General features: G+C 43.3%; 5 protein-coding genes across 10 annotated transcripts; 3 read left to right on the top strand and 2 right to left on the bottom strand.

Annotated features, from left to right (window-relative positions):
* Positions 1-59,229: 59,229 nt before the first annotated feature.
* Positions 59,230-97,614, bottom strand: nufip1 (nuclear FMR1 interacting protein 1). 2 transcript variants are annotated; one of them, XM_073045978.1, is made up of 10 exons: positions 97,404-97,614; positions 89,504-89,598; positions 87,495-87,602; positions 82,611-82,673; positions 82,377-82,453; positions 70,433-70,525; positions 67,276-67,526; positions 64,064-64,204; positions 61,172-61,404; positions 59,230-59,755 (listed from the first exon to the last, which is right to left on the bottom strand). In XM_073045978.1, exons 1-10 carry the CDS (start codon positions 97,582-97,584, stop codon positions 59,369-59,371), a joined length of 1,629 nt encoding a protein of 542 aa, XP_072902079.1. In that variant the 5' UTR covers positions 97,585-97,614; the 3' UTR covers positions 59,230-59,368. The 2 variants fall into 2 exon arrangements, with proteins under 2 accessions (XP_072902079.1, XP_072902080.1); XM_073045979.1 differs by lacking the exons at positions 87,495-87,602; positions 89,504-89,598 and having other exon boundaries at positions 97,404-97,611.
* Positions 97,615-98,587: 973 nt separating this feature from the next.
* Positions 98,588-106,735, top strand: LOC140727961 (endogenous retrovirus group 3 member 1 Env polyprotein-like). Its single transcript, XM_073045977.1, has 2 exons — positions 98,588-99,334; positions 104,216-106,735. Exon 2 carries the CDS (start codon positions 105,265-105,267, stop codon positions 106,177-106,179), a length of 915 nt encoding a protein of 304 aa, XP_072902078.1. The 5' UTR covers positions 98,588-99,334; positions 104,216-105,264; the 3' UTR covers positions 106,180-106,735.
* A 1,709-nt stretch (positions 106,736-108,444) lies between these two features.
* On the top strand, positions 108,445-142,328 carry gpalpp1 (GPALPP motifs containing 1). Its single transcript, XM_073045976.1, has 8 exons — positions 108,445-108,741; positions 121,548-121,713; positions 126,335-126,436; positions 130,424-130,511; positions 133,464-133,598; positions 135,614-135,778; positions 138,470-138,568; positions 141,915-142,328. The coding sequence occupies exons 1-8, from the start codon at positions 108,627-108,629 to the stop codon at positions 142,131-142,133; spliced, it is 1,089 nt and encodes a 362-aa protein (XP_072902077.1). The 5' UTR covers positions 108,445-108,626; the 3' UTR covers positions 142,134-142,328.
* Positions 142,329-152,161: 9,833 nt separating this feature from the next.
* Positions 152,162-285,198, top strand: LOC140727957 (general transcription factor IIF subunit 2-like). 2 transcript variants are annotated; one of them, XM_073045969.1, is made up of 9 exons: positions 152,162-152,315; positions 176,171-176,244; positions 176,350-176,368; positions 191,218-191,362; positions 211,496-211,528; positions 245,174-245,255; positions 257,533-257,632; positions 262,532-262,675; positions 284,867-285,198. In XM_073045969.1, exons 1-9 carry the CDS (start codon positions 152,250-152,252, stop codon positions 284,984-284,986), a joined length of 783 nt encoding a protein of 260 aa, XP_072902070.1. In that variant the 5' UTR covers positions 152,162-152,249; the 3' UTR covers positions 284,987-285,198. The 2 variants fall into 2 exon arrangements, with proteins under 2 accessions (XP_072902070.1, XP_072902071.1); XM_073045970.1 differs by lacking the exon at positions 211,496-211,528.
* Positions 221,071-253,822, bottom strand: kctd4 (potassium channel tetramerization domain containing 4). 4 transcript variants are annotated; one of them, XM_073045972.1, is made up of 4 exons: positions 253,153-253,822; positions 227,001-227,080; positions 223,620-225,076; positions 221,071-222,911 (listed from the first exon to the last, which is right to left on the bottom strand). In XM_073045972.1, exon 3 carries the CDS (start codon positions 224,427-224,429, stop codon positions 223,656-223,658), a length of 774 nt encoding a protein of 257 aa, XP_072902073.1. In that variant the 5' UTR covers positions 224,430-225,076; positions 227,001-227,080; positions 253,153-253,822; the 3' UTR covers positions 221,071-222,911; positions 223,620-223,655. The 4 variants fall into 4 exon arrangements, with proteins under 4 accessions (XP_072902073.1, XP_072902075.1, XP_072902072.1 ...); XM_073045974.1 differs by having other exon boundaries at positions 223,620-224,489; XM_073045971.1 differs by lacking the exon at positions 227,001-227,080.
* Positions 285,199-288,358: the final 3,160 nt, after the last annotated feature.

Here is a 288,358-nt window from a genome sequence, read left to right as displayed (position 1 = left end):
ACCGGCCGAGGTTTTCAGCTTGCCAACTTCTGACCCTCAGACTCACCGGCCGAGGTTTTCAGCTTGCCAACTTCTGGCCTCCAGACTCACCGGCCGAGGTTTTCAGCTTGCCAACTTCTGACCCTCAGACTCACCGGCCGAGGTTTTCAGCTTGCCAACTTCTGACCCTCAGACTCACCGGCCGAGGTTTTCAGCTTGCCAACTTCTGACCTGCAGACTCACCGGCCGAGGTTTTCAGCTTGCCAACTTCTGACCCTCAGAGTCACTGGCCGAGGTTTTCAGCTTGCCAGCTTCTGACCCTCAGACTCACCGGCCGAGGTTTTCAGCTTGCCAACTTCTGACCCTCAGACTCACCGGCCGAGGTTTTCAGCTTGCCAACTTCTGACCTCCACCCTCAGACTCACCGGCCGAGGTTTTCAGCTTGCCAACTTCTGACCTGCAGACTGACCGGCCGAGGTTTTCAGCTTGCCAACTTCTGACCTGCAGACTGACCGGCCGAGGTTTTCAGCTTGCCAACTTCTGACCCTCAGACTCACCGGCCGAGGTTTTCAGCTTGCCAACTTCTGACCCTCAGACTCACCGGCCGAGGGTTTCAGCTTGCCAACTTCTGACCCTCAGAATCACCGGCCGAGGTTTTCAGCTTGCCAACTTCTGGCCTCCAGTCTCCCCGGCCGAGGTTTTCAGCTTGCCAACTTCTGGCCTCCAGACTCACCGGCCGATGTTTTCTGCTTGCCAACTTCTGGCCTCCAGACTCACCCACAAGTTTTTCAGCTTGCCAACTTCTGGCCTCCAGACTCACCGGCCGAGGTTTTCAGCTTGCCAGCTTCTGACCCTCAGACTCACCGGCCGAGGTTTTCAGCTTGCCAACTTCTGACCTGCAGACTCACCGGCCGAGGTTTTCAGCTTGCCAACTTCTGACCCTCAGACTCACCGGCCGAGGTTTTCAGCTTGCCAACTTCTGACCCTCAGAATCACCGGCCGAGGTTTTCAGCTTGCCAACTTCTGACCCTCAGAATCACCGGCCGAGGTTTTCAGCTTGCCAACTTCTGGCCTCCAGACTCACCGGCCGATGTTTTCTGCTTGCCAACTTCTGGCCTCCAGACTCACCCACAAGTTTTTCAGCTTGCCAACTTCTGGCCTCCAGACTCACCGGCCGAGGTTTTCAGCTTGCCAACTTCTGACCTGCAGACTCACCGGCCGAGGTTTTCAGCTTGCCAACTTCTGACCCTCATACTCACCGGCCGAGGTTTTCAGCTTGCCAACTTCTGACCCTCAGACTCACTGGCCGAGGTTTTCAGCTTGCCAACTTCTGACCTCCACCCTCAAAGTCACCGGCCGAGGTTTTCAGCTTGCCAACTTCTGACCCTCAGACTCACCGGCCGATGTTTTCAGCTTGCCAACTTCTGGCCTCCAGACTCACCCACAAGTTTTTCAGCTTGCCAACTTCTGGCCTCCAGACTCACCGGCCGAGGTTTTCAGCTTGCCAGCTTCTGACCCTCAGACTCACCGGCCGAGGTTTTCAGCTTGCCAACTTCTGACCCTCAGAATCACCGGCCGAGGTTTTCTGCTTGCCAGCTTCTGACCCTCAGACTCACCGGCCGAGGTTTTCAGCTTGCCAACTTCTGACCTCCAGACTCACCGGCCGAGGTTTTCAGCTTGCCAACTTCTGACCTCCACCCTCACCGGCCGAGGTTTTCAGCTTGCCAACTTCTGACCTCCACCCTCAGACTCACCGGCCGAGGTTTTCAGCTTGCCAGCTTCTGACCCTCAGACTCACCGGCCGAGGTTTTCAGCTTGCCAACTTCTGACCTGCAGACTCACCGGCCGAGGTTTTCAGCTTGCCAACTTCTGACCCTCAGACTCACCGGCCGAGGTTTTCAGCTTGCCAACTTCTGACCCTCAGAATCACCGGCCGAGGTTTTCAGCTTGCCAACTTCTGACCCTCAGAATCACCGGCCGAGGTTTTCAGCTTGCCAACTTCTGGCCTCCAGACTCACCGGCCGATGTTTTCTGCTTGCCAACTTCTGGCCTCCAGACTCACCCACAAGTTTTTCAGCTTGCCAACTTCTGGCCTCCAGACTCACCGGCCGAGGTTTTCAGCTTGCCAACTTCTGACCTGCAGACTCACCGGCCGAGGTTTTCAGCTTGCCAACTTCTGACCCTCATACTCACCGGCCGAGGTTTTCAGCTTGCCAACTTCTGACCCTCAGACTCACTGGCCGAGGTTTTCAGCTTGCCAACTTCTGACCTCCACCCTCAAAGTCACCGGCCGAGGTTTTCAGCTTGCCAACTTCTGACCCTCAGACTCACCGGCCGATGTTTTCAGCTTGCCAACTTCTGGCCTCCAGACTCACCCACAAGTTTTTCAGCTTGCCAACTTCTGGCCTCCAGACTCACCGGCCGAGGTTTTCAGCTTGCCAGCTTCTGACCCTCAGACTCACCGGCCGAGGTTTTCAGCTTGCCAACTTCTGACCCTCAGAATCACCGGCCGAGGTTTTCTGCTTGCCAGCTTCTGACCCTCAGACTCACCGGCCGAGGTTTTCAGCTTGCCAACTTCTGACCTCCAGACTCACCGGCCGAGGTTTTCAGCTTGCCAACTTCTGACCTCCACCCTCACCGGCCGAGGTTTTCAGCTTGCCAACTTCTGACCTCCACCCTCAGACTCACCGGCCGAGGTTTTCAGCTTGCCAACTTCTGACCCTCAGACTCACCGGCCGAGGTTTTCAGCTTGCCAACTTCTGACCCTCAGACTCACCGGCCGAGGTTTTCAGCTTGCCAACTTCTGACCCTCAGACTCACCGGCCGAGGTTTTCAGCTTGCCAACTTCTGACCCTCAGACTCACCGGCCGAGGTTTTCAGCTTGCCAACTTCTGACCCTCAGACTCACCGGCCGAGGTTTTCAGCTTGCCAACTTCTGACCCTCAGGCTCACTGGCCGAGGTTTTCAGCTTGCCAACTTCTGACCCTCAGACTCACCGGCCGAGGTTTTCAGCTTGCCAACTTCTGACCCTCAGACTCACCGGCCGAGGTTTTCAGCTTGCCAACTTCTGACCCTCAGACTCACCGGCCGAGGTTTTCAGCTTGCCAACTTCTGACCCTCAGACTCACCGGCCGATGTTTTCAGCTTGCCAACTTCTGACCCTCAGACTCACTGGCCGAGGTTTTCAGCTTGCCAACTTCTGGCCTCCAGACTCACCGGCCGAGGTTTTCAGCTTGCCAACTTCTGACCCTCAGACTCACTGGCCGAGGTTTTCAGCTTGCCAACTTCTGGCCTCCAGACTCACCGGCCGAGGTTTTCAGCTTGCCAACTTCTGACCCTCAGACTCACCGGCCGAGGTTTTCAGCTTGCCAACTTCTGGCCTCCAGACTCACCGGCCGAGGTTTTCAGCTTGCCAACTTCTGACCCTCAGGCTCACTGGCCGAGGTTTTCAGCTTGCCAACTTCTGGCCTCCACCCTCAGACTCACCGGCCGAGGTTTTCAGCTTGCCAACTTCTGACCTGCAGACTCACTGGCCGAGGTTTTCAGCTTGCCAACTTCTGACCCTCAGGCTCACTGGCCGAGGTTTTCAGCTTGCCAACTTCTGGCCTCCACCCTCAGACTCACCGGCCGAGGTTTTCAGCTTGCCAACTTCTGACCCTCAGACTCACTGGCCGAGGTTTTCAGCTTGCCAGCTTCTGACCCTCAGACTCCCCGGCCGAGGTTTTCAGCTTGCCAACTTCTGGCCTCCAGACTCACCGGCCGAGGTTTTCAGCTTGCCAACTTCTGGCCTCCTGACTCACCGGCCGAGGTTTTCAGCTTGCCAACTTCTGACCCTCAGGTTCACCGGCCGAGGTTTTCAGCTTGCCAACTTCTGACCCTCAGACTCACCGGCCGAGGTTTTCAGCTTGCCAACTTCTGTCCCTCAGACTCACTGGCCGAGGTTTTCAGCTTGCCAACTTCTGGCCTCCAGACTCACCGGCCGAGGTTTTCAGCTTGCCAACTTCTGACCTCCAGGCTCACCGGCCGAGGTTTTCAGCTTGCCAACTTCTGGCCTCCAGACTCACCGGCCGAGGTTTTCAGCTTGCCAACTTCTGACCCTCAGACTCACCGGCCGAGGTTTTCAGCTTGCCAGCTTCTGACCCTCAGACTCACCGGCCGAGGTTTTCAGCTTGCCAACTTCTGACCCTCAGACTCACCGGCCGAGGTTTTCAGCTTGCCAGCTTCTGACCTGCAGACTCACCGGCCGAGGTTTTCAGCTTGCCAACTTCTGACCCTCAGACTCACCGGCCGAGGTTTTCAGCTTGCCAACTTCTGACCCTCAGACTCACCGGCCGAGGTTTTCAGCTTGCCAACTTCTGACCTGCAGACTCACCGGCCGAGGTTTTCAGCTTGCCAACTTCTGACCTCCACCCTCAGACTCACCGGCCGAGGTTTTCAGCTTGCCAACTTCTGACCCTCAGACTCACCGGCCGAGGTTTTCAGCTTGCCAACTTCTGACCCTCAGACTCACCGGCCGAGGTTTTCATCTTGCCAACTTCTGACCTGCAGACTCACCGGCCGAGGTTTTCAGCTTGCCAACTTCTGACCTCCACCCTCAGACTCACCGGCCGAGGTTTTCAGCTTGCCAACTTCTGACCCTCAGACTCACCGGCCGAGGTTTTCAGCTTGCCAGCTTCTGACCCTCAGACTCACCGGCCGAGGTTTTCAGCTTGCCAACTTCTGACCCTCAGACTCACCGGCCGAGGTTTTCAGCTTGCCAACTTCTGACCTCCACCCTCAGACTCACCGGCCGAGGTTTTCAGCTTGCCAACTTCTGGCCTGCAGACTCACCGGCCGAGGTTTTCAGCTTGCCAACTTCTGACCCTCAGACTCACCGGCCGAGGTTTTCAGCTTGCCAACTTCTGACCCTCAGACTCACCGGCCGAGGTTTTCAGCTTGCCAACTTCTGGCCTGCAGACTCACCGGCCGAGGTTTTCAGCTTGCCAACTTCTGACCCTCAGACTCACCGGCCGAGGTTTTCAGCTTGCCAACTTCTGACCCTCAGACTCACCGGCCGAGGTTTTCAGCTTGCCAACTTCTGGCCTGCAGACTCACCGGCCGAGGTTTTCAGCTTGCCAACTTCTGACCCTCAGACTCACCGGCCGAGGTTTTCAGCTTGCCAACTTCTGGCCTGCAGACTCACCGGCCGAGGTTTTCAGCTTGCCAACTTCTGACCCTCAGGCTCACTGGCCGAGGTTTTCAGCTTGCCAACTTCTGACCCTCAGACTCCCCGGCCGAGGTTTTCAGCTTGCCAACTTCTGACCTGCAGACTCACCGGCCGAGGTTTTCAGCTTGCCAACTTCTGACCTCCACCCTCAGACTCACCGGCCGAGGTTTTCAGCTTGCCAACTTCTGACCCTCAGACTCACCGGCCGAGGTTTTCAGCTTGCCAACTTCTGACCTCCACCCTCAGACTCACCGGCCGAGGTTTTCAGCTTGCCAACTTCTGACCTGCAGACTCACCGGCCGAGGTTTTCAGCTTGCCAACTTCTGACCCTCAGACTCACCGGCCGAGGTTTTCAGCTTGCCAACTTCTGACCCTCAGACTCACCGGCCGAGGTTTTCAGCTTGCCAACTTCTGACCTGCAGACTCACCGGCCGAGGTTTTCAGCTTGCCAACTTCTGACCCTCAGACTCACCGGCCGAGGTTTTCAGCTTGCCAACTTCTGACCCTCAGACTCACCGGCCGAGGTTTTCAGCTTGCCAACTTCTGACCTGCAGACTCACCGGCCGAGGTTTTCAGCTTGCCAACTTCTGACCCTCAGACTCACCGGCCGAGGTTTTCAGCTTGCCAACTTCTGACCCTCAGACTCACCGGCCGAGGTTTTCAGCTTGCCAACTTCTGACCTCCACCCTCAGACTCACCGGCCGAGGTTTTCAGCTTGCCAACTTCTGACCTGCAGACTCACCGGCCGAGGTTTTCAGCTTGCCAACTTCTGACCCTCAGACTCACCGGCCGAGGTTTTCAGCTTGCCAACTTCTGACCCTCAGACTCACCGGCCGAGGTTTTCAGCTTGCCAACTTCTGACCCTCAGACTCACCGGCCGAGGTTTTCAGCTTGCCAACTTCTGACTCTCAGACTCACCGGCCGAGGTTTTCAGCTTGCCAACTTCTGACCCTCAGACTCACCGGCCGAGGTTTTCAGCTTGCCAACTTCTGACCCTCAGACTCACCGGCCGAGGTTTTCAGCTTGCCAACTTCTGACCCTCAGACTCACCGGCCGAGGTTTTCAGCTTGCCAACTTCTGACCTGCAGACTCACCGGCCGAGGTTTTCAGCTTGCCAACTTCTGACCCTCAGACTCACCGGCCGAGGTTTTCAGCTTGCCAACTTCTGACCCTCAGACTCACCGGCCGAGGTTTTCAGCTTGCCAACTTCTGACCCTCAGACTCACCGGCCGAGGTTTTCAGCTTGCCAGCTTCTGACCCTCAGACTCACCGGCCGAGGTTTTCAGCTTGCCAACTTCTGACCCTCAGACTCACCGGCCGAGGTTTTCAGCTTGCCAACTTCTTACCCTCAGACTGACCGGCCGAGGTTTTCAGCTTGCCAACTTCTGACCCTCAGACTCACCGGCCGAGGTTTTCAGCTTGCCAACTTCTGACCCTCAGACTCACCGGCCGAGGTTTTCAGCTTGCCAACTTCTGACCTGCAGACTCACCGGCCGAGGTTTTCAGCTTGCCAACTTCTGACCCTCAGACTCACCGGCCGAGGTTTTCAGCTTGCCAACTTCTGACCCTCAGACTCACCGGCCGAGGTTTTCAGCTTGCCAACTTCTGACCCTCAGACTCACCGGCCGAGGTTTTCAGCTTGCCAACTTCTGACCCTCAGACTCACCGGCCGAGGTTTTCAGCTTGCCAACTTCTTACCCTCAGACTGACCGGCCGAGGTTTTCAGCTTGCCAACTTCTGACCCTCAGACTCCCCGGCCGAGGTTTTCAGCTTGCCAACTTCTGACCTACACCCTCAGACTCACTGGCCGAGGTTTTCAGCTTGCCAACTTCTGACCCTCAGACTCACCGGCCGAGGTTTTCAGCTTGCCAACTTCTGACCCTCAGACTCACCGGCCGAGGTTTTCAGCTTGCCAACTTCTGACCTGCAGACTCACTGGCCGAGGTTTTCAGCTTGCCAACTTCTGACCCTCAGACTCACCGGCCGAGGTTTTCAGCTTGCCAACTTCTGACCCTCAGACTCACCGGCCGAGGTTTTCAGCTTGCCAACTTCTGACCCTCAGACTCACCGGCCGAGGTTTTCAGCTTGCCAACTTCTGACCCTCAGACTCACCGGCCGAGGTTTTCAGCTTGCCAACTTCTGACCCTCAGACTCACCGGCCGAGGTTTTCAGCTTGCCAACTTCTGACCTGCAGACTCACCGGCCGAGGTTTTCAGCTTGCCAACTTCTGACCCTCAGACTCCCCGGCCGAGGTTTTCAGCTTGCCAACTTCTGACCTACACCCTCAGACTCACTGGCCGAGGTTTTCAGCTTGCCAACTTCTGACCCTCAGACTCACCGGCCGAGGTTTTCAGCTTGCCAACTTCTGACCCTCAGACTCACCGGCCGAGGTTTTCAGCTTGCCAACTTCTGACCTGCAGACTCACTGGCCGAGGTTTTCAGCTTGCCAACTTCTGACCCTCAGACTCACCGGCCGAGGTTTTCAGCTTGCCAACTTCTGACCTGCAGACTCACCGGCCGAGGTTTTCAGCTTGCCAACTTCTGACCCTCAGACTCACCGGCCGAGGTTTTCAGCTTGCCAACTTCTGACCTCCACCCTCAGAGTCACCGGCCGAGGTTTTCAGCTTGCCAACTTCTGACCCTCAGACTCACCGGCCGAGGTTTTCAGCTTGCCAACTTCTGACCCTCAGACTCACCGGCCGAGGTTTTCAGCTTGCCAACTTCTGGCCTCCAGACTCACCGGCCGATGTTTTCAGCTTGCCAACTTCTGACCCTCAGACTCACCGGCCGAGGTTTTCAGCTTGCCAGCTTCTGACCTGCAGACTCACCGGCCGAGGTTTTCATCTTGCCAGCTTCTGACCCTCAGACTCACCGGCCGAGGTTTTCAGCTTGCCAACTTCTGACCTCCACCCTCAGAGTCACCGGCCGAGGTTTTCAGCTTGCCAACTTCTGACCCTCAGACTCACCGGCCGAGGTTTTCAGCTTGCCAACTTCTGACCCTCAGACTCACCGGCCGAGGTTTTCAGCTTGCCAACTTCTGACCCTCAGACTCACTGGCCGAGGTTTTCAGCTTGCCAACTTCTGACCTGCAGACTCACCGGCCGAGGTTTTCAGCTTGCCAACTTCTGACCCTCAGACTCACCGGCCGAGGTTTTCAGCTTGCCAACTTCTGACCTGCAGACTCACCGGCCGAGGTTTTCAGCTTGCCAACTTCTGACCCTCAGACTCACTGGCCGAGGTTTTCAGCTTGCCAACTTCTGACCTGCAGACTCACCGGCCGAGGTTTTCAGCTTGCCAACTTCTGACCCTCAGGCTCACCCGCCGAGGTTTTCAGCTTGCCAACTTCTGGCCTCCAGACTCACCGGCCGATGTTTTCTGCTTGCCAACTTCTGGCCTCCAGACTCACCCACAAGTTTTTCAGCTTGCCAACTTCTGGCCTCCAGACTCACCGGCCGAGGTTTTCAGCTTGCCAGCTTCTGACCCTCAGACTCCCCGGCCGAGGTTTTCAGCTTGCCAACTTCTGACCTCCACCCTCAGACTCACCGGCCGAGGTTTTCAGCTTGCCAACTTCTGACCCTCAGGCTCACCCGCCGAGGTTTTCAGCTTGCCAACTTCTGGCCCTCAGACTCACCAGCCGAGGTTTTCAGCTTGCCAACTTCTGACCCTCAGACTCACCGGCCGAGGTTTTCAGCTTGCCAACTTCTGACCCTCAGGCTCACCGGCCGAGGTTTTCAGCTTGCCAACTTCTGACCCTCAGACTCACCGGCCGAGGTTTTCAGCTTGCCAACTTCTGGCCTCCAGACTCACCGGCCGAGGTTTTCAGCTTGCCAACTTCTGACCCTCAGACTCACCGGCCGAGGTTTTCAGCTTGCCAACTTCTGACCCTCAGACTCACTGGCCGAGGTTTTCAGCTTGCCAACTTCTGACCCTCAGACTCACCGGCCGAGGTTTTCAGCTTGCCAACTTCTGGCCTGCAGACTCACCGGCCGAGGTTTTCAGCTTGCCAACTTCTGACCCTCAGACTCACCGGCCGAGGTTTTCAGCTTGCCAACTTCTGGCCTGCAGACTCACCGGCCGAGTTTTTCAGCTTGCCAACTTCTGACCCTCAGGCTCACTGGCCGAGGTTTTCAGCTTGCCAACTTCTGACCCTCAGACTCCCCGGCCGAGGTTTTCAGCTTGCCAACTTCTGACCTGCAGACTCACCGGCCGAGGTTTTCAGCTTGCCAACTTCTGACCCTCAGACTCACCGGCCGAGGTTTTCAGCTTGCCAACTTCTGACCCTCAGACTCACCGGCCGAGGTTTTCAGCTTGCCAACTTCTGACCTCCACCCTCAGACTCACCGGCCGAGGTTTTCAGCTTGCCAACTTCTGACCTGCAGACTCACCGGCCGAGGTTTTCAGCTTGCCAACTTCTGACCCTCAGACTCACCGGCCGAGGTTTTCAGCTTGCCAACTTCTGACCCTCAGACTCACCGGCCGAGGTTTTCAGCTTGCCAACTTCTGACCTGCAGACTCACCGGCCGAGGTTTTCAGCTTGCCAACTTCTGACCCTCAGACTCACCGGCCGAGGTTTTCAGCTTGCCAACTTCTGACCCTCAGACTCACCGGCCGAGGTTTTCAGCTTGCCAACTTCTGACCTGCAGACTCACCGGCCGAGGTTTTCAGCTTGCCAACTTCTGACCCTCAGACTCACCGGCCGAGGTTTTCAGCTTGCCAACTTCTGACCCTCAGACTCACCGGCCGAGGTTTTCAGCTTGCCAACTTCTGACCTCCACCCTCAGACTCACCGGCCGAGGTTTTCAGCTTGCCAACTTCTGACCTGCAGACTCACCGGCCGAGGTTTTCAGCTTGCCAACTTCTGACCCTCAGACTCACCGGCCGAGGTTTTCAGCTTGCCAACTTCTGACCCTCAGACTCACCGGCCGAGGTTTTCAGCTTGCCAACTTCTGACCCTCAGACTCACCGGCCGAGGTTTTCAGCTTGCCAGCTTCTGACCCTCAGACTCACCGGCCGAGGTTTTCAGCTTGCCAACTTCTGACCCTCAGACTCACCGGCCGAGGTTTTCAGCTTGCCAACTTCTGACCCTCAGACTCACCGGCCGAGGTTTTCAGCTTGCCAACTTCTGACCCTCAGACTCACCGGCCGAGGTTTTCAGCTTGCCAACTTCTGACCCTCAGACTCACCGGCCGAGGTTTTCAGCTTGCCAACTTCTGACCCTCAGACTCACCGGCCGAGGTTTTCAGCTTGCCAACTTCTGACCTGCAGACTCACCGGCCGAGGTTTTCAGCTTGCCAACTTCTGACCCTCAGACTCACCGGCCGAGGTTTTCAGCTTGCCAACTTCTGACCCTCAGACTCACCGGCCGAGGTTTTCAGCTTGCCAACTTCTGACCCTCAGACTCACCGGCCGAGGTTTTCAGCTTGCCAACTTCTGACCTACACCCTCAGACTCACTGGCCGAGGTTTTCAGCTTGCCAACTTCTGACCCTCAGACTCACCGGCCGAGGTTTTCAGCTTGCCAACTTCTGACCCTCAGACTCACCGGCCGAGGTTTTCAGCTTGCCAACTTCTGACCTGCAGACTCACTGGCCGAGGTTTTCAGCTTGCCAACTTCTGACCCTCAGACTCACCGGCCGAGGTTTTCAGCTTGCCAACTTCTGACCCTCAGACTCACCGGCCGAGGTTTTCAGCTTGCCAACTTCTGACCCTCAGACTCACCGGCCGAGGTTTTCAGCTTGCCAACTTCTGACCCTCAGACTCACCGGCCGAGGTTTTCAGCTTGCCAACTTCTGACCCTCAGACTCACCGGCCGAGGTTTTCAGCTTGCCAACTTCTGACCTGCAGACTCACCGGCCGAGGTTTTCAGCTTGCCAACTTCTGACCCTCAGACTCCCCGGCCGAGGTTTTCAGCTTGCCAACTTCTGACCTACACCCTCAGACTCACTGGCCGAGGTTTTCAGCTTGCCAACTTCTGACCCTCAGACTCACCGGCCGAGGTTTTCAGCTTGCCAACTTCTGACCCTCAGACTCACCGGCCGAGGTTTTCAGCTTGCCAACTTCTGACCTGCAGACTCACTGGCCGAGGTTTTCAGCTTGCCAACTTCTGACCCTCAGACTCACCGGCCGAGGTTTTCAGCTTGCCAACTTCTGACCTGCAGACTCACCGGCCGAGGTTTTCAGCTTGCCAACTTCTGACCCTCAGACTCACCGGCCGAGGTTTTCAGCTTGCCAACTTCTGACCTCCACCCTCAGAGTCACCGGCCGAGGTTTTCAGCTTGCCAACTTCTGACCCTCAGACTCACCGGCCGAGGTTTTCAGCTTGCCAACTTCTGACCCTCAGACTCACCGGCCGAGGTTTTCAGCTTGCCAACTTCTGGCCTCCAGACTCACCGGCCGATGTTTTCAGCTTGCCAACTTCTGACCCTCAGACTCACCGGCCGAGGTTTTCAGCTTGCCAACTTCTGACCCTCAGACTCACCGGCCGAGGTTTTCAGCTTGCCAACTTCTGACCCTCAGACTCACCGGCCGAGGTTTTCAGCTTGCCAACTTCTGGCCTCCAGACTCACCGGCCGATGTTTTCAGCTTGCCAACTTCTGACCCTCAGACTCACCGGCCGAGGTTTTCAGCTTGCCAGCTTCTGACCCTCAGACTCACCGGCCGAGGTTTTCAGCTTGCCAACTTCTGACCCTCAGACTCACCGGCCGAGGTTTTCAGCTTGCCAACTTCTGACCCTCAGACTCACCGGCCGAGGTTTTCAGCTTGCCAACTTCTGGCCTCCAGACTCACCGGCCGATGTTTTCAGCTTGCCAACTTCTGACCCTCAGACTCACCGGCCGAGGTTTTCAGCTTGCCAGCTTCTGACCTGCAGACTCACCGGCCGAGGTTTTCATCTTGCCAGCTTCTGACCCTCAGACTCACCGGCCGAGGTTTTCAGCTTGCCAACTTCTGACCTCCACCCTCAGAGTCACCGGCCGAGGTTTTCAGCTTGCCAACTTCTGACCCTCAGACTCACCGGCCGAGGTTTTCAGCTTGCCAACTTCTGACCCTCAGACTCACCGGCCGAGGTTTTCAGCTTGCCAACTTCTGACCCTCAGACTCACTGGCCGAGGTTTTCAGCTTGCCAACTTCTGACCTGCAGACTCACCGGCCGAGGTTTTCAGCTTGCCAACTTCTGACCCTCAGACTCACCGGCCGAGGTTTTCAGCTTGCCAACTTCTGACCTGCAGACTCACCGGCCGAGGTTTTCAGCTTGCCAACTTCTGACCCTCAGACTCACTGGCCGAGGTTTTCAGCTTGCCAACTTCTGACCTGCAGACTCACCGGCCGAGGTTTTCAGCTTGCCAACTTCTGACCCTCAGGCTCACCCGCCGAGGTTTTCAGCTTGCCAACTTCTGGCCTCCAGACTCACCGGCCGATGTTTTCTGCTTGCCAACTTCTGGCCTCCAGACTCACCCACAAGTTTTTCAGCTTGCCAACTTCTGGCCTCCAGACTCACCGGCCGAGGTTTTCAGCTTGCCAGCTTCTGACCCTCAGACTCCCCGGCCGAGGTTTTCAGCTTGCCAACTTCTGACCTCCACCCTCAGACTCACCGGCCGAGGTTTTCAGCTTGCCAACTTCTGACCCTCAGGCTCACCCGCCGAGGTTTTCAGCTTGCCAACTTCTGGCCCTCAGACTCACCAGCCGAGGTTTTCAGCTTGCCAACTTCTGACCCTCAGACTCACCGGCCGAGGTTTTCAGCTTGCCAACTTCTGACCCTCAGGCTCACCGGCCGAGGTTTTCAGCTTGCCAACTTCTGACCCTCAGACTCACCGGCCGAGGTTTTCAGCTTGCCAACTTCTGGCCTCCAGACTCACCGGCCGAGGTTTTCAGCTTGCCAACTTCTGACCCTCAGACTCACCGGCCGAGGTTTTCAGCTTGCCAACTTCTGACCCTCAGACTCACTGGCCGAGGTTTTCAGCTTGCCAACTTCTGACCCTCAGACTCCCCGGCCGAGGTTTTCAGCTTGCCAACTTCTGACCCTCAGACTCACCGGCCGAGGTTTTCAGCTTGCCAACTTCTGACCTCCACCCTCAGACTCACCGGCCGAGGTTTTCAGCTTGCCAACTTCTGACCTGCGGACTCACCGGCCGAGGTTTTCAGCTTGCCAACTTCTGACCCTCAGACTCACCGGCCGAGGTTTTCAGCTTGCCAACTTCTGACCCTCAGACTCACCGGCCGATTTTTTCAGCTTGCCAACTTCTGGCCTCCACCCTCAGACTCACTGATCTCTGCGCTTCAGCCCCAGGGCTTGTAGATCACTGGCTCCAGAGCTGTGAATCTTGTCAGAATGGAGTTTAGTGACGTGTTTGACAATCCAAAAGACTGTGCATGGGATCCAAAGTTAATTGGCTGCTTGGACTCAGAACCAGGTTTCCTCAGAAGACAGAGGATAGTGGTTCATGAGGCTTATTCAGACTGGAGGTCTGTAGCTAGTGGTGTTCCACAGGAACCTCTACTGTTTGTGATTTATAAAAACAACGTGGATGGGTTGGTAAGTTTGCGGATGATGTGATGATTAGTGGTGATGTGGATTACATAGAAAACCAGCAAGATACAGTGGGATATCGATCAGCTGCAGATATGAGAGGAGAGATAGCAGATGGAGTTTAACCCGGACAAACGTGAAGTGTTGTGCCTTGGGAGATCAAATATAAGGACAGTGCAGTGCTAATGGCAAGGCACTGAACAGCACTGATGTACAGAGTGATCCGGGGTCCCAGTCCTCAACTCCCTGGAAGTGGCTTTATAGGTTGACAGGGTGGTTAGGTATCCAAACAGCATGCTTGCCATTAGTAGTTGAGAAACTAGTTCAAGAGTCGGGTGTTATGTTATAGTTAAGAATGCTGCAGCTTTAGAAAAGTTCTGTTAGGCCGCATCGGGAGCATTGCAGATGGTTCTGTTTGCCTCACTGTAGGAAGGATGTCGAATGTGTTTACCAGGATGCCATCTGGATTAGAGGGCACGTGCTATGAGGAGAGATTAGACAAGCCTGGACTGTTTTCTGTGGAGCAACAGAAGCTGGGGGGAGTTCTGATAGAGATTATGAGTGGCATAGATAGAATTGACAGCCAGTATCTTTCCCCAGGGTCAAAATGTTCAGGACCAGAGGGCATGTGTTTAAAGTCTGAGGAGGTAAGTTCAAAGGAGATGTGGAGGGCAGGTATTTTACACAGAGATTCGTGTCAGAGATGGTGGCAGAGGCAAGCGTGACAGAACTGTTCACAAAGCTCCTGGATGGACTCCTGAATGTGAGGAAAATGGAAGGACATTGTGCATATGGCATTTTGGTAAAACACTGGGGACCAAAGGGCCTTCTCTTATGCTGTACCATTCGCTGTAATCAAATGAGATTAGTGCCGGATTAGTCATTAGAGGTCTGCACAGATACAGTGGGCCAAACGACATACTTTCATGCTATTACCAGAGTCCCAGGTTCAATACTGACCTCTGGTGATGTCTGTGTGGAGTTTGCACCATCTCCCTGTGACAGTGTGGATTTCCTCCAGGTGCTCCAGTACCCTCCCCCCCTTACATCCCAAAGCCGTGCTGGTAGGGTAATAAAAAGGTGCCACTAATGTCAGAGTGAGCAGAATTTGGGGAGGAGACCATTTCATATTGCTTTGGTGTAAGGGAAAATATTTATGGGTTATTCCCTGTGTCATTATTTTCATAAGCCACATTCTTTGCGGTTGAACTAATGTGAAGGGACTTCAGAGACCCAACACTGCTCAGTGGGAAGCATCGTAATCGTGCTAGGAGTTCTCAGATCACCCATGCCCCATGCGAGGAGAATCCATCTGCTCGACTCGGAGCAGGGAATGCAAGAGGCCAAGGAGGGGACTCTGGCAGGAAATTGTCCTCAAATCTGCAGATTTACTTTTGACTTATTGCTTTCCCTACCCTGACAAAAAAAATGTAGAAATCTGCATTGGTTTCAGCCAACATTTCCCAGCAAGGTTCAAGGTTCTGATCAACAAATTAATTGAAAATTATGTATGTTTATTCATACTAAATGCTCTTCATTCCTTCAGCGGCTCACTGCACAAGCAACACCTTTCCACATTCATGAGCTCCCATTAGAAATGTTTCACCAGTTTTCACGGATTGTTAACCAACAGCAAGCTATTTAAAGCAGAGATATTACTTCCCGGATTACAGTTTGTTTACTGGCTGCCATGGTTACTAACAACTTCCAGTCTCAGCTGTGTCACATAGTGCATGTTTGCCTCTCTCATTTCAAAACACTTGTGTGTTTTTTGGGTCAGGTTAGTGTTTGCAATGGCACTCGGCCATGTCAAGGGGTCATGGAATGTACTGACAATATGACACCCTATCGTGACAGCTGATCATTACCCACCTCCTCCCCATACACCCTTCCCCTCCGACTAGACCTGACTCACTTTCCCTGAGAAAAAGGCTGGTGTCCATTCAAAGCTGAGTACGCTCCTCACCATTTTATACATCTCTGCACAGTCCACTCTCAGTCTCCAAGGAATCAAGTCCAAACCCACCCTTCCTCTCCCTATAGCACAGGCCTTTGGGTCCTGTAACTTCAGAACATAAAAACTATTTGAAAGAAACATAGAGCTGGGAATAATTTGTGTAAGTTAGTTTTGTTTTACTTCAGCGAGGCACATGCGTATGATGTGGAGGCGTGATGATGTATGCCATTGACATACTTTTATATAAAACCTGTAATGAATTATTTAAACAAAGAATGCTTAAACAAACTATATATTTACAATATCACTCAGATATTACTGAAATACACTACTCTCCTCCCTGCTTAACTATAAACTCCAACTCAATATAGACTGTATCTCAGCCTATATACTGTAGTTATATACATATAGAATTATGAGCTAACAACAGATTATGGACCTGAATTCCCAGATCCCTTTGTTCTACCATACTCCTCAATGCGCAATCACTCACTGTGTAAGACCTACCCTGGTTGGTCCTACCGAAGTGCAAAACCTCACACTTGTCTGCATTAAATTCCATCTGCCATTTTTCAGCTGATTTTTCTAGTTGGTCCAGATCCCACTGCAAGCTATGATAGCCTTTCTCACTGTCCACTACGCTCCCAATCTCGGTACTATCCGCAAATTTGCTGATCCGGTTCAGCACATTATTGTCCAGATTATTGATGTAGATGAAAATAACAATGGACCTAGCACCGATCCCTGTGGCAAAACCACTAGTCACAGGCCTCCAGTCAGAGTGGCAACCCTCTACTACCACCCTCTGGTTTCTCCCACAAAGCCAATGTCTAATTTAATTTACTACTTCATCTTGAATGCTGAGCGACTGAAGCTTCTGGACCAGCCTCCCATGTGGGACCTTGTCAAATGCCTCGCTAAAGTCCATGTCGGTAACATCCACTCCCTTGCCTTCTTGCCATTTTGTTCACGCTCATTTTCTTTCCTGTTGCAACTCACTTACATCTATGCCTGCCATTGATACAGCTATTTCAACTGCTCTTTTAAATGTAGGTTTTGCTTTGATTAGGAGCTGTTTTCAAATATTTTCTTGCAAGATTCCACACTAAATGATGCCTCAGTGCATCATAAAGCCAATCATTGAACTGACAACATTCAACCAATCTCTTCAATTCAGCCATGTACATTGAAATGGACTCCTCTTCCTTTTGATTCTGCTTATGAAACCTAAAGCATTCTGCAATCAACAATGGTTTCTGTTCTAAATGTTCCTGCATTACTTTCACAATATCAGCAAATCTAATTTTGGCTGGCTTGGTTGTAGAAGTTAAACTTCAATGCAAACAGTATGCCTTTAAACCCAATGCACTCAGCAAAACTGGCACTCACTTCTCATTGGCTATTTTATTTGCTGCAACGTACTGTTCAATTCACTGAGTATACATACTCCAGTTATCTCTTGTGCAGTCGATCACATCTATCTTTCTGATGTGGCCAGCCACTTCTGCTTTTTTTTTAAATTTATGATTGTTATCACCTGGTACTCACTATTTATGAACCTGTGAATTTCATCCAATTTGTGCCTTTTTTAAAACTCGAACATCTCCTCTTGTGAAGAAAGCATGCTAATTTTTTTAAACTCAAACATCTCACTGCATTTGAACAGGTAGGTAGTTGTCTCGAGTTCATTTTAAAACTTCCTCGTTACAACTGTTTTAACTCCAGAACATAAAACCAATTGGAAGGAAATACTGAGCCAGGAATAACTCATGTTCGTTAGTTTTGTTGTACTTTAGCGAGATGTGGGCACATGACGTGGTTGTGTAATGATGTCTACCATTGTCATACTGTACTTTTACATATGACTCGTGATGAATTAATTATACAAAGAATGCTTAAACAAACAATATATTTACAATATTACTGAAATATTAAATACACAATACTGGCAACATCCTCACAAATGTTCTTTGCCCTCCTTCCAGCTTAGTGATGTTTTCCCTATAACACGATGACCAAAACTGTACACATGGGTCGGGATTCCCAGGAGTCTGTGGGGATCTGGCATCCCTTCAAGGAGGCTTGGAGCACATCCTTGGATCTCTTCCCGGACAGCGCTTGGATCAGTGGTTAGGGCAGGATGTCGATCTTGGTTCTCCTATGCACCCATTACCACATTTACAATGGTCTTGTTCACCTTATTCAGGTTGGTTCTGAATAAATAGCAACAGACACACAATGCTGGAGGAACTCAGCAGGTCAGGCAGCATCTATGGAAATGAATAAACAGTCGGCATTTTGGGCCGAGACTCTTCATCAGGACTGGAAAGGAAGAGGGAAGGTTCCAGAGTAAGAAGGTGGAGGAGGGGAAGGTTAAACAGCCTGTGGTTTCATACCACAACCTGCTCGGTAAAAGGTTGTAGAGACTCCAGAATATCGACAAGACTCAAGTTCCTGAATCTTAGAAACATCTCCAACACCCATTCAGCTCTCAAATGGTAGGACTGATTACATGAAAGGCCATTCAGCCCATTGAGCTAGTACTTTCACTCCTTAAAAGTGGTTAGCTCTGAAAGCTTTTATTTCATTGGTTAAATATCTTAGGTGACAGAGGTTGAGGAGGCTGTGCCTCCTTGCCAATACGAAGCTGCTTCCTGTTTGAGCTTCACTAACATTTAAGCAAGTCAAGGAGGTGAAAATCAAAGATCTGGGTCCTATTCCCAAGGGATGTGAATCTACAACACACTGAGGTGGGAAACCATACCTTAAATTGAGTCAGGCTGATCCAGTCAAAGCACCAATCTAATTCATTGCTAGTACTCATGCTGCGAGTCTAAACTTCGTGAGTGAAGGTCCCTCTCCAGACACTCCAGCCATTCAATCCAGGCCATCAGTGCAGTAGCGTACAAATGCATTGCCACACTCTCAAAAGAAGCTCTGAGACCACAGCTGCCCTCTCAGGTAGATGTAATAGATTGCACAGTCCTATTTCAAACCAGCAATGGAAATCATCTTTGTGACATCGAGTCTTGGAGTTGAATGGCATAGAAATGACTCTGCCTTCACTAATCCCACTTGCATTAATTCTGCATTCATCAATGCCTTACTCATTTGACTATCTGTCAAGATGCTCCTTAAAATCTTGAGATGTAGGAGCCGGGTTATGCCATTCAGCCCATCGAGTCTGTTCCGCCATTCTATCATGGCTGATTTATTATCCCTCTCAACCCCATTCTCTTACCTTTGATTAGCCAGGGCATCAAAGGGTACGGGGAGAAGGCAGGGGAGTGGGGATGACTGGAAGAATTGGATCAGCCCATGATTAAATGGCAGAGCAGACCTGATGGGCTGAATGGCCTACTTCTGTTCCTATACCTATGGTCTTTGATACCCTTACTAATCAAGAATCTATCAGCCTTCATTTTAAGTATAACCAATGACTTGGCCTCCACATCCGCCTGTGACAATGAATTCCTCTTCATCTCTGTTCTAAAGGGATGCCCCTCTATTCTGAGGCTGTGCCTCTGGTTCTAAATATCATAACTTTGCCTGTCTCCCTGACCTCCTCTGGCAGCTTATTCCAGATACTGGTGTCAGTGTGGACCCCAACCATCATCCTGGCTAGCATTTATCCCCAGTCGTTGTTCTGTGTGAATTTGGGACCGAAGCAGCTGTCTCCATTTCCACATTACTGAGGAAATGCATTTGGCAAGCAGGAAGTTGACACTACTCTGGGACATCCTATGAAAGGTGCTCAGGAAGACTTGCATCTTCCCGAGGGCTTTGCCTTCTGCCTTTGACTTAAAGCTTGTGACCTTCCACCCGGTGGTTCAGAGTTGGACAGGAGTTTGGGGATTGGGAGCAGTTTTGTGAGCTAGTTGCCTGTCTAGAGGAAAAGGGGAGAAGGAGGAGAAGCTGAGGTAGAGGATATGGAATCCACTGCAAAAGAAAGAAAATTAAATACTTTTAAAATTAGAGTTTCCAAGTGTTTACATTTTTGCTTGGTCACATGTGTCACCTGCAAAGACTATTATTGAGAAGGTGGAGGCAAGTTGCTTTCTTGAACTGAAGGTGCTCCCTCAGTGGTGTTGAGGAGGCATTTCCAGGATCTAGACCCAGTGACAATGAAGGGACAGCGATACATTTCCAAGTGAAGATGGTGCGACTTGAAAAGCAGCCTGCAGGTGGTGTTGCTGATATTGCACAGAACGGGCATTGCCCTCACTTGCTATGCCACTGATTGTCCCGTGTCCCTTTGCTACAGCCCCTGCTCCGGCATCTTCAGCTCAAATGTGCGTACAGTATACAGTAACTCATTTTCCGATCGCTCCCACCCTACTTCAGTCCCGTGGACAAAGTGTGAAGTGCCACGACTGAGGGCCAGCATTTTGCAGTCTGTTTCTAAATCGCTTCTAGAGTTTACAGAACATTGTTGTGCCTCAGTGTCAATGGCTGATAACTGTTTAGCACTTAAATTAAAAGCAGAATTGCGAAGGGTATAACAAGGAGCTGTTTTATAGACCTTCCTGCTTAATAATTGACTTGCTTAATGGGGTAAAGCTGCAATAAGTATAAAAATGGGCTTGCGGTTATAATTTCATTGCTGGCCTTGTAAGGAATAAAACATCTCTGACGTCTAAATTTTTAAACTAACAGTAATACAGAAGATCTCCTGGATTGGTTTTCTCCGGGTGTGACAACTCCTGGAAAACCAGTCCCATCAGTCCCATTCTCCGGGTGTGACAACTCCAGGAAAACCAGTCCCATCAGTCCCATTCTCCGGGTGTGACAACTCCTGGAAAACCAATCCCATCAGTCCCATTCTCCGGGTGTGACAACTCCAGGAAAACCAGTCCCATCAGTCCCATTCTCCGGGTGTGACAACTCCTGGAAAACCAATCCCATCAGTCCCATTCTCCGGGTGTGACAACTCCTGGAAAACCAGTCCCATCAGTCCCATTCTCCGGGTGTGACAACTCCTGGAAAACCAGTCCCATCAGTCCCATTCTCCGGGTGTGACAACTCCAGGAAAACCAATCCCATCAGTCCCATTCTCCCTGACCCCGAAAGTTTTTCTCTCTCACTCCATTTTGATTCTTCTTGCAAGTAGGTTACACTGGGTGTGCTAACGTACCAATCCGCATGTGGGGGGAAATGGAGCACCTGGACGAAACCCACATGGTCACAGGGAGAAAATGCCAGCTCCACACTGATACCTGCACAGGTCCGGATCAACCCTGGGTCACTGGACCTCTGAAGCAGTGGCAGAACGCCACTCCGACCTCGGCTCCACAAAGCTTGCTCATCAGGTGGGTTGGTGTTCACTTTCAGAATAACTTCCCAATTGCCCTCGTCCCCCCTCACAACTCTATCAACTATTAATAAGGAGGTAACACCGTCACCATTCTCAGCTGGAAGAGCAGAGGTCAGTTTCTCCACTGCGGCTCCCACTCAGTAATTTTCTTTAAGTGACTTTGGTTAAGTGATAAACACCAAACTTTTTCCACACTAGGCATCCATGGTATCTTGGGAATCATTTGGAAAGAGGGAAAGGACTTCTTTTTAATGTCTCACCCATGCACATGAATCATCTAGACATCAAAGGCCAAACAGATTTGGTATAGAAGGAAACTTGATGTTGGCTGAAGTGTCTGTCCCTGTGGAGCCTCTCTGACAGTACAGCTCTCTCTCGGCACAGATAGATAGATAGATACTTTATTCATCCCCATGGGGAAATTCAACTTTTTTCCAATGTCCCATACACTTGTTGTAGCAAAACTAATTACATACAATACTTAACTCAGTAAAAAAAATATGATATGCATCTAAATCACCATCTCAAAAAGCATTAATAATAGCTTTAAAAAGTTCTTAAGTCCTGGCGGTAGAATTGTAAAGCCTAATGGCATTGGGGAGTATTGACCTCTTCATCCTGTCTGAGGAGCATTGCATTGATAGTAACCTGTCGCTGAAACTGCTTCTCTGTCTCTGGATGGTGCTATGTAGAGGATGTTCAGAGTTATCCATAATTGACTGTAGCCTACTCAGCGCCCTTCGCTCAGCTACCGATGTTAAACTCTCCAGTACTTTGCCCATGACAGAGCCCGCCTTCCTTACCAGCTTATTAAGACGTGAGGCGTCCCTCTTCTTAATGCTTCCTCCCCAACACGCCACCACAAAGAAGAGGGCACTCTCCACAACTGACCTATAGAACATCTTCAGCATCTCACTACAGACATTGAATGACGCCAACCTTCTTAGGAAGTACATTCGACTCTGTGCCTTCCTGCACAAGGCATCTGTGTTGGCAGTCCAGTCTAGCTTCTCGTCTAACTGTACTCCCAGATACTTGTAGGTCTTAACCTGCTCCACACATTCTCCATTAATGATCACTGGCTCCATATGAGGCCTAGATCTCCTAAAGTCCACCACCATCTCCTTGGTCTTGGTGATATTGAGACACAGGTAGTTTGAGTTGCACCATATCACAAAGTCCTGTATCAGTTTCCTATACTCCTCCTCCTGTCCATTCCTGACACACCCCACTATGGCCGTGTCATCAGCAAACTTCTGCACATGGCAGGACTCTGAGTTATATTGGAAGTCTGATGTGTACAGGGTGAACAGGACCGGAGAGAGTACGGTTCCCTGCGGCGCCCCTGTGCTGCTGACCACTGAATGGTCACCTTTATATCCATTTGCAATGGTGTAGCTGGCTTACTTAAAGCAAATTCATCTACGGCGTCCCTTGTTTAAAGCCCAGAGCAAAGCAACTTTTTCTGGATTTTTTGCCCCAGCCCGATAACATTTGCTGCTGATGCAGTTTACGATAATCAGTATGGATACAAATAGTCTTTCTTGCTAATCTACTAAATGCCTCAGTTAGCCCCCACATCAGATTATTCCCCAACAAAAATTACAGACTTCGTGTTGCTAAACTAAATGTTGGCATTCCAGACTTCATTCTTACTGCTCTTCTATTGCCGAACTCAGTTCTGCTTGGCATTAAGCGGTTAACAAAGCCCTAATTCTGGAAGAGTATTGTGAGTGATTTGCTTTTCGATCTATAATCATGGTTCGTTGTTCCCTTGCTTCTGTACCCGCCGTCTCCTGCCTCCCTTTACAGCTCACTTCTTGGCGGAGTTTGCTGAGGTTCTCTCAAACATCGTGGCACAGGAAGAGAAGGGAATAGGGTTAGGAGCAGGCCATTCGGCCCCTTAAGTCTGCCCCACCATTCAATATGATCATGGCTGATCTATGCTGGCTTTGACTTCTCCTCAGTGCCCACGATTCCTTAATTTTCAAATATTTGTCTATCTTCACTCTAAATATATCTAATGATCCAGCCTCCAACACCCTATTGGATAGAGAATTCCACAGATCTGTTACCCTTTGAAAGAAGAAATTTCTACACCCCTCAGTTTTAAATGATCTCCTCCTTATCTTGTAGTTACATCCGTTTGTTCCCAATCCTCCTCCTGGTGGAAACATTCCAAATCTACCGGCAAGTCCCCTTAGGACTTTACATGTTTGAATAAAATCATTCCTGAGTCTTCTAAATAAACTCCAAAAAATACACACTCAAATTGTCTAGCCTCTCGTCCAACCAAAGCAAGAATGTTGCATCAGTCCTGCATACCAGATGGGTTATTCAGCCTCAGAGAGGGTGTGGAGATTTAGAGAAATACAGGATGATGAGTGACTCTGGTTGTGGTGAAAGACGTAAAGGGTTGAAGAAGGAGGAATCCGACTGGACTGTGGGAGAAAGGGTGCCAGAGGCAGGTGACGGGCAGGTGAGGTTCTCATTCAGGCTTCGTCCCCCTTCCTTCACAGTCCCGATGAAGCATCTTGTTTATTCCTCCCCGTAGACGCCGCCCGACCTGTTCTGCCAGCATGTTGTGTGTGTTGCTCAAGAACAGAGCCATTTCTGGAGCCAGCAAAAATCTACTAAGGAATAGTCAGTACGGATCTCAGAAAGGACCAAACTTATCAACCATTTGAAGAGGTAACAGAGGGTGTAAACTGTTGGCTAGGCAGTCAACAGACTTATCAAAGACCTTCGAAACTCTCAATGAGGTAGCCTCATAACAAACTAAGCAGTAAAGTAAGAGAAGGCAGAGTCGGGGAGAAGCAACACAATGGATTGTTGGCTGGCTTCAGGTCTGAATTAGAGATTGAGGGTAAACTGAAGCTGTTCCCAGTTGCTGATAAAGCAGGGACCGCCGCTGTTCACAACTCTCATTATCAGGTTATAATCTTACATCAAATAACTTCTGCGTTTGTAAATGATGCCAGCTTAAAGAATGGTCAGCTCTGAGAACCCAACAACTTCCCTTTCCAATCTGCTTCCACGTTTCTGTCATGCTCGAACAGTGTCAGAATCAGAATCCGGTGTACTACAACTGATAGAATAAAAAGGCAGCATTCATTAAGCATCAAAAATCTGATAACAGAGGGGAAGAAGCTGTTCCTGGATCGGGCCCCTATAGCTCCTTCCCTATGGGTGTAGTGCAAAGAGGGCACTTCCTGGTTTGTGAGGACCCTCGATGATAGATGCTGCCTTCTTGCGGCACCATCTCCTGATGATGAACATCGACGGTGAGAAGGGTTGTGCCCGTGATGGAGCTGATTGGGTCTGCAACACCTCACAGTCCCTGTGCATCGCAGCCTTCATTCCAGGCTGAGATGCCACCAGTCAATATGGTTTGCACATCTACAGAAAATTTGCAAGAGTCTTTGCTAACATTTGTACCAAATCTCCTCACAAACTAGAGCTGCTGGCATACCTTCCTATTGATAGCATCGATGTGCCCAGGACAAATTCTCTGAGATGCCAACATCCAGGAACTTGAAGCTGTTCACCCATTCTACAGCTGACCTCTCAAGGAGGACAGGCCCTCCTGAACCATGTCACTCGAGTGGGCAGAGCCCTCAACCACATCAGCTCACTTCCCCTCTTGCCCTGCAATGATGATCCTGTGATCTTCACCTTCCACCTCGCCACCTGCAGTCTTCGGTGGATCACTCTTCATCGTGTCCACCAGCACTGATAACATTGCATCAACTCCTCCTGCCCTCTGTAAGGACCATTACCTTGATGACCAGCCAGTCTCCACCTTACGGCACTTTCCCAACCAACCACAGGACCTACGACACCCAGCCTGCCCATTCCACCAGGCTGAGACCCAGAGAAGTTCTTCCAGGTGAAGCTCTTCACATGCAGTTCTTCCAACATCTTGTGCTACACTTGGTGTTCGCAATGGAATCTCCTCTCTCTGGTCGTCTCACTACAGGAAAGATGTGGAAACCATAGAAAGGGTGCAGAGGAGATTTACAAGGATGTTGCCTGGATTGGAGAGCATGCCTTATGAGAATAGGTTGAGTGAACTCGGCCTTTTCTCCTTGGAGTGATGGAGGATGAGAGGTGACCTGATAGAGGTGTATAAGATGATGAGAGGCATTGATCGTTTGAATAGTCAAAGGCTTTTTCCCAGGGCTGAAATGGCTAGCATGAGAGGGCACAGTTTTAAGGTGTTTGGAAGTAGGTACTGAGGAGATGTCAGGGGTAAGTTCTTTACGCAGAGAGTGGTGAGTGCGTGGAATGGGCTGCCGGCGATAGTGGTGGAGGCGGATACGATAGGGTCTTTTAAGAGACGCCTGGACAGTTATATGGAGTTCAGAAAAATAGAGTGCTATGGGTAACCCTAGGTAATTTCTCAGGCAAGGACATGTTCAGCACAGCTTTGTGGGCCGAAGGGCCTGTATTGTGCTGTAGGGTTTCTATGTTTCTAGAGAAAACAAATGTCTGGTATTGCCGATGCTGCCTGTAAGGACCTTGTACAGGAGCTGTAAGGAGCCATTTCCTCCTGGTGCTCTGGTTTCCTCCCACAGTCCAAAGACGTACCAGTTGGTCAGTCAATTGGTCATTGTAAGTTGTCCCATGATTAGGTTAGGATTAATATCGGTGGTGGGCAGCAGAGCTCAAAGGGCCGAAGGGTCTGTTCCACACTGCATCTCATTAACAATCAATAAAACGTCACAGCTTCCCAGACTTGTCAAACTGAACAGCTTTAGGTAACCGGTTGTCTGGATGTGTGTGGATCAGACCGCCCATCTGTCATTACAGCCTGTCACGTTACACTCTGTAACTCGTGTCACTACCCATTAACCCACTGGAGGCAGCACCATGGCAACACCCTATCGTAGACACCCCTTTTGCCCCATTCATCCTCCCCACCTTATCTGCATCTTGAAACCAATTGTTTTTCACTTTTCTTAAGGGTGAGGAAGGGCAGTAGTTGTGTCAAAGGTGCCTGTAGCTCTGGACATCCCCTTTCTCTCTTCTGCAGCTACTGGGAGAAGACTTTTGAGCCTGAGAGCAGATTAAAGAACAGCCTCTTCCCCAGAGCTACCAGAGTTCTGAACCAGTCACTACTTCCCCTCTCTTCCCATCAGTGCTGTCACGTTCTTGTACACCTAATCCCAGCTCACTCAGTTACTGTCACTGTCACTTTTGCCCCAGTCATACAACTACCCTGGCACGGTTCTGCTGTTTTGCCTTAATCATTGTGAACTTCATGCAGGCGAGAAATTCCCAGTGTGCACGATGATCCAGGATCTCAGACCCAAACCATTTCCAAAGATGTTGCCCAATCTGCCGAGCACTTGCAGCATCTTATTGGACAGCATCAATAAGCTGGTAGAGTGGAGAACTAGTCTGAGAGAAGTGGCAGAATCACTAGCCTCAGGCCTCCGCTGGTCAGGGTCGACCAAGGATGTTGTGTCCCAGCCGTCTTCATGATGTGCACGATACGGAGAGCACACTGACGCCCGTGTAGCAGGCTCCCCCTCTCCTCACAGCCGATACATCTACAGGAACAGCAGAAACCCATGCACTTTGGCACCAGCGGCCTCACAGGAGCTTCCACTCAGCATTGAACTCAACATACAGCCTTCGAGACTCCAGCTCCGGATTTTCCCCTCAGGGTTTACTCCCCAAGCCTTTGCCATGAGTGGACAGAGCCACAAGGCAGAAGGGGTTTGAGATCAGAGTTTTCCTTCTCCTAGATGAGCTGCCAACCACGGCTGACGAACCCCATCTTCCTGAAGCGTCTGGCTTTAAGGTGCCAGTAACCCGCCTTTCCCCCTTCTCCTGAAGGTACAAGCTGTTCTGCTGGGCTTGGTAGCTGAGCCACACGTGAAGGCCAGGAGCTGGACTTGGTTGTCAGAGGCTCTTTGAGGCACTCGTCATTGGGAGCATTCAACAGGCAGTGGGAGCTCGTCCCCATCACCACCCCCGGCTACAACAACCTCAAGGAACCCAAGATCAGTAACTACATGGAAGAAAAGAATTCATCTGGGGTAGAGTGAAGGGATCACAGAGAAGAAACACACCAGTCACTGCAGGCCACTTTACTGGTTCACAAGCCCCCGGAAAAGGTAAAAGTTTAGTTCCAAGGTGGTGGATTTGGAAAGGGCAGATGGTACACCTGAACTCAACCTCGGCTAGACTGCACTTAGACTGTTGTACACAGTCCTGACATTTCTTCAGAGTGAAAGTGAAACAAGTCTCGAAGTGCAGGGGAAGTGAGAGGCCAGCGAAGGGATGGAAGGAAAGCAGGACGTTTAGAGGATTGGTGAGACAACAGATGATGCAACTTGTGCATTGTAGATGTTGTGTATTTAATGTTTCAGTAATATTTGAGTAATGTATTGCTTGATTAAGCATTCTTGTTTGCTTAAATAATTCATTACAGGTTATATGTATAATACGTGAACTGCAAACATCATCGCGCTACCATGCGATACTTGTGCACCTCACTTCAAGTAAACTTGAAGTTACACCTGCATTTCTGACTCCCGTATCTTTCTTTGAATTACTTTAATATTTTGAAGTCACAGAACATAACAGTGACCTTCCCGTGACCTTCTCCTTCTCTCCCATTTGCTCAGAATCTTGAAACTCGTTTCAACTCTAACCTTCTCCAGTTCTGCTGCAAAGTCGTCTCCCCAGACTGCCCAGTTTCGTTCTGCCTGACACCCCAAGTGTTTCTATTACACTCCTCACTGCATTAAGCGTCATGTATTTTCGATACACATGAATGAATTAGAGTTGGGCAGGGAGGGAAAGCTGCCACGTTACAAAGAAAGTTTGGACATCTGGCAAAGAGCAGGATTCAATGGGACTAAAATAGAGACAAGAGACTGGAATCCGAGGCAACACACTGAACATTGGCATCTATGGAGGGGAAATGACAGTTAACGTTTCAGGTCGAGACCCTTCATTGAGCAGAGTCCCTAGGGAAGAAGAGGCTCAAACCAAACTCAAACGTCCCCCTACAAACACTGCCTGACCTGCTGAACTCCTGCACTGTTTTGCCTGCTCTACTAAACAAAGACAAGTTGGCAAACATGGCAAATGGAGTAATCGGAAATAATGCCCTTCAGCAGAAAGATATACAGCTAATATCAGACAACTGGCACAAATTCAAAGTTCAAGGAAAAGTTATTATCAAAGTACACAAATGTTACCATATCCTACCCTGAGATTCAATAACTTACAGGTATTTACAGGAAAATAGAGATACAATAGAATTTAAAACTACATAAACAAACAACCAATACTCAAAAGTCAAACTGTGCTAATAAAATATAACGCATGAGCTGTGAAGAGTCCTTGAAAGTGAGTCTGTAGGTTGTGGAGTTGGTTTAGAGTTGTGGTGAGAGAGATTGCTCATGCCAGTTCAGGAGCCTCGTGGTTGTAGGGCAATAACTGTTCCTGAACCTGGTGCTGTGAGACCCAAGGTCTTGAGTACCTCGAGATGACCCAAGGTCCTCGAGTACCTCATACTCGATGGTACTACAAAAGCAGGGCGTTGCCTGGATAGTGGAAGATTTGACAGAGAGTCTCGGACCTGATACGTCCACCTTTTCTCACTCCACTGAGGCTACTTTGTTATTGGAACTGGACGTGCAGCAAGGGCACGCTGAGAGGTTAGACTTTAAAGAACATGGGGTCTTCGATGGCATCCATCAAAGCATGGCGCAAACTGGAAAGTTGCACTGAAAAATGCACAAGCAAGACACAACTGGAGCTTTGCACTGGGTGCTGGTCACTGGTAACATCCAAATGGGCACGAAGATACAGGAGAAGGTTTAAAGATAGTGGTTGGAGAAAATTTGCTCAAGGTGTACCCTGTAAGTTGGGGTAAATAAATGGGAAGATGATCCCATCGGCAGATGTTTCAAGCAAGGTGGTGGAGGGGCAGAAGGTTGAAATCGCGCACAGTAGCGTAACGGTTAGCACGATGCTAATACAGCGCACGTGACCAGGTACATGAGCTCGTGACCCGAGGATGCTCCGTAGGTTCACTGGTCCAGGCTCGATGGACCGTGCCATATTGTTACGTAAATAAAGTAACATTGAAAGACAAAAGGATCGTTCTGGCAGGGGCAGTTTTTTTAAACAGAGGGTAGTTCATGATACAGAAGGAGATTAAATACAAACTGAAGGGGCAATAATATGTACGGCCGGGGGGAAGTGGGTCTGGCAGGACTGACAGGCCTAATAGTCTTTGATTCAACGATTCTCTGACTTCCATTTCCCACAAAAATGAAGCGCCTGACAGCTGAACAGTTATGAATGATGTCTAAGATAGATTCTTGTAGCTCCTGTTGGATTATTGCAGCTTTCTGGATTACAGCTGGCACTTCACCAACAATCGTTTCTCATAGCTGTGAATGTAGAGGTGGAACTCCTGAATGTCGATAACTAGTTGCCTCCCTACCCGATTAACCAATGATCTGTATCACTGCTCCTTTTCCCAGATTCCAAGCTACAGTGAGGAAGTATCGGTGCATCAATCACCCACCTTAACCCAAGAGTTTCGATGCTTTACCCCGATGCAGTCTGTGATGTCAAATATCACCTTGACAGTCAGTGAAAAATTGAGGTCATTTAAAAATTTCTTCGTGTTAAATCTACTGAGGTTTCTTCACTTCATCTTCTTCACGGTCTCTTCTCCATCTTTCAACTGGATTGCTTTCAGCTCTCTACAACTCAAGCTCTAAACTTCCCTAAACGTCCTGGCTCTAATCCTCAATCCTTGCTCATTTCCTTTTTAAACCTTATTTTTGGACCCAACCATTGATCACATGTGCTAAAATATCCAAATACAATGGATTCTGGTTAATTGGGATGCATCGGTACCAGTACATTTTGGCTCAATTAAATGGTTGCTCTAGTTGGCCAACGTTTCATGGAAATAGTTCAAAAATTATAAAAAACGAGACAAACTGCTGTTTGAGTGAGTAATAAATTATACATTCAAATGAAATACAGAACAATTTAGAACACTACCACAACTACTACGGTATATAAAACTGTATTAGTTCCGAAGTTATCAATGGAAGGAGTTATCCAGCGTACACGGCCACGTTCTTACGATTGACTGTAAACAAACAACATCAGCTCAGATACTTGTGCTGATAACATTGGACAACTGAGATTTGCTTCCTGAACATTTTTGGGTGTATATTATTGATTTTGGGCTGCCGGTCATGAAAGTTACCGTGAAATTTCCCTATCAAGCAGCACTTTTTTTTGAAATTGTCTATATCTATTGTTTCAATTCATAATTCCAGTCAGAATGACTGATGCCAAGATTAAGGGAGGCATTTTTGTTGGTCCACAAATCAAACAAATGACCAGCTATTTGAAGAACTTCTAGTGGGACCAGAGAAAAATCTCATGCAAGGCATTCAAGGATGTTGCTGAAAATTTTCTTGGCAACTACAGAGCACCAAATTACATGCAGCTGGTTGACAACATGCTTCAAGCATACAAAACCATGAACTGCAACTTATCACTAAAGATTCATTTTCTGCATTCCCATTTAGACTTCTTCCCTGCAAATCTTGTCGCTGTCAGTGACGAGCATGGTGAGAGGTTTCACTGGGACATTGCAGTCATGGAGAAACGGAATCAGGACAACAGGAATCCATCAATGCTGGCTGACTATTGTTGGACACTTAATCGAGAAGCCTCAGACACTGAGTACAAATAATGAAAATCATCAACAAAACATTTTTAGCTTAGTTGAACCATTACAAAGTGTCAGCACTGTTATGCAATTAAACACATTATATTCAATAAAAGTTAATTTCTTGTTTCTCCAAATTTCTACGTGACACAATTAGTCTGGAATTATATTTACACTCAGCTTCAAGTGGTCAATCACAAACAAAAACAAATCTCTGAGGAAGCAACATTTCTGAAAAAAATTATTTTCCAGTGTGATGGACTGCCTTCATACAATGCTTTTGATGATCGCATCCGCCATATCTTCATCTTCATTGTAACAATCAAGATGATTGTCGATACCTTTAAATTCTTTGTGGTCCCTAACTTGAAGTAATTAAATCATTCCATTTTCACCCCCAGCCTTTTCTGGTGTCTCCAAGCCTGAATGCTTGAAACCACAGTTCGCAAAACAATTCCAAATTGTCGTGCTATTTACTTCTCGCCAAACATTGGTGACAAAATCACTGCTTTTTGAATACAAACACACACAACTGACATTGTTTAAAAAGTACAGTGTAGTGTTTAATGACCACACAACTGATACTCATTAGAAATTGTTTGGCATCAGCCTCCTGTCCGAATTAAGCAGTGTAGTCTCCCAGAAAAACAAAGGGAGCCCTGGCTACTTTCTTGAGTAGTTTTTTAGAGTTTTTAAACAACTTTAAGAGTTGTTCCAAATAAGTGGCTTCGCTGATTAACCGGTGGCCCAGTACTGCTCTTTGTGAGACCATAGTTGTTAAATTTACTGCGGGAGAGTTCATTGTGCGGAAAGGTTACATGACTTCACAGAGCTGTTCCTTACTTTGAACTTATCCAAAAACAGATGAGTCTTGTAAAGCCGTATTAGCTACCTCCTCAGTCTAGGGAAGCCTCGCTGCATTTGTTGTCACACTCTACTCTAGCTGAATTGCCGGGTGTGGCTCACATCTTGCAGCGTAAGCGTTTCTCTCGTCATCCAACCCAGTGACTTTGCTAGGTCGTGTCCTCTCCCCCAGAGCAGGTGCACTTTCTGAGGCGTGCAAGAACGATCCCTCCCCTCCCCTCCCCTCCCTCCACCTGGTCTCCAGGAGTTGTTGCATGAAGGGTTCCAAGTTCACTAGCTGCCTTTATGGGTAGAGTGTTCTCCACAACTCTGCCTTCAACATTTACGGGAGATTTGTAAGGTGCCTCTAGTTACAAGTGAACAGATAGTTACTAATAGGAGGCCCTGCAAGCAGGAATCTTGTCCATACACTAGAAGAATATTAATGAGAAAAACATTGTTCCAGACAATTTCTACCAGCCAGGTAGCCGTGGAATACAATGGTAATGATGTGAGCTATATGGAGCAATTAATCTCAAAATTAGTAAGAGGCAATACAAATGAAAAGTGCTAAAGTCTATGCGATGACAAAGAAAACATGCCAACTCCAACTAGACAACACCAAACTCCATATAGAACAATATCAAACTGCATATCAAACTCCATATAGAACAATACCAAACTCCATATGGAACGATACCAAACTTTGTTTAGAACAATATCAAACTCCATATCAAACTCCACGTAGAACAATACCAAACTCCATATCAAACTCCATATAGAACAATACCAATCTCCATATAGAATGATATCAAACTCCATATACAACAATACCAAACTCCATATCAAACTCCATATAGAACAATACCAATCTCCATATAGAACGATATCAAACTCCATATAGAACAATATCAAACTCCATACCAAACTCCATATAGAACAATATCAAACTCCACATAGAACAATACCAATCTCCATATAGAACAATATCAAACTCCATATGGAACGATACCAAACTCCATATAGAACAATATCAAACTCCTTATAGAACAATATCAAACTCCATATAGAACAATATCAAACTGCTTATCAAACTCCATATGGAACGATACCAAACTCCATATAGAACGATATCACACTCCATATGGAATGATACCAAACTTTGTTTAGAACAATATCAAACTCCATATAGAACAATACCAAACTCCATATGGAATGATACCAAACTCCATATAGAACAATATCAAACTCCATATGGAACGATACCCAACTTTGTTTAGAACAATATCAAACTCCATATAGAACAATAACAAACTCCATATGGAATGATACCAAACTCCATACAGAACGATATCAAACTCCATACCAAACTCCATATGGAACGATTCCAAACTCCATGTAGAACGATATCAAACTCCATATAGAACAATACCAAACTCCATACCAAACTCCATATGGAATGACACCAAACTTTGTTTAGAACAATATCAATCTCCATACCAAACTCCATATAGAACAATATCAGACTCCATATAGAACAGTACCAAACTCCATACAGAACGATATCAAACTCCATACCAAACTCCATATGGAACGATTCCAAACTCCATTATAGAACGATATCAAACTCCATATAGAACAATACCAAACTCCATACCAAACTCCATATGGAATGACACCAAACTTTGTTTAGAACAATATCAATCTCCATACCAAACTCCATATAGAACAATATCAGACTCCATATAGAACAGTACCAAACTCCATATAGAACGATATCAAACTCCATATAGAACAATACCAAACTCCATATAGAACAATATCAAACTCCATATAGAACGATATCAAACTCCATACCAAACTCCATATGGAATGACACCAAATTTTGTTTAGAACAATATCAATCTCCATATCAAAATATGGAATGATACCAAACTTTGTTTAGAACAATATCAAACTGCATATCAAACTCCATATAGAACAATACCAAACTCCATATGGAATGATATCAAACTCCATATAGAACAATACCAAACTCCATATGGAACGATACCAAACTCCATATAGAACGATATCAAACTCCATACCAAACTCCATATGGAATGACACCAAACTTTGTTTAGAACATTATCAATCTCCATACCAAACTCCATATAGAACAATATCAGACTCCATATAGAACAGTACCAAACTCCATATAGAACGATATCAAACTCCATATAGAACAATACCAAACTCCATATAGAACAATATCAAACTCCATATAGAACGATATCAAACTCCATACCAAACTCCATATGGAATGACACCAAATTTTGTTTAGAACAATATCAATCTCCATATCAAAATATGGAATGATACCAAACTTTGTTTAGAACAATATCAAACTGCATATCAAACTCCATATAGAACAATACCAAACTCCATATGGAATGATATCAAACTCCATATAGAACAATACCAAACTCCATATGGAACGATACCAAACTCCATATAGAACAATACCAAACTCCATATCAAACTCCATATAGAACAATACCAATCTCCATATAGAATGATATCAAACTCCATATACAACAATACCAAACTCCATATCAAACTCCATATAGAACAATACCAATCTCCATATAGAACGATATCAAACTCCATATAGAACAATATCAAACTCCATACCAAACTCCATATAGAACAATATCAAACTCCACATAGAACAATACCAATCTCCATATAGAACAATATCAAACTCCATATGGAACGATACCAAACTCCATATAGAACAATATCAAACTCCTTATAGAACAATATCAAACTCCATATAGAACAATATCAAACTGCTTATCAAACTCCATATGGAACGATACCAAACTCCATATAGAACGATATCACACTCCATATGGAATGATACCAAACTTTGTTTAGAACAATATCAAACTCCATATAGAACAATACCAAACTCCATATGGAATGATACCAAACTCCATATAGAACAATATCAAACTCCATATGGAACGATACCCAACTTTGTTTAGAACAATATCAAACTCCATATAGAACAATAACAAACTCCATATGGAATGATACCAAACTCCATACAGAACGATATCAAACTCCATACCAAACTCCATATGGAACGATTCCAAACTCCATGTAGAACGATATCAAACTCCATATAGAACAATACCAAACTCCATACCAAACTCCATATGGAATGACACCAAACTTTGTTTAGAACAATATCAATCTCCATACCAAACTCCATATAGAACAATATCAGACTCCATATAGAACAGTACCAAACTCCATACAGAACGATATCAAACTCCATACCAAACTCCATATGGAACGATTCCAAACTCCATTATAGAACGATATCAAACTCCATATAGAACAATACCAAACTCCATACCAAACTCCATATGGAATGACACCAAACTTTGTTTAGAACAATATCAATCTCCATACCAAACTCCATATAGAACAATATCAGACTCCATATAGAACAGTACCAAACTCCATATAGAACGATATCAAACTCCATATAGAACAATACCAAACTCCATATAGAACAATATCAAACTCCATATAGAACGATATCAAACTCCATACCAAACTCCATATGGAATGACACCAAATTTTGTTTAGAACAATATCAATCTCCATATCAAAATATGGAATGATACCAAACTTTGTTTAGAACAATATCAAACTGCATATCAAACTCCATATAGAACAATACCAAACTCCATATGGAATGATATCAAACTCCATATAGAACAATACCAAACTCCATATGGAACGATACCAAACTCCATATAGAACGATATCAAACTCCATACCAAACTCCATATGGAATGACACCAAACTTTGTTTAGAACATTATCAATCTCCATATCAAACTCCATATAGAACAATACCAATCTCCATATAGAACGATATCAAACTCCATATAGAACAATATCAAACTCCATACCAAACTCCATATAGAACAATATCAAACTCCACATAGAACAATACCAATCTCCATATAGAACAATATCAAACTCCATATGGAACGATACCAAACTCCATATAGAACAATATCAAACTCCTTATAGAACAATATCAAACTCCATATAGAACAATATCAAACTGCTTATCAAACTCCATATGGAACGATACCAAACTCCATATAGAACGATATCACACTCCATATGGAATGATACCAAACTTTGTTTAGAACAATATCAAACTCCATATAGAACAATACCAAACTCCATATGGAATGATACCAAACTCCATATAGAACAATATCAAACTCCATATGGAACGATACCCAACTTTGTTTAGAACAATATCAAACTCCATATAGAACAATAACAAACTCCATATGGAATGATACCAAACTCCATACAGAACGATATCAAACTCCATACCAAACTCCATATGGAACGATTCCAAACTCCATGTAGAACGATATCAAACTCCATATAGAACAATACCAAACTCCATACCAAACTCCATATGGAATGACACCAAACTTTGTTTAGAACAATATCAATCTCCATACCAAACTCCATATAGAACAATATCAGACTCCATATAGAACAGTACCAAACTCCATACAGAACGATATCAAACTCCATACCAAACTCCATATGGAACGATTCCAAACTCCATTATAGAACGATATCAAACTCCATATAGAACAATACCAAACTCCATACCAAACTCCATATGGAATGACACCAAACTTTGTTTAGAACAATATCAATCTCCATACCAAACTCCATATAGAACAATATCAGACTCCATATAGAACAGTACCAAACTCCATATAGAACGATATCAAACTCCATATAGAACAATACCAAACTCCATATAGAACAATATCAAACTCCATATAGAACGATATCAAACTCCATACCAAACTCCATATGGAATGACACCAAATTTTGTTTAGAACAATATCAATCTCCATATCAAAATATGGAATGATACCAAACTTTGTTTAGAACAATATCAAACTGCATATCAAACTCCATATAGAACAATACCAAACTCCATATGGAATGATATCAAACTCCATATAGAACAATACCAAACTCCATATGGAACGATACCAAACTCCATATAGAACGATATCAAACTCCATACCAAACTCCATATGGAATGACACCAAACTTTGTTTAGAACATTATCAATCTCCATACCAAACTCCATATAGAACAATATCAGACTCCATATAGAACAGTACCAAACTCCATATAGAACGATATCAAACTCCATATAGAACAATACCAAACTCCATATAGAACAATATCAAACTCCATATAGAACGATATCAAACTCCATACCAAACTCCATATGGAATGACACCAAATTTTGTTTAGAACAATATCAATCTCCATATCAAAATATGGAATGATACCAAACTTTGTTTAGAACAATATCAAACTGCATATCAAACTCCATATAGAACAATACCAAACTCCATATGGAATGATACCAAACTTTGTTTAGAACAATATCAAACTCCATATAGAACAATACCAAACTCCATATGGAATGATACCAAACTCCATATAGAACAATATCAAACTCCATATAGAACAATACCAAACTCCATATAGAACAATATCAAACTCCATATAGAACGATATCAAACTCCATACCAAACTCCATATGGAATGACACCAAATTTTGTTTAGAACAATATCAATCTCCATATCAAAATATGGAATGATACCAAACTTTGTTTAGAACAATATCAAACTGCATATCAAACTCCATATAGAACAATACCAAACTCCATATGGAATGATATCAAACTCCATATAGAACAATACCAAACTCCATATGGAACGATACCAAACTCCATATAGAACGATATCAAACTCCATACCAAACTCCATATGGAATGACACCAAACTTTGTTTAGAACATTATCAATCTCCATATCAAACTCCATATAGAACAATACCAATCTCCATATAGAACGATATCAAACTCCATATAGAACAATATCAAACTCCATACCAAACTCCATATAGAACAATATCAAACTCCACATAGAACAATACCAATCTCCATATAGAACAATATCAAACTCCATATGGAACGATACCAAACTCCATATAGAACAATATCAAACTCCTTATAGAACAATATCAAACTCCATATAGAACAATATCAAACTGCTTATCAAACTCCATATGGAACGATACCAAACTCCATATAGAACGATATCACACTCCATATGGAATGATACCAAACTTTGTTTAGAACAATATCAAACTCCATATAGAACAATACCAAACTCCATATGGAATGATACCAAACTCCATATAGAACAATATCAAACTCCATATGGAACGATACCCAACTTTGTTTAGAACAATATCAAACTCCATATAGAACAATAACAAACTCCATATGGAATGATACCAAACTCCATACAGAACGATATCAAACTCCATACCAAACTCCATATGGAACGATTCCAAACTCCATGTAGAACGATATCAAACTCCATATAGAACAATACCAAACTCCATACCAAACTCCATATGGAATGACACCAAACTTTGTTTAGAACAATATCAATCTCCATACCAAACTCCATATAGAACAATATCAGACTCCATATAGAACAGTACCAAACTCCATACAGAACGATATCAAACTCCATACCAAACTCCATATGGAACGATTCCAAACTCCATTATAGAACGATATCAAACTCCATATAGAACAATACCAAACTCCATACCAAACTCCATATGGAATGACACCAAACTTTGTTTAGAACAATATCAATCTCCATACCAAACTCCATATAGAACAATATCAGACTCCATATAGAACAGTACCAAACTCCATATAGAACGATATCAAACTCCATATAGAACAATACCAAACTCCATATAGAACAATATCAAACTCCATATAGAACGATATCAAACTCCATACCAAACTCCATATGGAATGACACCAAATTTTGTTTAGAACAATATCAATCTCCATATCAAAATATGGAATGATACCAAACTTTGTTTAGAACAATATCAAACTGCATATCAAACTCCATATAGAACAATACCAAACTCCATATGGAATGATATCAAACTCCATATAGAACAATACCAAACTCCATATGGAACGATACCAAACTCCATATAGAACGATATCAAACTCCATACCAAACTCCATATGGAATGACACCAAACTTTGTTTAGAACATTATCAATCTCCATACCAAACTCCATATAGAACAATATCAGACTCCATATAGAACAGTACCAAACTCCATATAGAACGATATCAAACTCCATATAGAACAATACCAAACTCCATATAGAACAATATCAAACTCCATATAGAACGATATCAAACTCCATACCAAACTCCATATGGAATGACACCAAATTTTGTTTAGAACAATATCAATCTCCATATCAAAATATGGAATGATACCAAACTTTGTTTAGAACAATATCAAACTGCATATCAAACTCCATATAGAACAATACCAAACTCCATATGGAATGATATCAAACTCCATATAGAACAATACCAAACTCCATATGGAACGATACCAAACTCCATATAGAACAATACCAAACTCCATATCAAACTCCATATAGAACAATACCAATCTCCATATAGAATGATATCAAACTCCATATACAACAATACCAAACTCCATATCAAACTCCATATAGAACAATACCAATCTCCATATAGAACGATATCAAACTCCATATAGAACAATATCAAACTCCATACCAAACTCCATATAGAACAATATCAAACTCCACATAGAACAATACCAATCTCCATATAGAACAATATCAAACTCCATATGGAACGATACCAAACTCCATATAGAACAATATCAAACTCCTTATAGAACAATATCAAACTCCATAGAGAACAATATCAAACTGCTTATCAAACTCCATATGGAACGATACCAAACTCCATATAGAACGATATCACACTCCATATGGAATGATACCAAACTTTGTTTAGAACAATATCAAACTCCATATAGAACAATACCAAACTCCATATGGAATGATACCAAACTCCATATAGAACAATATCAAACTCCATATGGAACGATACCCAACTTTGTTTAGAACAATATCAAACTCCATATAGAACAATAACAAACTCCATATGGAATGATACCAAACTCCATACAGAACGATATCAAACTCCATACCAAACTCCATATGGAACGATTCCAAACTCCATGTAGAACGATATCAAACTCCATATAGAACAATACCAAACTCCATACCAAACTCCATATGGAATGACACCAAACTTTGTTTAGAACAATATCAATCTCCATACCAAACTCCATATAGAACAATATCAGACTCCATATAGAACAGTACCAAACTCCATACAGAACGATATCAAACTCCATACCAAACTCCATATGGAACGATTCCAAACTCCATTATAGAACGATATCAAACTCCATATAGAACAATACCAAACTCCATACCAAACTCCATATGGAATGACACCAAACTTTGTTTAGAACAATATCAATCTCCATACCAAACTCCATATAGAACAATATCAGACTCCATATAGAACAGTACCAAACTCCATATAGAACGATATCAAACTCCATATAGAACAATACCAAACTCCATATAGAACAATATCAAACTCCATATAGAACGATATCAAACTCCATACCAAACTCCATATGGAATGACACCAAATTTTGTTTAGAACAATATCAATCTCCATATCAAAATATGGAATGATACCAAACTTTGTTTAGAACAATATCAAACTGCATATCAAACTCCATATAGAACAATACCAAACTCCATATGGAATGATATCAAACTCCATATAGAACAATACCAAACTCCATATGGAACGATACCAAACTCCATATAGAACGATATCAAACTCCATACCAAACTCCATATGGAATGACACCAAACTTTGTTTAGAACATTATCAATCTCCATACCAAACTCCATATAGAACAATATCAGACTCCATATAGAACAGTACCAAACTCCATATAGAACGATATCAAACTCCATATAGAACAATACCAAACTCCATATAGAACAATATCAAACTCCATATAGAACGATATCAAACTCCATACCAAACTCCATATGGAATGACACCAAATTTTGTTTAGAACAATATCAATCTCCATATCAAAATATGGAATGATACCAAACTTTGTTTAGAACAATATCAAACTGCATATCAAACTCCATATAGAACAATACCAAACTCCATATGGAATGATATCAAACTCCATATAGAACAATACCAAACTCCATATGGAACGATACCAAACTCCATATAGAACAATACCAAACTCCATATGGAATGATATCAAACTCCATATAGAACAATATCAAACTCCATATGGAACGATACCAAACTCCATATAGAACAATACCAAACTCCATATCAAACTCCATATAGAACAATACCAACTCCATATGGAATGATATCAAACTCCATATAGAACAATATCAAACTCCATATAGAACAATATCAAACTCCATATGGAACGATACCAAACTCCATATTGAACAATACCAAACTCCATATCAAACTCCATATAGAACAATACCAACTCCATATAGAACAATACCAAACTCCATATAGAACAATACCAAACTCCATATGGAACGATACCAAACTCCATATAGAACAATACCAAACTCCATATCAAACTCCATATAGAACAATACCAACTCCATATAGAACAATACCAAACTCCATATAGAACAATACCAAACTCCATATGGAATGATATCAAACTCCATATAGAACAATACCAAACTCCATATGGAACGATACCAAACTCCATATAGAACAATACCAACTCCATATGGAATGATATCAAACTCCATATAGAACAATATCAAACTCCATATGGAACGATACCAAACTCCATATAGAACAATACCAAACTCCATATCAAACTCCATATAGAACAATACCAACTCCATATGGAATGATATCAAACTCCATATAGAACAATATCAAACTCCATATAGAACAATATCAAACTCCATATGGAACGATACCAAACTCCATATTGAACAATACCAAACTCCATATCAAACTCCATATAGAACAATACCAACTCCATATAGAACAATACCAAACTCCATATAGAACAATACCAAACTCCATATGGAACGATACCAAACTCCATATAGAACAATACCAAACTCCATATCAAACTCCATATAGAACAATACCAACTCCATATAGAACAATACCAAACTCCATATGAAACGATACCAAACTCCATATAGAACAATACCAAACTCCACATAGAACAATACCAATCTCCTTATAGAACGATATCAAACTCCATATAGAACGATATCAAACTCCACATAGAACGATATCAAACTCCATACCAAACTCCACATAGAACGATATCAAACTCCATATGGAACGATACCAAACTCCATATCAAACTCCATATAGAACAATATCAAACTCCATACCAAACTCCACATAGAACGATATCAAACTCCATACCAAACTCCATATGGAACGATACCAAACTCCATATCAAACTCCATATAGAACAATATCAAACTCCATACCAAACTCCACATAGAACGATATCAAACCCAGGCTGCTGGAGCAGTGATGCAACATCTCACTAGTGTCTAATTGTTTAATGTTGCCTTGTGTGGTTTACAGCTGAGATTGTTTAAAATGATGTACAATTGCTCCCACGATCATCGATGACCTGCAGGGGGCACTGTACTGCCGTTTAGGTCACCTGCTGGGTCCAGTCACATAGAGCTTGTTACTGGGTCAGCATTAACAAACCAGCTCTAACTATAACAACTGGCAGGTTGAGTCATAGTGATATCATGAGGCTGCTATCCAAAGTTAGCATCAGCTGTAGTGCCACAAAGCTACCAGGTTGTTGCAGAAGTTCATCTGGCTTACTGAAGTCCTGCAGGAAAGCAAATCAACTGATCTTATCCAGCAACACACTAAACGCTGGAGGAACTCAGCTGGCCAGGCAGCATCTACGGAAGAGTAAACAGTCCGATGACACCAAACTGAACATCATACAGTACATATGATTCACAGCTGTCTCTTATAAACCCTGGAAAGGAAATGGGGATAGACAATAAACACCTGCCTTGATAGCGATGTCCACGCGCTGGTGAATCGATGGAAGACCGAGCCTCATGTAAATTAATCAGACTGTGCCAAGTTCCACGAGTGGCAGAAGTTGTTTGCTTGCTAGTTTTAGTGAGCTCTGGCCCACTGTCCCCTGATGCTAGTTAAGACCCTGAACACAGTTAAGTATACTGATTTACTAGGCCTTGCTGCCTTTTGCTTAGGTGTCTGACTAGAGAAAGTTTCTCTGCCTCCAACATAAATACACTAAATCCCCTCGCTTCAATAGACAGTAGAGGGCTTGGATCCAAATATGATACAGAATGCATTGTTGAATAATCACATAAAAATTACTTCTTTTTTGATCCCCAAACCACAGAATTTAAACAGGATTGCTATGAGATCACTGGGATTCTTGACTTGAATTGGGAACGCGTTTATCTGCACTTAGTCATGTTTGGTCTATATCTACTTCCCTTCAGTTTATTGAGATTTTACCCAGGGTTTCCAATCAGAATTAACTCTGCACCAGCACAGCAGGACAGTAGTATCATCCTTGTAAAAACACTGAAAATATTATAAAATCTATATGCAAAATCATGACTTTCTTAAACACCAACCAGACAATGAATAACAAACTTGCTGTGGAAATGCCTCATAATACAACCTTCTGTTGTGGCTTGGCAAAAACGATTACTCACTTTGCTCAGTGTTCTGTTCCAGTCTCTTAAATAAACGCTAAGGAGCTGGAGACCTGCTCATCAGTTCCCTCTAACTGCCCCACCTGCCTTCCTGCCTGTCCTTTCGAAGCAATGTGCATCCTTGGACATTAAGCTCCCTGCTATGATATTCTTTCAGCCATGATTCAGTGATGCTTACAACATACCTGCCAATCTGCAACTGTGCTGCAAGTTAATCTATCTTATTCCATATACTGTGTGCATTCAAATATAACACCTTCAGTCCTGTATTCACTCTTTTCTATTTTGTCCACCTTTTATGTTGCAATTCATCCTGTTGATTACAATTTTGCCCTATCAACAGCTCTACTCACTGCACATTGCCTCTGCTTGTAAACCAGATACCTCATCTTCAGCATTATTATCCACCTTTCCTTTGATCTTGCATTGAAATAAATACAGCTCAGGACAGTAGTCACACCATGCTCAACCTTTTGATTCCTAACTCTGAAGACTTTTCAACATCTGCCTCCACAACCTCTCCACTAACTGTTCTGGCACTCTTGTTCCTATCGCCCGGAAACTCTAGTTTAAACCCACCGTGCAGCATTAACAGACCTTCCCGCTCGGATATTAGTCCCCCTCTAGTTCAGGTGCAAACCATCCCTTCTGTATAGGTCGCACTTTCCCTGGAATGGAGTCCGATGATCCAAAAATCTTATGCCCTCCCTCCTACACCAACTCCTTAGTCACATATTAAACCGTATGGTCTTCCTATTTCTGGCCTCACCAGCACATGGCCCAGGCAGCAATCCTGAGACGACAACCCTGGAGGTCCTGCCCTTTAACTTAGCACCTAACTCCCTATGCAGAACCTTGTCACTCATCCTACCCATGTCATTGGACCATGACCTCTGACTGTTCATCCTCCCACTTAAGAAGGATGAGGACTCAATCTGAGATATCCCGGACCCTGGCATCCAGGAGGCAACATACCACCTGGGAATCTCATTCCTACCCACTGAACTCCTGTCCACTCCCCTAACTAATGAACCCCCTATCACCACAGCGTGCATCTTTTCCCCCTTCCCTTCTGAGTCACAGAGGTTGACAGTGTCAGAGACCCGACCACTGTGACTTTCCTCTGTTAGGTCATCCCCCCCGACAGTATCAAAAGTGTTGTTGCAGGGCACCCTGTACTGGCTTCTTAACCCCTTTCCCCTTCCTGACGGTCACCCAGTTTCCTGTGTCCTGCACCTTGGGGGTAACTACCTCTCCATATGTTCTGTCTCTCACCCTCCTGAATGATCCAGAGCTCATCCAGTTCCAGCTCCAGCTCCTTAACGCTGTTTGTTAGAAGCTGCAGCTGGATGCACTTCTCGCAGTTGTAGTCGTCAGGGACACCGGAGGTCTCCCTGCCCTGCCACATCCCACAAGAGGAGCATTCCACTATCCTGCCTGGCATCTTTACTGTCCTAGATAAGCAGAAGGGAAGGGAAAAAAAACTTAACCTTGAGCTTTTCTCTCTTTTGATTTCTCTGACTGAAGCCGCAAAGACGATGTACGACCACTCTCCGGCTTCTCCCAGAAAGCCAATGTCTAATCCAATTTCCTACCTCATTCTGAATGCCGAGCAACAGAACCTTCTTAAACAGCCTCCCGTGCGGGACCTTGTCAAATGCCTTGCTAAAGTCCATGTAGACAACATCCACTGCCTTGCCTTCATCCACTTTCCTGGTAACTTCCTCAAAAAACTCTTGAGATGTGTTAGACATGCTCTACCATGCAGAAAGTCACATTGACTACCTTGCCTATCCAAATACTCGTATATTTGGTCCCTCACTATACTTTCCAATAACTTTCCCACTACTAACGTCAGGCTCACTGGCCTGTAACTTCCCGATTTATTCTTGGATCCTTTCTTAAAGAACAGGACATTAGCTGTCCTCCAACCCTCCTGGCTCCTCACCCAGGGTTAAGAATGTTTTAAATATCTCTGTTAAGGCTCCTGCAATTTCTGCACTTGCCTCCTACAGGGTCTGTGGGAACATCTCATCAGGCCCTGGGGATTTATCCATCCTGATTCACCTCAAGCCAGCAAACAGCTCCTCTATAATCTGTACCGGGTCCATGACCTCGCTGTGGCGTTGCCTCATTTCTGTAGACTCTCGAACAAAAGAGGATAATTACTCTCATCCATTGAGATGTTCCCACAACCAATGATCTCACTTTAAGGACTCTTTATCTTGTTATTTCTTGCTCTTGTTTCTTAATGCTACTTATTTATATTTACATTTGTTGTCTTCTATCCTGTTGCTCTTTCCATTGATCCTTTACAACAGGGGTGTCAAACTCATTTTAGGTCACGGGCCGGATTGAGCAAAATGCAGCTTCATGCGGGCCGGATCAGTCGGACGTGTGCGAACGCAGCTTTCATTGCCTCCGTTTTTTTCAGCCTGCTCTCATGTGTCTCAGTCTCTGCTATAACTACAAAGTGTTTCACTTTACAAATTCCGTTTCTTATGAAGAAGACTGCCGAGCAAGACTGCCGAATAAACACTAAAAACCCTGAAAACCTGGTACCTGAATAAACTCAGCATTAGCCATATCATACGCCATAGGCGTTTCGATTACTGGGGCCAGCTTTAATAGTAATTAGATATTATCTCGCAGGCCAAAGATAATTCCACCGTGGGCCGGATTTGGCCCGCGGGCCTTGAGTTTGACATATATGCTTTACAATGACACAAAGGTTGGGGGTGTTGTGGATAGTGTGGAGGGCTGTCAGAGGTTACAGCGGGACATTGATAGGATGCAGAACTGGGCTGAGAAGTGGCAGATGGAGTTCAACCCAGATAAGTGTGAAGCAATTCATTTTGGTAAGTTAAATTTGAAGACAGAATATAATATTAATGGTAAGACTCTTGGCAGTGTGAAGGATCAGCGAGATCTTGGGGTCCGAGTCCATAGGACACTCAAAGCTGCTGCGCAGGTTGACTGTGTTGTTAAGAAGGTGTATGGTGTGTTGGCTTTCATCAACCATGGGATTGAGGTCAAGAGCCAAGAGGTAATGTTACAGCTATACAACACTTTGGTCAGACCCCACTTGGAGTACTGTGCTCAGTTCTGGTCACCTCACTACAGGAGGGATGTGGAAACTATAGAAAGGGTGCAGAGGAGATTTATAAGGATGTTGCCTGGATTGGGGAGCATGCCTTATGAGAATAGGTTGAGTGAACTCGGCCTTTTCTCCTTGGAGCGACGGAGGATGAAAGGTGACCTGATAGAGGTGTACAAGATGATGAGAGGCATTGTGGATAATCAGAGACTTTTTTCCAGGGCTGAAATGACTAACATGAGGGGGTATAATTTTAAGGTGCTTGGAAGCAGGTACAGGGGGAATGTCGGAGGTAAGTTTTTCCACACAGAGAGTGGCCGGTGCGTGGAATGGGCTGCCAGCGACGGTGGTGGAGGCGGATACGATAGGGTCTTTTTACAGACTCTTAGGTACGTGGAGCTTAGGAAAATAGAGGCTATGTGACAGGGAAATTGTAGCCTAGAGCAGGCTACATGGTTGGCACCACATTGTGGGCCAAAGGGCCTGTAACGTACTGTGGATTTCTGTTCTATGTATGTTTCTGTGTTTACAGTTACTATTCTATAGATTTGTTGAATATGCCCACAGGAGAAAGAATCTCAGGGCTGAATGTGATGACATGTATTCACTCTAGTAATAAGTTTCACTTTGAGCTTTGACTCTGCGTCCATCCCCCAATAAATACAGATGCAAAATATCCATTTAAGATCTCCCCCCTCTCTTTCAGCTCCACACATAGATTACCTCACTGAACTTCTAGAGACTAATTTTGTCCCTTGCTATCTTTTTGCTCTTAATATACCTGTAGAAACCCTTAGGATTCTCCTTCACCTTGTCTGCTAGAGCAACCTCATGCCTCCTCTTATCCCTCCCGATTTCCTTCCTCAGAGCTCTCTTGCATTTCTTATCCTCCTCAAGTACCTCATTTGTTCCTGCCTGCTTATATCTGTATGTACCTCCTTTTTTTTCTTAACCAGGGCCTCAAAATCTCTCAAACCAAGTTCCCTAAACCTGTTAATCTTGCCTTTTGTTCTGACAGGAACATCCAAACTCTATACTGGCAAAATTTCACTTTTGAAGGCCTTCCACTTACCTTTGCCTGTCCCAGTCCACACTTGCCTTCAAACTTGGCCTGTCTCCAATCTAGAATCTCCGCCCGCAGACCAGACCTATCTTTTTGCATATTTGCTTTATGATCACTAGGTGCAGAGTGTTCCCCGACACAAACCTCTGCCACCTGCCCTGTCTCATCCCCCTATAGCAGATCAAGTATCGCACGCTCTCTCACTGGGACTTACGTGCTGATTAAGGAAACTTTCCTGAGTACATTTGACAAACTATCCCATCCAAGCCTTTTATAGTACGAGAGTCCCAGTCAATACGTGGAAAGTTAAAATCACCAACTAAACAACCTTATGTTTCTTGCAACAGTCTGCAATCTCTCTACAGCCTCCTGGACTGTTGGGTGGTCTGTAATATAGCCTCATTACCATGATCACATCTTTCTTACTCATCAGTTCTACCAATAGAGCCTCAGTGGCTGAACTCTCCTGTCTACCCTGAGCATTATGGTGATATTTTTCCTGACTAGTAATGCCACCCCTCCCACTCTACCACATCTAAAACTACAGAAACCCCAAAACACTGAGCTCCCACCTGTGCCCGCACCCCCCCCCCCCCCCCGCAACCACATCATAATTCCATGCGCTGATCCACGCCCCAAGCTCATCCGGCTTCCCGACAATACTGAATCAAAATGTACGCAGCTCAGAGCATCAGTCCCACCAAGCTCGACCATTTCAAGACTTCGTATGTAGGCTTAACGTCTTTCCCCACAACCACTCCGCCTTCTGTTCTGGCATACTGGTTCCCATCTAGCTGAAAGCCTCCCGAACTCCACTGCTGTCTCTAAGACCATAAGCGATAAGAGCAGAATGAGGCCATTTGGCCCATCAAGTCTGTTCTGCTATTCGATCATGGTTGATTTATTTCCCTCTCAACCCCACTCTGCTACCTTCTAACACGTAATAGTTGATGTTTACTAATCATGAACCTATCAACCTCCACTTTAAATATATTCAGTGACTTGTCCTTCACAGCTGTCTGTGGCAATGAATTCCCCAGATTCACCACCCTCTGGCTAAAGAAATTCCTCATCTTTGATCCATTCTGAGCCTGTACACTCAGGCCCTAGACCCTCCCACTATTGGATGCATCCTCTGCACATCCACTCTATCGGCCTTTCAATATTTCAGTGGCGTCACCCCTCGTCTTTCTGCTCTGCGGTGAGTAACGTTGTGCATGGGCCGAATCGTGTGGAGGGGTCCAGGCTCAAGAGTGAATCAAAGCGGCAGGGCCTGGGTCTGAGAGCGAGGAACAACCCATTGTTTGGCTGATTTAAGCACCAGACCAGATCGAAATGGCCAAGTTGTTGGGGACAGAAGCAAGGGACAGGCCGGTGTTCGGTTTTCTGATCTCTGCTTTGAATAAATGCTGTGCCCTGAAAACAACAGGCTCCCGGACCGACTGCAGTGATGACTGGCTTCGTGGCTGCACACTGCTCTAAATGTTATTAGCTTTCACTGTTTATTGTTTGCACAATTTTGCTTTTTTTTTCTCTGCACATTGGGTATTTGACAGTCTCTTTTCAATGGGTTCTATATTGAGTTTCTTTGATTTGAGGCTGTCTGTAAGGAGACAAATCTCAAAGTTGTATATAGTATACAGTAATAAATGTGCAGTGAACTTTGAGAACAGGATGCCCCTCCAATGTCAATCATTTTCATTCCTCGGATTGTTCATGTAAACCTCCTCTGGGCCCCGTTAAATTCCAGCACATCCTTTCTTGGATATGGCACCCAAAACTGCTCACAGACTTCGATGCACCCCTAGTGACCTATTCAAGGTATCCATGTAAAAAACCCACCCCTCACATCAACTTTAAACTCTGCCACCCTCCCCTTGACATTAAAAGTATATCCTCCGGTCTTTGACATTTCTACAGTGGGGGAAAAGATTCTGTCTACTCGGTCTGCGGCACTGATAATTTTAAAAGGTCTCCCCTTAGCTTCCGATGCCCTAGGGAGAAAAACCAATGTTCATACAAGCTTTCAGTGTTTTACTGTGAACTGAGGTGATGCAAAATCTTCCAAGTTCACTGGGAAGACAAGCCAACCAGGGTCAGTGCCAAAGACGTCACCAAGATTAAGGCACTACTGTATTCTGTTCATTACACTGAGAAGTACATGAAATTCTTATTCCTAACACTGGGCTCTGGAAATACACTCTCCATTTTGAGCTCTGCCACATGGAGAGATTAGCAGATAGATAGAGGAACAGGGTCAAGGATGTGCACAAAGCTTCCCTCAAGAAATAAAACACCATCCTTCCTTCTGGGCATTCCAGCAGACGTTTGTGCAGAGTGGAGATGGATCACTTGGCCATTCCTTGGAGGTGAGCACACAAAGGGTCCCATCTACACAGGACCACCTTTCTCCTGCCTCTTCAATCACCACCTGAGGAGTCGACACTTCACTAAATTTTATTAACAAAGTATATATATACAAATGCAATGTTGGCATTTATTTCAAGGGGGATAGAATATAAAAGCAGAGATAATGCTGAGACTTCAAGACACTAGTCTGGTCTTCAAACACAGAGTGCAGACTTGGGCTCCAGCCTGACCTGGAATTCCCTCACATTCGTTTCTAAACAATAACCTGTCCCCTAGCTCTCCTCTCTGTCTTCAAAACGATCCTTATGAACTTAAAAAACATTGTAATTGTTTAACTTTTATAACAACCAAACCTGAGTGCAACTCAGTGGAGTTTGTAGCTCAGTGCCATCTTGGCATCATCGATTGGCAACACCACTTGGCTTTAGATTGGAAATTAGTGAGAGGCAAATGCAACTCTTACGGGCTACCCCCAAGTCATAGGCACCTATTTTATGGTTATTCATAGATAAAATGAAACTATTATACTCAAAACTTGAGGTATTTACAAACATTTTTTCCTGCAAATGGCAGAACTAATTTGGTTCCCTCCCCCCTTCCCTCTCTATGTTTAAATAATTGTCCATTCGTATCATGATGTCTGTGTGCTTTTGATGTTGTCCTTTAGACTTGTACTTGTGACTGTGAGGCTAAGCACAGCGCCAGTGCCATATTTAAGTTTGCTGACAACACCCCTGTCGTTGGCCACATCAAAAGTCATGATGAATCAGCATACAGGATATTGAAAATCTGGCTGAGTGACGCCACAACAACCTCTCACTCAATGCCAGCAAGACCAAGGAGGATTATTGACTTCAGGAGGAAACCAGAGATCCATGAGCCGGTCGTCAGAGGATCAGCAACTTTAATTTCCTCAGTGTTGTCATTTCAGAAGATCTGTCCTGGGTCCAGCGTGTGAGTGCCATTACAAAGAAAGCGCAGCAGCCCCTCTGCTTTCTTAGAAGTTTGCAAAGATTTGGCAAGACATTGAAAACTTTGATAAATTTCTATAGCTGTGTGGTGGAGAGCATATTGACTGGATGTATCACAGCCTGGTATGGGAGCACCAATGCCCTTGAACTGAAAAATCCTACAAATCCTCAGTCCATCACAGGTAAAGCCGCTCCCACCATTGAGCACATCTACATGGAGAGTCATCGCAGGAAAGCAGCTTCCATCATCCAGGCAATGTTCTCTTCTTGCTGCTGCCATCAGGAAGGAGCTGCAGGAGCCTCGGGACCCACAACACCAGCTTCAGGAACAGCCATTACCCTTCAAGCATCAGGCTCTTGAACCAGAGGGGATAACTTCACTCACCCCATCACTGAACTGTTCCCACAACCCATGGACATACTTTCAAGGACTCTTCATCTCATGTTCTTGATATATATCGCTTATTTATTATTTTCTTTTTTTATATGCACAGCTTGTTGCCTTTTGCACATTGTTTTCCCACCTGTTGGGTGCAGTCTTTCATTGATTCTATTTTTTTTAAATTTACTGTCTACGCCACAAGAAAAGGAATCTAGGGTTTGTATATGGTGACATGTGTACCTTGATAATAAACTTACTTTGAACTTTATGTGGAGGGATGGTTACAGAAAAAAGATAACCGCTCAATATGATATTTTCTGACATCTGCACAGAATCAAGCTCAGGGTGCCTGTAAACACCAGAATCTGGCAGGGGAAACATCAAAACCATTAAAAATATTTAAAGAAGAGTACTATGGAAAAAAGATCAAGGTGATCAGGCAGAGAAAACGTGGTTTGTTAAAGGAAATAACATTTGATCAGCTTATCAGAATTCATTTAAGTGACAGTGATGGCTGAATGGGAACCAGAGAATGTAACATACTTAAATTTCCAAAAGATTTTAGATAAGATGCAGCAAAGATTACTGGGGAAAATAAAGGGTTGTAGTGTGAGAGGGAATGTGGACAGAAGAGCGACTGACCGCCAGGGCACAGCAAACCGCAACTTCCAGTAAGATGGCTGCATCCTTAGTTGCAGCACCGTCTACGGGGTTAGCAAAAAGAGCTACTGTCTTTCTAATTTTTTTAAATCCATTTAACCCCACTGGACATTTAAGAACTTAAAGTAGTGCAGATCTACGACCCCCCCCCCCCTCAACAAAGTTGCTTGTTGGCAGTGAAACTGTAGGAGCGGGACTGGGTGTGGGCAGAGATGCAGCTTGCGACAGAGAGGCGCCGGAGGCAGTGTGCAGTCTAACTGTAAACGATTGTCTTAGTAATCTTTCTTGTGATCGCAAGACCCTGTTGGACATTGATAATGTGAAACACGATAAGCCCAATTGACGGATTTATTGGCAGACGGCAGGGGAGACGTGTGGCCCCTGTCATAGCAAGGACTAGGCCTCGGGCCCACACAGGTGAGGGGCGCTGGGGCCAGTGCGTTCCGTCAGAGTGCCAGCGACGATGTGGCGTGGCGCAAAGCTGGGGTCAGTGCGTTCCGTCAGAGCGCCAGCGACGATGTGGCGTGGCGCAAAGCTGGGGCCAGTGCGTTCCGTCAGAGCGCCAGCGACGATGTGGCGTGGCGCAAAGCTGGGGCCAGTGCGTTCCGTCAGAGCGCCAGCGACGATGTGGCGTGGCGCAAAGCTGGGGCCAGTGCGTTCCTTCAGAGCGCCAGCGACGATGTGGCGTGGCGCAAAGCTGGGGCCAGTGCGTTCCTTCAGAGCGCCAGCGACGATGTGGCGTGGCGCAAAGCTGGGGCCAGTGCGTTCCGTCAGAGCGCCAGCGACGATGTGGCGTGGCGCAAAGCTGGGGCCAGTGCGTTCCGTCAGAGCGCCAGCGACGATGTGGCGTGGCGCAAAGCTGGGGCCAGTGCGTTCCGTCAGAGCGCCAGCGACGATGTGGCGTGGCGCAAAGCTGGGGCCAGTGCGTTCCGTCAGAGCGCCAGCGACGATGTGGCGTGGCGCAAAGCTGGGGCCAGTGCGTTCCGTCAGAGCGCCAGCGACGATGTGGCGTGGCGCAAAGCTGGGGCCAGTGCGTTCCGTCAGAGCGCCAGCGACGATGTGGCGTGGCGCAAAGCTGGGGCCAGTGCGTTCCGTCAGAGCGCCAGCGACGATGTGGCGTGGCGCAAAGCTGGGGCCAGTGCGTTCCGTCAGAGCGCCAGCGACGATGTGGCGTGGCGCAAAGCTGGGGCCAGTGCGTTCCGTCAGAGCGCCAGCGACGATGTGGCGTGGCGCAAAGCTGGGGCCAGTGCGTTCCGTCAGAGCGCCAGCGACGATGTGGCGTGGCGCAAAGCTGGGGCCAGTGCGTTCCGTCAGAGCGCCAGCGACGATGTGGCGTGGCGCAAAGCTGGGGCCAGTGCGTTCCGTCAGAGCGCCAGCGACGATGTGGCGTGGCGCAAAGCTGGGGCCAGTGCGTTCCGTCAGAGCGCCAGCGACGATGTGGCGTGGCGCAAAGCTGGGGCCAGTGCGTTCCGTCAGAGCGCCAGCGACGATGTGGCGTGGCGCAAAGCTGGGGCCAGTGCGTTCCGTCAGAGCGCCAGCGACGATGTGGCGTGGCGCAAAGCTGGGGCCAGTGCGTTCCGTCAGAGCGCCAGCGACGATGTGGCGTGGCGCAAAGCTGGGGCCAGTGCGTTCCGTCAGAGCGCCAGCGACGATGTGGCGTGGCGCAAAGCTGGGGCCAGTGCGTTCCGTCAGAGCGCCAGCGACGATGTGGCGTGGCGCAAAGCTGGGGCCAGTGCGTTCCGTCAGAGCGCCAGCGACGATGTGGCGTGGCGCAAAGCTGGGGCCAGTGCGTTCCGTCAGAGCGCCAGCGACGATGTGGCGTGGCGCAAAGCTGGGGCCAGTGCGTTCCTTCAGAGCGCCAGCGACGATGTGGCGTGGCGCAAAGCTGGGGCCAGTGCGTTCCATCAGAGCGCCAGCGACGATGTGGCGTGGCGCAAAGCTGGGGCCAGTGCCCCCCTCAGCAGTAGGCAAGCTGTATTGAAATCAATTGCAAACTGCTGCAGCATTCATAGACTCCAGGTACTTATTGTCTGACCGTATTTGACTGCTATCTTTTATGTGGTATAAGCCTTGCACGAGACTTGTGTTTCACACCTTGGCCCTGAAGTAACACTGTTCCGTTTGGCTGAAATGACAATTTAACTGGAAGTGTGTCTTTTTTTGGGTTGACAGGGTGCCATGTGTAGCAAGCCAGAGATGAGTGCTGGGCCTCAGGTTTTTCATGATCTACATGAATGGTTTGGATGGAAGTACTAAAGGCAGCATTACTAAATTTTCTGAAGTTACAGATAAAAGTTGAGCATATGGCAAAAGTATCTGGCAAATCAGCCATTACGTAGGAAAAAAATTGTCCATTTGGTAGGAAATAAATCAAGCACTTCAGACTAAGGCAATTTAGCTACCCAAATATTTTTAACAGCCATCAGAACAAGGATCTAACTTTTCCCTTCAAATGTGTGTTAGCACCAAACACAAACTCCATTAAATGGTACACCAAAGAGTAAACTTCATTCAGTAACAGAATGCATTTTCTTTAAAGTAAAAAATAACGTTAGCAAATTTGCAGATGACACAAAGCTGGGTGGCAGTGTGAAATATGAGGAGGATGTTAGGAGAATGCAGGGTGACTTGGGAGGTTGGGTGAGTGGGCAGATGCAGTTTAATGTGGATAAATGTGAGGTTATCCACTTTGGTGGCAAGAACAGGAAGGCAGATTACTATCTGAATGGTGTCAAGTTAGGAAAAGGGGAAGTACGAGATCTAGGTGTCCTTGTTCATCAGTCACTGAAAGTAAGCATGCAGATACAGCAGGCAGTGAAGAAAGCTAATGGCATGTTGGCCTTCATAACAAGGGGAGTTGAGTATAGGAGCAAAGAGGTCCTTCTGCAGTTATACAGGGCCCTGGTGAGACCACACCTGGAGTATTGTGTTCAGTTTTGCTCTCCAAATTTGAGGAAGGACATTCTTGCTATTGAGGGAGTGCAGCGTAGATTCGAGGTTGATTCCCAGGATGGTGGGACTGTCATATGTTGGAAGATTGGAGCGACTGGGCTTGTATACACAGGAATTTAGAAGGATGAGAGGGGATCTGATTGAAACATATAAGATTATTAAGGGATTGGACACGCTAGAGGCAGGAAACATGTTCCCAATGTTGGGGGAGTCCAGAACCAGAGGCCACAGTTTAAGAATAAGGGGAAGGTCATTTAGAACCGAGTTGAGGAAAAAATTTTTCACCCAGAGAGTTGTGGATCTATGGAATGCTCTGCCTCAGAAGGCAGTGGAGGCCAATTCTCTGGATGCTTTCAAGAAAGAGTTAGATAGAGCTCTTAAAGATAGCAGAGTCAAAGGATATGGGGAGAAGGCAGGAGCGGGGTACTGATTGTGGATGATCAGCCATAATCACATTGAATGGTGGTGCTGGCTCAAAGGGCCAAATGGCCTACTCCTGCACCTATTGTCTATTAATAAAACAGCTGAATTAATATTAAGCACATTAATTGGTACCTTTGACCTAACATCACCCAATGCCCTAAAATTAAATGGGACACAGGAATGGCATCCTATCGACTCGTGACCTATTACCATACTTTCCAGTAACATTATTGCCCAGTTTCATCAGCTACTTTTTTGCTACACAGGGTACTGCTTGGTGTGAGGGAACAAATGCAGTGGATTACAGTTAGTTGGGACAACTCCTAAAGAACAAAAGCTAATTGAGAAAGTTTATCGGGATTCCCTTTGTTTACTTGGAGACTTGGACACTGTGGAGACTATTGGCAACTCGTGCAAGTCACGTGCACTTGCGTGACCATTAGACGTTTCGCCATACTTAGACGGAACAGTTTTTAAACAGCATCAGTTACATTTGTGCTCAAAAAGCAGTGACCTTTGTCACTGGTAGTTGGTGAGAAATGGCCGAGGGAAAATGAATGATTTCATTACAAGTTAGGAACTATGAATTTAAAAGGTATTGACAAATCATCTTGAATGTTGCAATGAAATGGAAGATTTGGAGGATGCATTTGTTGATAAAAATCATACGAAGGCAGTCCATTATCTACACTAGGTGTCTGCAATGATTTTGTTCATTGTGTACCCTGGAGGAACTTCTCTGCTGATAACTATTAGGAACCAATACAGTTTTATAGTACAGTACTGTAGTACTGTAATGTTCTGATTTGTTTTGCATTGCATTTTAATTCATTGTTTGTATCTCAGTTTGTGTTCTTATACCTTTTTAAAACTATTTCCATGAAACTTCAGGCTGATTTGGGGCAGCCATTTAATTGGACTAAAATGTACTGGTCCTGATGGGTCTCAATTAACTGAACTCGACTGTACTTGTCGATTGGGTGGAATAAAACTGGCTAGAAACCGAAACCGACTTCCACCACCATGCCCACCCAGAGTACAAGCTGCAAGACTACAGCAGCAACTCCCAATAACAAAATCAACAGTTGGTATTCCAATTAATCCATCAAAATTCAGTCAGCTGGATTCTCTGGCTGAAAACAAGCACTTGCTATTACAAAAAAATCCTGGAAATACTCAGATCAGGTAGAGAAACAAACCACCATTCTCTCCACTTAACATTGCTTTTGCACACAGCATCTTAGTAGCTGGATGGCCCATTATAACATTAAAATCAGATGCAAAGCTACAAACCATCTATTCTGACTAAAATGTGTAGAAAGAAAATGATTATCTCTGACTGCATTGCTGTTGGAGAAAACCTGCATGTTAACCTAGGAAACAACTCAATTTATGGCAGATACAGGGCAGAGGTGACATTCCAGCTGAGGTGCATTCAAAATTTATCTGCATTTGAATAACATGCAATCATCACAGTGTCACATTGCAATAAGGAAGGACCCCATTGAGAACAGAAAACAACTCAAACTGTGACCGAACGATACAGGAGCTTAAACATTATTTAAACCTCGGGGATGATTTGCTTTTTGTTTTCAAGGTCTGGATGAAACTGGTGAGATCCCGTTGATTACCCAATCCTGAGTAAACAGTAAGGAACCCAATTACTTTGTTTTGTGCTAATAGATGTTCATTAAAGGCATCAGAAAAGGAATTCTATGATTCTGCCCAATAATAAAAGAACAAAATTAACACTATATATGAAAAGAAAACTGGTGGACTAAGAACAGTAAATGCTGCACGAACTCAGCAAGTTAAAAATCATGTCTATGGAAAGAGAACGAGAGTTAACATTTCGGGTTGAGGACAAAGGATGATGACATACGTCCAAGTCAGATTTTTGTGCAACTTGAAAACTGCAAGTGATGCTGTCATGGCATTCTTGCGCATCATTCCTGGAGGTAAATATTATAACGGTAAGAGGCTCTGGATGAAATGCTGCAGTCCATCAATTAGTCACACAGACACTGTTATCGTTCCATCAACCCCACTACCTGGGCACTGAGTTAATCTTGCCCAATTTGAGTTACACAGGAGATGGTATTTCAAATCACCAGCCCAGCCAGGCAGCTGGTGATATTAAAGCTGATGGTAGTTAGAGAGCAGAAGCCAGTTCTCTGAATGAACTTAAGCAGAGGTGGACCAGCGCAGCATGGGATTAGGCCCCTTGGGCTCAATGTTGTGTCAAACCAGCTAAAAAGTAAATCAAAAACTAGTCCCTCCTACCTGCACATCCCTCCATCTTCCTCGTATTAATGTCCCTATGTGAATACCTCTTAAAAGTCCAATGGTTTTGCCTCTACCACCACACCAGATTCCAGCCATCCATCACTCTTGCTCCTCACACCCCCTTGAACCTACCCCTCACTCCTTCAACACATGCCCTCTATTAGACATTTCTACCATGGAAAACAGATACTCCCTGTCTACACCTCTCAATCTTGTAAACCTCTGTCAGATATCCCCTCAGCCTCTGCCCCTCCAGAGAAAACAACCCAGGTTTGTCCAGCCTTTCATGACAGCACATGCCCTCTGAACCAGGCAGCATCCTGGTAAACCATTTCTGTACCCTTTCCAAAGGCATTTATAGAAGTTTCTACCGTGAAAACAAAGCTAATCTGATGGCATATGTGAGTGATGATAAACCTGATTCTGTTATGGGTCTCTATTGTGGACGGAGAGTGGGAAGGGGTCCAGGAGTGGAATCATGGTTGGGGGAAAAAAGAGAAGGGAGGGGGAGGGAGCAGGAAGCAAAAAACCAATTGTTTAGAATCCAACAACCTTGTCTGGTGTCTCAGGACTGGGTAAGTCTGCACCTGTGCCATCTCTCCCCTCCCCGGAACTCCTCCTCTGCCACCTGTCCCACACTCCCCTCGCCTTTCCCCAACATCCTTTTCTCCCACCAGATTTACAAACTCGCTCTCTGCTCCACGCTGACAAATGCAGTACTGTTCAAGTGTGAGGCAGCCTGGCTACTGTCTGGACCTGGACAATAGATGTACTTTAACTGTGAGTATTAAAAGGCCTAGATAGGGTGGACGTGGAGCAGACGTTGCTTAGAGATGGCGAGCCTGGGATGAGAGGGCTCAGTATGCAAGTGGAAGAACATCTCTTTAGTGTACAGACTGGAGGAATTTCTTTATCCAGAGGGAGGAGAATCTGTGGAATTCACTGCCGCAGGTGGCTGCAGTGGCCGAATTATTGGGTACAGTTAAAGTGAAAGTCAATGGATTTTTGACTAGCAAGGGCATCAAATGTTACAGAGAGAAGGCAAGAGAATGGGGAGATAATAAATCAGCTATGATGGAATGGTGGAGCAGAATGGGTCAAATAGCCTAATTTTGCTCCTATGTCTTAAGGTCTTGCAAATCAAGTGAAAGGAATTTTTAAAAAGCTTGCTGTTTTTCAACAAAAAGTAGCTAGCTAAAGTGTGCAGGTCTGGGTGCAAGAGTTCAGGTCCCCATTTACCTTCAACACCCTTGAAAAGTCCTGCAAAATGAAAGTGATTTCCTAACACATCCTCAACTGACTATGCTCCTTTCCCCCTGCCCCAAACTCGAAATGAGCTGATCACTCTACAGTCACCCATGGGGTGGGGCTGCGTAAAAGTCACAAATACATCAGCCACAGGTTCCTGAGTTGCAGAATCACTTTGCAGAGCAGTTATCAGAAATAGAGGACTGGAAATCATTATAAAAGGAAAGGAGGAGAATAATTAGAAATAAGAGTCCTCACAAAATGTAAACTACTCAAGAACTAAAATAGCATCTTAAATCACCGGTAAATACTCACTTTGCATTTATACTCCGTAGTTTTAAAACTCAGCAAATAAGAGCTCAATGTCTGGAAACATTTATAACAAGAATTTAAGCAGTTCCATTTATTACAAATAAATTGTTCGCTCCATTTTAAACATTAAAGAAACGATGCCAATCTGCCACCTTCAGCATATTGTCACCAAAAGTCTTTGCTGTTGCCATGTTCAATGTTTGCATTTTTCTTCATCATCTTTCCTCACATGTGGCTTCAGGGGTCTCCCAGATTTCATCATCTACTGCAGGTACTGTAACTAGGTGTGCTTCAGGTAGATTTGCTGTAGAATGCAACTTTGAGCTTCCAGGTGATAAAGGACCTGGGCTCATCCCTTCAGCATTAGCGATCTCCGTAGTATGCATCACATGTTCAGGCGTGTGTGCCTCAAGTCCAGACACCGTGTTACATTCTACAGTTCCGTTTGGACATGGCGTCCCTTCGTGTGAGGCTATTGACAACTTTGGACTCACACCTGCTCCATTTACTTCTGGTTCAAGACCCCAGAACCTGTTTTGTGCAATGTACCGAACACACTGCAGGATTACATTTCTTTCATGGCAGATGTCTCTGGCCAGCAACTGTAACAAAAGAAACAGAAGGATCATTAAAATACGTAGCACTTTCTTTTGTGGTGCCTTATGAGAACTCAAAGCTAACAAAGGATTCAGGAAGCTTTCCAAAGTCTATTATCTCTGGTATTTTCTGAGTCCAGTTCACATTAAGTCCCCTTCAAAATACTTATAGATGACTATGATTACTGTGTCACAAAGGGGAGGAGAAAGAACTCTAATCAAACACGAAGTAATGCAAGATGCAGAATAAAGCCCAATCATTCCCCTACCAATTGCCAAAAGTGAAGAGAGCAGTTCTGGATTACCACACCAATATCTGGATACACTGACAGAAAAAGGAACTGCGCAAACTTTTGTTGCAAATATCTTGACCTCCCCTCAACTGCCACCTCCAACCAAAACTCTTACCGATGTAATGCCCCTTCCTTAAACTGCAAACAGAAAGTCATCAATGTATTAATAAACAATTCACCGAATGAAAAGCGAACAAGAGATGAAGAAATTCTACCCTGGTCTTTGCACAAAGTCTGACCAGTAGTAAGACAGCAATTTGCAAATGAGTGGAAGTGGGAGAACATGGAAGGGAGAATTAGCTAAAAGGCAAAAATCACAACTGAGCTATTGAGGTACTTAAACATATCCTTCATTCTCCTTATTTACTCTTAAACACAGGAGTTTCTGCAGATGTTAGACATCTTGAGCAGCACACAAGGAAACCTTGAGCAAGCCAGGCAGCACCTATGGAGGGAATAAGCCAAGATCCTTCATCAGGACTGGAAAGGAAGGAGACAGAAGCCAGATAAAGGTGGTGGGGACTACAAGCTGGCAGGCGATAGGCGATGCCCGGAGAGGAGGACGGGGGAAGTGGGATGGAATAAGAAGCTGGAAGGGGATGGGCAGAAGAGGTAAAGGACTGAAGACGGAATCTAATAGAAGAGTAGAGCACAGAAAAAGGCCCTTTGGCCCACAACATTGTGACAAACCGACTAAAGAGTAAATTGAAAAAACTAATACTCTGGGCGGTGGACCATGGAAGAAAGGGAAGGAGGAGGAGGAAAACCTGAGGGAGTTGATGCGCAGGTGAGAAGACAAGTGGTAGGAGGGTAACCTGAATGGGGAATGGAAAGGAGGGGGGGTGGGGAAGAAATTACCAGAAGTTGGAGAAATTGATGTTCATGCCATCAGGTTGGAGGCTACTCAGATGGAATGAGGTGTTGGTCCTCCACCTCAAATTTGCTCTCATCATGGCAGTAGAGGAGGCCATGGACAGAGATGTCAGAATGGGAATGGGAAAATCAAATTGAGATGGCCAAGCAATTTGGCAAACCCAAAACAGAAACTGGTAATAACTACAGCAAGCAACTGAAACCCGGTTATAGCACCTCATGGACAGGTACAGTAGAAACAAGAGAAAACTCTCACCATTTCAAGCAGAGTTGGCCGACGTAATAACTTCTGTGGCCAAGATGGCTTTTCCCGCACACCACGGTCCCTTCCTCCACTCCTACCCTTGGGTTTGAAAGAACTGCACAACTTCGAATCCACAACGCCGCTGTCACATCCTTTCGTCTCCTTGTCATCGGTACGTCTTGGTACAGATCCCAGTAACACCTTGCTTTCTTCCACAGCTTTGACACTTTTCTGGAGCGGTATTTCTAACAGGGATATTAGAAATATTGACATTGTTCTGCTCTGATCAAATGATTACCACAACACATCAATAAGGTTCAGAGTCTGATCTACAGCATGTACGCAGGACCCCTGTATACGGAATCTCTGCATTCAGTAACACTACTCCCATTCTATTCCCTCCACAGACCGTCCCTAAACTACAGGCAATTTAACCCATCAACCGATGTGAAAGAAAAGACAAACAAATGGAATTAGGCCATTTGGCCCATCAAATCTGTTCCATCATTCTATGGCAGATTTTTGAATCAGAATTAACATCACCAACATGTGATGCAAAATTTGTTAACTTAGCAACAGCAGCTCAACGCAATACCCCTCTCAACCCCAGTCTCCTGCCCTCTCAATGTAACTCCTGACACCTTTATAACACAAGAACCTATCAACCTCCATTTTAAATGTACCCATTGACTTGACCTCAGCAGCCATCCATGGGAATTAATTCTGCAGAATCACCAGCCACTGCCTGAATAAATTATTCCTCATCTCTTTTTCTAAATGGATGTCCTTCTATTCTGAGGCTGTGCCCCCTGATCCTAGACTCCCCCTACTATAGCAAACATCTTCTCTGGGTCCACTATCTAGGGCTTTCAACAGTTGATAGGTTTCAATGCGATTCCCACCCCCACCCTCAAGTCCAATGAGCACAGGCTCAGAGTCAAACGCTCTTCATACATGAACTCTTTCATTCCCATGAATCTCCGCAGACCATCTCTGACACCAGCACATGCTTTCATAGAGAAGGGGCCCAGAACTGCTCACTATACTCCAAGTGCAGTCTGAAACGAAGGAAACAGGGAGAACATGCAAACAACACGCCAGTTCGAACCTGGGCGGTTGGAGTCTCTACTGGCTATAGCACTACTGATCCCAACTGCAGCTAACTCATCTTCATTCCTCCGCACACAAGTCCTAAATATTTCATTCTAATGGTACAAGGAATAATTGCCATTTAAATTGAGAAAATATAAAGTTTTTATATTACTGAAAAGTCATGCAGGAATGAGTGTGTTGTCGCCCATTCTTCCTCGGGTTTTTGTGCAGGGTGGGGGATTTGGGGGTCAATGTTTTTGTTGTATTTTATGCATGAAAGGGTTTGGAGCTGATATTTATGTTGCCTTTTATGTGTAGGGAGGGGGTCTGGGGGCCAATGTTCTTGTTATATTTTGTGTGGGGGGGGTAGATGATCATGTTCTGATTTTTTTTGAGTGGGGTGGGTTAGGGTTGTTGTTTCTCTTCGAACAGACTTCCATGGTTTTCTTTGTTTCGTTGCTGTCTGGAGAAGAATAATCTCAGAGTTGTGTACGTACTTAGATATAAATGGATCTATGAACCTTTGAGAACAGCAATAGGCATCAACATTGCACGGATATTCCAAAGATTGAAGTATCCACTGCAATCAAAGGCACTTTGACACTGAAGTGCCAGATTTCTGATACATCATATCCTGCCTAGCAGCCCTCAGAGGGGCCTTTGCTTTCCTTGTGTTGATTACAATTATGTACCAGTTTTAAAATCCCAATCATCATCAGACACCGAGCTTCAGTCATTCTTTGGACAGGGCAAGCTGCAATTCTACACAGGCAGGTCGAGCTTCATAACAGCTTGACCATGTATAGCTCCCAAAAAAAAAAAAGGAAATCTCAAGAGGAAAGCATACAAGATGAAGAGATACTCAACTGAATTGTTATTTATATTGGTCAAAGAATTACTGAATTAAAGTAACAGTTTTAGGACTCAAGAAACAGGAGCAGGCATTCAATAAGATCATGGCTAATCTGGCCATGGACTCATTTCCACCTACCTGCCTTTTCCCCATAACCCTCAATTCTCCTACTACACAAATATATTCTTAAATATATTTACTGAGATATCTTCCACTGATTCATCGGGCAGAGAATTCCAGATTCACCACTCTTTGAGAAAAGCAGTTCCTCCTCACCTCCGTCCTAAATCTACTCCCCCGAATCTTGAGGCCACGTCCCCTAGTTCCAGTCTCACCTACCAGTGAAAACAACTTTCCTGCCTCTATCTTATCTATCCCCTTCATCATTTTATATGTTTCTATAAGATCTCCTCTCATTCTTTGAATTCCAGTGAGTACAGTCCCAGGTGACTCGATCTCTCCTCATAGTCTAACTCCCTCATCTCTGGAATCAACCCAGTGAACCTCCTCCGCATCACCTCCAAAGCCAATATATCCTTCCTCAAGTAAGGAGACCAGAACTGCACACAGTTCTCCAGGCGTGGCCTCACCAGTACCCTGTACAGTCGCAGCATAACCTCCCTGCTCTTAAATTCAATTCCTCTAGCAATGGAGATCCACGTTCCATTTGCCTTCTTGATAGCCTGCTGCACCTACAAACCAACCTTTTGTGATTCATGCACAAACCATGGAACACAGACGACAGCCAGACCAAATGTAGACCAGAGGAGAAAGAACACTGTTAATCTAGTTTAACACTAATTATAGAAATAGGATTCCAAAGGAAATTAAAATTTGAGGAACTGTCAGTTTCACCTAGTTCCAAATCTTCCATTTTAACATAATGCAAGGACAGATCTAAAACTGAAGACTGGAATTTTCCTCAATAGGAAATTAAGTTGCAACGTCCCCGAGTTTACCTTCTGGCTCCTGGTCACTGCCACTGTCCGACGAGCTGCTGTAATTGGCCATCAGTGCACTCAGGCCTGACGTTATCTGGCTTGGCACGACGACAATTTCCGCTCGCTCACCATCAGCTTGGCTCTCATCCTTGTCAGACTCTGTAAGGCAGAACACAAAACTTTACATCTCGTTTGAGTTTCAGTCAAAGTCCAACACTCGGCAGAGACCGTTCCCTCAGCAGGGAGTGCACAAACTCCCTGCATAGTCGATCCAGTCAGCCTGGCAATGAGCTCTTCATCACACAAGCCCAAATGGACCAGGTATTTTTCCTTCGTAGGCACATCCTTTCTGATTGGAAAACATTGTTGATCCTCACTCAGTCGGATATGGCAGGATCGTCAGGAATGCCTCGACCCTCCCCTCACCTCATGAAGGGAGGTGAAGCAACAGCTAGTCGCTATCTAAAGGGAAGATGGAACGAGAAGGAATTCCAGATTTAACTGGCAATCCTCTCAAGAGCTGAAACGTGTTGGGCAATTTCACAGTGGGGCCTCTGCTAGTTAAATAACACCAAGGAAATAGGTCAATTTGTCGCCATCTACCCAATGAAGTTCACAATAAAGGAGCGACACCGCCACAACCCTCATGCTCCCGACCGTTATTACCGGTTAGCAGAGCAGGGCACACATTTGGAAAGGTAATAAAACACAGAAATTAGCACCCCAATGACTTTGAAATATCCGGACTCTGCACAATCGGATGCAATTGCTTCAACGGACAAATTGAGTGATAAATCCGCTCAGAACACATGACCAATTGGGTTAATAATGGCTTGCAACAACCCTATCTAAATGATCTCAGGCAGTAGCTGAAATTTTTTTTACTAAAGCTAACTTAACCTGACTGCTCAGAAATCAAATGGACGAAAATGTCTGGGCCCACCTTTATATTCTGTACAAGCCTCCTACCTGACTTTATCACATCAACAGCCACAAGTAAAAGGCACTATAAACTTTAAAGGGAGGAAAGACGAACTGTTGGAACTGCGCAACACGTACATCAAATTGGTATGTCATGCGTATGACTGTGGCTTGGTTCGGAGAAACGCTGTCTCGTTTCAATATACGTTATATACATGTATATAGTTAAATAACAATAAACCTGACTCAAACCGAATGGCAATACCGCTCGATTCTGCAGTCTTCATTTGAAGTTATGTTAAACCATAGAGCACCCAGAATAGTAACTTGCCCATTTCATTGTAGTTATTTTTTAAAATATACTTGATAAGTGAATGGATAAACATTTAATATTGGTGCAGATAATGGCAATATCATTTTAAAATTCCTTATAGGAATACCCGAGTATAACAGCTTGTATTTTTAGCTAAATAAAATTGCAGGGACATCCAATTTAACTGCTAAGCCCTATTCTGGTCATGAGGGAGTTTCACTAATCCTCCACTATTCACGTTTTCAGGACATTCAATAATACTTCAGTTTCGCTCGAAAAGTAATTTGCTTACGGGCAGCAAACACGTCAGCCAATTCGAAACCAGCAATATTCAGCAAGCAGCAAATGACAGGTCAGTTTGGTGGCTGGGAATGACAGTTCCGTCACCTCACACCCACACTCATGTATTTCAATGCTCTTGCGACTTCCCTCTCATTCTTCATGGTTAGTAATCAACATCCTGCCTCCAACATCTATAGAACACACCACACTACAGGATCAGGTCCACCGGCCCAATGTGGTGCCAAACCAGCTAAAACGTAAATCAAAAACACTCAAACACTAATCCCTGCCACCTACACAATGTCCACATCCCTCCATCTTCCTCACATCCATGTGCCTACCCAAACATCTCTTGAGAGCCTCCGATGTATTTGCCTGTACCACCAAACCAGGCAGCGCATTCCAGACATCCACCACTCTGAGTAAAAAAACCTACCCCTCACATTCCCTTTGAACTTACCCCCTCTCACCTTCAATGCATGCCTTCTAGTACTAGACATTTCTACCCTGGGAAACAGATACTCCCTGTGCACTCTATCTATGCCTCTCAATCTTGTAAAGCTTCATCAGATCTTCCCTCAGCCTCTACCAGTCTAGAGAAAACCACCCAAGTTTATTGAGCCTCTTGTGATAGCACGTACCCTCTAAACCAGACAGCATCCTGGTGAACCTCTTCTGCACCCTCTCCAAAGCCTCAACACCCCTCCTACAAGTGGGGAGACCAGAATTGTACACAATACTCCAGATGTGGCCTATCCAGAGCTTTATAAAATTGCAACAGAATCACCTAACTTTTGAACTCATTACCTTGACTAATAAAAGTAAGCATTCCTCAAGTCTTCTTAACCTCCTTATCACCCTGCGTAGCCACTTTCAGGGAGCTATGAACTTGGATCCCAAGATCTCTCTGCTCAGCAACACTGTTGAGGATCTTGCCCTGAACAGTGTACTGTCTCCTTGTATTTGCCCTACCGAGGTGCAACACCTCACATTTATCTGGGTTAAACTCCATCTGCCATTTCTCTGCCCATATCCGTAACTGATCTATATCATGCTGCTTATATCCCAACTAATATCTACTTCTATTTAACTAAACATCCTTTTACTCATTTACATTGTGCTAACTTTTTCCAAAATAAACACATTTCCCTCCAGTAGGATATGCATGCAGTCTTTGTGGAGTTTATGTTGTTTCAAGTGAGGGCAGACTGCTTCTGAACAGCTGCCATCATGACTGCATACACACAAATCCCTTACTGCTTTTTACTCTCCGTCCCACATTGGCAAGTCACTTCAGCATTAAACTTGTAATAGTTGAATTGTAGTTGCATCTGGGATTTGAAGCCAAGCCCCTGTAGTGACAACCAGTGTTCCAGATGTTAATGATTAACTGAAGTAGAGTCAGTCAAGAGGTGAAAATCAGCCGGGTCTAGAACAGCAACTTAGAAGGCAGATGAAAAATTTAAAAGATCTCTGCCGTGGTAGTGAGAAGCTCTGCTCCGGGCAATATCTATCCTCCAAACAGTAAAAAGAAAAATTATAGTGTGAAAATTGTTGCTGCTGGCTTTTGAGGAATTTTCTGTGTAGTGTTTGTATACAATAATCACTGGTTGTTAAGCAGCTTTGGATGTCCTGGTGTTATGAAAGATGTTACATAATGCATTTTGCCCCCCCCCCCCATTGAGAAAGCTCCATAATCATGGGTGATACACACCTGCATCATTCTGTACCAGTATGCCGAGGGGGTCCACATCTTTTTCACGAGCTGTGTTTTGTTCCGTGTTCCCCGGTTCTTTACTGCTTGTTCCATCGTTTTGTGTGGAACCAGTCTCTTCCATTGCAATTTGTCCTTCCTGTTCACTGAAGTGTGTTCCATTGAAGCAACCTCCATTTCGGTCTTTAAACATACCACACATTTTTTTCTGGGTCCTATTATGAGATCTTTTCCATCCTCCCTTCATTTTGCTGAAAAATAGGAATTACTAAAATTGAGCTTTAATCCTAATCAGCAAGAGCAAAACTAAAAAGCATGTATCAAGCAAGTACATCAAACTTAAATTCCTATTGCCATGCTATACGCACAATTGGATGGGGAGAACACAAGTCTACAAGATACAGTTGCAGAATCTCAGTTCTATAAGCACATCCCTTTACCCTGAGGCTGTACCCTCAGATCCTCGACTCTACTACTAGTGGAAACATCCTCTCCATGTCCACTCTGTTCCAATCTTGCAGTAATCAGTAGGTTTAGAATGATATCGCTCACCTTTCTGAACTCCATCAAGACAGACCTGGAGCCAAACACTCCTCACACATTAAGCCTTTTAATTTCCAAAATCATTTTTGTAAACTCTTCTAGACTCTCTCCTGGGCTGGTACATCTTTCCTTACACACAATATTCCAAATGAAGTCTGAAAAACACATTATAAAACCTCAAGCATCACAACTTTGCTTTTATATTCTAGAAATGAATGCCAACATTGCCACTAACTCAACTTGCAAGTTAACCTCAAGGGAATCCAGCACCAGCACTCCCGAGACCCTCTGCACCTCCAATTTCTGAAAAGTCCTTTGAGAGACTCACTGATATTGCAACATTACCTATCACTGCATCTATCTTCATCTTATCTGCAAACTTGGCCGCTTTGCCATCAGTTCCTTCATCCAGATTATTAATGTACAAAATGAAACATTGTGGTCCAGCACTGAACCCTGCAGAACTAGACACGGGCAGCCATACCAACTCCTTTATTCCCACTCTCTGACTGGGAATGTAATTACTCAGGCGAATGCATGTGTGAATCTGCTTCTCCGCTCTGTAGGTAACAAGAAATCCCTGCAGGAGAACTTAGAGCAGCACTCACATGTACAATAAAGCAATGACTATCTGATTGCAGAGATCCTCCTGGCTCCTGCAGGATCTGCCTTTCCAGGCTATGTTTCCCCACACTTCCTTTACTCTTAACTGGTTCACTAGAAATTTGTAATACTACTGCGTAAAATCTAAAAAGGTGAATTAAAAATGTCTTAGTGTATTATCTGCAGGTCAGAAACCACATTCTCCAGGGAGCTGGATTATCAAGAGTTTCATTAGACATGAATCAATGGCTTCTGTTACCAAGAACGTATTTATTAAAAACCAGCTCTCATGCCTTATTGGAATACCCTATCCACGAAGTGCAAGATTTTATTATTATTATGAATACAACCACATTATGAATAACTATCAACTGTTTCTTCAAAGCTGTAGTGCTAAAAACTGCAGTAGTTACTGCTCCCTAACAGCATCATGACAGCAGCGTTCCCAGATGGACTACAGTGGCACAAAGCACCCACTGACCTCCTGCATCCCGTGGAATAAATGCTTGCAAGGGACACAGACAAAATAGAACATACACCCACTCCATTAAAATATCTACTTCTTAATCACTCAAATTCATATCAACTTGGCTGTACCTTTCTTTGAACTCAACAGCCAAAACCTGTGGCCATTTACTGTGAAACAACACCTAATAGATCCCACACTTCAAAGTTCACGTATTTATGCGTCTCCATATACGTACAACTCGAGATTCATTTTCTTGCAGGCATTTACAGAAAAATACATTATTACTTTATGGAGAACTATGCACAAGCAAAGGGTGACAAACACTGATGTGGAAAAGCCAAACTGCAAAAACAAAACCAAGGACGTGACCTTCCTGCCCAGCTGACACAGTGAGCAATACCTCTATTATGACTACCCCGAGTACGAGTGCTCAACAAGGCTGTGTTCTCAGACCCCTATTTCGTGTGGCCTGATTCCATTTTGACTCCAACTACAAATTTGCAGATACACCACCGCAGTGCGCTGATGATTCGCAGTAAGGGAGGAGATAAGGAGCCTAATGACACGGTGCCATGACAGAAACCTTTCCCACAACATTAACAAAACTAAAGAGCTGAACACTGACTTCAGGAAAGCAGGCCGGCGCACGTGCTCCTGCTAACATCAAGGTTGAGGAAGCTGAGAGCTCCACATTCCTGGGAGTGAACACCAGCAACGTCCTGCCCTCGTTCAACCAGGTAGATGCCATAGGCAGGGAAGGACACCAGCGCCTCCACTCCCTCAGAAGGCGAATGAAATCTATTTTAAAACTGACACACCGCTGAAAACACCCCATCTATATTTCTGCTCTGCCCGAAACGGCAAGGAACCGCAGGGAGTGGCGGTCACAGCTCAGTACGTCAGGCAAATCAGCTTCACCCCCATGGTTTACTCAGTTTACAATTCTTACTGCTTCAGTAAAGTGGGAAGATCCCAGCTACCCCAGACATTCTCTTCGCCTTCCTCTCATCAGGCGGGAGACACAAGAACCTGAATGTACACACCACTAGGCCCACAGACAGCTTCTAACTCACTGAATTACTGAATGTTCTCCTAGAACAAATCAATGTACTCTCAACCTCACAATCTACTTCATTATAGCCCTGCATCTTACTGCCTGCCTGCACTCTCTCCGATGTGTAACACTTCATTCTGCATTCTATTATTGCTCTCCTCAAAGCACTGTGAGAATATCAAATCAAGTTACTCAAGTACAAAGGAGGAAATGGGGGAGCGTTATGGAACACAACAGCTGAGGTTAATGTGAAGGATGGAGACTTATCAGGCAAGGTCTGAGCTCCTGACCAATCAGAAGTCAGTATTTGCCACTGTCAGGAAGTTTAGGCTGAACATGATGGATTCTCTGACTGGAAATGTGACTATACTCATGACCAAGGCTCATGTCAAAAAGCAGTTAAGCAACACCCCACCCACTCGTTCAGTCTCCAGGAGGAATGGTTTTTCCAGACTCGAGGAGAAAAGGATAACCTGATGGATACTTACCCAAACTGCTGTGTTTGCAACACCTCCCCTCGTTTTTCTTTTTCTTCATTTGCTTTCCTCTTCCTTGTTACATTTGCCAAAGTCGGAAAGTTCCTGGGTGATAAAAAGAAATTACCATTCAACTGCCATTTAACCCATTTCATTGGAAAGACATTGAGGCAGACTGAATATTTTGGAAGCAGTTAAACACTGAAAAGCTGACCACGAAGCAGGAAAAGCCCCAAATCAGCATAAAGCATCGCTTCCTGATCTGCTGACCAAGATACCGATGTTTTAAATTAGCTGACACCACCAGTCATTAAACCAAGAAAACTTCAGCTGAAATCCAGGTGGAAATTTATCAGCTGCTCACACCAATCCAAAATTGGTGCAATTCATCATTCCAATATCTCTGCTACAGCTCAGTTAGCAAGCACCCGCGTTTCTATGGAAGGTGGTTGCTGGTTTAACCTTCACTTCACTTGAGCATAAAATCTGGTTCACAAGTACAGGCCATGTGAATGCCCAACATGGTCACCCACACATACAAGCAAACCCCCATGATATTATGAAATGCAAAAGCCCGGAAATCTGTCACAAAATACCCTTTCTATAAACATCAGGACCAGTTTACCCCCAACCCCAGCTCTACCAGTAACTGTTCTTGTGATTGATACTGCGGATCGTCCTAATTGGGGCGGTTACCGGGCTTGAGGTGCATTGCAGTGGTCAAAACAATCAAAGTGCATTTTGTAGAAAATGCAGATGTAGTGAAATCCGACCAATCCTACTACTTTGTAACCGCCCCAAGATGACACCCCCATCCCCCTACCAACAAGGATCACCAGGTTAGCTTGCATCTAAAATACAAAAATAAACATAATTTTTCTTCAATAGAGTAAAGACTTTGGAAAAAAAGGTGAGGTTCCACTTTTGATCGTGGTAGCAGCTCCGGCAATAAACTGTAAATGTAACCACGCAGGGAAAACTCTCCTCCTTTTGCAAGATCCGCTGTTCACTACTTAATGCTTATCACAGCGAGCGACTCAACAACCCGAAGCTTTTAAATCTTTCTCCCTCCTCAGACGTTGCCTGATCACACAAGTATCCCCACTGCTTTGAGTTTCTGTTGCAAGCAGTCAGATCACAAAGCTTAGCATGGGACAGACGCATGCTGGTGCTGGTATCTACTCCAAATCGTGTCTCAGAATAAATCAGGCCTGATTGTATATTCATTAGTTCCATAGTGTGTGCAACACAGCAAATCCCCTTTACATAAAAATATACATTGTGTTAGGGTATACAGCAAATATTAATTTCAACAGCAAACAAACTTCAGATTTGAATGTGGATTGCAGGTTGAATTTACAATGCGGTTCTGAACAGTGGCCTTCCTGGAGCTGCAGACTGGGGCTGATCACCTAAGATGTCTGCATATGGATGAATGCAGTTAGAGGGAGGGTGTCTGGACCGTTGGGGGTGTTTGAAAACTAGATGCAATTCAAGGGAAGCATCCTGAATACATTGTAACCTTTGATCTTTAACGTATAAAATGTCATGCAATATTGGGTCAGACAGGGCTCTTCTTCCAAGAATGTCTCAAATGTGATGCCCGCTGCCTGTTTTATTGAATAAAGACCTCTCTCAATGTCTCTCCGGTAACTTTGTCTAGTCACAGCACATTGGATGCAAAACCACTGACAACTGATCAGATGAACTAAATTCAAGTCAGGAGATGGCCACATGCAACAGGGCTTAGAATAATTCAGAAAGGAAATTCCTCTGCATTAGAATGACAGTACAAAAAGATGATAATTTCAGCACCAGACCTTCAAATGCTCTCCCAATCACTGAGCACGTCTACATGAAACGCTGTTGTAGAAAAGGAGCATCCAGAAATCCCCACCACCCAGGTCATGCTCACTTCTCGCTGCTGCCATCAGATAGAAATAAGAGAGTCTCAGGACTTGCACCACCAGGTTCAAGAATAATTACTACCCCTCAACCAGCTGGCTCTTGAATAAGACTACACTAACTGGTCCTGTCCTTCAGACGTTCCTACAACCAAAGATATCACTTTAAGGACTCATGATCTCATGTTCTCATTATTTATTGGTGTTTATTTATTTTGTATTTGCACAGTTTGTTGCCTCTGCACTCTGGTTGATCTTTCACTGATCCTGTTACAGTTACTATTCTATGGATTTGCTGAGTATGCCCACAGGAAAATGAATCTCAGGGTTGTATATGGTGACATATACTGTACGCACTTCCATAATAAAGCTGTTAAACAGTCCCTCTTTTTACTTTTAAAATATTTCCTTACTTTTAATGTCAGTTTGTTTTGCTTTCATTACCTTCTTATGACAACCATCCCGTTCTAATCATTTGCTAACAATAACCCTTCTAACTTCATGCACAGCTCACTCCCATTCTACCTTCTTTCAGCCGACAGGAACACAGCAATCCATCGTGAGAGTGTTTGTAACTCTGCACGCTCCGCTTTCCCACCAGCTTCGGATTTGATGCTGAAACTGAACTAGAGTAATCACTGTACACGTACAATTTGCCCATAAGAGCCGGTCAAAGCCTAGCAATCCTAGGGTGGATTCCCCAAATACTCTTCACTAGTCTGGTTGAACACAGCTTCAACACTCAGGCACCACACTATATACAGTAGTGAAAAGGATAGGCAGCCCAATGACGTCACCCCACCACTAACGTACAGTAGGAGTTTGTACCATCTACAGTAGTGGTCGCCAACCTGTCGACTGCGATCGACTGGTCGATCTTTAAGATTTTCCAAGTAGATCCCGGAAAAAAGAGAAAATAAATACACAAATACTGTCGAGAGATTGTTTCCGGGTTGTGGGGTTTTAGTTCCGTTCTTTCTGCCCAGTGCGCCTGCGCATAGTTCCCCCGCACTACACAGTGTACTTCAGCGGTCCCCAAACGATATGAGTCAGCTGCACCTTTCCTCATTCCCTGTCACGCCGACTGTTAAACTTGAACACATGCGAGGTCATCAGTCGCCTAAACGCAGTGATACCCTCGCGCCAGGGATCACTGGTAGGTAACTGGCTGCCTCGCGCGGCCGGCAAGAAGTGCCGTTGCTACTGGCCTGGAGCACGGACAGATGGGCGCCACCTCTAAACCTGTTCAGCACACCGAATGTTTGTGGGGAACCCGGTGTTAAAATATTCGCAGATGACCTAATTCGGGCTCAGGGCTTCGTAATTAGCAGAGCCGCTACCTCACTGCGATCTACTGAAGCAAACTTTTGTCTGCTGATAGACCCTACCGGGGGGGGGGGGGGGGGGGGGGGGGGGGGGGGGAGAGGAGAGAGGGAGGCGCGCATCCTGTCACACTCCTCGCTCGGTCGGTCACTCTCTCTGGACTGTGACCGCCGCGGCCCCGGCACGGGGACCTCCGGCCCTGACCTTATCCTCTCACCCCATCCACGACCAGCCGCACCTGGCCAAGGCATCTGGTGGCGGGCAAATGGGAGGCTGGAGGTCGGACCGGGAGGCCGTCTAATGAAGCAATGAAGCCCTCAAAACTGCTTCAGTACCCTGAGTCCAAGCACCCTGCACTAAGAGACAAACCCGTTGAGTATTTTTCAGCGGAAAAAACGTGAGCAAGCAGGACAGAAGCTAAGAGCCGAGAGCCGCGAAAACTAAAATGCGAAATAGACTGGACACAAGGAACCTGCTTCGAGTATCGTTGTATTCAGGTCGTGTTTAACAACCCCCCCCCCCCCAGTCAGCCGGTCCGCAAGAATATTGTCAATATTAAACTGGCCTGCGGTGCAAAAAAAGGGCGGGTATCCCTGGTGTTTATACATTATTTCTACTTCCGGGTTGCGGGGTTTTACTTCCGGTCTTTTCTGCCCCTGTGCGCATACGTGTGACTAATCGATCTAGGGTCGATCTTGCTTTCCACTAAGGCCGAGGCAGGGGATCTCGGGCTTAAAAAGGTTGGTGACCACTACTCTATAGAAAGTGTTAGAGCATTCAGACAGCACCTTGCAAACACACCGTCTCTACCACCTAGAAGGACAAGGGCAGCAAAAGCAAGAAAATTGTGTTGGAAATATCATATTCCTTCGCGGTCGCTGGGTCAAACCCGCGGATCTCCCTCCCCAGCAACACTGCTGGGATACACACAGCTCAAGGTCTGCAGTGATTCAAGGCAGCAGCTCACCACAACCTTCTAAAGGGAGATTAGGGCCGGGTGATTCAATGCAAAGGCCACACAATTATTGAGAGAATAATATCTGGGGAATGTTTTCTGGCGACTGGAATGCATGCTGCTCGGCTTGACCAAATTTGTCCCTGTCGGCTTTCGCATAGTTTGTGATACGAGGAGTTTTTCAAGAGGAAGCAACAGAACAGAACACTCCATAACAAGACTGGTTGCCACCAGAAATTACACAAAAGCAACAGAACAGCACAGCTCAGGAACACAATGCTGCGTTGAACCAGCTACAAAGTAGATCAAACCCCCTCAAAAAAAAACTAATCCCTTCGACTTACACAATGTCCATATCCCTCCATCTTCCTCACACCCGTGTGCCTATCCAAACGTCTCTTAAAAGCCTCAAAACTGTTTGCCTCTACCACCATTCCAGGCATCCATGACTCCGAGTCAATTACTGTCAGAGATGTCAAATACTGGCCCCCGTCAAACATGCAAACTGACTGATGACTTCTATTTACAAACAACTTGGAGGAAACAGATTACTGATGCACAATGCCACAGATTTTCAAAAATACTTCTGTGAACTCGTTAACAACTACAGTTCTGTGCTTGAAGCTTGGTTCATGGCAGTGGAATAGTTAGGCAGGATAATGCAACTGCAGTCAGACATGCAGCACAGAAATAGACCCTACTCCAGAGGCTACATTAGTCCCACTTACACGGGATCAAAGGGAGGTACAGGTTATATACATCCCAAAGAGGAAGTAGTATTCTAAAGGCAGGATGACACAACTGTGGCTAACAAGAGAAGTCAAAGCCAACATAAAAGCCAAAGAAAGGGCACATAATAGCAAAACTTAGTGGGATGTTAAGAGAATTGGGAAGCTTTTAAAAAAAATACTGAAGGCAACTGAAACATCATTAAGGTAAAGATGGAATACAGAAGTAAGCCAGCCAGTAATACTAAAAGGATAGCAAAAGTTTTTTCAGATACAGTACATAGTGTAAAAGGAGGTGAGAATGGATATCGGACTACTGGAGAGGTAGTAAATGGCAGATGACCTGAATAAGTATTTTGTATCAGTCTTCACTGTGGAAGACACTAACAGTATTGTGGAAGGTCCAGGTGTCAGGGGTCATGAAGTGTGTGAAGTTACCATTAACCAAGGTTTAAAAGTAGGTAAATCCCCTGGACCAGTTGGTGTACACCCCAGGGTTCTGAAAGAGTTGGCTGAAGAGATTGTGGAGGCATTGATGATCTTTCAAGAATCACAAGATTCTGGAATGGTTCCAGAGGACTGGAAATTGCAATTGTCATTCCACTCTTCAAGAAGGGAGAGAGGCAGAAGGGAAAGTATAGGCCAGTTAGTCTGACCTTAATGGTTGGGAAGATGTTGGGAGTTGATAATTAAAGATTAAGTATTGGGATATTTGGAGGCACATGTTAAAATAAGACATAGTCCGGCATGGTTTCCTTAAGGGAAAACTTCGCCTGACAAAGCTGTTGGAATTCTTTGAATAAATAACAAGCAGGATAGACAAAGGAGAATTGGTTGATGTTCTATATTGGATTTTCAGAAGGCCTTTGATAGGGTGCCACATGAGTCTGCTTAACAAACTACGAGCCCAGGGTATTACAGGAAAGATAAAGCAGTGGCTGGTTGGCAGGCAACAAAGAGTGGGAATAGAGGGAACCTTTCTGGATGGCAGCTGACGACTAGTGGTGTTGTACAGGGGTCTGTGTTGGGACCGATTCTTTTTACGTTATATGTCAATGATTTCGATGAAGGAATTGATGGCTTTGTTGCAAAGTTTGAAGAAGATATGAAGATAGGTGGAGTGGAAGGTAGTTTGAGGAAGTAGAAAGGCTATAGAAGGGCTTAGATTAGGAGAATGGCCAAGTGGCAGATGGAGTAGTGTTGGGAAGTGTATGGTCTAACTGGAGAGAAAATACATAAAACTGAGGCACAAAGGGACTTGGGAGTCCTTGTGCAGGACTCCCTAAAGGTTAATTTGCAAGTTGAGTGTGTGGTGAGGAAGGCAAATGCAATGTTAGAATTCATTTCAAGAGGACTAGGATGTAATGTTGAGATGTTATAAAGCATTGGTGAGGCCTCATTTGGAGTATTGAGAGCAATTTTGGGCACCTCATCTTAGAAAGGATGTGCTGAAACTAGAGAGAATTCAAAGGAAGTTAATGAAAATGATTCCAGGCTTGAATGGCTTATCATATGAAGAGCTTCTGATGGTTCTAGGCGTGTATTCACTAGAATTCAGAAGAATGGAGGGTGACTTATTGAAACTTTTTGAATGGTGAAAGGCCTTGATAAAATGGACATGGAGAGGATGTTTCCTTTGTTAGGAGAGTCTAAGACCAGAGGACACAGCCTCAGAATAGAGGGTTGTCCTTTTAGAACAGAGATGAGGAGGAATTTCTTTAGCCAGAGATTGGTGAATTTGTGGAATTCATTGCCACAGGCGGTTGTGGAGGCCAAGTCTTTAAGTATATTTAAGGACTAGTTTGATAGATTTTTGATTGGTCAGGGCATGAAGGGATGTAGGGGTCAGGCAGGAGGTAAGGGCTGAAGGGAAAATTGGATCAGCCATGATGAAATGGCAGAACAGACTAATGGCCGAATTCTGCTCTTGTATCTTGCGGTCATAGATTGGCCAGGGCTGGCTGCAGCACAGCCAACCAGCGAGTATGCAACAGGAAGCTGGCTGCAGCACGGCCAATCAGCGAGTATGCAACAGGAAGCTGGCTGCAGCACAGCCAACCAGCGAGTATGCAACAGGAAGCTGGCTGCAGCACGGCCAATCAGCGAGTATGCAACAGGAAGCTGGCTGCAGCACGGCCAATCAGCGAGTATGCAACAGGAAGCTGGCTGCAGCACGGCCAACCAGCGAGTATGCAACAGGAAGCTGGCTGCAGCACGGCCAATCAGCGAGTATGCAACAGGAAGCTGGCTGCAGCACGGCCAATCAGCGAGTATGCAACAGGAAGCTGGCTGCAGCACGGCCAATCAGCGAGTATGCAACAGGAAGCTGGCTGCAGCACAGCCAACCAGCGAGTATGCAACAGGAAGCTGGCTGCAGCACGGCCAATCAGCGAGTATGCAACAGGAAGCTGGCTGCAGCACGGCCAATCAGCGAGTATGCAACAGGAAGCTGGCTGCAGCACGGCCAATCAGCGAGTATGCAACAGGAAGCTGGCTGCAGCACGGCCAACCAGCGAGTATGCAACAGGAAGCTGGCTGCAGCACAGCCAACCAGCGAGTATGCAACAGGAAGCTGGCTGCAGCACGGCCAATCAGCGAGTATGCAACAGGAAGCTGGCTGCAGCACAGCCAACCAGCGAGTATGCAACAGGAAGCTGGCTGCAGCACGGCCAATCAGCGAGTATGCAACAGGAAGCTGGCTGCAGCACAGCCAACCAGCGAGTATGCAACAGGAAGCTGGCTGCAGCACGGCCAATCAGCGAGTATGCAACAGGAAGCTGGCTGCAGCACGGCCAATCAGCGAGTATGCAACAGGAAGCTGGCTGCAGCACGGCCAACCAGCGAGTATGCAACAGGAAGCTGGCTGCAGCACGGCCAATCAGCGAGTATGCAACAGGAAGCTGGCTGCAGCACGGCCAATCAGCGAGTATGCAACAGGAAGCTGGCTGCAGCACGGCCAATCAGCGAGTATGCAACAGGAAGCTGGCTGCAGCACAGCCAACCAGCGAGTATGCAACAGGAAGCTGGCTGCAGCACGGCCAATCAGCGAGTATGCAACAGGAAGCTGGCTGCAGCACGGCCAATCAGCGAGTATGCAACAGGAAGCTGGCTGCAGCACGGCCAATCAGCGAGTATGCAACAGGAAGCTGGCTGCAGCACGGCCAACCAGCGAGTATGCAACAGGAAGCTGGCTGCAGCACAGCCAACCAGCGAGTATGCAACAGGAAGCTGGCTGCAGCACGGCCAACCAGCGAGTATGCAACAGGAAGCTGGCTGCAGCACGGCCAACCAGCGAGTATGCAACAGGAAGCTGGCTGCAGCACGGCCAACCAGCGAGTATGCAACAGGAAGCTGGCTGCAGCACGGCCAATCAGCGAGTATGCAACAGGAAGCTGGCTGCAGCACGGCCAATCAGCGAGTATGCAACAGGAAGCTGGCTGCAGCACGGCCAACCAGCGAGTATGCAACAGGAAGCTGGCTGCAGCACGGCCAATCAGCGAGTATGCAACAGGAAGCTGGCTGCAGCACAGCCAACCAGCGAGTATGCAACAGGAAGCTGGCTGCAGCACGGCCAATCAGCGAGTATGCAACAGGAAGCTGGCTGCAGCACGGCCAATCAGCGAGTATGCAACAGGAAGCTGGCTGCAGCACGGCCAATCAGCGAGTATGCAACAGGAAGCTGGCTGCAGCACGGCCAATCAGCGAGTATGCAACAGGAAGCTGGCTCTGTTTTCCCTCCACTGATCCATGCGTACTACAATACTTCGAAAATGAGGCATGAAGGTTGCAGATGCAACAGTGAGGTCATCTGCCAGAAAGGGATAAACAGCAGAGAAGAGAATGCATGATGCCTACCCCAGCAGCACTCTCCAACTTCCATTAAATCCCTGACATGCATCACACTTTGAAAGAAAGCTCAATTTGCTTTGCGAGTACACAGAATTTTCACATTTAATAGCATAAAAAACCAACATGTATCCAAGAACTGCCTAAAAAGCTAATTTATTTATTTAAAAAACACGTATATTCAATTATTGTTCCCCTCCATGCAAAAAGATAGAGATGAACTTGCATCCACTGAGATTTCTAAATTAATTGCAAAAGCTGGCAATCGACATAGGTGACTCATTGATTCAGCCTGCAGTTTCTATCGTAATTTCTACTGTGACAAATTCAAGCCATCCTCGAGCACCTCATCAGTATCAAAGCATATTGATGAAGTGTTAGATGATGTGGAAAAGCAACCAGCTTCATAATGGCAAGGTAAGTTTGCCTTGCAAACTGATGAAGGCACATGACATGATAATGAAGACCATCTTGTTGCCAGTAAGTGAAACATACCAGAATTGATTATGGTTCAGTGCCAAGCATAAAAACACAGGACAATACCAATAACAACCAACAATTTACAGGATTATAGTGCAAACAGCCATGTGCAATCAATTAGCACAGATGTCAATAATCAAAATTAATTATTTAGTCTGTTGACATTTATTTACCAAAGAGCAGGAAAAACCATTTAACGGATGCTGTGCAGGGACAGTCAGGGTATCGCACCCGAGTGAGTTTGTTCAGAAGCTGGATAGCTAAAGGAAAGGAGCTTCAGAGATGACGTGTGGTCCTGGTGGTGATAGACGAGTAGCGTCTCCCTGATGGCAATTTGGTGAATGGGTGACTCACAGGGTGGGAGGAGTCGGCAGTAATTTTTCCAGCTCTTTTCTTCTCTCTGGTGATGAAGTTATTTTTTTGGTAGCTGACAGCCACTGACTTCTGTAACTTATTTGGTGGCTGCTGGCGTCAGTGGCTGGTCTCGCAAGTGCCGTTCTTCTCCGGTCTGTCTTTGTGGGGGGGGGGGGGGAGGCAGCCTGAGCTCAGCCGTGGCTGTGGCTTCATTGTTTTTCTCCTCAGTTTTCCACGATGGATCGCACCGAGCTCCCAGGTATGCTCAGTGCCTTTGAGACGGTCTTGCACCCTTCCCCAGATTTGTGCTTCTCTATCATTTCCCTGACTTGTCTTGAATGCTCATTTTGGTTTGGTCTGTTGAAAATCTACTATTCCATACTGCTGGACATTACTGTGTTTATTCTAATGAATTCATTGTGAACAGGTGATTCTCCAAATTTCTGCAAAGTTAACGTGCAAGGGGATGAAACTTCTTCAGCCTCAATTTAGGTTTTTAAAATGTTTAGTAAAAGTTGACAAGTTGGAAATTTTTTTCTTTTGATGACATGATGCAACGTTCTTTAGATTAGTTCAAAAATCCTATATTTTATATTTAAAAAATAAGACAGTAAAATGTGAAAATATTTGTGCGGACTGAATACTTTATCAAGGTACCGTTTAATAAATTCAGTTTTTCAAATACAAAGCTAGAAGGAAAAAACTGCAATCTCATATCATGCAAAGAGGCTACTACCACTTTCCTTGGAAAACGCAACTTTTCAGCAACAATATTGGACATCGAGAATTTAAGCAATTTTCTTCACTGGCCTCTCTTAAAATAGAATTCCAAGATGATGATCTGATTGTGTATCTTGATCATTTGAAACAACTGCACACTGATACGGAATTTCAGTTCCGAGACCTTCTAGAGATGCACATTCAAAATACAAAGATCTGGGAGAAAGCCAAGTTGTTTTTAAATTGGATTTCCACCCCTTATCAATTTGAATGATGTTTTAGTCAAGCTCTTCACCTGCCATCAAAATCTCATAACCGTCTTGATGTGAAAAGAGGTGATCTTCAATTATCAGAAACCTACTAGTCTGCACCAGTCGCAAGGATCTCACTAAATACTCTAAGTAACAATACTAAGCACTTTTTCATTGCTGGTTGAAGACCATTACTATAAATAAAGTATCTTATTCAGAGCTTTGAAATAGTTTTCTTTTTCATATACACTTGTAGCATTATATTCAACATACAGTCCGCCCTCCTTATCCACGAGGGATTGGTTCCGGGACCCCCCGTGGACACTCAAGTCCCTTATTTAAGCTGCTCAGTGTGGTGGACTTCAGGACCCGGCAAAGCTCCGGACCTTATTTAACCTGTCTTAATGCAGTGGACTTTAGGACCCAGCAGAGCTTGGGACACGCCACCCGCAGTGTTACTGTTCTGTTGACGGAAAACGATCACGATTGGAAATAAAGTGGAAATAATAAAGCGTTTGGAAAGAGGTGAAACTCCATCGGTCATTGGAAAAGCGTTAGGCTACAGTCGGTCAACGATCAGAACAATTTTAAAGGATAAAGTGAGAATAATGGAACATGTGAAGGTCCTGCCCCGAAGAAAGCAACAATTATTACTAAGCAACGCAGTGGTTTAATTATTGAAATACATACGTTTCTCAAGTGTTTTATATGCATAGAAAGGTAAAATATGTACTATATACTAAGACAAATATTTGACTAACTGACGCTAAATAATACCAGATGTACCTGTTCCGACTTAAGAGAACTTCCGTTTATTTCTCCCCGATTCCCGATCCGCGGTAACCTATGCACATCCTCTCATATACTTCAAATCATCTCTAGATTACTTATAATACCTATTACAATGTAAATAGTTGTTATACTGCATTGTTTAGGGAATAATAACAAGAAAAAAGTCTGTACATGCTCAAACGACGAGTGCTGGAGAGAGAACTTCTGGGCTTTCCCAATCCGCGGTTGGTTGAATCCGCGCATGCAGAACCTGCGGATAAGGAGGGTCCGACTGTATAATAATATCCAAACCTATTATAACATAAATATTGATTGTATATGGTTGACCAAAACAATTAGCAATGATGGAGACTATGGGGGGGAGGGGGGGCCCACAGAGAGAAATGAAATTCACAAGTGGGCCACAAGCAGATTTAGAACCAGTGCTCCAAATCACAAACTCAGCAACATACTACCTTCTGCCCAATCAGAAAACAGGCCCAGGTTTGCTCTGTTCTTTCAAGGATGATGTTCAGTTAAAAAGCCCAGGCTACAACTCAGAACGAAGCCTTAGTTTGCTCTCCGATAGACAAGAGCCACACAATCAGGGCTAATAAGGCTCACCTCTTTCTCTCCTCTCGCCACTTGGCAATTTCCTCTGGAGTGTCCAGTTTAATTCTTTTTGCTCCTGGCCCATGTGCCTGTTGACAAGAAAAGCACAATCAATGTACAAAGCAATTTGGCATAATGTGTTTAACTCTCCCAATGAGCGATGTAACAGATAAAATAAAATTAACAATAAGCTACATAGTCCATTTTAATTCTTCACAGAAGTTTTAGGTCAAGTAAAACACTTACATTTCTCCAATGAATCTGAACCAGCTTCTCGTGGGCATTGAAACTGCAACCCTTAACTTGGCACTAAAAAAACGGGAAAAAGTGATTAGAGTGAGAGAGACAGAAAAGGGATTAGAGACATTATAGCAGCTTATGTTGGCCATGTCTTCTATATCCACATGACCAAAACCAAATCACGTTTGTTTTCATTTAAGGAATATCTACTGATCTCTTCCCTCTTCGTACGTTAACGTCAAGGCAACCCCTGAACAAAATTTTGTTGGAACTATCACTATACATCTGACTCAGTGTCAAATGCACAGAAACTGTCAGTTCATTTGTTGCAGCTTCCCTTCACGCACATTAATCCTGGCACAACTAAAGAAACTTTCTGACAACACACAGTTTAAAACACTCAGCTTTCACATATTCCTCATTGGGAATATGTGGAGAGGGGGTGTGAGAAGAAAAACATTTTCTGCATTTAACCTTTTTCTAGAAAACACCACCTCAAGCCCACTGGGACTTTCAAAAGACAATTTGACAGACACCATAGAGAAAGAAAAGTATTTTCCCAAGGGAATCAGCAGGGAAATAACCAAAATGCAAGAGCTAGAGTGAATTGTGTGGCTGAATGACTTGCACTGTAAAGATTCAATGCTTCTATTTCTCCTCCAGAAATCATAAAGGAACAAACAACACATTAACTGAAGTTAATGATTAAAAAGAATGCTTTTAGCACTAATAACCATTGAGAAACAGGCAATTTAAAAAGGATAAATACATTACCAGGTTAGAATCCCCCATTGTCTGGGACATGACCGTTAACCACTAACTCAGTTAAACAAGCCACACAAACATTCTGACCATTTGTGCATGCTTCAAAAGGTTCACCTCATGATTTCCCAGAGCCCCCAGACCACTTGCACAACACACCAGGTCTGTGATGAAATGGCATTTTCCTGGTTTGGAAGAGAACTCAGCATCTCAATACCACTTTGAAACAAAGCAGTCTATTTGATTTTCAACTCATCCATTAAAAGCTTAAATCTCTCCATGAAGTAGGAAGAATTGCTGTGGGTCAAACCACAGGCCGTGGGCTGGAAATGGGGCGAAATAAGTTGAAGAAAACTTGCTGTGACAGAGACAAGCACATTGAATCTAAAGTTCTCCAGTATTTAAATTGCAACAATTTCTGATCATCCAGAACTGATTGTTCAACAAACAGAGCCATAATTTTTGGCATCCATTTCCCTTTGAACAAACTTTTTATTAAAAGGCAGGTACAAAACCACTTTAAATTTATATAGAAGCATTTAAAGTAATTCAAGCCCCAAGATAAACGCAGAACTCTACACAGAAATTCACTCCTCTTCAGTATTAAGTCTGTCTTTAATCAATTGAGCCCCTGTATAATATTGCAGTGTAGCAAAAGCACCTCTGATCTTACAAGTCCCTTTCCGTACGACAACAGACAGAACAGTTTAGTGCAGAGAATGGTTTGGGGATCTGGGCCATAATGAAAAATGCAACAACTAAATTGAGGTCAAGGTTAACCTTTCCTGTTCAATAGTTTCATTAGGACCAAGTCTGTTAAACTAGTATTAACTGTATTCCAATGCCAGTTAACAAACACAATGTTAGGACTAGCATTCAAGTCTCAAAGACATCACTTTGAGATCTTCAATTATGAAATGGCGTATTGTGAATTCTAAACAGGTGAAAATTTAAAAAGCACTCGATCTCCTCCTCCCTTTGTGCAGCTGGAAAGGATAAGCAAGGTCAGAGCCTCATTCACATTCCACTCCAAGAAACAAACTGACACCAACAGTGGAGAGAGGTAGTGGGTGAAGCGGGGTTGAAAGGGAAGTGCGTGTCCAATCGGCAGCAGTGAATAACCTCAGCTGGGTTACACACCCAAAGCTGAAAATGCAGTTAATTAGACTAACTCATGGCACAGTTCAACACACCAAAGGACGGGCATGTTTTCCATATGTAAGCATTTATTCTGCTCCAATTCAGTCCTTCCTTTGACCTGGAGCTCTAATCCAGGTCTTTGCCTTCAGTCCCCTTCCCAGAAATTACATTTGCACCATAAACTACAGCAAAAACATCTGGTCACCAGAACCTGTCTTCAATCACTATTAACTCCTCTTGGTCAGCATTTTTCCCCCTTTGCCATTTCCTCTGATATATAAAAACACTTCAGTTAACCCTCCCACACTGCTCTCAAACCACATTTTTCCCCTAAACAGTTGATATATTCCAAGAGTTGCCATTACAACAAGAGGGTGTACAGGAGTGAGATATGCCAACGAGTGGAATGGTGCCGCAGCAACAACCTGGCACTCAATGTCAGTAAGACGAAAGAGCTGACTGTCGACTTCAGGAAGGAACACATACCAGTCCTCAGAGGGATCACAAGTGGAGAGAGTGAGCAGTTTCAAGTTCCTCGGTGGCAAGTTCTCTGAGGATCTGACCTGGTCCCAACATATTGATGTAGTTATAAAGAAGGCAAGACAACGGTTATACTTTATTAGGAGTTTGAAGAGATTTGGCATGTCAACAAATACACTCAAAAACTTCTATAGTTGTACTGTGGAGAGCATTCTGACAGGCTGCATCACTGTCTGGTATGGAGGGGCTACTGCACAGGATCGAAAGAAGCTGCAGAACGTTGTAAATCTAGTCAGCTCCATCTTGGGCACCGGCCTACAAAGTACACAGGATATCTTTAGGGAGTGGTGTCTCAGAAAGGCAGCATCCATTATTAAGCCCCAGCACCCAGGGCACGCCCTTTTCTCACTGTTATCATCAGGTAGGAGGTACAGAAGCCTGAAGGCACACACTCAGTGATTCAGGAACAGCTTCTTCCCCTCTACAATCCAATTCCTAAATGGACATTGAAACTTGGGACACTACCTCACTTTTTAAAAAAAATACCATATCTCTGTTTTAATCTATTCAATATACATAATTGATTTACTTGTTCATTTATTGTTTTATTTTATTCTTTCTCTCTGCTAGATTATGTATGACATTGAACTGCTGCTGCTAAGTTAACAAATTTCACATCAATGCCGGTGATAATAAACCTGATTCTGACTCTGTAACTGGAAGAAACTGGATACACAGCAAGCAGAGTCTCTACACATTTGAAATAAATGGAACTCGTTAGTGAAAGTGTGAATATCCTGTGATTTAACCAGCAGGTCACTGAGTGAAGGATACAAGAAACAATCTTCTGGAAGAGGTGAAGCACGAGTGAAGGATAATGACATGATGTACACAACCTCCAGTATCATCGTTCAGAACAGCGTGATCTCTAGATGTGACACAGGAACAATCTGTTCATTGCCAGTTGTGGCGTCATGGCATTTAAATTTATTCAAGCATGGTCATTTCCCAGACCCAACTTCTACTTCCACATGAAGGCTGAAAAGAAATAACTACCAGTGAAGGAAACCCCTCTCTCATTTTGCCCCCCCCCCCCACTAACCATCTTGAATTACCCTCACTTGCTTGAACCTGAACCTTCATGATAACAAACAGCTCCAGCAAACCCTCTCTCCGCTGCCTTCGCTCAAAGTTCTTTATCCAGATCCATTCAGGAAATCCGTTCCACGTTTTCTCCTCCACATCCTTTCCTCAATAGCACAAATATTTGGAGGGAAAAATCAGAACCTTACCGTCTAATGCAAAAAAATGGACAGGAAGTAATTTTAGACTAAGTCCTACATACTATGCCCGAGTAGGCTAATATCTTTGTACTAGTCTGATTTATGTATTTATTTTGCTACGACACTCGACTGAAAGATCACGTTGGCTGACCCCATCACCCAGGCTGGCCTTCCAACCAACAGCCACACTTACCTGGCCAGATGCAGAGGGCTGTTACACTGGCCTGGAGAGGCGCGTATCATCTAGACACAGGTCTCGGGCCGAGCACAGAGTGCACCATCAATACATCCTGACTAACTCCAGAAGCTGCTAGTGTTTCATGAGTCGTGCATTCTGATTAATTGGGCCGACGGTAAGTGGCTGCCCCGATTAATTTTGGGCAACTCAAAGAAAAACTAATTGAGAAAATAGCTGGATTGCCTTTGTTCATTTGGGACACTAAGCTGCTTAATTGGGACAGGAGACCGGTACCCAACAGTTTCTAACTAGTGTCACTCAAGCGTTGGACACTACACCATGCTTAGGATGAACAGTTTTAAAATAACACCAGTTGCATGTGTTTGTGTTCAATCACCGGTGATTTTTTGTCATTGATCATCAGTGAGAAAATAAGCAGCAAGACAATTCAGAACTGTTTTGCTCTTTATGGCTTCCAGCACTCACGACTTGGAGATGCCAGAAATGGGCGGGAGCGAAAATGGAACGATTTCACTGCTTCAGTAAGTTAGGAACTACAAAGAATACGAAGGTATCGACAATCATCTTGAATGTTACAATGATTTTGAGGATGCAATTATCAGAAGTATTGTATGAAGACTACACTAACTGCGTTAGGCGTCTGCATTGATTTTGTTCATTTACAGTCAATCAGCAGCACACAGCAGCGTACACCGGATGAATTCCTCTGCCAATAACCATCAGGAACTAATACAAAGCTTTAGAGTACAGCGGTAATATTAGCAGTGGTCCTATTTGTTCTGTATTTCATTTAAATACATAACTAACAAATTAAATGGCAATTTGTCTTTTTCTTTAAATATTTCCAAAACTTTGATTAATATAGGCAGTTGCTTACTCTGCGAGAATGGTGTCAGAGCAAACTGAGACCGTGCTTAAATTTCCAACACCCCTGGTTTGAGCAGGGAGTTGTTCTGTAACTCGGACAATCCCAGCATAGCTGATACCTGTACCTGGAGACGCTTAGCACAATCTGTATTCTCTTACTTGCACATGCTGTGACACGTGCTCGCCGTATTTCTCCTGGTTTTTGAATCCTCGGTCACAGGTATCGCAGTAGTGTGTGTACACTGGCTCCTTTTTCTTCTTCTTTTTCTATTAGAAAGCAAAGCAGAAAATCGAGTGCCAGTGGCAAATCACAGAACCTTTTCTTCTGCCTCTCCGAAATAACATGGAAAATCTTGCCTGCTTAGTGTAGAGTAACCAACCCAGCAACTTTAGCATGTTAAAGGAAGCACCAGAATTGTGTTTTTTCAAAAGAGATAAATAATTACATTGAGCAGTGACGTAATGCACCGTGTAAAGGACAATGATCAAACCTTTCCCATTTACTTTCACGATTTAGTAGTTTTGTTCCCAGCAGATTGTAAAGCTACAGCAAGTTATGCCAACATATTGAAGCAGCTGCCTGTCTGTGACTTCAGCTGTTTTGCCGTCAAGACCCTTTCCAATAGGTCAGCAAAACTCCAGAGACACCCTTGGGACCATGTCACAGCTACTGAGTTTAACTTGCCCAATCTGCCATGCAGCGAGATCGGATGATAAAACTCCACATATCCCCCAAAGTCCCTTAGCATTTATAGCCCCTCTCAATGCCAAGCTTCTCCCCCCCTCAATCTTTAATACTATAGAAATCTCGTTCTAATTGTTACTTAATCCAATTTCTGAGGAAAACAAGCCTTGTTTCCACAGTTTCTCCTTATAATTCAGTTTTAGTAACCATATGCCTTCCTTGCAAATCTGCACATCATTCTTAAAGACACTGTGCTGGTGGAATGTGACCAGCACATCGTATAGCCGGTGAATAAAGTTTATTACAAAACATAGGAGCAGAATTAGCTCATTTAGCTATCAGGTCTGCTCTGTCACTCAATCGTGACCGATCCTTTCTCCCCTCCTACTCATTTTCCTGTTTGTCAATATAAAGGCCAATATTCACAAGCTTTTAATTATGTTCTGTACAGATCCATGATATTTTAATCATCTATTTGTATGGAATCATGCTTCCTTTTGTATTCTAGTATTTCATTTTTTCCCAAAGGTGAAAAATAACATTATATTACCTTAGGTCAAAAGGGAATGCCTCACATTTGTCTCCCAGATTTACCCAGTTACTTGGGACAAATTTGTGCCCAGGGTTTCACCACTGCTGGACTCCACAATACAGAAGCTGAGTAAAATAGTGACATTGATGGAGGATGCAGCTACCAAACTAGAACGAATGAGCTGTGATTATTCTGTCAGTAGCAAAAATGGTTGAAAGGGTAGAGGTGCACAAGGTCACGTCTGCTTTAGGTAGATATAATCTGTTCCCTTTTAGAAGGTGGTTCAGGGATCTGGGAACAAAGATGTTGAAGTTGAAATTTATTAGATGTTAGAGACTGAGGAGGAAGTCCTTACTCATTAGTCACCGAGTGGAACTCGCTGCCTCCAAGGTGCGTAAAGACAATCAGATACCTCCAGGGAAACAGAATAGGTACCAGACGAATAAAGTGTAGGACTGAAGAATGAAATACAGCAACTTCCACTGACTCCTTCCTAAGAGACAGTATAGACCATATGAACAGAATTAGGCCATTCAGCCCATCAAGTCTGCTCCACGGCTAATCCAGATCCCACTCAAACCCCATACACCTGCCTTCTCGCTGTATCCTGACCGATCAGTATAAACTCACTGGGCTCTGCCCAGGGCACAGCAATTCAACACTTGAAACCAGACACAGGATCCAAGCAGCACAAACACTGGTCAGCAGCGTCCTGTTGCCGGATTAAATTCAGACAGTTCAACTGGCATCTACCGGCAAAGCCTGGACTCGAGTTTAACTCCACACACTCCTGACCCTTCCTGGGCTTAGAGTTTGTACTGACTACTTCCCTCATCGAGTGTTTGCAACCTTGGGTAGGAAATCACTTGCCACAGAAACGAGCTGCCCGCCTGATCTGGGTCTGCTGCAGGAAGCAGCAACTGGAGTTGCAGTGTGCAAATTTGACATTACCTGGTGCTGTCTGGTGTCAAACTGGTTGTTGCTCGGGGGCCAGTAGGCTGAAGCTTGCTGGTTTGGCCACTTCTGGCAAAACTGGCCGAGGTTACCTGGTTTTATTTATGAACAAACGGGGAAAGAAGGAACAGAAAAAGCAAGTTAGGCCTTGCATAAACAAACTTGTTACTACCCAACATCACAACTGATCATTTAACGTTGGAAGCTGACATAAATTTAACTACATCTGTAGAGAGTTGAAAAACCAACTTTTCTCTTCTCCCTTGCTGCCCACTGGCCTTTCGAGCAGCAATGGAGACCCTCCGCCTGTCCGTCCTTTGTCTCATTCACATGTAGAAAGATTCTTCAGTGCTGTTCCCATGATTTCTTTTATTGACCAGTCAGGGTTGCAGCCCTGAGCTGAACCCCACCAAACCTGAAGGACTGGTGGACCAGCCTTATTCTGGCCTGTTCGGCATGGGGGACCCTACCAAGGGCCAAAGCATAAAGCCCTGACTCCAGCCAGCGTGGCTCTCCGGGTCATCGAGGCACACAAGCCCCCAAACCTGAGGTACTGCAAAGTACAAATAAATACCAACATTGAAATACATGTTAAAAATGTCAAAAATAGGATCCTTACAGACTGAAACAGTTCTGGTATGAACCAAAGCAGACTTTTGTGCCTTGTTAACCTAGGTACATTCAAACTGTGCCCGAAAGCAGTGCAGCTTCATTCAACTGCCACGGTAGCGGAGTGAGTCGTGTAGTCAGTCGGTGTCAGGGTTCGGAGTTGAATATGGGGTCCTCTGCAAGTAGTCAGTACGTCCTTCCCGTGGAATGCGAGGGGATTCGCCGGGTTTCCTTCCACAGTCCAAAGACGTACCGGGTAGGTCATTGTAAGCCGTCCTGCGATGACATTAGGGTTAACTGGGCAGTGCAGTCGAAGGACTGGAGGGGCCTGTTCTGTATCTCAATAAATAAAGCACCGTGTAATGGGTTCAATAACAGTCAGTGGAAGGAACAGCTTGGGATTAGATCTCAAGAGTTTTGTTTACTCACTGACAAGGTTTAAATGAATTCCGTTACAAAGCCCAGAGCTGGAAAGCGGTTATTCATTCAGGTCTCAATTGGACACAGGCAATTTAAATCAAATCAAGTGAGCTTCATTTGATAGTTTCTTATTAAAAATGCACTCAACAATCCCCACAGATACCCATTTGCTGAATATTTATGGGAATAGTGAGGATGTCACAATTAAAAATCACACAGCACGTAAACAACTCAAAACAAGTTTCAAAGAACAGTATAGCCCAGGAACAGTCCCTGCAGCCCAGACCCTCATGCAGAACTAATTAAACCAGTTATTAAATGCCCAACTGAACCAATTCCTTCTGCTACACAACGTCCAGACCCTCCATTCGCTGTATATTCACATACCTAATCCAAGCTTTTACACACATTCCAGGCATCCACCACTCTCCATACAAAATACTTGCCCCACACACCTCCCTTGAGCCTATCCCCTCCACACCCTCTAGTATTAAACATTTCGACCCTAGGATAAAGATGCCAGCTCTCTACACCTCTTATGACCTTCTAAACTTCAGTCAAGTGTCCGCCCCAGCCTCCACTGCTCCAGAGAAAACCTTTCCTGACAGCATGTGCTCTAATCCAAGATCCTTCCCAATGGGGCCACCCGGAGAGGAAAGCAATACCACAGATGCGTCTCCTTGAGCCTTATAAAGCTCCAGCGCTGAATGGCACGTTTGTTTGCTGATGACAACGCGGTTGTTGGCTGAATCAACAGCGATGACGATTTGTTTGTATCAGTGGAAGTCTGGCTGAATGATGCCACAGTTTCAGCACTCTCTCACCCAACGTCAGCAAAACCAAAGGGCATATTATCAAGTGCAGGAAAAAAGCCAGGGGTCCACAAGCCAGTCTTCACTGGGGGATCGGTGGGTCAGCTCCTTGGTGTTATCAGAGATTCTGTCCCGGGACCAGCACGCAAAGAAGGCACAGCAGCACTTTGACTTTAAGAACTGTGCTGAGATTCAGAATGTCACCCAAATCTTTTGAGATGCACAGTGGAGAGCATCAGGCCCTGATAAGGTGCCTGGCAGGGCACTGTAAACCTCTGCCAACTGGCCGGAGTGTTCGAGGACAACTTCAGCCTCTGACTGCAGTCGGAGGCTCACAATCCAAGAAGAGCAGCACGAGCTACCGCGACAACTGTCGCCCAGTGACACTCACATCTACTATGATGGAGAACTTTGAGAGGTTGGTCACGGCCAGAATCGACTCCTGCCTGAGCAACCGCCTGGACCCACTGCGACTTCCTCCCACCACAATCTGTCTGGAGCTGATGTAATCGTACCGGCTGCCATTCAGCCTTGGGTCACAATACCGACATCTGGCTGCTGTTTACAGCTCAGAATTCAACAAGGAGATTTGGTACGCCACCAAAGACTCCAGCAAATTTCTACAGATGTTCCGTGGGGACCATTCTGAGTGGCTGCATCACCGTCTGGTACGGCTGGGGGCTACGTGTAAAGGATTTGAGACTCAACCTGCTCGATTGTGGGCACTAGCCTCCCCACCAGAGGACATTTTCCAAACATAGTGCCTCAGGATTGGAGCGTTTATCATCGAGGACACTCACTACGCAAGACATGCCCTCTTTTCAGAACTACCATCTGGGAGTAGCTACAAGGAGACCGAAGATGCACATGTTTTAAGAAAAACTTCTTTTCCTCTGCCTTCAGATTTCTAAGCGGTCCATGATTAAAGTGTCGGGGAAGATTGAAATCTTCGAGGGGAAAGTTCAGTGCCGCCTACCAGCCCCTCAAAGGCATCCGCACATGATGGTCTCCACCCTCCCTCTCACTGTTCCCGATGGAAGGTCCTGTGCTCGAAGGGTCCCTCTCTCTCTCCCCCCCCCTCACTGCTCCTGAGAGAAGGTCCTGTGCTCGAAGGGTCACTCTCTCTCTCTCCCCCCCCCCCCACTGTTCCTGAGGGAAGGTCCTGTGCTCGAAGGGTCACTCTCTCTCTCTCCCCCCCCTCACTGCTCCTGAGAGAAGGTCCTGTGCTCGAAGGGTCACTCTCTCTCTCTCCCCCCTCTCACTGCTCCTGAGGGAAGGTCCTGTGCTCGAAGGGTCACTCTCTCTCTCTCTCCCCCCTCTCACTGCTCCTGAGAGAAGGTCCTGTGCTCGAAGGGTCACACTCTCTCTCCCCCCCCCCTCACTGCTCCTGAGAGAAGGTCCTGTGCTCGAAGGGTCACTCTCTCTCTCTCTCTCCCCCACTGTTCCTGAGGGAAGGTCCTGTGCTCGAAGGGTCACTCTCTCTCTCCCCCCCCCTCACTGCTCCTGAGAGAAGGTCCTGTGCTCGAAGGGTCACTCTCTCTCTCTCTCCCCCCTCTCACTGTTCCTGAGGGAAGGTCCTGTGCTCGAAGGGTCTCTCTCTCTCTCCCCCCCTCTCACTGTTCCCGATGGAAGGTCCTGTGCTCGAAGGGTCACTCTCTCTCTCTCTCCCCCCCTCACTGCTCCTGAGAGAAGGTCCTGTGCTCGAAGGGTCTCTCTCTCTCTCCCCCCCCTCACTGTTCCCGATGGAAGGTCCTGTGCTCGAAGGGTCTCTCTCTCTCTCTCTCTCTCTCCCCCCCCTCTCACTGTTCCCGATGGAAGGTCCTGTGCTCGAAGGGTCTCTCTCTCTCTCTCCCCCCTCTCACTGTTCCTGAGAGAAGGTCCTGTGCTCGAAGGGTCTCTCTCTCTCTCCCCCCTCACTGTTCCCGATGGAAGGTCCTGTGCTCGAAGGGTCTCTCTCTCTCTCTCTCTCCCCCCCTCTCACTGTTCCCGATGGAAGGTCCTGTGCTCGAAGGGTCTCTCTCTCTCCCCCCCTCTCACTGTTCCCGATGGAAGGCCCTGTGCTCGAAGGGTCTCTCTCTCCCCCCCCCCTCTCTCTGTTCCCGATGGAAGGTCCTGTGCTCGAAGGGTCACTCTCTCTCTCTCTCTCCCCCACTGTTCCTGAGGGAAGGTCCTGTGCTCGAAGGGTCACTCTCTCTCTCCCCCCCCCTCACTGCTCCTGAGAGAAGGTCCTGTGCTCGAAGGGTCACTCTCTCTCTCTCTCTCCCCCCTCTCACTGCTCCTGAGAGAAGGTCCTGTGCTCGAAGGGTCACTCTCTCTCTCTCTCCCCCCTCTCACTGTTCCTGAGGGAAGGTCCTGTGCTCGAAGGGTCTCTCTCTCTCTCCCCCCCCTCTCACTGTTCCCGATGGAAGGTCCTGTGCTCGAAGGGTCACTCTCTCTCTCTCTCCCCCCCTCACTGCTCCTGAGAGAAGGTCCTGTGCTCGAAGGGTCTCTCTCTCTCTCCCCCCCCTCACTGTTCCCGATGGAAGGTCCTGTGCTCGAAGGGTCTCTCTCTCTCTCTCTCTCCCCCCCTCTCACTGTTCCCGATGGAAGGTCCTGTGCTCGAAGGGTCTCTCTCTCTCTCTCCCCCTCTCACTGTTCCTGAGAGAAGGTCCTGTGCTCGAAGGGTCTCTCTCTCTCTCCCCCCCTCACTGTTCCCGATGGAAGGTCCTGTGCTCGAAGGGTCTCTCTCTCTCTCTCTCTCTCTCCCCCCCTCTCACTGTTCCCGATGGAAGGTCCTGTGCTCGAAGGGTCTCTCTCTCTCCCCCCCTCTCACTGTTCCCGATGGAAGGCCCTGTGCTCGAAGGGTCTCTCTCTCTCCCCCCCTCTCTCTGTTCCCGATGGAAGGTCCTGTGCTCGAAGGGTCTCTCTATCTCTCCCCCCCTCACTGTTCCTGAGGGAAGGTCCTGTGCTCGAAGGGTCTCTCTCTCTCCCCTCCTCTCACTGTTCCCGATGGAAGGCCCTGTGCTCGAAGGGTCTCTCTCTCTCCCCCCCCTCTCTCTGTTCCCGATGGAAGGTCCTGTGCTCGAAGGGTCTCTCTATCTCTCCCCCCCTCACTGTTCCTGAGGGAAGGTCCTGTGCTCGAAGGGTCACTCTCTCTCTCCCCCCCTCTCACTGTTCCCGATGGAAGGTCCTGTGCTCGAAGGGTCTCTCTCTCTCCCCCCCCTCTCACTGTTCCTGAGGGAAGGTCCTGTGCTCGAAGGGTCTCTCTCTCTCCCCCCGCCTCTCATTGTTCCCGATGGAAGGTCCTGTGCTCGAAGGGTCTCTCTCTCTCTCCCCCCCCCCCCACACTGTTCCTGAGGGAAGGTCCTGTGCTCGAAGGGTCCCTCTCTCTCTCCCCCCCTCACTGTTCCCGATGGAAGGTCCTGTGCTCGAAGGGTCTCTCTCTCCCCCCCCCTCACTGTTCCTGAGGGAAGGTCCTGTGCTCGAAGGGTCTCTCTCTCTCCCCCCGCCTCTCATTGTTCCCGATGGAAGGTCCTGTGCTCGAAGGGTCTCTCTCTCTCTCCCCCCCCCCTCACACTGTTCCTGAGGGAAGGTCCTGTGCTCGAAGGGTCTCTTTCCCCCCCCTCACTGTTCCCGATGGAAGGTCCTGTGCTCGAAGGGTCTCTCTCTCTCTCCCCCCCCTTCACTGCTCCTGAGGGAAGGTCCTGTGCTCGAAGGGTCACTCTCTCTCTCTCCCCCCCTCTCACTGTTCCTGAGGGAAGGTCCTGTGCTCGAAGGGTCTCTCTCTCTCTCCCCCCCCCCCTTTACTGCTCCTGAGGGAAGGTCCTGTGCTCAAAGGGTCACTCTCTCTCTCTCTCCCCCCCTCTCACTGTTCCTGAGGGGTCCTGTGCTCGAAGGGTTTCTCTCTCTCCCCCCTCTCTCTGCTCCTGAGGGAAGGTCCTGTGCTCAAAGGGTCACTCTCTCTCTCTCTCTCTCTCTCCCCCCTCTCACTGTTCCTGAGGGAAGGTCCTGTGCTCGAAGGGTCACTCTCTCTCTCTCCCCCCTCTCACTGTTCCTGAGAGAAGTTCCTGTGCTCGAAGGGTCACTCTCTCTCTCCCTCCTCTCACTGTTCCTGAGGGAAGGTCCTGTGCTCGAAGGGTCTCTCTCTCTCTCTCCCCCCTCTCACTGCTCCTGAGGGAAGGTCCTGTGCTCGAAGGGTCACTCTCTCTCCCTCTATACTGTCAGAGGACGGTACCAAGGTTCCGGGTCTGCGTTTTGTGGATGGGCCTGTGGCTCCTGGCCACTCCTTTTTCTGTTGTCATTTTGCTACTGCTGCCACAGAACAGATTTCACAACGTATGACATTGGAAGAGCTCGAGGCCTGCTTCCAGGCAAATAATCCCTTCCTTGATGTTACCAAGACAAAGGAGATGGGTTTTTACTTCAGGAAAACTCACACCACCCCCCACTACATCAAGGGCACAGAGTGCAGGTCTCACACCAGCCTCTCGGGGCAAACATCTTACAGTCAGAAAAGCTCTCCAACAACTCTGTGAGGAAGCTGAGGAGAGCTGGAGTTTGTATATCCGTACTTACTGCATTCCACATCACACAGTACGGAGCATCGTACTCCTGTCGAGCTCCAATGTGCTTGGTACTGAAACTCCACTGCAGTGGGCAGGAAGGCTTGGCAATGGGCAGTCAACACACCCCCGGTACCAGCCAACACAGCAGCACGGACAGACTGTAGATACATCGGCAGGCCAGTAACAATGTGAAGGATCACACACACCCTGCTCATGGACAGTTTGTCCCACCCCCATCAGGGAGGCCAAGTTGCATCCACACCAGGACCACCAGACTCAAACAGTTCCTTTGTTCAGGCAGTAATCCCGATCAACTCAACTCCACCACTCCATCAGTCACCTTATGTACAGGCTAGTGTCACTTTAGTGACATGATCAATGTATACAAGCTAATTCATTTATCTATAGTTATTGCGTTTATTTTATTATTATTGGGCTCTATCTTTCATGACATTTTTTATGCTGTATCAGATGTGAAGTGACAATTATTTCATTCTCCTTTACTCTCATGTACAGGAAATGACTTCAGCAATCTTGTTTAATAAACCTGATTCTAACTGCAAGCAATCTGACAAGCAGACTGTGAAGAATAAATACCAGCTTTAATTACATACAGATCATCTATATACAATTCCAACACACGATTAACCTCCCGTGACTTCTAACAAATATTACTCATCCTGGAAACAACTTCTGATTAACACTGATAAATTCCCTCCATAGTGCACCTCGATTTTAGCCCAAACACACAGTGTGCATTTCATTCAATGCACACTGAAAACTAATTTCCTTTCCTCTTTTTAAATCTCTGCAAGCTGTTTTTGATCAGGCAGTCTTCAATAGTCAGACATTGTGAATTAACCCTTTTGTGCATCATGGGCCCCACTCAGCAAGTAAGTTGCCTTTTTAAAGAAAAAACACCAAGGTTTATCCCATAAGACACAGAAGCAGAATTAGGCCACTCAGTCCATTGAGCTTGCTTTGCCATTCTATTATGAATAATTTATTACACCACTCCCCCACCCCGCTGCCCATAACCTTTCACACCCTCACTATTCAAGTACCTAACAACCTCCAGACACGTCCAAATTCCGTCATCCAAATCACTGACGAGCATAAATAAAGCACCTCCACCACCGACCCCTGTGGAAAACCATGAGTCACCAGGAGCCAACCTGAAAAGGCCCCTTCATTCCCAGTCTTCACCGCCTACCAGCCAGCCAATTCTCTATCCGTGCTGGTATCTTTCCTGTAACACCATAGGCTCTTCCCTCGTTTAGTAACAAGGCATACAAGGCGCCAGGCGCCTTGTAGGACACCTCGTCAAAGGCTTTCTGAGAATCTCGGTGAACGACATCCACCTGTTATCGCCTCAGAGATTTGCCGGGCAAGGCTTTCCCCTGAGGAAACCAGGCTGACTTCAGTCTATTTTATCCTGAGCCTGAAGCATCGTCCCCAGCGCTGAGATCAGACGAACTCACCCCGTCTCACCCGACAAGAGAATCAGCTTACCCTGAAACTGGCCGGCGCCCAACCAGGACGAGTGGCGGTACCCGGCACCCCAGGGTGGCCCGAACCTCGGGGCTCCCCCATCCCACACAGGAGGGCACTGCTGCTGCGGAGGGAAGACCGGCGGCGGGTAGAATCCCGACTGGCTCATTTCCCCAGGAAAGGCACAGCCGCCATTAACCATCACCACATGCCGGCGCCTGCCTTTACGTCATTCCCCGCGCCGCGCCGGATGATGACGGCTCGCCGGCGCTTGTTGTTTCGTCATTTCTTGCCCACCTGGCGGGACTCAGCCTGCCGGGCAGCGTGAAAAGACACGTCTCGGCCCGAATCGTCCACGGTGGTTTTTTCCCACAGACACTGCCTGGCCTGCGAGTTCCTCCAGCGCTTCATGTGTGTTGATTGGATTTCCAGCGTCTGCAGATTCTCTGTCAGCCGGCCGAACAGTCACTACATGCTGGCGCTTAATTTACACGTCATTCTCCCTCTGATCTCTACACGATAGTTTTATACTGTGTCTAGATTTCTACAAAGCTTTGATACTATTGAGCATCAGTTTATCTTCTCTGCTCTTGGTAAATTTGGATTTGGTCCATTGTTTGTCAGGCTTTGTACACAAATAAAGTTGAAGTTGGGGACTTCACCGAGGTTTGATGTGAAGGTTGCCCTATCTCACCTTACCTGTTCCTTTTCTGTGCTCAGATGCTCACCATTCCATCAAGCCTAGTCCTCTAAAAGGCATTTCCTGTGCAAATTCCAATTTTCTCAGTAGTCGGGTTGCAGATGATACGGCTTTTTTCAAAATGATGTTTCTGAAATTTAAAGGCAACACGAGTGAATCTACAGATGCTGGAAATAAATAAAACCACAAAATGCTGGCAGAACTCAGCAGGCCAGACAGCATCTATGGGAGGAGGTAGTGACGATGTTTCGGCCCGAAACATCATCACTACCTCCTCCCATAGATGCTGTCTAGCCTGCTGAGTTCTGCCAGCATTTTGTGTTTTTAGTTCTGGAATTTCATTGGCTTTAGACTGTATTTCTGTCTTTTCCAAAGCCTCAGGCCTCTAAGTATTCACAAATGTGAATGGTTTCCTCTTAAAGGTTGCACTCAATCTATAATTAATAATATTCCAGTAAAAGACAAAGTTACATATTTGGGGATAACTATTGTTAAAAACTGTAAGAAGAGAAAGGGTTAAGGTTAGACTGTGCTAAGATCTAAGCTTACAAAACATATGCTGACACATTGCTAAATAAGGATATAAGATTCTTGCAAAACTGTATAGGTACAATCTGTACCTTGTGGTAATCATGAAGAACTAAAAGGGAGTCATTAAGCTAGGAGCTGAGAGCGGAGGTGGATGAAACAGATGGAGATAAGCTGTACTCTTGTGGCTAACTCCAAGGCCGATGAGTGTTTTGAAAACTTGGCAGACATGGCTCTGCGGATGGCTAACTCCAAGGACAGAGGATATGAGAAAATGTGTATGTGACCCCCGAAATGTACAAGCCTGTGGGGAGGGGGAGAGTGGAGCTGACTATGAATAATTGTAGGAATGATACAGCAACTGAGGGACACGTGATAACCTACTTGAAACTGTATAAAAGGAAATGAAATGTAATGCTCTGGGCTCAATACTGCTGGAGCAGTTTTGGGTCCGACTCTGCAGACTCGTGAAAAATAAAGCTTTGCCGCTTTGCAGTTTGCTGAGACTCAGAGTGTAGGATTATTTCTGACAGCTGGGGGCTCGTCCGGGATCCCCACTCCGGTCGTGGAGGGCGAGAGGAAGGACATCGGAGAAGGTGCACCCTGCCGAGTTCGGCAGTCCCTGATTCCTTGCTCGTCGTCTGAAACGGCTTGAGCGAGTGAGATCCGGACAGCGCAAGGCGGCAAAGCAGGGAGGAAAGGAGACGGTTCTACGGCACACCGGGTAAGTGAGACTAGCTAACTGAGATCTAGGTGGGTGTGACCGGGTAAACTAGGTGTGACGACACCTAGAGTAAAAAGAACCGGGCCGGGAAGGGAATAATGGGAGGGGGAAGCTCAAAGGAAGAGGAGCCGGAGAGTTCGGGTTTGTTCCCGAAGGTACCTCCTGATAGCCCCCTCGGTAGAATGTTTGCAGGATGGGGATATGGACGAACAAAGGGAAAGCAGAAAAAGAGAATGGTAGAATATTGCAAATTATGGTCCAAACAGCCAATAACAGGGTCCTCGGTATGGTGGCCACCATTTGGGTCAGATGAGGATTGGGTTAGACAGGCCTTAAACATATATGTAAACTCTAAGCCAAATGTAAAAGAAGAAGAAAGTGAATACGCCTCTTGCTGGGTTTCGGGGCCAGGAGACTCAGCCAGAAGTTACAAATTGGAAACAAAGAACAAGGAGAAACCTCCTTGGGAAGTATTGAATCATTTACCTCCGCCTTACGTGCCCCGGCCTGAACAACCGGAGGCGGCTCCCTCTGCCCCCCCCCAACCGGACGATCCGGCACGGGAGGCGGAGGCTGAAAAGGAAAAAGAACGGGAAGAATGGGCGGAAGAAGAAGAAAAACGAAAAGAGGAATACGATGAGTGGTTAGAAAAAGAAAGGAAGAAGTGGGAGGAAGGGAATCCACCACAATCAGGACCCCCCTTTATTATGACGCGCTCCCGGACACGACAACGGGTGAAAAAGGAAGAGGAGCCCAAGTTATGCCCCTTAAGGGAGGTCCCGATGAGTGGACCTGATGGGGGAACGGGGTATGTGAATGTTCCCCTGACCAGCACTGAGGTAAGAACCTTTAAGAAAGAAATGAAGAACCTCCTGGAAGATCCGATGGGACTGGCTGAACAGTTGGATCAGTTCCTCGGGCCTAATATATACACCTGGGATGAAATGTATTCCATCATGGGGACGTTATTCTCAACCCAAGAGAGACAAATGATAAGACAAGCGGCTATAGTTATGTGGGAGAAAGAAAAGACTACCGAAGGGGCACCTAAGTTTCCCCTCACGGAGCCAAACTGGAACAAACAGACTCCTGAAGGACGAGGAAACATGAGAGACATGAGGGAATTCCTGATAAAGGGAATAAGACAAGCGGTCCCCAAGGGTCATAATTTCAATAAGGCATTTGGAAGTCATCAAAACCCCGATGAGACCCCAACTGACTTCCTGGATAGAATTCGGAAAAATATGCAACAATATGCGGGGGTAGACCCGGAGACAGAGGTGGGACAACAGTTAATCAGGGTAGAATTTGTATCAAAAGCTTGGCCAGATATTCGGAAAAAGCTAGAAAAGATAGAGGACTGGAATTCAAAACCCTTGAGCGAATTACTGCGAGAAGCACAGAAGGTGTTTGTAAGAAGAGATGAGGAGAAACAGAAAAAGACCGCTAGGATAATGGTTCAGACAGTACGGCAAGTAACCACAGAAAACAGGGAAAAGAGGGGAACGTGGTCAGACCGAGGCAATGGCCAAGAACCAGGAAGGAAAACGCGAAGGACTCTAAGATGCTTCCACTGTAACGAGGAAGGACATTTTAAACGGGAATGTCCTAAGTATCGGCGAGAGGTCAGGTCATATGCCATGATGGACGAAGACTAGGGGGGTCGGGGGTTCCTACCCTTGGGGAGAAGAAACTATCGACAGGAACCCCTGGTAAATCTGAAATTAGGTCCCCAAGGGTCAGATACAACCTTTATGGTAGATTCGGGTGCTGAAAGATCCAGTGTAATCCAGATACCTCCCGGCGCCCGAACAGGAACAAGAGTAATGAAGGTATCCGGTATCGGAGGAAAAACGATACAAGTGTCCATTGTGGACAATGTGGAAGTCGGATATGAAGATAGGGCAACAAGGCAAGACCTTCTCCTGCTGCCCTCGGCAGGATTCAACCTATTAGGAAGGGACCTGCAAGTGCAACTGGGCATTGGAACAGTGCCGAACAATGGAGAAATAATAGTAAAATTATTCGCATTAAAAGAAGAGGACGACCAGAAAATAGAGCCCGAGGTGTGGTATAGAGAGGGAAATAGGGGAGGATTGAACATCAGCCCTCTACAGATCACCTTGCTACCGGACGGTCGCCCAGTAAGGAGGAAGCAGTATCCCATTGCGATGGAAGGAAGAAAAGGGCTGCAGCCGGTAATTGAAGGGCTGATCGCAGATGAACTGCTGGAAGAATGTATGTCGCCATATAATACCCCCATCCTCCCGGTGCGAAAGCCGGACGGGACTTATCGGATGGTACAAGACCTGCGGGGTCTAAATGCAGTAGTCCAGACCCGATACCCGGTAGTACCCAACCCGTACACCCTGATGAGTAAAATCTCCCCTGACCATGAATGGTTCAGTGTAATAGATCTAAAAGATGCTTTCTGGAGTTGCCCGCTAGAAGAAAGCAGTCGGGACATGTTTGCGTTTGAATGGGAAAATCCTACAACAGGGCGGAAAAGACAACTCAGATGGACGGTCCTGCCGCAAGGATTCACTGAGTCACCTAACCTATTCGGGCAGGTCTTGGAGCAAGTACTAGCGGAATTCCAATGTGCTCCAGAGAACCAACTGCTACAGTATGTGGATGATTTATTACTATCCGGGCCAACACAGAAAGGGGTGCAGGAAGATACCATCAGATTACTGAACTTCCTAGGGAAAAAGGGGCTACGGGTCTCCAAGAAAAAGTTACAATTCGTGGAAAAGGAAGTAAGGTATCTGGGACACCGGGTCAGTAAGGGACAGCGAAGCATTACCCCAGAAAGGATAGCTGGAATAACAGGGATGTCGCTACCTCGTACCAAGAAGGAGATACGACAGTTCCTGGGGTTAGTGGGGTATTGTCGAATCTGGATTGAGAATTATACTCCCCTGGTGAGATTTCTGTATGATAAACTCGGGCAAGATGAGCAAACAGTAAAATGGACAAAGGAAGAGGAGCAAAAATTCAACTATATCAAGGGGCAATTGATCCGTGCTCCGGTGTTAGTCTTGCCAGCCCTGGAAAAACCATTCCAGCTGTACGTCAACAATGCCGAAGGAATGGCCCAAGGGGTACTCACCCAACTAAGAGGAGGAAAGCGGCAACCCGTGGCTTTCCTGTCAAAAATGTTAGACCCGGTATCGCGTGGATGGCCCACCTGTATCCAAGCAGTGGCAGCGACAGCGGTATTGGTAGAGGAAGCCCGGAAACTAACCTTTGGAGGGAAGATCACAGTGCATTCTCCCCACTCGGTCAGCACCCTACTAGCCCAGAAGGCACATCGGTGGCTCACTGACTCCCGCATTCTAAAGTACGAAACTATACTGATGACCGGAGAAGACCTAAACTTCGCAAAGGATTCCAGTTGCAACCCAGCCCAGTTCCTCTATGGAGGACTAGAAGAAAAGGAGTCAGAACACGACTGTATTGAATTGCTGGACTTGCAAACAAAGAGCCGGGAGGACTTACAGGAAGTTCCCCTGGGAGAAGGACAGGAATTGTATATAGATGGATCCTCACGATGTATTGATGGAGTACGGCACAGCGGATATGCCATCATTGACGGAGAGACTGCAAGAATAGTGGAGTCCGGGAGATTACCGGGAAACTGGTCGGCCCAGTCATGCGAATTATACGCACTCCAGAGGGCTCTGAGGATATTGGAGAAGAGGATCGGAACAATATACACTGACTCTAAGTACGCCTATGGGATAGTACATACCTTTGGGAAGATATGGAAAGAAAGAGGACTGATAACGGCCAGAGGAAAGGGACTGGCACACGAGCAAATGATAAGTATGACATTGGAAGCCCTGGCCCTACCAACTGAGATTGCGGTAGTACATGTACCCGGACACCAAAAAGGATCAACACCTGAAGCAGTAGGGAACCGTCTAGCCGATGGGGAGGCCAAACGAGCAGCCGTTGAAGACCCGATCCAACTCCTGACCTTGATACCAGTGAGGGAAGGACTTACTAAACAACCTATGTTTACCTAAATAGAGATTGATAGCATGAACCAACTAGGAGCCCGAAAAGACACTGATGGTAAATGGACGGTCCCGGATGGGAGACAGGTACTAAATAAGGAAGTAACCCGCAACATCCTCCAACAGTTGCACCATCAAACCCACTGGGGAGTACAGGCCATGTGCGACACAATTCTGAGGGACTATGTATGCAAAGGAATATACACACTGGCCCAGCAAGAGATAACTGGATGTCCGACGTGCCAGCGGATAAACAAGAAAGTGATGCGATCCACTCCAAGAGGTGGCCAGCCACTGGCCATGAGACCGTTCCATAGAGTCCAGATCGACTTTACCGAACTACCCTCAGTGCAGAGATGGAAGTACCTGTTAGTAATAGTGGATCATTTTACCCACTGGGTGGAAGCATACCCGACCACAAAGGCCGATGCGCCTACAGTAGCCCGAATACTACTAGACAACATAATCCCCAGATATGGGATCATGGGGTCCATAGACTCGGACAGAGGGACACACTTTGCCTCCAAGACGCACCAGTTGATTTGTGATGCATTGAGTATCCAATGGAAATACCATACCCCGTGGCATCCCCAGAGTTCGGGACGGGTGGAAAGGATGAACAGTACCTTAAAGGCGCAATTGACCAAATTAATGCTAGAAACCAAGTTACCCTGGACTAAGTGTCTCCCCATCGCCCTGTTAAGAATCCGAACAGCACCCAGGAAGGATATAGGAATCTCCCCCTATGAAATGCTGTTTGGACTCCCGTATTGGAATAAGGTAGAAGGGTACCCCACGCTACAAGGGGGTGATATTTTTATAAGGAACTATTTACTGGCACTATCTCGTTCCTTTGCAGAACTGCGGAAGAAGGGTCTCTTGGCCCAGACTCCGCCGCTCGACTTTGCTTTACATCAGATCGTGCCTGGAGATTGGGTTCTGGTACGGACCTGGAAGCCGGAGAAGTTACAACCACAGTGGGAAGGCCCTTTTCAGGTCCTGTTAACCACCGAGGCGGCCGTACGAACAAAAGAGAAAGGGTGGACCCACGCATCCAGAATAAAGGGACCAGTTAAGCCTGAGGGACACACGGAGTGGACCTGTGTTCCCAGTGAAGAAACGTTGGTGGTGAAACTGAAAAGGCAACAAAAATGAACTCAATGTGGACTGTTACATTATTGACTGTAATATATTTAATTCTGTATGTGGGAAAAATAGAAGGGAAATGTGACAAGTGTAGGAACCGAGTTTTGGAGAAAGGAAAAGAACGACCCGGGGCCCTTGTGTCACATTCACATGTAAATGACCAATGTTATGGAAAAGAAAAAGAGGAATGTGAAGAGGGAGGAATAAAATATACCCTGAGAAAGAACAGGGGATACCCCGGTGGATCAGTGAGAGAAGAAAAAGGAGAAGGGAGAAGTTGGAGTGTACGAGAAAGTACATGCCCTGAGACAGAATGGATATGTGAAAGGAAAGAAAAAGGAAGGGCAGAGTTTGGTGGAGTCAGAGAAGAATGGGGAACCTATGGAAAAACAAGACCGGAAATGAAGGAAAACCTGTTTATAGACTTAGCAACTCGAATAGCTACAAGTTTAAATGTAAGTGACTGTTGGGTTTGTGGGGGACCCCACATGAGCGAGCAATGGCCATGGATAGGTGAGAGTTTGAGTGTGTGGGAGCTATTGGCTCATGATTGGGATAAGAAAAGGACTGGGAGGACGCAAGAATGGAAGTTAACAAACTATCCGGAAGGACAAGTATGTGTAGAAAGAAAAGGGAAGGTGAAAGTAGGAGAAAGCCCATGTCAGAGTATAAAGTTGGCTAAAACAAAAAAATAATGCCACTTGGTGGCCCGAGGAGCCGACTTGGTACATAACTAAAGGGGCAAAGGACAATTGTACGGCTATGGGAAACAATTCGGGAATCTGGAATTGCAGTGGGCATAACCCGTACGAAGGAATTCCCAGTGTTTGGAAAGCCTGGCGGAAAGCAAGGAAAGGAGGATTTGTCCCAGAAGGTCTGTTCTGGATTTGTGGGAATCAGGCATACACCAAATTGCCGAAAGGATGGGGAGGAGTTTGTTTCTTAGGCCTTATAAGGCCAGAGTTCTTCCTCCTACCCCAGGATGAAGATAGGGAATTGGGAATCAAGTTATTTGACTCACTGAGAAGGGAGAAGCGGGAGATAAAGGTGGGAGAATGGGGCGACGAGTGGCCTCCAGCACGCATCATTGAATATTACGGACCAGCAACTTGGGCCCAGGATGGGTCATGGGGTTACCGAACCCCGGTATATATGTTAAATCGAATAATACGCCTACAAGCTGTAGTAGAGGTGATCACCAACCAAACCGCATTGGCTCTGGAATTGCTGGCTGAGCAGCAAAGCCAGATGAGAACAGCCATATACCAAAATCGATTAGCATTGGATTACCTATTGGCCTCCGAGGGAGGGGTCTGTGGAAAGTTCAATCTGACAAACTGTTGCCTAAAGATAAATGATAATGGAAAGGCAGTGTTGAAAATATCCGACAAAATTCGGAAGTTGGCCCATGTGCCAGTACAAACTTGGAGATCCTTAGGGAACCTGAGTTGGCTGGATAGTCTGCTGGGAGGAAGCTGGTGGCGAATAGCCCTGTTAATATTTGGCGGAATACTCATAATGATAATCATATTACCATGCTTAATACCCTGCTTGAGAGCATTAATGACGCGAGTAGTAGTACAGGTAATGCAGCCAGGGAACCCAGCTGACCCGGCTAAAATGCTGTTGCAACGAGGCAGAGAACTGGAAGAGTGGAATCCCTGGACAAATCCTTAGCACACTCTAAAAAGAAAAAGGGTGGAATTGTAAGAAGAGAAAGGGTTAAGGTTAGACTGTGCTAAGATCTAAGCTTACAAAACATATGCTGACACATTGCTAAATAAGGATATAAGATTCTTGCAAAACTGTATAGGTACAATCTGTACCTTGTGGTAATCATGAAGAACTAAAAGGGAGTCATTAAGCTAGGAGCTGAGAGCGGAGGTGGATGAAACAGATGGAGATAAGCTGTACTCTTGTGGCTAACTCCAAGGCCGATGAGTGTTTTGAAAACTTGGCAGACATGGCTCTGCGGATGGCTAACTCCAAGGACAGAGGATATGAGAAAATGTGTATGTGACCCCCGAAATGTACAAGCCTGTGGGGAGGGGGAGAGTGGAGCTGACTATGAATAATTGTAGGAATGATACAGCAACTGAGGGACACGTGATAACCTACTTGAAACTGTATAAAAGGAAATGAAATGTAATGCTCTGGGCTCAATACTGCTGGAGCAGTTTTGGGTCCGACTCTGCAGACTCGTGAAAAATAAAGCTTTGCCGCTTTGCAGTTTGCTGAGACTCAGAGTGTAGGATTATTTCTGACAAAAACAAATACATAAGGTGTGTGGATAATTTCAACCTCTTATAGACAAAACCAAAAAAAGATTAAACCAGTGGCTTCAAAGGGACTTATCTCTGAAAGGCCGGGTTTTGCTTCATAAAGCAGAAGGTCTTTCCAGGCTTATAACTCTCCCCTTATACATCGATTTTAAAAATCTGTACATTGATAAACACCATGTTGTTTAATTTTTTATGGAAAAACAAAGTTCATTATATTAAAAGAAACTGCTGTCATGAACAGTAATGACAAGGGGGATCTAAATTTTCTTGATTTTGTCAGTCTTAATAAAACTTCTAAAATTAACTGGATTAAACAATATTTACATAATCCTACTTCTATATGGAATTGTGTTCCTTCTTTTGTCTTTTTCCAGGTTGGTGGATTGAAATTTTTTCTTTTACAAAATAGGCAAAGTTCCTCTCTGTTTATCTCAGTTTCATAAACATGCTTACATCTTGGTCTTTGATTTACAAACACAATTTTTCTCCACATAGTTACTTTATCTGGAATAACAACAATGTAACTTATCAGCATAAATCTCTGTTTTATAAAGGTTGGTTTGATTATAATATTTTGTTAGTTAAACAGTTATTTAATTCAAGTGGTACTTTATTGAGTTATGCTGAGTTTTTATCCACCTTTGAATTTCCTGTCACTCCAAAAGAATTTGCTGTTGTTATTGATGCAGTTCCCTCTGGTATAATTATGTTGTTTAGAAATACATCATATTCAGTAGTTGAATTACCCAGCTTGGATCCATCCAGTACAGCTGTAGGAAAGATTTGTTTTCCTCCGTTTTTAAAAAATATATAAGTATTAGACATTTGTTTCAAAAAGACTTCACTTTTATTCCTATGGCTGTTAATTTTTGGAATAGTCGCTTGGGGAATCTGAGGTGGACAAGTATTTGAGGCTTATCTAATAGATTTTTATTGAGGAATCAAATTAAAGAAATTTCATTTAAAATTATACATAGATATTATCCAACCAATGTTTATTTTTCAAGGTTTAAATCTGATATTGAAACTAACTGTTCTTTTTGTGGTTTATATCCAGAGGATTTATTTCACTGTTTTGGAATTGTGAGTATGTTAAAACTTTTTGGGTTGATGTTTGTCCATTTATAGATCAATATATTAATGTGGTTTTACTTTTTATTTTGAAAATGTTTTTAATTATTATTATTTTATAATACAAAATCTCATAGGAGTCATTTTTAAAATAATAAATCTTTTGTTAATTTACAGCAAATTTTATATCCATAAATGCAGATACAGCAATAAGAAACCTTCATTTATATTTTTTATGTCAGACTTCAAACTATATATTAATACACTGAAAACTTCCCATAACTAGAAAGACTGTACAAATTTGTCAACGTTTCGGATTATTTCTAAATGTTTTTGTCTTGTGACTCCTTTCAGATATAGTTCCTTCTGTCCAACAGTGTTTAGAGTGGATTTTATTTTTTATTTGTATAGTTAAAGTCAATAATTATATATTTGTTGCTGCTTATGTGTGATTCCTTGGCTTTATGTTCGGTGTTTTTGTTTATGCAATAAAAATGTAATTTATAAATCTCTCTCCAGGCTGGCGCTTGCTTTATACGTCATTCCCCGTCGTACCCCCGTTCTCCGAGCACTGGGGGCGCTCTACCGGGAGGACCAGTGAGGTACCTCCCTCCACCTACCTGGGCCTCTTTTCAACCTGATAACGAGCGCCACTAGCGCTGGAGTGATCGGGCCCCACGGAACCCGCGGACGGACGATATGCGCCTGGATTTGTGAACGCCTCCGGCTGTTGGAAACGACATCGGGCCGGCCCGCGGCCTGCGGCCTGTCATGTCGGAGGAGAGCTCGCCGCCCATCGGACCCGCTCTGCCGCCCGGCTACAAGACGCGGGGGCAGCCCGACCCCGACCACCGGCGCCGGCCGAGAGCGGTGCTCGATGACACAGGTACGTCCCGGCAGGTCTGGCCCTCTCCCTTCCGTCTGATATGGTGTGGTGTGGGAATGTTGTGTGTCTGTGATGTGTGTATGTACTATATGTGTATATGATGTGTGTACCGTGTGTGTTTATGTACTATATGTGTATATGATGTGTGTACGGTGTGTGTTTATGTACTATATGTGTATATGATGTGTGTACAGTGTGTGTTTATGTACTATATGTGTGTATGATGTGTGTACCGTGTGTGTACCATGTGTTTATGTACTATGTTTGTATATGATGTGTGTACGGTGTGTGTTTATGTACTATATGTGTATATGATGTGTGTACCGTGTGTGTTTATGTACTATATGTGTATATGATGTGTGTACCGTGTGTGTTTATGTACTATATGTGTGTATGATGTGTGTACAGTGTGTGTACCGTGTGTTTATGTACTATATGTGTATATGATGTGTGTACCGTGTGTGTTTATGTACTATATGTGTGTATGATGTGTGTACCGTGTGTGTTTATGTACTATATGTGTATATGATGTGTGTACCGTGTGTGTTTATGTACTATATGTGTATATGATGTGTGTACCGTGTGTGTTTATGTACTATATGTGTGTATGATGTGTGTACCGTGTGTGTACCATGTGTTTATGTACTATGTTTGTATATGATGTGTGTACGGTGTGTGTTTATGTACTATATGTGTATATAATGTGTGTACCGTGTGTGTTTATGTACTATATGTGTATATGATGTGTGTACCGTGTGTGTTTATGTACTATATGTGTGTATGATGTGTGTACAGTGTGTGTACCGTGTGTTTATGTACTATATGTGTATATGATGTGTGTACCGTGTGTGTTTATGTACTATATGTGTGTATGATGTGTGTACCGTGTGTGTTTATGTACTATATGTGTATATGATGTGTGTACCGTGTGTGTTTATGTACTATATGTGTATATGATGTGTGTACCGTGTGTGTTTATGTACTATATGTGTGTATGATGTGTGTACCGTGTGTTTATGTACTATGTGTGTGTATGATGTGTGTACCGTGTGTGTTTATGTACTATGTGTGTGTATGATGTGTGTACGGTGTGTGTTTATGTACTATATGTGTATATGATGTGTGTACCGTGTGTATTTATGTACTATATGTGTATATGATGTGTGTACTGTGTGTGTTTATGTACTATATGTGTGTATGATGTGTGTACAGTGTGTTTATGTACTGTGTGTATATGATGTGTGTATTGTGTGTTTATGTACTATATGTGTATATGATGTGTGTACAGTGTGTGTTTATGTACTATATGTGTATATGATGTGTGTACAGTGTGTGTACCGTGTGTTTATGTACTATGTGTGTGTATGATGTGTGTACCGTGTGTGTTTATGTACTATATGTGTATATGATGTGTGTACGGTGTGTGTTTATGTACTATATGTGTATATGATGTGTGTACAGTGTGTGTTTATGTACTATATGTGTGTATGATGTGTGTACAGTGTGTGTACCGTGTGTTTATGTACTATGTGTGTATATGATGTGTGTACGGTGTGTGTTTATGTACTATATCTGTATATGATGTGTGTACGGTGTGTGTTTATGTACTATATGTGTATATGATGTGTGTACCGTGTGTGTACCATGTGTTTATGTACTATGTGTGTATATGATGTGTGTACGGTGTGTGTTTATGTACTATATGTGTATATGATGTGTGTACCGTGTGTGTTTATGTACTATATGTGTATATAATGTGTGTACCGTGTGTGTTTATGTACTATATGTGTATATGATGTGTGTACCGTGTGTGTTTATGTACTATATGTGTGTATGATGTGTGTACAGTGTGTGTACTGTGTGTTTATGTACTATATGTGTGTATGATGTGTGTACCGTGTGTGTTTATGTACTATATGTGTATATGATGTGTGTACCGTGTGTGTTTATGTACTATATGCGTATATGATGTGTGTACCGTGTGTGTTTATGTACTATATGCGTATATGATGTGTGCACTGTGTGTTTATGTACTATATGTGTATATGATGTGTGTACTGTGTTTACTATATGTGTGTATGATGTGTGTACCATGTGTGTTTATGTACTATGTGTGTATATGATGTGTGTACTGTGTGTGTTTATGTACTATATGTGTATATGATGTGTGTACCGTGTGTGTTTATGTACTATATGTGTGTATGATGTGTGTACCGTGTGTGTTTATGTACTATATGTGTGTATGATGTGTGTACCGTGTGTGTTTATGTACTATATGTGTATATGATGTGTGTACTGTGTGTGTTTATGTACTATGTGTGTATATGATGTGTGTACTGTGTGTGTTTATGTACTATGTGTGTGTATGATGTGTGTACCGTGTGTGTTTATGTACTATATGTGTATATGATGTGTGTACCGTGTGTGTTTATGTACTATATGTGTGTATGATGTGTGTACCGTGTGTGTTTATGTACTATATGTGTATATGATGTGTGTACCGTGTGTGTTTATGTACTATATGTGTATATGATGTGTGTATTGTGTGTTTATGTACTATGTGTGTATATGATGTGTGTAGTGTGTGTTTATGTACTATATGTGTATATGATGTGTGTACCGTGTGTGTTTATGTACTGTATGTGTGTATGATGTGTGTTTATGTACTGTATGTGTATGTAACACTTACCCAACAGGCTGGTATATGTCTAGGGGAAAAAGAGATCCAGCCACACACCAACCCACTTCCCGTACACGCAGGTGCTGTGAGAATCGCGTTTATGCCTCACGCCCGCCAACAGTATCAAACCCACAACAAATACCGGTATGAAATACACTTTAAAGAGTTTACTAAAATTAAAAGAGTATTAGGCAATACAATATATATATATATATATATATATATATACAAGAAAAAAAACAAAAGGCGCCAACTTATCAAAGTTCAGTCAGTTAAGTGCACTCGGTGGAGCTCATCCAGCGAACCATTCGACTCCTCGGTGGTCGTCCTCCCGAAACTCCCACTTCGGACTCCCCGGTGGTCGTCCGAGCGCACGTCCTCCTTCCTCGGCATCTCCCTCCGGACTCTCCTCACACCTCAAGCCTGCGCAACCCCTCCCCCAAGTTCCCAGCCTCACAAAACACAATAACATTCCCCATTGATTAACAAATGAATACAATTACCATATCAGCCATTCTAAAGCGAAACAACGGCAAGAGGAACTTTTAACAGACAAAGAAGCATTCCTACTCGTAACAAACCAAAGAAGCCCTTTTTAGTAACATACACAGGACATTGTACATTCTCTCCCCACCAGCAAATGTCATGCCCTCATGGCATTACTAGAGTTCCCCAAAGCTTCTTGCAACACCCAAAACCCAACCCAGGTGCAGAAAGCAGTGACATAACTACCCAGAGCAGTAGAAATCACACTTGGTTCTCCTGGTACCACACATGTCAACCGCTCTGGGGGGCACCAAATCCTCTGAGATCTCCATACCCCTTCTGCCACCCTGGGCTCCCTCTCCACCTGCGAACCCACTGTCTCGGACACCCACAGTCCCGCCTGAAATGCCCCTCTTTCCCACAGTTAAAGCACACGCTGCCTGCCGCCCCTCCTCTCCCAGGACGACTCCCACTCCCAACCCACGGCACTGGTCGCCCCTGAGAGTGGGTACCTCCCCTGTCCCTCCCCTCCAGAGGGGATTCTCTACCCCTCGGTGGGTTGTCATTCCTCCACCCAGCCACCACTTCCTGTATCGCTGAGGATCGCTCCCGTAGGCCCGCGCCCCTTTTCCGCCCCAACGCTCTCTCTTCCTCCCGCACCTCTCTAATCAGTTGCCCGACCGATGGAGGGGGCCTTTCCTATAAGCCTGCCGAATAGTCCACGCCACCTTGTCCTCCTCCAGAGAGCCACTGAATAACTGACTCATCCTCACGCTAGCCACGTCCGGTGCCTTCACTACCCCCCGGCGCCGCAGCCCCGAGAGCATCCCCTCCATCCTAAATATGTACTCGGAGAGCTTTTCCCCTCTCCATTGTTCCAGGCGTTGGAACTCTGCTAAAAGCAGCCAGGGTTCCCCTGACAACCCAAACGTTCCCTCCAAAACTTCTATACATTCCTCCACTGAGGCCCCAGACTTTTCAGCTTTCCACTCCCGAACTGTTTTGGCTGCTAAACCCCTCAAACTTCCCACCAATCGCTGCCGCTTCTCCTCCTCCGAACCTGGCCACTCCTCTAACATCAAGGACGTATGCTCGATCCAGGTCTCATAGTCCACCTCCCCGTAGGCTTGGCTCCAGAGAACACCCCCAGCTTCAGCCGTGGCCTCTCGGCCACTCCCACCAGGGAGTTAAGTGCAACTGCCAGCTCGGAGGCTTCCACCCTACCTGGGGAGCGGCGCCTAGTCACGACTCCCTCCTCCCTCCTCCTTTTGCTAGTGCCTGCCACCTCTCCAGGGTTTTCCTCTAGCTCTAGCTCCTCCTCCGATGTCTCCTCAGCCTCATCCTCGGAGAAGGGGTGGAGCCCCCACAGCCCCTCCTACCCCGGTACACTGACCGTCGTCGGCAGTTCCAACGTCCTGACGTCAGCACTCGTACTAACCAACACCCAGCTAGACTCCACCTCTTTACCACACCGTCTAGCTACCAATTCTACCTGCCCCATACCCTTCACCAAACTTAACCCCCGCACTACCGTGTCTCCCGAAACTCGAAAATCCACTCCACTCACTACGCATGCGTACTGTACCGGTACACCTTCAAATCGGCACCAGCGAACAATTTTCTCTCTCTCCATTTCCGCTCACTACCTGCGCGATTCCACAGCCCCCTGACAATCCAATCCCTGACCAGCACCCCACAAATGTAACACTTGCCCAACAGGCTGGTATATGTCTAGGGGAAAAAGAGATCCAGCCACTCACCAACCCACCTCCCGTACACGCAGGTGCTGTGAGAATCGCGTTTATGCCTCGCGCCCGCCAACAGTATCAAACCCACAACAAATACCGTTATGAAATACACTTTAAATGTATATGATGTGTGTACCGTGTGTGTTTATGTACTATATGTGTATATGATGTGTGTGTTTATGTACTATATGCGTATATGATGTGTGTACCGTGTGTGTTTATGTACTATATGTGTATATGATGTGTGTAGTGTATGTTTATGTACTATATGTGTATATGATGTGTGTAGTGTGTGTTTATGTACTATATGTGTATATGATGTGTGTAGTGTGTGTTTATGTACTATATGTGTATATGATGTGTGTAGTGTGTGTTTATGTACTATATGTGTGTATGATGTGTGTACCGTGTGTGTTTATGTACTATATGTGTATATGATGTGTGTAGTGTGTGTTTATGTACTATATGTGTATATGATGTGTGTACCGTGTGTGTTTATGTACTATGTGTGTGTATGATGTGTGTACCGTGTGTGTTTATGTACTATATGTGTATATGATGTGTGTACCGTGTGTGTTTATGTACTATATGCGTATATGATGTGTGTACCGTGTGTGTTTATGTACTATATGCGTATATGATGTGTGCACTGTGTGTTTATGTACTATATGTGTATATGATGTGTGTACTGTGTTTACTATATGTGTGTATGATGTGTGTACCATGTGTGTTTATGTACTATGTGTGTATATGATGTGTGTACTGTGTGTGTTTATGTACTATATGTGTATATGATGTGTGTACCGTGTGTGTTTATGTACTATATGTGTGTATGATGTGTGTACCGTGTGTGTTTATGTACTATATGTGTGTATGATGTGTGTACCGTGTGTGTTTATGTACTATATGTGTATATGATGTGTGTACTGTGTGTGTTTATGTACTATGTGTGTATATGATGTGTGTACTGTGTGTGTTTATGTACTATGTGTGTATATGATGTGTGTACCGTGTGTGTTTATGTACTATGTGTGTATATGATGTGTGTACTGTGTGTGTTTATGTACTATGTGTGTATGATGTGTGTACTGTGTGTGTTTATGTACTATGTGTGTATATGATGTGTGTACTGTGTGTGTTTATGTACTATGTGTGTATGATGTGTGTACTGTGTGTGTTTATGTACTATGTGTGTATATGATGTGTGTACTGTGTGTGTTTATATACTATATGTGTATATGATGTGTGTACTGTGTGTGTTTATATACTATGTGTGTATGATGTGTGTACTGTGTGTGTTTATGTACTATATGTGTATATGATGTGTGTACCGTGTGTGTTTATGTACTATATGCGTATATGATGTGTGTACCGTGTGTGTTTATGTACTATATGCGTATATGATGTGTGCACTGTGTGTTTATGTACTATATGTGTATATGATGTGTGTACTGTGTTTACTATATGTGTGTATGATGTGTGTACCATGTGTGTTTATGTACTATGTGTGTATATGATGTATGTACTGTGTGTGTTTATGTACTATATGTGTATATGATGTGTGTACCGTGTGTGTTTATGTACTATATGTGTGTATGATGTGTGTACCGTGTGTGTTTATGTACTATATGTGTGTATGATGTGTGTACCGTGTGTGTTTATGTACTATATGATGTGTGTACTGTGTGTGTTTATGTACTATGTGTGTATATGATGTGTGTACTGTGTGTGTTTATGTACTATGTGTGTATATGATGTGTGTACCGTGTGTGTTTATGTACTATGTGTGTATATGATGTGTGTACTGTGTGTGTTTATGTACTATGTGTGTATGATGTGTGTACTGTGTGTGTTTATGTACTATGTGTGTATATGATGTGTGTACTGTGTGTGTTTATGTACTATGTGTGTATGATGTGTGTACTGTGTGTGTTTATGTACTATGTGTGTATATGATGTGTGTACTGTGTGTGTTTATATACTATATGTGTATATGATGTGTGTACTGTGTGTGTTTATATACTATGTGTGTATGATGTGTGTACTGTGTGTGTTTATGTACTATGTGTGTATATGATGTGTGTACCGTGTGTGTTTATATACTATGTGTGTATATGATGTGTGTACTGTGTGTGTTTATATACTATATGTGTATATGATGTGTGTACCGTGTGTGTTTATATACTATATGTGTATATGATGTGTGTACTGTGTGTGTTTATATACTATGTGTGTATATGATGTGTGTACTGTGTGTGTTTATATACTATGTGTGTATATGATGTGTGTACTGTGTGTGTTTATATACTATGTGTGTATATGATGTGTGTACTGTGTGTGTTTATGTACTATGTGTGTATATGATGTGTGTACCGTGTGTGTTTATGTACTATATGTGTATATGATGTGTGTACCGTGTGTGTTTATGTACTATATGTGTATATGATGTGTGTACTGTGTGTGTTTATGTTCTATATGTGTATATGATGTGTGTACAGTGTGTGTTTATGTACTATGTGTGTATATGATGTGTGTACCGTGTGTGTTTATGTACTATATGTGTATATGATGTGTGTAGTGTGTGTTTATGTACTATATGTGTATATGATGTGTGTACCGTGTGTGTTTATGTACTATATGTGTATATGATGTGTGTACTGTGTGTGTTTATGTACTATGTGTGTATATGATGTGTGTACCGTGTGTGTTTATATACTATATGTGTGTATGATGTGTGTACTGTGTGTGTTTATATACTATGTGTGTATATGATGTGTGTACTGTGTGTGTTTATGTACTATATGTGTATATGATGTGTGTACTGTGTGTGTTTATGTACTATATGTGTATATGATGTGTGTACTGTGTGTGTTTATGTACTATATGTGTGTATGATGTGTGTACTGTGTGTGTTTATATACTATGTGTGTATATGATGTGTGTACCGTGTGTGTTTATGTACTATATGTGTATATGATGTGTGTACTGTGTGTGTTTATGTACTATATGTTTATATGATGTGTGTACAGTGTGTGTTTATGTACTATATGTGTATATGATGTGTGTACTGTGTGTGTTTATATACTATGTGTGGTCGGTCTCAGTGAAACACACCAGGTGCTGATAGCATGGACGAGGAAAGAACATTTCCACGGGGTGCGGCTGGATGAGTTGATGGACTCATTTCCTCAGCCTTTCGACTCTTCAATTCAATTTTGCTTTTTATTTTGAGCAAGTGGGAGGGTGACAGTTGTGGAAAATAAGTGTTGTATACTATGTGGAAAGATGCTGAAGCTGATTTTATTTTCAAAACGGACACAAAGTAGACTTGTTGGTACGTTGATTTTTTTTGTGTCACTTGGCTCAATGAGGAGGCAAAAATGGCCTTCCTCATCCTTGTCTATTTTGGAACACTCAGTACTTCACAAGGTGCTACCGATGAGGGTTCATTGTAGTGCTGAGGTATTTCTTCAGTACTTTGGCCATTTTTGTCCTCGATAATGCTTTGTGGAACTTTGGTTCAGTGTTCGCACAATGTATCAAGACAATTTTCCTGGTAACACTTGAAATTATTACTATCTAAAACACCAAATAACATTACATCTTACTAATACGTACCTTTTCTGACTTACTTAGTAAGAGAGCTTCCAATTTTTTCGATCCCGATCCACGATAACCCACGCACATCCTCCCGTATACTTTAAATCATCTCTAGATTACTTATAATACCTAATACAATGTAAATGCTATGTAAATAGTTGTTATACTGCATTGTTTAGGGAATAATGACAAGGAAAAAAGTCTGTACATGCTCGAACAACAAATGCTGGAAGAGCACATCTGGGTTTTCGCGATTCGTGGCTGGTTGAATTCGTGCATGCAGAATTCGCAGATAAGGAGGGCCGACTGTACCTCAATTGGAGAACTACTGTTATGGAATAATCTATTGATTATAGATTGTATGGTGAAAGTAGTATTTTACCTAATTTTGTCTGAAATATCTGTCTATCTTATCACACTCCTCTCTCGTACCCATTTAATAAACTGACTATAACTATATATAGTTTAACTATAACACACTGGACTTGTAGTACCAGCACAGCACAGAGGGGTTTCATTCCACTCACTGATCTAGCCAAATCCATGGGATACCATTTCCCTGTACAGTAATTATGGTTATCCATTTCCTGCCTGACTGGTTTATTTCCAGCACCCATGAAAGAAGTGAGTTCTGAAATCACTACACATTCCATCCACAGTCACAAGCACCTCCCTTCCCCTCCACTGCTGATCACCTTTATAAATAATGTTGTCCTTGGTACTTGTTAACTTCCATTTGAGGATAATCACCTGATAGCAATAAAGGAGTCCTTACACTGGATCGTGGGACCAGTCAGTATTAGTTAACCCTGCTTAGCCAGCCATTTCAATTCCAATCCCCATTCCCAATCCAGGATGTCTGTCCCTGGCCGCCTGTACTGCCAGGATGAGGAGCGACACCTCGTATTCCCTCTGGGTAGCCTCCAGCCTGATGGCGTGAACATTAGTTTCTCTAGCTTCGGTAATTTGGCCCCTCCCCTTCCCTATTTTCAATTCCTCACTCTGGCTCTCCCTTTACTTTGCCTGCCTATCACCCCAGAGCTCCTCCTCCTTCCCTTTCTCTCATGGTCAACTCTCCTATCAGATTCCTTCTTCAGCCCCTCCCCTTTCCACCTATCACATCCCTGCTGCTTGCTTCACCCCTCTCCCCCACCTGATTCTGGCGTCTTCCCCATTCCTTTCAGGCACTCTTCTGTGCTGACCTGAGCTGGTCGCATTTGCCTGTGCCTGGCCTGTACCTCAAAGACATTGCTGTCCATACTTAGACATTGAGACAAAGTCTGATAATTGAGAAGAAACATTTGTCTGCTGACAGTCTTCAACAGTGCAGAGGCTAGCCATCAAAGCAGCTTTCAATAACATTGCCTCTGCCACATCCTTCACCATCAACCTCCTAGAGCAAGGGGGGGTTGGGCATGTTGGGGTAGAGGGGTGCAGATGGAGAAGAGTCACCGTTGAGTAGAAACTGAACGGGACAAGCTAAGAATTGAATACCCTGTCATGAGCAGCTTGCTTACTGACACCCCAGAGTCTTTCCACTATCTACAAGGCACGAGTCAAAAGTCTGATGATTTTCTACTCAACAAGCTTGACATTATCCGTGACAAAACGGCTGGCTCGGCTGTCACCTCATCTGCTATCCTAAACGTTTATCAGTGCAGTGTGCGCCAACTACAGAACGCAATTACTCCGACAGAACCTTCCATATCTGTGACCTCTACCATCAAAATCAAGAGCAGCAGATGCACGAAAAGTCGAGCATAGCTGCCAGAACCTGACAACATGAGAGGTTCTGATCAGCTATGAAAGTGATAGTATGTTTCTGGATGAGACAGGGATAGTAATTTGTAAATGGGTTTATGTTGTTTAACTTCATTCCAAAATATTGAGTCTTTGTAAACAAAAAATGAATTAAAACAAACACAAGCTTGAATTAAACAGACTCAGTCACTGGTGCTTGCACAGAATATGGTCCTGCACTGTCCTCTGGCATTGAATCAGTGGACTGGTGTGTGTCAAAGAAAGGCCAGCAGCTCTGAGTGATGATTGAGCAGCAGGAATCTCTGATGGGAAGAGTAAGAATCCTCTGCAAGATGCAGCCAGGTGGGTCTGCCAACCTTCCTGTACTTGATGAACTTTGTGAGAGGAGGGATGCCAGCAGAGTGCTGGACCGTGGGAGCCTTCCCAACAGGTGGGCAGCCCTGCTGCTTCTAACGCCAGTCGTAGGGTGCTGGCCACACCGGCTCTGAACGTGGCCTGTACTGTTGCCTGCATTGTTGGGTTGTTATGGTGGTGAGGGTCAATAATATCCCAGTTGCCTGGCAGACACTTGGTATATACCTTCCTCCCAAGCCATTGAAACCTGACTGCCAGAGTCAGAGCAGTACCCACCCCCGGGACTGAATGGGAATGCTGCCTGGTATTAGCAAGCATATTTCCAGGTGTCAGCTTCAAATTTGACCAAGTGTCATCGTGTGGTGGTGACGTCTGTCCATGGGAAATGGATGAGGGACTTCCCTGCACGGGAAAGGCCTTTCCTGGTTTGGAGGCACGGTTCAACTAAGTATCCAGTATCTACAAGTGCCTTCGAGCACGTTTGGAAAAAATTATATTGACTTTACTTAGGTTTGAATTGGCTGTGGTCCTGTTTTAATTTTATGTTCTCCAAGTTGCATACTCACTGCCAAGTTCCACATCACCCTTACTTCAAAATATATTACTGTTCATCTCCAAATCTCGAACTCCCACCTAAACAGCACCTTCCCAGAAAGGTGGCACTTGGCTGCACCTAGCAGAGGATTCCTACTCTTCAGACAGCTCTGCTCCAGTGTGGTATGAAATCACCCCTCGCCAGCTTCAAGAAGATGAGTGACTGAGGGGCACTTCAAAAATAATAAGAGCTGACATGAATAAAAACATGCTTATCTCACTTGTGGGATTATTTTATCTATCTCGTTGCAAACAGATTGTGTATTCTGATAAAATAAATATGACTTTTAATTATTTACCTTTTTTTCTGTCAGAACCTTATTGATGCACTTTTATCATCATACAGTCTGTCTCTTTCTGATACACTTTATTCATCAATTCTTAAATAGCTGCGCTGGTGGCTTTGAATTTTGTTTTTATAACGATATGAAATTTTGAAGCCCTGCCCCCACCCTGCAACTTCAAGTTTAAAGCCCTGTCTGCAACTCTCCATCAGGTCTCTGACTCCACTCGGGTGTGTGTGCTACACACACTTGGCCTGGCAATATAGCAATCGTGATCTGTGGAGCCATAGATTTTACTTTGTACCTTAAGTGCACTACCTATCAGCAGAGGCCTTTTCTTAGTTCAAGCTCTGGAGGTGGTTTTGATACAGATTGCAAAATCTGGATCTTCCCCCTCAGGTACTTTCCAAACTTTGAGATAACCTTGCTGTCGGACACAACTGCAGCATTCCTTTTAACTCTCCATGCAGGGGTGTCTCCTGCACAGCAGGGCCATGGTGAGATTGCTCTCGTTCAGGAAGACAGTAATACTTCCTAACATTCAGAGTGGTCCGGTTTGCAGTTTAATCTTCCAGTGATAAAAGCTGGACTGTTATCAGAAAGTGTGACTGCCAATTGGATAAAATTTCCAGATCACTCCACCCCCCCCCCCCCCCCCCATGCATCTCTCTGCACCTCAGAGTCCAATTCAGCAATTCAGAGCTCTGGTTCATGGTTACTCAAGATCGGACTGGTCTCCATGCAATATTGACACGTCCTTATTAAACTTTGTTTATTTAATGATTTCATATTTTTACTTGAATTAAATTGGTTTACCTAATAAAATAACTTGCAGTTTCTGCTTTTTTTGTTTAATCTACGCAAACTTAATGAATACAGAAATAACACACCTACTTTCATAAGTTGGCTCTCTTTGTTGAGAAGTTGTTTCTTTGACCAGACTCCTGCAGCTCCTTGGCTCCATGTGTATCTCACTTGATGAATACACTTTGTATACTTGCCACACTAATGCAGCTTCTTGGCTCTCCAGCCCCATGACTGTCAGATTCCTGCCACTGTCACACAGCAGTGTATCAACCAAACTGGGGAAATTAAGAGTAGATAGATGTGAATAGCTCCATAAAGAGGATCAAATTCACGTACTTAACCGTGGAGCAGAATTGTTGCATGAATTGCTACATCAAGGTTGGTAGAGGAAGAATAAAGGAGAAGTTTCAGTTTATGTGCTTGCTGAAGTCTATACTTTATAACGATGTTTTAAGCCAGATTGTGAATAATTTTTGATACATTATGTACCAGTTGCAGGACCAGCATTACCTCCAGGATTTCGGTCGAGCAAAAGCTCAGAGAGTTCAGATGACGATGAGGTCCACTGCGCCAATGAGGGGCGGCAAAGCTCAGCCCAAGAGTTGAAGAAATCGGACAGAGTAGTAACAGAGGAGAGTAATGGCACGTCGAGATCCAGGTAAGCAGGGAACAGTTGATTCTGGACTTGATCACGTCAGGAGAGTGTGTGTACTTCCTCATAACTGCCTCTATTGAATCTGTGGGCAGTAGTGATTCTGTGCAGCCTGTGGAAGTTCTGTATTTCATGGTGGAGCTGATTTCTTCAGAGTGGTAATCCAGTGTGTGATGTGGGTTGTCTGGTGAAGCAAAGATCCAGTGTGCAGTGTGGACCATGTGCTGATCCAGTGCGTGGAGCCATCTGTGCGCTGAATGAGTATACGGTGTAGACTAATGGTCGCCAACCCGTCAATTGCGATCAACTAGTCGATCTTTGAGACTTTCCCAGTAGATCCCGATAAAAATGGGAAAACAACTACACAAATACTGTTGAGAGATTGTTTCCGGTTTGCGGGGTTTTAGTTCTGTTCTTTCTGCCCAGTGCGCATGCGTGTAGCTCCCCCGCCACGCACTACAGTGTACTTCAGTGGTCCTCAACCACCGGGCCACAAGGAAACGATATGAGCCAGCTGCACCTTTCCTCATTCCCTGTCACGCCGACTGTTGAACTTGAACACACGCAAGGTCATCAGTCGCCGAAACGCAGTGATACCTTCGCGGCAGGGATCACTGGTTGGCCTCGCGCGGCCGGCGGGAAGTGCCGTTGCTACCGGCCCAGAGCGCGGACAGATGGGGGCTGTCTCTAAACCTGTTTAGCACACCAAATGTTCGTGGGGAACCCAGTGCTAAAATATTCGCAGACGACCTAACCCAGGCTCAGGGTTTTGTAAGTATCAGAGCAGCTACCACGCTGTGATCCACTGAAACAAACTTTTGTAGGCCGATAGATCCTACAAGGGGGACGGGCGGGCACCCTGTTGCAGTCGGCTGCTCTTTCTGGACTGCGACCGCCCCGGCCCCGACATGGGGACCTCCTGCCCTGACCCTGTCCTCTCACTACACCCATAACCAGCCGCACCTGGCTAAGGTGTCTGGCGGCGGGCGGGCGAGAGGCTGGAGTTCGGGCCGGGAGGCTGTCCGAGGCAATGAATCCCTCAAAACGGCTTCAGCACCTTGAGTCCAAGCACCCTGCACTTAAAGACAAACGCGTTGAGTTTTTTCAGTGGAAAAAACGTGAGCAAGCGGGACAGAGCTAAGTGCCGAGAGCCGCGAAATTGCAGAATAGACTAGTCATAAGGAACCTATATCGGTGTATTCCGCTGGTCTGCAAGAATATTGTCAATTTTAAACAGGTCCGCGGTGCAAAAAAGGGTGGGTGCCCCTGGTGTTTATACATTATTTCTACTTCCGGGTTGTAGGGTTTTACTTCTGGTCTTTTCTGCCCCGGTGTGCATGCGTGTAACTAGTCGATCTCGCTTTTCACTAAGGCTGAGTTAGGCGATCTTGGGCTTAAAAAGGTTGGTGACCTCTAGTGTAGACAGAGTGCTGATCCAGTATGCAACAAGGACTGTGGCAATCTAGTGTTGGGTGCGGACTGTGTGGCGATCCGGTGTTGGGTGCGGACTGCATGTGGTGATCCGGTGTTGGGTGCGGACTGCGCGTGGTGATCCGGTGTTGAGTGCGGACTGCGTGTGGTGATCCGGTGTTGGGTGCGGACTGTGTGTGGTGATCCGGTGTTCGGTGCGGACTGCGTGGTGATCCGGTGTTGGGTGCGGACTGCGTGGTGATCCGGTGTTGGGTGCGGACTGCGTGTGGTGATCCGGTGTTCGGTGCGGACTGCGCGTGGTGATCCGGTGTCCGGTGCGGACTGCGCGTGGTGATCCGGTGTCGGGTGCGGACTGTGTGTGGTGATCCGGTGTCGGGTGCGGACTGTGTGTGGTGATCCGGTGTTGGGTGCGGACTGTGTGTGGTGATCCGGTGTTCGGTGCGGACTGTGTGTGGTGATCCGGTGTCGGGTGCGGACTGTGTGTGGTGATCCGGTGTTCGGTGCGGACTGTGTGTGGTGATCCGGTGTTGGGTGCGGACTGTGTGTGGTGATCCGGTGTTCGGTGCGGACTGTGTGTGGTGATCCGGTGTCGGGTGCGGACTGTGTGTGGTGATCCGGTGTTCGGTGCGGACTGCGCGTGGTGATCCGGTGTTCGGTGCGGACTGCGTGGTGATCCGGTGTTCGGTGCGGACTGCGTGGTGATCCGGTGTCGGGTGCGGACTGCGCGTGGTGATCCGGTGTCGGGTGCGGACTGTGTGTGGTGATCCGGTGTTGGGTGCGGACTGTGTGTGGTGATCCGGTGTTGGGTGCGGACTGTGTGTGGTGATCCGGTGTTCGGTGCGGACTGTGTGTGGTGATCCGGTGTCGGGTGCGGACTGCGCGTGGTGATCCGGTGTTCGGTGCGGACTGCGCGTGGTGATCCGGTGTTCGGTGCGGACTGCGTGGTGATCCGGTGTTCGGTGCGGACTGCGCGTGGTGATCCGGTGTCGGGTGCGGACTGCGTGTGGTGATCCGGTGTTGGGTGCGGACTGCGTGGTGATCCGGTGTCGGGTGCGGACTGCGTGTGGTGATCCGGTGTCGGGTGCGGACTGCGTGGTGATCCGGTGTCGGGTGCGGACTGCGTGGTGATCCGGTGTCGGGTGCGGACTGCGTGTGGTGATCCGGTGTCGGGTGCGGACTGCGTGGTGATCCGGTGTCGGGTGCGGACTGCGCGTGGTGATCCGGTGTCGGGTGCGGACTGCGTGGTGATCCGGTGTCGGGTGCGGACTGCGTGTGGTGATCCGGTGTCGGGTGCGGACTGCGTGGTGATCCGGTGTCGGTTGCGGACTGCGTGGTGATCCGGTGTCGGGTGCGGACTGCGTGGTGATCCGATGTCGGGTGCGGACTGCGTGTGGTGATCCGGTGTCGGGTGCGGACTGCGTGGTGATCCGATGTCGGGTGCGGACTGCGTGGTGATCCGGTGTCGGGTGCGGACTGCGCGTGGTGATCCGGTGTCGGGTGCGGACTGCGCGTGGTGATCCGGTGTCGGGTGCGGACTGCGCGTGGTGATCCGGTGTTCGGTGCGGACTGCGTGGTGATCCGGTGTTGGGTGCGGACTGCGCGTGGTGATCCGGTGTTCGGTGCGGACTGCGTGGTGATCCGGTGTTCGGTGCGGACTGCGTGGTGATCCGGTGTTCGGTGCGGACTGCGAGTGGTGATCCGGTGTCGGGTGCGGACTGCGCGTGGTGATCTGGTGTTCGGTGCGGACTGCGTGTGGTGATCGGGAAGTGGTGCATGCCTGGACTGTCTGTTCTGCACTCCAGCTGATAGAAGCTTAGCCTCTCTCACCTTTTCTCATGTGGTGAACTGCCCCTTTCAGGTAACATTTGAACTTCTAATGCATTAACCTCTTTCCTTAAACATGGAGTCTAATACTGAACAAAGTACTCCAGATGTGATCTCACCAGTGCCCTGTTTAACAATAGCCTGTGTTACATGATGTGAGTGGTGAAAAGTCAGTTGTGAGTGAGTAATTCAAGGCGTATTCTGCTGTCGGCATCATCACCCCACAATGGCATTACGTTGTGGTAACCAGATTCAGGTGATTCCTGGGAGCTGGATGGCAGTGAGAACTGGGTCCTGAGAGAGAGGAAGAGTGAGATCTGGGGGAAAGAACACAACACCTGAGGAAGGGAGGGAGAGCGGGGGAGTGTACAAGAGAACGATCTGTGAGGAAGAGAAAGAAATGGTGAGGGCGGTGGATCAAAGAGAGTGAAAGCTATGGTAGAGAGGGAGAGAGACACTGCAAATTGCGGGTGGAGAGACGGTCAGAGCTGTGACAGAGGGACAACTCCATTAATAACCGCTTACATTATCTTCATCTGGAAAGATTTGAGGTTTCTACAAAGAACATCAACCAGCTTGGAATCCACAAAATCAGATCAGTAGCAGTTCATTCCTGACCGAGGGGCTGGCTAAGAAATACTTGTTGCTACAGCATCACCGATGTGGTGACGTGTGCCGTCGCTGTGCACAATATCAGTTCTGTAGCGATGCAGAGTACCAGATGATGGTGCTGTGTACAGTGCACTGCTGATAAATGATGATTGCATTTGAATGTGGCTGTGTGATACTCACTTCACCAGCAGCTGCATGCTGTGGCCAGGTCAAGTAGCAATTGTGTTATGCTGTTGCAACGTACAGTGATAGCTTTGACAAGTTACAGTAATACGATTGATGTGATAAGGTTGTGTCCTGACGTGTACGCTGTGGTTTGTGTCGTAATGTCGATACGTAGATCGTCAGTTTAGTGGTGATGCTGCTGCTTACTGCATAAGTGATGTGCTGATGCTGCGTACGCCATCAATTTGGTGGTCGTGTTTCCTGATGGAATCGTTTTTATGTTGCTTATAGTATCGTTTGTTTAGTGGTGTTACTTCCTGCACAAGTTGTGTGGCAGGCAGCTCTCGTTGAGTGCTGGTGATGCTTTGTTCAGTAACAGTTGTATTGTGATGTTACTGTGTTCAGTCTTGGTTGCATGGTGAATTTGCTGAACGTAGCTCCGTTTCTGCAGTGTCACTGTCTACCTAGCAGTGATGTATGATGTTACTGCATCACGGTATCATTAATAAGATTATGTTTATTTGTCTGGTATTGATATGTTTATTGATTATGTTTATTTGTCTGGTATTGATACTGATGTTGTCTTTTCCCCAAGGTGTAAGCAGCCTGCTGCTTCACAATCTGAAGATAACAGCGATGGATTCTTCGGTCCTGCTCTTCCCCCTGGATTTCCAAAACGAGCTCAGTCACCTGACCGGTAAGAAGAAATTTCAGTAATTTATTACTGTTATTACGTCGCACTGCTTTACCCAGTGGTTTCAGTCCTTCCATCACCAACATCTAAAATGGCAAATAGTCCATTTCCACTGGCTTGTGGACATCAGTGACAGATCACCATTTAATATCACTCGGGGTGAGGTGGATCATCTTGCTGAAGCATTTGAGACTCTGGTTGAACACTTTGGCTGAATGACAAATCCTCCTGTGGTCATCAGTGTGGTGGTTCCCAGTTCAGGGTCAAAGCTTTGTGACTCTACTTACTTACTGCCATTTTCACAGTCTTAGGATGCATTTGTACAGAGCTCTGGTGAGACCACACCTGGAGTATTGTGTATAGTTTTGGTCTCCAGGGTTAAGAAAGGACATCCTGGCTGTAGAGGAAGTGCAGCGTAGATTCACCAGGTTAATTCCTGGGATGTCTGGACTGTCTTACGCAGAGAGGTTAGAGAGACTGGGCTTGTACATGCTGGAATTAAGGAGATTGAGAGGGGATCTGATTGAAATGTAACGGGGGTTTTTTTCTTTTTCTTTGTTACTGTGTATGTAATCAAAATGGCGTCTTTGTTTTGTTAAAAGTAGGAACGCTGGCGCCTGTGTTAATAGTAGGAATGCTAGCGTCTTTGTTATGATAAGTGCTGGAAGCTTGTTTGGGACTGTAAACTGATTGTTGGCGGGGATTTTGGGGAGTCGGCGCGATGGAGTGAGAGAGAGAGGACGGGGTGCTGGAAGCTGGGCGACGGTCCCCGGCCCAAGGTGTTCGATGATGAGAGGAGACGGAGACAGAGGAGTGTGGAGCGTCTGGACGACCACCGTGGGGGTCCCAGGAGGCGGGTCGAGGAAGTCGGAGGGGATCGAATGCCAAAATACTTCAGTAATTGAGCTCCAACGGTTGTGCATGAAGTGGTTTGGACTTTGATAAGTTTGGCGCCTTTTCTTTTTTTTCTCTTATTCATATATACTGTATCGTTAGTAATCGCTTAGTTATAGTAATCTTTATAAATTGTACTCATTTAATCGCATAAGGTGTACTGTCTGTTTTTTTGGGCGAGGCGGGGACATCACACAGCATCCACACCAGCTGATTACCCAGTTTGGCGGGGCTGAAGGCCGCTCCCCCTAGACTAGAACGAGTTTGAGCGATGCCTGAGGCGACCCAGGGGTTACAGAAACATATAAGATTATTAAGGGATTGGACAAGATAGAGGCAGGAAATATGTTCCAGATGCTGGGAGAGTCCAGTACCAGAGGGCATGGTTTGAGAATAAGGGGTAGGTCATTTAGGACAGAGTTAAGGAAAAACTTCTTCTCCCAGAGAGTTGTGGGGGTCTGGAATGCACTGCCTCGGAAGGTAGTGGAGGCCAATTCTCTGGATGCTTTCAAGAAGGAGCTAGATAGGTTTCTTATGGATAGGGGAATCAAGGGATATGGGGACAAGGCATGAACCGGGTATTGATAGGAATTGATCAGCCATGATCTCAAAATGGCGGTGCAGGCTCGAAGGGCCGAATGGTCTACTTCTGCACCTATTGTCTATTGTTTCAAAACACTTACAACCCAGACGCAACAGAAAAATGATCTAGTGCTTTCCTGACATATATGACGATTGAAATCTTCTTGGGCTGATGAAGATGGCGAGTTTGTCATCGAAGCATCCGTTAAAGTCAATACCTGTACCCAGCTGGAAGCTCGAAAAGAGTTTATTTGGTTACACAAGAGATTCTGCAGATGCTGGAAATCTAGAGCTACACACACAATGTGCTTGAGGAACTCAGGTCAGGCAGCATCAGTGGAAATGAATAAAGCAGATGACGTTTTGAGCCAAGAGACTTCATCGGGACTGGAAAGGAAGAGAGAAGATACCAGAATAAAAAGGGGAGGGAGGATATCTAGAAGGTGATGGGTGAAGCCAGGTGTCTGGGAAAGGTAAAGGGCTGGAGAGGAAGGAATCTGATAGGAAACAAGAGTGGAGCAGAGGGAGGAAGGGAAAAAGGAATGGCACCAGGGGGAGGAGATAGGCAGGTGAGGAGAAGAGGTAAGAGGCCAGACTGAGGAATAGAAAAGGGGGAAAGGGGAGAGGCAAAGGAAAAAGAAAAACAATACCAGGAGGAGAAATTGAGGTCCGTGTCATCAGGTTGGGGTCTGCATAGACAGGATATGAGCTTTTGTTTCTCCACCCTGAGAGTGACCTCATCTTGGCAGAAGAGGCCATGACATGTCAGAACGGGGATGGAGAAAGGAATTAAAATGGTCGGCCACCGGGAATTTGATTCACTGTAGAGTCTAATGGCCAAGGGTAAGAATGACCTCATATAGGTATTTGGATAGATAGGGGCTGATTAGCTATACTCAGCATGGTTTTGTGTGTGATTGGCTGCTTCTACCCAATCTTACAGAATATTTCAAGGAGGTTGCCAGGAAAGTGGATGTCATCTACATGGACTTTAGCAAGGCCTTTTGACAAAGTCATGTATGGGAGTCTGGTCCAGACAGCTCAGTTGCTTGGCATTCACAAAAAGGTAGTGACTTGGATTTAACAGTGCTGAGAGGGAGAAGCCGATGGTTGGCTCACTGACTGGAGGTCTTTGACTAGTGGTATGCCACAGGGACTGGTGCCCGGGTTTGTTGTCATCTACGTTGAAGAATTGAATGATAATGTGGTATACTGGATCAGCAAATTTGTGGTTGACACTAAAATTGGAGCAGAGTGGTGAAAGAGGAAGGCTAGATCAGATGAAAAAATGGGCTGAAAAGTGGCAGATGGAATTTAATGCAGACAAGTGTGAGGTGTTAGGGCACTGAGGAATGCAGTGGAACAAAGGGATTTGGGAATTCCTTGACAGTGGTGTCACATGTAGATAGGGTTGCAAAGAGAGCCTTGGCATGGTGACTTTCATAAATAAGAGTACTGAGGTACAGGAGTTATATTAAAGTTGTATAAGATGCAAATTTGGGGGATCGTGTAGTTCGGGTCACCTACCTACAGGACCGTTTTCTCTGTAATCAATAAGAATAAAGCAGTACAGGGAAAATTTACGAGGATGTTGCTCGGTCTTAAGGACCTGAGTTATGGGGAAAGGTTACGTAAGTTAGGATTTTAGTCTCTGCAGCGTAGGAGAACAAGGGGAGATTTGATAAAAGTATGCATAGTTATGACGGGTGTAAATAGGGTGAGTACAAGCAGACTTTCTACTGAGGGTGAGTGAGCCTAGAACCAGAGGTCACAGATTAAGGATAAAAGGTGAAGTTTTCAAGGAGAATCTGAAGGGGAACTTCTTCGCTCAGAGAGTTGTGTAAGTGCAGAAGTGGTGGGTGTGTGTTTGATTACAACATTTAAGAGACATTTGGATACATGGATGGGAGGGGTCTGGAGGGCCATGTTCCCAGCGAGTTGATGGGTCCAGGAGAATAACGGGTCACCATGGACCAGATGGGATGAAGGGCTTATTTGTTCTGTGTCGTAGTGCTCCATAACTACAAATACTGTGAAGTGATACTTTGCAACAGCCATATCTGAGCTTAGTTTAACTCTTACCATAAATCCAGAATCATAGCTGTCCAGAACTCTTGTGAGTGGTTTGTACGTGCGCAATCATTGTATGTGGGAGTATTTCTCTGACAACAAACTAAATAATCTAAACTTGGTAATAATAAAAATCTTCTAGAATGGTAAGATGTGATTCTCATTATAATGATACCTTTAATTAGAATACATTAGCACTTGAATGAGCATCTGTTCTCCATGGGGGTTTGCTTAGGGCCTTGGACATAGGTAAAAGTTACCATTTCTGCATACCAAGCTTGAAAGTGAACCACTTGCATCCCTGTTCCAATGTCGATATGTTAAATTCTAAACCTGGAGGCAAAGTGGTTTTGCAGTGGCAGATTTACTGACCTGATGTAGGAGATCGATAGTGAAATGGGACTTTGACCTTATTGTGTTTGATTTGTTTCTCCTTATTTTCAGTCCTTTAATAGGCCCTGCACTACCACCTGGCTTCAGCAAGTCGGACAAAGAAACAGAGCTAGCTGTACCTTCAACTTTAAATATGCTGGTAAGTAACAAAGCCCAGCCCTCAGAACATTGAACATTGCGATGTTAAGCGCATCTGATCCCACATCAAATCTACTCATCTGAAAAATGATCTATCACTTTACATTATTTTGCTGACCGAGCAGGGTAAAATACAGATTATTATTCCTCCTTGAATTTACTTTGAACTGTTGTTTCCCAGTATACTTACAGCAGATTAATAAAAGAGAGCAAGGAGCAAGAGCAGGTACTATTCTCTGATTCTTTCCCATTGGTTAAAGTGGATATTGACTCAAATCAAATGAACCTAGTTTCAGGGTTGTGGGGTGGGGGTGCCTTTGCTTGTTATTGAACGGTGTTTACAATAGGCTTGAGATATAGATCAAGGATTAGTTTCAGAGTTAGGGGGGTCCTTATTTGCAAAAGGCTTGAGATGTAAATCATGGATTAGTTTCAGGGTTGAGGGTGAGCCTTTGCTTGTTATGGAGCAGTTTTTACAAGATGCTTGAGATGTAGGTCCAGGATTAGTTTCAGGGCTGGGGGGAAGCCTTTGCTTGTTATGGAGCAGTTTTTACAAGATGCTTGAGATGTAGGTCCAGGATTAGTTTCAGGGCTGGGGGGGAAGCCTTTGCTTGTTATGGAGCAGTTTTTACAAGATGCTTGAGATGTAGGTCCAGGATTAGTTTCAGGGCTGGGGGGAAGCCTTTGCTTGTTATGGGGCAGTATTTACAAGAGGCTTGAGATATAGGTCGAGGTACAGTGGGTAAATGAGACTTTAAGGATAGAGACCTGAAAAACCAGGAAAGGATATAAATTAAAATCCCAGTTCCCTTTTGTATTGTGCGATCAAACTGTCATATTCTGGTACTTAATAAAATTGTCATTATATCACAACATGAATTATTATTTTTCCTAGCAATTTGGCCATCTGGCATCCTTAGCAATGTATGTGTACTTGCCATTTCTACTGTAGCCTCCAGCCTCCAAGCCAGTGGGCCAAGATCTGGGAAATGGGATTAATCTAGTTTTCAGTTTTGGCTGGCTAGGCCCTGAGGCTTTCTATTTCATAAATTTCTGTGAATTCCACAGTGAGGTCTCGGGGCAGGTTGATGCTGAGAAGATGAGACAGTGGGGTAGTCCACAATTTTAGGATTAATGGATTTAAAGCAAAAGAAATAGAAACATGAATAGGGTTTCAGCCTTCTTGTGCCTACTGGTCATTCAAGATGAATATGCTTAATTTTTAAATCTGAGCACTCCAAGAGGACCACAACCTTGTTGTGGTTTGGAGGCTTGCGTGCCTCAATGACCCAGAGAGCTTTCTTGTCTGGAGTCAGGGCCTTGTGCTTTGGCTTTTAGTAGGATCACCCCTGCCAAACAAGCTGAAGGGTGGAAGCCAGACTAAGAGTGGTCCACCAGTCCTCCAGGTTCAAGGGTTCAGCTCAGGGCTAACAACCCAGACTGCTCAAAGAAGTTGTGACAGAAACAGCATTGAAGAGTTCTTCTGTACAGACAGAGAAGGAGGATCTTTATTGCTGCCCTAGACACCAGCAGCGTACCAGGCAGTAAATGAGTAAGTTAAATCTGAGTCATTAACATCATATCTTTTGATTCTCTTAATATCTAAGCAACAAGCCTTCACAGGCCTTTTTGAATTGAGAGTTCCAAGGACTCACTGCCTTGTGTGTGATGTTATTTTTTCTCACTTTTGTCCTGAAAGACCAGTCCCTTATTTTGATTCTGTGAGCCCTGGCTTTAGATACCCTAGCCAGGGGAAATATCATCCCTGTGTTTACCTTGTCCAGGGCAGTAAAAATGTTGCACCTTTTAATTAGATCACCTCTCGTTCTTCTCAATCCAAGGAAGTACAGGCCCAGTTTGCTTCATGTAACAAACTTCCTTGTTCCACAAGTCAATTGATTAAACCTCTGCCACTCTCTATCACAAGTAAAGGTAGAGAGACCGGACCTATAAAATAAAATATTCCAGATATGGTATCAACCAGTACCTTAAATAATTGGAGCAAGACATCCTTGCTCTTGTAGTCAAATTCTCTTGTAATTAAAATGAACATTTTCTTCACTTTCCACATGTTAACTTAAGGTGATTCAATTAAAAAGACACCCAGGTCTCTCTGAACATCAGCAACAACCCATTTTAATTAAAATCTGTACTTTTAATGTTCTCTATCTTGCACTGTCCTCAATGTTTCCAGATATTCATGTAATCTGTGTTCATCCCTATCTGCATTTAGCTCACACCATCATCCAGCTTTGTATCATTCAACAAACTTCAATATATTACACTGAACCTCCTCATCGAAATCATTGATAATTGAAACAACTGAAGTGTAAAATAGGAAAACAATGTGCAGGAAAACACTGAACCTCTGTCATTTCAATATTAATAAAATGAAATTTTCCCCCTCCCCTTCCCATGTAATTGTTATTAAGCTCAAAGAAAATACTCTTTATTCCTGTATGACTCTTTGGACTGTTTTCAGATAGAGAAAACAGCTATCATTTTTCTGCTGCAAGCAATAGTATTGGAATGAATGAGGTGATTTAGGGGAATCTTTGAGAGGAACTTGCATGTCCTGTACACCTCAGACAGGCAGATGGTGAGTTATATTTAGTATTTCAACTGTAAGATTGCACTTTGAGCAGGCCAGTACTCCATTAGTACTGCACTGAAATGAACCAGCATAATTCTGACTTGGTTGTGATGGAGCTGTAGGTAACCATCCCAATCACTCTGCAATAGGTGTGTTAACTGATGGTTAGAATTATTCAAAAACTGTTTCCACTTACAAAATATAGAAGTGTCTGATTGTATAAAGCATGGTTAAGTATACTTCTGACATTACTGCTACTGTTGAGAACTTTTGTTTAACAGACTACAAGCTTTCAAAGTTCCATGCCCTCAGATCTCGTGTCTTGGCAATTGTGCCTCTCAACTCTTTTGTGCTTTACAGCCTCCCGATGAAGGCAGTGATGAGGAGACCCTGATTGGGCCAATGCCCTCAATGGGGACGGATGAAAGCAGTGTAACTGCAGATATTGAGCGGAGGTCGAACAGAATGAAGGAAAAGCTGGTATCTGGGAACAGGGTAATAACTCTTTCTACAGTTATGTATATGGCTACTGAAGTTTGCCACCTATGATAGAAACATGGTCTCCAGCATCTTCCCTGCCTTAGGATCTTTGGAATTCTGCAGATGTTGAACCAGACTTGCTAAGCTAGATATATATCTAATTAAATCCTGACACAGTGCAATTCGTTTCAGTTGGAACATCTTTACACATTTCCTGGATTGTGGAAAATTTATTATATCCAATTTTAGCTTGCTTCCTGGGAATCATTTGTGTTCATTCAATGTCATATCCTCATATATATTTTACTGCAATATGAAAGGCTATTCATCCCATCGAGTCTATGCTGGCTTTTCAAAGCATTCTCATCAGTCCTCTCCCACTCATTAATTTCACTGAAACCTTGTGTCTTGCACATGCCTGTCAACACCCCGATTGTCCTGCCACCCACTGAGAGAGGGGGTGATTTTACAACAGCCGATTAACCCACCCACCGGGATGTAGGAGAAAACCAGAGCACCCAGGGGAAACCCAGGCAGTCACAGGGAGTGATGAGTGTTGCACAAAGCAAGAGCTTCAGAGGAGTAGCGTGATTAAACTTTGTACAGAGTCATGCAAGTAACAGTATAAACTGTGCATCTTACAGCGTGGGAGCTACGAATCAGGCCTGCCAAGATGAAAGGTATGCATCTTCAAAAGCCTGAGCCCACCAGCAGGAGGCCCAGTCAACTCACCAAGCGATCTATCGGTGACATGCACACATGCCACGTTATAACACTCTCTCTCGCACTTCCTCACTCTCTACTCTGCATTAGTCTGCCCCCAGGTCAGGTCTGTTTGTGGCTCCAGCCGAAAGCAAGAGTACCCCTGCCCCTTCTTGCATGCTTAAGACCCTTATCGTGGTACTTGTCCATGGTACCATGTGCTGCCGGCTTTTCTCTGTGCCCTTTTGGCCTAGGCACAATTTAAAAACAGAGATAGCATGTTTTGGAGCAAAATACGTTTCCACTGTTATCGGGCAGCCAATTTGTCCTTTTGATTTGTCAATTTCTTAAGCAAGCTGTGGAAGTAGCAGCAAGTCAAGATGGTTTACCAACAGAAACAATGGACCAGCAGATATTGTGCTGAACACGGCTCCCAAGTTAAAATTTCTGTTTATGCTTGGGTCCCAAAGTCACCAGGCATACCAAGACAAGGATGCAAATACAGGATTGCAAGGCACACAAGCTATTTCACTAATTCTCAAATGTTATAGGTCTTTAACATGTAGATTTTATTGATTATTAACAGCTGAAATATATATTATGATTGGTATTTAAATATGCAAATAAAGAGATTTAGAAGTGCTCGAAGTTTCTATTGGATCAACCTCAGTATAAAAAGAGGCAATTTGGAACAGTTCGGAGTTGAGCTGACTGCTCTCCTTGTACACACGTAAATAAAGTGGGATTGATGAATGAGTACGAGTTGTCAGACCAGTTAATCATCAGTGACAGTTTGCTGGAAGTTTCACTCTTGGCTTCGGTAAGCAGGAGAATAGAGTTGTGTCCTGGCAATTGATGAGTCCTGAATTCTTGACAGCTCATTTTGAGCAAAGGATTGAGACTGTAGATAGAACGCAAATTTCCTCCAGTATGGAGTGGTGAAGGTACACCATCACATTAGTTGCTGACAAGAGGAGGCAGCACCAATGGGGAGGGTTGAAGGCCCTCTACAACAAAAGAGGACGTGGCAATGGGGGGGGGGGGGGGTGTTGAAGGACAAGGGTCCGAGGAGAATCTCAGTGGTCAAGGAGGAGGAGGGAAGGAAACCACCACAATGCATACAGACTGACCGACATCCAACCAGAATGAACAGATACAGCACTTCATTTAAAACTGTACTCTTCTATCTGTACATACTAAGGAGGAATCAAATATCACTCAAGAAAATTTAATTCTCACCTCACAAGTATTTTCTGATTTTTTTCATGGAAGATACAATACTGTACGTATTTTTGGGATGATGATCTCTGTTTGTCATTCAACTGCAGGATGAGACTTCTAAGCAGGCCAGGGAGTCTTGGATGACTGAGCTGCCACCAGTGTTACAACATATAGGCCTGGGTGCAAGAACATTTAAGAAGAGTGCAAATGGAGAATCGTCTGACCGCTCCATCTGGACGGATACTCCGGCTGACAGAGAAAGGAAAGCTCAGGTATGTCTGGAATGTTTCTAATTGCTGACAAGTGGGCTGACAGCCACTTCGGCTACATCCATACTAAAACGGCGTTTTCGTCCCCCGAAACCGGAGCTTTTCAGAAACGCTTTCCAGGGTGGGTATTTTTGAAAATGCTGCCCGGGCAGATCAGTGTGGACGGGGTAACCGGAGACTTCTGAAAACACTGTCAGTGGGCAGCACGCTATTTCATTGTTTTCTTGAATACAACCTAACAATTTCAGAACAGACGGCAACGAGACTGACGCCAGAAGAGTTAGAAATGTACTCACCAAATACTTTGACCCATAACTTACTGAATAAATACCGTAGATTCCGGACTACAGAGCGCACCTGATTAAAAGCCGCTGGCTCTAATTTTAGAAATAAAATCAATTTTTTACTTGTACAGGCCGCACCGGATTTTCGGCCGCAGGTGTCCCACGTTGTAATATGAGATATTTACACAGAAAGATATTACACGTGAGGATTTTTTAACTTTTAATTAAATCCATATGGTAACATAAACAAATACATATTGCAAATGCTTTTTTTCGAACCGTGCCTGTAACGCGGCTACTTTTAAATATACGTTGCGTATACTTCTTTACTGAACAACATTCCAATATCTCCAAACGACTGGTAAAAAATATATATACTGCAGCCTACCAGGAAAAGTTATTGATCGCCTTTAACTTAAAAGCAGCGTTTTCGCTCCGCCGCTCGCCCCCCTCCTTCCCGTTTATCGCAAACCGGTATCCCACAAGACGCGGCGAAACCGGGTGTGACGTCATAGCATCCCGCGATGTAGTACAGAAAACAAATATAGTTAAAACAGTTCTAACTTTAACTAACAAATGAATTACTAAGCGAAAATATTATAAACTAAATAACTGCCATAAAGGCAGCACAATGCTTTTCTTCGAGTGTTTTCCATATTGATGAGGGTGAGTACAAATGACTGATTTACAATAATTTAATTGTGAAAGTGCGCTTGATTTATCGTACAATTTCATTGGACCTCTGTGAACTACTCATCAATTTTATTGGTCTACTGTTACGAGGCAAAATGTTTTTGGCGGCATGAAAAAAATCATGTATTAGCTGCACCGTATTAAAGGCCGCAGAGTTCAAAGCTGTTCAAAATGTGGGAAAAAAGTAGCGGCTTAAAATCCGGAATCTACGGTAAGTATACTCACTTTGCCCTGTTTTCTGTCCTTGCTCGTATGAAGGTGGTTTACCTATTTATGCAAGTACTCTGACAACAGATGTGTAACAGCCTAATGTAACATTGTATGGAAATACAAGATTACACTGATGCAGACATGTTTTATACACTTAACAAGGTGCTTTATTAATGCAACAGAGTTAGTCAGTTTTTCAGTGTTCGTCGTCAGCTGGGTCAATCTGTCCATGAACTCCTTGTCGGTTACCTCCGTACAATCCAGTATTTGTTTTTTTTTTGCTTTTAAGTTCTCTGCGCGAGAGCCAACAGCTGTCCGTTGTTTTAAGTTTTTCTAGTCTGTAACTACACAAATGCGCACTTTCACACCAAGATTCGACACCAAACAGGTCGCTTGTTTTCGGTAGATGTGTCCTGCGCATGCGCAGTAGGAGGAGATACGCCAAAATTTCTGCTTCAATGTAGACAGAGATACTTTTAAAAACGCATAGTGTGGACGCCTACGGTTTTTATGTAAAACCGGCGTTTTCAAAATTATCTGGTCTAGTGTGGATGTAACCTTAGGGGGTTCACACAATGTAACTAGAAAAACATGACTGTCAAGGAATTAAAAAGCGTTCAGATGAAGCAGCTTTCAGTAGCAACTTTTAAAACATAAGAATTCAAAAGTACTGTGGAGAAAGAGTAAGTGAGTGGGAATTATTGGGTTGTTTTACCCAAAGTATTAGCATGGTATAATTGTCTGAAGTGAATGCTACAGTGCTGTATCATTTTATAATTCTGTGAATCCCTTGGCCATTTAAACTATAAAACAGTATTTTTGGAGAACAGTGGTTCTCCACATTCAATGAGAGCAAGATTATTATGCTACATAGTGAATAATGGGACTTTAACAACATTGTTCCAATTTGGATCTTGAATCTCCCCTGTCTTCTCCATTTACAGATGCTGATAGATTTAGTCAAGTTTAAGACCATTTCTTGTGTGGTGACATGTGGTAATTCTCCAGGAGAGCATCTGGTTTGTTGACTGAAAGGATCCACAACGTGTCATGTCAGACTGGCATACAGCATCTCAGAAACACTGCTGGGCTCATACAGCAACTCGTTCTCTCGGTACAGAGGGACGAGTGGCCCTGAACTGGATAGGACTTGCAGCCAATAGTCTAATTACTCTGCAGAATCTCTTCATACTTGGAAAACAGACCTAGCAAGACAAACCACACCAATATTTCCCAATCAAAGCAGGATTATTTTTCCAGCAAAGTACATTAAAAGAGGTATAAATGTAAATTGCATGCATAAGATCATTAGCAATATCCTACATCACACAGGTAATTGGTTAGAAAAGTTCCCTATATTCCCCATTCTGGCTGACATTTGTGTTACTATTTCAAGGTATCTTCCCAGAATACAATTCTGACTTGGTAGTGACTTCTTGGAGTCTGTTTGCATTGCTTCTTCTGAGGAACTTCTGCCTTGTTAACTATGCTTTCTTTCATTTCACAGGAAATGTTAGAAGGAAAAGTGCCCTCTGGGAAAGATCCTGAACAGGCCTGTGTCTCTGAAAGGGATAAACGACTGAACATGGAGGTGGCATTATATAATGTGAGCAACTTCCTTTAAATCCCCAAACAAAGCAAGAATACCAGTGGCATCCTCTTCTCAACTATGACTCTCACACAACTATTTACTTCTGCACAAAACTACTTCTGATAATAGATGTGCTAACAACACTCTGCATTACAGGACAGGTGTTAGGAAAAACTCTTACGGCTAAAGGTAAACAAGTCACCAGAACGCAACGGTCTGCACCCAGTATTTTAAAAGAATTGGCCACAGAGATTATGGACTTATAGATCGAAGGTTGTCAAACCACATTGAACTCTGGGTTAGTACCAATAGAATGGAAAACACCAGGTGTCACTATGTCACTTTCAAAAAGAGAGAAAGACAAAATGTGAGAAACTGTTAGAGCAAACACGAGGAAATCTGCAGATGCTGGAAATTCAAACAACACACACAAAATGCTGGTGGAATACAGCAAGCCAGGCAGCATCTATAGGGAGAAACGCTGTCGACGTTTCGGGCCAAGACACTTTGTCCTGACGGTCTTAGCCCAAAACGTCGACAGCGCTTCTCCCTATAGATGCTGCCTAGCCTGCTGTGTTCCACCAGCATTTTGTGTGTGTTGTGAGAAACTGTTAGTTGGTGAGCTGCTAGAAGCAGTAATCAAAGAAGAAACAACAAATCATTTAGGAAAGCTCAGTCTAAACAAATCAAGCTAATTTTGTTTTTTGAAAGGCAAATTATGTTTGATAAATAACGAGTATTTCTGAGGATGTAACAAGTAGAGCAGGTAAAGAGGAACCTGTAAATGTGGTGTATTTGGACAAATAAAAGACCATAAAGCAGAGGGGCAGAATTAGACCGCTCAGCCCATCGAGTCTGCTCCACCATTTTATCATGGCAGATTTACTATCCCTCTCAACCCATTCTCCTGCCTTCTCCCCTAACCTTTCATGCTCTGAATAATCAAGAACCTATCAACCAACCCTTTAAATATATCCAATGACTTGGCCTCCACAGCCATCCATGGCAATGAATTCCACAGTTCACCACCCTCTGGCTAAAGAAATTCCTTCTCATCTCTGTTATAAATGGATGCCTGTCTACTCTGAGGCTCTGCACTCTGGTCCTAGACCCCATTCTAGGAAACATCCTCTCCACTTTCACTCTATCTAGGCCTTTCAATGTTCAATAGGCTTCAATGACGTTACCCCCTCGTTCTTCTAAACTCCAGTGAGTACAAGCCCAGGGTAATCAAATGCTCCTCATAGGTTAACCTTTCCATTCCTGGAATCATTCTCGTAAACCTCCTCTGGAACCTCTCAAATGCCAGCACATCTTTTTGATAAGAGGCCTAAAACTGCTCACAATACTCCAAGTGTGGTCTGACTATTACATTATAAAGCCTGTTATGTTCCAGTTCTCTCAAAATGAATGCTAATATTCCATTTGCCTTCCTTACCTCCGACTCAAACTGCAAGTTAACCTTTAGGGAATTCTGCATGACCTCTGATTTTTGAATTTTTTTTCCCGTTTATTCCTTCTACCGAAGTGCATGACCGTACACTTCCCTACACTATACTCCATCTGCTACTTCTTTGCACATTCTCTTAATCTGTCTAAGTCCTTGTGTAGACTGCTTGCTTCCTCAACTACCAGCCCCTCCACTTATTTTTGTATCATCTGCAAACTTGGCCACAAAGCCATCAATTCCGTCATCCAAATTGTTATCATATAATGTGAAAAGGAATGGTCCCAATACACCAACCCATGCAGAACACCACTTGTCACGGTCGTTCAACCAGAAAAGGCCCTCTTTATTCCCACTCTTTGCTTCCTGCCAATCAACCAATCTTCTATCCATGCTAATATCGTGACTCTTATCTTGTTAAGCAGTCTCATTTGCAGCGCCTTGTCAAAGGCCTTCTGAAAGTCCAAGTACATAACATCCACAGATTTTCTTTTTGTCTAACCTGCCTGTTACTTCCAAAAGATTTCCCCTTTAAGAAGCCATGCTGACTTTGACCTGTTTTATCATGCATCTCCAAGTAGCCTGAAAACTCAAGATTAAGAATAGACTTTTCCAACCACTGGAATCAGGCTAACTGGCTTATAATTTCCTTTCTTCTGCCTCCCTCCCTTCTTAAAGAGTGGAGTGACACTTACAGTTCTCCGGAACCATTCCAGAATCTAGTCATTCTTGAAAGATCATTACTGATGCCTCCACAATCTTCTCAGCCACTTCTTTCAGACCCCTGGGGTGTAGACCTTCTGGTCTGGCTGACTTACCTACTTTCAGCTTCCCAAGCACCTTCTTCTTGGTAATAGCAACTATACTCACTTCTGCCCCCTGGTGCTCTTGAATTTTTTGGCATACTGCTCATGTCTTTCACAGTGAAGACTGATGCAAAATACTTATTTAGTTCATCTGCCATTTCCTTGCCCCCATTACTACCTCTCCAGTGTAATTTTCCACCAGTCCAATATCCACCCTTGCATTTTACTCTTTATACCTCTGAAAAAAAATTTGGTATCGGCTTTTGTATTATTGGCTTGCTTCACCTTTTCTGTCCTTATGGTTTTTTTTTTAGACATTTGACAAGGTGCCATTTAAAAGGTTGGTGAATGAATTAGAAGTTTGTAATATTGGTGGAAGCATGGATTGAAGAGTGGATATTACACAGTTTCAGGTTAGATGTATGCAAACAGTGGAGTGCCCTCAGATATTTACTATTTATGTTAGTAAGCTGGAGGAGGAGATCGAATGTAAAGTGTCTATGTTTGCCAATGACACAAAGAAAGGTGGAAGGGCAGGCTGTGATGCAATTGCATACAGGTAAATTGAGTGGGTGGAAACTTGGCAAATGGAGTCTAATGTGACAAAATGTGAGGTTAGTAAAAGTAATCAAATGGCAGGTTATTATCCAACTGGAAAAAAGACTGCAAATGAGTGAAGTTGAGAGATTGAGATACTGCTGTGATGGATCACAGGAAGGTGCAAGTAGTTAAGAAGGCAAATGGCACACTGGCCTTTGTTGCAAAGGGGTTGGAGTTTAGAAATAAGGAGGTTTCGTTACACTGTGCAGGGCCCTTGGATGTCCATGCAGCTCCATACTGAGTGGTATTTCAAATTCAGTATTCAGCCAGTCTGAAGTGTGAATACTTGGGATGGGTTTGGATTACAGAATGCACAGTTCATGCAACTTTGATTTGCCTAGATGTTAGCAGGCAGAAAGTGCCCACAATGTGATGGCTGGAGCACCATCAGCACAGTACATGTGAACATACCAGTGTGTCTCACTTGCAGTTGACTAGGGCACAATGGCTGAAATATCCTGTTCATGGCAGAAATGACAACAAACTTTGTTTTTATTGTTGTTTCAAGAAATCCACACGATCGGAGTCCCTTCTGGACATGCACAGCAAGAAACTGAAAAGAAAAGCAGAAGCTGAGAAGGGCAGACCGCAGGAGCGGCGGCCATTTGACCGTGACCAGGATCTCCAGGTTCACCGGTTCGATGAGGCCCAGAAGAAGGCGTTAATCAAGAAGTCTAAGGAATTGAACTCCAGGTTTTCACATGGAAAAAGCAACATGTTTCTGTAAAAAAAAAATACTAGTGGCAAATTGCAGATTTAGATCGACTATCTTCGGTCCATAGTTTAATTCTGTTGTGATATTCTATTTTGTTTGGCATATTGGTTCAAACTGGCATGTATGAGTGGCAGATCTCTTGTAATAAAATGTTCTTTGTTTAATAATTTTAATTAATTAAAATAAAAGTAAACGGGTTTTTATTTATGTTTGATAATCAGTGATAGCATTTTTTTTATCTGCTATGGTCAGGTACCTCTAACCTGCCTAACAAATCCATTCGAAGTAAGTTCAAAGTAAATTTATTATCAAATTACAGACGTGTTACTATATACTTGCTGGGGGCGCAGTGAGATCAGCGCCGGACTCCGGACAGAAGTTCCTGGGTTCAAATCCAGTCGGACCATTCCTGAGTACGCTTTCCATCTGTGCCGGGTTGAGTGTTGAGCTCACAAAATAAAGAAAATACTGCAAAATGTCTGTGTGAGGAGTGGCATGCCACACAGTCCCTCGTTCCGTGCCTCGTAAGGCATGAAAGTGCTCGACACTGGACTCTCAGGCCTGAGTCAACGTCATCATCATAATTATCATACCATATACTACCTTGAGATTCATTTTCTTGTGGGCAACTTACAGGGATAAAAAAAATGCAGCAGAATTTTATGAAAATATATACGTAAACTTACAAAGACTGACAAGCACAAATGTGCAAAGACAAACTGTGCATATGGAAATAATATTGAGAACGTGAGTTGTAAAGGGTCCTTAAAAGCGACTCTGTAGGTCATAGAATCGGTTCAGAGTAGTCACGGATGAAGTTATCCACGCCAGTTCAGGGGCCTGATGGTTGTGTAGGGGTGAATATCACAAATGACCTGACTTGGTCTAACCAAGCAGAATCCACTGCCAAGAAGGCCCACCAGCACCTTTACTTCCTGAGAAAGCTGAAGAAATTTGGCCTGTCCCCTAAAACCCTCACTAATTTTTATAGATGCACCGTAGAAAGCATTCTTTAGGGTGCATCACAACCTGGTGTGGAAGTTGTCCTGTCCAAGACTGGAAGAAGCTGCAGAAGATCGAGAACATAGCCCAGCAAATCACACAAACCAATCTTCCATCCTTGGACTCACTTTACACCGCACGCTGTCGGAGCAGTGCTGCCAGGATAATCAAGGACACGACCCACCCAGCCAACACACTTTTTGTCCCTCTTCCCTCCGGGATAAGGTTCAGGAGCATGAAGATTCGTATGGTCAGATTTGGGAACAGCTTCTTTCCAACAGTGATAAGACTGCTGAATGGATCCTGACCCAGATCTGGGCCGTACCTTCCAAATATCCAGACCTGTCTTGCACTACCTTACTTTCCCTTTTCTATTTTCTAATTATGATTTATAATTTAAATTTTTATTTACTTCGATTTGTACTCCAGGGAGCACGAAGTGCAGAATCAAATATCGCTGTGATGATTGTACGCTCTAGTATCAATTGTTTGGTGACAATAAAGTAAAGTAATAACTTCTTGAAACAGGTAGTGTGGGACTTAAGGTTTCTGTACCTCCTGCCAATGGTGGTAGTGAGAAGAGCACATGGCCTGGATGTGGGGGCCTTTGAAGAATACTGCTTCCATGCAGCAGCACTCCATGTCAATATACCTCAGTGGTAGGGAGGGCTTCACCTGTGATGGACTGGATTGTATCCACCACTCTCTCTAGCCTTTCCTGCTCCTGGGCATTGATGTTTCTGTGTCAGGTTGCACATCTATAGAACCTGGAAATTCTTCTGATGTGCAAAGGAAATGAATCTAGAGTGATTGACGGACTTTTAACAGTAATAGAATATGGGAAATAAGCATAAAGGATGCCTTGAGATGATGTCAAGACATTGAACTGGTTTGGATTTATGGGAAGTTGCACATTCAGCCTGGGTTTTGATCGGAAACAGATGTTGTTCAACCGGCTGGGTCACTCCAGCTGTTTGTTGTTACATTCTCTTGTCCAGGTATTCTGATGACCATTTGGAGCCATGATGTTTGTTATTTTATGGTTATTGATGAAACGGGAATGTCAGATGTTTGAGAACTTAAACAGATCTTTCTTGAGAAGAGCAAGATGTGTCAGTAACCTCACTTTGTATCTTTTTTTAATAGGTTAGGGCACCTCTACAACCCACACCTCCAAACTCATCTCATTGACTGAAACACCTGACTCCAAATAGCTTTTGTAGGAGCATTACACTAGAGGATCATATACTTTTTGGAACCTATACTGTGATTGTTTAAATGGAGTACTCAGTATTGATGAGAAGAAGTACTGTTGTTTCTGTGTTATTTGTTTAGGCAGATTGTGTTTGTCTATTACTGTGACTTAGATGAAGATCAGACCACCTTTTATGAGTAATTAATGCAGAAAACCAGGTAATTGTAAAGGGTTTACAACCTTTTTCTTGCAACTGAAGAGTAATTATTAAAACAGCTGAGGAAAGAGCAGTTACACCTTTGGACAGAAAGGTATCCCAAGATATTGAAAAGGATCTAGTGATTGTCCCAGCATATATGATCAATAAACTCTTCTTGGGCTTCCAGCCAGGTACAGGTAACAAATATAACCAACATTTTAATGACAAAACTCTGCCATCTTCTTCAGGGATGATGCCTGGGCATGTCTAGTCCAGTCCAGTGGTGTATATATACCCCTGTAGTCTATCCCTCCTGACTGGTTAGTCCTCATCTAATCAGGTTTCCGCTCTCCCACATTGTTTACATTTGAATTCTAGTACTTAAAGCGAGACCTTCGTTTTTGTTAAAATTCTTTCTCTCTAGTTTTATTTCAATGGCTATAGCGGTCTCAAAAGCTATTGGTGCAGCAGTAGTTTTCTGCTGTCAAAGTCAATCCTATGGCCATTGCAAATGTAATGTTCTGCTACCACTGATTCCTCTGGGTAGCCCAAACAGATACACCTCCTGTGCTCCTTGATGCGGGTTTCATTTGAGGAGAGAGTTCTGTGTTCATTGCCCTTGCGCCCCAAATGCTTCTTCAGGTATGTCGATGACACCTTCGTAGTGTGTCATCACGGACTCCAGGCACTCCAACAGTTCCACAATCATCTGAACATCTTGCATCCAAACATTCAATTTACGATGGAAATGGAGAAGAATGGTTGCCTCCCATTCTGAACATTCTAATATGACAGAAATCAGAATGTAGCCTCGGACATGGTGTCTATCAGAAACCCTCTCACACGGACTTATATCACAACAATAAAAGCCACCATTCTGCCTCCCATCGTAGAGCAGTTCTTTCCACTTTGGTTAAGCATGCAAAAAGTATTTTGGACCCAGAGAATCTCCCCAAGGAAATAAGACGATTACGCACGACATTCCTACAGAATGATTATAAGGTGAAGGAAACCAATCAGGCCCTTAAAAGGACTGATGGAAAACCCAGGAAATTTAACAACAAGGAGTAATCCGTCGCTACTGCCTGTCTTCTCTATATTTCCAGTTTCTGGAAGGATCACCAGGTTCCTGAAGAAATACAAGATTGTAGATGGTATTAATCCAGTAAGGAAGCTCAATTCACAGCTTATGTGGGTCAAAGATGAGCTGGAACTCGGGTCAGCTGGCATTTACAGGATTCCCTGTGAACACGGAGCAGCGTATGTCAGCCAGGTGGGTCGCGTGTTGGAAACTTGCATCAAGAAGCACAGGGGATGTATCCATTGGGGTTACCCAGAGAAATCTGTGGTAGTAGAGCATTTCATCTGCAAAGGCCATAAGACATAGGAGCAGAATTAGGCCAATCAGCCCATCAAGTTTGTTCTGCTGTTCCATCATGGCTGATCCCATTCAACCCCTTCTTGCCCTATCCTTTGATGCCCTGACTGATCAGGAAACTATCAACTTCCATTTTCAATACACCTGTGGACCTGGCCTCCACCGCAGTCTGTGGCAGAGCATTGCACAGATTCACCGCTCTCTGGATGGAAGAATTGCTCCTCACCTCTGTTCAATTGCCCTTCAATTTTGAGGCTGTGCCCTCCAGTTCAGAATACCCTCATCATAAAAAACATCCTCTCCATCTCCACCCTATCTAGACCTTTCAACATTCGATAGATTTAAATGAGATCCCCCACGCATTCTTTTAAATTCCAGTGAGTACAGGCCCAAAGCTGCCAAACACTCCTAATATGTTAACCCCTCCATTCTTGGAATCATACTTGTGAACCTCTTCTGGACTCTCTCCAATGACATCACATCTTTCTGAGATATGGGACCTAAAACTGTTGACAATACTCCAAGTGCAGCCTGACTAGTGTCTTATAAAGCCTTAACCATATAACAATTACAGCACGGAAACAGCCCTTCTAGCCCGTGCCGAACGCTTACTCTCACCTAGTCCCACCGACCTGCACTCAGCCCATAACCCTCCATTCCTTTCCTGTCCGTATACCTCTCCAATTTTGTTTTAAATGACAAAATCAAACCTGCCTCTACTACTTCTACTGGAAGTTCGTTCCACACAGCATTATCTCCCTGATTTTATATTCTATTTCCCTTGAAATAAATGGGACAATGCATTTGCCTTCTTTACTATAGACTCAGCTTGTAAATTAGCCTTCTGGGAGTCTTCCACAAGTCCCTCTAAGTCATTCTGCACCTCTGACGTTTGAACCTTCTCCCTATTTAGGTAATAGTCCACACCATTGTTCCTTTTACCAAAATGCATTGTCAGAGATTTCCCAACACTATTCCATCTCCCACTTTTTTGCCCATTCTTCCAATTTGTCTAAGTCCTGCTGCAATCACATTGCTTCCTCAGCACTACCTACCCCTCCATCTTATCTACAAAGCCATCAATTCCATTATCTAAATCATTGACAAACAATCTGAAAAGTAGCGGTCCCAATACTGATCCAAGGAATACCACTGGTCACTGGCAGCCAAGCAGAACAGGCTGCCTTTATTCCCACTCGCTGCATCCTGCCTGTCAGCCATTCCTCTATTCATGCCAGTATCTTTCCTGGAACACCATTGGATTTTATCTTGTTAAGCGGCCTGATGTGGCACCTAATCAAATGCCTTCTGAAAATCCAAGTAAATGACATGCTCTACTCTACTTTGTCCACCCTGTTTGTTACTTTCTCAAAGAACACTTACAGATTTGTCAGAGGCAACATTTCCCTTTACAGAAACAATGCTGACTTTGACTTATTTTATCATTAGTCTCCAAGTACCTTGAAACCCCATCCTTAATAATGAACTCAAGCACTTTCCTAACCACTGAGGTTAGGCTAACTGGCCTATACAGTAATTTCCTCTCTTTTGTCTTCCTCCCTTCTTAAAGAATGGAGTGACATTTTCAATCTTCCAGTCCTTTGGGACTATGCCAGAATCAAGTGATTCTTGAAAGATCATGACCAATACATCTATTATCTCTTCGGAAATCTCTCTCAGGACTCTGGGATGTAGGTCTTTCAATTTATCCATCTTATGACCTTTGAGTTTGCGGAGCATTTTCCTTTGTAATAGCATTGACACTCACTCCTGCTCCCCGACACTCAGGCACACTGCTAGTGCCTTCACTGGGTTTGTGACCTTCATGTGCCTCACCAATGGTGTTTGGGTCGCCTGGTGAAAAAAGCTATTCAAATAAAATTGGAGGAAAAGAATTTTAACAAAAACAAAGGTCACACTCTAAGTAAGAACTAGGATTCGATTGTAAACGAAGTAGGAGAGCGGAAACGTGATTGGATGAGGACTAACCAATCAGAAGGGATAGATGGCATTGGTATAAACACCACTGGATTTGACATGCCCAGGTATCATCCCTGATGAAGATGGCAGAGTTTGTCTTTAAAACATCAGTCATAATCGATACCTCTATCCGGCTGGAAACTTGAGAAGAGTTTAACTGAGATACTACCTAAAACTGGTAAATTCACTGTTAACTCCTGTGGGCTGTGACTTGCCCAGAAGCAAGGTGCTCTTTCTTGAGCTTTTGTTGCGGGTCTTGGAGCACTGTTGGAGGTTAATGCAAAGGTTTTGAAGGGGAATTGGGATGGAGAATTAATAGAAGCTCAGGGCCGCTCTTGTGAATTGATCTACAGATTCTTTATAGAGCATGTTTGCAGCTTTAAATACACACGACTTTGTCCCCAGATCTCTTGTCAGCAAGTTCAGTAGACTCAGAACCCACCTTCCCACAGCCTTAATAGTGATAGAGATCCTCTTGTCCTCAACTACCACAGCATGAGCCTCCGCTTTCAACACGTGATCTGCAACTTCCTGCCATTTCCAAAGGGGTCTGTTATGAACCCCGTAACTGGGTGTCTTACCAGCAAAGATAGGAGTGTCCGTTGGAGTCTGGTGATACCATTTTCAACAGTATTTATTAGTAAAAATACACAAAAACAACATCAATGCAAATATACAGATAATATACGTCATCAATACTAAACCTAAAAGTGTGGGTATAATAATAATCAATAAGAAATAAGCTCTATCGTTGTCTAGGGGATAATGAATTGTCAGATGGAAATATAAAGTTCAGTTCAGTTCATGCAGGCTGCGGTAGTTGTTGGTCGTGGTGTTTCAATTGTTGGAGAGAGAGAGAGAGAACAGTAACAGCTATTGACTTGCCAACTTTCCTTTACGATCTTGATCCGTCGATGCGTTGTTGCTGTGGCCATTCACGTATGACCCCTCCGTCCTTTAGCTAGACCGTTCTTCTGTGGCGGACTCGTCACCCAGGCAAGGATGGACACACACACAAGCCCCCACCGGTCTCGTAGCGTCTCTCCTGGTGCGTCTGAGGGGTGTTTCCCCAGACCCTACTTTTATCCTCACTCACGGGGTCTCAGGTGTCAATCAGGTTGGGATGATGCAATCCATCAACCAGACCACTCTGGTTGCCCCCTGAGGGGTTTCAATGAATAGAACTGTACCTAGTACACAAACCTTCTCCAAAAGATAATAGCAGTAATCAATGGTTCCGTTCTCTTTTGTTAGCTGGAGACATTCCACCTTAGCTGTGCCTCTCTCTCATAAATTTGTATGAGCTGTTATCAATAACAACTGTCTTGGCAGCTTTCCTGTGTCTCTCTCATCTCCCTTGATAACAGCTTCGGAATAGTAGTGATTTGTGATTCTCCAAAGGGGGGGGGGGGCATTGGCGATTCTGTACCCTTCTGCCCATCAGAGTTGTTCATCATTCGTAACAGGTCCTACCTAGAAACACAACTTTACCTCCCCCTACTTTCTGACTTCCACAGTGATTGCTCCCTCTGTGATTCCCTCATCCATTTGTCCCCCCCCCCACACTAATCTGCCTTACAGAGCCTGTTGACCATGTCAGGGGTAAAAACTGTTCCTGAACCAGGTGAAGTGGGACCTTTTGACCATGTCGGGGGTAATAACTGTTCCTGAACCAGGCAGTGTGGAACCTAAGGCTTCCATACCTCCTACTCGATGGTGGTAGCGAGAAGACAACATGGCCATGATGTGGGGGTCTTAGATGATGAATGGACAGAGCATTCCAGACACTTCCATTCCTTGCTTTTGAATGACTGTTCGTTCAGCAAACAGAATTTTGAAATGTGTCTCGATGCGAGATTTGGGTTCTGAGGGGAATGGGGCAGAGGGACATCCGAGTGGCGGATGGGGGGGTGGGCTTACGTATCACGGTGACGTCCTGCGGCAGCGCGCTCGTGGCCCTCCCCCCACTGGGAAGGTCAGATCACAACCTGGTGCATCTCAAACCCTGCTACGTGCCTCTGGTGAAGAGTAAACCTGCAACCTCGAGGTCAGTGAGGAAATGGTCGGGGGAGGCTTATGAGGCACTCCAGGGTTGTTTTGAGGTGACAGACTGGCAGGCCCTCTGTGAGCCACATGGAGAGGACATTGATGGGCTCACAGAGTGCATCACTGGTTACATCAACTTCTATGTGGACAGCAATGTTGCGGCAAGAACTGGCCTTTATTATTCAAATAACAAGCCATGGGTAACAAAGGACATTAAGGACATCCTGAACGCTAAAAGAGGGCATTTAGAGATGGAAATAGGGAGGAGCTGAGGACAATACAGAGGGACCTGAAAGCCAAGATCAGGGAGGCTAAAGACAGGTATAGGAGGAAGCTTGAGTGGAAACTCCAGCAGAACAACATGAGAGAGGTCTGGAGTGGGATGAGGACCATCACTGGGTTCCAGCAAACCGGCAACAGAGGAGCCGAAGGCAGTGTGGACAGGGCCAACGAACTTAACCTGTTCTTCAACAGATTTGACACTGTGGCCCCTGCCCATCCCCAACAGGATTCATCTGTTGTCGGCCCCCAACCAACATGTGTTCCACTGTCCCCTCCTACCCCTCCTCACAGCCCCCCTCCCTGCTCTCGTGACTACACCCCTCCCACACCTGAAACCACCACGGTGGGCTTCACAGCTGAACAGGTGAGAAGACAGCTGAAACGTCTCCACCCAAGCAAGGCTGCAGGCCCGGATGGTGTCAGCCCCAGGGTGCTCAAAGCCTGTGCCCCCCCAGCTATGTGGAGTACTTCACCATGTCTTCAACCTGAGCCTGAGTCTCCAGAGGGTTCCTGTGTTGTGGAAGACGTCCTGCCTCATCCCTGTACCGAAGACACCGAGCCCCAGTGGCTCCAATGACTACAGACCGGTGGCATTGACCTCCCACATCATGAAGACCCTGGAGAGACTTGGAGACCCTGGAGCAGCTCCGGCCTATGGTTAGGCCACACTTAGAACCCCTCCAGTTCGCCTACCAGCCCCGACTAGGAGTTGAGGATGCCATCGTCTACCTGCTGAACTGTGTCTACGCCCACCTGGACAAGCTGGCGAGCACTGTGAGGGTCATGTTTTTTGACTTCTCCAGTGCGTTCAACACCATCCGCCCTGCTCTGCTGGGTGAGAAGCTGACAGTGATGCAGGTGGATGCTTCCCTGGTGTCATGGATTATTGATTACCTGACTGGCAGACCACAGTACGTGCGCTTGCAACACTGTGTGTCAGACAGAGTGGTCAGCAGCACTGGGGCTCCACAGGGGACTATCCTGTCTCCCTTTCTCTTCACCATCTACACCTCGGACTTCGACTACTGCACAGAATCTTGCCATCTTCAGAAGTTTTCTGATGTCTCTGCCATAGTTGGATGCATCAGCAAGGGAGATGAGGCTGAGTACAGGGTGAAGGTGGGAAACTTTGTCACATGGTGCGAGCAGAATCATCTGCAGCTTAATGTGAAAAAGACTAAGGAGCTGGTGGTGGACCTGAGGAGGTCTAAGGCACCGGTGACCCGTTTCCATCCAAGGGGTCAGTGTGGACATGGTGGAGGATTACAAATACCTGGGGATACGAATTGACAATAAACTGGACTGGTCAAAGAACACTGAGGCTGTCTCTCTCTATTTCCTAAGGAGACTGAGGTCCTTTAACATCTGCCAGACGATGCTGAGGATGTTCTACGAGTCTGTGGTGGCCAGTGCTGTCATGTTTGCTGTTGTGTGCTGGGGCAGCAGGCACCAACAGAATCAACAAACTCATTCGTAAGGCCAGTGATGTTGTGGAGGTGGAACTGGACTCTCTGACGGTGGTGTCTGAAAAGAGGGTGCTGTCCAAGTTGCATGCCATCTTGGACAATGACTCCCAACCACTCCATAATGTACTGGTTAGACACAGCAGTACATTCAGCCAGAGACTCATTCCACTGAGATGTAACACTGAGAGTCATAGAAAGTCATTCCTGCCTGTGGCCATCAAACTTTACAACTCCTCCCTCGGAGTGTCAGACACCCTGAGCCAATAGGCTGGTCCTGGATTTATTTCCATTGGCATAATTTACTAATTATTATTATTTAATTATTTATGGTTTTATATTTCTTCACTATTCTTGGTTGGTGCGGCTGTAACGAAACCCAATTTCCCTCGGGATCAATAAAGTCTGTCTGTCTATGACGTCCATGCGGCAGCGCGCTTCGGCGTAAAGACGTCCCGGCGGCGGATCGCTCGCGGCGCAGTGACGTCTCGGAGGTGGCGCGCTCTCGGCGGAGTGACGTTCCCGCGGCGGCGCGCACGCAGCGCAGTGACGTGCAGGCGGCGGTGGTGCGTGCCGGGCAGCCATGAGCGAAAAGGGGGAGTTGGATTTGACCGGAGTGAAGCTCAATACCGGCGTCTGGCTGGTGAAGGTGCGTGGGCAGCGCTGGCCGGCCGCGGGGGCAGTGGGATGATCGGGGTTGGAGGAGCAGCACCTCATAGTCTGTCTCCAATCTGAGAGCAGCAACATCGATTTCCTGTGAAATCCGGAGCAACACGCACAAACTGCTGGGGGAGTCAGCAGGCCAGGCAGCATCGATGGAGAGGAACATACAGTGGTCGTTTCAACACGAGACCCTTCGTCAGCACTGGGAAGGAAAGGGGGGAAACCCCAGAATGAAAAGGTGGGGGGAGGGGAGGTGATAGGTGAAGCCAGTGGGTGCAAAGGTCAAGGGCCGGAGAGGAGCAGAGTGGACTGTAGGAGAAAGGGACGGACGTGGAGGAGGTGATAGGCAGGTGAGAAGAGGCAACAAGCCAGAGAGGGGAATAGAAGGGGGGGGTGGATTGTTTTTTAAGCAGAAGGAGAAATTGGTGAGGGTGAGGACTAGTTTTGCCAGACAGAGGACAGGTAAGGTTTGAGGAGTGTTCAAGTTGAGAAGGGGGTGCTGTTGTAGTGTGGCAGATTGACTTCTACCTTACTGAGGCCAGGCAGCAACTCTCGGACACCTCCTCATGCCTTCCTCTTGGAAAGGACTGTCAGAGAACTGTCTGACACCATCACTGACCTCATCAGCTCTGAAGAACTCCCATCCACTGCCACCAAACACATTGTTCCCTTTCCCCGCACTTACCGCTTCTGCCTCCTACTCACAGTTGGCAAATCTGACTGGGTAGGCCTATTGTCTCTGCATGCTCCTACCCCACTAAACTTGTGAACTCATTACTCAATTCTTTGCTATTCCCCTTGGTTCAGTCCCTTCTCACCTACATCCACAACCCTTCTCATGCCCTTGATCTCCTCAGTAACTTTTGACTCCCTGGCTCCAACTGCATTATTTTCACCATGGGTGCCCAGTCCCTGTGACCCCCCCCCCCCCATTAAGAAGACAAAGCTCTCCACTTGTTTCTCCTCCATCACCACCCTCCTCTGGCAGAACTGGACCTCACCCTCAACAATTTCTTTGGCTCCTCTCACTTTCTCCAAACTCATGGGCCCCAGCTATGTCTGCCTTTTTGTTGGCTACATAGTTCCAAGCCTTCCTCCATTACAATGACAACTGAATTGATGCTGTTTCATGCACCCATGCTGAGCTCATCAATTTCATCAACTTTGCCTCTAACCCTGTCCTTAAATTCACTTGGTCTATCTCCGACACCCTCCCCTTTCCCTACCTCTCTGTCTCCATCTCTACAGACAGAGTACCAACTGACATCTTTTATAAATTTACTGATTTCTGCAGCTATTTTGACTATAGCTCTTCCCACCATGTCTCCTGGAAAACTGCTTTTCCGTTTTCTCAGTCCCTTTGTCTCTGCTGCATCTGATCCCAGGATGAGGCTTTCCTTTCCAGGACATCGGCGAAGTCCCCCTCCTTCGCAGAACAGTGTTTCCCTCTCTCCACTGCTGATGCCCGCATCTCTTCACGAATATCCATGCTCAGTGAACTCTCCAGCTGCCTTAACAGTGATAGAGTTCCTCATGTCCTTACCTACCACCCCATGACCCTCCACATCCAACATATCATTATCTGCCAGATCTGACCACCAAACGTATCTCTACCTCCCCCTTCTCTCCGATTTCCGCAGCGATCGCTTCCTCTGATTCCCTTCTTCATTCTTCTCTCCCCACAAATCTCCCTCCCAGCACTTATCCCTGCAAGCGGCCAAATTGCTACATCTGCCCATTCACCTCTATTCAGGGCCTCAAACAGGCCTCCCAGGTGAGGCAACACTTCACCTGCGAACCTGCTGAGGTTGTCTTGTGACCAGTGCTCCCAATGCAGCCTCCTTTACATTGGTGAGACCCGATGTAAAGTGGGGGACTGCTTCGTCAAGCACCTCTGCTCCATCTGGCAAAAACAGAGTTTCCCGGTGGCCAATTCGGATTCCCATTCCTGTTTCAACATGTCAGTCCATGGCCTTCTCATTGAGGCCACCCTCAGGGTGGAGGGGCCACACCTTATGTTCCATCTGGGCAGCCTCCCCAACCTGATTGCGTGAACGTTGATCTTCTGATTTTGAAAAAGTGTTTCGTTTCCCTTCCCCACCCCTCTCTATTCCCCACTCTGGCCTCTACCCTTTTCTCACCTTCCCCGGGTCCCCTCCTGTTTTTGTCTCCCCTATGGTCCACTCTCCACAGATTACTTAATCTCTAGCTCTTGATCTTTTCTACCCACCTAGCTTCATGTCACTTTCGTACTATCCAATTTCCCTTCCCCCACTCTTTTAATTCTGGGGTCTTCCCCCTTCCATTCCAATCCTGAAGAAGAGTCTCGGCCTGAAACTTCGACTGTTTATTCATTTGCAGAGATGCTGCCTGACCTGCTGAGTTCCTCCAGCATTTTGTGTATGTTGCTTGTTATTTGAATCACCCCGCTGTGTCCATTTGGATCTTTGAATTAGATTCCTGTGTTTGAAGATGAGTTTTATTTGTCATAAGTACATTGAAACACACAGTGAAATGTGTTGTTTGTGTCAAAGACCAACATAGTCCGAGGATGTACTGGGGGCAGCCCACACGGTTTCAAGGTGCCATGCCAACAACTTACTACCCCTGACCCACACATTTTTGGAAAGTGGGGGAAGCCCAGAGCATCCGGAAGAAACCCACATAGTCATAAGGAGAACGTACAAACACCCAAGGATAAAATAAAAATACAAACACTTCATTATTCACCGTATCCGGATCATCTGGGAGAGGCAAAAAGAGAACGTGGAGTTAGGATGAGACCAGGAAAGTTGCTTTCTAACTAACACTCTGAGCAGAATTGCTCTTGGTAACCATGTTGATCAAACACGTATTAGCTGTTGAACCATTTCGGTTTTTTAAGATGTGATACCTGCCTAATTTACAAACTTGCTTTGCTCCTTGATGAAAGGTTTCAGGGAATCTTCCTCAGGTAGCCCCTTCCTCAGGTAGCCCCTTAAGCAATTTAATTTCCCTGTGCCTGTGATTTAATAAAGAAAGCACTGACAGGGATTCTCCTTCATTTATTGGAATCATTGAGACTGGGAGACAACAGTGATGAAAATATTACTGTCATTTCTCTCATTATTAAGTCAGCTTTACCGCCCAATTTTCCCTTGATTTAGCAGTTAAACTACATTCTAGGTTTGGGATACATCAGTGGACAGAAACAATTCCGTTTCATCTGGCTGCCAGTCGAGGGCTTGGCTCCTTTCAAATCCATATAATCACAGAGCTGTTTCTTGTGCACTTTGGTGATATGATACGCATTTTCCACTCCGTTATTTCCCTCTGTTTCTCTTATCTATAAGTTGTAAACCACTTTAACAAAGGGCCCAGACTCTTTCCTGAAATTTTTGAAAGCATCTTTGATTTACATGTGTGGAAGACTTTGAACTGTATATGTGTATATATAGTTGAAAGTTAACTTGTTAAGGTTTTAAAGTCTTGATCATGGAAGAGTCCAACGATGGATATTATATGATGCTAAATGACTATTTATTGGATACCCTGCTACTAGCTGTATTTTTAGATTGCAGCAGATGAATCACACACAGTGCAATAATTTTAGGATTATTAAAGGATAAATTATCTCGTTGAGATATCTACACTGAAGCCACAATGTTCCCCTGGATAGTCTTTGAATATTGCTACACTGATACTACACTATTCAGGCCAACTGGCCCGTGTGGTCCATGTGACTTCACCTACTTCTGTTCTTTTGTTCCTTTCTTCCTTGTTTCCTGATTCCTGATGAATGAACATTAATTTCTATAACTTAGGGTAATTTCTCCCCCCATCTTTGTATTCTGGCTCCTGACCCCTTTCTTTCCAGTACTGACAGAGGGTTTCAGCATGGAAAGTCGACTGGTTATTCACTCCATAGATGTAACCTGTCTTGCTGAGTTCCTCCTACACTTTGTGTGTTGCTCTAGATTTCCAGCATCTAGAGAATCTCTTGTGTTTATTCCATATTTACGTCTACTATTTCCTTAAATACAACTCCTTATTTTTTTTAACCGTTGGATTTGATTTCACAGCCGAATCGTTTTCTGCATACAGAAAAGGCTAGGAATACTCAGCAGGACAGGCAACATCTGTGGAGAGAGAAATTGTTAATCTTTTTGATCACGGTTTTCTTTAAAAAAAAATTGAGATAGAGCCTGGAGTAGGCCCTTTGAACGGCGGTGCCCAGCAACCCCTGGTAATTTATTTTTTTTATTGAAGTTCATCATCAAACAAACATTTCCATAACATGTATTTCAGACATTGTACATATATATCATATAATCATATATGTCACAAACCTCCACATAGTATTTATCTGAGGTATATACTTATAGAAAAGAGTGGAAAGAAAAAACAAGCAAAAGGAAAGAACTATGTACAAGTAGGGAGTGATTTTTTTTTACAACAGATTCATTGATTTGTGAGAATAAAATCAGGCCTATGAGGCATTATGTAGTTAAACCATTTTTCCCAGTATGAATCAAATTGTTCCAGCTTATGATTAACAGATGCTGTTACCTTCTCCATTTTGTAAATGTCCATTGTAATTTCCATCCATGTATTTAAAGTTGGGGTCTCCTGTGATAACCATTTCCTAGTAAGAGTCTACCGTTATCTGAATTATATGCTTTTCTAAATAGCTCTATCAAGCATGTACTTGCCTTGGTTACATTTTAAAGCATCTTATTAACATATTGTCGCATCTGTAAATACCGATAAAAGTCTTGTTTTTCTAATAAGTGTTTCTCTTTAAGCATTTCAAAACTGAACAGTGTTCCTTCTTTCATTATGTTGCAAAGAACTGTTATTCCTTTAGCTGTCCAGTCCTTAAATCTGGCATCCAATTTATTTGGTGTAAAATCCGAGTCATATGCACACCATTTAAGAATTGCTGTATCTCCCTCTAGATTATATTCTTTTATAGTAGTTTTCCATATTTTAAGAGCCAATTTCACCCATGGGTTATCAATAGTATTTATGTACCTTTGCAGGTGGTTATCAGCCAAAATTGCTTGTATGAGGATGGGAAGTACCCGCTCCTCAATGTTTTTCCATTGAGCATCATATGATGGGTTGCACCAACATATCACAGCTCTCAACTGTGCTGCAAAATAATTGTCTCTAAGAGAAGGTAGGCCCCATCCCCCCTTTTCCTTTGCTAATTGTAAAGTTTTGAGACGAACTCTAGGCCTCCAAATATACCTTGATAACATCTTGTTCCATTCATTGAATTGATTTTTATTAATCTCTATTGGTAGGGTCTGAAAGAGATATAACAGTCTGGGCAGTATATTCATTTTAATAGACTCAATCCTTGAACTGAGACTGAAAAAAGGAATCAGGTTCCATCTTGCCATATCTTTCTTAATTTTTTTATATAACATTCCGATAATTTTGCCAAATCTTTGGGCATAATGATGCCCAAATATTTGAAAGACTCTGTGTACCATGCCCAGGGTATCGACTTTCAATTTCTCTTGGTGGGCTATAGTAATATGAAAGTAATTGGGTTTTATCTATGTTGATCTTGTATCCTGATAATTGACCATATTGTTCAAAGGATTGCATCAATTTAGGTAAAGAGTATGTTGCCCTACATAGATCAAAATGTCATCCGTGTAATAAACCAATTTATGCTCTGTCCCTATAATAGTAATTCCCCTGATATCTTCATTTTGTCTGATGTATTGAGCTAATGGTTCCAGATATAGCGCGAAGAGTAGCGGTGACCATGCACAACCCTGTCTCGTGCCCCTTTCTAGGGTAAGACTATTTGATAAATATCCATTGATTTTAATCCTAGCAGTAGGATTGTCATATAGTGTCTGTATAGTTTTAATAATTGTGTCTTGGAAACCAAATCTATGTAAAACTCTAAAGAAAATTCCAATTAACCAAATCAAATGCCTTTTCAGCATCCACGCTTATCACTATTGCTTCGATTTTTTTTCTGTATATGATCCATAATGTGAAGGTCCTTCATATACTGTCTTGTGTTTGTCGTTGTCGTATAAAACTTGTCTAATCATTACGTATCAGTATGGGTAGAAACTCCTCTAATCGTTTGGCCATGATGGAGGTAAATAATCTATAATCTACATTAAGAACGGATATTGGACTAAGTGACCCGCATTCCATTTTATCCTTGCCTTCTTTCAGTATAGCTGAGATTATCGCTTCCTTCCAACTGGGTGGCATTTGTGCCTTTTTTAGAATCCAGTTCAGTGTGGGGAGTAAAACAGGAATTAACTCATTTTTAAATTCTTTGTACCACTCTGCTGTATACCCATCTGATCCCGGTGACTTGCTTAATTTAAGCCTACTAATTGCAGCTTTTAATTCAACTTCAGTTATGTCAGCAGTCATCGTTCTATTTTGTTCTTCGCTTAAAGTAGGTAACTCTAGAGAATTCAAGAAGGTGTCAATTTGGGTTATGCTTCCCCCTGGAACTTCGGAATATAGAGTTTTTAAAAACACTTCAAAAGCTTCTTGAATTTCACTTAGCTTTTTTTTTTATCATTTTCATACTTGGGTCCCTAATTCTATGAATTGTATTTTCTGCTATTTTTTTTCAGTTTTCACGCCAGTATTTTCATAGACTTTGATCCACTTTCATAATGTCTCTGTTTCAGAAACATTAAATTTTTCCTGATTTCTTGCATAGCCAAACTATTAATTTCGTTCTTAATTTTTTAAAATTTCCCCTAATGTATCCTGTGCCAAATTCAATTTGTGTTTTTTCTCTAGTTCCTTCAGCCTATTTTGTAATTCCTCTAATGTTTTATTCCTTTTTTTTCTTATATGAAGATATCACTATAATTTCCCCTCTTAAGACCGCCTTCAGAGTATCCCATAAAATGGGAGGTGAAACCTCGCCATTGTAATTAAATTCTAAGTAGAGACCAATTTCTTTTTTAATTTGTTTCTTAAAGTACGGATCATTGAGTAAGCTTGAATTTAGTTTCCAAATAGTATTCTTTGGTTGTAGGTCAAAATCAACAGATAAATATATAGGTGATTGGTCACTTACATCTATTGTCCCAATTCCACAGGTATTTATTTTGTCTTTGTCTTTTCCAAATGTAATGAAATAGTCAATTCTTGTATATACAGAATGGGGAGCAGAATAATGAGTGTAATCCCTTCTATTGGGGGAAAGGTCCCTCCATATATCAATTAAACCAATTTCCTCAAAAAGTGCATTAACTTTCTTATGTAAGGATTTTGTTTCATAGGTTTTTCTATTGGAAGAATCTAAGTTTGGTTGTAATTGTAAATTTAAGTCTCCCCCACATACCAGGATACCTTCTGTTTCCGCTACCATAATAACAGTAATTTTCTGAAAGAAACCAATATCACTTTCCGGGGGTGTGAATATATTCAATAGAGTAACTGAATTTCCGTCTATATTCCCCCTTACCAGAATATATCTGCCCTCTTTATCTCCCATTTCAAATACTTTTTCAAAATCTAGCTTACTTGAGATAAGAATAGCAACTCCTCTCCTATGTCCTGATTTATATGAGGAGAAAAACAGATTAGTGAAGCCCATTCTCTTTAGTTTTCTATGCTCATTATCATTTGAATGAGTTTCCTGTAAATATACTACATGGGCTTGTTTTTCCATTCTGGATAAAATTCTATTACGTTTCATTGGATTTAATAGCCCATTGACATTAAAAGAAATGAATTTTACTTTGTCCTGAGCCATCTGTATTTATCTGTCAATGTATCGTTGAAATTAGCAGAATAAAACTTAATTAGATAGATAGATAGATACTTTATTCATCCCCATGGGGAAATTCAACTTTTTTCCAATGTCCCATACACTTGTTGTAGCAAAACTAATTACATACAATACTTAACTCAGTAAAAAATATGATATGCATCTAAATCACTATCTCAAAAAGCATTAATAATAGCTTTTAAAAAGTTCTTAAGTCCTGGCGGTAGAATTGTAAAGCCTAATGGCATTGGGGAGTATTGACCTCTTCATCCTGTCTGAGGAGCATTGCATCGATAGTAACCTGTCGCTGAAACTGCTTCTCTGTCTCTGGATGGTGCTACGTAGAGGATGTTCAGAGTTATCCATAATTGACCGTAGCCTACTCAGCGCCCTTCGCTCAGCTACCGATGTTAAACTCTCCAGTACTTTGCCCACGACAGAGCCCGCCTTCCTTACCAGCTTATTAAGACGTGAGGCGTCCCTCTTCTTAATGCTTCCTCCCCAACACGCCACCACAAAGAAGAGGGCGCTCTCCACAACTGACCTATAGAACATCTTCAGCATCTCACTACAGACATTGAATGACGCCAACCTTCTTAGGAAGTACAGTCGACTCTGTGCCTTCCTGCACAAGGCATCTGTGTTGGCAGTCCAGTCTAGCTTCTCGTCTAACTGTACTCCCAGATACTTGTAGGTCTTAACCTGCTCCACACATTCTCCATTAATGATCACTGGCTCCATATGAGGCCTAGATCTCCTAAAGTCCACCACCATCTCCTTGGTCTTGGTGATATTGAGACGCAGGTAGTTTGAGTTGCACCATATCACAAAGTCCTGTATCAGTTTCCTATACTCCTCCTCCTGTCCATTCCTGACACACCCCACTATGGCCGTGTCATCAGCGAACTTCTGCACATGGCAGGACTCCGAGTTATATTGGAAGTCTGATGTGTACAGGGTGAACAGGACCGGAGAGAGTACGGTCTACTTCCTGAACAAATAAGAACCAAGAAACGCAAATAATAACAAAAATGGCAACAAATGTGTGATTCAAAGGCTGAGGTCTCTAGTAGATGACCTTGCATTGAGCTGGAGGAAATGTCTAGCTGTGGGGGATAACCTCTCCTACTTGTGAGTTTAGGGCCCCCATTGCAGTATTCATAAAAGTCAGTGAACAAATCCATTACACAGAAAAGATTTCCCTGTGTCCTGCTCATATATATATATATATATACACACACACACATATATAAGCGCGCACGCGCGCACACACACACACACACACACACACACACACATATATATATCATATGCATACACACATATATATACACACACACACACATATATATCCTCATTTTGGTGGGGAAAAAGGAGTAAGTGAGCAAATAAAGAATAACTAAGTAATATAAAATCCACATTATAATAAGTATTTCTGGAGATAGGTATATCACTGTATACTTTTGTTTCCATTTAGCCTCTCAACATTTTTAAAGTTAGCCAAACCTTATGGCTCTTCTGGAGGGGGTGAGGGCTGTCTTTGGAAAACTCCCAGTCTCCTTCTGATATACTTCTCTCGGCCTCCTCCCGTCTCCTGCCTTCTCAATTCTCACACTATTTCCCAAATGGAGTGGGATAATTCCTCTGCCAGGCTTTCCTTTGGTTTGATCACGCTGACAGGCAACCCTCTGGCCTTCATGTCTGTAGTCGCCTCTTCCACTGTCTGATACAGTTGGATCCCATCTTGATAAAACACTCGAAGCTTAGCAGGGTACGGAGTTTGAAATCTAATCCTTTCTTGCTTTAGTATTCACTTTACTTCAGAGTATTCTTTACGTTTCTGCAGGACCGCAGGAGGGTAATCTTGGTCGAAATATATTAATTTATCGGCTAAAAACACCCTCTTCTTACTCCAGGCCCTTCGTAGAATCTCCGCCTTGGTACTGTATCGAAGGAATTTAATTATTATTGAGCGTGGCTTATCTGCTTTATGTCGGGTAGGCTTCGGGATGAGCACACGATGCGCTCTCTCAATTTCCAGCTCCATAGTCGAGGGAAGCTCCAGCACGTTCCACAGCAACTTTCCGACAAACTCCGTCATAGACAAGCCCTCCGCTCCTTCGTGAACGTTGTATATTCTGATATTTTTCCGCTGTGATCTTCCCTCCAGGTCAAGCAGTTTACCTTCTTGTTGATTTAATATTTTTATCGTCTTACTTAGTATCCGTTCCACGTTTTGAACGTGATCTTCCACCTTCTCAATTCGAGTCTCTGCCACCGCTATTTTTTGATTGACATTGGCGAGCTCTGACTTAATATCATGTAGCTGCTGTTTTATATCTTTCTGGAACTCCCTTATCTCTTTCAAAATTTCGATCATATTTACCGCTTCGCCTGAACGAGGCCCATTGTCAGCCTCGCTAGCACGCAGTTGGATAGGAGAGCCGCTCACTGCACTCCTCTCGGCTGCAGTGTCGCTTTTTTTATTTCCATTCTTTTTCCCCATTCTTGCCCCTCTTATCGATTCAAATACTTTTGAAAAATACTGTATTTGATGGGTTAACGGGGCTTAGTATGCGTTTTTCCAGAGGAGCTAGTGACTTAAGCTGCCATTCTCGACGATGATGTCACTGGAACCACGGGATAATTTACAATGACCAATTAACCTACTAACTGGTACACCTTTGGACTGTGGGAGGAAACCAGAGCACCCAGAGGAAATGCACACGGCCACGGGGAGAACGTACAGACTCCTTACAGGCAACAGCGAGAATTGAACCAAGTCGCTGGTATTGTAAAGCGTTGTGCTAACCACTGCGCTACCATGCACCCCCAAATCTATAGTTCTCCTTAACACTAACTGCTCTCTACACCTTGCAGTGCTACGTGATGGATCTGCAGTTGTGTGTCTTTCCAGAGAGTGGTGCTATCTCAACACATTCAGGAAGGGAAACCAGAAACAAGTGACAAATTAAAACAAACTGCAGGTGCTGGAAATCCGAATATAAAATAAAAACAGAAAATGCTGGGAACGTGTAGCAAGGCTGGCTACATCTGCGAGAAGAAAAATAATCCTTCATGTTTCTGAAGTGCTGATGGCAAATAGTAGTTAAATTACGAATTAAAATTAATTTTGCTTTCATCGGTTTGTTCCACTACATCCCTAGGTGCTTTGAGAGCTTTCTCTTGCCATCTTAATGCTGCTCTCAAGAATGCATCCCGAGCATTAAATGAGGTCCCAGTGTATCTGTTTGTGACGTAAGGTGGCTGTGGCTGCAGTTGCTCAAAATGCAAGTTCAAGACGAGACAGAAGTATGAAGCAGGAGTTGATAAGATATGGAGCCCAGGAGATGAAAGGCAATGGAGTGTAAATATGAGGAAGGGTGATTTTAATTTCAGACCTTTGACAAGTGGTTTAGATGGGAATGTGGAATTTGGTGTTTTTAAGGATGTAGGTATCAGAGTTTTGATTTGGGTCAGATTAGGAAGAAGATGTGAATTGATTCCGGAAGCATTAAGTTAATTGGGCTGTGGTAAGGATGCAGGCAGTAATTAGGTTGAAGGATGATATGGATGATTCAGATGCCAGTATATACAGAATGTGTGGCACGTGGCCAAGTGGTTAGGGAGTTCCTGAAGGTCGTGAGTTTGAGCCCAGCCAAGGCAGCGTGTGTGTCCTTGAGCAAGGCACTTAACCACACAAAGCTGCAGTCTACCCAGCTGAAAAATGGGTACCGGCAAAAAAATGCTGGGGGCAACCTTGTGATAGACTGGCGTCCTATCTGGGGGAGAGTCTTGTACTCTCAGTCGCTTCACGCCACAGAAACCGGCATAAGCACTGGCCTGATGAGCCTATAAGGCTGGGGACAGGACTTTGACTTGATATACAGAATAGTTACTATTATAATCAAACAATGTCATTCTCTCAAGTATCTTTTTGTCTTTGTAATTGATTAATTTATTGTTTTTTGTTCCATAGTTATATTAGCAATTGACAGATATGTACTACAATAAATTAATGTGTAAAAATCAGAAATCGATTCAATTTTAGAATAAATTCAATTCAAAAGTAGATGATCATTAACAGTAATGAATAAATGAAGGGGTAAGTTTAGCATTCTCTCAAAGTAAAGCTTTTAATTTAAAAAATTGAAAATGAATATTTCCCACTGTGTGATTATCATCATACTTCTCAGTACCTGGTCTTTTTACTTGCTCACTGTGAACCTGTTTACTTGGTAAACATTGCACATTACTTCAGAATCTTCTCCTGTAACACCTGATGAAATCTAGTTTGCCGAGAGATGGATTTTATTTGACGCCAAGGAATGAGGTACCGGCGGTCAGTCTGCAGCTGGAGACCGGGTCGGCAACCTGTGTTGGGTACCGTTTTGTGTTAATTACCATGTTTTCCTTCACAAATATGTAAAATTAAATTCAACTGGAACAGTCTTTCTCTGCAGTGACTTTCCAAATCTGGTAATAATTAATTTTTGAGTAGGTGAGTTAAAGGCTCCATTGATTAATGGAGTGTGTTCCAAGCCAGCGTCCAGCATCAGTGTGGAAATGTGTAGACTTGCGGCTGAAATTGGACTTGTAATTGTGAAATTAGGGGCATGGGTAGGCTTGCAGCTTTAGCAAGTGTTACGAATTTGGGTAGTTTTTTTTGCAACTTTGCTGTTTGCTTCAATGTTAGCTATCAGCTACGAGCTGCCGTTAGAAGGTGACAAATGTCAGAAGCAGGTTATGCCTTCGCCTGATAAGGCTACAGCGATTCAAAAACAAACCATGATTGTTTTGACTAACTGGAAACATTGATGTTGCTACATTCACTAAGGTATTGCATGGACTGCTCAATATCATTATAGCTTCTGTGTCATTTCTAATATCCTTGGAGGATGTTACTCAGCAGAAATCTGCCCAACCTCTAGTGGATAATGAGAACATTCTTTTATGCTTGGAGGGCTTTGCTTTGGGCTTTCATTCAAAATCTTTGCCCTGAATGATTGTCAACCAATCTGCCTACAGTTCTCAAGAATGTCGTTAACCAAGTTGCACAGTCCAAGAATACCTTGGTGGAGTTTGTATGGCAGTAAAAACCCCATAATCATTACAGGATTTCTTATGTTATTGATAATTATTTGGACAGAAGATGGAAAATAAATTTATTTTCATTTATACATTTGATAGTATAAAATTAAAACCCAAAAGGATGAAAATAGTGAGTCTGTGCTTCAGATAAAGATTTCAAAGCTACCATTGTCCGTGGAGAAAATATAAATAAAAAGCATTGTTGATCAATTCATGTAATTTTCATGAGTTTGACATTGTTTGCAAATGCGCTATTGTCTTTTGTGTGAAGCTTCTTAAGCTGATTGTTCAGTTTTTCAAATTATTTGATTTGATCGTGACAAATAACTTGAAAAAGTGGGTAATCAATGTAAGAATATTTTTGATTCACAGAGAAGACAAAACGTATTTGCAAATGTCATTGTCGAACTCTGAAAATGACATGATTTCATCAGCAATACTTCATGCTGGCATATCATTGACTAATCAAGTACATTTTCTCAGAACCAGTTATAAAAAGAGTTCCTTCATCATCCGTGGCAGAAAACTTGGAACTTTGCCAACAATGTTCACGCTGTTGTCACTGCAGATTAAATGATGTAAAATGTCAGTGGTTTTTCATGGAAAAGCATATGCATATAAATGTATTCAGCCACTCCGCTGCATATTTACTGTTAATGCCATTTCATCCTGTGTGTAAATATCTTGGGTAGTTCTTGTAGCTCTTCTTGTCTGGCATTCTGTGCCTTGTGAGAAGGCATGGGCACTCCCTGTAACTTCAGCAAGCAGTTGCAGGAAGTGTCTATCTGCAGCAGCTTGAACTCCAGCTTGCAGAGCTGGACTGGTAGTTTTAGTCACTGTGGTTGTGAATGGTATGATTAAGGTAGTGGTGATTTTTTTGTACTGTAAGTACATACCGTAATTGCTAGACAGACTGAGCTGCCTGAGTCCATCCTCCTCACAAACAGGATTTCTGTTTTGGATGCTGGTACGTCATGACACGCAGCCTGACTTGGCACCACAAGTAGCTCGACTGCACGTGAGGGGAGGAAAAAAGAGAGTCAAATAGTAAAACTGGTCAATTCAATAGTCTGGAGGAATAGGCATGGTAGGAGATGTTTCTCCAGGATGAAATGTTGCTTGAATTTTAAAAAAAACTGCAGCTGCTGGAAATCTGAAACATAAACAGCAGGTCCAGAGCTGTGAGATAAGCTTTCAAGAATGTGAGTGATGGCAGTGAGCCAGGCAGAACACAATGTGGAATTATTTAGATAAGAATCAGAGATTAGAGGCAGAAAGCATCGGTGGGAGTCGCCAAATAATATTGTAACAGGGAGACACCAAACTGCAGGTACTAGAATCTGGAGCAACCTCCAAGAATTCAGAGTTTTGACTTTCTCCAACAGTTTGTTTTTAGCTTCAAGTAGTTTTATAATATTGGACAGAACTTAAATCGGAATATTAGAGATGCAGTGAACAGGCTAATATAGTACACAGAGTTTAATACACATTCAGATTGGATAGGTCAAATTAGTTATTATAAGATAGCAGAAAAGATTCGTATGAACAAAATGTTTTTTTAAATCTATATGTTTAGGAGCCAAATGGAGGAGGCTGCTGTGGATGTTGATTTTGGAATTGAGAAAGGGTTAATTAATTATCTCAAAGTTCAAAATGAATTTATTCCCAAAGTATATATATGTCACCATACACTACCCTAAGATTCATCATCTTATAGGCATTCACATTAAATACAAAGAAACACAATAGAGAGAATGAAAAACAGCATACAAGACAAAGAGCCAGCGTGCAACTGACAACAAAGTGGAAAAAAATAATGATAATCCAAATCAGGTTTTATTATCACCAGCATGTGTTATGAAACGATACATGACAAATATAGATTAAAAAACTGAATTACAGTAAATATGTATACAGTGGCATGCAAAACTTTGGGCACCCTGGTCAAACTTTCTGTTACTGTGAATAGCTAAGCAAGTAAAATATGACCTGATTTCCAAAAGGCATAAAGTTAAAGATGACATATTTCTTTAATAATTTAAGCAAGATTACTTTTTTATTTCCATCTTTTACAGTTTCAAAATAACAAAAAGGAAAAGGGCCTGAAGCAAAATTTTGGGCACCCTGCATGGTCACTACTTAGTAACACTCCCTTTGGCAAGTATCACAGCTTGTAAACGCCTTCTATAGCCAACTAAGAGTCTTTCAATTCTTGTTTGGGTGATTTTTGCCCATTCTTCTTTGCAAAAGGTGTCTAGTTCTGTGAGATTCTTAGGCCGTCTTACATGCATTGCTCTTTTGAGGTCTATTCACAGATTTTCGATGATGAAAGTCAGGGGACTGAGGGCCATGGCAAAACCTTCAGCTTGCGCCTCTTGAGGTAGTCCATTGTGGATTTTGAGGTGTGTTTAGGATCCTTATCCTGTTGCAGAAGCCATCCTCTTTTCATCTTCAGCTTTTTTACAGATGGGGTGATGTTTACTTCCAGTATTTGCTGGTATTTAATTGAATTCATTCTTCCCTCTACCAGTGAAATGTTCCCTGTGCCACTGGCTGCAACACAAGCCCAAAGCATGATCGATCCACCCCTGTGCTTAACAGTTGGAGAGGTGTTCTTTTCATGAAATTCTGCACCCTTTTTTCTCCAAACATACCTCTGGTCATTGCAGCCAAAAAGTTCTATTTTAACTTCATCAGTCCACAGGACTTGTTTCCAATATGCATCAGGCTTGTTTAGATGTTCCTTTGCAAACTTCTGATGCTGAATTTTGTGGTGAGGATGCAGGAAAGGTTTTCTTCTGATGACTCTTCCATAAAGGTCATATTTGTGCAGGTGTCACTGCACAGTAGAACAGTGCACCACCACTCCAGAGTCTGCTAAATCGTCCTGAAGGTCTTTTGTAGTCAAACGGGGGTTTTGATTTGCCTTTCTAGCCATCCTACGAGCAGTTCTCTTGGTAAGTTTTCTTGGACTTCCAGACCTCAACTCGATCTCCACCATTCCTTGTTAACTGCCATTTCTTAATTACATTACAAATTGAGGAAACGACTACCTGAAAATGCTTTGCTATCTTCTTACAGCCTTGTGGGCATCATTTATTTTAATTTTCAGAGTGCTAGGCAGCTGCTTAGAGAAGCCCATAGCTGCTGATTGTTGGGACAAGGTTTGAGGAGTCAGGGTATTTATAAAGCTTTGAAATTTGCATCACCTAGCCTTTCCTAACGATGGCTGTGAACAAGCCATAGCCCTAGCAAGCTAATTAAGGTCTGAGATCTTGGTAAAAGTTATCTGAGAGCTCAAATCTCTTGGGGTGCCCAAACTCTTGCATGGTGTTCCTTTCCTTCATTTCACTCTAAAATTGTGCAAAACAAAAATAATACACTAATCTTGCTTAAAATATTGAAAAGAATGTTTCATCTTTAATTTTATGACTTTTGGAGATCAGTTCATTTTCTACTCACTTAACTATTCACAGTAACAGAAATTTTGACCAGGGTGCCCAAACTTTTGCATGGTATGCCTATTAAGTAGTTAAGTTAAAATAAGTAGTGCAAAAAACAGAAATACAGAAAGTAGTGAGGTAGTGTTCACGGGTTCAGTGACCATTTAGGAATCGTATGACAGAGGGGAAGAAACTGTTCACCAAGTGTGTGCCTTCAGGCTTCTGTACCTCCTTCCTGACAATAACAATGAGATGAGGGCCTGTCCTGGGTGGTAGGGGTCCTTAATGATCGACATTACCTTCCTATGGAGCTGACTAATTTTACAAGTTTCTGCAACTTCGATGTCATGCAGTAGCCCACCCCCACCCCCATACCAGATGCAGCCAGTCAGAATATCTCCATGGTACATCTGTAGAATTTTGGAGTGTTTTAGGTGACAAACCAAATCTCCTCAAACTCCTAATGAACTAATGCCCCTGTCTTACCATCTTTATAACTGCATCAATATGTTGTGACCAGGTTAGGTCATCAGAGATATTGAAATTGAAATTGCTCACTCTCTCCACTTCTGATCCGTCTATGAGGATTGGCTAACACGAGAGGGCACAGCTTTAACGTGCTTGGAAGTAGGTACAGAGGAGATGTCATGGGTAAGTTTTTTACGCAGAGAGTGGTGAGTGTGTGGAATGGGCTGCCGGCAGTGGTGGAGGTGGATGCGATAGGGTCTTTTAAGAGACTCTTGGATAGGTACATGGAGCTTAGAAAAATAGAGGGCTATGGTAACCCTACGCAATTTCTAAAGTAAGTACATGTTTGGCACAGCTTTGTGGGCTGAAGGGCCTGTATTGTGCTGTAGGTTTTCTTTGTTTCTATGATTGGTTCGTGTTCCCTTGTCTTACCCTTTCTCTGGTCACAGTGCAACCAGTCGATACACTCTCCACCATGCACCTATAGAAGTTTATCAAAGTTTTAGAGGTCATACTGAATTTTTGCAAACTCCCAAGGAAGTAGAGGTACTGCCTTGCTTTCTTCATAATTGCACTTAAGTGCTTGGCCCAGAACAGGTCCTCCACAATAATAACGGTGAGGAATTTAAAGTTTCTGACCCTCTCCACCTCTAATTCCCCCAGTGGGGACTGGCTCGTGAACCTCTGGTTTCCTCCTTCTGTAGTCAATAATCGGCTCTGAGAACACAGCCCTGTGGTGCTCCTGTGCTGATGGTGATTGTGGAGGAGATGTTGCAACTCCGAACTGACTGGGTCTACACGTGAGGAAAGTGAGAATCTGGTTGCACAGGGGGTCCTGAGGCCAAGGTTTTGGAGCTTACTGATTGGATTCGAGGTGATGATGGTATTGAAAGCAGAGTTGTAGTCACCCTGATGTATGCATTCCAGAGGAAGATGGCACCAGTTAACAACGTGACCAAGGGTGACATCCTTCAGAGAGTTTGCAAAGCTACTTCTTTTACATCTTCTATTTCTTTCAAATGTGGTTCTGCTAATGTTGGAGCCTATGATCTACAAACCCCATTTCCAGAAAAGTTGGGATATTTTCCAAAATGCAATAAAAACAAAAATCTGTGATATGTTAATACACGTGAACCCTTATTTAACTGACAAAAGTACAAAGAAAAGATTTTCAATAGTTTTACTGACCAACTTAATTGTATTTTGTAAATATACACAAATTTAGAATTTGATGGCTGCAACACACTCAACAAAAGTTGAGACAGAGTTAAAATAAGATTGAAAAGTGCACAGAATATTCAAGTAACAGCGGTTTGGAAGACTCCACATTAAGCAGGCTAATTTGGTAGCAGATGAGGTATCTTGACTGGGTATAAAAGTAGCGTCCATCAAAGGCTCAGTCTTTGCAAGCAAGGATGGGTCGTGGCTCACCCCTTTGTGCCAAAATTCGTGAGAGAATTGTTAGTCAGTTCAAAAGGAATATTTCCCAACACAAGATTGCAGAGAATTTAGGTCTTTCAATATCTACAGTACATAATATTGTGAAAAGATTCAGAGAATTCAGAGACATCTCAGTGCGTAAAGGGCAAGGTCGGAAACCACTGTTGAATGCGCGTGATCTTTGAGCCCTCAGGCGGCACCGTCTAGAAACCGTCATGCTACTGTGATAATTATAGCCACCTGGGCTCAGGAGTACTTTGGAAAACCATTGTCACTTAACACAGTCTGTCGCTGCATCCAGAAATGCAACTTGAAACTGTATTACGCAAGGAGGAAGCCATACATCAAATCTATGCAGAAACGCTGGCGAGTTCTCTGGGCCTGAGCTCATCTCAGATGGACCGAAAGACTGTGGAACCGTGTGCTGTGGTCAGATGAGTCCACATTTCAGCTAGTTTTTGGAAAAAAAGGGCGTAGAGTTCTCCGTGCCAAAGATGAAAACGACCATCCGGATTGTTATCAGCGAAAGGTACAAAAGCCAGCATCTGTGATGGTATGGGGGTGCATCAGTGCCCACGGCATGGGTGAGTTGCATGTATGTGAAGGTACCATTGACTCTGAGGCGTATATTAGGATTTTAGAGAGACATATGTTGCCATTAAGGCGACGTCTCTTCCTGGGACGTCCATGCTTATTTCAGCAGGACAATGCCAGACCAGATTCTCCACAGGCTACAACAGCGTGGCTTTGTAGACACAGAGTGCGTGTGCTTGACTGGCCTGCTGCCAGTCCAGATCTATCTCCTATTGAAAATGTATGGCGCATCATGAAGAGGAGAATCAGACAACGGAGACCACGGACTGTTGAGCAGCTGAAGTCTTATATCAAGCAAGAATGGACAAAATTTCCAATTGCAAATCTACAATTAGTATCCTCAGTTCCAAAACGATTAAAAAGTGTTATTAAAAGGAAAGGTGATGTAACACAATGATAAACATGCCTCTGTCCCAACTTTTGTTGAGTGTGTTGCAGCCATCAAATTCTAAATTTGTGTATATTTACAAAATACAATTAAGTTGGTCAGTAAAACTATTGAAAATCTTTTCTTTGTAGTTTTGTCAGTTAAATAAAGGTTCACGTGAATTAACACAGATTTTTGTTTTTATTGCATTTTGGAAAACATCCCAACTTTTCTGGAAATGGGGTTTGTACTTTTTGTTGCTGTGTTTTCGGGTCGACTAAGTGATGTGGTGCTTTGCTGTCTCTGAGGGGGTTAGGTGAGGTTTCCAGCGAAGCGCGTGGCCTCTGGAGATGGGCTGTGAACCCACGATCCACTCATTTCATGCTGACTAAAGTGTCAAGGAAAATGGAAAACCATCGAGGACGAGAGCGGAAAGCAGGCGGGTGTTGAGCACCGTCTATCTCTCTGTCTCTTGCCCGCTGCTCCCGGAGAAGGTGCCAGTGCACGAATGGCCTCCCCCTCTCACTCGATGCTGCTGGCCTGAAATTAACAAGTGACAGCACTAGATTGAACTGAGCTGAATGTGGTTGGTGTTTTACATTCTGTGTTCTCGCTTGTTTTCCTTTTGCTGTTTGCGTGTTGGTGGTGTGATGTTTTACTTTGAATGGGTTCTTTGGTTTTCTTTCTTTCCATGGTTGTCTGTGGGAGGACGAGTCTCAGGGTTGTGTACTGCAAGCATACTTTGATAATAAATGTACTTTGAATCACTGTTCCAGGGTTGAGTAAACAGCCAGTGAAATAGCATCTGCTGTGGACCTGTGGTGATGGTAGGTAAATTGGAGCTTGTTGTTAAGAAGCCTATAGAAAAGAGTCGTGGAAATATGATAGAAATTTATATCAAAATGATGTAGTTCCGTCTAAAACCAGGGTCTTAAATCTGATCCAAGAAAGCAAGAGGAATGGTTATGGTTGATTGACAAAACATTGAAAGGTACAATGTTGGATAGGTCATGGCTTGTAATTAAAAAAAGAAACAATGCATAATTCTTAGAAAAATATTCATCTGTTTAAGGCCCCATAAGCCAATAGTAACAGTGGTTGACAGGAGAAATTAAAAATAGTATTAAATTCAAGCAAGAGGATTATGAAGTTGCCAGAAATAGCAGCTGATTTGACAATAGGGGCACTATATAACTCAGCAAAAGAGGGCCAAGACATTGATAAAGAAAGGCAAAGTAAAATAGGATCGTTACTTCACAAGAAGCATAAAACATGAACTTTTAAGAGTTTCGGAGATATATAAAAATGAAAGTCAGGATTAGGAATGAATGGGTTTTTCTCATATTGGCAGTGAGGGATTTCAGGGAGCTGTGCTTGTGTCTTTGTCAGCAATCTGGCTGAGGAGAAAAAAGTTGCATTTTCAAATTTATTGATGATACAAGATTAGCCAAGGTAGAGGAGAAAAAAGCCTTCAGGAGTTTAGAAACAACCCAAGTGCATGAGTGAGATTATCTTGCAGAAAAATGTATTGTCAGCAACTTTGGTGGAGGAAAGTGAGAATTAGGTAACGTCAGTGTACACAGATACATTTGCACAAGTACACAAAGCCATCATATATTTGCCTTTCTAACAGCTTGTTGCACCTTCATGGTGACTTATTGTGAAAGTATTTCAGTATGGGAGTGAACATGTCTTACTGGAATTACTTCGGGCTAACTGAGATCAGGTTATGACTTATTTACAGAAGGATGTACTTGCCATGGGGTACAGCAAAGATTCATTGTACTGCTTCCTTGGGTGATGGGTTTGTTGAATGACGAGAGATTGAGAGGACCATCGCTGGTTTCTCTAGAGTGATAGGAGATCACACTGAGTCTCATAAAATTTTTATTGGGCTAACTCAACAGGGTGGGTGCAGGGAGAATATTTCCCATGACTGAGGTGTCTAGGGGGTGTACGGGGTGTCTAGGGAGGGCTAGCACCTCTGGTGGGGGGGGCCTGCCGTGCCCTTTTTCAGGGCAGTTCGTCCACCTTTGACCCCCACCTGGCACTCAGCTCTCACCTGTGGCTCCAAGTAGCTGTAGCATGCGCAGTGACCACACCCCGGTAAACCGTCTCGGAAGACGGGCCAAACCAGGTGAGGGTAGCCGATGGGTCTTCAACCCTCGGTGAGGTAGGGGATCTCCCTATCCCAACGTATGAAGTCTGGCCAAGGTGGATTGAGCAGAGGAGACGGATTAATGGTCCAATGGTCAAGAAGGCAGGCCAGCAGGTGTTATGGAGTGCTAAGAGCGTGACAAGGCACTTAGACATCCTGGTCATTCACTGCAAGAGGAGGTGATCTCTTTAAACTCATTCGGCAGTAGGCAAAGGCAAACCACTGCTGTAACCTGCCGAGTACGTGATTTCCCAATATGTCAGAGCGGTCTGGGGGAAACCGTCTGCCAAATGGAAATTCCAGATGTGACCTAATGACGACGACGAGGAGTCTAGAACCAAGGATCACATCACCAGGTTCAAGAAATGCTACTTCTCGTCAACCATTCAGTTCCTGAACCAACTGGCAAAACTGCCATCACTGCACTAATCATTCTGCACCAAAGTGGACGTTGTTCTTCTGTTCTAACTGTGTTCTTTCTTGTAAAAGTTGTACATAATTTATATATGGTTTATGTTTTCCTTGTGAATGCTGCTTATGTACCTGTGATGCTGCTGCTGTTAAGTTTTTCATTGCATCTGTGCATTCAAGAGCTTGTGATATGACAAGAAACTCGATTTTAACTTTCATAAGTCTCAGAAAATGGGTCCAGGAAGTCTGGGATTGAGATGAGGAGAATTGTCATCACGCAAAGGTTGTGGAATCTTTGAAATTCTTGACTCCAGAAAGCTGTGGAGACTTGTTTGAGGTTGTTTCTATCACAACTCTGACAACTATTCCTTCTTCATAGTTCCTGCTCATTGTGCAATGGTATGGGTGTATGACGTCTGGGTGTATTATAAGTTTTAACTGGTCATCTGAGACTTGTTTCTTTGTTAATATGATATATAATGTAATATAATCCGATAGCTTCCAAAATGAACGGTTTGTCTTAGATCGAAGGGTTTATTAATTTGCCTCTGCCATGTGAATTGTAGCGTGTATTTCAAATAGATTTCAATTTTTAACTGTAATTATTAACTCGAAATTGTTTTCTTTCTGTTTAATCATTTGGGTCTTGAGTGAATAATTTAAAAACGTCTTTTTGCATATTATGTGCTTCAGAAAATTGATAAAAATGGAACGGAGAGGATTGGTAAAAGAACATGCCTAAATAACAGGGAATGTTTGATGAATGTGGACAGAATCAAGCAATTCAAACAGAGTAACACTGGCTGAGTACCCTATAGTAAAAAAATATTCCGTCTATCTATGTCACAAGGTGTATTTTCAATGACTATCAATACATTTGTAGTCATTTATTTTGAGTTCTGTAGCATACTTGAGTGTTATAATGTGCACAATTTAATATAATAAATATTCATATTGTGCATTAATTATGGCTTAACTGGTTTTGTGCTTTGTATTATAGTCATTAATGGCCATTAGTGGTAGTGTTTTGAGACAGATTTGTATTATTACATTGCCTTCATTTATTACTTTAGGTAGAAAATACATGCAGAATTATGGTGACCTGCCAAAAATCCACAATGTTATTTGGTTATGTTGATTCCCGGGCTTTTGTGTTTTATGTGATTATTCTGCTATACAGCTATAAAATGGAATTAAATATTTTGATATGGGGGGGAATATTCTTTGTTATGCATCTTGATTTTTGTTTGGTACACTTTTTAACCATTTAAAATAACTTTGCAACCAGTGCTCAGGGCCTGTATCCTTGAAGTATTTTTAAAATTAGAAGGCTCACCCAAACAGATAGACATACTTTATTGATCCCGAGGGAAATTGGGTTTTGTTACAATCGCACCAACCAAGAATAGTGTAGAAATATAGCAATATAAAACCATAAATAATTAAATAATAATAGGTAAATTATGGCAAGTGGAAATAAGTCCAGGACCAGCCTATTGGCTCAGGGAGCCAACTCCGAGGGAGGGGTTTTAAAGTTTGATGGCCACAGGCAGGAATGACTTCCTATGACGCTCAGTGTTACATCTCGGTGGAGTGAGTCTCTGGCTGAATGTACTCCTGTGCCTAACCAGTACATTATGGAGTGGATGGGAGACATTGTCCAAGATGGCATGCAACTTGGACAGCATCCTCTTTTCAGACACCACCATCAGAGAGTCCAGTTCCACCCCCACAACATCACTGGCCTTACAAATGAGTTTGTTGATTCTGTTGGTGTCTGCTATCCTCAGCCTGCTGCCCCAGCACACAACAGCAAACATGACAGCACTGGCCACCACAGACTCGTAGAACATCCTCAGTATCGTCCCCCAGGCTGCATTCCCCTACTTGCTCTTGTGTACGGTTGCCAGCTCACTTACTCATTCTCTCTTCAGGCTCCTGTAGTCTAAAACCTTCGCATCTCCTCTTTCAGAAGAAAGAAAAACAACTGAAGTGACAATGCAGTTATTATCAGTAACACTTGTCAGAAATATGTAAGCATGCTCATATATTTGCTGTTATGTTTTGTTTCTTTGTGATAAATTTGCGGTTAATAGCTTTCTTTATCATACAGGTACCTAAATATCTTTCACAGCAGTGGGCTAAAGCGACAGGAAGAGGTGAAGTTGGAAAGATAAAGATAGCCAAGTAAGTGAGATCTGTTGCACAGCCGCTGCTGAACATTGAATTTTTCTGATTGGTAAACTAGTGCCCATTAACTAAGGTTTTCTTTTGTCTCTCTGCATTTAACAGGAATCAAGGGAAAACTGAGGTAAGAGATTGCAATGAAGCAGGTAGCAATACAATAAAATGTTATGTCATTATATCATTGTGGAAAATACAATCTGACACCTTCACAACTTTGGTGGTGCCAGACTTGCAACTTCTCCAGACTATTAGATATTACATGTTATTCTACAGACAATGTTTACATATTGCACCGTAGTATGATAACTTTTTCAGTGAGCTGAAAGGGAGTGAGGCATACGGAATTACTCTAGCAGTGGCTCCAGTCACAGACTTATCCATGTTCGTGACTTCTGGTGTTTCAGACTCCAGCCCCAGCTGCACACAGACCGGATCGTGGCTCCAGCTGTTTGCCAGTTTTGGTCATAAACTCCCCCTTGAACTCTGAACCTCCAACTCGTACTCAGAACCAATGAGTGAGCCAGATGCCAAACTGTGAAGACTTTTGAACAGTTGGTTGCTGGACTATTAGTCTTACTGTATCTTCAGTCTTACTTTGCCATTATTGATTGTTAACTCATGAGTTATGTCAGCACCTTGTGTTAATTCCGGTTTGATCACGAATGTCATCACATAATCACTTAAGTAATAAAAGTCATCAAAACTTTTATGTAATTTTTACTTGTACAAACAATTTTAATTAATATATAAACTATTATTCTCTTCATGTAATCAAACATTAATGTAATCATGTGTAGTGTTTTAATTAGGTAAATGATGAGCACAAAGCTCTTAATAAATTTGTGGGATTTGAAAAACACATTTGGATTCAGATACCTTTGACTAATTGTACATATTTCTGGCAGACAGTTCCTCTTTGTATCGTACTTTTAAAATAACACAAAAATCCAAATCTCAAACTCCTAAGATTATGGAATTATTATTTATTTAACTTCTATTCAGACTTTATTAAACTCGTTTGGAGGAGTTATCAGTTACAGAAGTAAACTCAAAATTCTTACAACTGTTATGAACCCCATAACTGGGTCACTTACCAGCAAAGATAGAGAGGTCCGCTGAAGTCTGATGGTACCATTTTTAAACGTTTTTATTTATAAAGGGGCACAAAAGTAAGGTTAATACAAACATTCAGATAATATACGTCGTCAATACTCAATCTAAAGCACGGGTATAGTAATAATCAACAATTCGAAGTACCTCTATCGTTTGTCTAGGGGAAAAACTGTTGTCCGATGGAAATATAAAAAGTCTCGCCAGTTCATGAAGGCTTTTAGCCGTTTGAGGGACCGCTGGGTGTTCACGGGTTGGAGAGAGAAAATAAACTTGCCAGCCTGTTGGATTCAAATCGTGGAATTGGGAACGTGAGTTCCCCGTTGTCAGTTCGGAATCCTTTTCGGGGTTATCAGCCACTCGATTCCCTAGCTAGGGGAACCAAATCACACGTGGCTCCCGAACAGCTTCCCGTCCTTACGGGAGCGATGAGCGATGGTGTCTCCGTCTGGTGCGTCGCTGCAGTACCGCCTCCTGTTGTCTCCGTTTTATCATGGCTGGCAGATTTGTAAATGTCAATCAAGGTAGGGTGATACAATCCCCACCCCACATTGCCCGAGGGTGTCCATGTCCCTGATAGCTGGCACGTACTATAGAGTTGCAATTCACACAGGTGCCTCTAAGAACAATGGTCAAATCCGTTGCATTGTCTCTCATTTCCTGGGTCCAAGACCCGAATTAATAGCGATCTTGCGATTCTCTGGAAGGAGGGGGCTGGTCTCGCACCCTTCGGCCCCTCAGAGCTGTGGTACATTCATAACACAACTAAAATGAACGAACCTAACATTATTAAATATGTTACCGTCCTTTAACAGCACCACCCTTCTTGCCATGCACAATACTATCAGATCGACACCTGTCAGAATTTAACATTTAATCAAAATTAAAGTGTCGTAGTACATGCATGAGAGTTACTAGCATTCTTATCTTGATTATGATATATTGAAAGTATACATTACAAAAGCCTGTATTCATACCTAAACCCTCCGTTGGTCAGGGTCTTTAGATGTTGTGTCCTAGCTGCTGAAGTGGAGATGCAAGCCAGGGCAGTACGATACGGAGAGCAAGCTGTTACCTATGCAACAGCTCCCTCTCTCCGTGCAGCTGATGAATCCAAAGGAACGGCAGAGACTGATACAGTTTAGCACCAGTAGCGTTCGTTGTAGGAGTTGAACTCAACATAAGACTGCCTTAGGGACTTCATTTCTGGATCTCTCCTCAGGGTTTAATCCCAAAACCTTCCCCATGAGTGGGTATAGCCGCAAAGCTACAGAGGTTTGAAATCCAAGTTTTCCTTTTCCTAGATGAGCTGCCAGCCACGGCGAATGAGCCTCATCTGCCCAATGCGAATGGTTTTAAGGTACCTGTAACTCAACTTTGCCCCTTTTCCTGCCAGTAGAAATGGCTAGGCTTAGCAGCTAAGCCACACTTGAAGGGCCAGGGGCTTGACTTGGAAGTTGGAGGCTATTTAAGACACATGGCATTAAAGGCATTTAGTAGATAGTGGGAGCTTAACCCCCTCACCCTAGCTATGACAACCTGAAGGAACCATTCATGCCTAACTGCAGCATCTAAAAACAGTCTCCTCTTTGTTCTTGGCATTTCAAAACAGTAAAAAACTGCAAGCTTATTCTGGACCTGATTTTGACATATGTAAATAGAATGCTAATTTACTGTAATTTATTGAAGGAATTTCAAATATTGTGTGATAATTTGTAAGAAATGAGATTGAGTAAGGTTGAGGCATTTTTCTTCAGAAATTAAAAGATGTTTTCCTTGGGTAAGAGAATGATTGACCTGATGGAGGTTTTCAGAATTCTGAATAAGTTGGTGGAGTAGACATCGAGAGGCTATTCTTTTTACAATTGTGTTCAGAGCTAAGAGTCATTTATACAAGATACTCAAATACTCAATGAAGAAAAAGTAGAAGTTACATTGTTTAGAATGTGAAAATTACCACGCAGAAAGTACTAAAGAATGTAGTTACAATACTTTCAAAGATTAACTTGATGACAAAATTGATATGTTGAAAACCATGGGTGTGTTGGGTGTGAAAGAGCCATGTATTTATTTTCTATCTGTACTGTACTTGGAGCTGTGTACATATTATGTTTATTATGTCACATTAGAAACGAAGAGTTTAGTTATATATTCATACTTTGTTTTTGAGTCAGTCTAGTTTCAGTTGAGCTAGGGTGATAACTTTTTTTGTTAACCGCTTAATTATCCTTAAAATCACTGAACTACTTTTGAATATTCTTGGCTACATTAAAGAATGCTTGGCTTAAGTACATTTAATATGTTAAGATTGCTTATTTCATCATATTGCTAGCTTTACTTTCATAAGTTTTCAATGTTTCAGGATTGTTTTGCCAGTTTCTTAATAACAGATCAAATGTATTCTTCTACTTTGGAACTTCATTATTGGATTGGATAGCGCATCATACAGGATCGATCCTGCCCACCTGTGCTTATCTCCAAGTGTTTTTCGAGTAAGCGCTACAGAGCAGAATGAGGAGTACGAATTGGAGTTGCATATGTTGGTTCTGCACTATATAATGGAAGGTGTGAGATTATAGAGCACATTTGGGGCCAATCATGGGACAGTAATAATTTATCCAGTGGGTGCCACTGCCTTAATCAGGAGTGTTGCAGTGAGATATTTAGTTTGACTTTCTGGTGAAACAAGCTGTTATGAAAACATCACGTTCCATGTATTTTGTCAAGAAGAAAACTCCTTTTTTGCCAATCACATTTTTCGAGAGGATTGCATACTTTCTGACCCTGACATTGAGGGTCGCTCAGAGGACTAGGTTGTCTCTGCTAGAACAGGGTTCAAACAAGGTCTGTTAATATGGCTTTGCACACCAGCTACAACATAGGTTTTTTGTCCAGTGGTGTGGAAGTGTCACCTGGCCCCAAAACAGTGAAGGCAACAGAAGCTATAATGCAACAAGACCAAAAATTCCTTAGACAAAGTTGTCCTCTGATAGAGCTTTGCAGATAACCTGATAACTCCAAACTAAGTTCTTACAGTGTTTCCATTGTCCTGAAACCAACCAGAAAACCTTAAGACTGGTTTGATAAGACAGACCAGGTGATTGGCGACTTTACTAACCACAAATACAAGGCATAATTGGATTGGACATTTGACCATATCTTAATGGGAAAGGAACAGCTCAGGACCAGAAACTCACTGCTAATGACATTCATGGCTTCTTCACCCTTGTCAAGGCCATCAATGGCCCAGTAATCTGAGAAAGCACTGTTCCTTGATTTATAGTGTGGATTCTTTCCATCTTCACTGCACATCAGCTGCGAAAGAAATGCATAGAGCTACATAAGCCACTATTTGTAGACTCACAAAAAAGAAATCTTTGACCCTCTGGGTTGAGACTATGGAGAATCATTCTACAATTTGGGTCTATTTCATCTTTGTAATGTGATGGAATACAAACCGTAACCTTAATGGGTCCGTAGTGTGCTGACTCCTGTGAAGTAAGGCGACGTCTTTGCCTTAACACTTTTCTTGAACTTGCTGCAGGGTTGCAGCCGACCTCAAATATGCTGTCTGCTGACGGGGAATTATTTCACAGAATACATATGGATCTAGCTGTTAAAGCCAATACGCAGGCCTGGGCAGTATGATATGGAGAGCAAGCTGTTGCCCCTGCAGCAGGCTCCCCTTCTCCATGCACCTGATGAATCCAAAGGAACGGCAGAGATCAATACAGTTTGGCACCAGCTGCTATGAGGCTCCAGCTCTGGATTTTCCCTTGGGGCTTATTCCTGAAGCCTTCCCCATGAGTGGGTGTAGCTGCAAGGCATGGAGGTTTGAAGTCAGAGTTTGCCTTCTAGATGAGCGGCCAATCAAAGCTGACAAGTCCCGTTAGCTTCAAGGTGCCTGTAGCTCACCTTTACCTCTTCTCTTGCCAGTAGAATCTAAACCACGCATGAAGGCAGGAGCTATACTTGGTTGTCAGAAACTATTTGAGACTCACACCATTGGACGTATTTAATAGATGGTGAGAGCTTATCCCCACTACTCCCCCAAGCATGGGTGTGACGACCTTAAAGAACTTACTTCACAGGACAAGTAGGGCCACCTTGACCCCCGAACCAACATCACTCCAATTACAATTATTGAACTTCAGTCTGGGAATAGTGGGTTTATTCCTCTTGATTTGCTTACCATTTGATGCCAATCCAGTCCAGCAGAAACGTTCGTCAAAGCCGTCAACACACTCACATGTGGTACTTCTGAGCTATTCTGGACGCTGGGCACCCGTAAAGCAGGCCGTTTCTCTGCTCTTCTGGTCTTTTCCAAATATTGCTCAACTTGAGGATGGTGGTGCTGTTTATTAGATGGTTTCCTTCTATGTCTTTGATAAAATGCCACAAGGTTTAATCAGCTGCACAGTCAGTGTTGACGCCTCATTTTGACTGTTTTCTCTCTAGTTATGTCAGTTGGATTTCTGGTGGGACGGTCATGAATAGGTATGAGTATGAGTATGTCAGTGTTTTGTTTGACCAGTCTGTGGGGCAACTCTCCCAATTTAGATGATATTTGGGGGAGAGGGAGATGGACTAGAGTTGGCTTTACTCTTTCTTTGTTTAATATGTAATAGAACTGAATGGCTTGCTTGGCAGTTTTGGAGGCTGTTATGATCAAGTCACATAGGTTTAGAGCAGGGATTCTCAACCTTTTTAAGGCCATGGGCCCTTACCATTAACCGAGGGGTCCATGGACCCCAGGTTGAGAACACCTGCTCTAGAGTTATAAACAGGCCAGATTGAGTAAAGAGAGCAGAGTTTCTTCTCTGAAGGATGTTAATAAGTCAGATGGGTTTATTACTTTCTGGAGGTCGGTGGTCACCATTCCTGACAGTTGCATTTTCTTTCTTTTTTTTAAAAGATTCAAAGGTTCATTTATTATCGAAGAATGTATGCAGTATACAACTCTAAGATTCGTCTTCTCCAGATAGCCACGAAACAAAGAAAACCATGGATGTCATTCAAAGAGAAACAGCAAATTCACCCCGCCACACACAAAAAAATGGCAACACTATCATCAGAATCTCAAACCCTATTCCCCCGCACAAAACACAACAAGAACATTAACCCCCCCAAATCCTGCTCCCCCGCACAAAACACAACAAGAACATTAACCCCCCCAATCCCCCTCCCCTGCACAAAAAAACAACGAGAAAGAAAGGACAAAAACACAGAATATAAAAACCATAAGACTGGAACAAGTCCATAGTCTAATCCATAAGCGCAGAACCTCGGTATCATCCTCCGATATCATCAAAAGGGAGAGCGAGACAGACACCATTCGAACACAGAGGCCTACTCGCTGGGCTTGGTGAGCCACCACACAGTCTCCTCTTCTGGCAGCAGAGGGGTCCCATCAGTGATCAAAAGGCAGGCAGTCCTCACTGTCTTTTCCCGTGCTTACACTATGAAGGTTTCAGTTCTTATGGCTCTTCTGGAGGGGGTGAGGACTGTCTTTGGGAAACTCCCGGTCTCTTCCTGATATATTTCTCTCGGCCTCCTCCCATCTCCTGCCTTCTCGATTCTCGCATTATTTCCCAAGCGGAGCGGGATAATTCCTCAGTCAGGCTTTCATTCGTTTTGGTCACGCTGTCGGGCAACCCTCTGGCCTTCATGTCTGTAGTCACCTCTTCCACTGTCTGGTACAACCGCGTCCCGTTGTCATAAAACACTCGAAGTTTAGCAGGGTACGGAGTTTGAAATCTAATCTTATTTTGCTTTTGTGCTCGCTTTACTTCGGAGTATTCTTTGCGTTTCTGGAGGACCGTGGGGGGGGTAATCTTGGTCGAAATATATTAATTTATCCTCTAAAAACACTCTCTTCTTACCCCAGGCCCTTCGTAGAATCTCCACCTTGCTGCTGTACCGAAGGAATTTAATTATTATTGAGCGTGGCTTTCTATCCTGGGTAGGTTTTGGGACTAACGTGTGGTGGGCTCTTTCGACTTCCAGCTTCATAGCCAGGGGGAAGATCTAGTGTGTCCCGCAGTAACTTTCTGACAAACTCCGTCATGGATGAGCCCTCCGCTCCTTCAGGAACGTTGTAGATTCTGATATTTTTCCGCCGTGATCTTCCCTCCAGGTCAAGCAGTTTACCTTCTTGGTGATGTATTATTTTTATTGTCTTGCTCAGTATCTGTTCCACGTTTTGAACGCGATCTTCCACCTTCTCGATGCGAGTCTCTGCCACCGCTATTTTTTGATTAACGCTGGCGAGCTCTGCCTTAATATCACGGAGCTACTGCTCTATTTCTTTCTGGAACTGCCTTATCTCTTTCAGGATTTCGAAGATATTCGCCGCTTCACCTGAACGAGGCCCAGCAGCCACCTAGCTAGCACGCGGTCGGGTCGGCAATCTGCACGCTGCACTCCTCTCGGACGCAGGCTCCGCAGTCTTGCTTTTTTTATTTCCATTTCTTCTCCTCATTCTTGCCCCTCTTTTCAGTTCAAATATTTTTCGAAAAATATTATATTTGATGGGTTAACGGGGCTTAATACGCGTTTTTCCGGAGGAGCCAGTGACTTAAGCTGCCATTCTTGACGATGACGTCACCGGAAACCCCAGTTGCATTTTCTTTCAAATTCTAAATTATTTAATTAACTGAATTTGAATTTCCTGGCACAGTGGCTCCTATTCTTTTTGGGTTACTATCCCCTTGGCTCCCAGATTACATTCCCAAGCATCGCCCTTTCCCTTTTCAGCCATTAAGTAAAAACTATAAAGAATTTTGATTTACGATGCACAGTGAAAGAAAATGGGAACTGCAAGTTCAAAACAGTGACAAATAATTGCAAATATTCAGATCTATTTAAAGTCACAAATAAAATTATTTCCTTATTTAATTACAGTAAAAACTATTTTCATCAACAATTTTAGAGCATCCTTATTCTCTCACTACTTCATTGCTTTTTCACCTTTCAATAGGATGGATGGGCCTGGTGCAGTGATATGAAGTCCATTCAGGATTAGTCTCAGATCCTCACCTTTAGTAAATTGCAGTCTGTTTCATGCTTTGAAAGTAGTTGAGCAACTGCACTGAAACCATGCTTCACTAAACATGATGTTGGAAAGGCAATAAAGAACATCTTGACCTTTTTGCACAGTACAGGGTAGCGTTCGGAGATTTCTTTCTGCAAGAAAATGTCTTGATATGATTTTTTGAATCTTGGATTTGTGGTAAAATCAGTTCTTCCTCCATCCTTCCTGTTAATTCCTCATTACAAGTGTTCAAGAATGGATTTATTACCCAGTCTGGAATTTGGATCGAGAGAAGATGCTGACACGTCATTGTGCGGCTCACCCAAGTGGGCATAGCGTATGTGAAGATCATCATCTGATATTCTTCCTTTCTCTTCCGACTCAAAGGCTCGGAAATTAGAAAAGATCAGGATGACTGACGTTACACCTAAATAGGGTTAACTTGGACAGAAACATGGAGACAACACAATTCTCATCATTTCCGTGTAATTGGAGATGATTTCATTTAACTTTGTGAATAATTGTGACAAATAAGCAAAGTCATGCCTAATATTCTTGAGTTGATTACTGAATGAAGCATTCAATCTTCAAAGAATTTTATCACAGTTTGAAAAAGTGTATAAAAACATCTCAGACATTTTCCTTTTGAGAGTCACCTGACTCCTGTATTCAACAGGAAGCGTACAAACTGTTCATTGTTCTCAGTAAAAGCTCTCGAAATAGTTGAGAATTGAGAGCATGGGACTTGATTTTATTTGCCACAGTATTTAATGATTTGTGCAGCCGATCACTTAGGTTTTTTGTGACAAAATATCTGCGAATTACAGGGTTAATGGTAAATATGTCAGATATAGTTTTTTTCAAGAAAGTAATAACCCCACAGTGGTGTCCTGTCATTGATGGTGCCCTGTCTGTTTCACAAGCAAGAATGTTGGTGCAAGGAAAGTTCTTTGGAAAATTGCTCAGCAGCCCGGAATTTTGACTTCCCTTCATAACTATTTCTAGTCCTCTTGCAGATGACAACTCCTGGACCATGCTTTCAGTTTATAAAGTGAACATAACCAAGAAGCAAAGATTTGTTGCCTGGCAATATTGACTCATCCAACTGCAGAATGAATTCTGTTGTTTTATGTAGCACGATGTGTCTTTCACATTCTGAGACATTTCATCCATTCATCTTTGAACAACCTTAGCAGAATCGCTTTAATTATTTGGTCTGGTGACATTTGGTATGTAAAACTGTGCTCAGAACCTCCCTTACTGCTGGCAGAATCAGTTCTCCAATTGTATGGTGCTTTCCTAATTTAGCAATGAGCAATGAAATGTTGTGTGAAGCACACAGACCATCATTGTTTTGTAGTGATGTGCTGGCAAGCATGTTTTGAAGCATTTTATGTTTCTGAAAGTTTTCACAAATTGACTGAAAATAAGTCAAGTTCTTGTTTGCTTTATCAGAGTGTATTCTTTTCAAATGTTCAAGGAGTCTAGATGTTTCATTGCCTCATATGAAAACTTTTTCACACAACAGACACATTGGCTGCTGCTGGTTGTTTGGTGCTGGTATAAATCCATTTTTCAGAGACTCTGCACAATACTGTCTACACTTTTTTGTTTGGTCTGTTTTTGCCATTTTCATTACGGATTAACGTCCGCATTCAATCACCTTTTGTTTAAATCCAGCCTCAAGCAAAAGGGGAAAGTTATGATCTCATCATAACTAAGGCCAAACCTGACGCTGCCTGAAGGTGCAAAGTAGGGCAGCGACACCTTCATTGGGCTGTGGGCTAGAGAAGTGTAGTCAGGGATATTAGAAGGGGTAGATTCTGAACTTTACCCCATTGAATGGCCAGATTCCCAGGAACTGTATCACTGCGTGTTTAGAGTATGGGAGTCATACTAGCTAACACTCCACTAAAGTAGTAAACAGAAATAATGCGCAGGCCAGGCCCAGAAATAACATAATTTATTCAGTTAAGATTTCTTATCGTATGCCAGATGCAGAAGTGACATATTGCATTTCAACAACTATAATGTGCTTTGAAAAAAGTCTAAGAGAATAGTGGGTTAGCAAGAGATTGTAATCAATTATGAACACTGAGGATCAAATGCTTATAATAATGAAATAATTTCATAAATTAAACCTGTGATCTCACAGCAGCAATTCCCCCCTTGCTACTGAGCAACCCCTCCCCCCCCCGGTTCACTTTATCTTTATCTTAGAAACTTCCAGCCCCCCCGGAAGGGTGTTATTGCCTACTTTGGGAACCATGCTCTAAATTATGGGTTTGGTTATTGAAACTTTCCAGGCAGATGGGATTCATTAGCCGTGGTTGGCAGCTCATTTAGGAGAAGGAAAACACTGATCTCAAGCTTCGGCTTCCTTGTGGCTCTCCCTACTTGTGATGAAGGCTTTGGGAGTAAATCCTGAGCAAAATTCTGGACCTGGAGATCCTGAAGCAGTACTGCATTGAGTCCAACACTGATTGGTAGCTCCTGCAATGCCACAAATGCCATTCCTTTAGAATCATCAGCTGCGTGGACAACTGACTGCTCTCCACATCGTACTGCATGAGCTTGTGTACTGACTTCAAAAGCTAATTCACGACATCCACAATCGACCCTGACCAACGGAAGGCCTCCTATTGAACCATTCAGTCACTGTTTTTGGTACCCAAACTCAATAAAGGGAGCATTTATAATTGGGATTATCTTGTGGGAAAATTGGGAAATAATTGGGAAAATCCTATTAATCAAAATGGGATTTTGATTAATAATTGTTCTATAGCTCTGTGTAGGATAAAACGTTAGGAAGTGAGGGAGGTGTGTATGTTTTGAATGGGTTATTCAATGGGTATCATTGCAAAGAAGTTAATGTAAGGGAAAGCTTTCAGCCCTTCTTAATTTATTCATTTTGAAAAATACCTGAAACTTCAGGACCATAAATTTTTTTTAATAATCCGAGGGCTCTATTCTCTCTCCAGCATCATACAGTTGCAAGAAAAGGTTTGTGAACCCTTGGTAATTACCTGGTTTTCTGCATTAATTACTCATAAAATGTGGTCTGATCTTCATCTAAGTCACAGTAATAGACAAACACAATCTGCCTAAACTAATAACACATAAGCAATTGTACTTCTTCTCGTCAATATTCAGTACACCATTAAAACAATCACAGTGTAGGTTCAAAAAAGTATGTGAACCTCTGGGGTGATGCCTTCTACAAAAGCTGTTTGGAGTCCGGTGTTCCAATCAATGAGATGAGATTGGAGGTGTGGGTTGTAGAGGTACCCTGCCCTTTAAAAAGACACATAAAGCCAGGTTACTGACAGTGCCTTCTCTTCTCAAGAAAGATGTTTATGTGCACCATGCCTCGATCAGAACAACTTTCACTGGAGCTTACAGATGCATGGAGCTGGAAAAGGCTACAAAAGTATTCCTAAAGACATGAGTGTTCATCAGTCCACAGTAAGAGAAATTATCTACAAATGGAGGAAATTCAGTATTGTTGTTACTCTCCTTAGGAGTGGGCATCCTGCAAGAATCATACAAGAGCATAAGGTGCAATGCTGAAGGAGGAGAAAGAGAACCCAAGGGTAACAGCAAAAGACCTGCTGAAATCTTAAGAACTTACTAAAGTCTCTGTTCATGTGTCTACTGTAAGAACAACACTGAACAAGAATGGTGCTCATTGAAGGACACCTCAGAGGAAACCACTGCTCTCCAAAAACAACATTGCTGCACATCTTAAGTTTGCAAAGGCCACCTGGATGTTCTACAACGCTTCTGGGATAATGTTCTGTGGACAGATGAGACAAAAGTTGAACTTCATGGCAGAAATGCACATTGTTATGATTGGAGGGAAAAGGGCACTGCACACCAACACCAAAACCTCATCCCAACTGTGAAGCATGGTGGAAGGAACATCATGGTTTGGGGCTGCTTTGTTGCCTCAGGGCCTAAACAGCTTGCAATCTTTGAGCAAATAACGAATTATGTGAAGGCATTTTACAGGAGAACGCCAAGATAATAGCCCATCACCTGAAGTTTAATAGAAGTTGGATAATGCAACAAAAATTATCCAAAACACAAGTGTAAATCAACAACAGAATGGTTTAAGAAGAAGAAAATGTATGCTTTGGAATGGCCGAGTCAGAGTCCAGATCTTAACCCAATTGAGATGCTGTGACTTGACCTGAAGAGGGTTGTTCATGTAAGGTATCCCAGAAATATTGACAAACTGAAACAGTTTTATACACAGGAATGGTCTAAAATTCCTCCACACCATTGTGCTAGTCGGATCAGCAGCTACAGGAAAAGTTTGGTGGAGGTTATTGCTGCTAAAGGTTCTATCAGTTACAAGGGTTCACATACTTTTTCCAGCCTGGACTGTGAATAATTAAACAATGGGTTTATAAAGACATAAAAGGTACAATTCTTTGTGTTATTAGTTTAGGCAGATTGTATTTGTCTATTATTGTGACTTAGCTGAAGATCAGACCACATTTTATGAGTAATTAATGTAGAAAACCAGGTAGTTGCAAGGGTTTCGCAAACACTTTCTAAGTTATATGAATCTGTGTTTGAATAACAATTTCCTCATGTTAGTCCTGAAATTATCTATCACTGCTTTGGAAAATGGTTTTCAATTTTTTTTTACATTTATTTCTGTCTAGCTAATGGTCTGTATCTCTGTAAGATCTCTCTGTTAATGTAGAATTAATGGTGCATATGCGTTAATATATGGTTGATGTCTGCTGTGGACTTAGACCTGAAACCTGTTTGTGTGCTCTGTCTCTAGGATTCTGTGATGCAGCACAGGAAAAAACATTATTTAGCCTTTCATGACTATTTCTGTTCTAATTATTCCTTTCCCCAGAGCTTCAATATGCTCCTTTTAAATACTGATGTTCATTCTGCTTCCACCTCTTTTCCATATCAAGTTATTCAGACGGTAGGAATTTGCTGCAGTAAAAATAATCTTCCTTCCTCTTCGTTCTTTGCTCTCAATTTTTTCAGACCATACACAAATCCTACTTCTTGTCGCGTCAAAGAGAAATTGTTTTCTAACAACACAGCCTGTGTGAAGATCTTCAGCAACAAATGCATTCTTTAAAGAGCAGTGGATTTTCAGCCATGTAGTAGTGCTCCCTTTAAATTTGGTATAGGAGTATAATTACAAACATTTCAATTAATTATGGCTGTGGAGATTGCCCAGCAGTGGATATGGGATCAATAAAAGTGGATTACATTTGCAGACAAACTAATGCATTTTCCATCTGGAGATAATTTTTTTGCAAGTCCACACTGAGGATTATAAGACTGTCTTGGCTGCCTCTGTTGAGTTCAGAACTAGTTACAAACTTGTTTGTAGCTAATTGAAGTCATGTCTTTCACCATTTAGAGAGTCAGTGTGAAACAGGCCCTTCCGGCTCAACACACTGCACCACCCAGCAACCCAGCCATTTAACTCTAGTCTCATCACAGGACAATTTACAATAACTAGTTAACCTACTAACTGGTATGCCTTTGGACTGTGGGAGGAAACCTGAGCACCTGGAGGAAACCCACACCAATGTACAGACTCCTTACAGACAGTGTTGGAATTGAACTCTGAACTCCAGAATGCCCTGAGCTGTAATAGTGTCACACTGACTGTTACGGTACCATGCTGCCCCATGCCATTGTTGCTTCCTATCATCTAGTTTGCTCCTGAATTGTTCTTGCCAAAAGAAACGGATACAAAGCATAGAAATTGAATGTGAATTAATAGCATGGGAAAAAATGCTCAGAAATCTTGTGTGGTGTGACAGTTTAAATTTTATTTTTGAATCACAATGCTAAACATTCTCTCTGTTCCTAAGCCCAGCAACATAAAATCTTTACCCCATAGACCGAATATTAACTACAAGTCTCTCACCCTCCAGTTTTCCAGTTTTGCATTTACCAAAATCACATCTGATTTGATTATAACCTCAATTTCCACATTCTGGTCAACCCACTGTAACCTTTCAACCCCTTATTTTTAAAGTATCTATTTCTGTCTTAGAATATTCAGAACTCTGCTTTCACCACCCTGTGAGCAAAAGAGTTGCATAGACTCCATAATCCTCTGAGGAGAAAACTGCCTCATTTTTGTCTTGTACAGGAACTAGAGGGAGGTAACTAGAATGAGGATTGAAAAAAGAGAGGAGTAAGGGAAATTACCATAAATTAATGTTCATGCCATCAAGTTGGAGGCTATCCAGACGGAATATGAGGTGTTGCTTCTCCAACCTGAGTTTAGCCTCACTGTGGCAGTAGAGGATGCCATGGACAGATGTATTGGAATGGGAACGGGGAATCGAATTAAGATAGGCAGCCATTGAGAGATCAAGCCTCTTGCAGTGGATAGAACAAAGGTTCATATCACATTCTTAAAATCTCTTAGAATCTTTGATGTTTCAGTCAAGTCTCCTCTTGAAATATTCCACACACATTCCAGCTGTTAGTTTCATAAACCTTCTCTGAATCTTGTCTTCTATGTCAAAATGTCAACAGGAAGATGTCCTTTTAAGGTTAGAGGGGAAATTAAAGACAATGTGAGGGGCAGGTTTTTTACGCAGAGAATAGTAATGTGGTTTTTCCGTGGTTAGTATAACGCCATTCCAGTGCCAGTGACCTGTGGTCAATTCCAGCCCTGTCTGTGAGGTGTTTGTACGTTCCTATGTGACCCATGCCAACATCGGCAGCATTTTGGCTCAAATTACACACTCATCCCAGGAAGAGATCACCAAGCACTTTGTTAGCTTATGAAATTGCGACATCTGACTTGGCTCCTTTTATCCATTTAGGTTTCTTTCACTTTAAGTGAAGAACTTGCATGTATCCAGAATGCCAGTGGGAAAGGTGCACCGATCAGTGCACCCAGAGAACACCCATTCACGATGCAGAGCGTCGGAGGACAGACGTTATCAGTTTTTACGGAAGGACCATCAGGTGAGTGTGCTGAAATATATAAATACAACTTGTGTTATTAATATTGCCTGATGAAAAGTTACATAGGGGGTGGCAAGGTAGCGTAGCGGTCAACAGAATGCTTTGCAGTACCAGTGACCCGGGTTCAATACACCCCACTAACTGTAAGGAGCTTTGATGTTCTCACTGTGACGGCAGGGGTTTCCTCCAGATGCTCTGGTTTCCTCCCATAGTTGGTAGGTTGATTGTTCATTGTGCGAGGGTTAAATTGGGCGTTGCTGGGCAGTGCGGCTCGAAGGGCGGGAAGAGCCTGTTCTACACTGTATCTCAGTAAATAATAAATACAACTCTGTCCTGGGGGTAACACCCCTGCTCCGACTGCTCATTGTGCTGAGGTTTGAAATCCTTTATACCAGAATAAGGGAGAATTATTTTCACTCCGGTCTGTCATTGTCACTGTATTAGTATATTGGTCAGTCCAGAAATAACTTTGCTTATTGTTTGCCAAATAGAAAATCCAAGATTTAAGAAGTTTCAGTTGCACATAATGGATGACTATCAGCCATCCATTTATACTAAGTCCATTTTATTCCCCCCCCCCCCCCCCCCCACATTCCCACCAGGTTCTGTTATTCACCTACACACTACAGTTAACCTAACAGCCAAATAATCTACCAACCTTTGGTAAATGGGAGGAAACTGGAATATCTGGAGAAACACATCCAGTTACTGAGAAAAGATGTCACCGCTGTGCAGAGAACAAGAGAGAATCAAACCTGGCTTGCTGGAGCAGTACAGTTGCAGCTTTTCTGGCTATGCCACTATGCCTTCCTTTTTGTAGGTATATAAAGCCAGATCTTGACATTAGTATGAGATTTTAGTGCTACATTTATGATCTAAACCAGGAAGCTGTGCCCACATCAAAATACAAATTTTTGATTCAATTTAAACCTGCATCCTAACAATAGCCATGGTCTGAGTGAAAATCAAAGAACCTGAGGTATTGGAAATTTGAAATAAAACAATAGGTACTGGAAACACCTGTTGGTAAAGAGAGATGGAGTTAACTTTTGAGATTGAAAGCCCTTTGTCAGAACTGGGAAAAGGTTTGCAGGGAGCATGGGGGATGGATTGGATAAAGGGAATATTTCTGATAGATTGAGGCCAAGGTTGCCCTGGGGATTAATTGCAAATAAGATAATCTTGTTGATGGATGAATGTGGGCATTTAAGGAGAGAGGACCTAATTGTCTGTTCATAAAAGCTATGAAATAACAGTGGTTAGAGAAAGAGAACTTTAAGTAAAGGAATAAAATATACATAACATGGAGGGCTGTATGTCATGCCTATTGAGTCACCAGTGCTAATGGAGAGAGAAAAACTGGCCCAATATCATGGATTACCTCACCCGTTCTGATATAGACAAGGAAAGTAAAGGCTTCGATGAAATTCCAGTGTTGGATGTTCCTTGCCCTTCCCTCCACTTTAAATATTTTGAAGAAAAGACTCCCTTTGTAACTCCCTGGCCAGCTCTTTTGTCTTCACCAACCACTATCTTTCTTACAGCATTTTCCCATGCAACTACAGAAGATATGTTGAATTTCCACCTTCTCACAATCCAGGGATCCAAACAATTTCTCCATGTGATTAATTTGATTTTCTTTTGATCTAGTCTACTGCAGTCAAAACGTTCACAAGGTTGGACAAACCAAGTCCAGGTGGATGATTGCTTTGCAAATGACTTAAGCTTCATAGTTCTTGCCACTTCAATTCTCCATTCCATCCTCTTGTCTTAACTATCTATCTGTGGCTTCCTGCACAGTTATAAAATGCCCAGTGAAAGCTCCTGAACTAGCGTGGACATCTTCACTCACCACGACACTGATCACTGAACACAACCTATGGACTCACCTTCAAGGGCTCTACAACTCATGTTCTCAGTATTAGTTATTTACTATCTATTGTTGTTTTTTTTTGTATTTGCACAGTTTGTCTTCTTTTGCTTGTCAGTCTCTGTGTGTGGTTTTTCTATTGATCCTATTGTATTGCTTTGTTCTGTTGTGAATGCCTGCAAGTAAATGAATCTCAGTAGTATTTGGCGACATATATGTATTTTGATGATAAATTTACTTTGTAATTTGGTCTTCTGCCTGGTCATATTGTAACACTCTGTACTCAGTTGTGGATTATAGGATTTCTGGTAACTTGCTTTCTCCATCTGCATCTGACTGGGCCAAGTCATCCATCTTTGATCATTGGCTCAGTTTTTCTTCTCTGTAACAGCACAGTCAGAACTGCTGGGCATGTCTTACAGCCCTGTATTTTGTAGCTATTGCTTTTGTCGTGTCTGCTTTCACTTGGCAACTGCCCTCATTCCACAGCTTTTATGAACAAAGGACTATGTTCTCTCATTGATCCCATTAACCCTTTAGCTAGATGATCCTGTATACAGCTTATTCCCGAGACTCTAGCTATCAAAGTATTCCCCTTTTCCTATCCATTCCACTCCAAACCTTTTTTTTTCTAATTTTATAGATGCTCTTCAACTTCAAAAATTAGTTCTGTTTCTCTTTACAAATACATTGCTTGATTTACAGAGTGTTTATAGCATTGTTTCCTTTTAATCAAGCAGATATGTTTTGCTTCACTCCCCACCCGCATTTCAAACACCAAAGCCTGGCTTCACAAGTCAGTGCCATCTAGTTAGCACAGTTTCAGTGCTCTCTATTTAGAACATTTAGACTCAGTAAAGCAGATCCAAGGTGGGGAAAGAAATTGATTTGAAAAACATTTCCAAATGTGTAAAAATAATTAAGACTAAGTTTAGGCGTGTGGTTGAACAGTATTATAGTCCACATTGGGCAATAACAAATATTGCGCTCTCCCATCCTTCCTTTCCTTTTTATAGTCATATAACTTGTCACTTGTTGTAATGTGTTTAGTTGATGGATTTCTCCATCCACATTTACAATGAAATTACCTAAACGGAAATGCTCTTGATGCATTTCTTTCTCACTGAAGTAAATGTCTAAATGCAGTAATGCTAGTTAACTCAGTATTTTACACGGGAATTTGTAATGCAAAAGCAAGTTTCAGGAAGTACATGGTGGTTCAACATTCTTCATGTATTACTTAACACAGTATGTGTTGGAAAGTTGACAGGCTTGTGATGGAGAGAATAAGCAGTCAATAGCTTAGCCTGGGGATCAGAGAATGCAGTAGCCCTAATGGTCTGACATCCTGAGGCAATGACCTGATTAGACTTGCTAGTGAGGCTACAGTGCTTGTGGTAAGGCCTTAACATGATGGATATTGATTTCTCAAACTGCTAGATGATGTACTTAATACCAAGAAACAATGTGTCATTGGGGAGGTCATGAGAAATTGTAGGTGTAAAAGTCATGTAAAAGTAACAGCTGTTCCAACAGAGAGCCCTTTGAAAGATCACCCACCACATCTCACAGTGGGAAAGAATGCACATTTATTTCCTATGCTTTCCTCGTTTTTATTTTGCCCATATCTGTCTATGCCATTTTCTGCAAAATTATTCTTTTCTGTGCCGTCTTACAAGTATTTTTGAATCAGCTATATGGCATCATTTCCAGCCTGTCCCCATTGATGCTTCCATGAGATAGATCAAAACATGACCTGTCTTTTAGAAAGGTGTAATACCCTTTCTGCAAAATTCCAATTAGCTTTATCTCATACTGTAGTCTGGCTTACCTTGACACTGTAACTTCCAAAGTTCAGCTTTCCTCTGCTCTTTCTGTAACTTCCTTTTCCGATCTCACTCTACGTTATTATTCCATTTTCTCCCACACTGCTCTTGGGTGTTCCTATATCAGGATAGAGTGAATGGATGTGCTGGAGGAAAAGAGATCAAAAACAATCCCAAAGTGCTGGTTGTTTATTCCTCTCCATAGGTGCTGAGTTCTTTCAGCATTTTGTGTGTTACTCTGAATTTTCAGCATCGGAGAATCTCTTGTGTTTAGTCTTGTTCTTCTGCCGTTTTGGTGGGACACAAGATACGATCAGAACAAAGCAAAGAATTTGTTGAGTGATCTTAGCTGTCATGTTCTAGAAACAAAATATACATAAGGTGCGGAAAATCCCAGTGGCAGAAACTTTTGGGAATGTAATTCCAATGTTAATTGAGTAATTGGTTAATTGTGGCAGCCACTTGTTTGAGATGACACTTAAAGAACAAAAACTAATTGAGAAGATAGTCGGGATTCCCTTCATTTATTGGGGACACTAAGTTACTTAGTTGGGGCAGGAGATTGTTGCCAAACATTTTCTAGCTAGAGTCAGTCATGCGTCCTTGTGTGGCCATTAGACACGACACCGTGCTTGGAGCGAGCAGTTTTTAAATAATGTCAATGATTACTGTCACTGATAATTGGCAAGAAATAAACAGTAAGACAAGTCTGAACTGTTTTGCTCACTGTGGTTTCAAACTTTGGGTTTTGGAGATGCCAAAAACAGCTGGTGTGAAAATGAAACAATTTCACTACTTCAAGTTAGGAAGAACAAATAATTTGAAAGCATCAACAATCATGTTGAATGTTACAATAACAATGAAAATTTGGAGGATACAATTGTCAAAGGCACTGTATGAAGGCAGTCCATTGTCTGTACGAAGTCTGCGCTTATTTTATTCATTTGCGGTCGATCAAAAGAACATGGCAGAGTACCAACAATAACTATTACCAACTAATATCAGTCTTATAGTACTGTAGTAGTACTGATAGTGTAATTTGTTCTGTATTTCATTTAAATACATAGTTTGTACTCAGTTAAACAGTAGTTTGTCTTTTTTATACCTTTTTAACATTTAATATGAAACTTAGGCTAATTGGGGAAGCTGCTTAACTGGACCAAAATGTTCTGGTCCGACAGGACTCAATCTGCTGGAGTCCACTGTATGTCATGTTTCAAGTTCTGTCTATATGATATCTAACAATATTTTCTGACTAGTTACCTTGTTTGCGTTTCAGTGATTCAGTATTAACTGTTTTCATTGTTATGTATCCCATAACTGGGTCACTTACCAGCAAAGATAGAGAGGTCCGTTGAAGTCTGATGGTACTATTTTTAACAGTATTTATTGATAAAAATACACAAAAATAATATCAATGCAAACATACAGATAATATACGTCGTCAATACTAAATCTAAAAGCGCGGGTATAATAATAATCAATAAGAAATAGCTCTATCGTTGTCTAGGGGATAATGTATTGTCCGATGGAAATATAAAAGTCACTTTAGTTCATTCAGGCTGCAGCCTTTGGTTGGAGAGAGAGACGATGTTTTTAGAACTTGCCCGTTTTCCTTTTTATGATGTCGATCCTTTGAAATGTCGTCGGTGGTGATCTCTTCTTTAGCTAAGCCATCTTCCGTGGTAAGGCCTCAATCCTGGGCAACGGGAAAGGACACACGTGGGCCTTCCACCGGCTGTCGCTATTAAACGCTGTCACGGGATTTCTAGCGTTTCTCCTGGTGCGTCTAAAGGGGTTGTTCCCCAGACCCTCTTTTATCCTTACTCACGGGGTCTCAGATGTCAATTAGGTTGGGATGAGGCCATCCCTCAACCAGCCCACTTTTGGTCATTTCCTGAGGGCTTCGATGAATAGCACAGTGCTCAATACACAATTCCGTCTCCAAGAGACAATGGCCGTTTCCCGTGGCTTTGTATCGCTGAGGGGCCAGGACATTCCAAACCCCTTGTGGATTCTGCGTGTCTTTCTCTCATTTCCTGGGTCTCCTGACCTGAATTAATAGCGATCTTGCGATTCTCAAAAAGGAGGGGGCTACTTTGTACCCTTCGGCCCCTCAGAGTTGGGGCACAGGCGTAACATCATATATTGTGTAATTCTGCAGACAAGTAATCTCATTCTGTGGTCGGCATATGATTGGCTTAGTTATCAGAGGTTGATTCACACTCCATTCCAAAGATCAGGAGAAAGGCCACATTTACTTTTGCAGAATTTCTACTGAGGTCTGGAGCTTAATCTTACTAACCAATTGTAATGAAAAAACTTTACATCTTTTATCATTTTAATTGATAATTATCATGCCTTTTCCTTTCATTGTATCTTGAAGTTGCTCACCTTCACATTGTCATGGTTTGCAAACTTTCACAAGGTGGGAGAAAATATCTCTTCAGCATTTCAATTGCTACAGATCCAACAAATTGGATTGGAGTGTAGTCACTACTCAACAGCAATCTGCAGCGAACAGCAAGCACTCTTCTATTAACTCCTTAGCAGTCTTACTTAAGGAAGATGGAGATTCTGAAAAACCTGATTCCTCTCCCTTAAGCAAAAGCACCACAAGCTTAATTACAAGAATTTTCACAAACAGCTGAACCATTCCCAAAAACAGATGGCATTTCAAACTTGTTTAACACACACTGAGAAATGACACCTTCAGCAGTTTCTTGCATCAAAGCCCAAGAAAAATATCACACTTGTGGAGAAAGTTAAAGTGCAGGTTTGCAAAACAAGACTTTAGGGCCACATGTGTGCAAGAATCCTGTTGTAATGCAGCACACCCCATCAGCACAGAACCATGCTATTGACTCCTGTGCTGTGGTTGGCCAGACTTGTGTGTTTTTTTTTATTGCAGCTGGATGGAAAATAACTCACTAACAGATATCTGGCTTTCCCAGTTGTGTCTGTAAGCCAAGCTGGAAACTGATGACGTTCTTTGCAGCTATGTGTTATGCCCATGTTTTTATCATTTCCAGGTTTGATTTTTTCCAGTTTCTTTGCCAGCATCTAGACACAAGATAAAAACGTTCTGCGGATCCAGCTCCCTGTTTGCCATTATCCTTCTGTTTGTTGGCTTCCGTTTCAGTAATGTTCACAAAGTATTGAGTTCAAAGTCCATGACTTTGAATGCAAGTTCCTATATTCTTCTTGGCTTTCCTTATCTCTAAAGCCTTCTGCAGTTCCAAATTCCATCTTGCCCCCTTTGATTCTCTGCTTCTGACCTTGAATATTTCTGTCTTTCCACTGGGTAATCGGTGGTTCTCTTCAGCCATTTGAATTCTCTTGAAACCAGTGTTAAAAGTTTCTCGAAGTATCTTTCTTGCTTTGCTGTTAGTCATGTAATCATCCAGGAGAGTTTTACTTATGAGAACTGACTTAATGGAGTAGGACTGCTTTCTTGCAGTGAGGAAGATTGAGGTATGTGAAATAAATACAATATGCTTCCCGTGGCAGACAGCTTGTAAACGGGGTAACAATATTTAATTAGTAAAAGGGTTAGTAGGGGATAAGAAAAATCTCTTCAGCCAGAGAATGTCGAGCAGCTGGAACTCATTATCAAAACCAAGGGCAAGAGAGACAGAAACCTCACCATGATTAACCATAACTTGCAAGGCAATGGACAAGGCAGGTAGGAATAGGGAGAAATATTCTTACAGTCTTATGTTCTGAAGGGATAAATGAAGAGTGGAGAGAGAATTAAGGCAAACTGTGGAACGTAAAGTACAGCAGGCTCTGGTTAATTGGGACAGAGAATTTTTAAGACAACTCTTAAAGAACAAAAACTAAATTGAGAAAATAGCTGGGATTCCCTCAGTTTATTTGGAACTCTGTGCGACCTATTTGGGGCAGGAGATTGCTGCCGAACAGTTTCTAACTAGTGTCAGTGTCAGTCTCATGCGCTTGCAAGCAGTTAGACACTACACCATGCTTACAGCCATCAGTGTTTAAATAGTGTCAGTTGCATGTGTTTGTGTTTAAAAAAGCAGTGATTTTTGTCACTGATAGCTGGCACGAAATAAGCAGAAAGATAACTTGTTTTGTTCACTGCAGTCAAGCTTGAAGATGTCTGAAATGGCCAGGAGTGAAAATGAAACTATTTCAGTACTTCAGCAAGTTAGGAATTGCAAAGGGATTGGCAGTCATCTTGAATGCTACAATGAATACACAGATTTGGAGGATGCAGTTTTCTACAACATTGCATGGGAGGCAGTCCATTATCTGCTCTAGGTGTCTACACTGATTTACAATCATTCAAAAGAACACGGCAAATGAATTCCTCCATCGACAACTATTAGGAGCTAATATACAGTTTTATAGTATTGTAGCATTGGTAGTGTTCTAGTTTGTTCTCTATTTCATTTAAAAACATAAATTGTTACTCAGTTAAACAGTCTTTTTTTACACCTTTCAATTACTTCCATAAAACTTGGGCTAATTTGGGTAACTGCTTAATTGGTCTAAAATGTACTGGTTCCGATGTGTCCCAATTAACTATAATTCACTGTACTGCAATTGTAAAAAATCTGAAGTAAAATAATATGCTGAAAATATCCAGCAGGTCAGGTAGGATCCATGGGGAGAGAGGAAAAACTGAATGAACATTATGGGCTGGTGTACTTTCATTAAAGAACTTGGCCTGTTCTGATCCAATTGGTCTGAAATATTTGAGTCAGATGCTGAGCCCTGTGGGATGCAATCCCTCTAGTTTTGAGATGACATAACTTCATTGGAGTAGAATTGGACACTGAAGGAAGAAGTCCAAGTATGAGGGGATGGAGAATTAAAGTAGCAGGCAACTGGAAGCTCAGGGTTATCCATGCAAAATGAATGGAGGGAAGTGTCACTCAATCTGCATTTGGTTTTCCCAACGCAGAGGAGACCATATCATAAGCACCAAATGCAGTACGCTGAATTAGCAGAGCAGAAGTAAATGTGGTACACTTAACTGGAGGTTGTAAAAGTGAATACAATACATTAAATTGGAAATAATAATTGATCTCTCTTTCTTGGGGCTTGGCTGGGTTCGATAGAACCATAGAACATTACAGCACAGATACAGGCCTTATAGCCCTTCTTGGCTGTGCCAAACCATTTTTCTGCCTAGTCCCATTGACCTGCACCTGGGCCACATCCCTCCATACCCCTCTCATCAATGTACCTGTCCAAGTTTTTCTTAAATGTTAAAAGTGAGCCCGCATTTACAACTTCATCTGGCAGCTCATTCCACACTCCCACCACTCCCTGTGTGAAGAAGCCCCCCCCCCCCCCCATTTTCCCTTTAAACTTTTCCCCTTCACCCTTAACCCATGTCCTCTGGCTTTTTTCTCCCCTAGCCTCAGTGGAAAAAGCCTGCTTGCATTCACTCTATCTATACCCATCATAATTTTATACACATCTATCAAATCTCCCCTCATTCTTCTACGCTCCAGGGAATAAAGTCCTCACCTATTTAACCTTTCTCTGTAACTCAGTTTCTCAAGTCCCGGCAACATCCTTGTAAACCTTCTCTGCACTCTTTCAACCTTATTAATATCCTTCCTGTAATTTGGTGACCAAAACTGCACACAGTACTCCAAATTCGGCCTCACCAATGCCTTGTACAACCTCACCATAACTTTCCAACTCTTATACTCAATACTTTGATTTATAAAGACCAATGTACCAAAAGCTCTCTTTACTACCCTATCTATCTGTGATTCCACTTTTAGGGAATTTTGTATCTGTACTCCCAGATCCCTCTGCTCTACTGCACTCCTCAGTGTCCTACCATTTACCTTGTATGTTCTACCTTGGTTTGTCCTTCCAAAGTGCAATACCTCACACTTGTCTATATTAAACTCCATCTGCCATTTTTCAGCCCATTTTTTTCAGCTGGTCCACATCCCTCTGCAAGCTTTGAAAACCTTCCTCACTGTCCACTACACCTCCAATCTTTGTCTCATCAGCAAATTTGCTGATCCAATTTGCCACATTATCATCCAGATCATTGATACAGATGACAAATAACAATGGACCCAGCACTGATCCCTGTGGAACATCACTAGTCACAGGCCTCCACTCAGAGGAGCAATCCTCCACTACCACTCTCTGACTTGTCCCATTGAGCCAATGTCTAATCCAATTTACTACCTCACTATGTATTCCTAGCGACTGAATCTTCCTAACTAACCTCCCATGCGGGACCTTGTCAAAGGCCTTACTGAAGTCCATGTAGACAACATCCACTGCCTTCATTTTATCCACTTTCCTGATAAACTCCTCAAAAAAGATTTATTAAACATGACCTACCATGCACAAAGCTGTGGTGACTCTCTCTAATCCCTGTCCATCTAAATACTTGTAGATCCTATCTCTTAGTACTCCTTCCAATAATTTACCTACTACAGACATCAAATTTACTGGCCTATAATTTCCCAGATTACTTCTTGAGCCTTTTTTAAACAATGGAACAACATGAGCTATCCTCCAATCCTCTGGCACCTCACCTGTAGACACCGACATTTTAAATATATCTGCCAGGGCCCCTGAAATTTCAACACTAGTCTCCTTTAGGGTCCAAGGGAATACCCTGTCAGGTCCTGGGGATTTATCTACTCTGATTTGCCTCAAGATAGCAAGCACTTCCTCCTCTTCAGTCTGTATAGATTCCATGACCTCATTACTTGTTTGCCTCATTTCCATTGACTTCATGCCGGTTTCCATAGTAAATGCAGATGCAAAAGATCCATTTAAGATCTCCCCCATTTCTTTTAGTTCCATACATAGCCAACCACTCTGATCTTCAAGAGGACCAATTTTATCCCTTACTATACTTTTGCTCTTAATATACCTGTAGAAGCTCTTTGGATTATCCTTCACCTTAACTGCCAAAGCAACCTCATGTCTTCTAGCCCTCCTGATTTCTTTCTTAAGTTTTTTTTGCACTTTTTATACTCCTCAAGTTCCTTAATTGCTCCCTGTTTCCTATACAAGTCATACATCTCTCTCTTCTTTATCAGAGTTCCAATATCCCTAGAGAACCAAGGTTCCTTATTCCTATTCACTTTGTCTTTAATCCTGACAGGAACATACAAACTCTGCTCTCTCAAAATTTCACCTTTGAAGGCCTCCCACTTACCAACAACATCCTTGCCAGAGAACAACCTGTCCCAGTCCACGCTTTTTAGATCCGTTCTCATTTCTTCAAATTTGGCCTTTTTCCAGTTTAGAACCTCAACCCGAGGACCAGATCTATCTTTATCCATGATCAAGTTGAAACTAATGGTGTTCTGATCACTGGAACCAAAGTGTTCCCCTACGCACACTTCCGTCTCCTGTCCTAACTCGCTTCCTAATAGGAGATCTAATATTGCATCCTCTCTAGTCAGTACCTCTATATATTGATTTAGAAAATTTTCCTGAACACATTTTACAAACTCTAACCCGTCTAGACCTTTAACAGTACGGGAGTCCCAATCAATATGTGAAAAATTAAAATGCCCTACTATCACAACTTTATGTTTCCAGCAGTTGTCTGCTATCTCTCTGCAGATTTGCTCCTCCAATTCTCGCTCACTATTGGGTGGTCTATAATAGAACATTTATTTATAATGTGGTCATACCTTTCCTGTTTCTCAGCTCCACCCACATGGCCTCAGTAGACAAGCCCTCTAATCTGTCCTGACTGAACACTGCTGTAACATTTTCCCTGACTAGCAATACCAACCCCCCACCCTTCATCTCTCTGCCTCTATCACGTCTGAAACATCAGAACCCTGGAACATTAAGCTGCCAGTCCTGCCCCTCCTGTAGCCAAGTTTCACTAATGGCTATAATGTCATAATTCCACATGTCAATCCACGCCCTCAGCTCATCAGCCTTCCCCACAATACTCCTCGCATTAAAATAGATGCACTTCAGAAAATTATTACCACCACTCACAACCCTTCTATTTGTGACTTTGCATGAAACTTTAGTATCATTTATTTTCACCCCCGCTCCACTATCTACTCTGGCACTCTGGTTCCCATCCCTCTGCAAATGTAGTTTAACCCCCCCTCCTCCATAGCACTAACAAACCTCCCTGCAAGGATATTGGACCCCTGTAGTTCAGGTGTTACCCATCTCTTTTGTACAGGTCCCACCTGCCCCAGAAGAGGTCCCAATGATCCTGAAATCTGAAACCCTGCCCCATACACCAGTTCCTCAGCCACATGTTCATCCTCCAGAGCATCCTACTCTTACCTTCACTGGTACGTGGCACAGGTAGCAATCCTGAGATTACCACACTCGAGGTCCTGCTTTTTAATTTCCTACCAAGCTCTCTGTACTCACTCTTCAGGACCTCCTCACTCTTTCATCCTACATCAGTGGTACCAATGACATCTGGCTGATCACCCTCCCATTTCAGAATGCTAAGCACGCGATCAGAGACATCCCTGAGCCTGGCACCCAGGAGGCAGCAAACCATCCGGGAGTCTCTATCGCGACCACAGAACCTCCTGTCTGTACCTCTAACTATTGAGTCCCCTGTCACTACCGCTCTCCTGTTCTCCCCCCCCTCCCTTCTGCACTGCAGAACCGGACTCAGTGCCAGAGATCCAGCTTCCGCAGCTTGTCCCAGGTAAGTCATCCCCCCAACAGTATCCAAATCGGTATACTTGTTGTTGAGGGGAATGGCCACAGGGGAGCCCTGCTCTGCCTGCCCTTTCCCCTTCCCTCACCTGACAGTAACCCAATTACCCGTGCGCTGCTCCTTTGGTGTAACTGCCTCCCTGAAACTACTATCTATAAACTTCTCATTCTCCCGAATGATCCGCAGGTCATTCAGCTCCTGCTCCAGTTTCCTAACGCAGTTTGTTAGGAGCTGCAGCTGGATGCATTTCTTGCAGGTGTCGTTGTCAGGGACACCAGAGGTCTCCCTGACTTCCCACATCCTGCAAGAGGAGCATTCCAACATCCTGCCTGGCATTCTCTCTACTCTAAACAAACAAGACAAAACTTACCGGAACCTACCCTCGCCTCTGCCTGTTGAGCCAAAGCTGTCCCACTCTGACGATGGCTGCTGTATACGGCGGTCTTTTTTTTAAACCTTTGGCACGCTACGTCACGCACCTGCTCAGTCTAGTCTCTTTGCCCCGATCAGTTAAGAAAAAAATGGCTTCTCTCCGAGATGCCTTTACTTCTTCACTCTCCGCCTCTTGCTTTGATAGTTTCAGAGTGGGAGGTCTGACCACCTGCTTGTCTCTGACTTCTCCATTTCAATGAACAGGTGCAGATATCAGGGACAAAAGAACAGGAAACAGAGACCAGCTGGCAGTTCTCTGCAGAACCATGAGCTAAAGATGAGGGCTGACCAACCCAATGTTGTTTGGGCAGGATGTGAGTGATGCAAGTATAGCGAATTGAAGACAGGAACACATTGCTATGTCTGAGCACAGTCTCTATTGTCTGACACAGTCGTAAAACCCTTGCCTCCAGCTCTACTGAACTGTGAGTCTGTCAGTCTGAAGTCTTCACCTTTCCCTGTGACCATGCGGATGCTCCAGTCTCTTCCCACATTCCGAAGGATGTGTACAGTTGGCCAGTTAATTAGCTCTTAATATTGACATGAGTGATAGAATATGGGGATGGGCTTAGTAATTACAATTTCCCAATCCCAAACCTAATTATGCCTGAAAACAAAGAATGTTGCTTCATCAGAAACTTGTTTTTGTTTATGGTGGACCACTTGTAGCTGAACACAAATATAACTTCAGATTATCTGTATCACATAGGAACTTGGAGATGCAACAAATTAACTTTAACACGTACAAAAGCTGGATGAACTCAGCAGGTCAGGCAGCATCCGTTGAAATGAGCAGTCAACGTCTTGGCCCGAAATGTTGACTGTTCATTTCAATGGATGCTGCCCAACCTGCTGAGTTCATCCAGCTTTTGTATATGTTGATTTGACCACAGCATCTGCAGTGTACTTTGTGTTTAAGAAATTAACTTTTATTGAATATATAATGCATTTATTTAAATAATGGTGCAGATGTTTTGCAATAGTTCAACTAAGCTAAAACTACTTTGTTGACTATTTTCATTTGTACTCAGTATCTGGGGCATCTTAAGTGTCCAACAATAATCAGCCAGCATTGATGGATTCCAGTTGCCCTGAGACCATTTCTCCATGACTGCAATGTCCTGGTGAAACCTCTCACCATGCTCGTCACTGACAGCTCCAAGATTTACAGGGAAGAAGTCCGAATGGGAATGCCGAAAATGAATCTTCAGTGACATGTTGCATTTCATGGTTTTGTATGTTTGAAACATATTGTAAACCAGCTGCATGTAGCTTGGTGTTCTGTAGTTGCCAAGAAAAATTTCAACAACATTCTTGAATGTAATTTTCTCCAGTGCCACTAGAAGTTCTTTGAATTGTCAGTCATTGATTTGTGGACCAACAAAAATACCTCCTTTAATCTTGGCGTCAGTTATTCTGGGAAACATCTGTCTCAAATATTGAAACCTTTCATGGAAATTTTTGTCCCTGGTGACAGCAGATTCCTTGCATCTTGCACCCAGTAATTCTACTTTTGCCTTTGACAAACCCAAGTCTCTGACCAGATCACTTAACTCAGATAACTGAGTTATCAGATGAGGCTCACTCAATGCAAAAGGTTCAAAATCTGTATCAGTATCAGTGTTGTATTCTATTCCTGGCTCGTGCTTCATGGCATTTTCACCTGCCTCCTTTAGACTCCATGTCTTGTTTTTTCTAAAACCTGTCCTGCCATGCAGCATCCACCTAGGCATGCCTGGACAAGATACAAAACTTTTCAGCTTACATTGTGGGCAGCATTTTAATTTACTTGAATTATGAATTGCAATAACAAATATAGGCAATTTTTAAAAAACAGTGCATGATACTGAAATTTCATGGTGATTTTCATGATCAACAGTCCAAAATTCATGAGATACACCCAAAAGTGATCAGGAAGCACAATCTTTGTTGTCCGGTGTTATACTTAGTGTAGGATTAATGTATATGTGAGTCCCTGTTAATGTGGCTTTGTTGGGCCTGTATCTGTGCTGGATGGTGAGATGAAGGGTTTGTATCCATGGTCTATGACTCTATCTAAGAGAGCCACAGACTATTTCAGCATCTGTTGACCTAGTGCACATATAGTTTGCTACTTTGATTTATGTGATAACATTGCCTATGCTGCAAAATCAGTATATTGGATTTTTCTGGGGGCATGAGGCCACATGTGAGTTCATATTATTAGTTGATAATTCATTTTAGAAAGTCTCTATCACCAGATGGAAAAAAAAGTCGTGCATTGGTAAATATTTGGCATTGTATATTTTAATGTAGTTGTATTTTATATGATGTACACATTAATATAAATGTTCATTTTACATAATACTGATTGTTCAGCTTAAGCATTTTTATTGCAAGCAGGCTTTCATTATTCCGTGGGTAATGCAAGTACTGGGCCAGATTCTGACGGACCTGATCTGCTGCTTGTTATTGGAGTAGTTTATCATTTAGAGAACTCTAAGAACTATTAAAATGAAATATTATCAAATGAAAATGTTTAATTTTTTTGAATAATTATTATGAACAAAATAACAATATATTGGTTTGTCTCTCTAAATTTCACAATGCTGAACTTCTGGCAAAATACAACACACCTTGACACAATATGTTCTCTAGCCCTTTCTTGTCTGTCATCTTGCTAATGTGATGGTAATCAATAGTTTTATTTTTAAGAACACTGATTTCACTTTTTGATGATGTCCTTGCTGGTCAGTGTGCTTTGGAAACAAAAGATGGAAAGCTTTGTCTCTGTATAGTTGAGTATAATTGAGAATGGGACAGAACGTGATCACAAATAAAACAGTATTTGATGACATTGACATTAGTATTGTAGTGTTGTTATTCACTCTAAGCACAAAAATAATACATTTTAATAACGTAAATGAAGCTCTCTGAATAAAACTGCCTTATAATGTTGTTTAATTTGAATCTTGATGCTCAGTTTACACTGCTTTGCATCAGAAATTGGGTCTATTGTGTAGCTTTGGTAATCACCGTAAAGAATGCCGTGTTAATGTGGTCTATGTTTAATTTGCACTCCCCACCATCATAAACATCAGTACACTACAACTGCACTACACTTACTCACCAAAGTGATCATGACAACACCTACCCAACCCATGACCTCTACCACCAAGAAAAAAGTCAGCGAGCATGTGAAAACACTATCCCAAACAGATTCCTTTCCAAGTCACATAACATTTTGATTTGGAAATACAGTATATTGTTATCCACTCTGTCTGTGCCTCTCATAATCTTATACACCTCTATCAATTTGTGTCTCTTCGTCAATCACTCCAAAGAGAAAATCAGTAGCTCACTCAACCTTTCCTGACAAAACATGTTTTCTAATCTAGGCAGCATTCTGGTAAATCTCCGCACCCTCTCTAAAGTTTCCACATCCTTCCAACCAGAGCTGAATGCAATGTTCCAGGTGTGATCTAAACAGAGTTTTACTGAGCTGCAACATTAGCTCCTGACTCTAGAACTCAACCCCCAATTAATGAAGGCTGACAAACCTGGTCCCTTCTTAAAAACCCTATCAACTTGTGTGGCAGCCTTGAAGGATCTGTGGACGTGAACCCCCAGATCCCTCTGATCCACGCTGCTGAGAATCCTATCATTAACCTTGTACTCAACTCAGCCTTCAAGTTCAACCTACCAAAGTATACCATTTCGCAGTTTTCCAGGATGAACTCCATTTGCCACTTTCTCAGCCCTGCTCTGCAATCTCTCTATGACCCTGTACACTATCTACAACATCATCACCTTTTGTCTCATCTGCCAATTTACTAATCCACCCTTCATCATTCTAGTCATTTATAACAATTACAAAGAGCAGGGGTCCTTGCGGAGCACCACTGGTCACTGATCTCCAGGTCGAATATGCTCCATCTAATACTACCATCTGCCATCTGTGGGCTAGCTAATTTCAAATCCACATTGCCAAGTTTCCATGAATCCCATGCCTCATCACTTTCTCAACTAACCTTCAATTGGGGATCTTTGGCAAATGCCTTACTAAAATCCATATACAAACCCCATTTCCAGAAAAGTTGGGATATTTTCCAAAATGCAATAAAAACAAAAATCTGTGATATGTTAATTCACATGAACCTTTATTAACTGACAAAAGTACAAAGAAAAGATTTTCAATAGTTTTACTGACCAACTTAATTGTATTTTGTAAATGTACACAAATTTAGAATTTGATGGCTGCAACACACTCAACAAAAGTTGGGACAGTTAAAATAAGATTGAAAAGTGCACAGAATATTTAAGTAACACCGGTTTGGAAGACTCCACATTAAGCAGGCTAATTGGTAGCAGGTGGAGTATCATGACTGGGTATAAAAGTAGAGTCCATCAAAGGCTCAGTCTTTGCAAGCAAGGATGGGTCGTGGCTCACCTCTTTGTGCCAAAATTCGTGAGAGAATTGTTAGTCAGTTCAAAAGGAGCATTTCCCAACACAAGATTGCAGAGAATTTAGGTCTTTCAACATCTACAGTACATAATATTGTGAAAAGATTCAGAGAATTCAGAGACATCTCAGTGCATAAAGGGCAAGGTCGGAAACCACTGTTGAATGCGCGTGATCTTTGAGCCCTCAGGCGGCACCGTCTAGAAACCGTCATGCTACTGTGATAATTATAGCCACCTGGGCTCAGGAGTACTTCGGAAAACCATTGTCACTTAACACAGTCCGTCACTGCATCCAGAAATGCAACTTGAAACTGTATTACACAAGGAGGAAGCCATATATCAACTCTATGCAGAAACGCCGGCGAGTTCTCTGGGCCCGAGCTCATCTCAGATGGACCGAAAGACTGTGGAACCGTGTGCTGTGGTCAGATGAGTCCACATTTCAGCTAGTTTTCGGAAAAAACGGGCGTCAAGTTCTCCATGCCAAAGATGAAAACGACCATCCTGATTGTTATCAGCGAAAGGTGCAAAAGCCAGCATCTGTGGTGGTATGTGGGTGCCAGTGCCCACAGCATGGGTAAGTTGCATGTATGTGAAGGTACCATTGACTCTGAGGCATATGTTAGGATTTTAGAGAGACACATGTTGCCATCAAGGCGATGTCTCTTCACAGGACGTCCATGCTTATTTCAGCAGGACAATGCCAGACCACATTCTGCACAGGTTACAACAGCATGGCTTTGTAGACACAGAGTGCATGTGCTTTACTGGCCTGCTGCCAGTCCAGATCTGTCTCCTATTGAAAATGTATGGCGCATCATGAAGAGGAGAATCAGACAACGGAGACCACGGACTGTTGAGCAGCTGAAGTCTTAAGCAAGGATGGACAAAATTTCCAATTGCAAATCTACTACAATTAGTATACTCAGTTCCAAAACGATTTAAAAGTGTTATTAAAAGGAAAGGTGATGTAACACAATGGTAAACATGCCTCTGTCCCAACTTTTGTTGAGTGTGTTGCAGCCATCAAATTCTAAATTTGTGTATATTTGCAAAATACAATTAAGTTGGTCAGTAAAACTATTGAAAATCATTTCTTTGTACTTTTGTCAGTTAAATAAAGGTTCACGTGAATTAACATATCACAGATTTTTGTTTTTATTGCATTTTGGAAAATATCCCAACTTTTCTGGAAATGGGGTTTGTACATAATAACATGTGAAATAGGAGCAGGAGGAGGCAATCTGGCCTGTCGAGCCTGCTCCGCCATTCAATAAGATCATGGCTGATCTTGCCATGGACTCATCTCCACCTACCTACCTTTTCCCCCATAGCCCTTAATTCCCCTACTACGCAAAAATCTATCCAACCTTGTCTTAAATATATTTACTGAGGTAAACTCTGCTTCATTGTGCAGAGAATTCCACAGATGTACCATATTTTGGGAAAAGCAGTTCCTCCTCATCTCCGTCCTAAATATACTCCCCCGAATCTTGAGGGTATGTCCCCTAGTTCTAGTCTCACCTACCAATGGAAACAACTTTCCTGCATCTAGCTTATCTCTCCCTTTCATTATTTTATTTTTTTCTATAACATCTCCTCTCATTCTTCTGAATTCTAGCGAATACAGTCCCAGGTGACTCAACCTTTCCACGTGGTCTAATCCCCTCAACTCTGGAATCAACCTGGTGAACCTCCTCTGCACCGCCTCCAAAGCCAATATATCCCTCCTCAAGTAAGGAGACCAGAACTGCACACAGTACTCCAGATGCGGCCTCACCAGTACCCTGTACAGTTGCAGCATGACCTCCCTGCTCTTAAATTCAATCCCTCTAGCAATGAAGGCAAACATTCCATTTGCCTTCTTGACAGCCTGCTGCACCTGCAAACCAACCTTTTGTGATTCATACACAAGCACTTTCAAGTCCTTCTGCACAGCAGCATGCTGCAATTTTTTACCATTTAAATAATAATCTGTTCTTTCATTTTTCCTTCCTAAGTGAAATTCCTCGCATTTACCAACATTAAATACCACATCCACTGCTCCACCTTTATTAATTCGTTTTGTCTGTTCCTTGAAAAAGTCAGTGATACCCGTGAGGTATGACCGGCCCCTCATAAAGCCATATTGACTGTCCCTAATAAGACTACACTTCTCCAAATGCTTGTAGATCCTTTCCCTAAGAATTCTTTCTGTTAGTTTGTCACTATGGACATAATACTATATGGCCTATAATTTTATATTACTCTTCTTGAACAAAGAAACGTTTGCCATCCTCAAATCCTTTGGTACTACTCCTGTGGCTAGTGAGGAAACAAAGATCATCTTTATGCCCCATCAATCTCTTCTCTTGCTTTCCATAGTAACTTGGGTTATATCCCATCTGGTCCCAGGAACTTAGCTATCCGAATGTATTTCAAAAGCTCCAACACTGCTTCTTTCTTCAGCTCAACGTGCTCAAGGCATTAACTTCATGGCATGGATAGCGACTTAGCAAGGGAATTCACCACAACTTTAAGGAAACTAGGGATGATAAAATAAAATATCTTCTCTGTGAACCCATCCCCAAAGATTGAACAAATTGCAGTCTGCAGGACCCCAATCTATGTTCAGAATAAATAGGGATCATATTTCTGAAGGTTCAAATTATTTTTAGGTGGATTTGAGCCAGGTTATTTACAATAGATTCTATTTTATTGATAATAAACATAAATTTTTAAAGCATTTAGTTCATAGCAACTCAACAGAATTTTACATTTGTTAAATAATTGTGATCCATATTGCTAAATTTTATATTTGGGAATATTTTCCTTCTCTTTTAGAATTGTTTTCTTGTGCATTTTTTCTACCGTAGGATAATATTACAGAAGTTTCTTTTTATCTTGTGTAGGACAGTCAGAAGACAAATCTGATGGCGGCAATGGTAAGTGTCGTTTGTCGTAATGAACATTTCCTCATATTTCACTGTCAGAATCCAGCAAAGCCAAGGACGAGTTAATTTGGTACAGTATATTCATATGTGCTTTCTGGCCATCTTTTATACCCATGTCATTTTGCTAATAAAGATATAAATAAGAACTGTAGAAGATGATCAACATTATGGTAATAAATTCATAAAATTTGAGATGCAGCTCTTACTTGTAAAAAGAAATCCTTCAATAGACCAGTTGGATAGGTCTCTGTGATCTCTGTAGAGACAAAGGACGGTGAAATTTGCTGGAATGACACTGGTGATTAGCTTTAGTCTCATTAAAGACTTAAAGTAGACTGCTTGCCTAGTAGCTTGTTTGTAGCAAGATGGTCAGTTGTGTCTAGTGGGATCTTGCCATTCGTAAGGCATAATGGTAATCTGTTGTTGGAACATGAGAAATTAAAGCTTGTGATGGGTATTTAACTTTTGCTACTTGCTTAAATTCTCTATTAAGCTGAGTTCTAATCTACTACATAACTTGACTTGCTGCAGATGTTCTCTAGCTTGGGGATTTTGAACTGACTTTTATTTATAATTCTAACAGTGACACTTGAGCATATGGATTAAAGCTGGATCCAGAAAAGTGTTTCATTTATATAAAGCTTTATTGTATCAACATTTTCAAAATGCGTCATATTCCAAGAATTTATTTTGAAAAGGCCAACTCAAGTTATTTTATTAACCCTGATTTTGGAAAGCAAAGCAGATCATTTCATTTGTTTAATGATCAATGAGGAACAGACGTTGAAAGAAATTTTACCCATCTGGCTGTCGGACAGTGGACTTGCATTGTTTTGCTCCGACACGGTATCAGAAGTAGATGTAAAGTGCTTATTTTATATTTCCTTCTTCATACTTGCATTGTCCAAACATCCTCTTCTTGTAAAGGTTCTGATAGAGGCTTAGACCTGAAATGTTGCATCTGTTTCTCCACTCACACCTGCTCCCTCACCTCAGCATTTTCACCATTTTCTTCTTTTGTTTTATACATCTAATCTTACCCTTTTAACTATAGTCACCATTGGGTTATTGATGGCTTCAGGCTGAGTAACTTTAAGTCAAGGCATTTTACAGGTGCTGTGCCGAAAAATCACCCTTAAATCACCATAGTAAAATTTAATTTGAATTGATAGACTTCAACAATTAAATTGATCCATGACACACCAGAATGGCAATCTGGAATTTTAGAAACATGAATTTCTATTCTCAGTCATCACTGACTGTGTAGTTCCAGCCTTCCAATCCTACACCTGCTGGCGTTCAGGCTTGCAAGCTTTTGCCCCCATTAATCTTCATTCTGGCATGTGTTCATGCTCCCTGAATTTCTCTGCCCTCTTGTGTTCTCTCTCCTCAACCCTCCTTGATGCTTTCTTGCCTGGTCTTCGAATTTCTATCTCCTGTGTCCCTGATGCACTTCCTCTACTATTGACCCCTTTTCCCTTTCTCTTGTGGTATCTGTCTCCTATGCTGTAAATAATCCTTCTGACTCTGCATTTGTATGTTCAAATTCCTTGACTTTGTCTCTGTTACCCTTGCTCATTTGTGTTTTTTTTCCTTTTTAGTGATCCTTATTGGGCCACTTCTCCAGCTTGTGGTCCTTCCTGATGCTAAGTTACCACCTTATCAAACTTTCTTTTTCCCAGTTTTGACATTGATCCTGTTCCTCACTCAGTTAATGTCCTGCTTTTTGCTTTCGCTGCTCACGTGGTACTTCTAAGCCCTCTTGCCATCACCTCCAGCCCCATTTCAGTAACAGCCTCGTATTCCCTCGGATCCCTACCTATGTGGATGGGATAAGAATGGATAGGAATCTTTGGTCTTTTGTTATTTTAATTCTTCTTACCTCCCAACTCATTACTAATCTTCCCATTTGTTCCCTTCTTCCCAGTCCCATTTCCCTGCATATTGTTACTGTAGATTTTTAATATAAAAAGTGAAAAACAGGTCAGCCAGCGTCTATGGAGATAAAAATAAATATCAGCATTTCAGATCACTGGCCTTGCTCTATATTTCTCTATTTTTCCAATGCTGATGAAAGCTACTTTTGTTAGATTAACTGTTTCTCATTCTATGTATACTACCTGACCTACTGAGTAAGAGTCAGTGCATTTTTAAACATACATTAAATGGAATAATGCCAAAAGAAGTGAATAAGCAGGGACCTAGGCCATAACCACAGACACATTGAGAGTAGGGGAGATTCAAACAAGAGGACATGAATTGAGAATTAAGGGGCAAAAGTTTAGAGGTAACACGAGGGAGAACTTCTTTACTCAGAGAGTGGTAGCTGTGTGGAACGAGCTTCCGGTAGAAGTGGCAGAGGCAGGTTCAATTTTGTCATTTAAAAAAAAATTAGATAGGTATATGGACAGGAAAGGAATGGAGGGTTATGGGCCGAGTGCAGGTCGGTGGAACTAGGTGAGTGTAAGTGTTGGGCACGGACTAGAAGGACCGAGATGGCCTGTTTCCCTGCTGTAATTGTTATATGGTTATACAAGAGGTATTGCAGATGCTGGAAATCTAGAGCCATAGGCCATGATATGTGGATGCATGATACCCATGCTTTGTACCATTTAGGATGTAAGTGCACTTTTGTAGTCCAGTTTGCCTCCTGTGTGCCTTGGTGGTGCAGCGGGTAGTGCCAGTGACAGCCAGAGGCATTCCTAACGTGGGAGCACTGTCTGTGTGAAGTTTGCACCTTCTCTCTGTGTCTGCATGGGTTCCTTTGGGTGCATTGGTTCCAACGTAATGTGCTAGTTGGCAGGTTAATTGGTAACTAAAAGTTATCCTTACACAAGTAGAGAGAAGAATAACAAAAGCTCAAAAAGTAAGCCGGGAAATTATAGGCCAGTAAGTTTGACATCGGTAGTAGGTAAATTATTGAAAGGAATACTAAGAGATAGGATCTACAAGTATTTGGATAAACAGGGACTTATTAGAAAAAGTCAGCATGGCTTTGTGCGTGGTAGGTCATGTTTAACCAATCTATTAGAGTTTTTCGAGGAAGTTACCAGGAAAGTGGATGAAGGGAAGGCAGTGGATGTTGTATACATGGACTTCAGTAAGGCCTTTGACAAGGTCCCACATGGGAGGTTAGTTAGGAAGATTCAGTCGCTAGGTATACATGGAGAGGTAGTAATTTGGATTAGACATTGGCTCAATGGAAGAAGCCAGAGAGTGTGGTAGTGGAGGATTGCTTCTCTGAGTGCAGGCCTGTGACTAGTGGTGTGCCACAGGGATCAGTGCTAGGTCCATTGTTATTTGTCAACTATATCAACGATCTGGATGATAATGTGGCAAATTGGATCAGCAAATTTGCTGATGATACAAAGATTGGAGGTGTAGTGGACAGTGAGGAAGGTTTTGAAAGCTTGCAGAGGGATTTGGACCAGTTGGAGGAATGGGCTGAAAAATGGCAGATAGAGTTTAATACAGACAAGTGTGAGGTATTGCACTTCGGAAGGACAAACCAAGGTAGAACATACAAGGTAAATGGTAGGACACTGAGGAGTGCAGTAGAACAGAGGGATCTGGGAGTACAGATACATAATTCCCTAAAAGCGGCATCACAAGTAGATAGGGTCGCAAAGAGAGCTTTTGGTACATTGCCTTTATAAATCAAAATATTGAGTATAAGAGTTGGAATGTAATGGTGAGGTTGTATAAGACATTGGTGAGGCCGAATTTGGAGTATTGTGTGCAGTTTTGGTCACCTAATTACAGGAAGGATATTAATAAGGTTGAAAGAGTGCAGAGAAAGTTTACAAGGATGTTGCTGGGACTTGAGAAACTGAGTTACAGAGAAAGGTTGAATAGGTTAGGACTTTATTCCCTGGAGCGTAGGAGAATGAGGGGTGATTTGATAGAGGTGTGTAAAATTATGATGGGTATAGATAGAGTGAATGCAAGCAGCCTTTTTCCACTGAGGCTAGGGGAGTAAAAAACCAGAGGTCATGGGTTAAGGGTGAAGGGGGAAAAGTTTAAAGAGAACATTAGGGGGGGCTTCTTTACACAGAGAGTGGTGGGAGTGTGGAATAAGCTGTCAGATGAAGTGGTAAATGTGGGCTCACTTTTGACATTTAAGAAAAACTTGGACAGGTACATGGATGAGAGGGGTTTGGAGGGATATGACCCAGGATCAGGTCAGTGGTACTAGGCAGAAAAATGGTTCGGCACAGTCAAGAAGGGCCAGAAGGCCTGTTTCTGTGCTGTAATGTTCTATGGTTCTATAAGTAGATGATAGGAGAGCCAAGGTAGAATTGATGAGTATGCATGTTTTAGAGGAAAATAAGTGGAGGAATAGGATTAATGAGATTGTTCTGGGAGCTGGCATTGACTGAATGGGCCAAGTGGCCTCTTCCAATGTCATAACAAAAAATGTTGTGAATGCTAGAAAGACCTATGTAGCATCTGATGTATATATATTTAGGAAGGATGCAGAACTGACAGCTGGTGACATCAATCAGTACTTTGCCAAGTAGACAATAGTGCTGGGGAATTCAATCTCAACTGGACAGTTGATGCAATGTCTTCAGTTCATATGGTGACGAACGCCATGTGTGAAGCAGGAAGGGTCACACTCCTTCCCTAAACACTGTAAAATTTATGGAGCATCAATTGCCGACAATTTGTTGATAACTTATTTATGGAATAATAGTTGGATTTAGTTGTGGGTAAGTCTTTTCCCAGACCTCTGCAGTAAGTAGTTCAGAAGTACTTTGACACAAGTAATTCAACAGAATGCTGTTGCTCCCTGACATAAGTGCTCTGGTGACCAGTCTACAAGGCATGAGAGAATGAAGAGGGATGGGCAAGGGTGCTCACTTTATCTCCCAAGGTTTACTAGAAAGTGTTAGTAAGGTTATGTCGATTGTTGTAGGCACAAAGCTGGGCTGGAACTATGTTGTAAGTAACTATTTATATTCTCGTGCATTTGAATCGTTCTGGGTTAGTGCACTGGTGTAAGGGACATGTACAACATCACTGTTATCGGCATGACACAACGTTAGAAAGTCTTGTATCCTGTCTTCACCAGGCATGTTCATTAATCCTGAGTCCCCCATTGAAAAGGTCATGGCTGATTTGACTCGAACATCAATTTCACATTCCTTTCACCTCATTCCTTATCAAGAAACTGTTGGCCTCTGCCTTAAAAATATTTTGAAACACTGCCCTCCACTGCACTTTGAGGAAGGATCATGCCAAAGATCATAATTCTGAGAGAGAAAAAAATAACTCAATGCTATCTTCAATTGTCAATTCTTATTTGGACTGTCATTCCTAGTTCCAGATTCCCACACATGAGGAAGCAGTTTCTCCACATTTCACAACTCACTGCCTTAAATGTTTTATTTACTTTACCTGCCTCTTTTCTAATTTTCAGTAAGTACAAGCAACATATCCAGAGACATCCAATTCCAGATATTAATCTTGCCTGTTAACCTTATCTGAACCGCTTCCAATGGATTTGCATCCCTTCTTAAATAAGGATTACTAACACTGTAAACAGTTCTCCAAATGTGATCTAAAGAATGCCCCATGTAACTGAAAAATAACCTCACTGCTTTTGTATTCATCTGCCCTAGAAATCACATTGTGTTGGCTTTCATAATGACCTGTTGTTCTGCATACTAGCCTTTTGTGAGTCATCAGACACCCAGATTTGTATTGCAGATGTCACATTTTAATGCAGCAGTGTCTGCAACTCCAAGAGAATCTACTGCACTAACACTTAGTTGGCCTGTGACCATGCCTGAAATAATCATTGTCACCAGCCAAGCTAACAAACACATTTTTATTTGCACTGATCGGTTCGGTTCTTGATCTTTGAGCTTTTACAGCAGATTGGATGTGGTTATAGGAGATGAGGTTTTTCCTCTGAGAAACCCACATTCAGTGAGAAGGTTCCTGCCAGGCTCGGCCAGCTCATGTTCATTTAGGGGAAAACAGCCTTTGGCCCCGCCAAACTGAGAAATCACGTTCGTGTGGATGCTGTGTAATGTACCACCAGTTACAAACCCACAATGAAAAATGCCAGACAGTACACCCTATGCAATTAAATGATTGAACTTTATAAATCTTAATCTGAATATAGAGTTAGTAATGAAAATTTTTTTTAAAGGGTCTAATTCAAGGAAAAGTCAAAAGTGCATGTTGGAGTTCGCTCAGTCGTCATTCTTCCACCATCGGTCTCCTCCGAGCGTCACCAACCTTCAGACCCTCAGATCCCGGTCCACTCCGTCCAGTGGTCCACACATGTCTTCATCTCTCTTCGACAAAAACCACAAAAAACCTCCTTCCAGATTCACAAGACAGAGCAACAATCTCTGATTGGCTAACATGCATACCATAGTCCTGTTATCTCCAGCCATAACCCAAACGTTGCTACTACAGAGAAACTGTTACCTCAGCAATGAACATTACAGAGAAGCCATTACATTAGCCTCAGCAGTAAAACATTACAAAGAAGCCATTACATTAGCAGTGAATCCTTACAGCTAGAAACTGCAAGGATAAAATGAAACAGTGATGAGAGTTATATACCGGCCTGCAAACAGTAGCCATGGTGTAGGGTACAAATTACAATTGGAGATACAAAAGGCATGTAAAAAAGAGTAAAGTTATAATATTCATGGAGAATTTCAATATTCAGGTAGATTGGGAAAATCAGGTTGGCACAGGATCATAAGAGAAGGAATTTATAGAGTGCTTGTAATGTGGCTTGTTGAGCCCATTAGAGTTAAGGCAATTCTGGATCGGATGTTCTGTTATGAACCGGATTTAACTAAGCAACTTAAAGAACCATTAGGATGCAGTGATCATAATATGATTGAATTCACTCTGCAGTTGAGAGGGAGAAGCTGAAATCAGACGTATCTGCATTACACTGAAGTAAAGGGAATTACAGAGGCATGAAAGAGGAGCTGGCCTAAGCCGGTTGGAGGGGGACACTAGGAGAGATATTTGGAAGGCACAAGATCACTTCATCCCACAGAAGGAGTATTCTAAAGAGGAGGGTGAGGCAACTGTGGTTACAAGCAAAAAGGAAAGGAATAATATAGCAAAAATTCGTGGGAAGCTAGAGAATTGGGAACTTTTTAAAAGCCAATAGAAGGCAACTAAAAAAGAAATAAGAAGGGAAAAGATGAAATATGAAGATAAGCTAGCCAATAATATAAAAGAGGATGCAAGAAGTTTTTTCAGATATATAAAGAGAGGTGAGAGTGGATATTGACCGCTGGAAAATGATGCTGGAGAGGTAGAAATGAGGGACAAAGAAATGTCAGATGAACTCAATAAGTATTTTACGTCGATATTCGCTGTGGAAGACACCAGCAGTATGCCAGAAATTCGAGAGTGTCAGGGGGCAGAAGTGAGTGTAGTCGCTATTACTAAGGAGAAAGTGCTTGGAAAACTGAAAGATTTAAAGGTAGATGGGTCACCTGGACCAGATGAGCTACACACCAGGGTTCTGAAAGAGATAGCTGAAGAGATTGTGGAAGCATTAGTAATGATATTTCAAGAATCAGTAGATTCTGGAGTGATTCTGGAGGCCTGGAAAGTCGCAAATCTCACTCCAATCTTTAAGAAGGGAGGAAGGCAAAAGACAGGAAATTATAGGCCCAGTTAGCCTGACCTCAGTGGTTGGTAAGGTGTTGGAGTCCAATATTAAGGATAAGGTTTCAGGTATTTGGAGGCACAGGATAAAATAGGTCAGTCAGCATGGTTTTCTGAGAGGGAAATTTTGAAATTCTTCATGTATGTAACAGAGAGGATAGACAAAGAAGAGTCAGTGGATGTCGTTTACTTGGATTTTCAGAAGATCTTTTACATGCTGCTGCACATAAGACTGTCAAACGAGACTCCTATTACAGGAAAGATACTAGTGTAGATAGCAGATTGGCTGACTGGCAGGAGACAAAAAGTGGGAATAAAGGGGCCTTTTCAGGTTGGCTGCCAATGACTTGTGGTGTCCCGCAGGGGTTGGTGTTAGGACCACTTATTTTCACGTTATATGTCAATGACTTGGATGATGGAATTGATGCCTCTGTGGCCAGGTTTGTGGGCGATACAAAGATAGATGGAGGGGCAGGTGATGTGGAAGTAAGGAGTCTGCAGACAGACTTACACAGAATGGGCAAAGAAGTGGTAGATGGAACATACTTGGTCATGCACTTTGATAGAAGGAATAAAAGTGTAGACTATTTTCTAAATAGTCTATTTAAAAAAATAGGGAGCAAATTCAAAAATCAGAGATACCAAAGTACTTGGGAATCCCAGTGCAGGATTCCCTAAAGGGTAAATTGCAGATTGATTCAATGGTGAAGAAGGCAAAAGCAATGTCAGCATTCATTTTGAGAGGACTAGAATATAAGAACAAGGATGTAATGCTGGAGGTTTTATAAAGCATTAATCAAACTGCACTTGGAGTAGTGTGAGCAGTTTTGAGCCCCTTAGAAAAGATGTGCTGGCATTGGAGAGGATCCAGAGGAGGTTCACAAGAATGATCCTGGGAATCAAAGGGTTAAACATATGATTAGTGTTTGATGGCTTTGGACCTGTACTCCCTGTAATTTAGAAAAATAAGGGGAGATTTTATTGAAACTTATCAAATAGTGTAAGGCCTAGATAGAGTGGATGTGGAGAAGATATTTTCTATGGTGGGGCAGTCTAGGACCAGAGGCACAGCCTCAGAATAGAAGGACGTTGCTTTAGAACAGAGATGAGAAGGAGATTCCACAACCAAGAGAAAATCTGCATTTGCTGGAAATCCGAGCAACACAGACAAAATGCTGGAGGAACTCAGCAGGCCAGGCAGCATCCATGGAAAATAGTACAGTCAACATTTCGGGCCGAACTTCAGCCAGAGGGTGGTAAATCTGTGGAACTCATTGCCACAGGTGTTTGTAGTGGCCAAGTAATTGGGTATGTTTAAAACAGAGGTCGATGGGTTCCTGATTAGTGAGGGTGTCAAAAAGTTATGGGGAGAAGGCAGGAGAATGGGATTGAGAAGAGTAATAAATCAGCCATGGTGGAATGGCCTAATTCTGCTCCTTTGTCTTATGTTTCTACTTACAACTTTACTGATGACATGCTCATGCAATGCATCCACTATCTGGAACTGGACAGTATTGAGCAGACTTGTCTACCGTAACCTTGTTAGCCCATTTTCAATTCTTCTGATCTGAAGCCCTGAAGGTCACGTCCAGAGACTTTTTAGAGCTGGTGAGATTTTTGCCGTTCCCACCCAGACACCTATCATCCTCTCAGTGCAAATAAAATCTTTCCTTATTCTGACCGCTAATCCTGCCAATTTCTTTAAATCTGTGTTGTTTGGTTGTTGATCCTTCAGCTGAACCCTTTTTCTGCATTATTTTCTCATAAAATGTAGTCTGATCTTCATCTAAGTCACAATAATAGGCAAACTCAATCTACCTAAACTAATTACACACAAACAATTATACTTTCATATCTTTATTGAACACATTGCTTAATCATTCACAGTCCAGGCTGGAAAAAGTATCTAACCAGTATATTTAATAACCTCCACCAGACATTTCCTGTAGCTGCAAATTAGACGTACAATGGCGAGGAGGAATTTTAGACCAATTTTCTATACAAAACTGTTTCAAATCATCAGTATTTCTGCATGAAGACCCTCTTCAGGTCATGCCACAACATCTCAATTGGGTTAAGGTCTGATTGGCCATTCCAAAACATGAATTTTCTTTTTAAACCATTCTGTTGTTGATTTACTCTTGTTTCAGATCATTGTCTTGTTGCATCATCCAACTTCTGTTAAGTTTCAAGTGACAGACCACTACCCTGACATTCTCCTGTAAAATGTCTTGATACAGTTTTGAATTAATTGTTCCCTCAACAATTGCAAGCTGTCCAGGCCCTGAGGCAGCAAAGCAACCCAAACCATGATGCTCCTTCCACCGTGCTTTACAATTGGGCTGAGGTTTTGGTGTTGGTGTGCAGTGCCCTTTCTCCTCCAAACACAACGGTGTGTATTTCTTCCAAAAAGTTCAATTTTTGTCTCACTTGTCCACAGAATATTGTCCCAGGTGGTCTTTTGCAAACTTGAGATGTGCAGCAATTATTTTTGGAGAGCGGTGGTTTCCTCAGTGGTATCCTTCCATGAACACCATTCTTGTTCAGTGTTTTTCTAATGGTGGACACATGTGTTTGTCTATTCTTGTGACTTAGATGAAGATCAGACCACATTTTATGGGTTAATCACGCAGAGAACCGAACGATTGCAACTGTACCTATCCAAATTTCACTTAAGCATTGAAATCAGACTTGTTTCCACCGCATCTGCTGGCACTCGTTCCACACTGTCACCAACCTCTGAGTGAAGACATTCCCCCTCATGTTCCCCTTAACTATTTCACCTTTCACCCTTAACCCCTGACCTGAAGTTCTGGTCTCCCAACCTCAGTGGAAAAAGCCTGCTTGCATTCACTCTATCTATACCCCTCATAATTTTGTACACCTTTATCAAATTTCCCCTCATTCTCCTACACTCCAGGGAAAAAAGTCATAACCTATTGAACCTTTCCAACATCCTCGTAAATTTTCTCTGCACTCTTTCAGGCTTATTGGCATCTATCCTGTAGCTAGGTGACCAAACTGCACACAACACAACAAATTAGGCCTCACGAAAGTCTTCTACAACTTCAACATACAGTGTTCAAACAAAATAGTTTTCTCAATGGTTAGTTTTTATTCGTAACGTGATATATGTGAAACACATTCCATGCATAATTACATTCCTTAAATACTTATTTTATTTGTATTTAACAATATTGTTTGATATTTGCAATTAGTTATATATTCATAATTGTAGGTCATCATTCATTATATTATCATACCAGGAAGTTACAAGAGGTACTTTGGATGTAAAATGTTATTTTTATTTCTAATGTGATTTCCATCTGTGCTTTTCATTTCCTTCTGTTATAGTCTCAGTTACAATACAATGCTGGAAACAGCGATGGTCATCAGTGAAGCTGTTAAACATATCAAAGAGTGGCTTGTTATAATTTATTGTCTCTGATGAATGATAGGCCTGTGTAGCTGCTTCCCCACAGAGGTATTGCAGATATTGGAAGCTCACAGGGGATCATTCTTCATTGCTCTCTCTGTGACTTCAAGTTCTAAAACACCATAGATATTTAATTCAGAAAAAGATAGATTTGTTGCAGGGTAAGAGTAGCTGATTTGGCAGTGATTTTAATTCAAGGAGATGAGTATCTTCAATCTGAGGCATCTAATTTGAAGAAAACCGTGACTGCGCTGAAACGATGCCATTATTCTTCCTAAGCTTCTGTGTAGAGAACAAATGAACCGTTTATGACTGAATAACTTTATAATGCAATGAAAAGCTTGAATGTAAAAATGATTACTGAATCCTGGTGATTAAATGAGAACAGCCTTATGCACTAAATTAACTTTATCCTGAATTATTTTGATATAAAATTTACAGTTCTGTCCTAGTGTAGCACACTGTAGTTGTGTCTGTTTGTCCCTGAAGTATTCCAGTGAAATTGTGTCATCTCTAGAGATAACTTTCTAATCACTAAATTTAAAACTTACGTAAGAAAGCTGAAATAATTTAAAAACTCAATAATTAAGGTAAGAACTTACTTTTTCAAAATGAAGGTGTAGAAAAATATTTTTTTTCCCTAAGAATTTCATTTTCAGAGATTACGAAGATTTTTAAAGGTTGTGAAACTATGGGAAACATTACTGGTTTCTTTCCCATTCAGAAAATAATAGCAGTACTTTGCACTTTAGGTAATTTTAGATAATTAATGGTCCTAAACATCTAAGTAAGTAGATTACACATGAAAGTGATGTGGTGACGCAAAGTGTTTATGTAAAAATTGGATAATAATGTATTCAGTAGACTGAAATTGTACTTTACAGTTTAATGGAGCTTAACATATCATATCTTGAAGGTAATATATTGACTGAGCGGTCAGTTCTATAGTCTAAATACTGTAGCATAGCATTTACAAAAGAGTAATATTACCTCTGTTTATGACATGTATTTCTTCTGAAACTGGATTTACTTCAGAAAATGAAGTGCATCACTTTGAACAATAGACCCCCTAGAGCTATCCAAACTGGTCAGCAACTTGAAGTCATTCTTTAAAGCCATCATGATGGCCTCAAACTTTAGGGTCTCCAGCGTGCAAACAAATGTGTTGTCTTCCTTGAGAACCAGACGTGCCCCACTTTCAGATTTGATGAAGAACTTAAACTGGATGACATGTGATGAGACCACAAATTCTTCAGGAAATCCATCTAGACGGCTTTTGGACACTTGAATTATGCGCGACTTGATCCTTGCAATGAAATCTGCAGAATTGCAGTAGATTTTGAGGCCATGAGAGCGATCGTGGCTGTCGATTATTTCTAGGAATGTGACCTCTGGCGCCTGTTGCACATGAGCTGACTTGATTTTCAGAGCCTCTATTAGGGGTTTTATCTGATAGAATTCTGCCTCCTGTGCTAAAAGTTGAATCTCTTGAAATCCTTCTGGTAAGAGAAGCTCACCATTTCGTAGGAAATTAAGGACATGCCTGAACAGCAAGCCATCGCGGTCAATGAAGTAGTTCCCATCGCCGTCAAAACTGCTCTGAGTTTTGCCATTTATCAAAGCTTCCAGCAAGGAATCAACATGCTTAGTTAATGTATGTCTCTGCGTTGTGTAGAGAAACCCACCAACATTAATTGTGATCACAGACGCTTTGCAATTCTTGCCCTTTTGTAAGTAATTTTCTGCATAGTTGTATTTTCCTTCGAGGTGAGCTTCTTTCCTATTACCCTTCCCTTCCATTGCAGAACACTTGATGTTAATTCGGGTTGTATCACATATATTGGTTGTAAGGAAAATCACCTGAATGCATACAGAAGAAATAATGAAATAGATGTATCGATAGGATTTCTTTAGATGTCAGCAGCATTTCACAATAGGTGGTATTTTATCATTGTATTCAGTAAATTTGAAGTAATATGATTAACATAGAACAGTACAGCAGAATTCAGACCTTCAGCCTGCAATGTTTCACTGATCTAACCTAATTTGGCTTTCCTGCAACCAAGTCTCACTAATGGCTACTATAACGTAATTCCAAGTGCTGATCCAAGCTCTATGCTCATCTGCCTTACCTACAATACTCCATGCATTGAAATAGATACAACATAGAACATTAGTGGGGCACCATGGTAGTGTAGCGGTTAGTTAATTACAGCTCGGGGCTTAGGAGTTGAATTCTGGTGTCCTCGGTCAGAAGGTTTGTATGTTCTTCCCGTTTGTGTGTGGGTTTCTTCCAGGTGCTCCGGTTTCCTCCCACAGTCCAAGTGTGTACTGGTTAGTAGGTTAGTTGGTCATTATAAATTGCCCTGTGATTAGGCGAGAGTTAAAAAGATGGGTTGCTGGGTGGTGTGGTACGTTGGGCCGAAAGAGCCTGTTCCGTGTTGTATCTATAAACAAACAAAAATAAATTAGTTCCACCATGCTGAATTATACAGGCTAATATCTACCTTGCTCATAACCACTCCAGTATTTGCCCTGGCGCTCTAGTTCCCAGCCCCCTGCAACTTTGCTTTAAACTTGTCCAGAGCAGCACTAGCAAACCTTCCAACAAGGAGATTGCTCCTCTTCTCAGTCATACAGGTCCCACCTTCCTGGACGAGAGCCCAATGATTCAAAAACCTGAAGGCCTCCCTCCTACCCCATCTCCTTAGGCACGTGTTAAACTGAATGATATTCTTATTTCTGGCCTCACTAGCACATGGCATGGGTAGCAATCCTGAGATCACCACCTTAGAGGTCCTGTCCTTTACCTTAGCACCTAAATCTCTGAACTCACTTTGCAAGACCTCATCACCTCATCTTCCTGCCTATGTCATTGGTACCGATGTGGACCACAACCTCTGGCTGCTCAACCACCCCTTAGGAATGTTATTGGCTCAATCCCAGCTGTCTCTGTCCCTGGCATTTGGGAGGCAATATACCAACGGAACCTCCTGTCCATTCAAGGATTCTGGCCCAAGGAGCTGCTGGAGTAATGTCTTGTGACTGGATAACTGACTTCATATAACCACAACCATCTTCCTTTCTGCGACCATTGCAGTGTTTTCCCCTGGTGCTCAGGACCTTTGCCAGTCTTTTTAATGCCACACTTGGTCAAATGTTGCCTTGATGTCAATGGCAGGCACTCTCAATTTACGTCAGCTATTCAGCTCTGGTGAGGTCAGGAGCCAAGTGATCTCGGTAGAGCCTAAACTTAGCATCGATGAGTATGGTTATTGTACGGTGGAATCATCCTAATGGCACTAATGAGAGATTATCCATCACTCAGCAGCTGGTTGAGAATAGATTGACTTGGGCAGTAATTAGTCAAATTGGACTTGTTCCCATTTTTGTGAAGAGGTGACAACAAATTTCAGTGTTGTAACTGTCTTCAAACATCTTGGCCAGAGACACAGTTAATTCTGGAGAGCAGGTTTCTGGTACTATAGCCCAGATATTGTCTGGTCCCAAATATTTTGCTGTATTTGATACTTTGAACCATTCTTTGATGCCACGTGGAGTGCATCAAATTGGCTGAAGACTGGCTCCTGTGCTGTTTAGGGATTACAAGGACAAAACGACAGAACCTGAATGTTTTACCCTTGTTGTTAGCAATCTAGTGCTGGGCTCCAGGGTGGAAATGCTCTTGGAGCCCCCTCCCATCTTTCTCGTTTACTTGTCCAGCACTGTTCACAGATATAGGACCTCGGACCTTTGATCTCTTGTCTGATCTGCTGATTAGCAGCTCACTTAACCTTGTTTGTTGCATGTTGTTTTTTCAAACTTTGGCACTTACATTCAGTGACCACTTCATTAGGTTCCGGAGTGGAACCCTGTATGGTCTTCTGCTGCTGTAACCCATCCACTTCAAGGTTCATTGTGTTGTGTGTTCAGAGATGCTCTTCTTCACACCACTGTGGTAACATGTGGTTATTTGAGTTACTGTGGCCTTCCTGTCAGCTTGAACCTGACTGGCAATTCTCTGACCTCCCTCAATAACAAGGTGTTTTCTCCCACAGAACTTCTACTCCCTTGAAGTTATTTTTCATAATTCACACCATTCTCTCTAAACTCTAGTGACTGCTGTGTGTGGAAAATCCAGCAGTTTCTGAGATACTCTAACCACCCTGTCAAGCACCAGCAATCATTCCACAGTCAAAGTCACTTAGATCACATTTCTTCCTCATCCTGATGCTTTAACTGAACCTCATGACCATGACTGCATGCTTTTGTGCACGTTGCTGCCCCATGGCTGGCTGTTCATATTTGCGTTAACGAGCAGGTCTGCGGGTGTACCTAATAAAGAGGTCACTGAGTGTATTGCACTGTTACCTGGTTAGCACTGAGTTTTTAGATATGCTTGTTACAGCTCTTGGCTCATCCTCATGCACTCCTCACGAAACAGGATTTACCTTTATAATAATAATGGAGAAAGGACGAGTGTAGCCATGTCATCATAGGTCATGGGTGATGCACATTTAATGCTGTTGTCGTATGCACATCAAAATTCTAATTATTAATGCACTATTTGTCACTGTCATTTAATTTCTTGTTCACATTGTAAAAAAAAGGGAAAACCTTGTATTTCTGCAAAGTAAATTTCATTTATTTAGCATTGATATCATGTTAGACTACTAATTTCAAATAACCCTGAAGCTATAGAGGAAATGAAACCCATTTCCTTCAAATTACAGTTAGATAGATAGATAGATAGATACTTTATTCTAAAATGGTTGGATAGTTTTCCATTAATCTAGGGGACATGGGAAAGTGTATTGTTGTCCCATTGGTGAGAGGTAAATGGCAAGTTATCAGAAAATCAGAGTGAATCAGGATGTCCTCACAGTACTCTCAGCTGACAGTGACAATACTGGTGTGAGTGACCGAGCACAAGCTCCATCTTCAAATTCAGATCACCTTTTGGTGTATTGTCACCCATTTAAACAAGACAGATTCAAAGGAGAAAATCATAAACACAAGAGATTCTGATGTTGGAAATCCAGAGTAACACATACAAAGTGCTGGAGGAACTCAGCAGGTCAGTCAGCATCTGAACAGTCAATGCTTTGGGCTGAGGCCTTTCATCGGGATGCACAACCAAGGGTCTTGGCCCAAAACATTGCTTGTTTATTCCTCTCCATGGACGCTACCTGTCCTACTGAGTTCCTCCAGCAATTTGTATGTGTTACTCAAGAGGGGAAAATTTTGTATGTGTTACTCAAGAGGGAAAATTTTTTGCCAGTAGTGTTATGAGTAGACCACCTCTCTAATGTGCAATTTGCATTCGAGATCTTGAATGTAACTACCTCATCTTCAGCACTATCACTCCAGGTCCCATCCCCCTGCCAAATTAGTTTAAACACACCTGTGGTCCAGACGTAGACAAGGAACATGAATTCAGGAGGTGCCCTGATGATGACTGTCGTTGAGATCAGGGCAGGGATTGAACAGGAGCAGCATTGGGACATGAAATGCAAATCAGCAGATATTAAGGAGATCTTAGCAAGAGTGCCTCAAGGCAGTGTCTGATGCCCAGTTAAGGAGGACCTGACTTATATAAATATCCTTTTCTTTTTCAATCTCTTTATTATTATTAATAATATTATGAACAAAATACAATTGATATATTAATAAAGGGATTACAAACATACAAATTCCCATTACACATGAATGAATACATAAGCAATGATTACAGTATAAATGAGTTTTCCCAAAACATGGACCATACAGTATATGTATGAACAAGGTAAATCCAGGTATTTCATAATATATGATATAAAAAAACAGAAAAAAGAAGAAAAAAATGATTGCAAAATTGACTAAACTACTAATCTAATAGCTAATGAAGAAGAAAAAAGAAGCAAAAAAAGAAAAAAAAGAAAAACTAAAAAGGAAAAAAAAGGGCTGTTTATAATATCTCACAAGAATACATAATCATCAGTGTCGTCAACTCCGATCCTCTCAACATAAATAAGATTAAAGCTGGAAAATCCAATAAGCTTGGAACAGGGTCATATTACATCATATGAAATATTGAATAAATGGTCTCCATATCTCTTCAAATTTAATAGAAGTATCGAATACACCACTTCTAATTTTTTCTAAATTTAAACATAACATAGTTTGAGAAAGCCAATGAAATACAGTGGGAGGATTAATTTCCTTCCAATTCAACAAAATAGATCTTCTAGCCATCAAAGTGAGAAATGCAATCATTCGACAGGCGGAAGAAGATAAATGAAGTGAGTCCATCATTGGTAAACCAAAAATTGCGGTAATAGGATGGGGTTGTAAATCGATGTTCAATACCGCAGAGATAATATCAAAAATATCTTTCCAATATTTTTTCAAAAGCGGACATGACCAAAACATATGAGTTAAAGACACAATTTCAAATTGACATCTATCACAAATAGGGTTTATATAAGAATAAAAATGAGCTAATTTATCCTTGGACATATGGGCCCTATGAACGACTTTAAATTGTATTAATGAATGTTTGGCACATATAGATGATGTATTAACTAATTGAAGAATTCTATCCCAATTCTCAATAGGAATAATAAGATTAAGCTCTCTTTCCCAATCAATTTTTGTCTTATAAAGGGGCTCTGAATGTATCTTCATAATTATATTATAAAGTTTTGATATAAGCCCTTTTTGAAAAGGGTTTAATTCGAACAAACTCTCCAAAATATCTGAAGAGACAAAATTTGGAAACGTAGGAAGTACCGTACTTAAAAAATGCCTAACCTGTAAATATCTAAAAAAATGAAATCTAGGCAAATTATATTTATTAGATAATTGCTCAAAAGACATAAAACAATTGTCCGAAAATAAATCAGAAAATCTTAGTAAACCCTTAGTTTTCCAAGCCAAAAAAGCTTGATCTATAATTGAAGGGTGGAAAAAACAATTAGATACAATAGGAATATTTAAAACGAATTGAGTCAACCCGAAAAATTTCCGAAATTGAAACCATATACGTAAGGTATATTTAACTATCGGGTTGTCAATTCGTTTCGGCAATTTAGAAAGAGCAAAAGGGAGAGAAGTCCCTAAAATAGAACCCAGAGCATAACCTGGTACCGATTTAATTCCCAAACTCACCCAATGAGGGCCAAAAGAACCATCCCAGTCTTTCAACCAACATAACAAATATCTAATATTAACTGCCCAATAATAAAATCTGAAATTAGGTAATGCCAACCCACCTTCCTTCTTTGTCTTCTGTAAGTATATTTTACCTAACCTGGGATTTTTATTCTGCCATATATATGAGGAAATTTTTGAATCAACATTAGTAAAAAAAGATTTCGGAATAAAAATTGGTACCGCTTGAAAAATATATAAAAACTTAGGTAAAATAACCATCTTAATAGCATTAATCCTACCTATCAGAGACAAAGATAATGGTGACCACTTAGTAAACAAGCCTTTAATCTGATCAATTAAGGGTAGAAAATTAAACCTAAATAATTCTTTATGGTTTTTTGTGATTTTAATCCCTAAGTAAATAAAAGAGTCATTAACTAATTTAAAAGGTAAATTTCCATAACTTGGGACCTGTCTATTCAAAGGAAACAATTCACTCTTATTAAGATTTAACTTATACCCAGAAAACTCACTAAATTGAGCCAACAATGATAGAACTGCTGGAATAGATTTCTCAGGGTTAGAAATGAATAATAATAAATCATCTGCATACAAAGATACCTTATGAATATCTGTCCCACGATTAATACCCGAAATATCCTGTGATTCTCTGATAGCAATTGCCAAAGGTTCTAAAGCAATGTTAAATAGTAATGGGCTAAGAGGGCAACCTTGTCTAGTGCCCCGAAATAAACGAAAAAAGGGAGATCTTTGATTATTAGTAAACACCGAGGCTACTGGAGTGTGATAAATCAGTTTAATCCAAGAAATGAATGTCGGACTAAAATTAAACTTCTCCAACACATAAAATAAGTAAGGCCATTCAACTCTATCAAATGCTTTCTCCGCATCTAATGAAATAACACATTCTGAAGTGCTATGTGAAGGAGTATAAACAATATTCAGTAATCTAACATTGAAAAAAGAATAGCGATTTTTAATAAAACCGGTTTGATCTTCCGAAATAATTTGGGGTAATACCTTCTCCAGCCTGGAAGCCAGTAACTTGGAAAAGATCTTGGAGTCCACATTCAATAAAGATATTGGTCTATAGGATGCACAGTCAGTAGGGTCTTTATCTTTCTTCAGTATTAAAGAAATGGAAGCTCTATAAAAAGATTGTGGCAAATTCCCCAATCTAATTGCTTCTTCAAAAACCCTGCATAACCAAGGAGAAAGAGTAGCGGAAAAACATTTTAAAAATTCTACTGTATACCCATCTGGACCTGGTGCTTTCCCAGAATTCATTGAGGAAATAACCCCTTTAATTTCTGCATCCATAATCGGAGTATCTAATATTGAAGACTTATGTAAATATCTTGTAAAAAAAAATGTTCTTTTGCATGCCATTCGTACACATAATTTCATTACAATAGAGCAATGAGGTAATACAGAAAAACACAATAACTGAATGCAGAACGAGAAAGTAGTTACAGTGGAAGTGCAGTGCATAGCTGTGATGAAGTTGAAGGTTCAGTAGTCTTACAACAGCAGGCTAGAAGCTATCCCAGGGTCTGATGGTACATGCTTTCAGGCTTTTGTATGTGCTGCCCAGTGGGATTGCCGAGAAGAGAGAATGCCCTTGTACCTTGCTTCCACAAGAGGCTAAAGAAATTCACCACGTCCCCCTCAAGCCTCACTAATTTTTATAGTTGCACCACAGAAAGCATTCTATCTGGATGCATCACGGTTTGCGATGGCAACTGGTCTCCCTGAGAATTGAGGGAACTGCCGAGTTGTGGACACAGCTCAGCATGTCTCGAAAACCAGTCTCCTCGCCAAGGACTCTGTTTACACTCCTTGCTGCTTCAGTAAAGCAATCAATGTCATCAAAGCCTCTGCCAACTCTGGATACACTCTCCTCCTAGAAAAACCTGACAGCACATACCAACAGGCTCAAGAACAGCTTCTACCCCGATGTTATAAGACTGTTGAACTGTCCCCGTGCGTGATATGTTCGAATATTGATCTCTCAATCTATCCTGTCATGGCCTGGTACCTTCTTGTCTACCTGCGCTGCACTTTCTCTGTAACTGCAACACTTTATTCTGCATTCAGTTATTGTTTGTCCCTTGTACTACCGATGTGATGAAATGATCTGTATAAATGGCATACAAAACAAAGAAACCAATTTACCAATTTAAATTTGAGGGAGTGCAGGCTCATTCTGACAATCTCTGTATCTCACCAATCAATGTGGTGAATTGTCATCACACTCAGCCTTTTGCTAGTATATCCTTCCTTATAATTCAGGTAGTTCACATGACATGTTTGGAAAAAGTCCTTAACTTTACATTCAAGTATAGCTGTGAGTACTGTGTTAATTTGTGGGACACAGTAATTCAGTAGTTGGCTCAAAACTGGGAGGAAGCAAGGAGTACTTTGATTCAGTGATGCCTACAACATCATACATTCCAATCTGTAACTGTGCTACAAGTTCATCTACCTTATTCCATATACTGAGCGCATTCAAATATAACACCTTCAGTCCTGTATTCGATTTTGTCTGCCTTTTACATTGCTATTTTGCCAGATCATAAGCCTGTCCTTGCTAGAAGTCTCACTACACATTGCCTGTGTTTGTAAACCTCATCTTCAATACTACAGGACTATCAGTCCGGTTCCCATTCCCCTGCTAAATTAGTTTAAACACACTCGAACAACTCTAGCCAACCTGCCCACAAGGATATTGGATGCCCTCGGGTTCAGGTGTAACCCATCCTTTTTGTACAAGTTGTACCTTCCCCAGAAAAGTTCCCAATAATCTATAAATCTGAACCTTTACCTCCTGCACCAGGTCCTCAGCCATGAATTCACATGAAAATCACCCTATTCGTACCCTCATGAGCCCGTGTCACAGGCAGCAGTCCAGAGATTACTACCCTGGAGGTCCTGTTTCTCAACTTTCTACCTACAGGGCATTAGGTAGGAACTAAGAAGAGTCGATTAAGAACACCTATTTTCTGGCAAGTCCACATTGGACATGTGAAGGGTGCTTAAACATCAATTGCACAGAGTACAGGAAGGTATGTTCCTGTTAGAAGGAGGGACAGAGTTGGAAAGGTAAGAGAACCTTGGATGTCCAGAGAGGTGATGAATTTAGTCAAGAAGGAAAAGGAAAAGTATGTATAGCCTCGGAAGTCAGAATTAAGCAGAGCACATGGGGATGATAAAGAAGGGAATTAGGAAGCCAGGAGCCTTGGCAAGATGGATAAAGGTGAATCTCTAAGTGTTCTATATGTACATCAAGAGCAAGAAGTAAGGATAAAGGGGCGAACATCTGCTTGGATGCAGGGAATGTGAGTGAGGTATTTAATGAGTACTTTAAGCACTTACCAAGGTAAAGGATATATAGGAGCAGGAGATCAGTGTTGGGTGTATAAATACTTTTGGATGTTTAGAGGTCAAGGAGGAGGAAGTGTTGGGCCTCCTAATGAGTATTAAAGTGGATAAGTCCCCAGGACCTGATGGAATTTACCCCAAGTTATTGAAGGAGACAAGAGATGAGATTGCTGGGACCATTATCTTCACATCCTCTCTAACCACAGTCGAGGTCCTGGAGGAATGGTGTGTGGCTAATGCTGTACCTCTGTTTAAGGAGGGAACAAGGAAAAATCCTGGAAACTATAGACTAGTGAGTCTCACATCAGTTGTAGGAAATTGCTGGAGAAATTTCTTAGGGATAGGATATATGAGCATTTGGAAACCCGTGGCCTAATTAGGGAAACCCAGCATGGGTGGCATGTCGTGTCTTACCAACTTGATCGAGTTTTTTGACAAGGTGAAAAGAGGCATTGATGAACATAGGGCAGTGGATGTTGTCTACGTGAATTTTAGCAAGGCATTTGACAAAGTCCCTTGGGGGGACTGTTCTAGAAAATTAAAATGCATGGTGTCTGTGGCAAATTAGCTGTTTAGATTCAGAACTGGTTTATGCATAGAAGGTTGAAGGGACTTAAGTTAGAGGTCTGTAATTAGTGGTGTTCTGTGGGGATCTGTGCTGGGACCTCTGCTGTTTGTCATGTCTATAAATGACCTGGATGAAAATGTAGTTTGGTAGGTTAGCAAGTTTGCAGATGATACCAAGATTAGTGGAGTTGTGGATCGTGTAAAAGGCTGGCAAAGAATACTTCGCAATATAAATCAATTGCAGATATAGGCAGAGAAATGGCAGATGGAGTTTAACCCAGATAAATGTGAGGTGTTGCACCTTGGTCGGGCAAATGTAAGGCGACAGTACACTGTTAAGGGTAAGATCCTTAACGGTGTTGCTGAGCAGAGAGATCTTGGGATTCAAGTTCATTGCTCCTTGAAAGTGACTACACAAATTGATAAGGAGGTTAAAAAGGCTTATGGAATGCTTGCTTTTATTAGTCGAGACATTGAGTTCAAAAGTGAAGAGGTTATGTTGCAACTTTATAAAACAATGGTATGGCCGCATCTGGAGTATTGCGTACAGTTCTGGTTGACTCACTATAAAAAGGATGTTGAGGCTCGGAGAGGGTGCAGAAGTGTTTTATCAGGATGCTGCCTGGTTTAGACGGCACGTGCTTTCACAAGAGGCTGGATAAATTTGGGTTGTTTTCACTGGAGGCTAAGGAGAGAGGTTTTTAAGATTATGAGGGGCATAGGTAGAATAGACAGGGAGTATCTGTTTCCAGGGTAGAAATGTCTCATACCAGAGAGGATAGAGGCATTGAAGATAAGAGAAGGTAGGTTCAAAGGGGATGTGAGGGGTGTTTTTTACTCAGAGTGGAATGCGCTGCCTGGTGTGGTGGTGGAGGCAAATACATTAGAGGCTTTTAAGAGATGTTTAGATAGGTACGTGGATGTAAGGGAGATGGAGGGATGTGGACATTGTGTAGGTAGGAGGGATTAGATTTTGGGTGTTTTTCTGATTTACATTTTAGCTGGTTCAGCACAACATTGTGGGCTGAAGGACCTGTTCCTGTGTTTGATGTTCTAAATAACCTGAATACTTTTAAAAGGCAACAACTATGTTAAAGAAAGTGGAGTGGAACATTTTGTTGAAAGGTCAAGGTAGTTAGACAAGTCAAATCAAGATTATTGTTACTTAACTATATACATGTATATAGAAATGAGACAATGTTTCTCTAAACCAGTGTAAACACACATAACACACAATAATTTATGAAGGTAAAGTTAAAATCTACAGATGAGTCACACATAACTAACAAAGTGAATTAATATTAAATATTGTAGGGTGCACAACAGATTAACCAGTGACACTTCGAATACAATGCAGCAGGGAGTTCAGAAGCCTAACGGCCTGGGGGAAGAAACTGTCTCCCATCCTGACCGTTCTTGTGTTTATGCATCAGAGTCTCCTGCCTGATGGCAGAAAGTCAAAGAGGATGCTGGATGGATGGGTGGGATCCTTAAAGGAACTAAGGGCCCTGCATATGCAGCACTCCTGATAAATGTCCCGATGGATGTTAGGGAAACTCCTATGATTCTCTCAGCTGTTCTCACAGTCCTTTGTAGGGACTTGCGGTCTGATACTCAACTGCCCTTATACCAGATGGTGATGCAGCTTTCTGGTCGTTCTCAATGGTGCTCCTATAAAATGCAGTTAAGATGGTGGGGGAGACATTGCTTGCCTCAATCCTTTTAAGAAGTGAAGGCGCTGCTGTGACTTCTCGTTCAGGGAGGTGACCAGGTGAGGTCATCCGTGATGTGAACTCCCAGGAATTTGCTGCACTTGACTCTCCACAGAAGAGTCATGTATCCGCAGAGGCAGAAGATTCATCTGCGCCTTCCTGAAATCCACAATGATTTCCTTGATCTTCTCCATGTTAAGGTTTAGGTTGTTCTTCTCACACCAATCCACCAGCCACTCCACTTCCTCTCTATACTCCGACTCATCTTCGTTCTTGATAAGGACAATCACTGTTGTGTCATCTACAAATTTGATGACACAATTTGAGCTGGATCCTGCATAACAGTCATGCGTCAGTAGGGTGAACAGCAGTCAGCTGAGCTCACAGCCTTGGGGAGCACCAGTGCTCAGTGTAATGGGACAAGAGACATTGCCGCCCGCGCGGTCTTACTGCAGGGGGAGGTGTTGAGACCCAGCAAGGACAGTTTCCGCACAAGTTTCTGGGGTATGATGGTATTAAATGCCAAACTGAAGTCCTGGCATATGAAACCCCATTTTCCAGGTGGGACAGGACAGAGGCTATTGCATCAACAATGGATTGATTTGAGTGATAAGTAAACAGGAAAGGGTCCAATGTAGCTGGGAGAAAGGCTTTAATGAGCTCCATGACCAGCCACTCAAAGTATAGAATAGACTTTTGTAGACTATACCACCAGCACTAACTAAATGGGCCAATTGCTTGTCTTTTTGCTGTGATGGGCTATTTCAAATTAAAATAGGGTCTGAGTAAAAGGGAATGAGGAGATAATGGTCTCCCTGCCTTGTGGAGATGCTTTGATCTGGAGTTGGCCATTATCTGATATCTGAGTGGTGAAAATGTTACTTTCTCTGAGTAGATGCCTGCTATCTTTGCCAACAGTGACTTAATTTCAGAAGAACTCCCTCAGCAGTAAATCATTTTGTGATATCACTGGAGTGTGAAGAATGTATATATTTGTATTATTTCTTTGCCTTTCGTTGATTTGACCTGAACAGAAAATGAAGCCATTTTCACTCGGGTTATGTTAATAGCCAAGCTAGTTGGATTTATTTTTTGCATGCCTAGCACCAAATTTGTCATCAGAGATACTAAGAAATTAACAGGACTCTCAAATAATCCAGAAGCTTGATTTTCTTTTGAAAAGTTACTGTTTGTATGTTTATTTCTGTGCTTGCTTTAATCCATGGTTTTTGGAAACCATAATCCTCCTGAATTGATCACAGAAAGCACTTCATTGAGTTTTGAATGATGACCAGATCTCCTCAATGTGTTGTCCTTTTTGAATCCCACTTATATTAACCCTTAATATATAGACAAATTAATTATTTGGCGAAGAGTGTATATTTCCCTGTTATAGGACACAATGGAATTTGTATGACTTTTATGATGGGCAAAGGTGAGTTCTATGTCAGCATTTATACAGCTGTACTGCTCTGGATCAGATCGTTTCCCTACAGTGACATGCAGAGTTTATTGTTGCCATTGTGGCATTATCTTATCTTGTCTTGTCCATACTGCACCAACTGCCGCCACTGGGCTATAAACGTGCAGGAGCAGTGCGTGGTTAAGTGCCTTGCTCAAGGACACACACGCTGCCTCGGCTGAGGCTCGAACTAACAACCTTCAGATCGCTAGCCCAACCCTTGACCACTTGGGCATTATCTTCCACAAATCTGGTGAATTTCTAAGGAAAGTAACAGCACAGTTTGTTTTACACAGCTTATTGGGCCTGGGTAGTTTTGTTTGGGGAGGGGGTTATGTACTTTCTTCAATAGAGCAGATTGTGGCTTTGTCTTTCTTTTCAAATCTTCTTATTATTACTATTATCCAAAATACAAGAGTACATCGAAGTAAGTAACACTTACAATATCTCAAAAGAGAAAAAAATAATATTAAGGATTGAAAAATATGGTGACACAAAAAAAGAGAAGAAAAGAAAAAAACCTACTAAAGCAAGAAAAAAAGTGAGAAAAAAAAAGAACCCATTAGGTGTTCAACCCCGGGGCCATGCATCGTACAAAAAGCTTCTAAAGATAAACATCAAACTGCCAGCAAAAAAAATTATACCAAAATTTACAATTAGATCGTGGAGGAAATCTATCAATTAACTCAAATGGTAATAATGAGCAAATGAACCCCACCTTTTCTCAAAATCAAACATAGGTTCAAAGGTTCAACTTCTAATTTTCTCCAAACTAAGACTCCAAACTAACATTGTTTGAGAGAACCATTGTGACAGTGGGAGCCAACGTATCCTTCCACTTCAACAAAATGGCCCTCCTAGCTTTCAATGTAACACATGCAACAACATGTTTTATTTAGAATGATAAAAGACCAAGAATTGGTAAATGTCACTTACAAAAATCGAAAAAGGATGGAGGTCTTGCTTTGCCTAATTTAAGAATGTATTACTGGGCTGTTAATGTACGATATATGTCCTTTTGGTTACACTGGGTTGATAAGAACGGGCGGCCAATTTGGGTAGATTTGGAATTGAAAGCTGTGAAACAGTTTTATTTAACCTCGTAATTAGGAGCTGCTCTACCTATACAATTAGCTAAAGTTACTAATTTAAATTTATACCCTGTGATTAAGTATTCTTTACAAATTTGGCTCCAGTTCTGTAATTTTTTTAATCTTAAAAATTTTAAACTTTTAGTTTAATTTATTGAAACTATTTTTTAAGCCTTCTTTGAGTGATCCAATTTTTTTTATTTTGGAAAAATAAAGGTATTAATTTTTTTTTGGATCTATTTAAAGAAGATAGACTGATGTCTTTTGAACAATTAGTTGATAAATACTCTCGTTCATATTCGCACTTCTTACAATACCTTCAAGTTAGACATTTCTTACAAAAATATTTAAGTAATTTTCCTTGCATATTAGAGGCCGACCTGTTAGATACTATTATGAGTATGAACCCTTTGATGAAGGGTTCCATTGGAAGAATTTATAATTTATTATTACAATGGGATAAGCGCCCTTTCTTTAAGATCAAACAAGGTTGGGAAAAGGGACTTAATTTGATTTTTTTAACGGAGGACTGGATGCGGATCTTGAAGTTGGTTAATTCTTCCTCGATTTGTGCTAACCATTCATTGATTCAATTTTAAATTGTACATCATTACTATTTGATGAAGGAGAGATTGTCTAAAATCTTTCTTAATGTTGATAGTTATTGTGATAGATGTAAAACTGAGACAGCTACACTGACACACATGTTTTGCTCTTGTTCTATAGTGGAACAGTTTTGGAAGTCAGTTTTTTCTACAATTTCTAAAGCGCTTAAAATTAATTTATAACCTAACAAATTAACTGTGCTCTTTGGAATATATTTGTGGTATTTCTGTGTCGTAGCTTTGTCTTATTTGGAGGCTAAAAATGTTTTTTCTGGTTGTGACAGACTGAGATTGCTAAAGGCAATGATTAATTAAACCTGGAACAGGGTAGGGTTTTGTTTGCCTCTTTCACTGGTTGATCAAGCTGCCTTCTACCAGTGGATGGAGGAGAGAACACGAAAGCCCCCTTCCTCTGCTGCGTGACCCCTGCCAGTGTGACTGTATTTATTTATTTAGAGATACAGCATAGAACAGGCCCTTCCGGCTGAACGAACCACACTACCCAGCGCCTACTGATTTACCCCTTGCCTAATCACAGGACGACTTACAGTGACCAATTAACTTACTAACCAGTAAGTCTTTAGATTGTGGGACAAAATCAGAGCACTTGTAGGAAATTCACCCACTCATGGAAGGACGTACAAACTCTTACAAATGATGTCGGAATGATCTCCGAACTCCAATGACCCGAGCTGTAACAGCACTGCACTGAGCCCCACGCTACCATTTAGCCCCTCTGTGCGTCTGTCTGACGAGAACGAAAGGAGCATCCTTGCAGCACTCCCACAACTGGATAACCCTCTCACCTTGCCACTACTGTTCAAGTAAATAATGGTTGTTGGTTTGCAACACCAATGAATGTCTGAGCCAGTGTGCCAGTGACTGTTCAACGAGAAGTAGAGAGAGGGCTGCATCTGAGGTAGACGGGTTGTGAAAATGATTACTAGAACACTTGTTAATGCATGTACTTTTCTGCAGTATGGGTTAAGCGTGCCATTGTTAAGGAGTAGTGTTTCTATCTTGCCACCTAATTACTGTTGAGCTTCTACTGAACCAGTGGAATTGGGCTTCAAGCTGACAGAGTTGCAGATCATTTACTTGTGAGTTTCTCTGAGGGAAGTGAAAAGACTGGTTAAGTTTTGTATTGTTAACTCTTCAGCCTAGAAATTGATGTATTCGTCGCAAGTCACAAATAAAAACCATTTTTGTTGTTTTCATGCAATTGCGCTCATCACAAAGTTAGAAACCTGCCATTCCCACCATCGTAAAATTGGACCAACTGTTCCCACTTTTCATAGATTTGGTATTTCATAGATTTTCATAGATAAATTTAATTTGAATTTCCACAGTAAAAAAATACTGCGGCTGAATTTGTGTTGAATTTAACATATTCAGAACCACTGTATTTAAACAAGAATCGGATTTTGTGATCTTACCAAGCTCATTGCAACCTCACATAAAATTTGACTGGCCACTTTTGGAGCAGTTCACCTGAGCACAGCCGACATTTCTCTGGTGTAATGATGTCATTAACGCGTGAAGCACCTTTCTCTGGTGTTTCACATACAACAATTGAACTATAGTGTGCAACCTGCTTTGGATTCCAAATACAGTAAGGAGAAAACAAACCCCTGAAGCAAGACGTGAAAGAAGTAAAGAGTCTTTATGATGTCACTGTCTATTGCTGTGTGTGCCTACTTGAGTTTTAATGCACTGCATGGATTTATACATTATGTAAGTCTTAGAATATATATTGGTGCTCCAACTACCAGAGATCACAGCAATGGACTGACTAATATTGAACAAATGGGTGTCAACCCCCCCTCCCCATTTTCTTCCCCACCTGTACAGCAGCCTTTAACGTTGCTGTATTGTGGCTGCCATGAAGAGAGGTCTTCAAGGCAGAGACATGTTTCCTGTACATTCTAGCAGTGTGGATGCCACTATTCATTCTGAAAGAGCTGCCCTCAAGAAACATCTAGGTTACCGTTTAATCAGAAATGGAGAAAAACCAGTCCAACAAGTTTTTAAGTGTTAAATTGTCCTCAGTGAAAGGGGTGGTCCTGCAGTTAGACACCAAGTCTAAAAGTACCACCACTTTAATGCACCAGATAGTAGTTAAAAAAAATTAACATTTTATTTAGCTTCAGGGTGTTGCATTTTTTAAAGGCTTTATGCTCTATGACCTGTTATGGGATGTGTTCAAGGGATCACTGGATCACAGCTGTTCTTCTTTCTTTAGTGTTTATTCAGAATTAATCTGTGATGTTTAATGCCTGCATACAGTTTTTTTTAATTGCTGTATTGCATTTGAAGTTCTTGATGCTCTTTGTAGTCTTTTACAAACAATAACTATGTGATTTTTAATTGGAGAGCATGAAAATGTTCTTCTGCCACAGTTCTCCAGCCTCCACTTTGTCTGTCAAGACCATAAGACATAGGAACAGAACTAGGCCATTCAGCCCATTGAATCTGTTCCGCCATTCCATCATGGCTGAATTATTATCCCTCTCAACCCCATTTTCTTGCCTTCTCCCCATGTCCCTTGACACCCTGACTAATCAAGAACATATCAAACTCTGCTTTAAATATGCCCAATGACTTGGCCTGCATGGTGAGCTGTGGCAATGAAGTCCACAGATTCACTTCCCTCTGGCTAAAGAAATACCTACTCATCTCCAAATGGACATCCTCTATTCTGAGGCTGTGCCCTCTGGTCCAAGATGCCCCCACTATAGGAAACATCCTCTTCACATCCCCTCTATCTAAGCCTTTCAATATTCGATAGATTTCAATGAGATCCTCCTTATTCTGCTAAACTCCAGTGTGTACAGACCCAGAAGCATCAAATCGTCCTCATGTGTTAACCCCTTCATTTCTGGAATCATTCTCATGAACCTCCTCTGGACCTGCTCCTATCCCAGCACATCTTTTCTTAGACAAGGGGCCCAAAACTGCTCATAATAATCCAAGTGTGGTCTGACCAAGATCTCATAAAACCTCAGCATTACATCCTTGCTCTTGTATTCTAGTCCTCTTGAAATGAAATTGTATTTGTCATCCTTACCACCAATTCAACCTCCAGGCTAACTTTTAGGGAATCCTGCACAAAGACTCCCAAGTCTCTTTGAACCTCTAATTTTTGAATTTTCTCCCCAGTCTGAGCCTTTATTCTGTCTATCAAAGTGCATGACTATACACTTACCTATACTATATTCCATCTGCCACCACTTGGCCCATAAGCTCTTCTGCAGATATCCTGCTTCCTCTACCTTCCCCTTCACCTACCTTCGTATTGTCCACAACGTTGGCCACAAAGCCATCAATTCTGTCACCTAAGTTATTGATATATAACATGAAAAGAAGAGGTCCCAACACAGAACCCCATGCAACACCACTAGTCACGGGCAACCAACCAGAAATGGCCCCCTTTATTCCCACTCTTTACTTCCTGCCAGTCAGCCAATCTTCTATCCATGCTAGTATCTTTCCTTTAATGCCATGGGCTCTTATCTTGTTTATCAACCTCATGTACGGCACCTTGTCAAACGCCTTCTGAAAATCCAAATAAATAACATCCACTGACTCTCCTTTGTCTATCCTGTCTGTTATTTCCTCAAAGGATTCCAACAGATTTTTCAGGCAAGGTTTCCCATTAAGGAAATCATGCTGACTTTGACCTATTTTGTCATGTGCCCCCAAGTACACCCAAAATCTTAGCCTTAATGATGGACTCCAACATCTTCCCAACCACTGACGTCAGCTAACTGATCTATAATTTCCTTTTTTTTTGCCACCTTCTCTTCTGAAAGAGTGGAGTGATACTTGCAATCTTCCAGTCTTCTGGAACTGTTCCAGAATCTAGTGATTCTTGAAAAATCATTGCTAATGTCTCCACGATATATTCACCTACATCTTTCAGAACCCTGGGGTGTAGTCCCTCAGGTCCAAGTGATTTATCTAGCTTCAGATCTTTCAGTTTCCCAAGCACCTTCTCCTTAGTAATATTAACTGCAGTTCCTTCAACTTGAGACTCTTGAATTTTTGGCATTTTGCTAATGTCTTCCACGGTGAATGATGCAAAGTACTGGAAGGCGGGCTCTGTCGTGGGCAAAGTACTGGAGAGTTTAACATCGGTAGCTGAGCGAAGGGCGCTGAGTAGGCTACGGTCAATTATGGAAAACTCTGAACATCGTCTACATAGCACCATCCAGAGACAGAGAAGCAGTTTCAGCGACAGGTTACTATCGATGCAATGCTCCTCAGACAGGATGAAGAGGTCAATACTCCCCAATGCCATTAGGCTTTACAATTCTACCGTAAGGACTTAAGAACTTTTTAAAAGCTATTATTAATGCTTTTTGAGATAGTGATTTAGATGCATATCATATTTTTTTACTGAGTTAAGTATTGTATGTAATTAGTTTTGCTACAACAAGTGTATGGGACATTGGAAAAAAGTTGAATTTTCCCATGGGGATGAATAAAGTATCTATCTATCTATCTATCTATCTATCTACTTACTAAGTTTCTTTGTCTCTCATTTCTACCTCTCTGTATCATTTTCCAGCAGTTCAATATCCACTCTCACCTCTTTTATGCTTTATATATCTGAAAAAAAATTTGTGTCCTCTTTTATATTATTGGCTAGCTTATCTTCATATTTCATCATTTCTCTCCTTAAGGTTTTTCTTATTTCAGCCTTCTGTTTTTTTAATAGCTTCCCACTAAATTTTACTATACTATATGCCTGCTCTTTTGCTTATATGTTGTCTTTCAGTCACAGTTTTCTCAACCACTACTACTTCATCTTTGGGACGTATCTATCCTGCACCTTCTGAATTTCCCCCAGAAATCTAGCCATTGTTGTTCTGCTGCCATCCCTGAAACTGCCCCCTGCCAATCAGCTTTGGCCAGCTCCTCTCTTATGCCTCTGTAGTTCCCTTTACTGCACTGTCCTTATTTAATTGTGGAGTCAGCTTTTCCAGCCCTTCGAGCCGTGCCCAACAAACCCGATTTGACCCTAGGGCAATTTACAATGACCAATTAACCTACCAGTATGTTGGACTGTGGGAGGAAACTGGAACACCCAGGGAAAACCCATGCATTCTACGAGGAGGACATACTCCTTACAGAGGGCACCAGAATTCAACTCCAAATTCTGATGCCCCGAGTTGTAATAGTGTCTTGCCTACCACTACAGTACCGTGGAGCAGATGGTATTGATACATTTGGGTTCAGTTTCTCCCTTCAATCTGTAGGGTAAATTCTGTTATATTATGGTCACTGCCTCCTAAGGGTTTCTTTACCTTAAACTCTCTAATCAAATTTGGTACATTATACAATGCCCAACCCGAAATTGCCTTTCCCTCAGTGGGTTCTAAAAAGCCATCTTGTAGACATTCAACAAATTCACTCTCTTGGCATCCAGCATCAGCCTGCATACTGCAATCCTCCGTGACTACTGTAACATTGCCCTTCTTACACAGTTTTTCTGTCTCCCGTTGTAATTTGTACCCTACATCCGGGCTACTGTTTGGAGGGTTGTATGTAACTCCCATCACAGTTTTTTTACCCTTGTAGTTTCTTAACTCTACATCTTCCAATCCTATGTCACCTCTTTCTGAGTTACCAACAGAGCAAGCCCACCCCTTTTGCCTATTTGCCTGACCTTTAAGTAGGATGGATATTCTCAGATGTTGAGCTCCCAACTATGACCTTCTAAGCCACAAATTTGTGATGTCCACAACTTTATACCTGCCCGTCTCCAAGCTGACTACAATATTAACATTTACAAAACACTTGGATAGGAAAGGTTGAGAAGGATTTAGGCCAATGTGAGAAAATGGAACTGGCTTAAGTAGGTGTCCTGGCCAGCGTGGACAAGTTGGGCCAAAGGCCCTGTTCCATGTTGTTTTACTCAGTAACTCTAACTGCGCTACGAGATCATCTACCTTACTCTGTAATGTAACTCCTTCAGTCCTGTATTCATCACCCTTTTCAATTGTGCCCCCACGTCACACTTCACCTCAACCCACTGACTACAATTTTGCCCTGTCATCTGCTCATCCTTCCTCACAGTCTCACTACACACTGACTTGACTTGTAAACCAACTGCCCCATCCTCAGCTTCATCACTCCAGTTCCCATCCCCCTGTCAGCTTAGTTAAACCCTCCCATGGTTGTTCCCCTTTTCAGTGTTCATAACAGGACTGTTTTGTTAAAGAGAATGGAACCATGCTGTTCTTCAGCTCACACTGAAATTGGTACCTCGGCTGTTTTCTAATTGGTCAGACAAAGTCTGTAGAGATCCAGTGCACTGGGGGAAGAGCACCGGTGGTCCTTTATATCAAGGCACAAAACTAGGTAAAAGTCATCGAACCACGGTCATACCATGTGGTAGAACATAATAAATGGTTGGTGATTGTTTTTCAGCTTCAGCTCACGGCATTTGAGATTGGTAGAGGCTACCTGGTTTACAGTAGTTTTTGATATTCTGAATTTTAGTCCTGCTCTTTAAGCTGTATTTAATTCTCAAACACTCATTTTATTTTTCTTTTCTCACCCTAAGAAAAACTAACCTTTGAAGGTGTTGTGGTTCAGCGTGCAGAATGTAGACCAGCTGTCAATGAATCTTACATGAGATTAAAAAGGTCAGTAGTAACTTTGGTAATAAAATAAGAGTTTTGTTTAAATTCAATGCAAATTTAGCTGCTGATTTTTTCGGTATTGAATTTCAGAATTAATTTACCTGTGCAGAGGCCTACAGGAGCTAGGAGTGCGAATATAAAAAGAGTAGACTCAGGTAACGCCAGTCTTTTATTGGCAGCTCAGGTGAGAGGAGAGGAATGTGTGTCAGTGTCAGAGCCCTACAGAAGTTGGGAGAGAGTTAAGGAGTAGATTCAGGCATTTGGGCTGTGCAGGCACAGAAAGCATCAGTCTCACCGGAGATAGAGTGTGAAGGGTTTGGCTTATCAGGCGAAGGCAGTTAAGAAGAGGCAAGCCTTTTTCTTTTTTGGTATAGAGTAGTCAGGATGGAATGCTCCTATCAGACCTGGGAATTCGGGATACCTGACCGTTACCACGATGACCACATCTATGGGAGTGCACCCAACACAGAGCCTGACAGACTGGGCCAAGGAGATGGAGCTGGAGCTGGATGTTCTCAGGATTGTTCGGGAGGTGGAAAATATTAAAGACAGGACTTTTGAAGAGGTGGTCACGCCCAGAGTACAGGCTTCAGACACTAGATAGGTGACCACCAGGAGAGGGAAGGGGATTAAGACGTCATTTCAGGGTTCCCCTGTGGCCATTCCCCTCAGCAATAAGTATGCCCTGGAGACTGCTGGGGGGATCCTGGCGGTGGCACAGCGGCCGGCTCTGAGGCTCGACAGGGAAGGGTAAAGTCAGGAAGTGTGGGAGCCTCAGTGGTTTGTGGAACAGAAAGGAGATTCTGTGGCTGCAGAAGAGATACCAGGATGGTGTGTTGCCTCCTGGGTGCTAGGGTCCATGGGAGGGGGATCAGCCAGGGGTCATGGTAACATTGGCACTAATGACATAGGCAGAAAGGGGAAGAGGTCCTACTCATTGAGTATATAGAGATAGGAAAGAGGCTGAAGAGAAAGACCTCCCAAGGTTGTAATCTCTGGATGACTCCCAGTGCCTCAGGGCTCATGCAGATAAGAATGGGGTGGTAGCACGGATGAATGAGTGGCTGAGGAGATGGTGCAGGAGACAGAGTTTCAAGTTCTTGAATCATTGGAATTTTTCTGGGAATGGGGTGACCTGTACAAGAGGGACAGGTTGCCCCTGAACTAGAGGGGAACCAATATCCTGGCCACGAGTTTCACTGATAGAACTCGGGAGAGTTTCAACTGGCTTTGCAAGGGGCTAGGAAACAGAGCCCCAGGCCAATAAGGGAAGGATCAGGCCAGAAGGTAGATATCAGGAAAGGAATTGAAAAGCAAAATAAAATAACAGGATGTGATGGATCAGATAATTTGAAGTGTGTATATTTTAACGCTTGGAGTATTATGGGTGAAGGTGATGAACTTAGACCATGGATCAGTACATGGAACAATGATGTTGTAGCTATTACTGAAACTTGATTGAGAGAGAGGCAGGAATGGGTGATTAATATACCAGGTTTTTGATGGAGGAGGGGGTAAAAGAGGATGTGGAGTTCTATGACTAATCGAGGACAATATCACAGCTACACTCGGAGACATGATGGAGGGGTCAGACACTGAGTCCGTCAGGAACAGGAGGGGTGCACTCACACTGATGGGATTGTACTACAGAACCCCCCCCCCCCCCCATAGTCACTGATTCATTGAGGAACAGGTATGTAATCAGATTAAGGAAATGTTTAAAAATAGAGTTGTTGTCATAGGGGATTTCAACTTCCCTGATATAAGCTGGGACCTTTTTTAGTGTAAGGAGTTTAGATGGGGCTGAATTCATTAAGTGTATCTGGGAATTTGTTAAGTGTATTTATGGATGGTACGAGTGGAGGGGTTGTAAGAGACCTGGTGTTGGGTAATGAGCCTGGCCAGGTGACTGGCCTTCCAGAGGGTGAACAGTTAGGGTACAGTGGCCACAACTTCTTAACTTTCAGGATAGCCATAGATAAGGATAAGTATGGTCCTTGGGGGAACGGTTTTAAGTTTGAGTAGGGCAAATTTCGAGGGGATTAGGCAGGAACTAAGAAGAGTTAATTGGGAACACCTTTTCTCTGGCAAGTCCACATCAGACATATGCAGGGTGTTTAAAGATTAATTGCACAAAGTACAGGAAAGGTATTTTCCTGTTACAAAGAAGGACAGGGGTGGAAAGATAAGAGAACCTTAGATGTCCAGAAAGGTGATGATTTTAGTCAGGAAGAAAAAGGAGAAGTATGTAAAGCCTTGGAAGTCAGGATCAAATGGAGCACATGAGGATGATAAAGGAGCCAGAAAAGGACTAAAGAAGGGAATTAGGAAAGCCCAAAGCCAAATCCTTGGCAAGTAGGATTAAGGCGAATCCAAGGGCATTCAAAGCATACATCAAGAGCAAGAGGATAACCTGGGAGAGGATGGCCCACTTAAGGATTAAAGGGGGAACATTTGCTTGGATGTGGAAAATGTGAGTGAGGTACTTAATGGGTACTTTGGTTCAGTATTTACCAAGGAAAAGGATATGGAGGACCAGGAGACCATTGCTGAGTGTATAAATATGTTTGGGGGTTTAGAGGTCAAGGAGGAGGAAGTGTTGTGCCTCTATTGAGTATTAAGGTGGATTAGTATCCAGGGCTTGATGGGATTTACCCCAGGTTATTGAAGAATGCAAGAGATGAGATTGTTGGGCCCTTGACCAGTATTTTTGTGTCTTCTTTAGCCATAGGTGAGGTCCCAAATAACTTGGTTGATGTTTTACTTCTATTTAAGGAGGGAACAAGGGAAAATCCTGGGAACTATAGACTGGAGAATCTCACATCAGTTGTAGGGGAATTGGTGGAGAAAATTCTGAGGGTTAGGATACAAAAGCATTTCGAAACCCAAAGCCTAATTAGGGAGAGCCAGCATGGCTTTGTATGGGGCAAGTCATGTCTTACTAACCTGACTGAGTTTTTTGAGAAGGTGATGAGAGAGATTGATGAGGGTGGGGCAGTGAATGTTGCATACATGGATATTAGTAAAGGTGTTTGACAAAGTCCCTCATGGGAGGCTCATCCCAAAGATTAAGATGCATGGGGTCCACATTGAATTGGCTGTTTGGATTCAGAACTCACTTGCACATAGAGGACAGAGGGTGGTGGTTGAAGGGACTTATTCAAGCCACAGATGTGATTAGTGGTGTTCTGCAGGGATCTGTGCTGGGGCCACTACTGTTTGTAATATATACAAATGACCTGGATGAAAATGTGGATGAGGGGTGGATTAGTAAATTTGCAGATGATACCAAGATTGGATGAGTTGTGGATAGTGTAGAAGGCTGGCAAAGAATATAGCACAATATAGATCAGTTGCAGATATGGGCTGAGAAATGGCAGATGTTTAACCCAGATAAATGTGAGGTGTTGCACCTCGATAGGGCAAATGCAAGGAGTCAATACACTGTTAAAGACAAAATCCTTAACAATGTTGCTCAGCTGAGAGATCTTGGGATCCAAGTTCATAGCTCCTTCCCAGTGGTCAGTAATGTGGTTAGGAAGGTTTATGGGATGTGTGTGCTTACTGGTTGAGACATTGAATTTAAAAGTCAAGAGGTTATGTTGTAACTTTATAAAACTCTGGTTCGGCCACATCTGGAGTATTGCATACAGTTCTGGTTGCCTCAGTACAGGAAGGACGTGGCTTTGGAGAGGGCGCAGAAGAGGTTTACCAGGATGCTGCCTGATTTAGAGGGTCTGTGCTATCAAGAGAGACGGATAAACTTGAGTTGTTTTCTCTGGAGTGTTGGAGGCTGAGGGGAGATTTGACTGAGGTTTACAAGATTATGAGGGGCATAGATAGAGTGGACAGAGAGTATCTGTTTCCAGGGTTGAAATGTCTAATACCAGAGACAAGCATTAAAGGTGAGAAGGGATAGGTTCGACGGGGTGTGGGGGGAAGTTTTTTATTTAGAGAGTCGTAGATGCCTGGAAAGCACTGCCCGATATGGTAGCAGAACCAAATTCATTAGAGACATTGGGATAGGCACATGGCTGTGAGGAAGATGGAGGGATATAGACATGGTGTGGGTAGGAGCGATTAGTGTTTGGGTGTTTTTGATTTGCTTTTTAACTGGTTCAGCACAACATTGTGGGCTGAATGGCCTGTTCCTGTGTTGTACTCTTCCAAGTTCTGTATTAGTCAATCACCTAAAAACTGAAATGCTACTCATGACTTCCTCCTTACATAGACAAAAGATTCATTGGAGAAGACATTGTGCGATTCTTAATAGGTTTTCATTCAGTATTAACCATATTCAAGCTGTTCGTGGGCACCTTTCCATTGTACTCTTCATTCAATACCAGAGAAACAAGGTCACATTTTATTAGTTAGCTGTTATATGGCACAGAATTCGATTTTTGGTAGTTTTGACTGCTAAATAGGAGTTCCAGTTGCAAAATTTTGGTTGTAGTCGGTGAATACAAGTCCGAGATCCAGCAAGTGTGGTTGTAATTGGTGGATGTGCATTTTAATAACCCAATCCATCAACACAGAAACTGTTTTAGAGTAATTTTGTCTTCAACTCCAGAAGGTATTTATGATTGGTGGATGTGCACTTTAACACAAAATTCATACTATATAAAAATATAGTGAAATTGAAAATAGAGATATTTGACGGCAAACTGCATGTTTTGATCCTATTAAAGCTGCAGTTGATTGAGATTTGTTCTCGGGCTTTATTGTTGAAGATGAGGGATGGGTTTTAATTCCTGGCAGGCGGTGAAAAGAGACAAGAATTACTGAGAATGGCTTGATCGATTAGTGTTATGAAAAAAGTAACAACTTTGTACAGGTATATCTGTGAGGATGGTGTTGCTTTCAAGCAGTGAATTTCATATACAATATTTTTGGCATTTTGGAAGTTATTACATTTAGAAATCACTACAGCTGCACAACCCTAGGACAGAGCTTAGGTTTTGTTAAATTGTTGGCATAGGAGAGTGAACAGGGTGCCGAGCAGTAGCCAGACACTTGGGATGAAATAGGAAATGCTAAACCCCATTGGCTTTTTTTTTGTGACTTTTAGCTGTCATTCCAGCTTCATTAGGGAAACTTTCCTTTGCTTCCATGTTTTCTTGGTTCTGTACAAAGGGAATAAACATCAGAAAGCTCAGCCTGGTAATATCAATTGGATTACCATGCTCTCACAGTGACTGTTTGTGAGTCTGCTGAATAAAATGCATTTCATATTAAAAGTACCACCCTTTTCTTCACTGAAGCTTTGCTTTTTCCTGCTACGCGAGTAAAGATTTCTGTGTGCTGCCTGAGCTCCCTCTATATCCATGACCAGCCATCGATGATTCTTACTAATCCCGCAGTCCTTTCTGCCAGGGCCATATCAACACACTAATTGAAACAGCTCTTTAAGGACACCTTTGGTATGTTGGGTTAAAGCAGTTCATATTTATGCTCATAAGTGAAAAGCAAGGCCATTGGAAACTAAATTCCACACTCCACATTTGGTGCTGAAACAACAAAGAGGTAAAGCGTGACATACAGCATTCCACTCGTTGCCAAGCAACAAACACATCCAAAAAAACACCAACTATTATGTGTAACCAATTCTCAAATGGTAATCCTGCTCATCATTGATTCCAAGAGATGTCAATTTAACCACTGAACTTCGTTGAATTAGTTAACTTCAGTGAATGTTTTATTTGGACTGCTTTGACTGACATTGGAGCAGAGTTAAGAGTAAATATATTCAGCTTTAATTCCTGAAACTGAAATTTGATATCTGATAAAAAGTGTGCATGTGTGATGCAGTGTCAGATTCATCTGTGAACTCTTCCTGACCAGGCTACTTGCCAAAAGAAAGAACAGTCAAATGAGGTGCTGTGCACTGACAAAACTAATTAGCAAAGAATGGAAGAAAATAGAATGAAATAATATTACTAAGGAAGAATATAGTGGTGTTTTAAGTCTCATCCATCTTTGATTAGAGGTTCTCTTTGCTTAGATAAGATGCATATCTGTGTTCAGATTAAAAAATTTTTTAAATGTAAATGTCATAAAATATGACTGGTTGATAGATGAGTTTGATCTGATAAAGTGTTTAGGGACATGTGCTCTTTACAAGAGATAACCTTACCCATAATCAACAAACTCCCCACTGTGCTGACCTTTGCAAGAAAAGGTTCTTGAATGTTAATTATTAAACGTTATTAATGCTAATTATTCAGTTTTTAAATGCACTCTATGACTACCAAATGTTCAATAAAAATGAATTAAACCAATTGCATTCAGAATGATATGTAGCTTTAATAAACAGTTGGGTTCTTTCCAATTTAATAAGAACTGTGAATGCTTCTCAAAGCTCAGCTGAATCTGCAGAGTCTTTATACAACCTGAATGCAATTTAAACAACTTCTGACTGACACGTTTATATTTCTAAATTAGAAAGAAGGCAGTTGATGGTGGGAATAATCTTAGATTTAAAACCTCATAGAGTGACAGCAGTCAGAGGTAGTTAAACAGTTTATTCCTTTTATTCCCTAATTTTAATAGAATTGTTCTGGAAGCTAAACTAAATGTTTTATTTTAAACATTGTAATTTGGTGAGTAACTTTTCTTCCTTGTGAACAGACGCACATGCTTCAATTTAGAATGTAACAGAAAATCATTTAGCATTGTGAATCTGATGTTCACTGTTGAAATGAGGCAGAGATGGATGCCAAAAGCTTAAAATGGCTGAAGTTGAAAGAGCTACTGGGTGTATCCGACCCCCTTCGGATTATTGCAAACAATTACGATTTAGTTCCAACAAGCTCTTTTCCATTTTTATAGTCCAGTTATGTAGTAATATTTACATTATTTTGCTAGCTGAGAGAAGTTAGTAATTATGATTGTTAGTGAGCTGCATTAGCTGTTGATTAGTAGTTCTATTTTAATGAATTTAATTCCCTGCCTCATAATTGTTTTCAGTAATATTTTGTTAGTGAATATGTCCTGAACCATAGGGTGAGAAATAAGGAATGTCAACATTAACAACTCATTTTTAAATGAATACTGGTGTGGGCAGTAACACTGCAAAGAGGTGATTGTGTATCTTAAGAGGCTACTCCTCAAGCAGAATCTGGCATTGCAAGCACAGAAACTAATAATCTGAAGGACTTTGTAAATACTTCAATATCACATAGGTAATGGATACTAAATAACGTCTGACAGTTAGTGCCCTAAAGCAGTCCAATACCTGTCCGCAAGTCCTCCGGTACCAAATAAGCAGCAAGTCCCTGTGAAATTCAGGGACAAAACTGAGTGAGCAATGCTTTGAGAAAATGACCTACCTTTATATCTATAGTTTTAGTTGACAAAGGCCATCATGGTTTTCCTGCCACACTTCTAATCTCAGCAAAGGTAGAAAAAATTATCAATTGCAACACACCCATGTGGGGGAAAAAATTGGTCATGAAAATTCTTGAATGATGAAAAATGTTGTTGTGCCAATAAACTGCAAGTTGCCCAGTTTCTGAAATAGTTTCTGTAACAGACTTGCATATCCTTGAGAGAATTAAAAACGGCTGTCAACTCAGCCCAAATGCTTCCTTAACTGACTGGGCTGAATAAGTGTTAGATTTGCAGCTCGGTTTTCAAAATATTTGCACAGTGGCATTTAAAAAAACAGTCTAACATTTTACTAAGACATAACATACGATGGCTTCAATTTTGAAAAGCATGGTAATATTCAGTTTTTTCAAATGCTTTAGCCATATTCCAAAGCTTACGGATTTGATCTCCACATCCCTGTCGGTGGTTGCTGTAGGATTCCTGGTGTTAATGTGATAAAAGAGCCACAGAATGCTATGCTTCTGTTAATAATTGATAAAAGAAGAAATGTACATTAAAAATATATTCTTACCTTTCGGAAGCAGAGGCCATTTCTTTAACAGCTGATAAAGATTTGTAGTTGAAGTGACTATGACTTGCCAAAGCACGGCTGTACACTGAAGGAAAGGAAATGAACGCTGAGGAGCTGCTGATTATTGCAGAAGTGTGGTGGCAGTGTGACTCAGAGTATCCAGGAGTTGGGTAACTGTAAATTGCAATCTTGAATCTAAGCTACTGAATACCTATTGAATATGAGTCTAGCAGACATTAAATTCACCACATTGCACTTGTGCAAAAACAGAAAAAGAAGTATGAGACTGGTGTGAGCAAAGAGATCTGCTTTTAATTCTTTCCATTTAGCTATTAAGTGTTAAAACTGTAACCACATGATTCAGCAGATTAGATGCTAACAGGACTCTTGGCTATAATGATCACTATCATTGTAGCTTGTTAAAGTACAGCTGAATCTAGTAGTGACAAAGATCGTTCCTAGTTGTTGTATCGAAGGGCCTCTAAGCAACAGGCTCCATCAATTTTCCTGCTTTGGACACAATTCAACTCTACTTTGTCACCGGCAACGATCAGTGCAAACCTGGTTGGTGTGAACAGCAATCCAGCTTCTCTGTCCCTGACCTTACCTCCAGCCCAACCCACATTTTGTCACCCAGCTTTCTCCCCTCACCACTTTCACACCCTCCACCTTTACTCACCCCACCTTCTTTCCCCATCTTCCCTCCCCACCTTCTTTTCATCACTTTCAGCCCCTCCAAATTCTCCTGTCCAAATGTTCCCCTCCAAATTCTCCCCACCCAAATACTCAGCCCCCAAAATCTCCCCCTCCAAAACTCCCCCCTAAAATCTCCCCCAAAAATTTCCCCCTCCAAAATCTCCCCTTCCAAATTCTCATCCCTCCAGCTTATCCCCCCTCAAAAATTCTCCCACCTCCAAATATTCCTTCTCCAAATTCTCCCACCCACCAAATTCTCCTCTTCTCTCTTCTCTCACTTCTACCCCTCTGCCCAACTTGTCTTACCCACCTTCACTCATCCCACCACCTTTCCTCTCCTTCTCTCCCTTCTGTCCCCACCTTCTCCCCTTCACTTTTTCACCCTTCCAACTTTGCCTCCCACAAATTCTCCCCTACACCTTCACCCCCTCCAACTTCAACCCCCTCCAAATACAACCCCACCACATTCTCCCTCCTATGCCTTGTTCCCCTCCACCTCCTCCTCATCACTTCCTCCCCCCACATTCTCCCCATGTTCTTGCCCTCCACTTTTTCTTCCCCAAACTACCCCACCTTCTCCCCTTCTTCTCTCCCCCTCTTCTCTCCCCTCCTCCTTTCCCCCATTTTCTCTCCTCAACTTCTCCCCACCTCCTCTCACTCAACTCTCCCCTGAACCTCCCCCAGCTTCTCTCCCCTGCCTTCTCTCCTCCTCCACTTTTCTCCCCCTCTTTGGCCCCATCACCTCCCCAACCTTCTGCCATTCCAGCATTAACCCCACTGCCCACTGTTCACCCCCTTCTTCAACCCCTCCACTTTCACCTCCTCCAACTACACCTCCCTCCAAATTAATCCCCACCATCTTCTCCTCCTCCACCTACTCTCTTTCCAACTTCTCCCCTCCATCTTCTCCCCCTCCAACTTTTATCCCCCACCTCTCCACTTTCTGCCCCTTCCTATTTCTCTCCCCCAGGTTCTCCCCCCACATTCTGTCCCCCACATTCTCTCTAGCCCCATGTTCTCTCTCCCCCCACATTCTCTCTCCCCCATGTTCTCTCTCGCCCCACATTCTCTCCCCCACGTTCTCTCTCCCCCACATTCTCTCTCCCCCACGTTCTCTCCCCCCACATTCTCTCCCCTCCACATTCTCTCTCCCCCATGTTCTCTCCCCCACCAGATGTTCCCTCCCCCCACATTCCCTCCTGCCCACATTACCCCCCACATTCCCTCCCCCCAACATTCTGTCCTCCAACTTCTCTCCACCTATCTACTCTACCTACCACCTTTTCTCACCCCCTCCAGCTACTCCCTCCTCCACCTTGATAGGCAGGTGATAGAGAAGGGACGCGCTCAGACCGATGGTTTGAGATGTGTCTATTTTAATGCGAGGAGTATTGTGAACAAAGTGGATGAGCTTAGAGCGTGGATCAGTACTTGGAGATATGATGTTGTGGCCATTACAGAGACTTGGATGGTGCAGGGGCAGGAATGGTTACTTTGAGTGCCAGGCTTTAGATGTTTCAGAAAGGATGGGGGGGGGGAGCCACATGGCACTGCTGATCAGAGATAGCGTCACGGCTGCAGAAAAGGAGGAAACCTTGGAGGGATTGTCTACGGAGTCTCTGTGGGTGGAGGTTAGGAACAGGAAGGGGTTAATAACCACTGGGTGTTTTTTATAGACCACCCAATAATAACAGGGACATTGAGGAGCAGATAGGGAGATAGATTCTGGAAAGGTGTAATAATAACGGGCTAGCCCAGGAAATTACAGACCAGTGAGTCTTATTTCAGTGGTTGGTAAGTTGATGGAGAAGATCCCAAGAGACAGGAATTATGAATATTTGGAGAGGCATAATATGATTAGGAATAGTCAACATGGATTTGTCAAGGGCAGGTCATGCCTTACGAGCCTGATGAATTTTTTGAGGATGTGACTAAACACATTGATGAAGGAAGAGCAGTAGATGTAGTGTATATAGATTTCAGCAAGGCATTTGACAAGGTACCCCATGCAAGGTTTATTGAGAAAGTAAGGAGGTATGGGATCCAAGGGGACATTGCTTTGTGGATCCAGAACTGGCTTGCCCACAGAAGGCGCAAAGAGTGGTTGTAGACGGGTCATATTCTGAGTGGAGGTTGGTGACCAATGATGTGCCTTAGGGATCTGTTCTGGGACCCCTACTCTTCGTGATCTTTATAAATGACCTGGATGTTGCAGCTATATAGGACCCTGGTCAAACTCCACTTGGAATACTGTGCTCAGTTCTGGTCACCTCACTACAGGAAGGATGTGGAAGCCATAGAAAGGGTGCAGAGGAGATTTACAAGGATGTTGCCTGGATTAGGGACCATGCCTTATGAGAATAGGTTGAGTGAACTCAGCCTTTTTCCTTGGAGCGACGGAGGATGAGAAGTGACCTGATAAAGGTGTATAGGATGATGAGAGGCATTGATCATTTGGATAGTCAGAGGCTTTTCCCCAGGGCTGAAATGGCTAGCATGAGAGGGCACAATTTTGAGGTGCTTGGAAGTAGGTACTGAAGAGATGTCAGGGGTAAGTTTTTTACGCAGAGAGTGGTGAGTGCGTGGAATGGGCTGCTGGCGACAGTGGTGGAGGCAGATACGATAAGGTATTTTAAGAGACTCCTGGATAGGTACATGGAGCTCAGAAAAATAGAGGGCTATAGGTAACCCTAGATAATTTCTAAGGTTGGTACATGTTCAGCACAGCTTTGTGGGACGAAGGGCCTGTATTGTGCTAAAGGTTTTCTATGTTTCTCTCCCCCCACCTTTTCTCACCCATTCTCTTGCCCCTCCTCCTCTCCCTCCACATTCTCTCCCCATCTTTTCTCCCCCAGCTTCGCCCCGTGTCTCCCCATTCTACCTCCCCCACCTTCTTCCCCCTCTTCCTACCCCATCCAGTCTCTCCCAGTCACTAGCTTTTACCCCTCTGCACCCACTCCATTCCCTCCCTGTCCACTCTACCATCTTCTCCTAGTCCCACCTACCTATTCTCCTCCCCACTCTTTCCCTCCTCTCATCCTTGCCTCCACCCACCCCTCCTTGTCTCTCACACACAACCTCTCACTACCATTCCTCTTCCACTCGCACCCTCTTACCCCCACCCCTTTTAAACCACATCCTCTCATCCCTGCCCCTTCTGCCCCCTCCCTCACTCTTTCCCTCCCATCCCCTCTCCCCTGCCCCTTCTCTCTCTCCATCTCCTCTAGCCACCGATCCCTCAATCCCCACCTCCTCCCTCCCTCTGCCCTTTTAACTGCACCTGCCCTGTCCTGACCCCTCCCCGTCCTCCATCCTCTCACCTGATCTCTTCCCCCACCTCCCATCCTTCTCCCTCTTCCGTCAGCCCCTCCTTAGCCCTCACCATTTCCCCCCCCCCAACCCATTGACATTCCTATCCTCCTAGCCCTCTCCTCCCACCCCATTCCCCCAACTCTTCATCCTCTCTTGCCCAGGCCCCGCCAACTCATTCTCTCTCTTACCCGAACTCTCTCACCCATCTCACTCTTAATCTCCTGCTGTAAGTCTCCTGAAAGCCAGTTGTTCGTGCTGAAGCTTTTGGTCATCATGTTCATGTTTCCACCTTGGCACAGTGCCGCTTGCTTTTTGCTGAATACAGTAACATTGCTAACTTAGAATAATTTTACTTTTGTCCCCACACTCTAGACAACAAATTGAGGAATCATCAAGGCCGTTCCGTCTCTCCCTGCAACTGGATAAGGCTGTAACAACAAACTATAAGCCTGTTGCAAACCATCAGTACAATGTAAGTGTGATTAGTTTTCTGTCACATTGACGTGTGACCAGACTAACTGTGTTTTACAGCCAAGGGTTTGTATTAGCAGAGGAGTGAGTCTCCAGCACGAGCATGGGAGCAAGATGGAGGTGTGCTTATAGTGGGGCAGGAACATGGGTTGAAAAATATTCAAGGGAGGTATTTAACAAGGGCCACTTCACTGTTGCTGTTTGACTATGTCTGTGTTTTACATGAACTGAAATAAAGGTCTGTAGCTGCTAAGATGTCAGTTATATTACCTTCCAGCAGAAAGGCAGGTAGAGATGCTCGACAATGCACTGGATTGGAGTGGAGGATATGTACGCAGATGCACATTTTCTTTGCTTTCTAATTCTTGCTGAAAGAAGAAGGCTGTCTGCCTCAATGCGTCTGGAGTCATCAAGCCTGTCGGTACAGAAACAGGCCTTTCACCCAACTGGTTTGTGACAACCAAATGTGCCTACCCAGGCCAGTCCTATTTGCTCGTGTTGGCCCATATACCTTTCCTGTCCATGGAAATATCCAAATGCACTTTAAATGTCATAATCGTGTGTGTCTCTACCACTTCCTCTAGCACCTCACCACCTTCTATGTGGACAAAGTTGTCCCTTGGGTCCCCCTCTACCCTCTGGTTTTAGGCTCCCATGTCCTGGAAAAAAGACTGGCCATTCATGTTATGTATTCCCCTCATGATTGTATTACCCCGCAGCCTCTGCTCCTGGGGTAAAGGCCCCAGCCTGTCTGACCTCTCCATAGAACGAAGGCATTCAGTAACATTCTCACAAATCATTTTCACTTCTCTTAATTGAATCAACTGCCTCTATCTCTTTCTCCCACTCATTTCACCTTATTATCAATATGGGTCCTTTACACATTTACACTGGCATCATCAGTAGTTCAGTACAGCCACTTTTGCAATTTCTTCCAATTCAGTGTCATCTTAAAACCCAAAATTTATGCCCTGTCATCTGTTTCATGTCCCAGCTAGTACAAAACCTACTAGCCCCGCACTCTCCAGAGTTGCCACATCCTTTCTGTGAAAATGAACACTCCTTTCACCTATAATATTGCTGCCTTTTGCTGATGCCTTTTCCTGTTTCCTACCAAGACCCTCAAACAGGGTCATCTAAACATCTATACCCCCTCCCCCGGCTCCCATGTACCATTGGGCATGGCGGTGGTTTAAAGAGTCACGAGACCTTTGATCTCAGATCGTTTCCAGGTGAACTTCCTCAACACCCTCCATAAACTTGCAATCAAGCAACGTCTGCTGTCTGCACGTCCTGCACTATCCGCCACACTGCCTTTCCCGGTGCCTTGGGTCCTATCAAATATCTATCAGCCCAACTTAACAATTCTCATCCTTGTTTTTACCATCCTTCACACCATTCCAATGGTCCACCACATCCTGCCCCTTTTGCCTCTCCCCTCTTCCTACTTCCTTGAACTTCCCCCATTATCTCTTTTGATTTACCTTCCACATTTTGTGCCATTTCTGTTCATCGGGGTTGTATGCTAAAAATGTCTGAAGTATTCTTGCAGGTACAGTACATGCCTTAGGGAGATGAAGAAGACATTTTGAAATAGGCAGGTAATCTAAATTTCATTGAGTATTGTTAAGGTACAGTTATATGCATACATGATTAAGATATCAGGGTTAGAAGGTGTAGTGTGCCAGGTAATCAGGAAGGGGGTGTTCAATGCTTAATCTAGAAGTGAGGAACCCTTACAACGCAAAGGTGTCTTTATTTTTGCGACCTCCTCTTCTCCAACTGTTCCATTTGGGCTAAGGATAGAGGGGGTTTATAGTGAACCCCTTGCTGAACGGAGAGCAGTTTGGAATGAGAGCTTGGACGTGATCTCTGAACTGAGATCAGTCAGATGGACTGGCCACTGGCAGTCAGGATGGTGAGAGGTAGAAATCATGGAGGAAAATGATTGTGATTACTGATTGAGAGAGGTTCCACATGTGATCGTGGGACCTGTTGGACAGCAGTCATGGGCCCCAAGAATGCAGCAATCTGCTAGGTGCAGATCCAAACCTCTTAGAGATGTCTCAGGCCTTCCAACCATTCCAGTGAACAATTAGTCTGCCTTTTTTGCCTCCCCATCCCTGGAATGATAGTTATAGGTCACTTAAACAGACCCCTTGGCCCATTGAATCCATGTCACTTGAAAACAGCAGATTTACATCCATCCTATGTTCTTCTCACAGCATTCTTATCAATACACCCTAGATTCTACCACTCATCCAGTTAACCTATCAAACCACGTGTCTTGACATATGGGTGGAAACCAGAGGCCACAGGGAGAGCATGCAAACTCCACATAAGCAGCTCTGGAGCTGTGAGCTCTCTAACTGACACTGCACAGTGCAGTGGCTTAAATCAACAAGAGCCCTTGGCATCTTCATGGAAGAATTTTGCACTCCAGCATGCTTAGAATGCTGTTTGAAACCACGTCTTATCAACAGTGCTCTTTGTGTGTTTCTGTCTCCATCTCCTACACATTGAGCACAAAATAACATTTCCAAAGTCTATCACCCACACACGAAAAACAATCGTGTTTTTGATCAAACTCAATAGTGAATCACATACAAATGTGCCACCCAGTAGCATTTCAAGGGCAGTATATTTAGTTCCCAAATACTTGTTTCTGCTTAGAAAGATGAGTTTGATCTACTGTTGCATATTACTGATAGTTGGTTGTGAAAGAAAGGGACCCTTGACGGAAGAGGTAGTGACAAGGTGTGCAGACTGCAATAGAACCCAGGCTGCCCAAAGTTTGTCTGCTTCCTCCTGGGGTTCCTACATCTCTTGGTAGGAATAACACCAGAGGTTAATGGAATGATCAAAGATCCGTTGCCCCTTTTCCAGACTCCGGTCTACCTCAGATAGCACTAACTGACTGTGATCGTCAAGAGCACGTAGATTGTCAACTGAACAGTGCGGAGGCACAGATGTTCAGACTGTCAACTATTTTGCTTGTTGCAGGTTTAATAGGCTGCCACTCTCAAAGATGTTTGGGATGAGATTCTAGATCCCTATTCCATTTTGTCCTCTGATCTGAACGGTTAGTTGCTGCATCAGTTATAACAAGAATAATCAGCCCAAATTCAAATGCAGAGAGGCTATGACTGAGAACAATCCATGCAACCAATAACTTATTGCATCTTCACTAGGGGTAAATTAATCTATGCCTCTATCACCTCAAGATTCAATTTCCTCAATCGTCCCTTTAGTTGGATGTCCCTCCATAAATTTCAAATTATATCATGTACCGGAGGCTGTTCACATCTTTGCTCACCTAACAGGTCCTCTGCCTTCTCCCTCTATTGTTTTCTCCGCTGGTACATTACTGGCTGACCCTTAAGCATCTGTGTGCTCAATTTCTAGATCCTGCTTCCGCACCAAGTGCCACAATTCATTGTTCTCTGCCCATTTTAATGCTTGTGAAACGCAGAGCAGCTGAGGCAGCATCTGCGGGGAGAGAAATAGTTAATGCTTCAGGTCAAGATGTGTGTCTTATAAGTTAAAACTGTTCATATGGTTGGCACAGTGTAAGCGTGCAGCAGGATTTGATCATTAGCTCTCCACCGGGGAAGATTGTGGAAACTGTCAATAGAGATCTTTAAAAAGGATCTGGCATATCAGATCAGATAAGTCTTAACCATGATCACATTGCATATACAGTCCAGGTTTGAAGGGCCGAGTGGCCTAATTATGTTCCTATTTTCTCATGTGGTTGGACCAGAACAGCAGCAATGGGTGAAGAGTCCTTGGTGCAGGGCAGGTTAAAAACACTAGCTATTGAAAGGGCAGCTGGTGGAGCAAGCTTGGTTAACTTCCCTGAACTTCTGATACTTTTGCCCATTTTCTGTTGTCTGGCTTGTGAATATTCAGATACCTCATGAGGGTGTCAGATTGGAAAACGGGCTGTTGTGAATGGATATGAACAGGAACTTGGTCTGTTTCACTGGTGTTTCCACAAACCACTTCCTTGACCGGTGCTTAGGTTGTCAGCAAGGCGAATAGCAGAAATATCCAATCGCTTTGTAAATCTCAGAGCACAGTGGACACTGTTCCTGATGTCCCTGGCCATCGCTCTCCCTCTCCAGCCTGTTATTCAGCCATTGACACTGGTATTGAACATACCTGTAGACACTGACTGTGTGTCCTTCTCAGAGGCAGGAGCTACATGGTAAAGTTGTGCCCTTGAGAAAGAGATATGTACATACACTCATATACAATTCAGGATGTAGCAATCAAAAGTCTAGAGGTAAAACTGATCGGACAGAGTGCAAGAGGGATGTCCTTTCTTTGGGAAACTGCGGGAGTAATCTCTCGGGTTGCTTGTTGAGGCTGCATCATTTTATTGAACTGTGGTCCTTCATCTGTGTGTGAAGAATGAATACTTGCACTTTGTAAATCATGTCTCTGTGCTTCATGAAGCTGATGCAGGCCAGAAAGCCAATAGGCTACTTCTGCCCTGCAGGAGAGACAGCAGAAGGCCCCTCTTGGATACAGGTATCCAGTTGTAATGTGGCATCTATGTATTTTATTTATTGAAATGCAGGGTGGGCCCTTCAAGTGCACCACCCTGATTTTACCCTAGCGCAATTTACAATAACCAGTTAACATATCAACCGGTAAGTCTTTGGACTGTGGGGGGAAACCCACACAGTGACCCTGGAGATCTGATGGTGGGTTCCTGGGCTTCTTGTCTACTCACAGATCTGATAAGGAAATTAGACGGTAAGCAACACAGGCACTGAGAATCTCTCAGTAACTGATGCAATGACTTAGAAAGAATTGGTTTCCTGGAAGAGAACACTGCTGTGTATTTAATCTGAGTGCAATATCACTTTACTAATCTTGAGCTTTCTGTTAGATTGAATACGAGAGGAAAAAGAAGGAAGATGGAAAGCGTGCCCGGGCTGACAGGCACCAAGTTCTGGACATGTTGTTTTCAGCATTTGAGAAGCATCAGTACTACAACATTAAAGACTTGGTGGATATCACAAAGCAGCCAGTGGTAAGTAAAGGGGATGATGTACTGTTCTAATTCTACCAGTGCCATCTTCTGGATTTAAAGTGTATGGTTCACTTGGAGGTTAAGTTGTGGCCATAAATGATATAATTGCATATGTGTTATCCTTTAATATTTGTTGCAATATTATGCCAATTTGACTCTAGGAAAAGTGTCATAAATGCCACACGATTGTAATTTCAAGGATTACCCCTTAGTAATAATGATCGGTTGAGGACAGAGAGAACCTGTATTTACTGACAAGTACTTTATTATCTCAACTAACAAGCGCATGAATTTACAAAGTGACGAACTGAGTACACACCTAAGAGGTTGTCTGATCGTCCGTGAACAGTCAAAGAATAGAAAAGGTACTACTCATGCAAAAGAGTCTACGCTGGCCAGGTGTTCCCTGTGGTCCCAATGTCATCTCTCCACATCTCCAGCTTGGGGTCCACCACATCTGCCATGGTTGGTCTTTGGAGTTGTCGTTGCTTTGCATTCGAAGCTCGTTACTTTTAAACACACTTCTTATCAGTTCAGGTGTTGTGTTTCAATCTTGCTGGCTCAATTGATGAGTCATATATGTATTGGCTGTGGTCCAAGCCAGCATCAGTTTATTGTCCTCTCTTCAGCAATTGGCAACTGGTACTTTGTGTCTCTTTGCTCTAGGTCAGAGTAGACCAACCAACCAGTTATGAGGCTCTGCATGTTCTGTCACACCTCACAAATAACTTATTTGGAAATGATCTCTAATCCAGCAGATTATCAGGAGCACATTGATACAGTGATTGGGTACAACTGCAGACAGAGCAAAGAGTTAAATTGTACCACAGAGGCAAAATTCAAAAGGGTGAAGAATGTAGGACTGAAGGTGCTGTATTTAAATGCGAGTACCATTTGGAATAAGATGGACGAACTCATGGCGCAGTTAGAGATTGGTCGGTATGACATTGTGGGCATCACTGAGTCGTAGCTGAAAGAAGGCCATAGTTGGGAGCTTAACATCAAAGGATATACTTTGTATCAAAAGGACAGGCAGGAAAGCATAGGCAGTGGTGTGGCTCTGTTGGCAAGAGATGGAATTACATCTTTTGAAAGAGGGGACATAGGGTCAGAGAAGGGTAAAATAACCATTATAGAAATCATATATAGGCCACCAAATAGTAGCCAAGATGTGGGGTTGAGATTGCAAAGGGAGCTGGAAAAGGCATGTAATAAGGGAAATGACATAATTGTAATGGGAGACTTCAATATGCAACGGTTTGGGAAAATCAGGTTGGTGTCCAATCATGAGGGGATTTTTTGCAATGCCAATGAGATAGCTTTTTAGAGCAGCTTGTGCTTGAGCCTACTCAGGGAAAGGCTAGCTTAGATTGGGTGTTGTGTAATAACCCAAATCTTATGAGGGAGCTTAATGTAAAGGAACCCTTAGGAGGCAGTGATCATAATATACTGCAATTTGGGAGGGAGAAGCATAACTCACATGTATCAGTATCGTAATGGAATAAAGGGAATTGCAGAGGCATGGGAGGAGCTTGCCCAGGTAGACTGGAGGAGGACACTGGTAGGGATGACAGCAGAGCAAAGATGACAAAAGTTTCTGGGAATAGTTCACAAAGCGCAGGATAGATATGTCCCACAGAAGAAGTCCTCAAATGGCAAGGGTAGGCAACAGTGACTGACAAAGGAAGTTAAGGACTGCATAAAAGCCCAGGAAAGGGCATACAAGGTAGCAAAAGTGAGTGGGAAGTTGGAAGATTGGGAAGCTTTTCAAATCCAACAAAAGGCAACTGAAAAAGATATAAGAAGAGAAAAGATTAAATATGAGGGAACATTAGCTAATAATATAAAGCAGAATACCAGATGATTTTTTCAGTTATATAAGGAGTGAAAGGGAGGTGAGAGTTGATATTGGACCACTGGAAAATGATGCTGGTGAGGTAGTAATGGGGGACAATGAAATGGCAGATGAACTTAATGGGTACTTTGCATCAGTCTTCACTGTGGAAGACACTAGCAGTGTGCCAGAGGTCCATGAATGTCTGGGAGAAGGAGTGAATACCATTGCTATTACAAAGGGAAAATGTTAGGCAAACTGAAAGGTCTTCAGGTAGATAAGTCACCTGGACCAGATGGACTGCTTCCTGGAGTCCTGAGGGAGTTGCTGAAGAAACAACTGATACATTAGTCATAATCTTTCAAGAATCACTTGATTCTGACATGGTCCCAGAAGGCTGGAATATTGCAAATGTCACTCCACTCTTTAAGAAAGGAGGAAGGCAAAATAAATGAAATTATAGGCCAGTTAGCCTAACCTCAGTGGTTGGGAAAATGTTAGAGTCCATTATTAAGGATGAGGTTTCAGGATACTTGGAGACTAATGATAAAATAAGTCAAAATCAGCATTGTTTCTGTAAAGGGACATTTTATCTGACAAATCTGTTAGAATTTTTCGAGGAAGTAGCAAGCAGGGTGGACAAAGGAGAGGTAGTGGATGAAATTTACTTGGATTTTCAGAAGGCATTGGATAAGGTGACACATGAGGCTGCTTAACAAGGTACAGGAAAGAAACTGGCATGGATAGAGGAAGGGGTAACAGGTAGAATTCAGCGAGTGGGAATAAAGTGTCCCTTTTGTGGTTGGCTTCCAGTAACTAGTGATGTTCCTCAGGGGGTCAGCATTGGGACAGCTACTTTTCACATTGTCAGTGATTTAGATAATGAATTGATGGCTTTGTGGCAAAATTTGCAGATGATATGAAGATATGTGTAGGGGTAGGTAGTGCTGAGGAAGCAATGCAGCAGGGCTTAGACAAATGGACAAAGAAGAGTCAGGTGGAATACAGTGTTGGGAAACGTATGATAATGCATTTTAGTAAAAGGAGTGGTAGTGCAGACTCTTATCTAAATGGGGAGAAAATTCAAACATCAGGTGCAGAGGGACTTAGGAGTCCTCGTGCAAGAGTCCTAGAAGGTTAATTTACATGTTGAGTCTGTGGTAAAGAAGGAAAATGCAATGTTGGCATTTATTTCAAGCGGAACAGAATATAAAAACAAGGAGATAATGCTGAGACTTTATAAGACACTAGTCAGGACATACTTGGACCCAAAACAGTCAGTTTTGGGACCCATATCTCAGAAAGGATGTGTTGTCATTGGAGAGAGTCCAGAGGAAGTTCATGAGGATAATTCTGGAAATGAAGGAGTTAACACATGAGGAGTGTTTGGCAGCTTTAGGCCTGTACTCACTGGAATTCAGTAGAATGTGAGAGGATTTCATTGAAACCTACCAAATGTTGAAAAGACCAGTTAGGGTGGATGTGGAGAGGATGTTTCCTATGGTGGGGGTATCCAGAGCTAAAGGGCACAGCCTCAAAATTGAGGTGCGACCCTTTAGAACAGAGGAAAGAAGGATTTTTTTTAGCCAGAGAGTAATGAATCTGAGGAATGCTGTGCCACATACTGTGGTGGAGGCCAAGTCCATGAGTGTATTTAAAGCAGAAGTTGATCATTTCCTGATTGGTCAGGGCATCAAAGGATATGGCAAGAAGCCAGGTGTATGTGGTTGAACGGGATCTGGGATCAACCATGATGGAATGGCGGAGCAGACTTGATGGGCTGAATGGCCTAATTCTTCTCCTATGTCTTATGGTCTTATTACTGAGCAAAACTAGTTTACAAGAGAACTCACAAAATGGAGGCCACAGAGCAGCTTCACAAAATGGCAGCCTCCATTCTTCCGACTCATGTTTGTCTACTTTCACTGTCCATGACCTTATTTAAATTCACTGATTTGTAGGCTAGTTCTTTCTGGCCAAAATAAACAACTGCAAAAAATTTTCATTTATGAGTCATTTGGCCTTTGGAGTTTCAAAGACCCAGATATACTCAAACTTAATGCTAAAATTCCTGGAAGCCCACAGAATAACATTCTTATCCTGCTTTTGTGAGGAGAATGGGAGTTACCATACAGTGCTTACTCCCAGAGACAGAAATATCAAACTTTTTAACAGTACAAGTACAAACCAGCAGAAATCTGTTTTGTTTGACCAGCAAAATTGCCAAATTGTCAATTTTGGGAAACTCATCTCAGTCCTTTCACTATAGTTAAATAGTTTGCTGTCCTACCCTGCTTTGCAATTGGCTTGCTGGCTACCTTTGGTCACTATGTTTTTCTAAAGATATGATTGTGTCATTTTTGCTTTCATTTTTTTCCAATTAACCTGTAGGAAGAAATTAATTCTGAAAGTGATTTCCATTTAGTGACAGAAAGTGTAGCTATTAAATTATTTAAGGAGTTGAATGAATTGTCCAGTACCACAGTTTGGAATTACTTTCTTCCGTGAAAATGAGCACTAACATTTCAGAATAAGTGTGTTTGAATGTTTAAAATCAATTTCAGCTTAACTGTATTTCCAGTATATGTTGTTCTTATATAAAGTTAACTTGATTGTCCTAAGTCTTTACTTAGCCTTATGCCTACTTTCCTCTTTATCCTCCTAGTGTTAATGCATGTTTAAGGTATATCTTAGTTCCATAAGTAAAGATTATCCAAAGAAGAAATACTTTATATGGTGGATATTTCATTACACAATAACTGAGCTGTAATTCCACCTGATAGAATGGGAACTTTGCACTCCTTGTAGCAGGTGGTGAGTTCTACAGGAACTATTTGTTAGCTGTGTCCCTCTGGACAGAAACACAGTAACAACCACTATGATGCCATGCTAATGTATCCAGATATACCAATAATACAAAACAAGGTTGATGAATGAACTTGGAGGAGGCAGAGAGACAACATACAGGCAGTTGAAGCCTGGGGAAAGATGGTGGCATTTGGGAAAATTGAAGAAACGTGAGAGGGAGCATTTTAAAAAGAAGAAAAATCAAAATAGGATTGAGAATTAGTGATGAGCAACTGGAAGCTCTAGGTTGCACTGGCAGATTTCATTTAGGTCTTCTACAAAGCAGTCATCCAACCTGTATTTGGCCTCTACATTACATTGGTGAAAACTTTAAATACTTCAAAATACTGAAAGTGGTCCAAGGAGACCTGGAAACTACAAAGATAAAAGATCATTTGCTCCATTCCCTGCACTTGCACTAGAATGTGCCTTGGGAAGTGGTTGTTAATGTTATCTATGGTCAGCCAAGGTCTTATGGAAGGGTAATGCACTTAGAATCAAGAAAGCGAAGGGGAAGATGAGAGGCAATAGAAGGCAACGTCACACTGGAGAGATCTGAAGTCACAAGGTGAAAATGGAACCTGATATGTGCTGTTGTAGTTGTAATGGGAAGGAGTGAGTGCAAGAAACAGTCAGAAAATTGGTAAAAGGGCATGCTGGAAACACTGGTATGTGGTTAACATTGAAATGACATGACAGAGAAACACTGAATTAAATTCTCATAGAAAGTCAGTTGAGAAGAACCACGGCCAAGACAACTGTGGAGTTGTATGTTGGTTTCCTGGTAAAATGGTGCTGGTGGTGCTTGGAAATAGCACTCTCGTTCCCCTGGCCTGGAATAAGTGCCATCTGTTCTGCTCACCGAGAGTTCTCCATGATTCTGACTGCAGCTTACATACCACCAAAGGCTGATGTTAAGCAACTACTAAATGTATTGAGTGTCACGATTGGCAAACATGAAACAGTCTACCTTGATGTCTTTCCAGTCATTGCTGGGAACTTCAATCAGACTTGTTTGAAGAAATCTTTGCCCAGTTGTACGTAGCCTATCAGCGGCATCAGCAGATCTTTACCAAGAGGGATTTCTCGCAGATCGGCAGTGGTTATTTAAAAAGGGAGCTTCAAGAGCATTTGTCCATTGTGCGTGGCCTATCAGCAGTGTCAACAGCTCTACCAACTAAATAAAAGTACAGAAGGGATAAGCGGGGCGGCCATTGTCGGAGTAGGCCAGTGGCAAGAGTAGAAGCAACAGGCTTTGGTTCAAGAGGCGTCGGCTCTGTGTAAAGCACCTGTCAAGGTTTCCTTTTTGTTTTTTCTGCCCTCTCTTACTGTACCATTTAAATGGCTGTGGTGCGCTCTTCGTGCCCGATGTTGGAGAACTAGGAGTCTTCTGGGGAGCTACATCTGCATGAAGTGCATCCGGCTGCAGCTCCTTGAAGACCGTGTTAGGGATCTGGAGCAACAACTGGATGACCTTCAGCTTATACGTGACAGCAAAGATATAATTGATCAAAGTTACAGGGAGGTAGTCACCCTGAAGTTGCAGGAGGTGGGTAGCTGGGTGACCGTCAGGAAAAATGGAAATATGCAGATAGAGCAGAGCACCCCTGTGGCCATTCCCCTCAGAAACAAGTATACTGCTTTGGATACTTTAGTGGGGAATGACCTCCTGGGAGAATGCCATGGGGACCGGGTTACAGGCACGGACCATGAGCCCGTGGTGCCGAAGGGAAAGAGGGAGAAGAGGGGAGCTGTAGTGATAGGGGACTTGATAATGAGGGTAACAGGCAGGAAATTCTGTGGACATGAAGAGGACACCCAGATGGTATGTTGCCTCCGAGGTGCCAGGGTTACGGTTGTCGCGTCAACAACATTTTGGAGAGGGAGGGGGAGCAGCCAGATGTCTTGGTACATATTGATACCAATGACATAAGAAGGAAAAGTAAAGAGGTCCTGAAAAGAAAATTTGGAGAGCTAGGTAGAAAGCTGAGAAAACCTCCAGGGTAGTAATTTCTGGATTGCTGCCTGTGTCATGCGCCAGTGAGGGTAGAAACAGGATGATTTGGCAGATAAATATGTGCTGAGAAGCTGGTGCAAGGGGCAGGGCTTCAGGTCCTTGGATCATTGGGATCTCTTCTGGGGGAGTTATGACCTGTTCAAAAGTGACGGGTTGCACCTGAACCACAGGGGAACCAATATTCTCACGGACAGGTTTGTTAGAGCTGTTGGGGAGGGTTTAAACTAACTTGGCGGGGTGGGAGACAGGAGTGAAGGGATTTGGGATAGGACGGATGGTAAAATGTTAAGATAGCATGCAGTCAGACTGTCAGGAAGGGCAGGCAGGTTCTGGGACTTAATTGCAGTCAACAGGGTGAGTATCAAATCATTAGGGATGCAGAGTCAGAAAGGACAGCAAATACGGTGCTCAAGGTGTTGTATCTAAATGTGTAGGATAAGAAATAAGGTGGATGATCTTGTTGCACAATTACAGATTGTCAGGTGTGATGTTGTGGTCATCACTGAATCGTGGCTGAAGGATGGTTGTAGTTGGAGCTGAATGTCCAAGGTTACACGTTACATTGGAGGGATAGGAAGGTAGGCAGAGGGGTGTGGTGTGGCTCTACTGGTAAAGAATGGCATCAAATCAGTAGAAAGATGTGACATAGGATTGAAAGATGTTGAATTCTTGTGGGTTGAGTTAAGAAACTGCAGGGGTAAAAGGACATTGATGACAGTTATATACAAGCCTCCCGATAGTGGCTGGGAGGTGGACCACAGGTTACAACAGGAAATAGAAAAGGCAAGTTAAAAGGGAAATGTTATGGTGGTCATGGGAGATTTCAACATGCAGTCCGATTGGGAAAATCACGTTGGTAATGGATCTCAAGAGAGTGAGTTTGTTGAATGTCTAAGAGATAGCTTTTTAGAGCAGTTTGTCATTGAGCCCTCTAGGGGGTCATAGAAGTTTTTTCAAGTATATCAAAAATAAAAGAGAAATGAGAGTAGATATAGGACTGCTAGGAAATGAGGCAGGAAAAGTAATTACAGGGGACAAGGAGATGGCAGATGAACTAAATGAGTATTTTGCATCAGTCTTCACTGTGGAAGACACTAACAGTATGCCTGATGTTGCAGTGTGTGAAGGAAGAAAAGTGGGTGTAGTTACTATTACAAGGGAGAAGGTGCTCAAAAAGCTGAAATTCCTAAGGGTACGTCACCCAGGCCAGATGAACTGCACCCTAGGGTACTGAAAGAGGTAGCAGCAGAGATTGTGGTGGCATTAGAAATAATCTTTCAAAAATCATTGGACACTGGCATGGTGCCAGAGGACTGGAAAATTGCAAATGTCACTCCACTCTTTAAGAAAGGAGGAAGGCAGCCTAAAGGAAATTATAGACCAGTTCGTCTGACCTCAGTGGTTGGGAAGATGAAGGGCCACTGTGATGAACTGCTTTGTGAAGTTGGTGATGTAACATATCAACTCCTGCCTGAGAAGTGACTTGAATCCACTCCAATTTGTCTGCAGTCACAACAGGTCAACAGCAGATGCCATTTCATTGGCTCTTCACTCAACCCTGGAACATCTAGACAATGAGGATGCATACATCAGGATGCTCTTCATTGACTACAGCACAGTATTCAATATTATCATCCCCTCAAAACTAATCAATAACCTCTAAGACCCCTAGGTTTTGATACCTCCTTGTGCAACTGGATCCTTGATTTCCTCAGTTGTAGACCCCAGTCAGTTGAGATTGTCAACAACATTTCCTTCACAATCTCCATCAGCACAGGAGCACCACAATGCCGTGTGCTTAGCCCCCTGCCCTACTCATCTTTGATCAGGGCACAACTGTGCAAGCGCGTGGACGTCAGCCAGTGAGAACAGCGAGAAGTGTTTAAAGGGAGACAGATTTATAGAGCGGGTGACAGAGTAGAAGGAGACAGAGTAGGAAGGCTTTGGCTGAATGGGGCTTCGGCAATAATGGGTCGAGGCAAGGTAGGTTAACTGTGTAGAATACAGATAGGAAGAATGTGAGTGAGGCCAGTGTTCTGTGCTCGGTGTCAGATGTGGGAAGTCCTGGAGACTCCCAGCCTCCCGGATGACCACATCTGCACCAGGTGCATCGAGCTGCAGCTCCTGAGGGACCGAGTTAGGGAACTGGAGATGCAGCTCGATGACCTTCGCCTGGTCAGGGAAAGTGAGGAGGTGAAAGAGAGGAGCATTAGGCAGGTAGTCACACCGGGGTCTGAGGAGACAGATAAGTGGGTAACAGTCAGGAGAGGGATGAGCAGGAGTCAGATACTAGAGAGTACCCCGGTGGCTGTACACCTTGACAATAAGTACTCCTGTTGGAGTACTGTTGGGGGGGACAGCCTACCTGGGGGGAGAGACAATGGCGGTGCCTCTGGCACAGAGTCTGGCCCTGTGGCTCAGAAGGGTAGGGAAGGGAAGAGGAAGGCAGTAGTGATAGGGGACTCTATAGTTAGGGGGTCAGACAGGCGATTCTGTAGAAGCAGTGAAGAAACTCGGATGGTAGTTTGCCTCCCAGGTGCCAGGGTCTGGTTGTTTCTGATCACATCCACGATAGTCTGAAGTGGGAAGGAGAACAGCCAGAGGTTGTGATACATATTGGTTCCAACGACATAGGCAGGAAAAGGAGAGAGGTCCTGAAGACAGACTACAGGGAGTTAAGAAGGAAGTTGAGAAGCAGGATCGCAAAGGTAATAATCTCGGGATTACTGCCTGTGCCACGCGACAGTGAGAATAGGAGTAGAATGAGGTGAAGGATAAATGCATGGCTGAGGGATTGGAGCAGGGGGCAGGGATTCAGATTTCTGGATCATTGGGGCCTCTTTTGGGGCAGGTGTGACCTGTACAAAAAGGACAGGTTGCTCTTGAATCCCAGGGGGACCAATATCCTGGCAGGGAGGTTTGCTAAGGCTATTGGGGAGAGTTCACACTAGAATTGTTGGGGGGGTGGGAACCAAACTGAACGAACGGAGGAAGAGGCGGTTGGCTCAAAAATTGAGAAAGCTTGTAGACAGTGCAAGCGGGAGGATAAGCAGGTGATAGAGAAGGGATGCACTCAGGCTGATGGTTTGAGATGTGTTGTAATGCAAGGGGTATTATGAACAAACCGGATGAGCTTAGAACATAGATCAGTACTTGATGTTGTGGCCATTACTGAGACTTGGGTGGCTCAGCGGCAGGAACGGTTACTTCAAGTGCCAGGCCTTAGATGTTTCAGAAAGGACAAGGGGGGAGGCAAAAGAGGTGGGGGGCGTGGCACTGCTGAGCAGAGATAGTGTCACGGCTGCAGAAAAGGAGGAAGTCATGGAGGGATTGTCTACTGAGTCTCTGTGGGTGGAGGTTAGGAACAGGAAGGGGTTAATAACTACTGGGTGTTTTTTATAGACCTCCCCAATAGCAACAGGGACATTGAGGAGCAGCTAGGGAGACATTCTGGAAAGGTGTAATAATAACAGGGTTGTTGTGGTGGAAGATATTAATTTCCCAAATATTGATTGGCATGTCCCTAGAGCAAGGGGTTTAGATGGGGTGGAGTTTGTTAGGTGTGTTCAAGAAGGTTTCTTGACACAGTATGTAGATAAGCCTACAAGAGGAGAGGCTGTACTTGATCTGGTATCGGGAAATGAACCTGGTCAGGTGTCAGATCTCTCGGAGAGCATTTTTGAGATAGTGATCATAATTCTATCTCCTTTATCATAGCATTGGAGAAGGATAGGAACAGACAAGTTAGGAAGGTGTTTAATTTGAATAAGGGGAAATATGATGCTGTCAGGCAGGAGCTTGGAAGCATAAATTGGGAACAGATGTTCTCAGGGAAATGTACGGAAGAAATTAAGGAAGCTAGGGCTTTACTCTCTGGAGAGAAGGAGGATGAGAGGAGACATGATAGAGGTATACAAGATATTAAGAGGAATAGATAGAGTGGACAGCCAGCGCCTCTTCCCCAGGGCACCACTGCTCAATACAAGAGGACATGGCTTTAAGGTAATGGGAGGGAAGTTCAAGGGGGATATTAGAGGAAGGTTTTTTACTCAGAGAGTGGTTGGTGCGTGGAATGCACTGCCTGAGTCAGTGGTGGAGGCAGATACACTAGTGAAATTTAAGAAACTACTAGACAGATATATGGAGGAATTTAAGGTGGAGGGTTATATGGGCGGCAGGGTTTAAGGGTCATCACAACATTGTTGGCCGAATGGCCTGTACTGTGCTATATTGTTCTTTGTTTAAATGTGGCAAATGTTCAGGGGGTATTTGCGTGGTGTTCTGCACAGGTACATTCCAATGAGACAGGGAAAGGATAGTAGGGTACAGGAACCGTGGTGTACAAAGGCTGTTGTAAATCTAGTCAAGAAGAAAAGAAGAGCTTACGAAAGGTTCAGAAAAGCTAGGTAATGATAGAGATCTAGAAGATTATAAGGCTGACAGGAAGGAGCTTAAGAAAGAGGGAGAGCCAGTAGGGGCTATGAGAAGGCCTTGGCGGACAGGATTAAGGAAAACCCCAAGGCATTCTACAAGTATGTGAGAGAATAAGACTAATCAAGTGTGACGGTGGAGAAGTGTGTATGGAACCAGAGGAGATGGCAGAGGTACTTAATGAGTACTTTGCTTCAGTGTTCACTATGGAAAAGGATCTTGGCAACTGTAGGGATGACATACAGTGGACTGAAAAGCTTGAGCATGTAGATATTAAGAAAGAGGATGTGCTGAAGCTCTTGGAAAGCATCAAGTTGGTTAAATCTCCGTGATCAGATGAGATGTATCCCAAGCTACTGTGGGAGGTGAGAGAGGTGATTGCTGAGCCTCTGGTGATGATCTTTGCATCATCAATGGGGACGAGAGAGGTTCTGGAGGATTGCGGATGTTGTTTCCTTATTCAAGAAAGTGAGTAGAGATAGCTCAGGAAATTATAGACCAGTGAGTCTTACTTCAGTGGTTGGTAAGTTGATGGAGAAAATCCTGAGAGGCAGGATTTATGAACATTTGGAGAGGTATAATATGATTAGGAATAGTCAGCATGGCTTTGTCAAAGGCAGGTCGTGCCTTACGAGCCTGATTGAATTTTTTGAGGATGTGACTAAACACATTGATGAAGGTAGAGCCGTAGATGTAGTGTATATGGATTTCAGCAAGGCATTTGATAAGTTACCCCATGCAAGGCTTATTGAGAAAGTAAGGAGGCATGGGATCCAAGGGGACATTGCTTTGTGGAATCAGAACTGGCTTTCCAACAGAAGGCAAAGGGTGGTTGTAGATGGGTCATATTCTGCATGGAGGTCGGTCACCAGTGGTGTGCCTCAGATATCTGATCTGGGACTCCTAATCTTCATGATTTTTATATATGACCTGGATGAGGAAGTTGAGGCATGGGTTAGTAAATTTGCTGATGACACAAAGGTTGGAGGTGTTGTGGATAGTGTAGAGGGCTGTCAGAGGTTACAGCGGGATATTGATAGGATGCAAAACTGGGCTGGGAAGTGGCAGATGGAGTTCAACCTGGATAAGTGTGAGGTGGTTCATTTTGGTAGGTCAAATATGATGGCAGAATGTAGTATTAATGGTAAGATTCTTGGCAGTGTGGAGGATCAGAGGGATCTTGGGGACCGAGTCTATAAGACACTCAAAGCTGCTGCGCAGGTTGACTCTGTGGTTAAGAAAGCATCTGGTGTATTGGCCTTCATCAATCGTGGAATTGAGTTTAGGAGCTGAGAGGTAATGTTGCAGCTATTTAGGACCCTGGTCAAACCCCACTTGGAGTACTGTGCTCAGTTCTGGTCGCCTCACTACAGGAATGATGTGGAAACCATGGAAAGGGTGAAGAGGAGATTTACTACAAGGATGTTGCCTGGATTGGGAGCATGCCTTATGAGAATAGGTTGAGTGAACTCAGTCTTTTTTCCTTGGAGCAACAGAGGATGAGAGGTGACCTGATAGAAATGTACAAGATGATGAGAGGCATTGATCGTGTGGATAGTCAGAGGCTTTTCCTCAGGGCTGAAATGGCTGGCATGAGAGGGCACAGTTTTAAGGTGCTTGGAAGTAAGTACAGAGGAGATGTCAGGGTTAGGTTTTTTATGCAGAGAGTGGTGAGTGCGTGGAATGGGCTGCCGGCAATGGTCGTGGAGGCAGATACAATAGGGTCCTCTAAGAGTCACCTGGACAGGTATATGGAGCTCAGAAAAATAGAGGGCTATGGGTAACTGTAGGTCATTTCTCAGGTAAGGACATATTCAGCACAGCTTTGTGGGCCGAAGGGCCTGTATTGTGCTGTAGGTTTTCTATGTTTCTATCTCATACTCTTGACTGTGAGGTGAAGCACAACTCCAATGCCATATTTAACTTTGCGGACTGTTTGTCGTTGGCCATATCAAAGGTAGTGATGAATCAGCATATAGGAGATTGAAAATCTAGTGGAGTGGTGCCACAGCAACCTTCTCTCACTTGATGTCAGAGGTCTGTGAGCCAGTCCTCAGCAGGGTATCAGAGGTGGAGAGGGTCAGCAACTTTAAATTCCTCAGCATTATTATTTCAGTAGATCTGTCTTGGGTCTATCCAGCAGCGTCTGTACTTTTTTGAGGTTTGTGAAGTTTCACAAACCTTTGATTAACTTATATAGATGTGTGGTGGGGAGTATACTGATTGGTTGCATCACGGGCTCGTATTGAATACCGATGTCCTTGAGCAGAAGGCCTACAAAAAGTAGTGGATACAGCTCAGTCCATCATGGTTAAAGCTCTCCCACCATTGAGCCCATCTACAAGAACTGTTGCAGGAAAGTAGCATCCATCATTAAACACAACCACCAGCCAGGTCGTGCTCTCTTCTCACTGCAGCCATCAGGAAGGCAGTACAGGGGCCTCAGGACTCACCACCATTTTCATTTTTCAATCTTTTTATTGATTTTCCAGTAAAAAATATACAAATCAGAGAAGTTTAGCAAACAGATAATACAAAACACGTATAAACAGTAGTAAAAAAAAGTATATGTTGTCAAAATCAGATAGGTATAATGTTACGCTGTTATATACACAATACACAATACTCTACCTGCTTCCTCTGGAATAATCCCAAAAATTGCCGTAAGTGAATTGGGTTGAACATCCACATCTATAACTTTAGATAATATTCTGAACACATCCCTCCAAAAATTATTTAAGCTTACACAGGACTAAAACAGATGAGTTAGAGTAGCCACCTCTGCATTACATCTGTCACAAATAGGGCTTATATTAGGAAAAATATGCGCCAATTTATCTTTGGACATCTGGGCCCTGTGTACTATCTTAAACTGAATTAAGGAATGGCATGCGCAGATAGATGAGTTATTGACTAAATAATAAATTTTACTCCATTGATTATCTGAAAGTGAATGTTGAAGTTCTATTTCCCAAGTGCGTTGAACCCTATCATAAGGCAACATGCGAGCATTCATTAACTGTTTATAAATGTTAGCTATTAATCGTTTTTGAAATGGTTTAAGCTGAAAAATAGCATAAGCCAAATTTGAAGAGTAGGCCAAGGGATAATTCGGTAGAAAATCACGTAAAAAATTCCTAACCTGTAATTATCTAAAAAAATGTGTATTAGAGATGTCATATTTATCCATTAACTGTGAAAAAGACATTAAACAATCCTGTAAGAACAAATCTAAAAAAGTTTTTATTCCCTTAGTTTTCCATGTTAAAAAAGCCTTATCCAGAGTTGGTTTAAAAAAAATTAGAATAAATATTACTAGAGAGTAGAAAATTATTTAATTCAAAAAATCTATGAAACTGAAACCAGATTTTTAAAGTATGTTTAACGATAGTGTTGTCTACCTATTCTGGAAAACGAAAAAGGAAGGGGAACTCCTAATAAAGAAGCTCAAGAAAACCCCGTTACCGAATTTTCCTCCAAATGTAACCATGGAGGGTGATCCTGGTTATCTATATCATAAATCCAAAAAGTAATATAACGAATATTAATTGTCCATAATAAAATCTAAAGTTTGGTAAGACCAGTCCTCCATCTTTTTTTGATTTTTGCAATAAAAGTTTATTCACTGTAGAGCTTTTGTTATTCCAAACATAAGACAAAATCATAGAATCTGTTTTATCAAAAAATGTTTTTGGAACAAAAGATGGAACTGCTTGAAATATATATAAAAATTTTGGTAAAATAACCATTTTTATAGCATTTATTCAACCTATCAATGACATTGACATAAGCGACCATTTAGAAAGCACTTGTTGAGTATATTCAATTAGAGGGGAGAAATTATACTTATGTAGGTCCTTAAAATTTTTAGTAATTTTGATACCAAGGTAGGTGAAATGGATTTTAGCAATATTAAAAGGTATTTGATCATAAGAATCAGAATAATTATTAATAGGAAATAATTCACTTTTAGGTAAATTAAGTTTATATCCAGAGAAAATACTAAATTCTGTAAATATAGATAGCATAAAAGGAATAGATTTCCTAGGGTCTGAAATATAAACTAATAAATCATCCACGTGTAACGAAACCTTATGTAATTTATCCCCTCTCCTAATACCCTGCACAGAATTAGAATCCCTAAGAGCAATAGCAAGTGGTTCTAAAACCAAATTAAATAATAAAGGACTAAGAGGACACTCCTGACGGGTTCCTCTATATAATCTAAAATATAGACTTTTGATTATTAGTTATAATCGCAGCCACCGGGGCATGGTAAATCAATTTAATCCAGGAAATAAATCCCGGGCCAAAATTAAACCTCTTCAAAACCTGAAATAAATAAGGCCACTCCACCCTATCAAAGGCTTTCTCTGCATCCAGAGATACAATACATTCAGATTCTTTAACTGAGGGGGAATAAATGATATTTAACAGTCTTTGAATATTAAAATGTGAGTACCTATTTTTAATAAATCCTGTTTGATCATTTGAGGTAACATTAGGCCAAATATTCTCAAGTCTATTGCTAGAATCTTAGAGAGAATTTTAAAATCTACATTCAATAAAGAAATAGGTCTATAGGATACACATTCCAGTGGGTCTTTTCCTTTTTTAGGAATCAATTAAACTAATGCCTCATAAAAAGTTTTTGGAAGGTTCCCAGAGGATATAGAATCGGAAAATGTTTGATGAAGATGTGGTATAAGCATTTCATGAAAAGTGTTGTAAAATTCCAACGTATAACCATCAGGTCCCAGAGCTTTCCCTAATTGCATAGAGGATATAGCCTTGGCTACCTCCTCTTGTTTAATAGGTGCTTCTAATATATCAACATCTTGAGTCGAATTTTGAGGTATATTTAACCTTTGCAAAAATCTATACATAATAATAGTATCAGAGAATTCCGATTTATAAAGATTAGAATAGAAATCCATAAATAGCTTATTAATTTCATAAGGATTTAAAGTTTCAATTCTATCTGGTCTAAGAATTTTTTAAATCTGTCTTCTGACCATCCCAGCCTTTAACTGACCCGCCAAAAGCTTAGCAGATTTTCCCCATGTACATAAAATAAACTTTTAGATTTAAAAATTTGCTGTTCAATGGGAAAGGTCAGAAGCAAATCGTACTGTGATTGAAGTTTGACCCTTTCTTTATATAGGTCTTCAGTAGGTTTAACTAAATACGCTTTATCTATCTGTTTAATTTTATTAATAAGCACTGACAATTCCGCTTTAGTTTTCTTCCACAAAGCTGCTGAATATGAGATTATCTGTTCCCTAAGATTTCGACGTGTCCCATATAAGCAGGTTTGACATTCCTTCAGTTGTATTCAATTCAAAAAATATAGAAATTTGCTCCTTAATAAAACTAACAAAAGCTGGATCATGTAACAATACGGGATTCAGTCTCCACTGTCACATTTTCAAAAAGCTATCCAAAAGCTTCAGGGTTAACTTTAAAGGTGCATGATCTGAGAGCGTAATGATGTCATACGCACACTCAACACGGAATATAACAAACGTCTATCTAAAAATAAAGTAATCAATTTGAGAATACTTATGATGAACGTGTGAGAAAAAAGAGAAATCTTTATCATTGGGGTGTTTATATCTCCAGAGCAGGCCATATTCTAATAAAAAAGAATTAATACAGGCCGCCGCTTTATAAGGAAGCAACGGATTGGTTGATGACCTGTCAATTGCCGGATTTAAACAACAATTAAAGTCACCACCCATGATCAACTTAAATTCATTCAAATTCAGTAACTCAGAAAAAAGTTTCTCAAAAAAAATCAGAATTATTTACATTAGGTGCGTATACACACACCAGAGCTACCTTTTGCTCACATAATACACCAGTGACAATTAAATATCTTTCAATCGAATCAGTAATAGTATTAAAGTGTACAAAAGGGATTGTGGGGCTAAGAAAGATAGATAAGCCTCTTATTTTATTAATCGACAGCGAATGGTACAAAGTCCCTTTCCAAAATTGGAAAAATCTGTCCTCATCCTGTTTCCGTATATGATTTTCTTGCGCAAAAGTAATATCTGCGTTAAGTGTTTTTAATTTCTTAAAAATCTTTTTACGCTTAATGGGGTGATTCACACCGTTCCAATTCCAAGATATTATATTAATTTTATTAACATCCATGTTTAAAATTGGATTTAATATTATATAAAAGAAATGTTACACAAGCACAGATTAAACCAAAAGGCACGGATACAACCAGGAGTGACGCATTTACGAGAAAAAAAAATCCATCAAAAGAACTGCCCAATCAAGAAAAAAAACCTACTCTAATAGCCCCCTCCCCCCTCCCAAAAGGTGAGAAATCCAGTGACCAATAGGCTGGCGCCATGCTAAACTAATAACCCTTGACTCTATTCTCCATTTTGTAGCTACATACATTAAGTTAAAGCAAAAATCCCATGCAAAATAGCCATAATAAAAGGCACAAACAGAATTCAACTACTACAATGTTATGTCAAACAGTAATAAAAACATAATCGGCAACAGCCATCTTAAAATCAGCTGAAGTATCTTTGTTGTTGTTGTTCGTCCTTCGGAGTTGAAGACAACAACAACTTCTGTCAGGTGGAGGGTTTGTGACTGTGGGTCAATCACCAGTGACTGGTGAGGCCAATCCGGGCCCTGAAAGCTCGCCCACATGTGGGACACATGAGGGTAGGTGCTGCAGTGGAAGTGGAGGTAGCTCGAGCCTTGCGCGCGGCGCGTTTCCTCTGAGCCTCTGCAGTGCGTCTGATTTCAGCTGCATACGATCCTTTAGTGGTCCTGCTCCACCAGGTTGGGCGGCCCAGAGCAAGCAATTCCCAGCTACTGGGATTGATGTTGAGGTCTTTGAGGGACACTTTGAAATGTTCCTTCTGCCCTTCAACTGAGCGCTTGCCCTGGCTCAGCTCTCCATACAGCAGCTGTTTTGGTAGTCGACTGTCAGACATCCTGACGACATGGCCAGCCCATCTGGCTTGGGCTTTCTGTAGGAGGGTGTAGGCGATGTGAGTGCTAGCCCGCTCCAGGACCTCCGTGTCTGGGACTTTGTCCTGCCATCGTACATGGAGAAGTCTGCGGAGGCAGCTCGTGGAAGTGGTTGAGCTGTTTAGCGTGTCTGCTGTAGACAGTCCAGGTCTCGCTGGCATAGAGGAGGGTGGTGAGAACCACTGCTCGGTAGACCTTCAGCTTGGTGGTAAGGTTGAGTCCTCTCCGCTCCCATACATTCTCACGGAGTCTCCCAAAGGCAGCACTGGCTTTGGCAATTCTGTTGCTGATCTCTGCATCTATGTTCACCGCTCGTGATAGAGTACTACCCAGATAAGTAAAGCTGTCGACTGCCAGTAGCTTCTGTCCCTTTACTGTGATGGGTGGTTCCTGGTAGGGCTTTCCGGGTGCGGACTGGTACATAACTTCGGTCTTTTTGGTGCTGATTGTAAGTCCAAAGTTGTCACAGGCTCATGAGAAGCAGTCCATTTCTCGCTGCATCTTCTGTTCTGTGCTGGCGTTGAGGGAGCAATCATCAGCGAGTAAGAGGTCTCTGACGACGGTCTCCTTTACCTTTGTAACAGCCTGTAGACGCCGGAGGTTGAATAGCCCACCGCCAGTCCTGTATCTGACGTGTATACCATCCTGACAATCGCAGAAGGCATCATGGCATCATGAAGGCAGAGAAGACCATGCTAAAGAGTGTAGGGGCAAGAACGCATCCTTGTTTCACACCGTTCGTCACTGGGAAGGCTTCTGACTCATCCAAAACTTTCACCATCATGCCATTGTCGAACTGCCGAACAATCGTGATGAACCTGCTTCATCGTGATGAAAAGTTATCTTAATCACATATTCAAAAAAGAATAAATCCGAGCAAATAATATTATAAACAAAGTTCTTTTTCTTGAAAAAAAGAATAAATGAGTATATATATAACAAACCTAAAACTATATTAGTATTGAAACAAATAAAAGAAATAAAAAGATTAATACACGACAAGTCCTGTGTGGACCATTAGAGTATAATACTATATATTAATAGGTTAAAAAAAGTTTAATCAGCCACGTCCCATACCAGAGACTAAAAAAGTATAGAATAAACTTAACTCAGAAGGTCCATAAACATCTCATACAACAAACTACTTCAGAATTACCTAATGAATAATTGGGTTAACTTTAAGATTTTATTCAGCAGGCTTAACTTTAAGATTTTTAATGTACTCCCATCCCTCCTGGGGAGAGTGGATTCTAAGTGACTGAGACTTTTCAGGGAAGATTATCAGCTTTGCTGGGTAGCGAAGGGAGGGGTATAAATCTAATTTATACATTTATAGATTAGACTTCTCGGTATTTCCTTCTTTCGGCAAAGATCTCAGGGATAATCTTCGACTATACAAATTTCTGCCGATTTAAAGATTATCTTTCACTTTTTTATGGCTTCTTTAGTTGTATAATAATGCAAAGTACAATTGGTCGAGGATGTAATTCAGATGAATGATGAGAAAATGGAATTCTATGGACTCTATCAATTAAAGGGCTAGCTTCTAGGGTCTCACTAAAAAGTGAGTACAGCATATCTGAGAAGAACTTTAACAGATCGCCAGCTTCAGTATTTTCAGGCAGTCCCAGAATACGCAAATTCCTCCAACGCCCTCTGTTATCTAAATCAACCATTTTTTTCTTTGTTTTAGATAGTTCCGAGGTAATTTCATTGATTTTCTTTTCCATCGAAGATATCTTCATTTCTTGAAGTTTAATAGTTTGCTTGAATAGATCATGTTCATTCTCAATTCGGGTTGTAGTCTGCTGAAGTGTTTGAAGCTGAAAGTCCAGATTTTTCAGAGAGTCTTGAACCGTAGAGATGGCTTTTTCAAGCTTCCCGTTGGAGCCCGTCAGCTTAACAATCTTAGTGTTAAGCAACCCGAATTCCGACTTCATGTCTTGTATTGAAGAAAATATTCCTGCTAAAGTAACAGGTTCCTCTGCTTTCTTGGTTTGTTCTGTTTGCTCTGTTTCAGGAAAAGTCTTGCCACTTCTCAGTTCAATACCAGAACAACTTTTTTCGGCCATTGTAATTAAATTGTAAATCCTTCAGTAGAAGTAGCAAATCATCAAAGCTAAAAGGGATCTGTCAGTGGGATAAAAAGGGAGCCACTAAGAATGCGACTTACTCCATGCGCTGCAAAATGGCGAATCCCAACTCACCTCCAAGTTCAGGAATATTTATTACCCCTGAACCATCAGGCTCTTGAACCAAAGGGGATAACTTCACTTATCTACACTTGCTCCCACACTTAACCATCCCCACAACCAATGAACTCACTTTCAAGGCCTCTTATTGTCATACTCAATTATTTTCTGCAATCTTCTGCACGTCGGTTGCTTATCCGTCTTGTGTATGGATTTTCATTGATTCTACAGTTTCCTTGTGTTCATTGCAAATGCCCGCAAAAAAAGTGAAAGTGAACGGTAACGTATACAGAATGTACTTTGGTCAAAGTTCAAAGTAAATTTATTATGAATCTCCAGGAGATTTAAGGTGGAGAGTAGAAGAGATTAAATGGTATCAATCTGTCACCATAGTCCCATTCATTTAAGTTACCATAAATATTACATTTGAGAGGACTTTTTAAAATTTAGAATAAAGCTGAAAGGTTCAAGGTTCCCTATCACTAAATAGCCTGGGGAGCTATCAATCTCAAAATCAGTATCTTCTGAAGAAAGCTTTCCATTTTAAGGATTATGATTAATGAGTTGGTGGTGAATATGTCTGGCAGCCAAATTCCTGCTTGTAAACTGCAGATTAGTTTCTGTGACAAAGAAATGATGATGAAGTTGAGATTAGTTTTTACTTGGAGGTTCTATGTGAGAAAACAGTTGAGGGAAGGTGTAAATAGGCATAGAGAACTGACTGCTGGGAAATGACAGTCACCATGTGTTCATACATTTCAGTAACCTGTTACTCACATTGCCACTGGCAAAGCTCAAAGCCTGCCCCAGTTACTTGCACTGAGCCAGAAACGGAGTTGACTGCGTTCAGTTTGTTTCATCACAGGCTATAATTTATAATTGGTGACGTAAGTCTCCTAAGTCTGCATTGTTCTACAGTGCTTGGTGGAGTGTAGAGGTGTGACCAGTCACAGAGGGTTCTGAATCATGTCATTCAACTGCAAGCTGATGCTGTAACAGGAAATATGGGACTTATACTCCGCATTAATATTTCTACACTACTTGAGTTTCTCTAAACCCAATACTTTTAAGCTTCTAAATGTAGATAAATGAGTATTGCTACTCAAAACTAAACTTTGTTTTACCAGCTATCTGGATAGTTTGGAGGTATGTGACCATTAATTGTAGACATCAGGGAGCAGTTGAGGGAACCTATGCCAATCCTTATCAAGGGTTCAGCAGTGGAAAGAGTGTGCAGTTTCCAATTCCTGGTTGTCAACATCTCTGAAAATTTATCCTGGGCTCAATATATTATGCAGACAGGCACATCAGTGGCTATAATTCATGAGATTTGGTATGTCACCAAAGACTAACAAATTTCTACAGCTGTACAGTGGTGAGAATTTAACTGGTTCCATCACCATTTGGTATGGAGGAACAACTGTGCAGGATTAGAAATATCCGCAGAAGGTTGTAAATTCAGTCTGTTTCATCATGGCCACGAGGTTCCCCCTACCCCCCATCGAAGACATCTTCAAATGTCAATGCCTCAAAAAAGATGGCATCTGCTACCCAGGATATGCCGCCTTCTGATTACTACCAGCAGAAGACATACTCAATATTTTAGGAACAGCTTCATCATGAGATGTCTACATGGACAAACAACTCATGAATCTCAGCTCATTTTGCTCTTTACTTATTTACTTTTTAAAAATGTATTTATTGTAATGTATAGTGCACTGTACTACTGCCAGGAAAAAACCTTTCATGACTTGCTGTTTGTCACTGATAATAAACCTGATTCTGATGTCAGATTTGTCATTAGAGCAATTAAGTGATTAATGTTGGTGTAGAAGTTTATTTTTTGTTTCCTTCCTTCTCCACAGACCTACCTAAAGGAAATTTTGAGAGATATTGGTATTTACAATGTAAAAGGAACACACAAAAACACATGGGAACTAAAACCAGAGTATCGCCATTACCAGAATGAAGACAAAAGTGAATAGAGGGTACTTTGGCTAAGAAATATAACTCCAGCAAATGAGATGCAGTTTTAGCTTCAGTCATTAGAGCTGAACTGTAGAGACTTATTTACTTTTGCAAAGAACATTTTTTTTTAAAAGCTGAAGGGATCAATATGTTCTTATTTGAATTGAGAAAGCTTTGTATCTTTGTGGGGCTACATTTGTAAAGTCAATAAAGTACTGTGTTGAAGATGTTCCTGGAGGTTATAGTATCCTTGTTATAAATTATCAGCTGGTCATATACTTTACATGAAATGGTAAACATTACTATGAGTCCTTTTCTTTTCCATTGCTCAAGCCAAACAGCCTACTTAAAGCATGAAATAATTCATGCTAGTTTTCCCTATGTGTAAGAATGCTTCTTGGGAAAAATAACATCTGTTCATGAAACTGGGCAAAACCATAATTTGCAGTGAGGGGATTCAGGACCTTCAAGAACATGTCAAAAGGCAGGACATGAAAGAATTTTGCAGTTATTTATACAGAAGTAAATTATTTACACATGAATAAAGCCCTCAGAAAAGACAATGGGTCAGAACTCTCCCCTGGGAAAAGGTCCAAATGCATTTGGAGGCATTTAATAAATGACAATACAGTATATATTTAACTTAGATACCAAAATAAGGGCTACTGTGTGCTATTTAGATTTTGAACAGATATGATTTGCTATATTATTGGGTGTGAAGAGTACTGTTTAGTATTATGACTAAATGCTCAAAAGGCAGAATATAAATGAAGATCTTAAATCAGTGGCTGAACCCAAACCTAATGGTTACACTCAAAACTGTAGGGAGATGGTGTCATTTCTGAACCAAGATTGAAACCTGCTAAAAGCTGCTGACTGATCAATTATCTTTAATGACTTAGTCAATAAGCAATAGGTGCAATTATTTTTCAGGCACCAATTTAAAACTAAAGATTTTCAACACCAGAGCAACTGTGTAATGAATCCTTCCATCTGAGACATAATCTCAGTGAGCATTTGCTCTATCTCTGACTCCTACCAAGTCTACTAAGCTCCACATGTTCAATCAGCCACCAGTTACACGACAATGACATAGGCTTTTACCTTTAATTTTTTAAATTTGAATGAATAGTGAGATTTTTGCATCTCAGTTGGGCTCCTATTTTGCAAGTGACTGCAGCAATCTTCACCCAGTTGTGGAACTGGGATGCAGGTTTTGCACAGCTTGCCTTATCTTAAAACATTACATTCTTGGATACCATTTTAGATCTTGGGAGATCCCTCCCAACAACAGAAGCACCAACACCAGAACAATCTCAGGATTGCTACCTGTGCCACGTGCGAGTGAGGCAAGGAACAGAAAGATTATACAGATTAATACGTGGCTGAGAGGATGGTGCAGGAGGGAGGGCTTCAGGTTTTTAGATAATTGGGCTTTGTTCCAGGGAAGGTGGGATCTGTTCCGAAGGGACAGTTTACACCTGAACTGGAGCGGTACTAACATTCTTGCAGGGAAGTTTGCTCGTGCTTCTTGGGGGGGGGGGGGGGGGGGGGGCGGGGATCCAGAATGTGAGAGAGGATAGCGAGAGGAAGAATAAAGGACAGGTGGGGACTACACGGTTCCGGAATATTAAGTGTGTAGTAGAGAAAGGTGAGGCGGAACAAGTGATAAGGAGGACACACGTACAGAGGGATGGTCTGACGGAACATGGAGTTAAATGTGTTGAAAGAATAAGTAAATTTAGGAAGGACAACAAAATTCTAGGGGCGTATAGCCCGATGGGAGTTCGGGGAGCTGGGTTAAGCACAATAGGCAGCGATTCAAAGAGAGAGAGGAGAAATGGGCTAAAAATTCTATATCTGAATGCACGAAGTGTCAGAAATAAGGCGGATGAGCTTGAAGCCCAGGTGCGAATGGGTAACTATGATGTTGTTGGGATAACGGAGACATGGCTGCAGGGAGATCAGACCTGGGAAATGAATGTACAAGGGTATACGTGCTATCATAGGGACAGAAATGTGGGCAGAGGGGGTGGGGTGGCCCTGTTGGTAAGGAATGAGATTCAGTCCTTTGCAAGGGGGGACACAGAGTCAGGACAAGTAGAGTCTGTGTGGATAGAACTGAGGAACGGTAAGGGCAAAAGGACCCAAATGGGTGTTGTCTACAGGCCACCAAACAGTAGCATGGATATTGGGTGCAAGTTGAATAGGGAGTTAACATTGGCATGTGGCAAAGTTAATGTCGCAGTAGTTATGGGGATTTCAACATGCAGGTGAACTGGGAGAATCAGGTTGGTGCTGGACCACAGGATAGGGAGTTTGTAGAGTGCCTACGGGATGCATTCTTGGAACAACTTGTACGAGAGCCGACCAGGGACAAGACTATTCTGGATTTAGTGTTATGTAATGAACAGAATTTGATAAGCGATCTTGCAGTAAAGGAGCCATTAGGAGGCAGTGATCACAATATGATAAGCTTTTATCTGCAATTTAAGAAGGATAAGGGCAGCTCGGAGGTGTCAGTGTTGCAGATGAACAGGGGAAACTATGGAGCCATGAGGGAGGAGCTGGCCAAAGTTGACTGGACGGATAGCCTAGCAGAAAAGACAGTGGAACAGCAATGGCAGGTATTCTTGGGAATAATGCACAAGGTGCAAAATCAGTTCATCCCCCAGAGAAGGAAGGATTCAAAGGGGGGAAAGGGGCCACAGTGGTTGACAAAGGAAGTCAGAGATTGCATAGCATTAAAAAAAAGGAAGTATGACAGAGCTAAGGTGAGTGGGAGGACAGATGATTGGGAAGTTTTTAAGGAACAACAGAACTTAACTAAAAAGACAATACGGGGAGAAAAAATGAGGTACGAACGCAAGCTAGCCAGGAATATAAAGGAGGATAGCAAAAGTTTTTTTTAGGTATGTGAAGAGAAAGAAGATAGTTAAAAACAATGTTGGGCCCTTGAAGAATGAATTGGGTGAAATTGTTATGGGAAACAGAAATGGCAGAAGAATTTAATATGTACTTTAGATCTGTCTTCACTAAGGAAGACACAAGCAATCTCCCAGATGTATGGATGGGCCAAGGACATAGGGTAACAGAGGAAATGAAACAGATTGACATTCGGAAGGAAATGGTGATGAGAAGACAGATGGGACTGAAGGCTGACAAATCCCCAGGTCCAGATGGTCTGCATCCTAGGGTACTAAAGGAGGTGGCTCTGGAAATTGCGGATGCATTGGTAATCATTTTCTAATGTTCCTTAGATTCAGGATCAGTTCCTGAGGATTGGAGAATGGCTAATGTTATCCCATTTTTTAAGAAAGGAGGGAGGGAGAAAACAGAGAACTATCGACCTGTCAGCCTAACATCGGTGGTGGGGAAGATGCTAGAGT

This window comes from Hemitrygon akajei, chromosome 5 (genome assembly GCF_048418815.1).
Source record: "Hemitrygon akajei chromosome 5, sHemAka1.3, whole genome shotgun sequence".
NCBI classification, from domain to species: domain Eukaryota; kingdom Metazoa; phylum Chordata; class Chondrichthyes; order Myliobatiformes; family Dasyatidae; genus Hemitrygon; species Hemitrygon akajei.
This window is presented reverse-complemented; position numbering and strand designations above follow the sequence as displayed.

Coding starts and splice junctions, on each gene's coding strand:
- nufip1 (XM_073045978.1), bottom strand. CDS start 97,584: ATGGTTAATGGCGGCTGTGCCTTTCCTGGGGAAATGAGCCAGTCGGGA. Junction 89,599..97,403: donor GGGCGCCGGCCAGTTTCAGG/GTAAGCTGATTC, acceptor AAATAAAACCAG/GTAACCTCGGCCAGTTTTGC. Junction 87,603..89,503: donor TTGACACCAGACAGCACCAG/GTAATGTCAAAT, acceptor GCTTTCTAATAG/AAAAAGAAGAAGAAAAAGGA.
- LOC140727961 (XM_073045977.1), top strand. CDS start 105,265: ATGGGAAACAATTCGGGAATCTGGAATTGCAGTGGGCATAACCCGTAC.
- gpalpp1 (XM_073045976.1), top strand. CDS start 108,627: ATGTCGGAGGAGAGCTCGCCGCCCATCGGACCCGCTCTGCCGCCCGGC. Junction 108,742..121,547: donor AGCGGTGCTCGATGACACAG/GTACGTCCCGGC, acceptor ATTATGTACCAG/TTGCAGGACCAGCATTACCT. Junction 126,437..130,423: donor CGAGCTCAGTCACCTGACCG/GTAAGAAGAAAT, acceptor CCTTATTTTCAG/TCCTTTAATAGGCCCTGCAC.
- LOC140727957 (XM_073045969.1), top strand. CDS start 152,250: ATGAGCGAAAAGGGGGAGTTGGATTTGACCGGAGTGAAGCTCAATACC. Junction 152,316..176,170: donor CCGGCGTCTGGCTGGTGAAG/GTGCGTGGGCAG, acceptor TTTATCATACAG/GTACCTAAATATCTTTCACA. Junction 211,529..245,173: donor CAAATCTGATGGCGGCAATG/GTAAGTGTCGTT, acceptor TCTCACCCTAAG/AAAAACTAACCTTTGAAGGT.
- kctd4 (XM_073045972.1), bottom strand. CDS start 224,429: ATGGAAGGGAAGGGTAATAGGAAAGAAGCTCACCTCGAAGGAAAATAC.